The sequence below is a fragment of the Salmo salar genome, chromosome ssa24 (genome assembly GCF_905237065.1).
Source record: "Salmo salar chromosome ssa24, Ssal_v3.1, whole genome shotgun sequence".
Lineage (NCBI taxonomy): Eukaryota > Metazoa > Chordata > Actinopteri > Salmoniformes > Salmonidae > Salmo > Salmo salar.
The window spans coordinates 21,350,096-21,621,371 of record NC_059465.1 but is presented as its reverse complement, the minus strand read 5'-3'; the positions used below and the strand labels follow the sequence as shown (position 1 = coordinate 21,621,371).

The 271,276-nt window shown below is 43.1% G+C and overlaps 10 protein-coding genes and 1 pseudogene across 16 annotated transcripts; 6 read left to right on the top strand and 5 right to left on the bottom strand.

Moving 5' to 3' along the window:
• Positions 1–14,761: 14,761 nt before the first annotated feature.
• LOC106585545 (apical junction component 1 homolog) lies at positions 14,762–26,184 on the bottom strand. The gene is made up of 2 exons (XM_014171887.2): positions 25,861–26,184; positions 14,762–19,929 (listed from the first exon to the last, which is right to left on the bottom strand). The coding sequence occupies exon 2, from the start codon at positions 19,873–19,875 to the stop codon at positions 16,603–16,605; it is 3,273 nt and encodes a 1,090-aa protein (XP_014027362.1). The 5' UTR covers positions 19,876–19,929; positions 25,861–26,184; the 3' UTR covers positions 14,762–16,602.
• Positions 26,185–43,766: 17,582 nt separating this feature from the next.
• On the bottom strand, positions 43,767–68,867 carry LOC106585546 (synapsin-1). Of its 2 annotated transcripts, none has more exons than XM_014171888.2 (13): positions 67,741–68,867; positions 64,861–64,918; positions 63,628–63,719; positions 62,837–62,993; positions 62,592–62,681; positions 60,458–60,520; positions 60,194–60,336; positions 59,946–60,020; positions 59,756–59,858; positions 53,548–53,697; positions 53,309–53,378; positions 52,549–53,158; positions 43,767–47,176 (listed from the first exon to the last, which is right to left on the bottom strand). In XM_014171888.2, the coding sequence occupies exons 1-13, from the start codon at positions 68,064–68,066 to the stop codon at positions 47,041–47,043; spliced, it is 2,073 nt and encodes a 690-aa protein (XP_014027363.1). In that variant the 5' UTR covers positions 68,067–68,867; the 3' UTR covers positions 43,767–47,040. The 2 variants fall into 2 exon arrangements, with proteins under 2 accessions (XP_014027363.1, XP_014027364.1); XM_014171889.2 differs by having other exon boundaries at positions 43,767–47,138; positions 67,741–68,866.
• A 26,190-nt stretch (positions 68,868–95,057) lies between these two features.
• LOC106585547 (transcription cofactor vestigial-like protein 4) lies at positions 95,058–101,868 on the top strand. The gene is made up of 5 exons (XM_014171890.2): positions 95,058–95,309; positions 97,315–97,438; positions 97,560–97,830; positions 99,565–99,652; positions 99,770–101,868. The coding sequence occupies exons 1-5, from the start codon at positions 95,243–95,245 to the stop codon at positions 100,078–100,080; spliced, it is 861 nt and encodes a 286-aa protein (XP_014027365.1). The 5' UTR covers positions 95,058–95,242; the 3' UTR covers positions 100,081–101,868.
• Positions 101,869–102,275: 407 nt separating this feature from the next.
• LOC106585316 (sodium-dependent phosphate transporter 1-A-like) lies at positions 102,276–126,402 on the top strand (annotated as a pseudogene).
• Positions 126,403–129,823: 3,421 nt separating this feature from the next.
• LOC106585548 (U5 small nuclear ribonucleoprotein 200 kDa helicase) lies at positions 129,824–145,947 on the top strand. Its single transcript, XM_014171891.2, has 44 exons — positions 129,824–130,217; positions 130,588–130,751; positions 130,861–131,032; positions 131,206–131,398; positions 131,515–131,669; positions 131,764–131,916; positions 132,012–132,111; positions 132,233–132,369; positions 132,541–132,621; positions 132,800–132,973; positions 133,101–133,238; positions 133,397–133,552; positions 133,696–133,866; positions 134,049–134,242; positions 134,376–134,499; positions 134,666–134,815; positions 135,306–135,416; positions 135,512–135,643; positions 135,791–135,979; positions 136,157–136,354; positions 136,505–136,657; positions 137,739–137,819; positions 137,946–138,029; positions 138,117–138,223; positions 139,167–139,285; positions 139,407–139,561; positions 139,689–139,878; positions 140,011–140,184; positions 140,364–140,524; positions 140,651–140,878; positions 141,014–141,205; positions 141,372–141,550; positions 141,686–141,837; positions 141,942–142,050; positions 142,178–142,286; positions 142,393–142,582; positions 142,719–142,883; positions 143,046–143,167; positions 143,344–143,487; positions 143,653–143,829; positions 143,943–144,103; positions 144,302–144,383; positions 144,490–144,582; positions 144,770–145,947. The coding sequence occupies exons 1-44, from the start codon at positions 130,173–130,175 to the stop codon at positions 144,917–144,919; spliced, it is 6,414 nt and encodes a 2,137-aa protein (XP_014027366.1). The 5' UTR covers positions 129,824–130,172; the 3' UTR covers positions 144,920–145,947.
• A 4-nt stretch (positions 145,948–145,951) lies between these two features.
• Positions 145,952–152,196, bottom strand: LOC106585549 (probable cytosolic iron-sulfur protein assembly protein ciao1-B). 2 transcript variants are annotated; one of them, XM_014171892.2, is made up of 7 exons: positions 151,799–152,196; positions 149,233–149,381; positions 149,012–149,123; positions 148,797–148,885; positions 148,426–148,627; positions 148,246–148,321; positions 145,952–146,611 (listed from the first exon to the last, which is right to left on the bottom strand). In XM_014171892.2, exons 1-7 carry the CDS (start codon positions 151,935–151,937, stop codon positions 146,317–146,319), a joined length of 1,062 nt encoding a protein of 353 aa, XP_014027367.2. In that variant the 5' UTR covers positions 151,938–152,196; the 3' UTR covers positions 145,952–146,316. The 2 variants fall into 2 exon arrangements, with proteins under 2 accessions (XP_014027367.2, XP_014027368.2); XM_014171893.2 differs by having other exon boundaries at positions 148,435–148,627.
• A 137-nt stretch (positions 152,197–152,333) lies between these two features.
• On the top strand, positions 152,334–155,568 carry LOC106585551 (transmembrane protein 127). The gene is made up of 3 exons (XM_014171894.2): positions 152,334–153,129; positions 153,211–153,375; positions 153,794–155,568. The coding sequence occupies exons 1-3, from the start codon at positions 152,886–152,888 to the stop codon at positions 154,102–154,104; spliced, it is 720 nt and encodes a 239-aa protein (XP_014027369.1). The 5' UTR covers positions 152,334–152,885; the 3' UTR covers positions 154,105–155,568.
• A 2,728-nt stretch (positions 155,569–158,296) lies between these two features.
• On the top strand, positions 158,297–160,659 carry LOC106585553 (coiled-coil domain-containing protein 74A). Of its 2 annotated transcripts, XM_014171904.2 has the most exons (8): positions 158,297–158,335; positions 158,851–159,090; positions 159,186–159,227; positions 159,370–159,466; positions 159,718–159,774; positions 159,898–160,001; positions 160,084–160,140; positions 160,226–160,659. In XM_014171904.2, exons 4-8 carry the CDS (start codon positions 159,380–159,382, stop codon positions 160,359–160,361), a joined length of 441 nt encoding a protein of 146 aa, XP_014027379.1. In that variant the 5' UTR covers positions 158,297–158,335; positions 158,851–159,090; positions 159,186–159,227; positions 159,370–159,379; the 3' UTR covers positions 160,362–160,659. The 2 variants fall into 2 exon arrangements, with proteins under 2 accessions (XP_014027379.1, XP_014027375.1); XM_014171900.2 differs by lacking the exon at positions 158,297–158,335 and having other exon boundaries at positions 158,344–159,090; positions 159,582–159,774.
• Positions 160,571–229,404, bottom strand: LOC106585552 (protein turtle homolog A). 4 transcript variants are annotated; one of them, XM_014171895.2, is made up of 22 exons: positions 228,454–229,401; positions 213,590–213,685; positions 211,957–212,163; positions 189,585–189,731; positions 188,744–188,895; positions 188,528–188,645; positions 181,930–182,071; positions 175,970–176,115; positions 175,709–175,851; positions 175,463–175,603; positions 175,253–175,369; positions 174,999–175,149; positions 174,772–174,883; positions 174,500–174,675; positions 174,152–174,390; positions 171,741–171,825; positions 170,926–171,096; positions 166,734–166,770; positions 162,910–166,455; positions 162,586–162,755; positions 162,235–162,438; positions 160,571–161,931 (listed from the first exon to the last, which is right to left on the bottom strand). In XM_014171895.2, exons 2-21 carry the CDS (start codon positions 213,648–213,650, stop codon positions 162,251–162,253), a joined length of 6,249 nt encoding a protein of 2,082 aa, XP_014027370.2. In that variant the 5' UTR covers positions 213,651–213,685; positions 228,454–229,401; the 3' UTR covers positions 160,571–161,931; positions 162,235–162,250. The 4 variants fall into 4 exon arrangements, 3 of the variants coding, with proteins under 3 accessions (XP_014027370.2, XP_014027371.2, XP_014027373.2); XM_014171896.2 differs by having other exon boundaries at positions 228,786–229,401; XM_014171898.2 differs by lacking the exon at positions 162,235–162,438 and having other exon boundaries at positions 228,454–229,403.
• A 370-nt stretch (positions 229,405–229,774) lies between these two features.
• LOC106585554 (transmembrane protein 230) lies at positions 229,775–231,910 on the bottom strand. The gene is made up of 3 exons (XM_014171905.2): positions 231,486–231,910; positions 231,081–231,203; positions 229,775–230,945 (listed from the first exon to the last, which is right to left on the bottom strand). The coding sequence occupies exons 1-3, from the start codon at positions 231,579–231,581 to the stop codon at positions 230,805–230,807; spliced, it is 360 nt and encodes a 119-aa protein (XP_014027380.1). The 5' UTR covers positions 231,582–231,910; the 3' UTR covers positions 229,775–230,804.
• Positions 231,911–246,696: 14,786 nt separating this feature from the next.
• On the top strand, positions 246,697–265,438 carry LOC106585343 (alpha-1A adrenergic receptor). Its single transcript, XM_014171433.2, has 3 exons — positions 246,697–246,939; positions 257,053–258,781; positions 264,097–265,438. The coding sequence occupies exons 2-3, from the start codon at positions 257,878–257,880 to the stop codon at positions 264,645–264,647; spliced, it is 1,455 nt and encodes a 484-aa protein (XP_014026908.2). The 5' UTR covers positions 246,697–246,939; positions 257,053–257,877; the 3' UTR covers positions 264,648–265,438.
• The last annotated feature ends 5,838 nt before the right edge of the window (positions 265,439–271,276 follow it).

Below are 271,276 nucleotides of genomic sequence, written 5' to 3'. Positions count from 1 at the left end.
CAGGTGTGTCAATTTACTATCACAGATTTTCTCTACACTCACATTGCAATAATAGCCTGAAATACTTAATTCTGGTGGATGGAGTCCAGGCACTGCTGCTCTGTTTGCTCTGAGTGTTTGTAATGCTAGTGTTTTTAGTTCATCTGTGTATCTCACATGATGTGCCCAGTATGATAGCGCAAGAACATTTCTTAGCAGATAATGACAACATGACAATAACAGTAACTGTATATGATGTAATGAAAAGTTGGAGGGTGGTTGGTAATGGATGACATCAGGTGGATCCATTTCTGGGTGTTAGGCAGAACCCTTAGGTCCTGGAGAACAAGAGCAAAGTAAAGGGAACAGGGCAAGAGACAGAGAAGTAAACAAGCAAACACCCAGGTTACAGGTTACAGGTTGAGCAGGTTGATGTGTAAAAATATAGTTACTGAATGATTTAATTGAAATGTTTGACTAGACAGGCAATATTGTTAATGTCAGACAGAAAAGAAAGGATACCCATCTGTAATTTTTTATGTCAGTGGGGTGGATGAGGGAGGTAAGGGATGGTCCCTGGAAAAGATGAGAGAGGTGAGTTGTGAGAGAAACTCTGGGGTGGTGTCATAAGCACTTGAGTCATACACCTTAACAGTACCTACCTGGCAGCATAGGTTAATCATTGTGACTGTCGTGTCTTTGGCATCATTAAAACTGAAGACCTATTTATCAAATAACTCTCTGGAATTATTATTACGCGATTAAACTCATTAATCATGTAACTGTAATTAACTAGGAAGTCGGGGCACCAAGGAAAATATTCCGATTACAAAGTTATAATTTTCCTAATATACCTTTCAGATATTTTAATATCTGATCAATTAGTCTTCGAATTAATTAATTATTATTTACCTCACGTTAGTCTCATTCCAAACGTCGTAAATTGTTGGTTATCTGCATGAACCCAGTCTTCACTATGAGTCATCCATACATCAATTGTCTTAAAATCATTTATTTACTAACTAAGTAATTCACAGAAATGCATAACAAACAGTAGATATGTTTACAAGGAAATGATAGGAGAATGTGCCCTAGTGGGCTAAACCGGCATGGTGGCTTGTTAGACAAAAGGGGAGTGGGGGGGGGTCAACTGAGGAGACACTACAGAGTTGAATATTATAACAATTGAAATGCTAAACCTTTGCACATGAATGCTCACTCATTCGGGAACAATTGCAATCAATTGCACTGCTCAAAAAAATAAAGGGAACACTAAAATAACACATCCTAGATCTGAATGAATGAAATAATCTTATTAAATACTTTTTTCTTTACATAGTTGAATGTGCTGACAACAAAATAACACAAAAATAATCAATGGAAATCCAATTTATCAACCCATGGAGGTCTGGATTTGGAGTCACACTCAAAATTAAAGTGGAAAACCACACTACAGGCTGATCCAACTTTGATGTAATGTCCTTAAAACAAGTCAAAATGAGGCTCAGTAGTGTGTGCGGCCTCCACGTGCCTGTATGACCTCCCTACAACGCCTGGGCATGCTCCTGATGAGGTGGCGGATGGTCTCCTGAGGGATCACCTCCCAGACCTGGACTAAAGCATCCGACAACTCCTGGACAGTCTGTGGTGCAACGTGGCGTTGGTGGATGGAGCGAGACATGATGTCCCAGATGTGCTCAATTGGATTCAGGTCTGGGGAACGGGCAGGCCAGTCCATAGCATCAATGCCTTCCTCTTGCAGGAACTGCTGACACACTCCAGCCACATGAGGTCTAGCATTGTCTTGCATTAGGAGGAACCCAGGGCAAACTGCACCAGCATATGGTCTCACAAGGGGTCTGAGGATCTCATCTCGGTACCTAATGGCAGTCAGGCTACCTCTGGCGAGCACATGGAGGGCTGTGCGGCCCCCCAAAGAAATGCCACCCCACAACATGACTGATCCACCGCCAAACCGGTTATGCTGGAGGATGTTGCAGGCAGCAGAACGTTCTCCACGGTGTCTCCAGACTGTCACGTCTGTCACACGTGCTCAGTGTGAACCTGCTTTCATCTGTGAAGAGCACAGGGCGCCAGTGGCGAATTTGGTGTTCTCTGGCAAATGCCAAACATCCTGCACAGTGTTGGGCTGTAAGCACAACCCCCACCTGTGGACGTCGGGCCCTCATACCACTCTCATGGAGTCTGTGAACCTGCTTTCATCTGTGAAGAGCACAGGGCGCCAGTGGCGAATTTGGTGTTCTCTGGCAAATGCCAAACATCCTGCACAGTGTTGGGCTGTAAGCACAACCCCCACCTGTGGACATCGGGCCCTCATACCACCCTCATGGAGTCTGTTTCTGACCGTTTGAGCAGACACATGCACATTTGTGGCCTGCTGGAGGTCATTTTGCAGGGCTCTGGCAGTGCTCCTCCTGCTCCTCCTTGCACAAAGGCGGAGGTAGCGGTCCTGCTGCTGGGTTGTTGCCCTCCTACGGCCTCCTCCACATCTCCTGATGTACTGGCCTGTCTCCTGGTAGCGCCTCCATGCTCTGGACACTACGCTGACAGACACAGCAAACCTTCTTGCCACAGCTCGCATTGATGTGCCATCCTGGATGAGCTGCACTACCTGAGCCACTTGTGTGGGTTGTAGACTCTGTCTCATGCTACCACTAGAGTGAAAGCACCACCAGCATTCAAAAGTGACCAAAACATCAGCCAGGAAGCATAGGAACTGAGAAGTGGTCTGTGGTTACCACCTGCAGAACCACTCCTTTATTGGGGGTGTCTTGCTAATTGCCTATAATTTCCACCTGTTATCTATTCCATTTGCACAACAGCATGTGAAATTTATTGTCAATCAGTGTTGCTTCCTAAGTGGACAGTTTGATTTCACAGAAGTGTGATTGACTTGGAGTTACATTGTGTTGTTTAAGTGTTCCCTTTATTTTTTGGAGCAGTATATTTATGCTTATTGTGTCATCGGGATCTCTGTTGAAAAGTTTGTTTCTGTTGGAGAGTCTGTCCGCCCTCTCTCTCTCTCTCTCTCTCTGTCGTGGTTAGAATGGATAGTACAGAGTAACATTCATTCATGTCATTATAGAATAGCTGTTTCGGCAGTTGTCGGACTTTGTGTTCAATGATACCGAATTCCTAGCTGCACACTAGTAATTAATATCAAAGACTTGTTCTTATTCTGTCGGTATCGATAGTCTAAGAGTTGAACCTCTTACATCTAGACGTTCCGCTAGCGGAACACCTGCTCCAATATCCAATGATAGGCGTGGCGCGAATTACAAATTCCTCAAAAATACAAAAACTTCAATTTTTCAAACATATCACTATTTCACAGCATTTTAAAGATAAGACTCTCCTTTATCTAACCACACTGTCCGATTTCAAAAAGGCTTTACAACGAAAGCAAAACATTAGATTATGTCAGCAGAGTACCAAGCCAGAAATAATCAGACACCCATTTTTCAAGCTAGCATATAATGTCACAAAAACCCAGAAGACAGCTAAATGCAGCACTAACCTTTGATGATCATCATCAGATGACAACCCTAGGACATTATGTTATACAATACATGCATGTTTTGTTCAATCAAGTTCATATTTATATCAAAAACCAGCTTTTTACATTAGCATGTGACGTTCAGAACTAGCATACCCCCCGCAAACTTCCGGCGAATTCACTAAGAATTTACTAAATTACTCACGATAAACGTTCACAAAAAGAATAACAATTATTTTAAGAATTATACATACAGAACTCCTCTATGCACTCGATATGTCCGATTTTAAAATAGCTTTTTGGTGAAAGCACATTTTGCAATATTCTAAGTACATAGCCCAGGCATCACGGGCTAGCTATTTAGACACCCGGCAAGTTTAGCACTCAACAATATCAGGTTTACTATTATAAAAGTTTGATTACCTTTTGTTGTCTTCGTCAGAATGCACTCCCAGGACTGCTACTTCAATAACAAATGTTGGTTTGGTCCAAAATAATCCATCGTTATATCCGAATAGCGGCGTTTTGTTCGTGCGTCCCAGACACTATCTGAAATGGTAAATCAGGGTCGCGCGCATGGCGCAATTCGTGACAAAAAAAAATCTAAATATTCCATTACCGTACTTCGAAGCATGTCAACCGCTGTTTAAAATCCATTTTTATGCCATTTTTCTCGTAAAAAAGCGATAATATTCCGACCGGGAATCTCCTTTTAGCTAAACAGAGGAAAGTAAACAAAGCTTTTGGTCGACGCGGGCACGAGCCTGAGTCTCACAGTACTGTAACCAGCCACTACCCAAACGCGCTACTTTTTTTCAGCCAGAGCCTGCAAAGCCACGATTCAGCTTTTTACCGCCTTCTGAGACCCTATGGCAGCCGTAGGAAGTGTCACGGGACAGCTAAGATCCTCACTCTTCAATAAACAGGGACAAGAAGAACGACACCTTGTCAGACAGGCCACTTCCTGCCTGAAACCTTGTCAGGTTTTTTGCCTGCCAAATGAGTTCTGTTATACTCACAGACACCATTCAAACAGTTTTAGAAACTTTAGGGTATTTTCTATCCATATGTAATAAGTATATGCATATTCTAGTTACTGGGTAGGAGTGGTAACCAGATTAAATCGGGTACGTTTTTTATCCAGCCGTGAAAATACTGCCCCCTAGCCATAACAGGTTAACCACGTGGTATGGTTAAAGTTCAGCAAGAGAAATGCATGGTCAAACCTTGGCCCTCTCGTTATCGAGGTAAGCTGGCCTCCTCTCAAACCTTGGCCCTCTCGTTATCGAGGTAAGCTGGTCTGGTGATAGAAAACCTAGGTGGGGGTTTTATTCAGAACATCAAAAAGGCTGTCTCATGACGCCAGGTCCTGTCTGTGCCCCTGGGGGCGTGCCAAGGACTTAGTGAAACTTTAAACAGAAGTACAATTCTCTCACATTAACATCATTAAATAGCATCCCATCATCTCACAAATAGCTTCATCCTTATTCATTCGGTTTATACAACAATTAGATGTAAGCCTCATAACTGAGGCTATTATATAAACATGGTTATGGTAATGTGGCGGTATTGTCTCTCATGAGTTTCACAAAATTGTACCAAACGGACCAGTTCGTAGCTGGATTCTTCACCGATCTTTTATACCTTCTCCAGAACATAAATGTCGTTCGGTTCTCCAGTTCTGTGAGGTGGAAGAAATTCCTTTGTCCTCTCTATGGAAACTCACTCTCTCTCTATACTGTGGCCATGAGGAGATAGTCTCCTCCAGGAATTTACGACCTCTCTGACCACAGCAGCCTGGGTGTAGGAGACAGAGGGAGATGGTGCAGAGGTAGGGGGATGGTGCTCGCTGAATCCAAAGAGGGCAACGTCATGACAGTGACCCAGTAGTTAGCCTTGAGATTGACTATTTGGAGAAACCCCCGGGCAAATGTTTGTACTGTTGACAGCATGACGATGCCGCCCAACGAGAGGAGGCAAATGCAAATAGTTATCTGAGATTTTAATATTCACCTTAACCTCTCTAGGGTAGGTGGCACCAAATCGTCCCACCTACGTAACAGCCAGTGTAATTCCGTGGCGCGTTATTCAAAAACCTAAAAAATGCAAAAACTTCAATTTTTCAAACATATGACTATTTTACACCATTTTAAAGACAAGACTCTCGTTAATCTAACCACACTGTCCGATTTCAAAAAGGCTTTACAACGTAAGCAAAACATTAGATTATGTCAGCAGAGTACCCAGCCAGAAATAATCAGACACCCATTTTTCAAGCTAGCATATAATGTCACATAAACCCAAACCACAGCTAAATGCAGCACTAACCTTTGATGATCTTCATCAGATGACAACCCTAGGACATTATGTTATACAATACATGCATGTTTTGTTCAATCAAGTTCATATTTATATCAAAAACCAGCTTTTTACATTAGCATGTGACTAGCATGTGACTAGCATTCCCAACGAACACTGCCGGTGAATTTACTAAATTACTCACGATAAACGTTCACAAAAAACATAACAATTATTTTAAGAATTATAGATACAGAACTCCTCTATGCACTCGATATGTCCGATTTTAAAATAGCTTTTCGGTGAAAGCACATTTTGCAATATTCTCAGTAGATAGCCCGGCATCACAGGGCTAGCTATTTAGACACCCAGCAAGTTTAGCACTCACCAAAGTCAGATTTACTATAAGAAAAATGTTATTACCTTTGCTGTCTTCGTCAGAATGCACTCCCAGGACTTCTACTTCAATAACAAATGTTGGTTTGGTTCAAAATAATCCATAGTTATATCCAAACAGCAGCGTTTTGTTCGTGCGTTCAAGACACTATCCGAAAGGGTAAATAAGGGTGACTAGCATGACGCAATTCGTGACAAAACATTTCTAAATATTCCATTACCGTACTTCGAAGCATGTCAACCGCTGTTTAAAATCAATTTTTATGCCATTTTTCTCATAAAAAAGCGATAATATTCCGACCGGGAATCTGCGTTTAGGTAAACAGACGAAAGAAAATAAAGCATGGGGTCGACTCGGGCACGCGCCTAAGCCCACAGTACTCTGATCGGCCACTTGCCAAAAGCGATAATGTGTTTCAGCCAGAGGCTGCCTCGATATCGTTCAGCTTTTTCCCGGGCTCTGAGAGCCTATGGGAGCCGTAGGAAGTGTCACGTTAGAGCAAAGATCCTCAGTCTTCAATAAAAAGAGCCAAGATGAAACACAACTTGTCAGACAGGCCACTTCCTGCATGGAATCTTCTCAGGTTTTGGCCTGCCATTTTGAGTTCTGTTATACTCACAGACACCATTCAAACAGTTTTAGAAACTTTAGGGTGTTTTCTATCCAAAGCCAATAATTTTATGCATATTCTAGTTACTGGGCAGGAGTAGTAACCAGATTAAATCGGGTACGTTTTTTATCCGGCCGTGTCAATACTGCCCCCTAGCCCTAACAGGTTAACGGATGGTGGCCCCAGCTAGGAGCAAAGAGCAACACGGTTTCCCAGGTTTCGCCTTCCTTTCATCCTTCTTCCAAACCAAATAATTTGCCTGCATGTCAAAGCTCTTGGTTCTCTTACATATTACTTGGAGGGCCAGAAAATAAATGAACAGTGGACAATAGTTTTTACCTGGTCAAAAACCTCCACATCCTTCTCAGTCTGTGCCTGAAGGTGATCCTTGAAGGGGTTCTGATCTGGTTCGACAACTTCCACCGCATCAGGTGGAGTTTCAGTGATCTGAAAGTATGTTATACAAAAATAGCATAATTCAAGCCCCAACATTTGGCTTTGCTTAGGTCGTTAGGTGTCATGCTTTAAAATGGATAACATACATTCTAAAGTGTATTTACCAAATAGACAATTTTATCTCTTTGAGATCATGTCCACATTTGGTGCAGAATATTTTAATTAAAACAAATTCAAGATGTTAGGTTGATGGATTCAATTTAGCTGTTATGATGTGTGTTCAGTTGAAATGTTTGTATGAAATGCATGTGCTTTTTTTAACTTCTCTAGGGCCAGTGGGACAATTTCGTCCCACCTACGTAACAGCCAGTGGAATCCCGTGGTGCGTTATTCAAATACCTTAGAAATGCTATTACTTCAATTTCTCAAACATATGACTATTTTACACCATTTTAAAGACAAGACTCTCGTTAATCTAACCACACTGTCCGATTTCAAAAAGGCTTTACAACGAAAGCAAAACATTAGATTATGTCAGCAGAGTACCCAGCCAGAAATAATCAGACACCCATTTTTCAAGCTAGCATATAATGTCACATAAACCCAAACCACAGCTAAATGCAGCACTGACCTTTGATGATCTTCATCAGATGACAATCTTAGGACATTATGTTATACAATACATGCATGTTTTGTTCAATAAAGTTCATTTTTATCTCAAAAACCAGCTTTTTACATTAGCATGTGACGTTCAGAACTAGCATACCCCCCGCAAACTTCCGGTGAATTTACTAAATTACTCACGATAAACGTTCACAAAAAACATAACAATTATTTTAAGAATTATAGATACAGAACTCCTCTATGCACTCGCTATGTCCGATTTTAAAATAGCTTTTCGGTGAAAGCACATTTTGCAATATTCTAAGTAGATAGCCCGGCATCACAGGGCTAGCTATTTAGACACCCACCAAGTTTAGCCCTCACCAAAGTCAGATTTACTATAAGAAAAATGTTATTACCTTTGCTGTTCTTCGTCAGAATGCACTCTCAGGACTTCTACTTCAATAACAAATGTTGGTTTGGTTCAAAATAATCCATAGTTATGTTCAAATATCCTCTGTTTTGTTCGTGCGTTCAAGACACTATCCAAAGTGTAAAGAAGGGTGACGCGCCCGACGCGTTTCGTGACAAAAAAATTCCAAATATTCCATTACCGTACTTCGAAGCATGTCAACCGCTGTTTAAAATCAATTTTTATGCAATTTTTCTCGTAAAAAAGCGATAATATTCCGACCGGGAATCTGTGTTTTAGTACAAAGAGAGAGAAAATAAAAACATGGTGTCGCCCAGTGCACGCGCCTCAGCTCATTGTCCTCTGATAGACCACTTAACCAAAGGCGCTAAAGTTTTTCAGCCTGCGGCTGGAATTACATCATTCAGCTTTTTCCCGGGTTCTGAGAGCCTATGAGGAAGTGGAAGTGTCACGTTACAGCAAAGATCCTACATTTTCAATAAACAGAGCCAAGAAGCCCAAGGAATGGTCAGAGAGGGTACTTCCTGTACAGAATCTTCTCAGGTTTTTGCCTGCCATATGAGTTCTGTTATACTCACAGACAACATTCAAACAGTTTTAGAAACTTTAGGGTGTTTTCTATCCAAAGCCAATAATTATATGCATATTCTAGTTTCTGGACAGTAGTAATAACCAGATTAAATCGGGTACGTTTTTTATCCGGCCGTGTAAATACTGCCCCCTAGCCCTAACAGGTTAAAACAGTAAATTGTGGATTAGATGGGCATCCTCTGGCTATTATCTTTCACAATTCAGAGACTTAAGAGTGCTCAAGGTATTTTGGGAAACTGACTTTGCAGTCAATTTGACTTTGTTCAGCACTTTCATTGATGTAAAATGTTCTGTCGGGACTTTCAATTTCATCATCATCTACAAATGTTAGATGTACTATTCTTTAAAGAAAAACGTTGTGGGTTACTTGAATTTGGGAACCCTATGTCTCCTGTCTTTGAAAATTGAGAGACAACTTCACATTAAGGGAGACTGGGAAACTGACTTCGCAGTCAACTTCACATTGTTCAGCACTTTAATTGATGTCAATTGTTCTTTCTGTGTTTTTAATTTAAATTTGATTTGAATCAAATTGAAGCTGAATACATATTACTTTAGATTATAATAATGTGAGATATCATTTTAGAAAAAGTCAACACAAAAAGTACATGTTTGGTGGATTCAATGGTGTTATGATGTTTGTATACTTAATTTCACAATTTGTCAACTGTGTTAACTATACAGCAAATTTGACGTTGTTCAGCACCTTGATTTAAAACAATTTATTTGTCATTTTTTGGCCACAAGTATATGAACCAAACAGATACATATTTGGAATACTAATGCCCACATCCTGTTTTCTACAGTACAAAACAAAATCAACAAAAAATTGCATTTCTTTTTTAGCCACACTCCACTCATCATTGACATCAATTTTCATCAGCAATGACAAAAAAGACACGAGGGCACCCCATACTCATTTTATTTTCATGTGATCTCGCTCATATCACTATCTACTTTGCCGTATTTTAACATTGACACAGAAGGGCACATCACTCTCATGTGTTTTCTTGGAACTACATACACACACACTACTGTAGCATTTTGTTTTCATTTCTCACGTTTTAGGCATCCAGCTGAGGCCTTGGATGGAGCATGTCAAATCAAATCAAATCAAATCACATACACATGGTTAGCAGATGTTATTGCGAGTGTAGCGAAATGCTTCTAGCTCCGACAGTGCAGCAATATCTAACAAGTAATCTAACAATTCCACAATAACTACCTAATACACTCAAATCTAAGTAAAGGAATGGAATAAGAATATATAAATGTAAATATATGGATGAGCAATGACAGAGCGGCATTGGCAAGATTCAATAGACAGTATAAAATACAGTATATACAGTACATATGAGATGAGTAATGCAAGATATGTAAACATTATTAAAGTGTCATTATTAAAGTGACTAGAGATCCATTTATTAAAGTGGCCAATGATTTCAAGTCTGTATGTAGGTAGCAGCCTCTCTGTGTTAGTGATGGCTGTTTAACCTCTTATGGCTAGGGGGCAGTATTTTCACGGCTGGATAAAAAACGTACCCAATTTAATCTGGTTACTAATCCTACCCAGTAACTAGAATATGCATATACTTATTATATATGGATAGAAAACACCCTAAAGTTTCTAAAACTGTTTGAATGGTGTCTGTGAGTATAACAGAACTCAAATGGCAGGTCAAAACCTGAGAGATTCCTTTACAGGAAGTGGCCTGTCTGACCATTTCTGGAACTTCTTTGCCATCTCTATCTTTTACAAAGGATCTCTGCTCTAACGTGACACTTCCTACGTCGTCCATGCTGTGAAATAGTCATATGTTTGAAAAATGGAAGTTTTTGTATTTTTGAGGAATTTGTAATTCGCGCCACGCCTATCATTGGATATTGGAGCAGGTGTTCCGCTAGCAGAACGTCTAGATGTACAGTCTGATGGCCTTGAGATAGAAGCTGTTTTTCAGTCTCTCGGTTCCAGCTTTGATGCATCTGTACTGATCTCGCCTTCTGGATGGTAGCGGGGTGAACAGGCAGTGGCTCGGGTGGTTGTTGTCCTTGATGATCTTTTTGGCCTTCCTGTGACATCGGGTGGTGTAGGTGTCCTGGAGGGCAGGTAGTTTGCCCCCGGTGATGCGTTGTGCAGACCGCACCACAATCTGGAGAGCCCTGCGGTTGTGGATGGTGCAGTTGCCATACCAGGCGGTGATACAGCCCGACAGGATGCTCTCAATTGTGCATCTGCAAAGGTCTGTGAGGGTTTTAGGTGACAAGCCATATTTCTTCAGTCTCCTGAGGTTGAAAACGCGTTGTTGCAACTTCTTCACCACACTATCTGTGTGGGTGGACCATTTCAGGTTGTGTACACTGAGGAACTTAAAACCTTCCACCTTCTCCACTGCTGTCCCATCGATGTGGATAGGGGGGTGCTCCCTCTGCTGTTTCCTGAAGTCCACGATCATCTCCTTTGTTTTGTTGATGTTGAGTGAGAGGTTGTTTTCCTGACACCACACTCCAACTGCCCTCACCTCCTCCCTGTAGGCTGTCTCATCGTTTTTGGTAATCAAGCCTACTACTGTTGTGTCGTCTGCAAATTCTATGATTGAGTTGGAGGCATGCATGGCCACGCAGTCATGGGTGAACAGGGAGTACAGGAGGGGAGTGAGTATGCACCCCTTGTGGGGCCCCGGTGTTGAGGATCAGTGAAGTGGAGATGTTGTTTCCTACCTTCCTACCGTCAGGAAGTCCAGGACCCAATCTCACAGGGCGGGTTGAGACCCAGGGCCTCAAGCTTAATGATGAGCTTGGAGGGTACTATGGTGTTAAATGCTGAGCTATAGTCAATGAACAGCATGCTTACATAGGTATTCCTCTTGTACAGATGGGATAGGGCAGTGTGCAGTGTGATGGCGATTGCATCGTCTGTGGACCATTTAGGGCGGTAAGCAAATTGAAGTGGGTCTAGGGTGACAGGTAAGGTGGAGGTGATAAGATCCTTGACTAGTCTCTTAAAGCACTACATGATGACAGAAGTGTGTGCTACAAGGCGATAGTCATTTTGTTCAAATACCTTTGCATTCTTGGGTATAGGAACAAAATTGAATGGGGGATGCATGTGGGTATAGGAATAATATTGCCTACGTGCTTTCGACAATACGTTATCAACTCATTATCAACAAAAACTAATTATTTTCAAATAAACCAAATTTGCCTTATCAACACAGTAGGCCTAAATATTTCCCAACGATATCACAACTTAAATATAGCCTATTTACTCCTCAATTGGATCAAGGACATCTTGGTAATTACTTTCATAGTCTCTAAGGAAACTATCTGGGGCAGACACTGGAAAATCACTTCTGCTGCTTGTAAAAAAAAAAAAAATGAATATCTGTGTCACCGCCAAGCTCTCAAATACCATGCCCGTCTATCACTATGAATGGTCACTGCTATTCGGATTCCTTAGGACGTCCTTACCATGAACACTAAATTATAACCCTTAACTAACACTAAACTTAACCATTTTACATTTATACTTGATTGAGGTAGGATATCCCAAGGATCCCAAATTTCCATCTGGGAAAGCCTATGAACTCCTCCATTCGACTGAAAGCCACGGACACAACTCTTATTGGTTGTCTGATGTAGGCTACGCACCTTATGACTTTCATTAACACGCAGGAGTCACGCAGATGTTAGTAAGGCGTTGGTATCACGACATGTTAGTTAACGTAACATGCAGGCGACATGCAGATTTTAGTAAGGCAGCCACACAGTGGTATAGTTGCCTGGGCTTAATTATGGCCCTTATCACCCCCCATAGAGACTCCTTCAATGAGTGAATGGGAGTGAATTGGGCGCTAGCTCAAAAATACAACATTAGAATGAATTACGTGAACAACAAGGACAACATTACTTATAATTTCCGAGATCTGAGATATTTTACTTGTTCTTTGTAATATCGTATCGTTTTGAAATCGTGACAATGTGTACTTTTGAGGAAAATAAGCACTTTCTCGACTCATACTGTCACGACTTCCGCCGAGGTCGGTCCCTCTTCTTGTTCGGGCGGCATTCGGCGGTCGACGTCACCGGTCTTCTAGCCATCGCCGATCCACCTTTCATTTTCCATTTGTTTTGTCTTGTTTTCCCGCACACCTGGTTTGCATTCCCTCATTACTCGTCTTGCATATAACCCTCTGTTTCCCCCCATGTCTGTGTGTGGAATTGTTATGTGTAAATGTATGTGTACTCCAGGTTGGTTCGTTCCGGGTTATTGTAACCCGTGTGTGGTTAGTTTTCTGAGTGAGGTGTTTTGTTCACCTCAATAAAGGGCTCCGTTTGCTACGCATTTCTGCTCTCCTGCGCCTAACTTCCCTGCAGCCAGTTATGCACTCCCTTACACATACCCTGTCTTTTTACAAGGGATTTCGTGACGATTAGTTTAGCAACTGCGTGACCCGATTGGTCGACAGTCTGCTGGGTTGGCCGTTATACATTTCTACATTCATTGACTAATGATACCTATCTCCTTATTTCTTAAAGTATTTATGTTGAAGTGAGTCCCTAAAAGGTTCATCTCAAGGCTAAGGCTGGAGAAGCAAAATCTAGAAAATCTTTGTTTATGACAAGCACACCTCATTTATTTATGTTTTTTTACTGTAAATATGTTGGAGGCATCCCTATGGTTCAAATTATGTATACTCCTTGCACAATTAAATAAAGGGGCCAACTGCCTAGTCTAGTCCACCATCTCTCTCTCTCTCTCTCTCTCTCTCTCTCTCTCTCTCTCTCTCTCTCTGTGTTGTGTGTTAATAGACAAAATAGACATATTTACTTTCTTAATTATGATTGAGAGAATAACTATGATCATCATTTCTCCTGATGCGTTCTGCAGGCAATCTTGACTGTGAGTGAAATATGGGTGTGAAAGAAATGTAATATTTCCCCCCCACCTTGTTGAGAACCCCCCTGGGACCCCCTCAAGGACCCATAGGGAACCCTGGACTCCAATTTGGGCCATAGTTGCAGTCTGTGAAGTTCATAAACAATCTGTTTTCAAATGTTAGGATAATAGGCCTACAGTGGCAAAGATACCTCCTGGAGAAAATATAGTGTGTATCTAGTCATAGAATATTTTTCAATATAGAGTGAGTATGAATAAAACAGATTTGTAGGCTATAAGCTACAAACTATTGTTTTCAAATAATATGAAATACAGTTTTTGACTATTCTGATTTGCCACTTTAGCAATGTCTAGATTTCATCAATAGGTGGTGCTCAAGTTCTATGATTTCATATACACTAAAAAATTGCTTTTCTCCAGGTTTTCCCTCCATCCAGCTCCATTTGAATAGAAAAACATAAGAATATTGAGATGTCTATTTTAGGAGCAGAAGTAGTGCTGGTTTCTCACATGTGCCTGCATATTGCACGGTGATGCACTATCGTGTTGGGATAGTGTCTGATGGCAAATTCAGAGTCACTATCAACATTTAAGTAATATTGAGATACCATTTAAATAATTATCTGCATTGTCTTGGTCTGTTTAATGGGCTGTAGGCTTTCTGGAGTTCTAGCTTGCGGTGCAGAGAATGGTCTTTAATGTGGCATGGCTGATTTGATTTACAGCTAGTCAATGCTTCAGTTAGACGAGGATGTTCGATTTATTCAGTCTTCAAGTAATTCCGACTGTCCTTCAGGGCTATCTGATAGAAGTGTGAATAACTACAGACTTCCCATATACATAGTGTTTATTTTGGTCCTAAATTGTAAGACCAACAAAAATAAAGGGGAAAGACTAAATACCAAGTTGTTATTGTGTGTCCTTCAACTTGGTCTATGCATCACATTGTATGATCATTGATTTAGTGATTTGTATGGTTTACTCAAGAGCCTTGATATGTCTGAATATAAGGCTCTGCATGGTTTACTCTAGAAGCGAAATGCAAAGAGAAAGGTCAGCCTTTATTTTCAATTTATTATACATGGGTTATAAACATCACAAAATAGAAAATTGGGTGACATCTTGCAGGAGGAAAAAATAGCAACTTTAGATATATCAGGCTCTATCAATGGAAACATAACATGCTTGTTTCAGTGCTGTGTAGATGCATTAGGAGACATTCTGTATAATTTATGTTCAAGTGCAAAAGAAGCTCATAGCAGCTCAAAGCTCCAACTTAGCATTACCAATATGTCCTGTTTAAATGTTAAGTTGTTATTTTCTTTTTTTCTTTTTATTGCATTTGTGTGTTCATTTACAGGTATGAAATACATTGGGCGGAATAGGATATTAATAGATATTCTTCAACAAATGTGTTAGTTAAAACATTTTATCCTCAACCAAAAATAGTAGTACTAATATTTCATATACCTTCGAAAATAATATTCAATTTACAAGCATTGAATGTCAGTTTATTATAACCATTGTCAGTCTTATGATGAGCATAATCAATATTAAAATACCTGAATATAAATAACGTGCTTTAAGCAAAATAAATGTTCATTTGCAATGTCAAGCAAATGCACCACATTAATTTACAGTCAAGAGTCAAGCCTTACAAAACAAATCCACACATTGCTTTCTGTCAAATGCATTTTCTACTGAAGGCCACTATCAAACAAGTTATCAAGCGTGTTACAATGAATTTAGCAGTGTAGAATTAGTACAAATCTAAACAAAGTGATGAAAGAGGGTGCAATTCAAATGCCTAAAACAAAATCAACAACTGGGAAACTCAAGGGGTGAGGGGATTCAGAGCGTAGATGTAGACACCTGATTTTTTTTATCCATACGTAGGCATAATGAAAGTATTATTATCAGTAGTGATATTAATAGTATTAACTAAGATTTCTACCCAGACCCTGGCACAACACAGCAATTTCAAGAGTTTCTTGATATTCAAATTAGAATAATTTTCTGGATATAATGAAGCATCTGCAGAAATACAACAGTCAGTATTTTTTTATATATTCCAGCTGCTGAGAAAAGCTTCAACAAGTAGAACACTAGTGGAGATTATGCTTTGAAGCTTTAATCTAGTTTACTTTAGAAATGCTCTTAATAGTAGTGTCTCCCTCAGTTATATTCAGTTATATTCAGTTAAATAACGACTTGGAAATACAGCATGACCATTTTACATGCAGATCAAACTATTTCAGTGTAACAGGATCAAAACAACGCTACTTCAACCAAAAACTACAATGATAAAGTGTTACATTATAGTTTGTTTGTGTGTGGCACGTCAGTCAACCTTTCCTGCACATTGTTTGTATGAATCACTTCTAAATAATATCTAATTCTTAGTGATTAATATGCAAACATTACTTCTGGTAGTAGGGATACTTCAGGATTTTGGCAATTAAGCCCTTTATCTACTTCCCCAGAGTCAGATGAACTCATGGATACCGTTTCTATGTCTCTGCATCCAGTTTGAAGGAAGTTAGAGGTAGTTTCGCGAGATAATGCTAACTAGCATTAGCACGATGAGTGGAAGTCTATGGTATCTACTAGCATGCTGGCAGTTACCATAGACATCCAGTCATTGCGCTAACGCTAGTTAGTAATTGTGCTAGTTAGAGACATAAAATAGTATCCACGATTTCATGTGATAATGGGGAAATAGATAAAGAGCTTCACTGCCAAAATCCTGAAGTATCCCTTTAACAATCTTCCTTTCTGATGTAAAATACATGTGTATCTACAAACATCCATCATAAATATCTGTTAAATCACATGTATATACATGTACATATAGGTGACATCAGAGGTGCACAGGTCAGTACTATATAATATCATCCAGGAGATGGGGGGTGCCCACCCAGTCTAGCGTTCTGGGCTCAGAAGCAGCCATGATCATACACATGAACTGCTTCCCTGTTCTCTTATCTATGGGGTAAATTGTAGTGGGCGTGAATCTCTTGTTGCTCTCCACAAATTCACAGAGTTGACGGTATATTTTGGGATACTCATGACGCAGGAAGACTCCCCTGGTCCTGAGCTCACGTTGGATATTGATAAAGCAGATCTCTCTGGCTTTCATACCCTCCTTTCCCTCTTTGTCAATATCAGGTGTGCCTGGTGGCGGGGTGAGAATGAGTGTCTCCATGTCACTTTCCTTCTTGAAGACCTTTTTATCTGGGCTGGAGGAGGCCAACGAAATCTTTGCATATTTTCGGACTGTTGGTGTTTGGACTCTTGGTGAGGGTCTGTTAGGCACTAGTTCACCAACAGCTATGGATACATTCAAGAGAAAACATTCATTGGGGTCATACTCATTGCCAGCCTGCTGCAGGTCCTTACAGTAATCCCCCAGGTTGTCTTTGAAGCTGTCCAGCTCTCTTAGAGACAGATATGTGGGGGACATGACAAGGCTCTCAAGCCCAACCTTCAGGAAGTTGTCAGCAGTCCCTGGGTTAGCAAAGCCCAGGAAAAGAATGCCTCTCCCTCTGGAAAGGTAGCCAGCTTTGGCAATGCGAGAGAAGGCTTTATGGATCTCAGAGTTCTCTCTGCAGTACTTCAGCATGTGCCTGCACACACTACTGATACGCCCATATAGACAGTTCTCTTTATGGCTGTCCCAGTCGTCCCGACGGCAGTTCCGGGAGCAGTAGAAGGTGTAGCAACTATGACAGGATTTGAAGTAAAGACAGGCATTGAACAGGGTCTCTGTCCGCTTGCACTTCTTGTTGGCACACATCATGGTGTCATCGTCGTCTGTGCTGTGGTCTGGGGAGATCTCCTCTGGACTCCTTTGTATGCTCTGTAAGCCATCACACCCACTGTCTGGGTCTTTGATGGTGTCAGGGCTGGTTTTAGTGGAGGCGATTGGTGAGTTCAGAGTTCCTAGACTCTCTAGGCCTCCTAGACTCTCTAGGCCTGAAGATATTAGCTTTCCTTTTTCATCATCCTCACTAATCAACTGTTTTAGTTGGTTCATTAAATCCTGACTAGGCCGCCTGCTGGTCGAGGGTTTGTAATCAGTGACAAGATCAGCTAGCAGCTCGTCCAGTTGCTCTAGGCTCTGCTGCAGGGAATAATCTTTGTGTTGTCTGTCTTTGGTCAGTTCCGCTGACTCAGGTGGCTGCTCTTGATGATGAAGAACATTTAGAGTTGGCAGCTTTTCACAATCCAGTGCATCCCAGGTGGCTGAATGCACATCTTGCTGTTTGTGGTTACGTGTGCGTATGTCATTGTCGGTTATTGTGATCTCAGGAGTTACAAACCATAGCCCAGCCTTAGTGTTCCTTCCAGGATTGTTTGGACCTTTCTCTAAGGAGTTTTCAGAGAGGGACAGGGCAGCATAGCGCCTTGGTGAACTAGATAGATTGAGTATAACTGGCTTTGGTGTATCATTAGGAAACAGAGCATGTCTCCCCTGGTATAACAGATTATCATAGCTGCGTCCACATGGCACTGCTTGCTCCCTGTCATGACGAGGATAAAGAATATTGTCCCAGGACTTTGAGTGTTTTCTGACTTCTGCTCCCAGTCTGGTTGGCTCTACATAACTGTTTTCAAACCAGGGGGACATTACTGGCTCTTGTCTTACTCTCTGTGGTGTCAGCTGAGAGGACTGGTTGGAGTATCCAGACATACTTGAACGATACCAGTCATCTGCATAGGCCTGGGACATTTGTGTACGTCGACGGCCTTCTGTGTGATACGCCCTGTAAGGAATATACTGTTCTGCTGGGGGGTTGTACGGCTTGCTGTATAACATCCCGGAGCCATTAGACTGACAGGGATAGCCCCTGGGTTCTTCCCCATAGTACGCTCTTGCCTGTTGTGTTTGAGCAAAGTATGGCCCTGCCTCGCTTGTGGAGTAAGGTCTGGTATAGACAGCCTGCACAGGGTCTCTGCTGGACAAGTGTTGCTCTGTATAATATGGCCGGACTGGGAGAGTGTGAACCCAGCGAGTCCGTGGATCATGCACATACTGACCATTAAGAGTACTGCCTTGGCTGGTGAGGCTGGAATTATCATCCTGATAGTACGCTCTAGCAGAGGAGTGGACAGGGTATCTGGTCGGATCCTCAGTGTAGAAGAATTTAGTGGGTATACTGGGGTTTGAAAGAGTCCTCTGCTCCCTTGACAAGTATTCCCTTGGCATTATAGTGGAGGGCACCCTTCGCATGTCTACTGGCTGGATGTAGCTGGGGGGCCCGCAGGTAGTGTACTGATATGTTTGTCTATAATCGCCACTGTAACAGTCGTTTGGTGTGGGTGTCCGTACCTGCCGTGGCACAGACAGACCTCTGCTCTGACTGAAGTAGGAGTATCTCTGCCAGGGATGTTCAGTCCTCATGCTCTGAGACCTCCTGGCTGTGTGCTGCAGGACCGCTGCATCTGGCTTGATATCCACACGACACCTGACATGAGGAGTGATGGCTGGCTCATCCTGTTTGCTCTCCTCAGAGAAACAGTCTGAGACGTAGAGGGGAGAGTGTGGTTGCAGTTTTATAGGGTGTACCTCGTTCGAAAAAGCCTGGTTAGAGGAGTAAGAGTCCCGGTGTGGTTCAGATGTCCTAAGAGGGGGGTCTGGTACAGCCTGTGGGACATCTCGTCCTCTCCTGGTTACCGGTGGGGAGACTGACATGGGCACAGGGGTAAGGGTGGTCTTGACTCTGGGAGCACTTTTTGATCTTGTCCTCTTCTTTGAATATGACCTCGTGGCCTGACTGGTTTTGTTTGGGTTGGCATGCTGTGGTGGGGGTAGTCTAGTGTTGAACAGATCAGGGGACGAGAAACGGAGGTGTCCTGGATGATCCAGGCCATTCCAGGTCACCTCTTTATGCACCCCCTGATGCTCAGTCCTCTTGTCAGGATACTCCATTGAGGCAGAAAAGGGCTGTGGGTCGTCCAATGACTCAAGGTAGTCAAAGCTACGGCAGTGTCTTTTGTTAATGGTTTCCGTGTGTCGCTCCAGTTTGTCAATCATTTGCGAGTCACATTGTTGGAAGGGGCTGAGCGAAACGGAGTCCCCAGTGATGGGATTTAGTTTGATGTCCCGATACAGAGTAGATACCAGTATATCAGAGGGATCTGTGCGTGTCATCTTATAGGGACTCCTCCGATCTCCCCATTCAGATTGATTCAAGATCAATAAGACCTGAGAAAAGAAAGATAGAGAAGCATTTTATATCCATAGTAAAACATACACAAATTTTCTTAAAAAATTTAGAAGTGGTTCTACACAGACATTAACATGTTATGATGACAGAGATTACCAACATAAATAATCTAATTATTATTTAATTCAGCACTTTTATCTTCCATACTGTAGGCCTATTTCATTTCAGATCCAATGAAAAGAAGGAAAAGTTCACATCTAGTAAAGCATCTTAAACTTGGAGCCTGTAATCTGTGGATTTTCACATAGCTAGAGAAGAAACAGATGAAGGATTTAATTGTATCATGCTGTGATGTGCTTTTCTGCAGTGTGCCACACAAGGTTGTTCTAATTTTAGGAGAATGGGAAATCTCGATTTTACTGCCCATCATATTGCCAAGATGCTTTACACAGCATCTAAATCTAAGATTAACATCTTGCACAGGATCAACACTTGAGAAACACAACACACTCTTAGAAAAAAGGTGTTATCTAGAACCTAAAAGGGTTCTTCATCTGTCCCCATAGGAGAACCCTTTGAAGAACACTATTTGGATCCAGCTAGAACCCTTCGGTTCCAGGTAGAACACTTTTGGGTTCCAAGTAAAAGCCTTTCCACAGAGGGTTTTACATGGAAACCAAAAGAGTTCTACCTGGAACCAAAAAGGGTTCTATCTGGAACCAAAAAGTGTTCTCTTATGGGAACAACCGAAGAACCCCTTTGTAACCCTGTCTTCTAAAAGTGTACTAATATAGGCAAGGCCCATAAATTAACATTTAAAAATAGAGAAACAATTAAAGTAACAAATACTGAAACTGTGGATGTTCCCCTCCAAAAAAGTACTGCATTTCTAAGAGGTAGTAAATTATCAGTACTGTATTGTAATAACAAATCAGACTTAGTCTTAGTGGGATCTTAAATACAAAGTCTGGTCATGAAAATAGTGCAAAACTGTATTTGTACAGATATCTGTCTCTGTAATCATTCACTCTAGAGAAAAAGAGTCACTAAACCACATTGAATAATTCAATGGTTTGTTTCAAGCACTTTGGGAATGATTCTGTAAGGATCCAAACCTATAGTGGCTTGCGAAAGTATTCATCCCCCTTGGCATTTTTCCTATTTTGTTGCCTTACAACCTGGAATTAAAATTCATTTTTTGGAGGTTTGTATCATTTGATTTACACAACATGCCTACCACTTTGAAGATGCAAAATATTTTTATTGTGAAGCAAACAGGAAATATGACAAAAAAACAGAAAACTTGAGCGTGCATAACTATTCACGCCCCCGAAAGTCAATACTTTGTAGAGCCACATTTTGCAGCAATTACAGCTGCAAGTCTCTTGGGGTATGTCTCTATAAGGTTGGCACATCTAGCCACTGGGATTTTTGCCCATTCTTCAAGGCAAAACTGCTCCAGCTCCTTCAAGTTGGATGGGTTCTGCTGGTGTACAGCAATCTTTAAGTCATACCACAGATTCTCGATTGTACTGAGGTCTGGGCTTTGACTAGGCCATTCCAAGACATTTAAACCACTCAAGTGTTGCTTTAGCAGTATGCTTAGGGTCATTGTCCTGCTGGAAGGTGAACCTCCATCCCAGTCTCAAATCTCTAGAAGACTGAAACAGGTTTCCCTCAAGAATTTCCCTGTATTTAGCGCCATCCATCATTCCTTCAATTCTGACCAGTTTCCCAGTCCCTGCTGATGATAAACATTCCCACAGCATGATGCTGCCACCACCATGCTTCACTGTGGGGATGGTATTCTCTTGGTGATGAGAGGTGTTGGGTTTGCGCCAGACATAGCGCTTTCCTTGATGGCCAAAAAGCAAAACTTTAGTCTTGTTTAACCAGAGTACCTTCTTCCATATGTTTGGGGAGTCTCCCACATGCCTTTTGGCAAACACCAAATGTGTTTGCTTATTTTTTCTTCAAGCAATGTTTTTTTTTCTGGCCACTCTTCCGTAAAACCCAGCTCTGTGGAATGTACAGCTTAAAGTGGTCCTATGGACAGATACTCCAATCTCTGCTGTGGAGCTTTGCAGCTCCTTCAGGGTTATCTTTCGTCTCTTTGTTGCGTCTCTGATTAATGCCCTCCTTGCTTCGTCCATGAGTTTTGATGGGCGGCCCTCTTTATTTAACTAATTATGTGACTTCTGAAGGTAATTGGTTGCACCAGATCTTATTTAGGGGCTTCATAGCAAAGGGGGTGAATACATATGTATGCACCACTTTTCAGTTTTTATTAATTTTTTTATTTTATTTTTTAAACAAGTTATTTTTTTTCATTTCACTTAACCAATTTTGACTATTTTGTGTATGTCCATTACATGAAATCCAAATAAAAATACATTTCAATTACAGGTTGTAATGCAACAAAATAGGAAAAATGCCAAGGGGGATGAATACTTTTGCAAGGCACTGTATATATGTAACAACCCGATGACAAGCAGGTAAGGATAGTCAAAATGTATTCAGGAACAGACAGGTAACAAAACAGGAACAGCGTCAGCACACGGGTAAATAACGACAAATGACAATTAATGCTGAAGCAAAGAACAGAGCGGGGAACCAGACAGATATAGGGGAGGTAATGACAGAGGTGATTGAGTCCAGGTGAGTCCAATAATCGCTGAAGCGCATGACGGGGGGAAGGCAGGTGTGTGTAATGATGGTGGCAGGAGTGCGTAGTGCTGGGGAGCCTGGCGCCTAATCGAGCACCAGGGAGGGGGAGCGGGAGCAGGTGTGACAGTACCCCCCCTCTAGGGGTGCCACCTGGCGTCCCACCTGGGCGAGTCTGACGTGCCGGCTGAGGCACGGGCGCTGGACAAGCCGGCTGGGCGTAAACTCCCGACGAACCGGCAGAGGCATAGGAGCCCGACGATCCGGCTGGGGCGTGAAAGCCTGTCAATCCCGCTGAGGCATGGGAGCCCGATGATCCGGCGGAGGCGTAGCAGCCTGACGAGCTGGCTGGGCGTAAAAACCTGACGATCCGGCTGAGGCCCGATGTGGGATGGGCGGCTTCCGAGCCAACCGGGGCAAGAACCTCTCGCACCAGCTAGGGCGTGACAGCCCGACGAGCTGGCTTAGGCACCCCCTGTTCCATCGGTGGCGCCCCCGGACCCGACATCACCACCAATCGGAACGCCAGCACTCCCCGATGCTTCGTATGAAGGCTTCAGCATTCTGTAACAACCGACGCCGGAGATGAGAAGCAGATATGGAGAGTCAACATTTATTCAGGAACAGACAGGTAACAAAACAGGAACAGCGTCAGCACACAGGTAAACAACAACAAACGACAATTAATGCTGAAGAAGGGAACAGAGCGGGGAACCAGACAGATATAGGGGAGGTAATGACAGAGGTGATTGAGTCCAGGTGAGTCCAATCATCGCTGATGCACGTGACGGGGGAAGGCAGTTGTGCGTAATGATGATGGCAGGAGTGCGTAATGCTGGGGAGCCGAAAGCGTCAGTGAGGGGGAGCGGGAGCAGGCGTGACAATATATACAAAAAGTATAATAGTGACTGGCAACTCCTCAGTAAATAAGTCCCTTTCCATTGATTGTAGACGACAGTCAACCCCCCCCCAAAAAAAAAAAAAATTAAAGGCTATGTAAGATGCCAATGGTTTGTTTCCAAGAGTCAAGATCACTGACTCTTTGTTTCACCCAATAAATAGATTTTCAACAGAATAGATTCAGTGGCATAGTGGCTTTCAGTACACACAGAGTATTTCATTAGTACATAGCTTGCTATTCATATCTTAAACAACAGTACATTGTAATAAACAAAGGGGTATAGTTGACCACTGTTTATATGAAGAAATGGAATATAAATAATGTGTCTCTGTTTAAAACCAAGAATTAGGGAGTGTCCATGTTTCAAATAGTGCAAACATTTCAATATTTTTGCACATAGACCTTGCTTGTAATGCTTTTTCATTTGACTTTTAAAGCATATTTTCATGACAGAGAGACAAACATAGAGGCTCCCTTGTTGGCTCTCGCCCATGAGCTAACCCTGAGATACCATCTGTTCATCCTGAGGAGAGAGGTCTGACCAAACGTCTCCCCCATAATGTGTCCACAACACACCTAAATATCATCTACACACAATAATCATAACCTTACCAGACCTACAGATACTATTAAATCATGTACCATGGTTACAGCCACTGACTCATCTTGTAATTACAATTTTCAAACCAGATTTCAACGTACAGCAAATATGTCCTTTTTAAATATTACACCATTGGGTCGGGTGTAACACAATTGATAACTAACAACCTGGTATGAAAATATTTAGAAATGGTGTGTTTGTTTAAATTAACATCAACAATATAATTATTTGATTATTATTATGTTACTACTATTTTACAATGTTATTTCTAAGGAAATACACAAGAAATATTGTGGCAGACTGTAAGATGAAGCATAACCAAATATTTTTTGACAAGATAAATGTTTTTAATTATGGCTATTTATTTTTCATTACATTGGTCGCTGTCTAATTGATGGCCACCACTGAAATGCCACTGAAGCATGAATATTCTCTAATCAATCTGACATCTGTGTCAGCCATGCTACCCAAAATAGCAAAGAGGATGGAATTAATTAATAATATACAGTATTACTCAGAAAGTAGGAAAATTGACAACACTGACATTGAAGTGCAGACGTGTGTGTTTGTGTGTGTATGTGTGTAGAATCATACCCTCTTTCCACCATTATGCAATCCATTATGCTATCGCCCAACATAACAAAGTCACCTGATTTGATCTCATGCTGATAAAGGCATTGAATGTCCTTTTTAGAGGGTAAGTCATCAGTGACAGCATTTTTTATAAAAGGTCACAAAGGATGCAGATTTATGGCCTTGGTACTGTATGTCCTTTGGTTAAAGAAGGCTATTTATCCAGAGGCTAATAAAATAAGAAAACACACCTTTGAGCTGAACTATGGTGAATCTCTGGAATGTGTAACTTTTTGTCTCTTTTGATGTTGCTGAAATCCAAATATCAGAATTGACATTATATGGCTGAATCATGATAGCCCTACTCTGTTTGCGTTGTCTCATTTGAAAATTAGGAAATCATTGCAATCTGGAGAAAATAGCCATTTACCTGACAGTAATGTCTTCAGTATACAGAGTAGGCAACAGATATCGTTTATTTGGCTTATGCATAGGCCTATACACAATATTAATGCTTGTCCATGATTATGTAGGCCTATATCATCGATGGAAGAGAGACTTGAGTTAAAATAAAATATTTTGCCATAGGCTACAGAAGTGCATCAAGGGGCAAGCGGGACCACTTTCACTTTAACACTGTAAACTAGTACAAATAACATTGGCTACACTCACATACCACATGCCATGTCGCCTGGATACACTCAGCACACACTGAAACATTCAAATAGGCTCGTTTTCAATAGATGCTCGATGGGCCACAGTTATGCACTCTCTCTACGTGAAACGAATCCAACTTAACCTACATAGGCAACCTGTCCATGTCGCAAATTGTCAAATTCCCTCTAAACAATTGATAAGAAAGTAAACAGTTTATCCACAGAGACAACTGTTGGGAAAATGCATTGATGCAATAGGTCTAATATGCGCTATTGTAACAGTGTCATGATTTGATCCGATGGCTGCATTTGAAAGGACAGTTATCATTGAGCTTTTCTATTTTCAAAGGTGTGATTTTGGCACACCAAGATCTGAAGCACACTTTGTCCTCGTTTATTGATGCGGCACGGCATTGCTGACCCAATGTATTTGAACATCGAAGACATCATCCGAGGAGAGGTAATCACACGCTCAAATAGACCAACATGTTGTGGCCGTACTCAGAGGAAAAACGGAGAATTTTGAAACACGTCCTTTCATTCCATCATCAAATAGGAGTGGATATCATCTTACCCTTCACGCCAATGATCCGCTTCCATCATATGTGGGCTACATGATCAATCCTTGGCTCCTGTTAGGTGCAGCTTTACTACATCTCTTATACAGTCTTTATAATAATCATGCCATCTTCGCATTTAGTGCTACATGTTGTCCACAACACAGTCAACAGTGATTTAGTGCGCCCTCATGGTTTATGTGAAGCACTCGTAGCAATAAGGGGGTGTGTCTGAGTCTGCGCTTATGGGCGGTAAATGACGCGCTCGCGTGCATTAGCATGTGAGTTCGTATGCTTGCGTGCTGATGAGCGTTTATAAGGGACTGTGTCATGCTTATTAAATACATGTCTGTGAGGAGAATTGCATACTATCTGTGTTCATGAAAGTAGCTGCAGACACGAAAATTAATGCTCATTTTTCATCACTGTTCATATGGGAAAATAATTCACCAATCATTTTCGCTGAGCTCTCACAGGTATCCTGTCAATAAAAATTAACTCTTCATTATTTGCTTATTAATGGCATGTTATTTATTAAACTGACATTATTTCCTCACCAAAATGTACTATGTGAGATGAGGCATGGCAGCATGTTCAAATGTACACCTAAAAAGCTCCCTGCTGTGTTCACACAAGTTCTTCACTCATTGTGTTACATACGATTAACTCACAATAGTCTCTTGCACAACAGTAGAAAGACTACTGATGATAAAATGGTGGATACATGTCAAAATTATTTGGGGCTCTTCAGTGAAGAAAAAAACAAGATAGCAAAGCAAAACCTCTGAAACAGTGACCTCTCATCAGCACAGGGTAATGACTCCAGCTCCCCGCACCTGCTCCTCAATCTCACCTAGACACAGTTTCTGCATTAGTTGAATTGATGATGGTGACAGCACAATGTGGGCCCCAAAGCAGTAGTCACCAGCTGCTGCAGTAAAACTGCTTACTAAAGCAGTCTCACACAGAGAGAGGAGAGAAACACCGTACAGATAGTTCTCATGAAGATTGAAATGATGCCCTCCACATCTCTGTGGACATATAACATACAGTACAGCACCAGACCAGTTTCCCATAGCAATAGAATAGGGAGCATTAACACTGTACTTGCATTTCTTCTCATGCCTGGGCTTACAGTTCTATTGGCAGAGCAAAAACAACTCCTATTGGTGAGCCAGACTCCTCCATCTGTCTCATCCCACATGTACCAGTCAAAAGTTTGGAAACCTACTCATTCAAGGACTTTTCTTTAATTTGACTATTTTCTACATTGTATAATAATAGTTAAGACATCTACACTACTAAATAACACATATGGAATCATGTAGTAACCAAAAAAGTTTGAAACAAATCAAAATATATTTTATATTTGAGATTCTTCAAAGTAGCCACCCTTTTCCTTGATGACAGCTCTGTACATTCTTGGCATTCTCTCAACCAGCTTCACCTGGGATGCTTTTCCAACCGTCTTGAAGGAGTTCCCACATATGCTGAGCACTTGTTGGCTGCTTTTCCTTCACTCTGCAGTCCAACTCATCCCAAACCATCTCAACTGGGTTAAGGTTGAGTGAATGTGGAGGCCAGGTCATCTGATGCAACAATCCATCACTGTCCTTCTTGGTCAAATAGCCCTTACACAGCCTGGAGGTGTGTTGGGTTATTGTCCTGTTGAAAAACAAATTATAGTCCCACTAAGTGCAAACCAGATGGGATGACGTATCACTGCAGAATGCTGTGGTAGCTATGCTGGTTAAGTGTGCCTTGAATTCTAAATAAATCACTGACAGTGTCAACAGAAAAGCATCGCCACAACATCCCACCTCCTCCTCCATGCTTCACGGTGGGAACTACACATGCAGAGATCATCTGTTCACCTACACTGCGTCTCACAAAGACATGGCGGTTGGAACCAAAAATCGCAAATTTAGACACATTAGACCAAAGGACAGATTTCCACCGGTTTAATGTCCATTGCTCGTGTTTCTTGGCCCAAGCAAGTCTCTTCTTATTATTGGTGTCCTTTGCAGAAATGTAACCATAAAGGCCTGATTCACGTAGTCTCCTCTGAACAGTTGATGCTGAGATGTGTCTGTTACTTGAACTCTGTGAAGCTTTTATTTGGGCTGCAATTTCTGAGGTTGGTAACTCTAATGAACTTATCCTCTGCAGCAGAGATAACTCTGGGTCTTCCTTTGCTGTGGCGGTCCTCAGGAGAGCCAGTTTCATCATAGCGCTTGATGGTTTTTGCAACTGCACTTGAAGAAACTTTCAAAGTTATTGACATTTTCCAGATTGACTGACCATGTCTTAAAGTAATGACGGACTGTCGTTTCTCTTTGCTTATTTGAGCTGTTCTTGCCATGATATGAACTTGGTCTTTTACCAAATAGGGCTATCTTCTGTATACCACCCCTACCTTGCCACAACACAACTGATTGGCTCAAATGCATTAAGAAGGAAAGAAATTCCACAAATGAACTTTAAATAAGGCACACCTGTTAATTGAAATACATTCCAGGTGACTTCATGATGAAGCTGGTTGAGAGAATGCCAAGAGTGTACAAAGCTGTAATCAAGGCTAAGGGTGGGTACTTTGAATAATCTCCAATATAACATATATTTTGATTGGTTTAAAACCTCTTACATCTAGACGTTCCGCTAGCGGAACACCGCTCCAATATCCAATGATAGGGCGTGGCGCGAAATACAAACTCCTCGAAAATCCGAAAACTTCAATTTTTCAAACATATGACTATTTTACACCATTTTAAAGACAAGACTCTCCTTTATCTAACCACACTGTCCGATTTCAAAAAGGCTTTACAATGAAAACAAAACATTAGATTATGTCAGGAGAGTACCCAGCCAGAAATAATCAGACACCCATTTTTCAAGCTAGCATATAATGTCACAAAAACCAAAACCACAGCTAAATGCAGCACTAACCTTTGATGATCTTCATCAGATGACACTGCTAGGACATTATGTTATAAAATACATGCATGTTTTGTTCAATCAAGTTCATATTTATATAAAAAAACCAGCTTTTTACATTAGCATGTGACGTTCAGAACTAGCATTCCCACCGAACACTTCCGGTGAATTTACTAAATTACTCACAATAAACGTTCACAAAAAACATAACAATTATTTTAAGAATTATAGATACAGAACTCCTTTATGCAATCGCGGTGTCCGATTTTAAAATAGATTTTCGGTGAAAGCACATTTTGCAATATTCAGAGTAGATAGCCCGGCCATCACAGGCTAGCTATTTTGACACCCACCAAGTTTGGTACTCACCAAACTCAGATTTACTACAAGAAAAATTGGATTACCTTTGCTGTTCTTCGTCAGAATGCACTCCCAGGACTTCTACTTCAACAACAAATGTTGGTTTGGTTCCAAATAATCCATAGTTATATCCAAATAGCGGCGTTTTGTTCGTGCGTTCAAGACACTATCCGAAGGGTAACGAAGGGTGACGCGCCGGCGCGTTTCGTGACAAAAAAATTCAAAATATTCCATTACCGTACTTCAAAGCATGTCAAACGCTGTTTAAAAAAAAAAATTATGCGATTTTTCTCGTAAAATAGCGATAATATTCCGACCGGGAGTCGTTGTTTTCGTTCAAAGACTGAAAATGTAAAATCAAATCAGATTTATTTATATAGCCCTTCGTACATCAGCTGATATCTCAAAGTGCTGTACAGAAACCCAGCCTAAAACCCCAAACAGCAAGCAATGCATGTGAAAGTAGCAGAGTGGCTAGGAAAAACTCCCTAGGAAAAACTCCCTAGAAAGGCCAAAAACCTAGGAAGAAACCTAGAGAGGAACCAGGCTATGAGGGGTGGCCAGTCCTCTTCTGGCTGTGCAGGGTGGATATTATAACAGAACATGGTCAAGATGTTAAAATGTTCATAAATGACCAGCATGGTCAAATAATAATAATCATAGTAGTTGTCGAGGGTGCAACAAGCACGTCCGGTGAACAGGTCAGGGTTCCATAGCCGCAGGCAGAACAGTTGAAACTGGAGCAGCAGCACGGCCAGGTGGACTGGGGACAGCAAGGAGTCATCATACCAGGTAGTCCTGAGGCATGGTCCTAGGGCTCAGGTCCTCCGAGAGAAAGACAGAACGAGAGAAAGAGAGAATTAGAGAGAGCATATTTAAATTCACACAGGACACCGGATAAGACAAGAGAAATACTCCAGATGTAACAGACTGACCCTAGCCCCCCGACACATAAACTACTGCAGCATAAATACTGGAGGCTGAGACAGGAGGGATCAGAAGACACTGTGGCACCATCCGATGATACCCCCGGACAGGGCCAAACAGGCAGGATATAACCCCACCCACTTTGCCAAAGCACAGCCCCCACACCACTAGAGGGATGTCTCCAACCACCAACTTACCGTCCTAAGACAAGGCCGAGTATAGCCCACAACGATCTCCGCCATGGCACAACCCAAGGGGGGGCGCCAACCCAGACAGGAAGACCACGTCAGTGACTCAACCCACTCAAGTGACGCACCCCTCCCATGGACGGCATGGAAGAACACCAGTAAGCCAGTGACTCAGCCCCTGTAAAATGGCCTCTTCACGTGCATGCGCACGCCCGTCTCATTGTTCTCAGATCGACCACTATCCAAATGCGCTACTGTTTTTCAGCCAGAGACTGCAGAGTCATCATTCAACGTTCTGGCGCCTTCTCAGAGCCTATGGGAGCCTTAGAAAGTGTCACGTTACAGCAGAGATCCTCTGTTTTGGATAGAGATGACAAAGAAGGCCAAGAAATGGTCAGACAGGGTACTTCCTGTACAGAATCTTCTCAGGTTTTGGCCTGCCATTTGAGTTCTGTTATACTCACAAACACCATTCAAACAGTTTTAGAAACTTTGGAGTGTTTTCTATCCAAAGCTACTAATTATATGCATATTCTAGTTTCTGGGCAGGAGTAATAACCAGATTAAATCGGGTACGTCTTTTATCCGGCCGTGAAAATACTGCCCCCTATCCATAACAAGTTAACACTTTTTTGGTTACTACATGATTCCATATGTGTTATTTCATCGGTTTGATGTTTTCACTATTATTCTACAATGTAGTAAAAAAAAATTGTACAGCTAAAGAAAAACCTTGGAATGAGTAGGTGTGTCCAAACGTTTTACTGGTACTGTATAATATATGATTTAGAATGATAGCACTGAGAATCTCACTCTGTGATGTGTTTTAGCATCCAATATCCCTGAGAGTGGGATCTAACTGCGCATGGTTGACTCACCTTCTCCTGCCCCACATTCTGGCATTAGATACTGTTAGCTGTTTGTTAGTAGGCATTAATATCTGTCAGCTGTGATAGCAGGTGTCTCTGCCTCTTCAGAGCCCCTTGGGGGAGGAAATCAATGTCCTTGTGTTGATTAGAGCCCCCTGCCAAAGGGATCAATGGAACTGCAAACAGAGCTTGACTCCTGTCCTCTGTCTGAAAAATGGGTCTTGACTTGACTACTTTCAACATATGCTCTCCAAAGAGCCATATTGCCAAAGTCATCGAGGAAACAAACCTTTGTAAAAGTCTCTGAGTTGATTATGTGCTGCTGGTGGATGAGTGGCCCCCAACATGAACATGTTGATAAGTCTCTGTGTTTCTTATGTAAGAGGGTTAGTTATGTCTCCACTTGCCTCTGCAGAAATGTGTATTTGATGTTTAGGTATTCCTATTGGTTGGATGAATTTACATATCAATAAGGTGTTAGGCCATTGGTTACATTTGCAGATAGGGGAGATGGTGATCATCAAATCTTCCCAGTGTGACATTGATATTCAAGTGTTATGTCACGTTCTGAAATACTTTATTCTATTTTGATATTTACAATGTGTACGAGTTCACTATGCACATGTCCTTATATGTATACAGTATATGTGTATAGTACCTGTTAGATATTGAGGGCATCCTGGAATGTGGAATTGTATGTTATTGCTGTAAGAGTGAGTTAGCTATCATGCTCGAGATGTAATGGTCACATTAGCCCCTGCTAATTCACAGTTATTTCTATGCTAACAGACTAATCGTGAATCTACAGCCATGAACATACTGTTGTCTTGCACATCTAATGTGCTTCCTTGTGTCTATCTTCAGATACTTACATTTATTGTATTTTGTACTATCTCTGTCAGTGTTATGATATTGTCTGATATTGATATGTAAGCGACAAATTATGTATCTACAGCCATCAACATACAGTTGTCCTGCACATCTAATGTGCTCCCTTGTGTCTATAGGCAGAAAATAAACTAACGATCAACTAGGACCGCCACATCTGTTACACTGGTGTCGAGACCAGTCTTCTAGTCTTCATGGGACATCTGTTACACTGGTGTCGAGACCAGTCTTGTCTTGTGGGACATCTGTTACACTGGTGTCGAGACCAGTCTTCTTGTCTTCATGGGACATCTGTTACACTGGTGTCGAGACCAGTCTTCTTGTCTTCGTGGGACATCTGTTACACTGGTGTTGAGACCAGTCTTCTTGTCTTTGTGGGACATCTGTTACACTTACATGGATATTTCTATATCCACCATAGATTGCTATACAATTACATAAGAGACAACAGGTCTCAAAGGCATTCAGACCTATTCTTTACAACATTGCCAGGCAATAATAGCAGATTCAGCAGCCCATCAAAAGCAGTCTTTCACCTTGGAGTAAAAATAAAGGAAAAAGGAAAATACGTTAGAGGGGGTTGTTGGGGGTAAATGTAAGCCTATGTGCTTGCAAAAAAAATGTATGCAGTTTGAATGTTTCAAGGGAAATTCTCCAGGGAATCTCAAGATGTTGCCTGTGCTCCCTTGGTGGTTAATATTTTACATACAGATCACAGTCTTGGGTCTTGAATTATGTGTGGATTTTTTTTTTATTACTGTATGTGTGCTATTGTCACGTTGGTGCCTCTCCTTGTTCGGGCAGCGTTCGGTGGTCGTCGTTGCCGGCTTTCTAGCTGCCACCGATCCACATTTCTTTTTCCATTTGTTATGTCTTGATTGTTCACACCTGGTTCCCATTACGTTATTATAATTTCCCTATTTAACCCTCTGGTTCTCATTATGTTTTGTGCATGATTGTTTCCTGCTTTTTGTGTTAGTCTTTTGTGTTAGGGTTTGTTATCCCTGCGTGGATTTATTGGCTGATTATTTTTCTGAGTAATGTACGTTATTTTACTCAGTTCTGTGTCCTGCGCCTGACTCTGTCCTCACCTCTGCACAACTGACACTTGACAGAATCATGCACCTCTTTTATGGAGTCAGCAGGTGCACCCAGTCCTCCGGTACAAGTGGAGGAACGCGTCCAGCAGCACGCAACGATGCTCCAACATCTTGGCACAGCCATGGATCGCAAGCTGCTCACCATGGAGAGATGGGGAAAAAAAGAGGTTTTCTCACAACCCCATCAACTTCACTCCAACCAACACCACAACCCACATCGCTGTCCACCCCTCCGTCACCTGGACCCAGTGGGATTTGCCTCTCGCTCCCGAGCGCTTATGATGGGATGGCTGCCGGGTGCCAGGGGTTCGTGCTCCAGTTGGAGCTCTACCTGGCGACCGTCCACCCGGCTCCCTCGGGATACGAGAGCGTGTCCGCCCTCATCTGTCTGTCGGAAGGCGCTTGAGTGGGCCAACGCGGAATGGGGAAGTATAGACGCAACGTTGGTCCGCTATGAGGATTTCACCTGCCGCTTCCGGGCGGTCTTCGATCATCCACCTGAGGGGAGAGCAGCGGGGGAACGTTTGTTCCATCTCAGACAGGAGATGAGGAGCGCACAGGAATTCGCACTGGACTTCAGGACCCTGGCTGCCAGCGCGGGATGGAATGAGAGGGCCCTGATCGACCATTACCGATGTAGTCTACGTGAGGACGTTCGTTGGGAGCTGGCCTGCAGGGACACCACCCTTACCCTTGACCAGCTGGTGGATTTATCCATCCGGCTGGATAACCTGTTGGCCACCCGTGGACGTTCGGATCAGGGTCCGTCCATTCCATCCCCCAGCACCTCCAATCCTACACCTATGGAGCTCGGAGGTGCTGCTCTAAGGGTAACCGGAGGGGGGTCTGTTTCCTGCACTACCTGTGGCCGCAGAGGACACACTGCTGGTCGGTGCTGGAGAGGTTCCCCAGGAAGTCGAGGCAGCAGGCAGGGCACTGGTGGATCATCCCAGGTGAGTATGCACCCAACTCACCCAGAGCTTCCTGTTGTGCACATGTATATATCTATAGAATTTCCTGAGTTTTCCCAGCATACGGTGCTAGTAGATTCAGGCGCAGCTGGGAACTTTATTGACCGTTCGTTTGCTCGTAGATTAGGGATCCCTATTGTTCCTGTTGATGTGCCCTTCCCTGTACATTCCTTAGATCGTTGTCCTTTAGGGTCGGGTCTGATTAGGGAGGTCACAGCTCCACTATGTATGATAACACAGGAGGGTCATGCAGAGAGAATTACTCTTCCTGATAGATTCTCCTGCATTTCCTGTGGTGTTGGTTGGCCCATCATGACCCCACTATTTCGTGGCAACAGAGGGCTCTCAAGGGATGGTCAGGTCAGTGTTCAGGGAGGTGTATAGGTGTTTCCATAGGTGCAACTACGGTGGAGAGTCCAAACCAGGTCTCCACCATGCACATCCCCCCTGAATATGCCGATCTGTAAAAAGAAGGCGACTCAACTACCACCCCATCGACGGGGGGATTGTGCGATAAATCTCCTGGTAGACTCAGCATTTCCCAGGAGTCACGTGTATCCTCTGTCACAGGAGGAGACGGTGGCTATAGAAACATATGTCACCAACTCTCTGGGACAGGTATACATTCGGCCTTCCACTTCACCTGCCTCCTTGAGTTTCTTTTTTGACTATAGAGGTTTAAATCAGATCACTGTGAAGTATAGTTACCCTCTGCCTCTCATAGCCAGTGTGACCGAGTCATTGCATGGGGCTTGCTTCTTCACCAAATTGGATCTCAGGAGTGCCTACAACCTGGTGCGTATCCAGGAGGGGGATGAGTGGAAGACGGCATTTAGTACCACCTCTGGGCACTATGAGTACCTCGTCATGCCATACGGGTTGATGAATGCTCCATCCGTCTTCCAATCCTTTGTAGATGAGATTTTCAGGGACCTGCACGGGCAGGGTGTAGTGGTGTATATAGATGACATTCTAACATACTCCGCTACACGCGCCAAGCATGTGTCTCTGGTGCGCAAGGTGCTTGGTCGACTGTTGAAGCATGACCTGTACGTTAAGGCTGAGAAATGTCTGTTCTTCCAACAGTCCGTCTCCTTCCTAGGATATCGCCTGTCCAAGTCAGGGGTGGAGATGGAGAATGACCGCATTTCAGCCGTGCGTAATTGGCCGACTCCAACCACGGTAAAGGAGGTGTAGCGGTTCTTAGGGTTTGCCAACTACAACCGGAGGTTTATCCGGAGCTTTGGTCAGGTAGCGGCTCCCATTACCTCACTGCTGAAGGGGGGACCGTGCAACTGCAGAGGTCAGCTGGGGCGGACAGGGCTTTTGGTCACCTGAAGGCTCTGTTTACCTCGGCTCCTGTGTTGGCTCATCCTGATCCCTCCTTAGCGTTCATAGTAGAGGTGGACGCGTCCGAGGACGCCCCTGTGCGTTCTTTTCGAAGAAGCTCAGCCCGGCGGAGCGAAACTATGATGTGGGGGACCAGGCGCTGTTGGCTGTTGTCGGGACTCTGAAAGCGTGGAGGCATTGGCTTGAGGGGGCTAAACACCCTTTTCTCATTTGGACTGACCACCGCAATCTGGAGTACATCTGGGCGGCGAGGAGAATGAATCCTCGTCAGGCAAGGTGGGCCATGTTTTTCACCAATTTTGTGTTCACTCTATCCTACAGACCAGGTTCCCAGAACGCCAAGGCAGACTCACTGTCTCGGATGTATGACACAGAGGAGTGGTCCACGGATCCCACTCCCATAATTCCGGCATCTTGCCTGGTGGCACCGACGGTATGGGAGGTTGACGCAGACATTGAGCGGGCGTTGCGTGCGGAGCCCACTCCCACCCAGTGTCCAGTTGGACGTAAGTACGTTCCGTCTGATGTTCGTGATCTGTTGGGCTCATACGTCACCTTCCTCTGGTCATCCTGGCATTGGTCGGACAGTGCTCTGTCTTAGTGGGAAGTACTGGTGGCCCACTTTAGCTAAGGACGTGAGGGTGTATGTTTCCTCCTGCTCGGTGTGCGCCCAGTGCAAGGCACCTAGACACCTGCCCAAAGGGAAATTACAACCCCTACACATTCCACAACGGCTGTGGTCACACCTATCGGTGGATTTCGTAACGGATCTCCCTCCATCACAAGGAAACACCACGATTCTGGTTGTTGTGGATCGGTTTTCTAAGTCCTGCCGTCTCATTCCTTTGCCCGGTCTCCCTACGGCCCTACAGACTGCGGAGGCCCTGTTTACACATGTCTTCCGGCACTACGGGGTGCCTGAGAATATAGTATCTGATCGGGGTCCCCAGTTCACATCAAGGATCTGGAGGGTGTTCATGGAACGTCTGGGGGTCTCGGTCAGCCTGACCTCAGGGTTTCACCCCGACAGTAATTAACCAGGATGTGGGTAGGTTTCTGCGGTCTTATTGCCAGGACCGGCCGGGGGAGTGGTCGGCTTTCATCCCCTGGGCAGAGATGGCCCAAAACTCCCTCCACCACTCCTCCACTAACCTGTCCCCGTTTCAGTGTGTACTAGGTTATCAGCCAGTTCTGGCACCGTGGTATCAGAACCAGATCGGTGGATGAATGGTTTCGGCACTCGGAGGAAACCTGGGACGCTGCCCATGTACGCCTGCAACGGGCCATCAGGCGACAGAAGGCAAGCACCGATTGCCACCGTAGTGAGGCCCGGTATATGCACCGGGAGACCGGGTCTGGCTCTTAACCCGAAACCTGCCCCTTCGCCTGCCCTGCCGGAAGCTGGGTCCGTGGTTTGTGGGCCCATTTAAAGTCCTGAGGAGACTTAACGAGGTATGTTATAGGTTTCAACTGTGCCGGTGGAGGACATACTGGACCCTTCCTTAATGCAGGAATTTCACCGTCTCCACCCAGATCGCCCTGCGCTTCGTCCTCCGGGTCGTCGCCGGCGCGCTGCTGGAGCCGCGCGTCGGGGGGGTACTGTCACGACTTCCGCCGAAGTTGGTGCCTTTCCTTGTTCGGTGGTCGGCTTTCTAGCTGCCACCGATCCACATTTCTTTTTCCATTTGTTATGTCTTGATTGTTCGCACCTGGTTCCCATTACGTTATTATTTCCCTATTTAACCCTCTGGTTCTCATTATGTTTTGTGTGTGATTGTTTCCTGGTTTTCGTGTTAGTCTTTTGTGTTAGGGTTTGTTATCCCTGCGTGGATTTATTGGCTGATTATTTTTCCGAGTAAAGTACGTTATTTTACTCAGTTCTTTGTCCTGCACCTGACTCCATCCTCTGCACAACTGACACTTGACAGCTATCTAAGAGTTCTTACAGTCCATGAAAGTTCATTTATAACATATGTAGATGTGTTAAATCAGGCCAGGCTTTACCCAAAGCTGAGACTCTAGGGATTGAGTGAAGAACAGTGTTGTGAATCTGAGGAATCCTTTGGAGAGTCTTTCTCTAAATCCATTGGTCAAGACTGAGAGGATTAAAAAGTCAACAAATTAAACTAAACTACTAAGGCACATATATCCATCAGCTTTGCCCAAACAGACCTGAGCAACCACGTTGCAATGGGTCAACAGCCTCTGGGCTCAAATGGTCCATGAGTATGGGATGAGGATTTAGACAAGAGTGCAGTAGTGTTAAGTCTTCTGACTAATAGGGAGCTGAAGCCCCCACCCTGACACAGAATGTGGGCAGGCCTGGAGGGGAGTGAGTCAGGCTGGCTCATATGCAAACAGGATGATTGGGCTTTTTCATGAGTGACAAACTATTAAATCCCCTGAGCTTCTGACCCTTTGGCATCTTTGTCTCTTTTATCCTCATCATCCTGAATTTTCTTAGGCATTTTGTATGGTGATGAAATATAAAGGGATTTAGTGTAGCAGAGATGTTCTCACGTATCCCTAATTGAAGCAGTTTGAAGTGCTATTGAGTATCACAGTATCACACATGCATTCACAACATAGGCTACATGTTAACATCAAAGACAGTCGATTTATTGCATTTATGTTTTGTAGTTTTGAGAGATATACCACACCAAGAAACTGTACAGTCATAAACAAATGCATGAAGCTAGCTAACAGTTGGGAGCAGTATCCATGGTAACCCATATTGAGTAGGAGCAAAATAAAAGGCTGAATTGATTTCAAAGGGAATGAAGTAAAGTGCTGATGGGAGCTGCCCATAGAGACCATCAAAATCTACTTCAGAATCCAGAGATGAATGAAGGCGAAAATTGGCTGTAAATATGTAACAGTCCGTGAGTGGATCCAGGGGGTAAAGCGTTCTACCAAATTTTTGAATGCACTGAGGTAAACGAAATCCAATCACTTCCCCATCCATTCCATATTATCAAGAGTGATCAACGAGAGGTTTATATTATGCCGGATGCTGTGCAATAAGGGGAATATTATGGAACCATACGGTATACTTCCATACTGGATGAAGACTACCAACCAGACCCTTACAGAAGATCCTCAAAGCAGTCTTTAGGGCATACTGTACACTGCTCGTATTGTCAGTTCTTATATAATGTAAGAATAGACAATACTATTTGCTACTGTGTTCGGCAAACAGAAACTCTTCTCTGCTAGTCTCCTGAGCGGCAGAGAGACATCCTGGGGAGCGGTTTAATTAAATCTGTGCCACACACTTCAGTCTCTCATTCTTCATCATCTGTCATGTTGGCCAGGGAGACTTAGTGGGCTTAGACCATGTGTGCAAACATGACCCAGACCATCATTTGAAGAATACCCATGAAAACTTCTGACTTCCCACTTCTAGAAAATTATGTATGTTGGCCAAATTTCTGAGCCTAATGGATTCAAAGACACAGAGAAATGCATTGTCATGTGAAGTTTAACTTAAATGTAATTAGAGCTTTTAGATGACACGTAGTCATTTGTTAATTTATTGATTGATTTTTGAAGAGTAAGGATTTCAATGGGAGGTCATTCATGCCGTGCTATTAAAAAGGCCTAACATGACTTGACAGACAACAAATCTTCAGTGCTTCAGTTAATAGAATCATTGAGCTCTTTCTAATTATGCTTTGGCTCTGCCGTCCACAATAGGACAGCTCCCATCAGTGCTAAAACCACCTAAACAAAGCGATTGTACAAGCCTAAGATAGGCCTACATGGTTGAAGAAAGTAAAAAGCAATCACAACTTACGAGATCAACATTTTTTTTTCTTTTCACAGCTGACAAAATATGCAATCACTCTACTTGTAAAATACTATCAAATCTCCAGATTTACTTTCAGAGTGTTTTTATTTCAACAAGAACTGAGTTATACCATGACAGCTAATCTCCCTAAATACAACCGTGAACACTTCGTAGCTTTGACTGAATTTCACATTTCATTACTGTAAAGTCTTGTAAATATCTATGAAGGGCTCAAAACATGCCCAGCCGTCAGTCATTCCCTAATGTGATATGTCAGCTGATGAGCTGTGCTGTTTGAGGTTGTCATTTTCCATTCTTATCATGTGAATCCTGCTAATTATTTTGTCTGTCTGGGTTTCAGAGACAGTCAGAACCAGATGCACCTGTGCTCACAGCATCTCAGGGCTGTTTAAGTAGGTCAGCTCTACAAATATCTCTGTTCAGTGAGAGAAAGAGACATCACGGACCCCATCTCTGCCATCTCCCTCCCTCCCAGTCGGTGACAATGCAAGGCTAATGTTATCACAAAGATGCCTCAATCCTTTATTCATCTCCAGTAAGATAATGAGAGCTGAACTCATTAAGGACATTTCCCTCGATACTACATGGCAGACTAACAGTACCAGTCAGGGCTTGTGTGGAGCTGTAGACCTAAACTACTTCCGAAAAGCTTTTAAATATGTTTTCTGTATTTGCTCCTTGAACTAATACACAAAGTTGCACTGGAATGTATGTTATTTTGTCATATTAAAACACTTTTCTTCCTTCTGACAGATTGACAACATCTCATATGTCACTGTCATCATTGGGTTGTCAGTGGCTGTCAGTGCAATTCTCATGTCATATCATATCAACTTGTGGCGTGGCTGGGTAGCAGTAAATGACACTAAGCCATTTGAATGCCAGGAGATCAGAAAGTGATTCCGTGAAAGTACATCACTGTCTAGAAGGTCTTTATTGGTCATCAGATATTTATGAAGATTTATGGTCAGGTTGGAAACAGTTGCACTCTTAGTATCTAGATAAGAAATGCAGGCAGACATAGCTTTAAAATCAAGTGTGACCTTTCAGAACATTTAGCAGCTTTGAAACCATATAACATCCTGTGCAAATTGGATTGTGCACTCCAGACACAGTAGAGTATAACGAAAACTTTCTGGGGAAACTGATCGACTGCAAATAAAATATTGAACTCTTCTCCCTCCCTCATCCTTCGCTAAGTATGTCACATCAGGCCCACTATGTACTATTTACTGAAGGCAAAAAACAACAGATCCTTTTATGAGTTTTGACAGAGCTCAGGGACTTTTCTTTGACAAGACCTTTAAGATCAAGTCACGGCTCAGTGCAGTCAAATACGTGATTTTTCTGTGTTTTATATACACTGAGTGTACAAAACATTATGAACACCTGCTCTTTCCATGACAGACTGACCAGGTGAATCCAGTTTCCCCCTCCCCACTCAGACCACTCCCAGACAGTTCATGCAACATTCTTGCTTGAGAAATGGCTCTTTGCTAAGAAACTCTTTTTTTTTCACCATTTTAATTGAAAACAATCACAGTAAGGTACTTAATTGTTAGCCATAAATAATTTGATATTGAGATGAAAACAGCTGCATTGGACCTTTAACAACCTTTTCTCCAGGCAGTACAATAGTTCCAACAGTGCCAAGTAGTTTCTATTGACGTTACAGGGCTTGTGTGGCTGTTGTACTGTATATAAACCTTGAATGAACACATTTGTTGCACAAAAAATAAGATTAATAAAAGGCTTGATCATCTTTGGATATTTTCTATGCATGCTCTGTTTAAATTAATGGGATCACTTCAACATTGGCATTTGTGTGTAGTATTTTGTAGTAAGGCTCAGGGGCAAAAATCTGATATCAACTTTGGAGGGGACAATTACATTAAATTTTCTCAAGAGCAATTCCTGAGGAGGACACCAAAAGTAGTGCTGTAACACATAGCCTACATTGTAATATGGTAAATGTATATTGAGGAACCAAAGAAATAAGGTGTTTGCCGTACTCCTAACTACCGGTACCCAAAACTACACAACTAATCACAACAGCAATACCATTGCCTTTAACAAATCTTAGTTCAGTCACCAGTTTAAGTTGAGAGTGGGGGTATCCATGGCATTTTCCAATTATGTTCCTATTTTACAAGTCAAAAAAATTGAGAACCTTTCATAATGTTGCCAAACAAAGACTGAACAAACTTACCTGAGACTCCCTGTCTCTGCCAGTCTGTCCCTGCATATCTGTCCCCAACTCTGCTGTCTGTGTGCCATCTGTTGCCTGCTCTGCCTAATGACATCATTGTGAAACATTTCCATTAGAATTTCATTTCTTTCTTATGAACATTTTATCAACTAGTCTTTGAGATATTAGGCTACTAGGGTTCTTACTATGCGTTTTGGTGTATTGAAAAATACTCTGATGTCCGTCTTTTATTTTTCTGCCATTTTTCTACCTGGCTGGCTGGCTGGCTACACACACACACAGTGTGTAGGTTATTTACAGTAGGAGATGGGCTTCTATCATCTTCAATCATTCTATTTGGGCTTTGATCTAAAAGGTAGCTAGCAAATGTGAAACGGATTAAATGACAAGAGTTGACAGCTGTATGAGTTCACCATTTACACATCATATGCTGCAACCTTTTGTAATTTTAATAGTTTGTTTCATATTGGCTGGCTTCCAACAATAGCTGAATTTGCAAAGCTAGCGAGCACCAATTCAGTTTCAGTGGTGTTTGCTATAATCTTTGCTACCCGGGTTAAATAAAGGTGAAATAAAATAAATAAATAAAAGTTCACTTGCGACAATTTAGCTTTTGCAACGAGACCATTAAATATATTTAAGACAATGGTAGAAGAGAGTGTAGTTCTGTTCAGTTTGGATTTCAGTTTATCGCTAACCTTATCACAGGGACTTTGAAGCACTAACTTACATCATCTGCATGCTGATTCCATCTTTGACGACGCCACATAAATGGAATAGGTACTAGCTAGCTTAATAGTTAATATTTGCGCGCTAGCTCTGCATATTCAGCTAGTGTGTGTGCGCGATTGACTGGATTAACCTCACGTCAGTTACGTGCATTGAGTGCCTTTCAGACAGTAGATACGACCTCTCTGTTACCTAGTAAGCTAAGGAACTGGCAGTGGATCAAACCATTGTGAGGCAAAGGGTGGGGGGGTTGCAAGCTTTTGAAACTTAAAAACGTGCTGTTAAGTATCTATAATCAGCACAATTGCTTTCATTGCATATTATTAATATTATTTAAATTACATAGTTATGTTTCAGCGATATATTGGGGGGGACAAATCATATTTTTCCCAGGATGGGGGGGTCGTGTGTCCCCCGGGATTTCCGCCCCTGGTAAGGCTGGCAGTAAATCTTATTCACCAGATTTTTCCACCCCATGCCATGTTCATTATCCCTTTTGCATAGCTGGCATATTATGCATGAAAGTAGGGTACAATCTTAAAAGATTACCAGACATTTATAATCTACTCTGTAGCTCTTTTGTTACTGCCAGGGCTCACTTGAAAAATTATGTAAATCTCAATGTGACTAGTCTGACTTCTCATTCCCTTTAAGGTTGCTCACACCTGTTGTATAATTAGGGCCCTGTGTTCTGTAGAATCATGTGACTTAACAATTTTATCCTGTTTAAGCCTTACACAGAAACAAGAATTATACAAAATAAGTTAAACAATTGTCTGAGGATGGTGCTGGACCATCTGACATAAAATGAAAAGGGAACAGTTTGATGAATAACTTTAAATTAAAAGGTTAAAATCCAGTCATGTCACATGATCACCGGGCCCTAGGTATAATATGCTGCATCTCTGTAGCTCTTATTACATGTTCTCCAAGCATTAAAACATTATATCTGTCCTTACAACAATATGATAAGAAAGACATCAGAAAATACACCCCTCTACAGTATCCCAAGTTAGGATCCCATGTTGGTGCATTGGTTGCTAGATCGAATCCCGAGCTGACAAGGTAAAAATCTGTTGTTCTGCCACTGTTCCTAGGCCGACATTGAAAATAAGAATTTGTTCTTAACTGACTTGCCTAGTTAAATAAAGGTTTAAAAAAAAATGCTAAAAAAATTGGTGGTTGTGATGTGATAAAGTTCACAGTAAAGTATACTGTAGAGGCCTTTGAGTCTCCAACTAGTTGGTCAGTCAGACTGCAACCCTGCACCACCTTGTGGTCACATTGGTAGAGCTAAACCTTATTACACCCATAAAGCATAATATGACAGTTGTTCGACTGAATAGCTCCACAATGGCTCATTCTCCAACTCCACAGAGGAAATGAGCCATTGGCCATTCACAGTTTTCCACTGGGCTTGCTGTCATCATATCTACTCAGAATGTTATTTCTGATCATCATTTGAACATTATGAAGAAAATGGTTCCTCATTGTTACTAATGGTCTTGAACTTTATTGAATATGTGCACAAGTTGATAGCATAATTATTTAGGTACATTGCAAATAACATCAAAATAACATCAAATATATTTTTCTACATTTATTTGAATACTCCACAATGATTTACAATATATGTAATATTTATCATTTTTGTCTATTTTAGATACATATAGATTTCTTGTTTTATACATCTGGCAGGCATCAATATTGACCATCAATTTCACAGAAATTCATAGTGCAGATAACAAAATAAAAAATACTTACATCTGCATTTAGGAAAACTACTTAAGCAAAGAAAAAAGGCATACAAATTGTAAACATACATTCAAATCTATCCATCAAAAAGAATGTAAACGAAATAAACATTTCAACCCATGTCTATGAATATCAACAAACAGGATTCACAAAGATTGGAGTGTCATGATAATTGAAACAATGTATAATCCACCAGAGGATTATAACTCCAAACACAGCTAAGATGTTCTCTGATGGATGTTCTCTGTTACAGGCAGTAGCAGAGAGCTGAGTAAAACAATACAAATGTATACCAATCACGTGTTCATCCAGACAAGTCATTTTTTTGTAGCGGGTATCATTTGAGGCTTCTCTGATCCATTCATTCAACGGTATACCCTGACAATTCTGTTTGCTGAGTTATGATTTCCTTTGAGTCCCATGATAAGATGTGTAATATACATTTTCAAACGTAGACATGTAATCCTGAATACAAGTGAAACTAAGATTTAAAAAAAAGCTTTTTCAAAAAGTTGAAATAATGCATAATTCATGATAGTGAATGCCAGTACTGAAATGGCTTAAAAATTATATAAATGCCCAAAATCCAAAACCCACAAGTATTCATTGCACAAAATATCAACAAGCACAGCCAGCAGCAGGGGGGAAACGTGACACATCTGCATCATTCATAGGTCACTATCTGTACAACACTTCTATTTGGTTTTACAAAACAACATTTACACGCTTATGCACCACTTATCACAAGGGGTCACTGTGGATACACTAAGGGTCGATGCTTAGAGGAAGCAGAGGGGTTCTGCAGGGAGATTGGGACTTTCTGAATTAGCTCCAAAAAACAGATTGCCTGGAACACACTCTTTTTGGAAGACATATTCAGTGCCCTAGAAACAGAAAGTTTCAGCTTTGGGCTCAGGGAATATCTAGGGATTGTTTTCTGACCAATGATCAAAGGGGTCATTCATGTTTTGGGGAGAAAGTATTACGTGTAGAAAATCAAACAGAAGTATACTGCAGTGGTACTGTATATCCCACAGGGGACATACCAGTACATTTATTTTACACTGCCTACATGACCCATGGTACATTCCTTGGCTGAGCATTAATTTGGACTAGGTCCCTTGCTCACAAGCTGTGACCCTGCTGGGAGCCAGGGGACAGACAGGACAGGCACCCAAACTCTCCACTCACAGAAACAGCAGCATCCCAGGCCCTTGTGATGGCTGGTAAAATAGAGCACTGAGCTGGCTGTGTCTCTACAATCTGACATTAAAATCTCAAAAATATCGCTTATGTCTTCAAGTATGATTTTGTTATATTTCATGTGCAAATACATTTGAAAGAACAAATACATTCTACCTCAGTAAATACACATGCTTTCATTTGCAGTAGCTCATCATCCTCATTTCAGTGCAACGTTTGGAAGACCTGACCCCTGACACCAGTGTGTCACTTACCAGGACATCCCTGAGACAATATTATCTGACTGAACTCTGTGTCTGTGTAAGGCATGTTTTCCAAATTGAGAGCTATTGAGATTTTGTCTTAATCTAACAGAAGAAGGGAGAGGGAGGCAGCAATGGCATTCTCACAAAAACAACACATACTTTTGTTATGCTAATTACGCTAGCTAATTACGTGACAACACGGTTACAAGCGGCGATGTGAGTGATTGAAATTCCAACCATATCTCCTTTATTGACATGCATCTAAAAAAATCATAACTTAGAATGAATGGGCAACTCAAACAGCTGTAGTGTTGCTTTACTGTAACACTGAACTGCCCTACTGTAGTGTGAACAACACCGTGCCGACAAGTTTAATTTAGCGATGGTTCATTTGAGAGCCAACCAAGACTTGGTCAAATGTGTCACTATGATCTGACAGTAACAGAAAACTGGGAACACTATCATGACGATTACCAGTGTATTGTTTCAGGTATACTAGCATAAAAACAATTCCAAATGATCAAATCGTGACCAAGTAAATATCGCCCAATACATAAAAACTGTAGCAACATAGGCCACCTACTGAAATGTAATATATAACATCATTTAAAAAGGGACTGATGATTGATAGGATAAGAATCTTCACCCTTACTTTTATCTGAAATTTAAACACACGTGCAACAACAAGAGAAGTAGGTGTGTACTGTATGTGTGTGTGTTTGTAGGAATCATTTGGAATGTGAAGGTGATGGGGAATGTTTCAGACTGAGAGCAACAAACCTCCCACTGGGCACAGATGTCAGTTCAACATCTAGTTTTGATTTACATTTGGTCGAGTTTTCAAAAAAGAAAAACGTAATTGGATTTAAGTTAAAAGTTGGGTGAAAAAAGACAAAATGCCCTTACATTGATTACTTTTTTGCAAATCCAATCAGTTTTCTACGTTGATTCAATGTCATCTTGTAGATTTTTCTGGTTGAAATAAAGTGCAAACAACATGATTTGACCAGTTTTTGCCCAGTGGGCTATCTGTATTTTATTCTATGTGTGGTCTTCAAATGTACAGATGTAGGATCTTAATTTGATCACTCTTTTGTTGTGGAGAATTTTCCTGCACCACAGGAAATGCAGATGAGCTTTGTGATTTACATAAATGCACTGAAAACCCACACTAACACATTTAATATTTTTTATTTATTTAACCTTTATTTAACTAGGCATGTCAGTTTAGAACAAATCCTTATTTACAACGACGGCCTACACCGGCCAAACCCGGATGACGCTGGGCCAATCGTGCGCCGCCCTATGGGACTCCCAATCACAGCCGGTTGTGATACAGCCTGGGTTATATTAACAGTATTGCACTTTTCACATAGCCTAATTTTGGCCAGCTTAACCATCGATCAAGCAATATTATGGACTTAATGTTAAAAAACTTTTGCTTCAGGATTATTTTGCTGCGACAATACTGGTCAAATTAAGATCCTATGTCTGTATAGGCAGTGGATGTTTTATATGTGCATTTTCACATCAATGTACATCAATGTCCATGATAGGGAGGTGTTAGTCCTATTGGTCCATTGTGTGTTGGGGAGGGGAAGAGGGAGGGTCTGCCTTTCAGTCTTTCTGTCGGCGTAGGAGGGGGCTGACTCCATCTCTCAGTCTGAGAAGAGACTAGCAAAAGACTTGCGTAGGTTGCGTATGGTCTCAGCCTTCACCTCATCCTGGCTAAGGCTGGCCCGTGGCGTTGGGGTTTCTGGAATGTTGAAGGCATTGGTAAGAGACTGGGATTTGCTATAAAGAGAGGAAATGGCAATAGAGGAGAGGAAGAGGCTATTAAAGTCATGCAGCAAACCCATGTAATGGTAAGAAGTGTAGGGTGTAATGGTAAGAAGTGTAGGGCATGGCTGGAGAAAGAAAGAGAGAGACCATACATAGGGGATAGACAGAGTTCCTTCAGTATGTATGGACATTGAGCTGATCATAGGAACACATGATCAGCTCAACTTTATATGTATACTGAATTATTGATCTGGATGCAAAGGCATGCTTTTTTAATCATCCCCCCTCCCCTTGACCAGTGTTCCTAGTTCCATGTTCTGGACTCAAGGGCACAAAGATAAATACATGTAAGAAATTGCTTGCAGTTGTCTTTCAGTCAGTCAACTTTGGTACAACATACGAGTCGCACTCTCACATCTTCGGTTGAAGGAGCTACAATCACGCCTGACAAGGCCAATGAAATCCACGCCACACTGGAAGCCATGTCTTCCACAGGTGATAAGTGTGAGGTTCGGGTTTCATTCCTTCAATTATTCCACTATTTACCTCGGTGTGAACAGGAACAATTCACGCTACTAAAACAAACAATTGGAACACGAGACTGTCTTCTTAAGTCACGTCAGCTAAACTGTCCGTTAATGGTAGAGCGTGCTCATCCCCTGGACGTTGTGTGCTGAAGTTTGTACTTTGTTCTCATAAGTTTCCTAATCACAAACAATTAATTAATTATTCTTCAAATGGCTTGGCCTGGCTATAGCAATAACTAAGACGAAACTACTAACAAGCCGGGTTCGAGACCATGCCCGAGTATATTAAAAGATACTAGTGTTTGTTGTCTTGTATGTCTCAACTCGGTGCATGCTCAGGATGCTCTCGCTCAAATCAGTTTGTGTGTGAAACTAAGAGACGGCTGGCACTGTTCCCCAACTAGTCCACTGCTCAGGTTCTCTTGACAATCATGTAGCATTCCTTACGGAGCTTGGTGTTTCCAATAGTGACTTCCTCTCCTGGGTGCCCGTACCTTGGCTGAGTCGGAGTTGCGGAACGCAGAGATGGATTGGGTGCTTGGTCGACTAGAATGTCTACCGGCTCCTGTGCGCTCTGTTGACAGTTAAGGGAGCCTACTCAAAGAGAGAGGGCAACCAGGTTCTGTGAATATCCCCCTACCGCCTGTCTGCCTTGGTTAAGCACCGCTTGTCTCTCATCGCAGAAGGGTCTGGGTCCCACCTCTGTGATCCGGGTTGTATGTAGACTTTTAAGACCAGGCCAGCTAACAAGCGCTGCATAGCGTGCTAGCCAGGTTAGCTAAATTGCCGAGGTGAGCTAGCTACTGCTAGCTATTCCGGCTTCCTAACGGTGGAATTGCTTGGGTAACTCTCTTGTTTAGTATACCTATCTACCATTAAGTCACTTGGTTATTCTAAATGGACGGTGCTACCGCAACCATTGCCGGAGCACCCCGTGTCCATAAGGGACTGGGCTTCATCCAAGGCAATACAGACACGGAATCACAACTACGTTTGGAAGCTTGTCAATGTTGAAAGGGACATTTAAAAAATGTTCTACTTCATATTCAGCATCTCCAGCACCACATGTGAAAATGGCACGTTTCTATGTTATGTAGTAAACAAGAAAGAGGAGGATAAGTGTTTCCAATGACATCATCAACCAATTAGTAGACAATTAGTTAGCAAAGCGTACGCATAATTGGTTAAAATCACACAATACACACCAATGATGTCATTGGAAACAAGTGTCTTCCGCTATCTTTTTTTACTACAAAACATACATTACCGGTCTAAAGTTTTAGAACACCTACTTATTCAAGGGTTTTTCTTAATTTTTACTATTTTCTACATTGTAGAATAATAGTAATGACATCAAAACTATGAAATAAGACATATGGAATCATGTAGTAACCAAAAATGTGTTAAACAAATCAAAATACATTTTATATTTGAGATTCTTCAAATAGCCACCCTTTGGCAAACTACCTGCCCTCCAGGACATCAACACCTCCCGATGTCACAGGAAGGCCAAAAAGATCATCAAGGACAACAACCACCCGAGCCACTGTCTGTTCACCCCGCAATCATCCAGAAGGCGAGGTCAGTACAGGTGCATCAAAGCTGGGATCGAGAGACTGAAAAACAGCCATCACTAACATTAAGTGGCTGCTGCCAATATACTGACTTAAATCTCTAGCCACTTTAATAATTAAACACTTTTTATAATGTTTACATACCCTACATTACTCATCTCATATGTATATACCGTACTCTATACCATCTACTGCATCTTTGCCTATGCCGTTCGGCCATCACTCATCCATATATTTATATGTACATATTCTTATTCATTCCTTTACACTTGTGTATAAGGTAGTTGTTGTGAAATTGTTAGATTACTTGTTAGATATTACTGCATGGTCGGAACTAGAAGCACAAGCATTTCGCTACCCTCGCATTAACATTTGCTAACCATGTGTATGTGACCAATAAAATCTGATTTGATATGCCTTGATGACAGCTTTGCACACTCTTGGCATTCTCTCAAACAGCTTCATGAGGTAGTCACCTGGAATGCATTTCAATTAACAGGTGTGCCTTGTTAAAAGTTAATTTTTGGAATTTCTTTCCTTCCTAATGCGTTTGAGCCAATCAGTTGTGTTGTGACAAGGTAGGGGTGGTATACAGAAGATAGCCTTATTTGGTAAAATACCATATTATGGCAAGAATAGCTCAAACAAGCAGAGTGAAACAACAGTCCATCATTACTTTAAGACTTGAATGTCAGTCAATCCGGAAAATTTCAAGAACTTTGAAAGTTTCTTCAAGTGCAGTCGTAAAAACCATCAAGCGCTATGATGAAACTGGATCTCACGAGGACCGCCACAGGAACGGAAGAGCTAGAGTTACCAGCCTCGGAAAAGCACAGTGATTTCTATTTTTCTCGATGAGGGACCCGTGCCCTGTTGGGAATGGACGCTCTGGCACACCAGTGTCTTCGGACCCTCCTTTACGCGTTCCGCCAGTGGTTCTGATTCAGCCCACGCTGGAGAGGGTGTGCCGGGAGGGCTTACAATTGGTTCTTGTGGCTATGCGTATAAGTGGTTAGACTCTGGTGCCAAGATAAAGGGCTGGTTCCTTTTCAGTGCGGGCATTCTCCACTTTAAACGTGTACATGGCCGCTATCCCTGATTGTGTGGTTCCTGAAAAGTGTACTTTTTTGGGGCTTGACGCTGGTTTTGGAGGCAACCCCTTTAAGCCTCTGGAGTCGATGGATCTGAAGATCCTCTCCCACAAAACCTCCCTGCTCATGGCTTTAGCATCAGCTAAACATGTTGGGGACCTCCACGCGTTATCCGTACACCCTTCCTGTACTCTGGCTTTGGCATCAGCTAAACATGTTGGGGACCTCCATGCGTTATCGTACACCCTTCCTGTACTCAACCCTTCCTGTACTCAATTCTCTACGGTGACGTTATGTCCAAATACGGCCTTCGCCCTGAAAGTCATGACTATGTCCTACAGGTCCTTAGCTTTGAGCAATTTCCATTTTCGCCTCCTTCTTTTGCTTCTGAAGAGCAACAGCAGTTACATGCCCTGTGTCCGGTGCAAGCTTTTCGCATGTACATTGAACTGACCTGGTATATCCGGTTATGTGACCAGCTTTTAGTCTGTTTGCTAATCCAGCTCGCAGCAGGACGCTCTCTAAGCAGTGTCTCTTCCACTGGCTTGCGGAGGCTATCACGCTGGCATATAGCAGAAAGTGGCAAGGGTTACCTACCAGGGGTGTGGCTGCGTCTTGGCCGTTGTTTAAAGGGTTGACCGTAGGAGATATTTGTCATGTGGCAAGTTGGGCATCACCACACACTTTTGTGAGGTTTTATCGCTTGGATGTCACTGCTCCCAGTAAAGCCCATAGGGTGCTTACCGCTGGGACAGGGGAAAGTCACTATGCAGCGTGCCGTTTGCACAATACCCAGACTGCCGCATCTGGCGGGGTCAGGTCTGGGTGGTCTGCCATGGACCGTTTCATTTAGTATCCATCAGGATCAATTTGGGGCGTGATTATATTTCCACATAGTATGTTGAACCGAAGTTGACTGATTGAAAGGGAACATAATGTTAGGATTATAACTACTGTTCCCTGAAGGAGGAAAACGAGGTACAACACTTGTTTGGCCCCGCGCCACCCGTTCCTGGGCTCAGTGAAGAGTAGTATTAAATTGAAGGAATTAATCCGAGCCTCACACTTATCACCTGTGGAGGCGGTGCATCCAGCGAGGCGCGAATTTCATTGTCAGGCGTGATTGTAGATCCGCGAAAGTGCAACTCCCCATAGTATGTTGTACGTCATTTCCCTCCTTCAGGGAACAGTAATTAAATTCATAACATTACATTTTGACTGTTAATAGCTTGTTAAAGCCATATTTTCTATGCAATATACACTAGAAGCGTACATAATTTACTACATAATGAAACCTGCATAACACTTTCCGTGACCCTTTCCACATTGCCCTCACATGTTTTAAGGAACACTGTTTAGTTGTAAATGATGTAGTTATTTAAACTTTCCTTTCCATGAGTCACTAGAGAATTACCAGGACATTAAACATGGTCAATGGTACTTAATACAATGTCAACCTGCCTTTTGGTGGCCCTAAACGAAAAGTTGTTGGAAAATTGCACCTTGTGTATTCTACTATTCTAATGCTCATCGGTAAGTTGAGACCCTGATTGAGTTACAAAAATATATATTATAATAATTATTTTCGGGTGGTTGGGACACCCTAGCAGCCGTGGGGCCCTAAGCGGTTGTTTATGTCGCATATGCCTAGGGTCGGCCCTGACCAACCTCTCATCCATAAAATCTAGCATTATCCAAAATAACAGTCCTTGTAATTTCAAGTGCAACATGAAAATTAATAATGAGCAGGACACAAAGTGTGAACATTCCATTGGAATCGTCTTGAAAAGACTTGTTCATGCACACTCAGTCCAAACATTTGGATCAAATAACAAATCGCACTGTAAACATCTGATAACATATCCCATGACAAACTATAGCTACATTGATTTGCAAACTCAATATCTAGCCTACAGTACAGATATAACACCATCATGCACATCAATGCCCTTGACGAGATAAAAATAAATGAAAGCTAAATCTAGAACACAGAATCCTCTCGTCAGTTAATTACTCATCCTTATCGAGAATAAGATAGACAGAGCATCCTGTGTGGCTCACAAAAACTGACAAAAACGATAGGAGGATGTTACATCCAATATTGAGCTATTGAGTAATACAGTTGGGATACACTGAGCAAAAAGTATAATGGCATTGAATGTTTTGGAATACTTTATGAAAGCTTTGCTTACTTCAGTGGAGGGGTGGCTCCCATAGCAGGAGGGTCCTGGTTGGGCTTCTGTGGGGGCTGGGGCTTCTGCTGCAGAGGAGGTTTCCCTCCCGGGCCTCCCTGGCCCTGGGCACTAGGGCGAGGTTGCTGAGTGGTAGGGGCCCCAGGGCGACCTTGCTGGGCTGGAGCCCTCTGCAGCTGGGGGCCCTGGGGGCATCCTCCCTGGGACTGCTGCCTGGCAGGCTGGCCTGGCTTCTGCTGGGGCCTCTGCTGGGGCTGGCCCCCTGTGGACTTCTGGCCCATGCCTCCAGGGGGGGGGCTCTGCTGCAGCTGGGGACCTGACTGATGTGGCCTCTGGTTTTGAGGGGAGCCCCCCTGGCTCATGGATCGCTGGGGGGATCCTTGACCAGAAGGGGGTTTCTGCCCCTGCCCTGGGGGACGCGGCTGTGCCCCAGCTCCTGGGTTGGCCTGTCTATCTTTCTGTGATGTCTGGGCAGGGGGGTTCTGGGTGTTGGGACCTGGGGCAGGGGGTTGGACTTGTGCAGGGGGCTGGCCTTGGGGAGAGGGGCGCTGCTGGGAGGGGGCTCCTTGGCGATGGGTGGCAGTGCCGGTGGGTGCCTGTTGTGGGCCACCTGAAGGAGACAGAGCACTGTTTATCCTGTCCCTATCAAGCAATCATTTCAACAACAAAACAAATGTAGCTATCATATTACCAGCTAATGAACAAAAACAAGTGTCCATTGGGATTTTTGGGCCTTAATATTACAGAGCCATCTTCTTACCTTGTGGAGAAGGGCGTTGCTGAGCCTGTGGCACTTTGGGTTGTGAGACAGGCTGAGAGGATGCAGCTTTCTGCATGGCCAACATGTTACAATGAGACACAAAGCTAATGAGTTATAAATACAAACCAAATATACTGGCCAATTAACAATAAAGACCACTCATCTAAACATACTCCTTTTGACAAATATTGACTCATTTTAAGTCTATTAGACTGAGTGGTGGTTATAAATAGTGACACCTGTGCAGGCTGTGCAGCTGTGGGACGGACAGGAGAGGGACTTGCAGTGCGTGGGACTGTCTGGTTCATTTTGGAGATGACCAGGTCTGCAATTTGAGCACGGTCTTCATCCTGCTGGTCTCCAATCAGGGGCATGGAGCAACCCACCACCTGAGAGAACGAGATGGGGAAACACAAATCAAATTGTATTAGTCACATGCGCCGAATACATCAGGTGTAGACCTTACAGTGAAATGCTTACTTACAAGCTCCTAACCAACAATGCAGTTTAAAAAATACGAATAAGAAATAAAAGTAACAAGTAGTTAAAGAGCAGCAGTAAAATAACAATAGCGAGACTATATACAGGGGGTACCGGTACAGAGTCAATGTGCAGGGGCACTGGTTAGTCGAGGTAACTGAGGTAATATGTACATGTAGGTAGAGTTATTAAAGGGACTATGCATAGATAATAAGAGTGTAGCAGCGGCGTAAAAGAGAGGGGAAGGGGGGGGGGCAATGCAAATAGTCTGGGTAGCCACAAGATATTACAATGTTACCAGTGTAATTACAGTGTTACTACACATTTTAAGAATGCTTAAATTGCGAGCCTTTCCCAGTAATGCAGTATTAAATATCAAAATACTACGGAGTCCATGAAGCCCAAAGCAAAAAACATTTTACTTAGCCTCTTGGAATTCTCATTTGAATGGCTTAGTATCTTGTTTGAACAACTTAGCATCTCGTTTGAATTACTTAATGGTTATTTTGTCAAATTAGACCTCTTTTGTTATGCAGCTTGTCGCACCTGTCACGTCCTGACCAGTAAAAGGGGTTATTTGTTATTGTAGTTTGGTCAGGGCGTGGCAGGGGGTGTTTGTTTTGTGTGTTTCGGGGTTTTTGGTTTATGTTCTAGGTTATCTATTTCTATGTCTTTATCTAGTTTTTCTGTTTCTATGTAAGTTTTGTCAATAACCTCCAATTAGAGGCAGCTGGCTGTTGTCTCTAATTGGAGGCCATATTTAGTTGTGTTTGTTTTTCACTTGTGTTTGTGGGTGGTTGCTCCTAGTATGGTCTGTGCACCTTACTGGACTGTTTTCGTCGTTTGTTTTGTTTTAGTGTCTTCTCGTTAATAAAGTAAAGAAGATTATCAATATACCCGCTGCATTTTGGTCCACTCCTTACGACGCCCGTGACAGCACCGTGTAATGGTTGGTGCAGCCATTCATTCATGATTCTATCCATTGATATGATTATTCATTGACAGTTCTTTGATAGCCTAAAGCAGGGCTGCTTTTGAATGCCAGAGCATGTAAGTGGGCGAGTGTTGAGTGTGGAGCAGTGCGAAAGAAAATGGTGCCTTCTTCTCCCGCTCCAATTTCACTCTGGTACTGCTCAGCCACAAGCTCTGGGCCTGCCCTGCTTAGCATTTTTTATTTCCTTTATCACTAGTCTTTTAATTATGCCTATTCGGTTGTAATTATTTAGCCCCCCCCCTTCCACAGTAGCCTATATCTAGTTTATATTCTACTTTCTAACGTTAGGAAATGTAATTTCTATTTTGAAGGACTTCAAATGTATTCACGCATGTTTTTAGGTAGGCAATACATAGGCTACTGTGAAATCTATTTTAGAGTTTCTTGGAATAGAATCAATTTAATTAAGCTAAAATATCTGTAAAAGCTTAATTACATAAAGCAATATTAGTGGGAATATAGCCATAATATAAACAAGAGAAAGGAGAATGGAATACATTTGAAAAGCCTAAAATGTACAAATACATTGAGACAATGTGCTTTTGTGCTATTTTTATATATTTTTTGATTGGAGAAAGAAAATAAGTAGGCGGCCAGTATGGTGCAATAAACTTTCGTGAACTATTTACAGAAAAGATATACAAAATAATACATAGGGGCAAATCAGCCTGAATACCAGGACGCACAACAGCAATGCGTTTTGACTACTAATTCATATGCACATTGCATCTGAACCTGTTATTTTTAGGGGTCCATCTACGTTCATTCCACCTGGGCCTATTGACCCAGCTGTGGATATGTACTACAGACTGGTGCATAAAGACATATCCAAGCTACAGGTCTTAAATGTCCAGAATGCCCCCTCTAATAGTCATCCGCCTAGCGGACAAGGGGGGCGCTGTTACTATACAAGACTACACTGTATAAAAGACTGAAGTACTCAGGCAACTGAATGATCAGACGTTCTATAAAAGATTCACTACAAAACACCACAAAAAAGCTTCTGTCATTGAGGGCATGCACAATAGTGATATCACCAAAAGAGAACACAGATTGGTGCGTAAAAAACAGCTCCACGCTGGTAATCTGCAGTCCCTAAAATATTCTTTAAATATCTTAATTCCCAAAGGGACAGGAAAAATCTTCTTTGCAATTTCTGACCAGGTTTGGCAGCAGGCATGAAGATCTCTACTCAACGTCAAATTCCCTGAGTGATAAATATGCCCCTGTGTATTGTGACACTTTCGTTTACCAAATACTCCACAATTAGACATTAGTTAAACTAAATCCTGCTAATAAAAACGCCAAATCCATCCATTACGCACAGATCTCCCTCTCAAGCGCTCCTTCTCAGGAGCTTTGCCTTATCACCAAATGAATAGGTTGTTGTCATCGGTGCTATTGAAAATTGGATAGCTTCTTTATGTTTCAGTAAACCATTAGCCAACAATTCAAAGATTAAATTAATTGTCATCATGAAAGTTTATTATCTCTTCATTTTATTTTGGTGATAAAATGTATTGATTTTTTGTTATTGTGAACTGTAGTCTATAACAAGTTACCCCTTTCAATTGAAGCCCTATCAGAGGAGATTCTGATAGGCTAATAAAAGCATGTTTTTCGCAGCATAAACCAGCCTATAATTGCTGAATTTCATTCATTTATTGGTGATGGATACTTTAACTGTAAGTTTAGTAATTCTATTGATGGAAAACTTGTTTACCTCTTGTGTCGCACACGTTTAATTCAACATTTGATTATAGCTCACAATCAAGCATAGCCGCAGGAAGTAGGGGTGCTGAAGGTGCTGCATCACCCCCTGCAAAATCAGAATAAAAAATATTTATTAATAAAAATATACAGTTGAAGTCGGAAGTTTACATACACTTAGGTTGGAGTCATTAAAACTAGTTTTTCAACCACTCCACAAAATTATTGTTAACAAACTATAGTTTTGGCAAGTTGGTTAGGACATCTACTTTGTGCATGACAAGTAATTTTCCAACAATTATTTACAGACAGATTATTTCACTTATAATTCACTGTATCACAATTCCAGTGGGTCAGAAGTTTACATAATGTAACGAATATGTAGGAGAAGTAGCGGAGTCAGGCACAGGACACAGGGATGAGTGCAAACAAAACGTATTTACTCAAAACCACAATAAACTTCTCCCACAGCAAAATAACAGGGTTGGGAGAAACACCTCCAACAACCACAAAACATGAACAATCACGGACAAGACAAACAGGGAAGCCAGTGGGTTAAATAATGAACATAATCAGGGAATCATAAACAGGTGTGTATAATAAAGACAAAACAAAACGAACAGGGAAACATTGATCGGTGATGACTAGTAAGCCGGTGACGTCGACCGCCGAACGCCGCCCGAACAAGGAGAGGGGCCGACTTCGGCGGAAGTCGTGACTCATAAATTCAACTTAGTGTGCCTTTAAACAGCTTGGAAAAGTCCAGAAAATTATGTCATGGCTTTAGAAGCTTCTGATAGGCTAATTGACATCATTTGAGTCAATTGGAGGTGTACCTGTGGATGCATTTCAAGGCCTACCTTCAAACTCAGTGCCTCTTTGCTTGACATCATGGGAAAATCAAAAGATCTCAGCCAAGACCTCAGAAAAAAATATTGTAGACCTCCACAAGTCTGGTTCATCCTTGGGAGCAATTTCCAAACGCCTGACGGTACCACGTTCATCTGTACAAACAATAGTATGCAAGTATAAACACCATGGGACCACGCAGCCTTCATACCATTCAGGAAGGAGACGCGTCCTGTCTCCTAGAGATGAACGTACTTTGGTGCAAAAAGTGCAAATCAATCCCAGAACAACAGCAAAGGACCTTGTGAAGATGCTGGAGGAAACAGGTACAAAAGTAACTATATCCACAGTAAAACGAGTCCTATATCGACATAACCTGAAAGGCCGCTCAGCAAAGAAGAAGCCATTGCTCCAAAACCGCAATAAAAAAGCCAGACTACGGTTTGCAACTGCACATGGGGACAAAGATCGTACTTTTTGGAGAAATGTCCTCTGGTCTGATGAAACAAAAATGCAGGAGGGACTGGTGCACTTCACTGCAAGAGGGACTGGTGCACTTCACAAAATAGATGGCATCATGAGAAGGGAAATTATGTGGCTATATTGAAGCAACATCTCAAGACAACAGTCAGGAAGTTAAAGCTTGGTCGCAAATGGGTCTTCCAAATGGACAATGACCCCAAGCATACTTCCAAAGTTGTGGCAAAATGGCTTAAGGACAACAAAGTCAAGGTATTGGAGTGGACATCACAAAGCCCTGACCTCAATCCTACAGAAAATGTATGGGCAAAACTGAAAAAGCATGTTGGAGCAAGGAGGCCTACATACCTGACTCAGTTACACCAGCTCTGTCAGGAGGAATGGGCCAAAATTCACCCAACTTATTGTGGGAAGCTTGTGGAAGGCTACCTAAAACGTTTGACCCAAGTTAAACAACTTAAAGGCAATGCTACCAAATACAAATTTAGTATATGTAAACTTCTGACCCACTGGGAATGTGATGAAAGAAATCAAAGATGAAAGAAATAATTCTCTCTACTATTATTCTGACATTTCACATTCTTAAAATAAAGTGGTGATCCTAACTGACCTAAGACAGGGAACTTTTACTAGGATTAAATGTCAGGAATTGTGAAAACTGAGTTTAAATGTAATTGGCTAAGGTGTATGTAAACTTCCGACTTCAACTATATATAAATATTTGACTACAAAATAAGTGCACTGGGCCTTTCACTAGTATTAGCGGACTGATATAGATATAGTTGTTGCCTGTCCCTTTCCCTGCGATTGTCATTCTAATGGTATCCAGAAAGAATAAAACCCTTTCCTCAAACATTTACATCAAAAGTTAAAAAGTTATGGGCAAAGCCACAAAACATCCAAATCAAATTAAATATTTTTATTGATCAAATAACAGGGAAAACAACCACTTTTTGTGCAGTATTAATTGTTTTCTTTCTCCAATCAAACCTAATTCTAGGCTTTTCAAATATATTCCATTCTTCTTTCTCTTGTTTATATTGTGGCTTTATTCCCACTAATATTTATTTATGTAATTAAGCTTTTACATGCATATTTTTCTGTCTTTATAATAATAATAATTCATTTGTAGAGCACATTTCCCATGCTCAATGCACATGTCAAGTTTATTGGTGTTTGAGATTATTTATTCCCTTTATTCCCTTTATTTATATTGTGGTGTTTCTATTCCAAGAAAAATGTGAATACATTGTACAGTAGCCTATGTATTGCCCACCTAAAACATCTGTGAATACATTAGAAGTTCTTCAAAATAGAAACTACATATCCTAATGTTAGAAAGTAGAATATAAACTAGATATATGCTACTCTGGGTGGGGTAGGCTAAGTAATTACAACCAAATAGGCCTAATTAAAATAATACTGATAAAGGAAACAAAAAGTGCTAGACAAAGCATGCCCAGAGCTTGTGGCTGAGCAGTACCAGAGTGAAATTGGAGCGGGAGAGAAGCTGCTCAATTACTCTCTGCTCCTTGCTCCACACTCGCCCACTTACATGCTCTGGCCTTCAGCCCTGCTTTAGGCTATCAAAAAACTGTCAATTAATAATCATATCAGTGGATGGAATTAGTGAATGAATGGCTGCAGCAACCATTACACGGTCTGACAAGCTGCATAGCAAATTAAAAATGAAGTTGTTTCGAACGAGATACTAAAATGTTCAAATAAGATTCTCATTTGAATGAGAGAGTTAATTCCAAGAGTCTACGTATTATTATTTTGGGGGGTCTTGGGCTTCAGGGCTTCCGTAAAATAGTATAAATATTTTTTTTAATAAAAAAACATGCGAAATAAGAAAGAAAGAAAACTGGCGAGTGTAAGCTATATAATAAATATAAGAGCAAAATTGTTAACAATGCTTCTAATCATTTTACCTCTATAATGTAATCCTTGCCATCTTTTCCATGCAGAGCCTCCACAGCGCACATATCCAACCCTCCAAACACCTCAGAGCAGGAGTCCACCCACATCCGATACCTATGATGTTGGAGAACACTGCTAGTAACTACTAAACACACTGCTGTCTGTCTGATGCACAAAAGCCCAGTCTGTGTTAACACTCACCTGTCTGACATGGCTATCTGTTCCAGCATAGCTGAACCAGTGTTGGTTTTCCAGTTCCCTGAAATTGATGTCCGCCTGATAAACAGACAAGATCTACCGTTTAGCATGTTCTCTCTTGATCATCTTATTCACATCAATGGCGGGATATGCAGAATAAATTATATGTAGCCTTTGCTGAATAGCTTGGGGATTTGTCGAATGGATTGACCTCAGTCACCACAACAAGGAGCTTATTTTTTTTCACTCACATGTAGGCCTTGTAATTGTCTCCAATCTTCTGGATGCGGACATCATACTTTGCATCGATGAAAGGTTCAGATGTGGCATAGGTCTTGGTCAGGGCAACAACACTGGCAATATCTTGGAAGTCATATTGATTGTCCACTTTCACCTGCAGGGTAAAGTCATGATTGAATAAGATTATGTCAATAGTATTGATTTGTGAAGGATAAACACTAATCCAGGCCTACTTCGTATCATTTAAAACAGTAACAGGAGCAGTCCAGTCCTACCTTCCCTATCCCTGAGTGGGCGTGCCCCATTTTCACCACCACAGGGAAACCAGGAGTGGTAATCTGCAGCAAAAGACAACACAACATCCCCATTGGAAAACGTCATACTGCACAGGCTCCAGACATGCAGGTAGGTTTGTGGCCAGGTAGGTTTGTTTGACTAAAGAGAATGTTTAGCACAGCATTTCTTAGTAAATTGCTAATTGAGTTAACTGTAAACACAAATTGAGCTGCTGTTATTTGCTAAATGTGCCAGGATGCAGTTTAATAACAACGTATCATCACGTTTTAATGTGCATTCGGAAAGTATTAAGACCCCTTCCCTTTTTTCCACATTTTGTTACGTTACACCCTTAATCTAAAAAGGATTAAATTACTTATTTTTCTCAATCTACACACAACACCCAATAATCACAAAGCGAAAGCAGTTTTTCGCAAATTATTACAAATAAAAAAACACAAATACCTTATTTACATAAGTATTCAGACCCTTTGCTATGAGACTCGAAATTGAGCTCAGTTGCATCCTGTTTCCATTGATCATCCTTGAGATGTTTCTACAACTTGATTGGAGTCCACCTGTGGTAAATTCAATTGATTGGGCATGATTTGGAAAGGCACACACCTGTCTATATAAGGTCACACAGTTGACAGTGCATGTCAGAGCAAAAACCAAGCCATGAGGTCGAAGGAAATGTCCGTAGAGCTCTGAGACAGGATTTTGTCGAGACACAGATCTGGGGAAGGGTACCAAAAAATGTTGCAGTTCCCAAGAACACAGTGGCCTCCATCATACTTAAATGGAAGAAGTTAAGAACCACCATGACTCTTCCTAGAGCTGGCCGCCCGGACAAACTGGGCAAACGGCGGAGAAGGGCTTTGGTCAGGGAGGTGACCAAGAACCCAATGGTGACTCTGACAGAGCTCCAGAGTTCCTCTGTGGCGATGGGAGAACCGTCCAGAAGGACAACCATCTCTGCAGCACTCCACCAATCAGGCCTTTATGGTAGAGTGGCCAGACTGGAGCCACTCCTCAGTAAAAGGCACATGACAGTCTGCTTGGAGTATTCTCAGACCATGAGAAACATAAGAAACAAAATTCTCTGGTCTGATGAAACCAAGATTGAACTCTTTGGCCCTGAATGCCAAGTGTCACGTCTGGAGGAAACCTGGCACCATCCCTAGGGTGAAGCATGGTGGTGGCAGCATCATGCTGTGGGGATATTTTTCAGCTACAGGGACTAGGAGACTAGTCAGGATTGAGGGAAAGATGAACGGAGCAAAGTACAGCGAGATCCTTGATGAAAACCTGTACCAGAGTGCTCAGGACCTCAGACTGGGGGCGAACATTCACCTTCCAACAGGAGAACAACCTTAAGCACACAGCCAAGACAACACAGGAGTGGCTTCGGGACTAGTCTCTGAATGTTCTTGAGTGGCCCAGCCAGAGCCCGATGGAACATCTCTGGAGAGACCTGAAAATAGCTGTGCAGCGACGCTCCCCATCCAACCTGACCGTGCTGAAGAAGATCTTTAGAGAATGGGATAAACTCCCCAAATACAGGTGTGCCAAGCTTGTAGCGTCATACCCGAGGCTATAATCTCTGCAAAATGTGCTTCAACAAAGTACTGCGTAAAGGGTATGAATACTTATGTAAATGTGTGAATATGCTGAGGGCATCATGAGCCCAAACAGCAGCAGTTAAACTTTCAGAGTTATCGAGCGATTCATGTTGATCATTGAGGCGAGCTGCGCCGAGAGCAGGCCAGCGACTGCAGGTGTGGAGGGGGGCAGCACTGCGGCAGCACAGACACTGATCTCAGTGCAGCGCTACTGAGGGGATCCATAGGTCGCAGGAATAATCAAATCCACTCTGGCTCTACTGCGACCTGTACACATGAACCCTCGGTCTAATCAGAGACAATATTAAGATTGATTGTTGTGATAGATCTGAGATGGATTATTGATGTGTGCTAGCTACTCCTTTGTCCTTTTCTTACTGGACACAGAAATGTATGTGTTATTCAAACAGAAGGGCCACCTAATAGTCTTTGCTTAGGTCTGTTTAGTGTGAAGACATGGCCATGTCGTGGTGGGGGAGGAGTAGAGGGAAGCAGATGGCAGAACACCCACCATTTCCCTGTGGTTGGGATAGTAAACCTGCTCGATCAGTGGGAATTCCTCTGGTCCCAGTTGCTTGTACAATCTCACCATATTAGCAAACTGAAACGAGACGCGATAATAGACAAAAGAGGTGACTTTTTCAGTTAAATCAAAAGTCATGATCTGTCTAGCAGTCATGGCTGTTTACTTGAATTAGATTAGGCTCAGAAAGCAAACAACAAACAATTGAATCTGCTTTATATTGCCACGCTTACCACCCATGGTTTGTCACAGAAGTTGTAGACAGAGTGTAGAGAGTTTACACCCGTGAGACCAGCATACTGTAACCCAATCACTATGTGTCGGTGGTCTCCATTCTTGGCCATACTGAAGGCATGCTGCCTAATCAGCACAAAGTCTGGACTGAAACACCTTGGAAAATTTAAAAATCACACATTACCAATACATTATATTCAAGCAGACATGTCAGCATTTTATTCTGGCTTTTGCACTTGAAAATTGCAAGAAATCATGCATATCTTGTAACATAAGCAATCAGGACACACTTATGATATTGTCACGCTCTGATCTGTTTCACCTGTTCCTGTGATTGTCTCCACCCCCTCCAGGTGTCGCTTATTTTCCCCAGTGTATTTATCCTTGTGTTTCCTGTCTCTCTGTGCCAGTTTGTCTTGTATGTTAGTCAAGTCAACCAGTGTGTTTTTCCCGTTCTCCTTTTGCTATTCTCTTTTTGATAGTCTTCCCGGTTTTGACCCCTGCCTGACTCTGGACTACTTTCCCGCCTGCCTGATTATCCTACCTTCCCTGACCTTGATTCTGCCTGCCCTCTCGTACCTTTTGGACTCTGAACTGGTTTTGACCCATTTGCCTGTCCACGACCATTCTCTTGCCTTACCCTTTTCGATTAATAAATATTGTAAGACTCCAACCATCTGCCTCCTGTGTCTGCATCTGGGTCTCGCCTTGTGTCATGATAGATATTTGTGTCTGATTATCTTAAACATCACGTAGAACACTGTATTCAAAGGATGTACAGTAGACTTACTTGATGACCTTGGTTCCGTTCCGGATTGCTTCGATATCAACACTATAGCCCCCTGTAGCATGCGCTATTAGGTTGATTTCAGAGAAGTCAGCCTGAGTGGACAATATCTGTGTCAATCCCAGTCAAACCTCAATGGGACATTTTAAGGTTATAGTTCACTGCAAAAATCAGCGTTTTCCAGGCGTGATGAAATTAGATCTTTTCCATTTCTTTGGAGTTGAGACAGGTGGCTCTACAAAATAGATGGTGTGGAACATTGATTCATCTTCACATTAGCCCACTTAAGAGATCAGAATTATCTGGCAGACTTTGATTTTGGAGTGAACTACTGTATTACTTCAATGGCTTTGTCCCCAAAAACTGATGAGACATTCATTGCACAGGGCTCTTCCTGCTGAGACTCATGGGGTGCATAGTGGAAACACTCTAATGCAACATAAAAGGAGAGGACAGAAATAGGAGACATTGAAAATGCCAGTAGAGAAAATAATCCAGAAGCATTTTCAAGTCTTCATTTACAAAGCACAGCAGGTAGCATTAACTTCATTGTTCTATAAAGTCACCACCAGGTATAAATGTTTTGGGGTCCATGAGATCAGTTTATTTTCCATGGATATTGTTAGCAGATTCAGAGTGACCTATTTCCTTAATATATTTGACAAATATGACAACATTATTATCACACTTGATAATTATCCAACTGTCAGTCCGCTTAACATAGTTCAACTATACAGTATGTGCATGTCTTGGGATTTCTTTGATTCATTGTTTATTGCATACAGTAAGTGCAGGTCTGCAGCACCCATGTACACTCCTAGAAAAAAGGGTTTCAAAAGGGTTCTTCAGCTGTTCCCTTTGAAAAAAAACGTTTTGGTTCCGGGTGTAACTATTTTGGGTTCCATGTAGAACCCTCTGTGTAAAGGGTTTTTACATGGAACCCAAACAGGTTCTACCTGGAACCAAAAGGGTTCTACCTGGAACCAAAAATGATTTTTAAAAGGGTTCTCCTATGGCGACAGCTGAAGAAGCATTTTAGGTTCTAGAAAAAAAAGGTGCTATCTAAGAGTGTAGATGCAGGGGTTGTCTATCTGTGTGCTTCAATCCCTGTACTCAATAACACCCATCATGAGGTGACCTGTGAGTTTCATTGGCTGTTCTATAACCTCAAATCTCCATCTCCATCTCTGATATAAAATAGACAATTAAAATAACAAAGGTGAACGAGCAACCCACCTGTTCCACCTTAATGTCGAATTCACCATGAACCTTTTTACCTTTGAAGACCTTTACCCTAGAGAAGAAAGGCAAGAGAAAATATTTGAATTGCATAAAAACTAGGCCTACTTTGGAGAGTAGTTTTGTAATGCTATCTCACAAGCATACTCGATGTACAGTGCCTTTAGAAAGTATTCACACCCCTTGACTTTTTTTTCACATTTTGTTGTGTTACAGCCTGTTTACAAATTAATACAAAAATGACAAGCTGAAATGTCTTGAGTCAATAAGTATTCAACCCATTTTTTTTGGCAAGCCTAAATAAATTCTGGAGTAAAAATGTGCTTAACAAGTCACATAATAAGTTGCATGGACTCACTCTGTATGCAATAATAAAGTTTGATATTTTTTTTAATGACTACCTCTTCTCTGTACCCTACACATACAATTACAGTACGTTCAGAAAGTATTCAGACCCCTTGACTTTTTCCACATTTTGTTACGTTACTGCCTTATTCTAAAATAGATCAAATAAAAGATGTTCCTCATCAATCTACACACATTATCCCATAATGACAAAGCGAAAACAGGTTTTTAGAAAGTTTTGCAAATGTATTTAAAATAAAAAACAGTGGCCTCCATCATTCTTAAATGGAAGAAGTTTCGGAACACCAAGACTTCCTTGGTGTTCCAAACTGAGCAATTGGAGGAGAAGGGCCTTGGTCAGGGTGGTGACCAAGAACCTGATGGTCACTCTGACAGAGCTCTAGAGTTCCTATGTGGAGATGGGAGAAACTTCCAGAAGGACAACAATCTCTGCAGCACTCCACCGATCAGGCCTTTATGGTAGAGTGGTCAGACAGAAGCCACTCCTCAGTAAAAGGCACATGACAGCCCGCTTGGAGTTTGCCAAAAGGCACCCAAAGGACTCTCAGACCATGAGAAACAAAATTCTCTGGTCTGATGAAACCAATATTGAACTCTGGCCTGAAAGCCAAGTGTCACGTCTGAAGGAAATCTGTCACCATCCCTTCGGTGAAGCATGGTGGTGGCAGCATCATGCTGTGGGGATGCTTTTCAGCGGCAGGGACTGGGAGACTGGTCAGGATTGAGGAGTGACCATCGGGTTCTTGGTCACCTCCCTGACCAAGGCCCTTCTCCTCCAATTGCTCAGTTTGGCCGGGCGACCAGCTCTAGGAAGAGTTGGTGGTTTGAAACTTCTTCCATTTAAGAATGATGGCTGTAACACAACAAGATGTAAAATAAGTCAAGGGGTATGAATACTTTCTGAAGTAACTGTAGGTATACATGTATTATCAAATAAAACAGACCCAGTTTAACACTGGAAAGGAACATGAACTATCATGGACCAAGAAATCATCATAGTATCTTATACATTTGGCCTAAGGTAAATACTGAATCATTTGGGGCTCTCATATGGGCTGATAAGTAGACCAAAAAAACATTACATTGTGAATGCGTCCTTATTTGGCCTGACAGAACCATTTGAATATGTAGCCTAGTCTAGTTTACCATGCCTGGCACAAGCGAGGCTACCTGCAATGTGCTGGTGGTGCAAAATTGCAATTGCACCATTTGCATTGCCAAAACATCTTCATTATTTCGGTGGCCTATGTAGGTATGACAATAACTGTGGATAACATATGTCTTTGACATATGCACTGATTGTACAAAACATCAAGATCACCTGCTCTTTCCATGACATAGACTGACCAGGTGAATCAGGGGAATCCTGGTGAAAGCTATGATCCCTTATTGATGTCACTCGTTAAATCCACTTCAATCAGTGTAGATGATGGGGAGGAGACAGGTTGAAGAATGATTTTTAAGCCTTGAGACAGTTGCGACATGAATTGTGTATGTGTGCCATTCAGACAGTGAATGGGCAAGACAAAATATTTAAGTGCCTTTGAACGGGGTATGGTAGTAGGTGCCAGGCTGTAATAAGGGTTGTCTAAAGGAGACCAAAATGCGGCGTGTGAAGTGCTCATATTTACTTTTAATGAAAACACTTTGCAAAATAACAAAACGACCAACAACAGTCCCATCAGGTACAAACAACAAAACAGAAAACAACCACCCACAAAACCCCATGAAAAACAGGCTGCCTAAGTATGGCTTCCAATCAGAGACAACGAAAAACACCTGCCTCTGATTGGAAACCATACCCGGCCACAACATAGAAAATACAACACACAATGACAATCTAGACAACCCACATAGAAAACAAAAAACCCAAAATGCCTGTGTTTTTCGACACCTTGTAGAGACCATTCCCCAACAAATTGAGGCTATTCTGATGGCAAAAGGGGGTGCAACTCAATACTAGGAAGGTGTTCCTAATGTTTATTCACTCAGTGTACACTGTAGTACGCGGCAGTTGGGCGGCAGGTAGCCTGGTGGTTAAGAGCGTTGGGACAGTAACCGAAAGGTCGCTGGTTTGAATCCCTGAGCCGACTAGGTGAAAGGCACTTAACCCTAATTGCTCCTGTAAGTTGCTCTGGATAAGAGCGTCTGCTAAATTAGTAAAATGTAGTCTCGTTGTGTGTGTGTTACTATCCTTGTGGGGACCAAACAATTGATTCACATTCAAAATCCCAACCATAACGCCTAACCCTAACGCTAATTGTAACCCTATCCCTAAACTTAACCCCTAAGCCTAAAATAACCTTTTTCCTTGTGGGGACTGGCGAAATGTCCCCACTTGTCAGAATATTCCTTGTTTTACTATCCTTGTGAGGATATGTGTGTGTGTGTTATGACCATAGTAAAGATTAATTATATCCTAATGAAGTTATGTTTCTTGGTAGCATACTGGCACCCATTTGAGTCTAGACAGGGGCCATAACGTGTAACCATACACAGCACTCTCCTTACCAGTCTGCTTGTTGGTCATCAATTACCAGGAGTATCTTGGCACCAGAGGCAACGCCTGCTTTGTCTGCTACCTCGGTGACTTTCTCAGCAACAGCAGCAGTGGTTTGTTTGACAGCTTTAGTAAAGGAAGATAAAAATCCAGCTCCGGCTCCGCTGCCAGTGCCCTCCGACTGCTGGCTGGTAGACAGACGCCTCTCCGGTGGTCCAGGCGACACTACTGCAGGGTCTTGCTGCGGCGCGTCAGGGCGTTGTAGATCAGTCATGTACCCATTGGGCAAATTGGACATAAAATTGCTGTCCGACAGCCGACGACGCAGGTAATTCATGCTGAACAATTTTGGCTACGAAAAGGTGTATGGTGAATCCTCCTCTCTGATGCAAATCTATGAATTAGCCTACCAATAGCCTATAACACTATTTTGACATTTGAATCGAAGGATCAGTGTGAAATGTATCAACCCTGAGTCGCAGAAGAAAAAAACCAGTTACGTCGTTAAAATAGGTATCTTCGTAAAATTATTTTATTTCCAAATCTATAGATGGATTGGCCTGTATCCCCTTCAAGGTTTAGACCTCTTCAATTGACTCGAAGAAGAAGGATTGTCGGTCACGGTGAGAAAACACAGTCAACACGAATATCTAAGCTTCGCCTACCTCAACCAATTGTCCAAATTCGAGCCGCATCCATCAAAACATTAGTGAGTGGCTGCGTAAAATAGATAACATGTGAGTCTGGCATCCACGTCCACTGACCATAGAGGCCGTGCTTCGGTCTCTTTTCTAGGGAACGGAGGTTCCGTGATTTACACTTGGGTTTCCAGAATTTGTCTTATTGCATCACCCCTATCCAATCTTTCCTTCGAGGTTAAGCGCAGTTTTCCCGTCTATCCTGCGTCACTCCCTTGCATCCCTTTGAGAGGAGAGGGGCAGGTTGGGATGAGGGGTGGTGCTGAGGAGAGACGATTGAGGGGCGTTGCTCTCCTGCGGAGAGAATGACTGCGGGCACCCCCCATACAGGAAATGCGCCATATGTTGCCTATGCTCGTGATGAATTAAAAAAAAGTTAATGAAGAAGTAATAGCCTAATAGCCATAGGTTTAGGCAGCTGTTCAGATTTTGATATCCCAGGATAGTAGTGGATTTTAGAGAATTGTGTGATGCATTATCATAGGCTGCACATTTATAGACAAAGCAAAGAGTGATTGTTGCTGAGAGCTGGACTTTTCTAAGCAGCCTGGTCCCATAGACAAGACGTAACATAGTAACGTAATTCCGGGACTACCAAATTAGTATGTCATGTTACTATTGGTAATGTTAATTAAGCCAGTAGGGTGGTTGGTCTGGGTAAATGGGTAGGCGTATAACGTGAATGTCTAGCAACCCGATTTCGAATTTCATCACAGACAACTTTAGCATTTTAGCTAATTAGCAACTTTTCAACTACTTACTACATTTTAGATACTTTTCAACTACTTAGCATGTTAGCGAACCCTTCCCCTAAACCTAACCTTAACCATTTTAGCTAACCCTTTCCCTAACCCTTTAACCTAACTCCTGAACTTCATCCTAACCCTAACCCCTAGCCTAGCTAATGTTAGCCAGCTAGGTAACATAGCCACCTAGCTAGAATTCGTAACATATCATACATTTAGAAAATGTTTAACATACAGTTGAAGTCAGAAGTTTACATACACCTTAGCCAAATACATTTAAACTCAGTTTTCACAATTCCTGACATTTAATCCTAGTAAAAATTCCCTGTCTTAGGTCAGTTAGGATCACCACTTTATTTTAAGAATGTGAAATGTCAGAATAATAGTAGAGAGGATGATTTATTTCAGCTTTCATTTCTTTCATAACATTACCAGTGGATCAGAAGTTTACATACACTCAATTAGTATTTGTTGCATTATCTTTAAATTGTTTATTAACTTGGGTCAAACGTTTCGGGTAGCCTTCCACAAGCTTCCCACAATAAGTTGGGTGAATTTTGGCCCATTCCTCCTGACAGAGCTGGTGTAACTGAGTCAGGTTTGTAGGCCTCCTTGCTCCCACACGCCTTTTCATTTCTGCCCACAAATCTTCTACAGGATTGAGGTCAGGGCTTTGTGATGGCCACTCCAATACCTTGACTTTTTTGTCATTAAGCCATTTTGCCACAACTTTGGAAGTATGCTTGGGGTCATTGTCCATTTGGAAGACCCATTTGCGACCAAGCTTTAACTTCCTGACTGATGTCTTGAGATGTTGCTTCAATATATCCACATCATTTCCCTCCCTCATGATGCCATCCTTTTTGTGAAGTGCACCAGTCCCTCCTGCAGCTAAGCACCCCCACAACATGATGCTGCCACCCCCGTGCTTCACGGTTGGAATGGTGTTCTTCGGCTTGCAAGCCTCCCCCTTTTTCTTCCAAACATAACAATGGTCATTATCGCCAAACAGTTCTATTTTAGTTTCATCAGATCAGAGGACATTTCTCCAAAAAGTACGATCTTTGTCCTCATGTGCAGTTGCAAAACGTAGTCTGGCTTTTTTATGGCGGTTTTGGAGCAGTGGCTTCTTCCTTACTGAGCGGCCTTTCAGGTTATGTCAATATAGGACTCGTTTTCTGTGGATATACATACTTTTGTACCTGTTTCCTCCAGCATCTTCACAAGGTCCTTTGCTGTTGTTCTGGGATTGATTTGCACTTTTCGCACCAAAGTACGTTCATCTGTAGGAAACAGAATGTCTCTCCTTCCAGAGTGGTATGACGGTTGAGTGGTCCCATGGTGTTTATATTTGCATACTATTGTTTATACAGATGAACGTGGTACCTTCAGGCGTTTGGAAATTGCTCCCAAGGATGAACCAGACTTGTGGAGGTCTACAATTGTTTTTCTGAGGTCTTGGCTGACTTCTTTTGATTTTCCCATGATGTCAAGCAAAGAGGCACTGAGTTTGAAGGTAGGCCTTGAAATGCATCCACAGGTACACCTCCAATTGGTCAAATGATGTCAATTAGCCTATCAAAAGCTTCTAAATCCATGACATAATTTTATGAAATTTTCCAAGCTGTTTAAAGGCACAGTCAACTTAGTGTATGTAAACTTCTAACCCACTGGAATTGTGATACAATGAATTATAGGTGAAATAATCTGTCTGTAAACAATTGTTGGAAAAATTACTTGTGTCATGCACAAAGTAGATGTCCTAACCAACTTGCCAAAACTATAGTTTGTTAATAACAAGAAATGTGTGGATTGGTTGAAAAACTAGTTTTAATGACTCCAACCTAAGTGTATGTAAACTTCCGACTTCAACTGTATTTTACGTTTTGCTAATTTATTACATATAATACGACTTGTCATTTGTTAAATATTGTACAAAATGGGTGATGGATAGTCACAAATTAATACATACCATACAAAACGTAACATATCATACTAAATGGGTTGTCTCAGATTTACATACAGAATAATATGAAATGCGCTGAGACCATGTTGCTCTGAGTTAAATTATTGCCAGCTCAGAACCCTGTACAGCACCCTCACTGCTTCCATTATACTGAGTTCACTGGTTGAACTTCTTAGTGGTGGATTCATGTTATATAAATATTAAATGCGCTGAGACCATGTTGCTCTGAGTTAAATTATTGCCAGCTCAGAACCCTGTACAGCACCCTCACTGCTTCCATTATACTGAGTTCACTGGTTGAACTTCTTAGTGGTGGATTCATGTTATATAAATACAGGTCCAGCAAAGCACTCATTTCCCTGATGTTGTTACTTTCAATTACAGTATTTACTGCGATGCAGCCTCTGCAGATGTCAGGACTTTCATACTTCTTACGCCTAGTGGAGCAGAGCAGAGGTGTTGTGAAGGAAGTTGTCAAGGAAGTGAGTTTGTGTTTATACTGGACCTCCCGCCCCCACCTACTGTCAACCAATCATGTCAATGCAGAGCTATATGGAACCCTCCGCATTGTTTCAAAATTTGGCAGGCGCACGCCATACGGTACATACCTCAATTTGGCCTTTGCATGCCTCTGGAGGCTCCGCTATTGCATCACACCATCCATATGACGATTCCGACCACATTTTCAAATCAAGCATACATTGTCTTTTATCCTACTCACCCAGATCACTCATAGGTCGTGTCTTAACTTGACACTTACATGCAGACTTCTGCTATCGAAAGCGCATACAGTGGGCAACTTCATCAGCTGTCCTCCCACAAGTCTACAGAAAATGTGTGTTTTGGGACCGAGAGGCACCTTTTCATTATAATGTTGGTGGAAATACGTTTCTAGCGTCCCTTACAAAAATGTACCATGGTACTACTATGGTACTTTCACTTATACCATGGTATAGTCTGAATCAGGGAAATGTACCATGGTTTTAGTCTTGAAGTACGATGGTACTGTCATTTACCTCAATTATACCATGGTATTGCCTCATTTTTACCATGGTATAGGTGTGGATCACAAAAATACAATGGCTTTGACCTGTATTATACATTCTACCATGGAAACGCACAATTATCTACATTAATTGTGTGTTACCAAAGTACAATGGCAGTATAATGTATTTCGTAAATAAACCCCCGTAAGGTAAAAATAGGTTGGTTGGTATTATATTGATTAATTCATTTATAGTTTCTGATAAAGTCAGAGGCAGGCTACAATTGTTGGTCCTAGTTTGTCCGTAACATCTAAGTTAAAGTTGCTGTGAAAAAGGGATAATACTTTCTGTATTAATAGTACTGTTTTTCGTTCATGTTTAGGTTCCTAGTGTTGCCAACCTGAATTGTGGGGTAATGTGAGATATATGGTAGCCTAATCTTTGGCATTTTGTAATCATTTATAGTATTTTTAAAAGTGGTGTTGTGCTTGTTTCGGCCCGCAGAGGGAGTCGCTTGCTCTAGTGGTTGCTTCACACTCTATCACTCTACAGTGGCTCTCACACTAGCCTGCCTAGTCAGTGAGACAGTTGAATGAGAGAGCCAAGCCAACTCAAACTGAATAGAGAAGCGCCAGATGAACAAAACATTTTAAACGTTATCATCACGGTGAGCGAGTTATAAAGCATAGGATATGAAACACCAAGTTAAACGGAGTGTAATTATATCATTGTTGTTATGTATTGATGACGTTTCGATAGTTTAATTAATTTATAAATGTCTGTTAGCATAGAAGCTAACATTGGCTAAAGTTAGCTCCAGTCAAGCTAGCTTGACCTCATGGCACCATGACCAACGAACATTTACATGGTGTATACAAAGGGAAACATTGTAACTTGCTGTTTTGAGGGATATGTTGATAATTATATGATGAAAATGTATCTATGCGATATTCATACTTTTTAAAAAAAGTAGTATGTTGGCTATTTAGAATAGTATAAGAGTGGCCAAGTCAGTTTAATGAGTGAGAGCCAGCTAAAAACTGCACTGAAGAGAAAAGCGCCACATAACTAACTATTTGAAATCTTCAAGGTTTCAGACTCCCTTTATTCTTCTCGCCATACCCTATCCAGGTCCCAAGGTTTAAGAGGGTACACTACACTACTAGACCATGGACTTGGGGCTCCCGAGTGGCACAGTGGTCTAAAGCACTGCATCTCAGTGCTAGGGGGCTCACTACAGACCCTGGCTGTATCACAGCTGGCTGTGATTGGGAGTCCCATAGGGTGGCACACAATTGGCCCAGCATCGTCCGGGTTAGGGTTTGGTCAGTGTAGGCTGTCATTGTAAAGAAGAATTTGTTCTTTAACTGACTTGCCTAGATAAATAAAGGTTCATTATGTGTATTGTGGTTTTTCACTATGAGCTAAAGCGGTTTAAGAGGATACTAGGCCTACGCTTTGCCATTGCAGAGCGAGTAGTCAATGTTGCATTATGCGAGTACCATAAATTACTATGTTTTTGGTCACTTACCCGAAAAACGGTGGGACACAGACCATCATAATACATTGGAAACAACTACCATGCTTTCCTGTTTAACTACATGCTGCTAGTACAAAACCAAGGTATTTCTTTCATTGTACTACCATGGTTCATTTTTGTACCATGGTAGTCTTCCCTGTGGCTCAGTTGGTAGAGCATGGTGTTTGCAACGCCAGCATGGTGTTTGGAATGCCAGGGTTGTGGGTTCGATTCCCACGGGGGGCCAGTATGAAAAAATAAATAAATAAATATGCATGAAATACCACACAACATAAGAGCCAGCTTCATGAGATATGTGACACCCATTCCAACTCTCCTTCACCTGGCAGAGTGGCTTGAGTGAGAGTGCAAGTCGATGGCATGCAGTTCAGTAGCGACCAAAGCAGGGACCACCCTAGCTCACACCGAGATCAGCATAAAGACAATTAATTCCCCAAGACCTCCTCCATGGAGGTGAGCAGAGAAAGGACAAAGCAAAAGTCTCTGCACACAACCAGTCTCCAGAGGAAAGGTCACAGAAGAAGCCAAAGAAATAGTGTTACATGAACCAAAGAACAGAAAGAATCCTGGATCAAGACAAATGAAAGATGTTGGAAGTGTGGATGTGAACACTGAGCAGCTCAGTGTACTCACAAGCCTAAGTGTGTGAAGAAGCATTGTGAGATTCTCCATGAGGTCAACACTAGCCTGACTGCTATGAAGAACGCTAGCATAAACACTATGGAGACCTCCATCACAAAGGTGCCAGTAGAGAGCATTTGCCTGGTGAGCTCTACTGCAGTGACCTTCTTTGTTGCTCAACCTTCCGGCAGCAGCAAGGTGTTGCTGAAGATGAGTTAAGTCATCCTGCAGAGTGACAACAAGTCACTTTACATGTACGCCCTGTTGGAAGATGGGTCTGAGCACACTATACTTCTACACAGAGCAGCGAGTCCTCCTTGGCAATCCTGAGGACTTGACACTTTGTACGGTGTGTCAAGATATCAGATTCATCCATGGAGCTTCTGTGTCATTCTCTGTTACCCCTGTTACTCCACAGGTCCTTTGACATCCACAGAGCCTTAACAGCTAATGAGTTGGGCCTTGCACCGCATAGCTACCCTGTTGAATCCCTTCAGAAAAAGTATCAGCACATCAAAGGCCTTCCCCTTCAACTGCTGGATCAGACGCAGCCGCTACTGCGCATCAGGTCAGACTATCCCCATCTGATCACCCCGACAGAGCCAGTGCATTTGGGTCCCCCTGGCGGACCTGCCGCCATCAAGTCTCAGCTCGGATGGACCCTTCAAGACCGTTCCTGCAGCAAAGTCTTGCTCCACAACAGTGCCTTCAAGCATTTCGCTACACCCGCAATAACATCTGCTAACTATGTGTGACCAACTAAATTTGATTTGATTTTGATTTGATTTGATTCATACATCCCTTGTCTCTCCATCTGCAGAGCTCTTCAGCCATGTAGAGAAGCTCTGGCGGTTGGATACGCTACCATACAGGATTGAGTAGCTCATCACACAGTCCAGACAAGATGTAGAAGCCAATGATATACTGGAGGAGAAGACAGCTAGGGTTGAAGTGGGCAGGATTCAAAGGTACGTCACTCCCCTCTTGTGGAAGAAGAACCTTCCTCCCTTGGAAGCTCCAAAGGAGGTAGTACTGGCTCATCTGTGAGAGATAGATAAGCGTCTGTCCAAGGATCCAGAGAAAGCAGCAGTGTACAACGCAGAGGTTAACAAGGTTGCGGAGTCTGGCCACATCAGGAAATTACCCCTAGTAGCAGCCTGAAGATTACCAAGGCTGGTACATTCTCCATTCTATGGTCCATCACAATGGGAATAACAGTCGTCTTCAACTGTTTTTAGTAGAAATTCTAATCAATAATGAGGAGAGACAAGGTCAATCACCAATCAGGATATTACTTTATTCAAACCTTATTAATAAGGGAGCATGGAGTAATTGCTTCTACAGTAATGAGGCTGGTCGACTCAACAATCCCAAGGAAGTGCAACTGCCAACACCAGAGTCTGAAGGGATACATTCTAATAACAGGAGTTCAACAGTTGAATCATATAAGCATGTTATGCAGATAAGACATCTTTATTATCTATGTTACCGAGCTAATTCTGATTCTTCCTCCACATTCCCCTCTCAAGGGACTCTGTCCCTTACAGAGACATCAGAACAGTTACATTGTATCTTACTAACATTTGTTGCAGAATATATGAATAGAAAAATAAAATAGAGAATCAAATCCCTTCGATGTTGTGTACCTTATTTCCATGTAAGCTTTCTCCGTTGGGAAACTGAGTTTACAACCTTTATTCCTCAAGACATACTTGCACATGTTTAATCATTCAGAATAATACATTGTTGAGGAAAATACAGAAATTAGAAATGCTTCCTGTTACAGGAGAACCAGTGTCTAAACACAGGCCTCATCGCAACAGATAGGACAGTCATCCCTCTGACAGCGGGCACAGTGATATGGATCAACATGGTGGAAATGCCCATCAGTTCCCCTGGCCCACCCCTTCCCACACCAATGACAGAGACCCCCCCTGGGCACTTTGTACACACAGTGTGGAATATGAGCTACACATCTGGGTTCCCATGGTCAGGATTGGGGTCCCCACCGTCAGAGATGTAGTCAGGAATAGAGAATAGGTCAGGGAAATCATTCATATACCGTGAACCCTCTCTATCTGCACTGGCCAATGAGGATACTTCACTAGGTTCACCTGATTGTTGTCCATCAATCTCAGATTCTTCATTTACACCTTCTTCATTTGCAAGCAAGGGCATAGTAAGAACAACATCAACCACTTTACTACACAATTTCTTCACACAAGTGATAATCAGCAATCGAGCAATCAGCAAATTAAACCATAGATGAGCCAGTGGAAGATGGTCGCTCCCCAAGCACCAAACAATGACTGAACCCACCCAAATGGATTCGTCGTTGTCAGGCTGGTGTTCCCTTTTGAGAACACCACTAAGCTCCTTCAAATGTTCCACTACAATAGTCAAATTTTCATCTCCCTGGGTTTAAATGAACAGCAGTGATCTTCTATAATTTGACACCCCCTTCACGTGCTAGCAACATGTCAAGTGCCACCCTATTTTGTGTGGCCATGAGTAGAGTGCCTTGCAACTCTGGTCTTATAATTGAAAGCCCTGAAGTGGTTAAATTACCAGGGATTCCAAATGATATCCTCGCTGATCCAACTCATGGGCATTCTCCAATGCCCCATACCAGGGGATTAACCCGCGCCATTAACTTTTCCAATTTCGAGGATTGTCGCGAGTCACTGGGACATCATTTGATTGCAAGATACCCCTCTTAACTCATCTTAACCTGCTTGGAATGGAGGAGTTGGTTTTATGCATTACCACAAGGGAGATGTTTAGTTTACCAAAAATACAGCACCCTGTCCAATTTGTTGGTAGATAGAAATAGGCTTTATCACCACAAATCCAATAATGATCAGTAAACATTGCCGAACCAAATTGATGAGGAAAGCAATTGTCAGTTTTCCCGTCAACAATGGTGTGCCCCACCTTCAGTCTAACGGGTCTCCAGCTGCGTGTTCCATTCTTCCAGCTACATCCTATTGGGAAGTAACAATAATTGACACATGTTGACATTCCCAGATATGATTCATTAAGTTGTGGTATGGAATTATTGCTTGGGTTGTAAAAATGACAGGTTCGGAATGGGGTTCACCGGGGTTGGATTAGAATAGGTTCTAGTACACGGGATCTAGGTTCTAAGATGATTCTGCCGCACCAATGTGAACAATCAAATCTGTCATGCCCTGATCTGTTTCACCTGTCTTTGTGATTGTCTCCACCCACCTTCAGGTGTCTCCTGTTTTCCCCATTAGTCCCCGGTGTATTTATCCCTGTGTTTCCTGTCTCTCTGTGCCAGTTTGTCTTGTTTTGCCAAGTCAACCAGCGTTTCTCCTAGCTCTTATTTTTCCCCAGTCTCTGTTTTTTCCTAGCCCTCCTGGTTTTGACCTTTGCCTGCCCTGACGCCTGCCTGACCTCGAGCCTGCCTATCCCCTGGTACTGTTTGGACTCTGACCTGGTTTATGAACTCTCTCTCGCCTGTCCCCGACTTGCCTTTTGCCTACCCCTTGTGGTACAATAAATATCTGAACTCAACCATCTGCCTCCTGTGTCTGCATTTGGGTCTCACCCTTATAAAATCCCCCTCGTAAATTCTTTGTTAATGACAAAGTACCATTAATGCATTTATCCCTCCGTGTTTTATCTAGTCAGGGTTGACCCCATGTGATCTCATTTGACAAGAGCACTTCACATAGAGTGTCATTAATGCTGACCTCTACTGAATTCTGTAAGAATGGAGAGATCGCTGAGTGTGGAAACAAACTACATACATAACAGGAAGTATTTTTCTACCATCAGTTCAGTCTTTACTGTATAGATAAGCAGTGACCACCAAGTGTTTCCCTCGTGATTCCTACTGTGATGCTCATCCAGTGGATGCATGGACCTTGTGCTTCTTCCAGTACTGGAGCGGCCATTGTTTGCTGGACTCCTGTCCTGAGCCTGCCGTTGGCTCGAGCTGGAGTGGCTGTTATTTAAGTCCCACCTTTGGACTGAGTGGTCATCAGTCAAGTCCGTACCATTTTGTACTTCTTCCAGGACCGGTTGTCCTTGAGTCACTGTTCATATGGCAACTGTAAGGCACCTTCTTGATTTGGCTGGCGTGGATCCAAGTAGACCTCTCAGCTACACAGCTGTGCGGCTCTCCATCGTCCTCGGTAGGCAACAAAGTAGCAGGATTTAACACTGCACCTCTTCAGGGTCACATGAGACATTGTCAGAAGAACATTCTGATAATGGAGCAGTTGAGCTGGTGTTAGATGGGCCGTCTTTGCCTGTGAAATAAGAGCATGTACAGCATGAGGCACGTGTACAGTGAGTTCACACATGGCAACAATGTCTGCACAAGCCAGCACAGCTTCAGTAGCAGTAGCCACAGCTCTCAAACAAAAAAACAGGCCTCTTGACACACTGTCCAGCTGTTTGGAAAAATACCCAACAGGGCGCTGCTTTACTCCATGATCTGCTTTACGCCATTTTTCTCACAAACAAAGAGGTTGAAAGGTTTAGAATGGTCAAGGAGCCCCAAACAGGGAGAGGTAGTCATGAGTTGTTTTAGTCTGGTCAGAGCAGTCAGTCCCTCTGGTGTCCACTTAATTGTGTCATTCACAGCCATTTTGTGGCCATAAATAAGGTCAGAAAGCGGCTGAGGTGAGGTGCAGCATAGTTAGGTAACCACGTCCTACAATATCCTATCATATCAGTTAATGACATCATGTGTTGTTTAGTAACCAGCTGTGCGACAGAGAGAATAACCTGTATCCTCTCTGTACCCAGCTGCCTGCCATTGGGAGTGATGTCATGACCTAGATACTTGACTGTCTGTGAAACCAACTGTAACTTCTTCTTTGAAACTTTGTGGCCATTCTCAGCGAGAAATATCAACAGAGCACGAGTATCAGTTTCACAAGCTTCCATTGAGCTGGAGCACAACAACAAATCATCCACATACTGAATCAGAGTGCTGCCCTCAGGGGCTATAAAACCCTCCAGATTTTGCACTAAAACCGATGAAAAAATTGGGGGGGATAGCACATAGGTGCCACCGTCCACGTAAATCTCTTACTAAGAAACGTGAAGGCGAACCAGAACTGAGATTCTGGTGCCACAGGAATACTGAAAAAACACATTAGCCAAATCAATCACAGAGAACCCCTCTGCTGTGGGTGGTACCGCCCCCAACAGAGTAGTAACATTGGGAACCACAGGGGCACGGGCAAAAACTGCATCATTCACAAGCCTTAAATCCTGGACAAATCTCCAATCACCTGAAGGCTTTTTAACAGGAAAGATAGGGGTGTTACAGGATGATTCTGGACAGGGAATTAAAGTGCCATTAGCTAACAGGGATGCATGAACAGGAGTAATACCTACTGTTGCCTCCCTACTGAGTGGATACTGTGCTCTAGATGGGCGCCTGGTATCTTTAGGAATGACTACCATTGGCCCTGCTCCCTTCATTCTCCCAAAATCATACTTGTCCCTTGCCCATAGGCATTCAGGGACCCCTCTCAGGAGGGGTGAGTCTTCACTCAACAACATATTGGTAGAAAAATAAACCTGATCAACACCATGCACACCCCTCTCATTTGGCGTTTCCCAACTGAATGGGTAACAACTTGTCAGTGTACTGTGTGAATAAGTTGACCCAACAGGGCGCATCTCCCAGTCAATAGCATCAATATCCGCCCATTCTACTCTATCTGATTTTGCCAGGGACACATGGTGCGCTATCCTCAAACAGGTAGAGCTCTTTCTGTGCAGGGGTTAGATTAACTCCTAAAGCACAGAAATCACTGCTACAGTATAAACCCTCACACTGCACTGACTCATCCTGTAATGTAGCACACAGCTATTGCTTCTCATAATGGAGATCTCTTGTCAATGGTGAAAAATGGGAGATGCAATGTAAGCCTGCTTCAGACATGAAACGGCCCTCGTGGCCCCAATGGGTTTTAGTCATTGAGAAAACACGAACAATATTGGGCAACTCATTATCAACATCCCATGCGTAATATCTGTCACAAGACTCAGACATTAACATCAATTGCTCCCCCTCTTCCTCCTCCTCATGAATAACGGTTAAACCGGTTTGGCCACATGTTATGTTGATGCCCAGTTTACACAGGATGTCCCTGCCCATCAGTTTGACAGGACAGTGACCAGAGTAGAGAAATTGATGTTGACACTTCTCCTCACAAAAGGAGACAGGCAGAGGCATAGTTACATGCTCTCTGAATGGGAGGCCTGAAGCCCCTACAGTTTTGACTGTTTCACTAGACATGGGAGGTTTTGTCATAGCCTTGCAGTTAATGACAGACATGGCAGCCCCAGTATCAACAATAAATATTATTGACTCACCATTGATGCAAGCCTCCACGGTTGGCTCTACTCTGGTAAGGGTGTGACTCTTTAAACAAATGCTCGGGTTGCTCTGACGATTCTACGTCATCTGTCCCTGTCTCTTCATCATGGCAATATTCTTCCTCCTGTTCTTGTCCTGGATTGTACAGGCCCTCCTTGGGGCTCCTCTGCCTCTTGGTCCGCCCCTGCCTCTTCCCCTCGGCTGCTGGGATTGATTTCATTGTGCAGCGAAATGGCCTGCCTTGCCACAGGGGAAGCAACTTCCAAGTTTGGGTTTTCCTCCACTTCCTCCAACTCCAGCAGGCACCTGCCACTGGTAGAATGTTAACTGGGCAGCTTGCAATTTCTGAGGCTTCACTTTTTTTTATTTTTCTTCCTTCTGAGCACGTTGCTGTCGCTCAGCATGTTTGAAAAGTTGTACCACAGTGGCCAGGAGTTCAGTTTCCCAACTGATACATGTGGTTCTCACCGCTTTCTCCAGGTCTGGTGTCAGGCCCCTTACCAGGGCGTCCTTCAACAGATCGCCATATGTCAGTTCATTAGGTCTGATGCCGCTGTGCAGCCTGAAACAGGTTTCCAGTCTCCTTCGATACGCTTCCAAGCTCTCATCCTTCACCATGGTGCATTCGCTGATGGTCATCCAGTCAGTCTTGGCGGGATATAGTGCTCCTATTCTTCCCAACACGACCACCGCAGCCACAGGCACCGGCAGCACTGGATAGACATTGTGAGGAGAAGAATAGGGAGGGGGAAATCTCTCTCATCGTCTTTCCTATTCTTCCTTACTGTCTCATCTTTGTCTGTTTTCCCTTCTTCCTCAGTCTGTACTACCATGTTCTGACGGGGCTTTCCCCTAAATGGGTCCTGCCTTTGTGTGGGCCTGTCTGCCTCTCTTTCCCATTTCTGAAATTTAACCCAGTCTACCTTATCTTTCTTACTTTTCTCAGTTCTGTTAATCTGTTAACCTCTCCCTAACCTCATCCAACAGTGTCACACTCAGTGTCCCTGTCAAAGGAAACCTCCTTCGATATGCCACAATTTCACCTGGTCCGAAATGTCCCCTCCCCACTTATCAGCCATAACCTTCAGGGCCCGTGTTGGGGGATCTGGAATGCCGTGTCCTTTGCTCCCGTGTGGTCCCATGTTTCCTGATCCTTCACTCATACACACTCACAGAAAACACAAACACGGACAAACGGGATGAGACAGACAAGAGGAAAAACCGGTTGGCTCTGTTTTTAGATTTCAAACCCTGTCTATATGAACAGGGTAAACCATACCATTATCAAAATTATTGCCTAATTAGTGGTCTCAAAACGGGGTGTTGTCTCCACACTGGGATATTGCCTACTGCGATTACTGTGATATAGATTCTCTTATGTCTATCCAAATGTTCAAAACTACCTACAGAGTACCTGCTTCTTCTATTTAATTGTGTAACACTATCCTCAAAAATCCAATCTTACCTCGTATATTCTAACCTCCCCCTCCGGTGAAGTGCCGGGAATAACAAACACTCACAATAATATCTAACAATAGTAACCCAGGGCATACCTGTTTACTTTGTTTATCAAAACATTTCATAAAAACATTACGCGTTATTATTTGAACTTCACCAAGCCAGATGCCCGCAAAAGGCGTCACCTGCACTCTAGTTCCTCTTTCAGTTCATTAACCTCACCAGTCCTACTGTGATCAACCCAGTACCACGGATCTGGACTTTTAGTAGCCCGCAACTGGCTAATTAACAATCATGTCGAAGGATACCTCACTTAAAAACACTCTTATCAACTCAACTCAGTCCTGCTAGTTACCTCAGCTGTGGCCCTCTTTAGGAAGACTTCGCTCTGAGCGTATCCTCAACAGGGGATTTCGTAATTTTATATCTATATATTTAAAAAATATATTTTTCTTATCTTTTCATCACTTATTTATAGATTGTCCAAGCTCACCTCTCTCATTACTAAGTTCGGGATCTGGTATCCAACCGTGCACGCTTCCTCTCAGATCTTAAGAGGGTCCAGCTGCTCCTTCGGAGTGTGGTTTCCCTGAGATCCCAATTTCAGATCCCCTGTGCACAGTTTACCCAGGTCTTCAGGAGCGGTCAACAGGTGAAGTTGCAGATCACCTCCTTGTCGCCAAAATTGTTGTGGAAATTCTAATGAACAATGAGGAGAGACCAGGTCAATCACCAATCAGGATATTACTTTATTCAAACCTTATTAATAAGGGAGCATAGAGTAATTGCTTCTACAATAATGAGGCTGGTTGACTCAACACTCCCAAGTGTTGTGGCGAGCAGCTCTGACATACAAAGTATACAAAATATATTTTATAGCAAAGATACACCCTCTTAGTCTACATGACAAACAACAGATGTATGGAATGGGTCACAAGGTGACACTTGGTATATGAGAAAGGAGTATCTCCCAGCCAGATAGCATTTGTTATGAAGACTGTTCTTGTACAGAGTTTGGCCCCTAAGAAGAGGCTCTGATCTCATCCCTAGTACTTCACAGTACAGAAACACCAACTCATTCTATGGCATAAATCAATTGTAAAGTCCTGAGGGGAATGAGCCTCTGGGTCATACACCATCCCAGGATTGGTGCAACATCAGTACAATGGTTTGAGACACTACCCCACACATCTTGTCTCAGACCGTATCTCCCCCAAGGCCAAAGGAGGGAGTGACTGGCGCACAGACATTGTGGAGACAAACAATTGGTTCCCCGTTAATCACGCCATCCCTTCACATGGTTTAAAATGGGTAAAGACACATATTCACACATGAAGACAATGTTCCCTGATGTCCTCTTCTCTTTCTGATATTCTGCATAGCACCAGGGACATGTAATAGACAAGCCTGACTTCTCCCCTCTCTGGGCCCCAGGTGACTGAAGCCAATATGAGGGAGGAATTGCATCTGCCAACACCAGAGTCCGAAGGGATACATTCTAATAACAGGAGTTCAACAGTCAAATCATCTAAGCATATTATGCAGATAAGACATCTTAATTATCTATGTTACTGAGCTAATTCTGATTCTTCCGCCATGCTGTTCCTTCAACTACAGGGGCATGAGCTTGAACGAACAAGGGTGGCATGGAACCCCAAGAGTACACACTTGGATTATGATAGCAATGTATGTCTGACACTCTCGGCTACAAGCACGGTCAAATTAAGAAAGTTTATCCCACCATGCGCAACATATATTGGATTCTTGCCAGCCAGTACGATCCACTCGGCTTCACCATCTCATACCAGCTGAATATCTTCTCCAAGCATGGCTTACTTGGGAGAAAGTACTTCTACAGCTATCTCAGGTCACACTGCCAAGGTGTTACGTCAGCACCGACATGGATCTCCCAACCAGCACAAGAAGTGTTCACATCTTCAGTGATGCCTCAGAACAGGCGTACGGTGCCGTTGTGTACCTCCATACTGAAGACACCAATGGACGGATCCAAGTAGCATTCCTTGCAGCTAGATCAAGAGTGGCAAACAACAACAATTGATGCCAAGACTCGAGCTCTGCGCTACACTCACCAGTGCCCAGCTGGCTGTGGTCATCAGAAGAGAACTCACCCTGGAAATCCATGAGGTCACATACTGGTCGGATTCTACAACATTCTTAACCTGGCTCCAGTCAGACTCCTGCAGGCACAAAGTATTTGTAGGCACAAGAGTCACAGAAATACAGGAGCTCATGCACCCCCAGGCCTGACGTTACATGGACACAGAGAGAAATCCAGTTGACGATATCACACACGGCAAGACACTGTCTCAGCTTTCAGAACACAACCGTTGGAGTCAAGGTCCTCCATTCCTGTGGAAGGCCTAGTCATCCTGGTCGAGAAGACCAGACGATGTACTTCCTGATGAAGCAGAGGAGCTGCGGAAGCCTACCTTCTGTGGACTCCTGTCAGTGGACACCAAGTCGTCTCACCCTGATGTTACCCAGTTCAACACTTTCCAGGAGCTGGTGGAAGCTACAGTGCAGTTGTTACAAGGGGCTGCCAGTAGTGCCGAAAGGTTCTGGATTCTGAGAGAGAGGGCAGCTATTTGTCATCTTCAGCTTGGTTGCGCCGAATGCAGGAAGTGGTGAGGCCAGCCAGATGTGCCTAGGATGGCTGACCAACCTCCAGCCCGAATGCGACTCCACAAGCCCACATTCTATTCTACATGCATGGACTGCTTTGGACCATATTTCATCAAGATTGGCCAAAGAAATGAAAAGAGATGGGGCATCATCTTTATGTGCATGATCACCCGGTCTGTACACGTGGATCTACTGACGAACATGGATTCTGATTCGTTCCTAATGGCATTGAGACACTTCATCTCCTGAAGATGAAATCCCTTTGAGATCCTGTCCGATCAAGGAACAAATTTCAAGGGAGGGGAGCGAGAGCTACAGGAGGCCTTCATGGCTCTCCACCCACAGCTCCAGGAACAGTTAGCCAGTCAGAAGATTTGCTTCATCTTCAACCCACCAAGTCCGCCACACTTTGGAGGATGCTGGTAGAGCGAGATCAGATCCATCGAGACTGCCCTGCAAACCATCCTTGGCACGCAGACCATTTCCGAAGAGGTGCTGAGGACTGTCCTAATCGAAATAGAAGGGATCTTGAACTACAAACCCTTGGGATATGTGTCGTCGGACATGATGGATCCGAATCAAATCCCTCCTAACTCTCTTCTCATGGGGTGGCCAGACTCGTTACTACCACAGGTGGTCTAGCCAGAGTCTGAACTGTTCAGTCGCAAAATATGGAGACACAGCCAGGTTCTAGCCGACCATTTCTGGCACTGCTTCACTCTGAACTACTTACCTGCACTTCAAGGCTGCCAGAAGTGACACAAGGATAAGCAAGACCTTGTAGTTGGGACCGTTGTGATGATCGTGGACGATCAGGCTCCTACGGCACTCTGGCAAGTTGGAACTGTCAAGTCAGTTATCCCTGGAGCAGACAGGAAAGTGAGGACAGCAGAGATGCAAGTCAAGGACAGAACCTATGTCAGGTCTGTTGCTCGACTCATACAGCTGCCAGACCTTCCTCAAGAAGCTACTGACCCTTAGCTGGCTTGTCAGTTGGAACAAATATGTACAACACATTTGGGGGCGGCTGTAAAAACGGCCAGCTCAACTCCTTTCCAAGACCCCAGCTTTCTTTTGGTTTTCTTATTGAAATAAGGTCATGCCAATCATCATTATTTTATCAGCAGCCTTTTTTCCCGGGACAGTGTAGGAACCGACCAGGCAGGTCCTCAGTCAGTCTGTAGGTTCCATTCTCAAATAAATTGGTCACATACACATATTTAGCAGATGTTATTGCGGGTGTAGCGAAATGCTTGCGGTGAAGCGAAATGCTTGTAATGAAGACCAACCGTTTTTTTCCCCTCCTGCTTATTCTATCTCAGAAGAATTTGCTTTTCTTTCTGATGTTTATTGTGCATGCAGCTAAATGAAAGTGCCAAAATCCTGATGTCTTGTTGTTTGGAGGTAAATAGTGTCTGTTGTAAATATGTACCATTGTGTTAAACTTGTGACCTAGCTAGCTTGCGTACTCCCACTAGCATTAGCATAGTCATCTGGAATGTATAACTACAGAGCATTCGGAAAGTATTCAGACCCCTTCCCTTTTTCTACGTTTTGTTACGTTACAGCCTTATTCTAAAATTGATTAAATTAATTGCTTTCCTCATCAATACCCCATATTGACAAAGCAAAACAGGTTTTTAGTATTTTTTTGCAGATGTATTAAAAATAAAACAAAAATACCTTATTTACATAAGTATTCAGACCCTTCGCTATGAGAGACTAAATTGAGCTCAGGTGCATCCTGTTTCCATTGATCATCCTTGAGAGGTTTCTACACCTTGATTGGAGTCCACCTATGGCAAATTCAATTGATTGGACATGATTTGGAAAGGCGCACACCTGTCTACATAAGGTCTCACAGTTGACAGTGCATGTCAGAGCAAAACCCAGGCCATGAGGTCGTAGGAATTGTCCGTAGAGCTCTGAGATAGGATTGTGTCGAGGCACAGATCTGGGGAAGGGTATGAAAACATTTCTGTAGCATTGAATGTCCCCAAGAACACAGTGGCCTCCATCATTCTTAAATGGAAGAAGTTTGGAACCACCAAGACTCTTTCTAGAGCTGGCCGCCCGGCCAAATTGAGTAATCGGGGGGGGGAGAAGGGCCTTGGTCAGGGAGGTGACCAAGAGCCTGATGGTCACTTTGACAGAGCTCCAGAGTTCCTCTGTGGGGATGGGAGCACCTTCCAGAAGTACAACCATCTCTGCAGCACTCCACCAATCAGGCCTTCATGGTAGAGTTTCTAGACCCTCCTCAGTAAAAGGCCTTCATGGTAGAGTTTCTAGCCCCTCCTCAGTAAAAGGCACATGATAGCCCGCTTGGAGTTTGCCAAAAGGCACCTAAAGGACTCTCAGACCATGAGAAACAAGATTCTCTGGTCTGATGAAACCAAGATTGAACTCTTTGGCCGAAATGCCAAGCATCATGTCTCGAGGAAACCTGGCACCATCCCTATGGTAAACATGGTGGTGGCAGCATCATGCTGTGGGGATGTTTTCAGCGGCAGGGACTGGATTGATGGAAAGATTAACGGAGCAAAGTACAAAGAGATCCTTGATGAAAACCTGCTCCACAGCGCTCAGGACCTCAGACTGGGGCAACAGTTCACCTTCCAACAGGATAATGACCCTAAGCACACAGCCAAGACAATGCAGGAGTGGCTTCGGGACAAGTTTCTGAGTGTCCTTGAGTGGCCCAGCCAGAGCCCGGACTTGAACCTGATCGAACATCTCTGGAGAGACCTGGAAATAGCGGTGTAGCGACGCTCCCCATCCAACCTGACAGAGCTTGAGAGGATCTGCAGAGAAGAATGGGAGACACTCCCCAAATACAGGTGTGCCAAGCTTGTAGCATCATACCCAAGAAGAGTTGAGGCTGTAATCACTGCCAAAGGTGCTTCAACAAAGTACTGAGTAAAGGCTCTGAATACTTACACTACCGTTCAAAAGTTTGTGGTCACTTAGAAATGTCCTTGTTTTTTAAAGAAAAGCTATTTTTCCCCCCATTAACATAACATCAAATAGATTTTTATGGAATATCTACATAGGTGTACAGAGGCCTATTATCAGCAACCATCACTCCTGTGTTCCAATGGCATGTTGTGTTAGCTATTCCAAGTTTATCATTTTAAAAGGCTAACTGATCATTAGAAAACCCTTTTGCAATTATGTTAACACAGCTGAAAACTGTTATTCTGATTAAAGAAGCAATAAAACTGGCCTTCTTTAGACTAGTGGAGTATCTGGAGCATCAGCATTTGTGGGTTCCATTACAGACTCAAAATGACCAGAAACAAAACATTTTCTTCTGAAACTCGTCAGTCTATTCTTGTTCTGAGAAATTAAGGCTATTCAGTGCAAGAAATTTCCAAGAAACTGAAGATCTCACACAACGCTGTGTCCTACTCCCTTCACAGAACAGCACAAACTGGCTCTAACCAGAATAGAAAGAGGAGTGTGAGGCCCCGGTGCACAATTGAACAAGAGGACAAGTACATTAGAGTGTCTAGTTTTAGAAACAGACGCCTCACAAGTCCTCAACTGGCAGCTTCATTAAATAGTACCCGCAAAACACCAGTCTCAACATCAACAGTGAAGAGGTGACTCCGGGATGCTGGCCTTCTAGGCAGAGTTCCTCTGTCTAGTGTCTGTGTTCTTTTGCCCATCTTAATCTTTTCTTTTTATTGGCCAGTCTGAGATATGGCTTTTTCTTTGCAACTCTGCCTAGAAGGCCAACATCCCGGAGTCGCCTCTTCACTCTTGACATTGAGACTGGTGTTTTGCAGGTACCATTAAATGTTTTTGTTACATGTAATCTTTTGCTTCAACCACAATGCATAATCAGCATCATCAACAGGGGAACACTATTGGGATTGGGGCTACGCCGATAAGCTGTAGAAAGAATATATTAATTTACAAGACCTGTTCACAGAAAATATAATAGGTAATTTAGGGCCTGAGATCAAAGTCAATATTCAGACCACTAGGGGTCAATGTTTTTAAGTAGAATATTGTAGCAGGTTCAGGGGTGTGGGGTTTCCACGTCACCAAGTGCAATAACCAAACACGCACAAGGAGCACAGCTAGAATGCAAATGGGAAGTTTATTAGGGAGTTTTGCACACTGGGGAAAAGGGGGGAATTCACCAAACATTTCACAGTCCACAATCCATTCTTGTTGTCCGTTCCGTTCTCCCGGGGTAATTCTAAAACTCGGGTCCTCAGCCAAACCGGTTCGGTACAAAGTGCGAGTAATCAGACAGTCCAGATCACAACGGGTAATCACACAGATATTTCTCTCTCTTCTCACACTCTTCATAACACACTCTTCATAACACACTCTTCATAACACACTCTTCCCTCTCCATTCTCTGCCCCTTTGTGCAGGCCGCTTCCTCTTTTATCCCAGAGTACTCCCTGGCTTAATGATCCACAGGCTCACCTTGTTGTGGCAGGAAGTCCATATAAGGCTCGGGGGTGGAGCCAGCAAGATATCTCACTTTAATAACCACTCCCCTCACCTCTCCCTGCCGTCTGCCACAATATCCAGTAGGCCTCCCTATATAGTAGTAGGATCTTGATGTTACCTCCTCTCCTTGGTCGAGCAACATGCTCAATGCCTGTGTATTTGAGGGAGGAGATGGTATGGTTAGCTTCAACAATGTGAGCTGCTACTGGATAGTCAGTGTTCTTGCACCTGATTGATCTGCGGTGTTCAGCTATGTGTTGTTTTAATTGTCTCTTCGTTTGTACTACGTAGGTTTTCCCACATGTACAGGTGATTAGATAGATTACTCCCTTTCTTGCGTGAGATGAAACCCCTAAACAGGGATTTTTCGACCTGTATGTGGGTGACTTGCCTAGTTAAATAAAGGTTAAATTAAAATTTTAAGAATACAGTCTGAAGAAGGATGTTTTAGTAGTGCTATCGCACTGTGCGCATGAGCCACATTTGTAGTTCCCATTTGGAGTGTCTGAGTGGGCTCGTGGCAGGTCAGATCTTACTAAGCTATTTTTTGTCTGATTGCAGAATATGCCAGTGCTTTCTCAGGATTTCTTTCATTTTCTCCGAACACTTGGTGTACTTAGTGCGAAACACTTTTGCATTGTTTTTCTTCTTTGGTTTAGTTTTTAGCAATTCCTCTCTTGGTTTTTCAGATATTTTCATCATTGCAGCATTATGAGTTTTGTCCTTGTAGCCTCTCATTTTGAATGTATCTATCATTTTCTTAGCATTGCTGTCAAAATCTGACTGGTGGCCACAGATTCGTTTAACTCTTCAAATTCATAAACACCACATATTTTTCAGTAGTGACCAAAAAAACATTATAACATTACCATCGTTTTTTTTTCATTGTACTACCATGATACGTTTTTTTGTAAGGGATGTGAGGAACGTGTTTGCTGGCCTCATAAATGCTAACCTGCTAGCTAATATTTAGAAAAATGATTTAGCCAGCAAGCGAAGCTAGCTACAGATGTTAGCTGGCTAGTTCGCTACAGTAGTTAGCTACTGCCATCAGTTGTTCTTGTGATATCATATTTTGCCTATTCCACCATTTATAGAATGCATACTGTCATTTGAATATAGCGCGGGAAAAGGGAATCCGTACACACTGTGGACACGGTAGACACATTTAAATGTAGGTGTAGATGCATGATGCGTTCGGAATTCCATGATCAGAACCTCATGATTAGAATACTAAAGCTGCATGAACTGTCAAGTCTAGACACGGCCATTGAGAACCGTTGGTCTGCTAAGTACTAGCCCATAGAATCCAATAAATGTTTCCTGAGTGTGAACTACACACAATGTTGTTTCTATTATCCACACTAAATGATAAGACCTTGTGCATGTTGATTGGTTAACATTATGGCAGGAAATAGTCATAAGAAAAAAACCATCACTCTGAATACTCTTAACAAATTAATCCTATCATATCATCCTATCCTATCAAATGTTGATAAACCCATGAATTTCTGATCATGAAGGAATGTCAGTTTTACTCTGCACCATCGGTAGGGGACATTCAGCATCAATCTGTCAAGGAAAATATAGTATTCTTTCTAAGAAAGATATCTACATATGTTTCAGGATGTTATGTATCCCTGGAAATAATTAGGATTCATGTTAACATTACAGTTTTGAAAACATAGCTTGTTAAAAAAAAAAGTGCTGTCTTGCCACAACTTGGGTTAAGTTGAGCTGATGGACAGGGTAAGTTAACCCACCTACAAATATAAGGGCACAAGGTTGAGACCCAGATTCAGACACGGGAGGCAGATGGTTTGAGTCTTTGATATTTATTATAATCCAAAAGGGTAGGCAAGAGAATGCTCGTGGACAGGCAAAAGGTCAAAACCAGTTCAGAGTCCAGGAGGTCAAGGCAGGCAGAATGGTCAGGCAGGCAGGTACAGAGTCCAGAAACAGGCAAGGATCAAAACCGGGAGGACTAGCAAAAAGAAAATAGAAAAAGCAGGCGCACGGGAAAAACACGCTGGTTGACTTGAACATACAAGATGAACTGGCACAGAGAGGCAGGAAACACAGGGATAAATACACAGGGGAAAATAAGCGACACTTTGAGGGGGTAGAGACAATCACAAGGACAGGTGAAACAGATCAGGGCGTGACAACAAATGTATGTGCTGAATTAAATATTACCACTACCTTTTTTAAACCATGTCTATCAAACACAATTCAATACAATCACAATCACTTTTTTGTTTTTTATAATTTTAAGCATATTTTAACACAGGCTCAACACCTAACAAACACTGTACCTTTTAAACACTTAACAGGCCAGGCCCTGTTGCTACCTCATACCCCAGCAATAATTCCTTGCATATACACCTGTGAAGAAAACACTTACATTTGCTAAACTTTCCATTTTCTCAACTTACCCCAAGGCAAAGATTTTGACTATGTTGGCCCACACAGCTATAAGGATGCTCTTTCAGGCTAGGTTTAGGACCTCATATTGAAGCTTATAAAGACCCCAACTGATGTATAGAACAATCTTAAAATTATCGACTTTGGTTTAGATACAAGCATCATGAAACTTGTAACACAATAAATGAATTAGACTTTGTGAAAATAATTCTTTTTTTCTTCCTTCACAGACTCCATGAAATTATAACCTCTTCCTAAATATTTTGTCAAATTATTAATTGTGTGTATGGTTTCCCAGAAACGACGGTGGCTCAACTTACTCTTTTGGCTCCAATTACCCCACTCTCCCCTATTCATGAAGTTTAGATTCATCATAATCAACTAAATCCAAGGAATAAAATGTTAGAAATGCCAGTGTGTGCCCCAAGGGGTCACTGTTGAGCTTGACTCGCTTCAAAGCACCACCTGTCCTATTTTGACAGGAGTAGTCTCCATATTTTTTGAGCGCTTTCACAGAGCTGGGTCACACACAAATATGTATATATATATATATATATATATATATATATATACACACACAACAGAATATAGGCCTATCAATAACTCCAGAGAGCATTCTTAAAACAGAAACCAGATAAGATATTTAAATCATTTATTTTACCCTTTAATCATGTTACAAAAGGAACATAAAAAAGTAGGCTATAACCAAATTTGAAGAATAGTCAGCAACTATAAATAAGTCCCTCTAGTCCTTCAAAAGCATATCGGTCACCACACATTCTAAATGTTGTAATTTTTTTATGTATTTTATAAGTGCCTGTAACGATCGTCTGGAAGAGGGGACCAAGATGCAGCGTGGTAAATGGTCATAATGATTTTTAATGATACACTTAAAAAAAACAAACAGGGAAAACGAAAGCCAACAGTTCTGTCGGTGCAAACCACACCACAGAAACAACTACCCACAAAACCCCAAAGGAAAACAGGCTGCCTAAGTATGATTCCTAATCAGAGACAACGATAGACAGCTGCCTCTGATTAGGAACCCTACTCGGCCCAAAACAAAGAAATACAAAAATATAGAAAAAGGAACATAGAACGCCCACCCAATGTAACACCCTGGCCTAACCAAAATAAAGAACAAAAAACCCCTCTCTATGGCCAGGGCGTTACAGTACCCCCCCCCCAAAGGTGCGGACTCCGGCTGCAAAACCTGACTCTGAAGGGGAGGGTCCGGGTGGGCCTTCCTACGGCGGCGGCTCGGGTGCGGGACGTGGACCCCGCTCCACCCTTGGCTTCGGCCACTTAGGTGGCGCCCCTAGCTGTGCCGGAGGACTGGTGGGCGACCCTGGCTGCGCCCGGCTGGCGGGCGACTCTGGCTGCGCCCGGCTGGCGGGCGACCCTGGCTGCGCCCGGCTGGCGGGCGACCCTGGCTCCGGCGGCTCCGGGCTGGCGGGCGACTCCGGCGGCTCCGGGCTGGCGGGCATCCCTGGCGGCTCCGGGCTGGCGGGCGGCCCCTGGCGGCTCCGGGCTGGCGGGCGGCCCTGGCGGCTCCGGGCTGGCGGGCGGCTCTGGCGGCTCCGGGCTGGCGGGCGGCTCTGGCGGCTCCGAGCTGGCGGGCGGCTCTGGCGGCTCTGGCCCAGGATTCACCAGGCTGGGGAGATATGAAGGCCTGGCCCTGGGCGCAGGCACAGGACTCACCAGGCTGGGGAGACATGAAGGAGGCCTGGCCCTGGGCGCAGACACAGGACTCACCAGGCTGGCGGGCGGCTCTGGCGGCTCCGGGCTGGCGGGCGGCTCTGGTGGCTCTGGCCCATGATTCACCAGGCTGGGGAGACATGAAGTAGGCCCTGGGCGCAGGCATAGGACTCACCAGGCTGGTGGGCGGCTCTGGTGGCTCCGGACAGGCGGGCGGCTCTGGCGGCTCCGGACAGGCGGGCGGCTCTGGCGGCTCCGGCCTGGTGGGCGGCTCTGGCGGCTCAAGACTGGCGGGCGGCTCTGGCCCAGGATTCACCAGGCTGGGGAGACATGAAGGAGGCCTGGCTCTGGACGCAGGCACAGGACTCACCAGGCTGGGGAGACCCACTGGAGGCCTGGTCCTGGGAGGAGGCACTACAAGGCTAGTGCGAGGAGCAGGAACAGGACGTACTGGAGAGAGAGTGTGAGAGGCAGGCCCCTGAAAAGCATGGGTAGTTGACTCAGGCCTCATCCCTGGTCCAGCCGAACTACCCGTGTGCCCCCCCCCAAAAAAGAATTGGGGGCTGCCTCTCATTCTTCCCGGGTAGGCTCCGATATCTGTCGATCACCTGGCCCCAAGTCCAGTCTCTCCTCCCAATCCACTCCTGATGAGACCAGGTGTCCATCTCCTCCCAAGCACGCTGCTTGATCCAGTTGTGGTGAGTAGTTCTGTAACGATCGTCTGGAAGAGGGGACCAAGATGCAGCGTGGTAAGTGGTCATAATGATTTTTAGTGATACACTTCAAAAAAACAAACAGGGAAAACGAAAGCCAACAGTTCTGTCGGTGCAAACCACACAACAGAAACAATTACCCACAAAACCCCAAAGGAAAACAGGCTGCCTAAGTATGATTCCTAATCAGAGACAACGATAGACAGCTGCCTCTGATTAGGAACCCTACTCGGCCCAAAACAAAGAAATACAAAAACATAGAAAAAGGAACATAGAACGCCCACCCAATGTAACACCCTAGCCTAACCAAAATAAAGAACAAAAAACCCCTCTCTATGGCCAGGGCGTTACAGTGCCTGTAAATGTGTCAGGTCCTGAGTGTTGTTGTGGTCACATGTGTGCTGAGAGTATGCTCATGTGTGTCCAGACTCTTCAGCATTCTCAGACAAGATTGTTTCTCAGTGCAGAAGTTTTTCCAGGATTTAGGGGCCTTTGTCTGGCCATCAACAATAGCCTTTTTCATTAATGGTTAGGCTGGCTCACAGTACAGCTGTGTGCATGTATGGGCAGGCCAGTGGAATGACTGGAGCTCTGGTGGGCTAAGCGCTCGAAGAAATGCAGTTTGGTGAGATTGTAGATTAGGAGCAAGGGAAGGGCAGAGGACAGGTGCTGACTTCCAGAGTGGAGACAAAAGATACACCTGAAGTTCCCAGTGGATTCTGGGAGAAGTACAAAACATGGGAAAAAGTGCTTTGTGACATTATCAGTGTTTTCTTGTTTTGAGTCTCCGTTGAATTGAATGTAAAGTAATCCATGTTACATTCCTGTTTATGCCTGAAAGTGAGGTAAACGTATGGTTGGGTGGTGCAGGGACAGTCAGGGAACAGTTTAATATAATTTTTCCGATTTGAGGTATCTACCTGTGAACCCACTCCTCCTGCAACAATAACATAAACACCTAAAAGGGAGGAGGTTGTAATTGGCTTGAGAGCGACCAATGACATTGCAGCAATAGGGTTTCCTGGAAGACACAGCAGCTCTGCGCAGCCTCCTGATACGTTACCTGGCCAAGATCAAGCCCAGCATCTCATTAACTTTCCATTTCCAACCAGAATTTAGGCTCGAACAGTCAAGGTGGTCCTCTGCAGTTTGCTTTATTCACAGACAAAGACAAGGAAACATGGCTGTTGCAAACTTGCAATACATAACTCGGATGAGCAGTGGCTTCAAAGTCTACATCTTGGAAGGTAATATATCTTATTTATTTTCTTAGAGGCCTACTATTGTTTCACAAAATAGAATTGTGCTACTGTGATCCGTGCTACTTTAAATAGTAGTATTTAATGCTGCAACATGCATTGTTATCATGTATGATGACACAGTTGTTATTAGATCATTATTACTTCGTAATTAGCTTAGCTAGTTCAACTAAAGTCATTAGAAATGCAAATGTTTAGGGTCAGTATAAAATAACTTTTACTAAGTCCGAGTAAATGTCGAGTACATTTTAGCTAACTGTTTGAATTGTATAAAAACAATATGTAATCCACTCTAAAGCAACTTTAACAATATAATTTAAGAAACCAATACATATTTTTACTTTTAAATGTTTTTTTTTTAAGGTTTTGAGTTTAAGATAACGTTGACGAATGTGATAATAATGCCTCACTATATCCACTTAAGGCTATAACAACATTTAAGAATAGTCAGCAACTATAAATGAGTCCCTCCATTGGTAAAATGTCAACTTGCTTCTAAATGTCTTGCTCTCAAGCATTACTTCAGATAGGTTTATGTCAGATGATGGGAATAACTGTGGCAGATGGAGAGGATCTGAAGATACTGCCCTCTTGTTTCCTCTACTGATAGGAACAAATAACCATGCCTCAGGCATCATAACGTCAGTCAGGCAAGGTGTGGTTTTCTCTCAGTCGCCCTCCACGGGCATCCACTGTGACACTATGCTGTCTGAGGGACAGAATGGGAGGTCATAGGTGAGATGTTGAGGTTGAGGGACATGACTGTTTGAGATGTGGATTGGATTGACGGTTGTGGATAGGGGGAGTATTTGAGATTAAGGGGACCATTCATGCACAGTACTAACATGACCTAACCATTCAGCATTGTATCTCAATATGGTAGTGGAGCATTGCATGCTAATGTGGTGAATTTCTTTTGGTATATTGACAATGCCAATTTGAATATAGTTCAAGGAATTTAGCTTTAAAGAAACAACATAATGTGAGGTGTGAAGAGGACTGGTGTCAGCTTTATAAAAAACAAATGCCAGTGTACTTGACGTTGGTAAACGTCACATTCTGCCACCTCTGGTCTCTTGGCCCTCCAACCTCTACGAGAGGGCAGCTCCTGCTCAGCCCAGTCCAAGCTCTTCTCTCTCCTGGCAACCCAATGGTGGAACCAGCTTCCATCTGAACCTACTAAGGCCAGCCCATCTTCCGAAAACATCTTGACCCTTCCTCTTCAAATAGTATCTTAAATAATCCCACAGCACCCCCCCCCCTTGCTCCTCCTCCTCACCTCCTCCCCATTCCCCCCCCTTACTAGCTCTGATAGCTACTTTATTGAGGAAAATTGTACTTACTATGAGTGTGATATGTGGTTGTCCCACCTAGCTATCTTAAGATGAATGCACTAACTGTAAGTCGATCTGGATAAGAGAGTCTGCTAAATGACTCAAATGTAATGTAAATAACACAAAGGATGTTAGCACCTGTTGATGTTTCTCTTAGTTTCTCACAATGAAGAGAATGCTTCTGTGTGATGTGTGTATTGTAATGATGGTTGTGAGACATTAGTTATCTTAAGTTTGTCCAGCTCAATCCACATTTTGAATATAAACTAATCTTCCTCTCTTAGATATGTAAATAAGATAGGTGCCATCATCACTGTATGTTGAAATACAACATTTACAGGTAACATTGAATCAAGAAGTTTTGTAACAGTCACCAATCTGGTATGTCTAGTTCCACAGCTTGACAGAGTTTACAATTAACGGTGGCATGAAAGCTTTCCCACGAACCACTCATACAGGTGATGAACCGTATGTCACAGTTCCATGGATCAAAACAACCCGTCACCTATTTACTCATTGCCACACCTAATGTCTGTTCAGTAGATTAGTTAGGTGTAAGCCATCCTTATCTGTGCCAATATCTTTGCCAATAAGTATAGTGTGTATTATTTCGAATAGTAACCATTAGCTTTATGTGTGCCTGATCTTTCCTCTTGTAGGTCAGCCCAACCTAAGAAGTGAAGATAGATACAGGCATATGACAAATGAGAGAGTTCGAGTACCACCAGTGCATCCAGTCAAGCGCAAACACAGCTCTGAGCGTGGCCTAACATTGGAAGAAAGGTTTGTGAAACCTGCACATGCCTTAATCCCCCTCTATAACTTCATAATTGACAACCATTGGTTTCATAATGCCATGTCCAGTGTGTGATTCCATGTTTCAGCATGTGATTTTGTGTTTCAGGCGAGAGAGGGCACAGAGCAAAAGCAACATGAGAAGTGCTCAGAGGCCAGCTGTGTTTAATGTTCACCAGAGCCCCACATCCTCCTGGAGCCCAACCCCAAGCCCCACATCCTCCTGGAGCCCAACCCCCAGCCCCACAGGTCATCTTCCCCATCATGTGTATCCCACACCACCTATGGATGAACCACTGGACCTAATTAAGAAACCAAGGAAAGAGCCTGAGAGGACAGAGAAGAAAACCAAAAGCACTACATCCACCAATCAGATACAGGTAATTTCAAGAGGAACAATTATAATAGTGGGTCCAGGTGCTAACAACATGAAGGATGGGTTTTCTGGTTTGTCTCAGTCATGAGTGCCTCAGTAATCTCCCAGTGAAGCCCTAGGCAGTCAGAGCCTACGTACACTACATGACCAAAAGTAAGTGGATACCTGTCGAACATCTCATTCCAAAATCATGGGCATTAATATGGAGTTGGCCCACCCTTTGCTTCTATAACAGCCTCCACTCTTCTGGGAAGGTGTTCCACTAGATGTTGGAACATTGCTGCGGGGACTTGCTTCTATTCAGCCACAAGATCATTAGTGAGGTCGGGCATTAAGTTTGGGCGATTAGGCCTGGCTTGCAGTTGGCATTTCAATTCATCCCAAAGGTGTTTGATGGTGTTGAAGTCAGGACTCTGTGCAGGCCTGTCAAGTTCTTCCACACCGATCTCAACAAACAATTTCTGTATGGACCTCGATTTGTGCAAGGGGGCCTTGTCATGCTGAAACAGGAAAGGGCCTCCCCAAACTGTTGTCACAAAGTTGGAAGGACAGAATCGTCTAGAATGTAATTGTATGCTTCACTGCAATTAAGTGGCCTAGCCCAAACCATGAAATAGAGGAGGACCATCCTCCTCCACCAAACTTTACCGTTGGCAGGTAGTGTTCTCTTGGCATCCGCCAAACCCAGATTTGTCCATCAGACTGCCAGATGGTGAAGCATGATTCATCACTCTAGAGAACATGTTTCCACTGCTCCAGAGTCCAATGGCAGCAAGCTTTTCACTACTCCAGCCGACGCTTGGAATTGCGCATAGCATGGTGATCTTAGGCTTGCTCGGCCATGGAAACCCATTTCATTAAGCTCCCGATGAACAGTTATTGTGCTGACGTTGCTTCCAGAGGCAGTTTGGAATTCGGTAGTGAGTGTTGCAACCGAGGACAGATTATTTTTACATGGTATGCACTTCAGCACTTGGCGGTCCCATTCTGTGAGCTTGTGTGACCTACCACTTCGCGGCTGAGCCATTGTTGCTCCTAGACATTCCCACTTCACAATAACAGCACTTACAGTGGACCAGGGCAGCTCTAGCAGGGCAGACATTAGACTAACTGACTTGATGAAAAGGTGGCATCCTATGAAGGTGCCACGTTGAAAGTCACTGAGCTCATTAGTAAGGCCATTCTACTGCCAATGTATGTCTATGGAAATTGCATGGCTATGTGTTCGATTTTATACACCTGTCAGCAACGTGTGTGGCTGAAATAGCCGAATCCACTCATTTGAAGGGGTGTCCACATACTTTTGTATATAAAGTGTATCTCTGTGATCTCTGTAGTGATTATAAACGCTCAGGCACATTCTATTCCCAAGAGCCTTTACAGGTTTCTGCTTGTCCAAGATATGCAATCCAGCTGGATTCGGGAGAAAATGTGAGCAATGGTGGGAGGAATGTCCTCAACATGACTAAACAGACATCTCTTTCTTTGACCTGTTTGTGCCAACCTGATGAGGGTGAACAGCTTTCAGGCCCCATCCTATAACCAAATAAATGTTCTATCCTAAAGTCAAACTGAGCCTTCAACAAAAAGTTAGTGATGGCTTAATGTGCTATGTTTACATTGACATGTTAATCCTATTGTTCTGGGGGGAATTAGGTTTTCGATAACATTGTTCTGTACGGAATCTTATAATGTTTAAACACTTTTTAAAATGTAACAATTGTTTTGCCTCTTTCAGATGCGTCCTTCTGTGATCACCTGTGTCTCCTCCACAAGAAAGCCCACCTGCAAATCTGAGTTCCGCAGCAGCAGCCACTCCTCCACAGGTCAGTATCATTCTCCTTTATCTCAATAAAAACTGTAGTGCTACAATGCTGTTGTTGTATTGCAGGATTGTTAAGAATTATGCCTCTGACCTTTGTTTGGTATTCTCTCCATTGCAGCGCTATATAAGCACAGCTATGACCATGTGGTGGAGGAGCATTTCAAGAGAAGCCTGGGGATGGACTACCAAAGGGCCAGCTCCCGCCAGTTCTCCATCAGCGTCTCTGTGGATGACCACTTTGCCAAAGCCTTGGGAGGGAAGTGGCTTGAGATCAAATCTAAATCCTCCTCGTGCTCCTCGTCTACATCCTCACCACCCAGCAGCCCAAGTGTCACTCACTCCCGCAGCTACAGACACAGCCCAAGCCAAGCTCCCAAAGAATCTCCAAGTACCACTACTCCCACCTCTAGCTTCTGGTCAGTCAAATAAAAATACAGAGACCTTTCCTGGAGAAAGAATTAACTTTGAGTAGCTTTTTATGCAATGCAACATCAGGTCAATGCTTTTCAACGAATGAAAGCACCAAGGAAACAGTTATTGAGCAAGGGTAGACTAGAGAACAGGAATGCAGGAATACTTACCTACTCTATGGTTGAACCATTGAGAGCATCTCTATGAGTCTATGCCCTGTTTATGGAAAGGGGGTTTATTGGTCTAATTTCAAGGGACAAGCAAATGTTACAGGGATGTGATGTCTTTATTTCTCTTAATTTCTGTCCCAGACTATTTAATAGCATATCTATCTCTGAAATAGATGGCCATTATATTTCAGTAAATGTGTCATATTTCCTGCGGTGAAGATGCCACAACTTTCATGATTGTGTATTTATACTGTATGTTTTTAACGAACCTGGATCCTATTTTCAGTCTACTAAATTATCTACTGTACAAAAACATTCACCAAACCTGTTCAATACAGAAACTTCGTGTTTTTGTATAAAATCAACTTAAAAAGGGCAACTCAAAAAGAAAAACCTATTTGTGACTGGATATTACAAGTTGAGGCTTTATTAAGTAAAACATACAACTTAAATTAACAATATTCTTCTATGAAAAGCAACCTGGTGATTTACGAAAACATTTTGAGTGTGCAATTTTTATATGATGTACTTTGAAAAATATGGAGTGCTTTGAACACTGATAAAATGCATTATATTAATTCAATACAATTTTATTACCTCCCTTGAGCCTATGACTGCGATTGTTGTACATACTTAAAAAAAATGCAATTACCACTGACTTACAATTACAGGTATGCTTTATGACCTTACATTAAAGAAGACAAGGTCAGAAAGGTTGGTTATGTGTCACTTCCACGTCTCAGTAAAGAAGTCAGATTCTCATGTGAATACTACTCCTGTAGACATTCAAGGTAGCGATCCAGACAGCTTAATTTCAGTGGTGAGTCACTGTGTCTGGGGTACATCCTTTATAGTGTGCACGTACACCACGTCACAAGATGGAAGCATTATGGCATTCGGCACTTGATTCTTTGCGGAAAGGGGGATGTTAATATACCTTTTGATGATTGAGTCATGGCAGCATTTAGGGGGGTTTGAATCCCTATTCCTCCTGGGTGTAAAACTAAAGAAAGGTAAATACTTCGTCCTCAATAGGGGCTTTTTTCTGGGAGATTTTGGGAATGTCAGGAGCATGTCCCAGCAGGCTTGTGTTCAAGCATTCCTGTCTCCTGAGAAAATTATTCACAAAGATCCTACAGATCCTGTTTGGCAAGGGAATGGAGAAAGGGAGGGAGGGAGAGGAGGGAGGGAAATGGGGTAGGAAGGGCAGGGCTAATATAGGCCCCTGGTTTCCTTTTTTTTCTTCAGTTGCTTATTTGCATGTTCTATCTTGTCTAACAAGTGAAATTATATGATGCTCTGAATCATTTTCCAAAATGAAGCCTTTGAATTGTATAGCTACGTGTCTTGCAGTGTTTTATTGTAAAATAATTTGTCAGATTAATGTAAAAAGAGAATCACTCTAAAATGACCATATTAACTGCATTTCAGAATGGATTGCAATGTGGGGTCATCTATAAAAACGTTGTTTGTGGCAATACGATATAATAGCAATCCAATGCAAAAGTACTCATGAATCATCTGACTAGAATCAGTTGTTCTCATCTGCTTTTATTCTGCACCAAAGTTTTTATATCAATATAAAATCATGCAATTACAATAAAATTGGCAAAAATTGATTTTTTGCTAAAAACTATTTCTCAAGCAAGATTTTTGCTAGGACTGTTTGAGTGGTCTGAGTGTGGAGGGTACAACTGAAAACTAGCTGTTATTTGCATAAAGGTTTGGAATTCTCTATCTTATTGGTCTATTTGCAAATTTACCGCATGGTGATGTCACCACGTGAAGCCGAAACTCTGGCCCATGCATAGTGGGCAAGTTCAGCTCTTTTTACTGATTTAGATATTTTCGAGTCATTCAGTTAAATGAATGAATTGTTCGAATAGCTTCGTTAATTTGAGTCAGTAATACCCAGAGCACGCATAACATTCAATATTTCAATTAATTGCATTCATTTTTGCACCATGTGATCAATTATCAGTTATAAACATGTATTTTTCTTCTCTATACTGACTGCAGCGTGATCTATTTTCCCTCGCGCACATGATAGACAGTTGCTGGTCGGAGCACATCCCCGCTGAGCTGGAGGAGCGGGTTTTAAAAGCCAATTTATGTGGTCGGAGGCCCGTATGGATGTTGTGACGCAATTGCAGGGCTTCTAGAGGCACCCAGAGGCTAAATTGAACTCTGTACCACATCGTCACGCGCCTCTAAAATGTTGTAACAAGGTGGAGGGCTCCGTATAGCTCCGCATTGACATGATTGGTTGACGGTAGGTGAGGGCGGGAGGTCCTGTATAAGCACAAACTCACTTCCTCGAAAACTTACTTCACAACAGCTCTGCGCTGCTCGGCGAAGCGCAACCGGAATGATGGCCCTGACTTCTGCAGAGGCCGTATCACCATAAATGCTGCACGGCCAAAACAGACGTCAAATGACCATGTCGCTCCTTTAATCTTTCTGTAGAATTCATTGTGGCCAACAGGTCAAACGAACTACTAAAATGAATGAGTTACTCTGAAAAAAGATATAACTCTTGAGTCAGTAAAAAGAGTCGTTCAAAAAGAACGAATCGTTCGCAAACTGCACATCACTAATTAGGTCATGTGTAGTGTTAGTTTCATCCGCTGTTGTACAATATATACGCTGAACAAAAATATAAACGCCACATGCAACAATTTCAAAGATTTTACTGAGTTACAGTTCATATAAGGAAATCAGTCAATTGAAGTAAAGCCATTAGTCCCTATTCTATGGATTTCACATGACTGGGAATACAGATATGCATCTGTTGGTCACAGATACCTTAAAAAAAAGGTAAGGGCGTGGATCAGAAAACCAGTCAGTATCTGGTGTGACCCGTGGCGACCCGTCATTTTGAGGCCCACAAAGCAGGTCGGCTCTGCAAAGCTCAGTGCTTTCTGTGGTGGTGAGGCAGGCCAGCAGAAAATAGGAGCATTGCTCCGTGATTTAGCTCAGTGTTCTGTCACTCATGGGGACACTACGTCACCCGCCTTTAGGAAGAGTAGACATCAAGAATGTGAGCCCTTTGGGTGCTGCCATGGAGTTACATTAGAACTACCCTTCCAAGAAGGGTCAAGGTCATTAGCCACAAATAAAATGAAGTCAAACACGTTATATCTACAGTAGTCTTGATTGGACTGATCATGTCAACATCTTACTTTCAACATCTTAGCAAGCAGTCGTCATCATAAATCAAGTAGACAATCTACTGGCAAATCCTTTTTAATCCTTGTCATATGAAAATGAAGATAAATTATGGATAAAACGTATCGGTGCTCATCGGCCATTGGACATAAACATTACACAACAAGATGGAGATGGCAAATTCAAAAATGAGTTGTTTGGAAGGAATCAGTGACAGCGGCTAACCGCAAACATTGCAACTGGGAAGTCAGACTGGGAAAATACGTTTTCAACGGTCATCCAACTCGGAATTGTAAATCTTTTTCTTTGATGACAAAATTTGCCAACGAAGGGCTGCCACGCACAAGGTGAGTCCAAAAATGTCTTATATGCTGCTGCATAAATTATGTAATATGCCAGAGAGCCATATCAGCCCTTTCAGCTATGTTTTTTAAAAAGGTAGTAAACGAGGCTGAATGAATTGTTTCGCTGCCAGGTATCCTGGAAGGATATTTACCTCATCCCGTCAGTCGAGGATGCCTGGTCGTTCTTTAAAATGAATTTCCTCACCATCTTAAATAAGCATGCCCCTTTCAAAAAATGTAGAACTAAGAACAGATATAGCCCTTGGTTCACTCCAGACCTGACTGCCCTTGACCAGCACAAAAACATCCCGTGGCGGACTGCAATAGCATCGAATAATCCCCGCGATATGCAACTGTTCAGGGAAGTTAGGAACCAATACACACAGTCAGTCAGGAAAGCAAAGGCTAGCTTTTTCAAACAGAAATTTGCATCCTGTTGCTCTAACTCCAAAAAGTTTTGGGACACTGTAAAGTCCATGGAGAACAAGAGCACCTCCTCCCAGCTGCCCACTGCACTGAGGCTAGGTGACACGGTCACCACCGATAAATCCATGATAATCGAAAATTTCAATAAGCGTTTCTCTACGGCTGGCCATGCTTTCATCCTGACTACCCCAACTCCGGCCAACAGCTCCGCACCCCTCGAAGGTACTTGCCCGAGCCTCCCCAGCTTCTCCTTCACCCAAATCCAGATCGCAGATGTTTTGAAAGAGCTGCAAAACCTGGACCCGTACAAATCAGCTGGGCTAGACAATCTGGATCCTCTCTTTCTAAAATTATCTGCCGCCATTGTTGCAACCCCTATTACCAGTCTGTTCAACCTCTCATTTTGTCCGAGATCCCTAAAGATTGGAAAGCTGCCGCAGTCATCCCCCTCTTCAAAGGGGGTGACACTCTAGACCCAAACTGTTACAGACCTATATCCATCCTGCCCTGCCTTTCTAAAGTCTTTGAAAGCCAAGTTAATAAACAGATCACTGACCATTTCGAATCCCACTGTACCTTCTCTGCTGTGCAATCCGGTTTCCGAGCTGGTCACAGGTGCACCTCAGCCACGCTCAAGGTATTAAATGATATCATAACCGCCATCGATAAGAGACAGTACTGTGCAGCCGTCTTCATCGACCTGGCCAAGGCTTTCGACCCTGTCAATCACCGTATTCTTATTGGCAGACTCAATAGCCTTGGTTTCTCAAATGACTGCCTCACCTGGTTCACCAAGTACTTCGCAGATAGAGTTCAGTGTGTAAAATCGGAGGGCCTGTTGTCCGGACCTCTGGCAGTCTCTATGGGGGTACCACAGGGTTCAATTCTCGGGCAGACTCTTTTCTCTGTATATATCAACGATGTCGCTCTTGCTGCGGGTGATTCCCTGATCCACTTCTACGCCAACGACACCATTCTGTATACATCTGGCCCTTCTTTGGACACTGTGTTAACTAACCTCCAAACGAGCTTCAATGCCATACAACACTCCTTCCGTGGCCTCCAACTGCTCTTAAACGCTAGCAAAACCAAATGCATGCTTTTCAACCGTTCGCTGCCCGCCTGCCCGACTAGCATCACTACTCTGGACGGTTCTGACCTAGAATACGTGGACAACTACAAATACCTAGGTGTCTGGCTAGACTGTAAACTCTCCTTCCAGACTCATATCAAACATTTCCAATCCAAAATCAAATCTTTCTATTTCGCAACAAAGCCTCCTTCACTCACGCCGCCAAACTTACACTAGTAAAACTGACTGTCCTACCTATCCTCGACTTCGGCGATGTCATCTACAAAATAGCTTCCAATACTCTACTCAGCAAATTGGATGCAGTCTATCACAGTGCCATCCGTTTTACATTTACATTTAACATTTAAGACATTTAGCAGACGCTCTTATCCAGAGCGACTTACAAATTGGTGCATTCACCTTATAATATCCAGTGGAACAACCACTTTACAATAGTGCATCTAAATCTTTTAAGGGGGGGTTAGAAGGATTACTTTATCCTATCCCAGGTATTCCTTAAAGAGGTGGGGTTTCAGGTGTCTCCGGAAGGTGGTGATTGACTCCGCTGTCCTGGCGTCGTGAGGGAGCTTGTTCCACCATTGGGGTGCCAGAGCAGCGAACAGTTTTGACTGGGCTGAGCGGGAACTGTGCTTCCTCAGAGGTAGGGAGGCGAGCAGGCCAGAGGTGGATGAACGCAGTGCCCTTGTTTGGGTGTAGGGCCTGATCAGAGCCTGAAGGTACGGAGGTGCCGTTCCCCTCACAGCTCCGTAGGCAAGCACCATGGTCTTGTAGCGGATGCGAGCTTCGACTGGAAGCCAGTGGAGAGAGCGGAGGAGCGGGGTGCCGTGAGAGAACTTGGGAAGGTTGAACACCAGACGGGCTGCGGCGTTCTGGATGAGTTGTAGGGGTTTAATGGCACAGGCAGGGAGCCCAGCCAACAATGAGTTGCAGTAATCCAGACGGGAGATGACAAGTGCCTGGATTAGGACCTGCGCCGCTTCCTGTGTGAGGCAGGGTCGTACTCTGCGAATGTTGTAGAGCATGAACCTACAGGATCGGGTCACCGCCTTGATGTTAGTGGAGAACGACAGGGTGTTGTCCAGGGTCACGCCGAGGCTCTTAGCACTCTGGGAGGAGGACACAAGGGAGTTGTCAACCGTGATGGCGAGATCATGGAACGGGCAGTCCTTCCCCGGGAGGAAGAGCAGCTCCGTCTTGCCGAGGTTCAGCTTGAGGTGGTGATCCGTCATCCACACTGATATGTCTGCCAGACATGCAGAGATGCGATTCGCCACCTGGTTGTCAGAAGGGGGAAAGGAGAAGATTAATTGTGTGTCATCTGCATAGCAATGATATGAGAGACCATGTGAGGGTATGACAGAGCCAAGTGACTTGGTGTATAGCGACAATAGGAGTGGGCCTAGAACAGAGCCCTGGGGGACACCAGTGGTGAGAGCACGTGGTGCGGAGACAGATTCTCGCCACGCCACCTGGTAGGAGCGACCTGTCAGGTAGGACGCAATCCAAGCGTGGGCCGCGCCGGAGATGCCCAGCTCGGAGAGGGTGGAGAGGAGGATCTGATGGTTCACGGTATCAAAGGCAGCAGATAGGTCTAGAAGGATGAGAGCAGAGGAGAGAGAGTTAGCTTTAGCAGTGCGGAGAGCCTCCGTGACACAGAGAAGAGCAGTCTCAGTTGAATGCCCAGTCTTGAAACCTGACTGATTAGGATCAAGAAGGTCATTCTGAGAGAGATAGCAAGAGAGCTGGCCAAGGACGGCACGTTCAAGAGTTTTGGAGAGAAAGGAGAGAAGGGATACTGGTCTGTAGTTGTTGACATCGGAGGGATCAAGTGTAGGTTTTTTCAGAAGGGGTGCAACTCTCGCTCTCTTGAAGACGGAAGGGACGTAGCCAGCGGTCAAGGATGAGTTGATGAGCGAGGTGAGGTAGGGGAGAAGGTCTCCGGAAATGGTCTGGAGAAGAGAGGAGGGGATAGGGTCAAGTGGGCAGGTTGTTGGGCGTCACAAGACGCGAGATTTCATCTGGAGAGAGAGGGGAGAAAGAGGTCAAAGCACAGGGTAGGGCAGTGTGAGCAGGACCAGCGGTGTCGTTTGACTTAGCAAACGAGGATCGGATGTCGTCAACCTTCTTTTCAAAATGGTTGACGAAGTCATCCGCAGATAGGGAGGAGGGGGGAGGGGGAGGAGGATTCAGGAGGGAGGAGAAGGTAGCAAAGAGCTTCCTAGGGTTAGAGGCAGATGCTTGGAGTTTAGAGTGGTAGAAAGTGGATTTAGCAGCAGAGACAGAAGAGGAGAATGTAGAGAGGAGGGAGTGAAAGGATGCCAGGTCCGCAGGGAGGCGAGTTTTCCTCCATTTCCGCTCGGCTGCCCGGAGCCCTGTTCTGTGAGCTCGCAGTGAGTCGTCGAGCCACGGAGCAGGAGGGGAGGACCGAGCCGGCCTGGAGGATAGGGGACAAAGGAAATCAAAGGATGCAGAGAGGGAGGAGAGGAGGGTTGAGGAGGCAGAATCAGGAGATAGGTTGGAGAAGGTTTGAGCAGAGGGAAGAGATGATAGGATGGAAGAGGAGAGAGTAGCGAGAGAGAGAGAGCGAAGGTTGGGACGGCGCAATACCATCCGAGTAGGGGCAGAGTGAGAAGTGTTGGATGAGAGCGAGAGGGAAAAGGATACAAGGTAGTGGTCAGAGACTTGGAGGGGAGTTGCAATGAGATTAGTGGAAGAACAGTATCTAGTAAAGATGAGGTCAAGCGTATTGCCTGCCTTGTGAGTAGGGAGGGAAGGTGAGAGGGTGAGGTCGAAAGAGGAGAGGAGTGGAAAGAAGGAGGCAGAGAGGAATGAGTCAAAGGTAGACGTGGTCACCCAGAACTGTGAGAGGTGAGCCATCCTCATGAAAGGAACTTATCAAGGCGTCAAGCTCATTGATGAACTCTCCAAGGGAACCTGGAGGGCGATAAATGATAAGGATGTTAAGCTTGAAAGGGCTGGTAACTGTGACAGCATGGAATTCAAATGAGGAGATAGACAGATGGGTCAGGGGAGAAAGAGAGAATGTCCACTTGGGAGAGATGAGGATTCCAGTGCCACCACCCCGCTGGCTCGATGCTCTAGGGGTATGCGAGAACACGTAGTCAGACGAGGAGAGAGCAGTAGGAGTAGCAGTGTTATCTGTGGTAATCCATGTTTCCGTCAGCGCCAGGAAGTCTAGGGACTGGAGGGTAGCATAGGCTGAGATGAACTCAGCCTTGTTGGCCGCAGACCGGCAGTTCCAGAGGCTGCCGGAGACCTGGAACTCCACGTGGGTCGTGCGAGCTGGGACCACCAGGTTAGAGTGGCAGCGGCCACGCGGTGTGGAGCGTTTGTATGGCCTGTGCAGAGGGGAGAGAACAGGGATAGACAGACACATAGTAGACAAGCTACAGAAGAGGCTACGCTAATGCAAAGGAGATTGGAATGACAAGTGGACTACACGTCTCGAATGTTCAGAAAGTTAAGCTTACGTTGCAAAAATCTTATTGACTAAAATGATACAGTACTGCTGGCTGGTGGAGTAGGCTAGCTAGCAGTGGCTGCGTTGTTGACTTTGAACGTGTAGCTGGCTAGGTAACCTCGATAGTTTCAGTACTACACCTTGTCATGATACAAAGCAACTTTGTAGCTAGCTAGCTAACATAACACTAATCAAGACGTTCCTTGTAATGTATTTAGTTTCTACAATGCTGCTCGTCGGTAATAGTTGGCTGGGTTAGGAAAAATGGCGTCGCAGGGGACGGAAATAGCTGGCTAACTAACCTCGATGGCTGGCTAGCTAACCTCGGTAATTACTAGACTACACAATTATCAAGCTATGACAAAGACAACTAAGTAGCTAGCTAGCTAACACTGCACTAGTCAAATCGTTCCGTTGTAAAGTATTAGTATCTACAGCGCTGCTAGTCGGTAACGGTTGGCTAGCTAGCAGTGGGTTAATGATGACTAGGTGTGTTGACTAAGTCTGGCGCCGCCTCGCGGCTGGCTAGCTCACCTCGATAATTACTCAAACTACTTACCAAAGCACCTTATAGCACATACCACCCACCACTGCAACCTGTATGCTCTAGTCAGCTGGCCCTCGCTACATATTCGTCGCCAGACCCACTGGCTCCAGGTCATCTACAAGTCTATGCTAGGTAAAGCTCCGCCTTATCTCAGCTCACTGATCACGATAACAACACCCACCCGTAGCACGTGCTCCAGGTATATCTCACTGGTCATCCCCAAAGCCAACACCTCCTTTGGCCGCCTTTCCTTCCAGTTCTCTGCTGCCAGTGACTGGAACGAATTGCAAAAATCGCTGAAGCTGGAGACTTACATTTCCCTCACTAACTTTAAACATCACCTATCTGGCAGCTAACAGACCGCTGCAGCTGTACATAGTCCATCTGTAAATAGCCCACCCAATCTACCTACCTCATCCCCATATTGTTTTTATTTACTTTGCTGCTCTTTTGCACACCAGTACTTACACACCATCATCTGCTCATCATCATCTGCTCATCTATCACTCCAGTGTTAATCTGCTAAATTGTAATTCCTTTGCTACTATGGCCTATGTATTGCCATACCTCCTCATGCCATTTGCACACACTGTATATAGACTTTCTATTTTTTCTATTGTGTTGACTGTAAGCTTGTTTTTTCCATGTAACTCTGTGTTGTTGTTTCTGTTGCACTGCTTTGCTTTATCTTGGCCAGGTCGCAGTTGTAAGTGAGAACTTGTTCTCAACTAGCATACCTGGTTAAATAAAGGTGAAATAAAAAAAACAATTTTTTTTTTTTTTAAAGGCTCCGCTGATAGCCAGGTGTAGCGGTGGTAAGGATTCACTACATTTTGCTTGATAGAAAGCTCTGCTGTTGGGACAGGTTTATGTAGGCCTAACAGTTTGTGGGCACCGCTTTTCGCCGTTTAGTGCAATTAATGTATTGTTTAGTGTTGTGTTGTGTAGTGTAGTGGCTTTGCTGGCATGCATCTAAGAAAAATTTGAGGGGAGTTTGCCCCACCAAGATTTACATGCTAAAATCGCCACTGGGTGTGACCACCGTTTTCCTCATGCAGCGCAACACATCTCCTTCGCATAGAGTTGATCAGGCTGTTGATTGTGGTCTGTGGAATGTTGTCCCACTGATCTTCAATGGCTGTGCGAAAGTTGCTGGATATTGGCGGGAACGGGAACTCTGTCATACACGTCGATCCAGAACATCACAAACATGCTCAGTGTGTAACATGTATGGTGAGTATGCAGGCCATGGAAGAACTGGGACAATTTCAGCTTTCAGGAATTGTGTACAGATCCTTGCGACATGGGACCGTGCATTATCATGCTGCACCATGAGGTGACGGCGGCGGATGAATAGCAAGACAATGAGCCTCAGGATCTCGTCACGGTATCTCTGTGCATTCAAATGCCATCGATAAAATGCAATTGTGTTTGTTGTCTGTAGCTTACGCCTGCCCTTATGCCTGAGCTCCCAAGTGGTGCAGCGGTCTAAGGCACTGCATCTCAGTGCAAGAGGCGTCACCTCAGTCCCTGGTTTGAATCCAGGCTGTATCACATCTAGCTGTGATTGGGAGACCCATAGGACAGAGCACAATTGGCCCAGTGTCGTCCAGGTTTGGCCGGATTAAGCCGTCATTGTAAATAAGAATTTGTTCTTAACTGACTTGCCTAGTTAAATAAAGGTTAAATACTCAAAAATAAAAAATACCGTCACCATACGGCACTCTGTTCACAATGTAAAACAGATGAGCTTCCCTGAGATGGTTTCAGACAGGGCTGGCCTGGGCTGGCGTGGTTACACATGGTCTGCGGTTGTGAGGCCAGTTGGATGTACTGCCAAATTCTCTAAAATGACCTTGGAGGTGGCTTATGGTTGAGAAATGAACATTCAATTCTCTGGCTACAGCTCATGTGGACATCCCTACAGTCAGCATGCCAATTGCACGCTCCCTTAAAACTTGAGAACATCTGTGGCATTATGTTGTGTGACAAAACTGCACATTTTAGAGTGGTCATGTATTGTCCCCAGCACAAGGTGCACCTGTGTAGTGATCATGCTGTTTAATCAGCTTCTTGATATGCCACACCTGTCAGGTGGACGGATTATCTTGGTAAAGGAGAAATTCTCACTAATAGGGATGCAAACATTTCTGGGATCTTTTATTTCAGCTCATGAAACATGGGACCAAGACTTTACATGTTACGTTTGTATTTTTTTTCAGTATAGAAAACAGAATTTTGACTGCACTAGGCCTTTATGGTACTCTGTAAAGAGGTAGGGTTTCTGAAGTTTTTCAGGAAGAGGGCCAGGAACTCTCCTTCCACCATTTGGGTGCCAGGACAGAGAAGAGCTTTGTTTGGGCTTAGTGGGAGCTGACCCCCGTAGGGAGACATGAATGCCATCTAGAGGACTTGAAGGGAATTTGTGTAGCAATATCTGAAACAAGTGCTTTCCATACAGTCTTAGCATGCTCTCATAACAACTAAATGCAAACCATTAAAGCTAATCAAACTAGCTGTTAACCTCTTGCAGTATATCTCCTAACATCCCCTATCCAGACTTCTCACTATCTTTATTATTTGAACTTACGCAGCACTATTAAGCATCAACAAATACTTGACACATGACCTTGCTACTGAAGAGAATGTTTAGTAACAGTATTAAGCATCAAGGAATACTTGACACATGACCTTGCTACTGAAGAGAATGTTTAGTAACAGTATTAAGCATCAAGGAATACTTGACACATGACCTTGCTACTTCAGGAAATGTTTAGTAAACCATTTGGCGTCTAATCCCTTGTAATTGAAAACATGAAAGGCCAATTCCTTTGTTTCTAAAGCAAGCACTATCCCATTTGCAAGAAGATAGACAATAAGAATCAATTAGTGTAAAATGTAAAGTTTATAAGGCATTATTCAACATCAAATGCACAATACAACTATGGAAGGAATTAGGAAAGCATAATGACAATACAAATATTTGACATTTTCTTTTGAAATGTACTTTTTTCTGTTTATACAATCGTTATATCGAGACCTTTCTTGTAACAACATCTGCATTATGTAGGCTTCTCTGAATTAAAAAATAAATACATTATTTCACCTCTATTTAACCAGGTAGGCCAGTTGAGAACAACTGCGACCTGGCCAAGATAAAGCATAGCAGTGCGACACAAACAACAACATACATGGAATAAACAAATGTACAGTCAATAACACAATATAAAAAATCTATATGCAGTGTGTGCAAATGATGAATGAATTCTCAAATGCAATGTTTCCATCACAATCTCTCCCACAAGTATTTCTTAGTTATGAAGAACAAGATCTAACGGTGTTTTAGAGGAGGTAGTTTGTATAGTATTTCAACATCAGCTTGTCCAGTTCATTGTGAAAGATCCATTCTATTCAACCAATAATGGTTGGCAGTACTGTACATACTTCAAATTGTGTGTATGTATGATCATACAAAACAGAAATGAGAAAGCACGCTATGAGAAACCACGCACAACTAATTATTACTGTGGGAAAATGCTCTGCTGTACATCCTGTATAGTCGGTGTAAAGCCCCAGCCTGGGAAAAGAAAGGCTTAATATGTTGGGGGTTTGGTTCTCTCACACAAAGTTACCCTTATCACAAAGTTATTTCTCACACCTCAATGGAAAACAACAATGTCACTAACTTGACTAAAGCCATACAAATGTACATTCATCTAATTATTCATTTGGAAGTACTAATTAAAGATGCATTACTGTAATTATTTGATTATACAGTAAGTTGTCTGAAAAATGTAGGACATTCTCAACCGTTATAGTACTTGTTCTGAATGAAGAACTAATGTGCTAATTCAATAAAACATTAAAACATTGGTTTCGAAATGATTTACAAAAGTGTTTTGTTTTGTTGATTTTTTACATCTGGAGGATGCCGTGCCAGCTAGTGTAATGAGGCAGTTGTACAGCCAGATAAATAACTGCGGATATGTGTGGGTGAGACGCTTCAAATGACACACTTCCTGTTTTACCCCACATTTTCCCATATGAAGAATTTTGTGTTGTAACGAATAACAGAGACAACATTATGTGATGCTGAAGTTTCTCAAATTACAAAAAGAAAACAGACTGAAACAAGTCTTACACATGCGGAAAGCCTACCTGTCACGTCCTGACCATAGAGAGCTCTTATTTTCTATGGTAGAGTAGGTCAGGGCGTGACTGGGGTGTTTATCTAGTTTATTTATTTCTATGTTGTGTTCTAGTTTCTTTTTTCTATGCTGGGGTTTTTGTATGATTCCCAATTAGAGGCAGCTGGTCATCGTTGTCTCTAATTGGGGATCATATTTAAGTTGTTGTTTTTCCCACCTGTGTTTGTGGGAGATTATTTTGAGTTAGTGCATGTTGCACCGCTGTCGTCACGGTTTGTTATTAGTTTATTCTTTGTCTCGCTAAGTTTCACATTCAAATAAAAGATGTGGAACGATACTCCCGCTGTGCCTTGGTCTCCTTCTTCAGACGAATGTGACACTACAAGCAGAGAGACTGGACAAAATGTATAATATCATTCAGATCTTTTCACTGACTCTAAATCGCACATCTTTCTTTTAGGTACTTTTAGTGTACTATTTTAGCATATGTTTAGAGGATGTTGCTAAGCCAGCACAACATATACAGTATACACAACAAAATAGTTGTGGTTGAGGAGAAACATGCATCACACAACATAGCAGAAATAAACATGCTGAAAGTTAGAGCTTTGTCTTCAGCCAAAGAGTAATATAAAAAAACATGAGGGTCGTATTAAAGGCTCAAATTAAATCTTGACTAAAGCCATACAAATGTACATTCATCTAATTATTCATTGGGAAGTACTAATTAAAGATGCATTACTGTATTTGATTATACAGTAAGTTGGCTGAAAAATGTAGGACATTCTCAAATTTGATTTGAGCCTTAAGCCAGCACAACGTATACACAACAAAATAGTTGTGGTTATGGTTGAGGAGAAACATGCATCACACAACATAGCAGAAACAAACATGCTGAAAGTTAGAGCTTTGTCTTCTGCCAAAGAGTAATATAAAAAACACATGATATATATATTGCCATCCGTTTTGTCACTAAAGCCCCATATACTACCCACCACTGTGACCTGTTTGCTCTCGTTGGCTGGCCCTCGCTTCATACTCGTCGCCAAACCCACTGGCTCCAGGTCATCTACAAGACCCTGCTAAGTCCCCCCTTATCTCAGCTCACTGGTCACCATAGCAGCACCCACCTGTAGCACGCGCTCCAGCAGGTATGTCTCTCGTCACCCCCAAAGCCAATTCCTCCTTTGGCCGTCTCTCCTTCCAGTTCTCTGCTGCCAATGACTACAACGAACTACAAAAATCTCTGAAACTGGAAACACTTATCTCCCTCACTAGCTTTAAGCACCAACTGTCAGAGCAGCTCACAGATCACTGCACCTGTACATAGCCCATCTATAATTTAGCCCAAACTACCACCTCTTCCCCTACTGTATTTATTTTGCTCCTTTGCACCCCATTTTCTATTTCTACTTTGCACTTTCTTCCACTACAAATCTACCATTCCAGTGTTTTACTTGCTATATTGTATTTACTTTGCCACCATGGCCTTTTTTGCCTTTACCTCCCTTGTCTCACCTCATTTGCTCACATTGTATATAGATTTATTTTTCTACTGTATTATTGACTGTATGTTTGTTTTACTCCATGTGTAACTCTGTGTTGTTATATGTGTCGAACTGCTTTGCTTTATCTTGGCCAGATCGCAGTTGTAAATGAGAACTTGTTCTCAACTTGCCTACCTGGTTAAATAAAGGTGAAATAAAAATAAATACAAAAATATTGGATCACAGATGAAATGGAATGCTACATAGACCTTTACAGAGTCCCAGGAGTCATTGCTGGATCGAGTGTCCACTTATTTGAAAAGTGCAGTGACATGAATCCTTTAACTAGCCACAAGGTCATACATACCGTAAATTCCTAACTATAAGCCGGAACTTTTTTCCCAGCTTTGAACCTCGCGGCTTAAACAATGACGCGGCTAATATATGGATTTTTCCCGCTTTCAATTATTTATTTTTTTTTAAAACACATTCTGTGACGTGCTCAGTTTTTTGGCGGCATGAAGCTTTCATTAGACCAATGAAATTGCCGAACGGGTTAAGGTCAAACAACTTTTTTGTTTACTGTTTAGATTAAATCGAGCGCTCTCAAACTTCCCATCATTCTGATTATGGTAGTCATTTTGTCACCCTCATCATGGCAAAGACACAGAGAAATGCATATGATGCAGCTTTCAAGTTGAAGGCGATTGATCTGGCTGTTGGAAAAGGAAATAGAGCTGCTGCACGGGAGCTTGGTCTTAATGAGTCGATGATAAGACGTTGGAAACAGCAGCGTGAGGAATTGACTCAGTGCAAAAAGACAACTAAAGCTTACTGCTAATTTTTTATTTTTTGTTACAAGCCGTGTTTCGTTAAAGCCTATTTATTTTTGTTACAAGCCGTGTTTCGTTAAAGCCTATTTATTTTTGTTACAAGCCGTGTTTCGTTAAAGCCTGTGTAAAGTTCATTTGTTTCAATGTACCGGTAGGCACCTGCGGCTTATAGACATGTGCGGCTTATTTATGTTCAAAATATATTTATTTTTTTAATTCAGTGGGTGCGGCTTATATTCAGGTGCGCTTAATGGTCCGGAAATTACGGTAGTATGTTTAACAGTTCGCCATTACTGCATTAACTCACACAAATTCCATTGATAATATTATTAGCCTCAGCAATTAAATGTATGACTTAGAAAACCTGTACAAATGTAATCTCTTGTAATCTTCCCACTATAATCTCCTGTGTTTGATGGTGTATTGTGTAAATGGGGCTAAATACATCCCTACATGTTTTTCACACAAAAGATGACCAAGCTTCCCAAAACTGTCACACACTTGTTCACATTCTTGTGTCTTCAGTGTATTCGCAATGTGTTTATCACTTTAATTGAAAATTGACAAGCAGTATAAATAGAAAAATGACAAGGTTATTGGAAATTCAGTTAGAGAATCATCAGCTGTCTTCCTGGCCCACCTCCAAATGCTTTTCAGGGGTCAAAAAGTTCCATCCAATGGGCAAGTGGATCACATAAATGCCGACTAAAAGGTTTAGATTACGTGCATTTCAACTACCACAACTTACAACACCACAGAGTACCAAATAATAACTGATGTTTAAAGGAAAGTCATCAGCAGTTTTTAAGGGCAATGTTGCATTTCAAACCTGGGCAAATTCTGCTGACTTCCTTGTGCCTGCAAACTTCCTATGTGAATTTCACAGAAAAGAAGATTAATAATAAATTGGAGGTTGATCACTAACATAGACACTGAAAAGTTTGACCGTGTAATGTTGAAGTGCAGGAATACTATATTATCGGCTACCTACATTATAACAATTAGGGGTTCAACAAGGGTTCTTCTAAGAGCGTCAAAGTTCTCAGAAGAACCTTAGGGTTCTTGGCACTGAAAATTGCCCCTAAAAGGCTCTTCCAAGAATCCCATAGGAGGTGGGGTTTATCGAGGAACCTCCTTAGCTGGTGGAGGTTCTCAATTTAAGGTAAGGCTTGTCCCTTGTATGATCTAAATTTATATTGGCTTATCTATTTCTTCATATTTGTGCAAATCTTTCTAAAACAATAAATGGACACAATTCAATGGATATCAATCAACAAAGACATAAGAATATTTAGGCTATAAGAATATGTTGAAGGCTAGCTGTATTGGGTGCAGATGACTGAACTTTTTTGTGTCTGTGTCTGCAGGTATACAGAGGAGGAGGCATACAAAGGTATGCCAATTGGTATTGGTTTGTTATGCAGATCACTTGGACCATCCTCCTCCCTTGCCTCTTCAAATGATTCCAACCTCCTAGTGTGGAAATATATACTGCTCAAAAAAATAAAGGGAACACTAAAACAACACATCCTAGATCTTAATGAAATAAATAATCTTATTAAATACTTTTTTCTTTACATAGTTAAATGTGCTGACAACAAAATCACACAAAAATAATCAATGGAAATCCAATTTATCAACCCATGGAGGTCTGGATTTGGAGTCACACTCAAAATTAAAGTGGAAAACCACACTACAGGCTGATCCAACTTTGATGTAATGTCCTTAAAACAAGTCAAAATGAGGCTCAGTAGTGTGTGTGGCCTCCACGTGCCTGTATGACCTCCCTACAACGCCTGGGCATGCTCCTGATGAGGTGGCGGATGGTCTCCTGAGGGTTCTCCTCCCAGACCTGGACTAAAGCATCCGCCAATTCTTGGACAGTCTGTCATGCAACGTGGCGTTGGTGGATGGAGCGAGACATGATATCCCAGATGTGCTCAATTGGATTCAGGTCTGGGGAACGGGCGGGCCAGTCCATAGCATCAATGCCTTCCTCTTGCAGGAACTGCTGACACACTCCAGCCACATGAGGTCTAGCATTGTCTTGCTTTAGGAGGAACCCAGGGCCAACCGCACCAGCATATGGTCTCACAAGGGGTCTGAGGATCTCATCTCGGTACCTAATGGCAGTCAGGCTACCTCTGGCGAGCACATGGAGGGCTGTGCGGCCCCCCAAAGAAATGCCACCCCACACCATGACTGACCCACCGCCAAACCGGTCATGCTGGAGGATGTTACAGGCAGCAGAACGTTCTCCACAGCATCTCCAGACTCTGTCACGTCTGTCACGTGCTCAGTGTGAACCTGATTTCAGCTGTGAAGGGCACAGGGCGCCAGTGGCAAATTTGCCAATCCTGGTGTTCTCTGGCAAATGCCAAACGTCCTGCACGGTGTTGGGCTGTAAGCACAACCCCCACCTGTGGACGTCGGGCCCTCATACCACCCTCATGGAGTCTGTTTCTGACTGTTTGAGCAGACACATGCACATTTGTGGCCTGCTTGAGGTCATTTGCAGGGCTCTGGCATTGCTTCTCCTGCTCCTCCTTGCACAAAGGTGGAGGTAGCGGTCCTGCTGCTGGGTTGTTGCCCTCCTACGGCCTCCTCCACGTCTCCTGATGTACTGGCCTGTCTCCTGGTAGCGCCTCCATGCTCTGGACACCACTGACAGACACAGCAAACCTTCTTGCCACAGCTCGCATTGATGTGCCATCCTTGATGAGCTGCACTACCTGAGCCACTTGTGTGGGTTGTAGACTCCGCCTCATGCTACCACTAGAGTGAAAGCACCGCCAGCATTCAAAAGTGACCAAAACATCAGCCAGGAAGCATAGGAACTGAGAAGTGGTCTGTGGTCCCCACCTGCAGAACCACTCCTTTATTGGGGGTGTCTTGCTAATTGCCTATAATTTCCACCTGTTGTCTATTCCATTTGCACAACAGCATGTGAAATGTATTGTCAATCAGTGTTGCTTCCTAAGTGGACAGTTTGATTTCACAGAAGTGTGATTGACTTGGAGTTACATTGTGTTGTTTAAGTGTTCCCTTTATTTTTTGAGCAGTGTATATAAAACAGGTTTTTGACTGCACTTGGCCTTTAAGGTTTTCTGTAAACAGGCTAAATATTAAGCCTTGTCTCTGGCAGCTGCAGTTTTATGATTAGAACTGAGAGTGCGTGCGCATGAGCCGTTATACTCCCCACCCATTGCCGAACAAGTATGTAAGCCCACAAGCAATTTAACCAAACAACTCTGGCCGCACCGCTTGATATAGAACTCTCCTCCAATGACTGTAGATTAAGTGGACAAGTTATACCGTGGATGCTTGCTTAGGCACACAGGCTACGCACAGTCTTCAATTTCAGGGCTACTTATTGCAACGGGAGCAGAGGTCCTTTATTGGTGAGTAGGCTTATAAAATACTTAGTGCTCTCCACTCACCATTGCCCTCGTTCGTTAATCCCTTTCAGACTGTTTCCTCACTGTCGTACACGAACCTGAGTTGCGCGTGACGCCTTCCACTTTTTTATTGTTGGCCCATTATTATAAACATCTGAATAAGTCTATGTCATCTAGATCAGTGGTTCCGACGAGGACCTCTGGGGGTACTTGGCCCATCCACAGAGGGTACTTGACTAATGAGACCATAGGCTTACTGGTAAAATCACACGAGGTACTCCGGGCAGAGCAAAATTCAGTTGGTGGTACAGTAATCGAAAAGGGTTGAGAACCACTGATCTAGATAATTTAGTGTCAAACTGCTGTAACTATCACATGTAGGCAATGTAACCACTTGATTTTCCTTATCCTGCTCTGATATTTTGTAGCAACTCTTATTTACATTTTCAGAAATTGTTTGCAATCTTTTTTCTTCTAAGGATAAACTATTTTGTTGAGTCCTTGTGGTTTTCAGAATTGGAAAAATGAAAGGCATACTCTACTATGATTTTATGGTCCACTTATGTTTTAATTAAATAACTGGTTTTAGTATAAAGCACATATGAAGTAACCTAACCAGTCAGATATTCATTGCTAGTTATGCAAGACACAGAACTGCTGTATTGTCTAGTTGCCTAGTATTTCATAAGACCACGGCCCAGAACCGGACTACTGCCCCAGACCCCCACCCCCAATTCTGTTTTTATGACAGAAACATGTCCAGTTTTATAATTCTATTTCTACACATTTTGTCACAAGGCTAAGAGAGTACTTTGCTGTTTTAAGGCTAATTCCTTGCAATTCTACACATTTTGCAATTTAAAAAAACAAAGGTTGGGGACACAACTGTAATCCGGCACTGAGAAGGCATCAGTAACACTACTCTTGAAGTGCTTGAAATCTACATTTGTGATAATTGTCCCCCACAATGAAATCGGGGAAGGGACTGAGACTTTCTCTGTCCATCAGTACATTACACTCTTAGCAAAAAAGGTTCTGCATTGAACCAAAAAGGCTGTTATTGCTTGCTTCATATATGGGACCCCTTAAGGTTCTATATAGAACCCTTTTGTAGGGTTCTTTGATCAGAAACCCGGGGGTTCGTCATCACTGAACCAAAATTGCTTCCATGTAGAACCACTGAGTTCCATACAGGGTTCTATTTTGAACCAATTTCGGGTTCTTTACAGAACCTTAAAGCTGCAATATGTAACTTTTTGGGCGACACGACTAAATTCACATAGAAATGTGAGTTATAGAGCTGTCATTCTCATTGAAAGCAAGTCTAAGAAGCAGTAGATCTGTTCTATATGCGCTATTTCTATGCTTCCCGTGCTAAAGTTTAGTTTTAATATTATACATAATTTAGCACAGAAAGCGTGGTCATTAACTACAATGACCATAATCCATTGCGCACCTACTTTTCCGGCCTGTAAGATTATTTTATGCCTGCTACATTAGGTTAGTGTGGAACAGAAAGACAGAGAGAGAAAAGAGACAATCGAGAGGAATAGATAGCAGTTGCTTTGCGAGGTATCTCTACCTGAAAATACATGATCTAAGTGATTGATCATTGGTATTCAGCAGTCATAAATGTATGACTTATTTTCTTTGAAGAACGACTAATATAGTGATTTTGTCAGAGAGCATAGGCAGCAGCTTTATAGAGATGAGATGACTTGGGATTAAATAATAAAGTAATCAAATAAAACAAATGTAATATACACAACAACTGAAATAAGTTCTGCAATTCTCTTCTATTTTGTTCGCAGGTTCATCCTGAATAAGGTTAGAGGGGTAAACCTGTAACATTGTTTTTAGTGTTTCAACTTTCTCCTGACGAGAGAATGTAGAAGGATGAAATGACTGTTTCAGCACACAATGGGGAATATCTGAGGAATCTATGAAATAGTGACATTTAATAAGTGATCCTTAGCCATGTGCTCCGAGCCAGATCTCACCCCACCTATCTTCCTCAGGAGGATCCTGTTCCCAACGGCCTGAGAGCTCTCCCTGTCTTCTATGCTATCACCATGGCCATCAACCTCTTCTCGATCATGTTCACTGGAGCCCCCCGTGAGTACACACTCTCAGTCACTATGCACACATACACCCCAATCACTTCATCCTCCCAAAACACTCTCTCACAGCACTAATGCAGGGACCATTGAAACCCTCTGGAGCACCCTTGATGCCTTATTAAAAAGTGTCACTGGAGGCATAAAGGAGTCTGCTATGATGAAATGTGTTAATATTTCAGTCCAATGTTTTGTCATTCAGCGTATTTAACTACCTGCCTTTTTTTTAAGAAAACATTCTGCTGTCAGAACCTCTGAAATTACATGTCTTATACTATGCTGTGGGATACAATTTTATTTTATTGCACACAGGCACATCCAACAATATAGGCTACTGTGTATGATATTGCTCACATATTTACCACACTCGTTTTCATGCTTGCCAACATAATTATACACTTACCCTTACTCACGTGTTCAGTTTCTCAGACATTCAAAGTAACACAACTGATGCTGATAATATCACTCATGCCAACAGACACACATAATCAAAACCACACAATCTTGTAAGGCTTCATTTAGAAGATATGAAATGTTCTCTTGGGAGCCCCTCATTGTATCTATGGCAGTAGGAGAGTTATTGTCACTGCATTACAGTATTTGCTATCCTGTATATTTGTATTATTGCTGTAAATTGTGTTTTGCTCCCTGTCTCTCACATCTGTCAAATTTGATTGACTCGTTTTGATCTGTAACATTTTATTGGCTACTGGATTAAATAGGTAAGTATTGAGAAAATGTGCATTAGTAACCGCTATAGTATAAAAACATGTTAATAAGTTGAAACAATAGGTTGGTACTTAAACTTAGCAAAAAAAGAAACATCCCTTTTTCAGGACCTTGTCTTTCAAAGAGACTCATATCTCTCTCACTAGCTTTAAGCACCAGCTGTCAGAGCAGCTCACAGATCACTGCACCTGTACATAGCCAATTTGTAAATAGCCCATCCAACTAGCTCATCACCATATTGTTATTTATTTTATTTATTTTGCTCCTTTGCACCCCAGTACCGCTACTTGCACACTCATCTTCTGCACATCTATCACCCCAGTGTTTAATTTGCCATACTGTAATAATTTTGCCACTATGGCCTATTTGCCTCACCCCCTTATCCTACCTCATTTGCACACACTATATATAGACTTTCTCTATTGTATTATTGACTGTATGTTTGTTTATTCCATGTGTAACTCTGTGTTGTTGTTTGTGTCGCACTGCTTTCCTTTATCTTGGCCAGGTCGCAGTTGTAAATGAGAACCTGCACAGGATCGGTACATCCGAACATCACACCTGTGGGACAGGTACAGGATGGCAACAACAACTGCCCGAGTTACACCAGGAACGCACAATCCCTCCATCAGTGCTCAGACTGTCCGCAATAGGCTGAGAGAGGCTGGACTGAGGGCTTGTAGGCCTGTTGTAAAGCAGGTCCTCACCAGACATCACCGGCAACAACGTCGCCTATGGACACAAACCCACCGTCACAGGACCAGACAGGACTGGCAAAAAGTGCTCTTCACTGACGAGTCGCGGTTTTGTCTCACCAGGGGTGATGTTCAATTTTGCGATTATCGTCGAAGGAATGAGCATTACAGAGGCCTGTACCATGGAGCAGGATCGATTTGGAGGTGGAGGGTCCGTCATAGTCTGGGGTGGTGTGTCACAGCATCATCGGACTGAGCTTGTTGTCATTGCAGCCAATCTCAACGCTGTGCGTTACAGGGAAGACATCCTCCTTCCTCATGTGGTACCCTTCCTGCAGGCTAATCCTGACATGAACCTCCAGCATGACAATGCCACTAGCCATACTGCCGTTCTGTGTGTGATTTCCTGGAAGACAGGAATGTCAGTGTTCTGCCATGGCCAGCGAAGAACCCGGATCTCAATCCCATTGAGCACTTCTGGGACCTGTTGGATCAGAGGGTGAGGGCCATTCCCCCCAGAAATGTCCGGGAACTTGCAGGTGCCTTGGTGGAAGAGTGGGGTAACATCTCACAGCAAGAACTGGAAAATCTGGTGCAGTCCATGAGGAGGAGATGCACTGCAGTACTTAATGCAGCTGGTGGCCACTAGATACTAACTGTTACTTTTGATTTTGACCCCCCCCCCTTTGTTCAGGGACACATTATTCCATTTCTGTTAGTCACATGTCTGTGGAACTTGTTCAGTTTATGTCTCAGTTGTTGAATCTTGTTATGTTCATACAAATATATACACATGTTAAGTTTGCTGAAAATAAACGCAGTTGACGTTTCTTTATTTGCTGAGTTTAGTAATGCACCATCCTAGTTGAAAGTGACCCTGATAAGTTCCTCTTCAGCACCTGTCTGACTCACATTATTTGTTGCTGCATATCCTCTTTCTGATACTGCTCATATCTGAGTATGTACACAAATAGCTTAGTTGGAAGTGAAAAAGTTCTCAAGAAATTCTACCACATGTCTCCTATCTCATGTGGTCATGAAGTAGGAAGGGACCGAGAAACAACGAATTAGAGACAGCAAGAGGGGTCATTTAGTTTGTACCATCCTAGTGATTATCTAAAAGGACTTTGAAGGCACAAGCAATAGTACACTCACTAGTGTACTTGACATTTGTGTATGGTAAATGAAACGGACAGTTTCTACTAAATTACTGAATTGTATGCATTTCTAGTTTTAGGAAAGGCATATAACCCAACTACACATTTTAACTGAAACATTTGAACAGAATGTGTTTGATGTGGTTGCTTTGACTGTAATATTGTACAGTGGCAAATGTTGCAATTCCCATACCAGGTGCTGTGTCAAAGGATGACCTTGAATTATGTGAAGGGTACATGCTTTAGTGAGAGCGCCTTCTACGCCTCACCCTTCTGTCCCCTGTGCCCTTGTCCTGTACACAGTGCTGGGGTTCGACCAAATGCCATGATGGGTAACACTGCTCATCTCACTGGGCTGCGCCCTCATCACAGCCTTGGTTGTGTGGTTCATCGTCTGTCCACGGCTCAAGAAGAAGATGAAGCGTAAATCTCATTGCTGTTATACAACTTCCAACTTTGAAAGGGAATCGATTGATGTAGAAATAATGCTGATTGCTGCCTTGCTGCTGTTTGTCCATCAGGTGAAGTGGCCTCCAGTCGCTGTGAAACTCCACTGATGGAGAAGACCCCCTCCAATCTTGCCCCACAGGAGCATCCCTCCACAATAAAACCTTGTGACTCCATTCCCCAGACACCACCAGCCGATAAGCAAAGGGTGGCCTTTAACATTGGAGGCTCAGAGGAGGCTGATCTGGACAGCAACATGGACACCAAAGACTTGGACATCAGCAATAGTGAGATCCCCTAGTGACAAAATGATTAAGCTTAATACTATTTTACCACTCATCTTTATTGTTTGAACTGAATGTATTGTTGCTGGTTATCCCTGTTAGGTATTAATGACAGAATGGGCCCCATGACTATCACAGACCCACATAGTGGCCAAGCCCACACTGTACAAAAGGACTCAGGGCTCTACAAAGACCTGCTACACAAGCTTCACCTGGCCAAGGTGGGAGACTGCATTGATGACGACGATGGACGACCCATACGGCGAAACAACAGCTACACCTCCTACACCCTGACCATCTATGGCATCCATGGGGACCGCAGATACAAGGGGGGGAGCTAGCAGATCAGCTCAGGAGATCACAGCTGGACAGCTACAACAGCTACCGCTTGGCAGAGGCAGATGGTGGTACAGTGGTTAAGGAGGAGGCAGAGGCTGTGGGGCTGACAATGGAGGCAGGCAAGGACATACTTCTAGAGGAGGATGAGCTGGAGGTGGACCGGCCAGAGGTCACACATCTCTTCCGGTTCATACAGATCCTCACTGCTTGTTTCAGCTCCTTCGCCCATGGAGGCAACGATGTCAGGTATGCTAGGACAGGGAATATTTAAGCAATAATTCTCGAGGGGGTGTGGTATATGGCCAATATACCATGGCTAAGGGCTGTACATAAGCACAACGAAACACAGAGTGCCTGTATACAGCCCTTAGCCGTGGTACTGTATATTGGCCATATACCACAAACCACTGAGGTGCCTTATTGCTATTACAAACTGGTAACCAACATAATTGGTAAAAATAAATGTTTTGTCATAACCATGGTATACGGTCTGATATACCACGACTGTCAGCCAATCAGTATTCAGGGCTCGAACTACCTAGTTTATAAAGATAAATAATTACTGTCTGCTTATTATTATAGGCTGATTAAGTGAAGTAAGTATGCTCTCCTTTTTTATTCTCTCTCAGTAATGCAATTGGTGGCCCTGTGGCTGGTGTATGAGAGTGGCTCTGTGGTGTCCAATGCCCCCACACCCATCTGGCTGCTTTTGTATAGAGGAGTGGGCATCACTGCTGGGCTCTGGGTGTGGGGACACAAAGTGATCCAGACCATTGGCAAGGACCTCACCCCAATCACCCCCTCCAGGTATACCATGCACTGAAACGATCTGTGTTTTACATACGTAAGTCTGTGGGCCAATACAACAAAATATCACATTGTTCAAACTCGCAAAGTCTATTCAGTATGAATATCATTCAATGTTCTCTTGTATCTTATTATACAGTATATAATTCTTGCGAATCTTATTTGCTCCTTCCAGTGGATTCAGCATTGAACTGTCCTCAGCGCTCACAGTGGTAGTAGCCTCTAATATTGGTCTCCCTGTCAGCACAACTCACTGCAAGGTAATTCAAGTTTAACTGTATAGATGAGTCGGGTCAATTTTGAGCCTAACAACAAAAAACTGTCTAGAGCGCTATACCACTGTTATTGAATAATTTGGAAAATTTGACTTATAATACCATAACGGAGGAATCGCATGACACTTAAATACGTAACAATTCATTCATTAATTGACCAGTGTGAGCTAGTAGAAACCAGTGTGAACCTGTGGATAGTGTTGAGTAAACTTGTTTTTGTTGTGTGCACTCAGGTGGGCTCTGTGGTTGCTGTTGGATGGCTGCGCTCAAGGAAGGCTGTTGACTGGCATCTGTTCAGGAATATCTTCATCGCCTGGTTTGTAACCGTCCCCATCTCGCCAACAGCGAGTTGCAGTAATCCAGATGGGAGATGACAAGTGCCTGGATTAGGACCTGCGCCGCTTCCTGTGTGAGGCAGGGTCATACTCTGCGAATGTTGTAGAGCATGAACCTACAGGATCGGGTCACCGCCTTGATGTTAGTAGAGAACGACAGGGTGTTGTCCAGGGTCACGCCAAGGTTCTTAGCACTCTGGGAGTAGGACACAATGGAGTTGTCAACCGTGATGGCGAGATCATGGAACGGGCAGTCCTTCCCCGGGAGGAAGAGCAGCTCCGTCTTGCCAAGGTTCAGCTTGAGGTGGTGATCCGTCATCCACACTGATATGTCTGCCAGACATGCAGAGATGCGATTCGCCACCTGGTTATCAGAAGGGGGAAAGGAGAAGATTAATTGTGTGTCGTCTGCATAGCAATGATAGGAGAGACCATGTGAGGATATGACAGAGCCAAGTGACTTGGTGTATAGCGAGAATAGGAGAGGGCCTAGAACAGAGCCCTGGGGGACACCAGTGGTGAGAGCACGTGGTGCGGAGACAGATTCTCGCCACGCCACCTGGTAGGAGCGACCTGTCAGGTAGGACGCAATCCAAGCGTGGGACGCGCCGGAGATGCCCAACTCGGAGTGGGTGGAGAGGAGGATCTGATGGTTCACCGTATCAAAGGCAGCAGATAGGTCTAGGAGGATGAGAGCAGAGGAGAGAGAGTTAGCTTTAGCAGTGCGGAGAGCCTCCGTGACACAGAGAAGAGCAGTCTCAGTTGAATGACCAGTCTTGAAACCTGACTGATTTGGATCAAAATTCTTATTTACAATGACGGCCTACCAAAAGGCAAAAGGCCTCCTGCGGTGACGGGGTCTGGGATTAAAAAATAATCAAATATAAACATAGGACAAAACACACATCACGACAAGAGACAACACAACACTACATAAAGATAGACCTAAGACAACAACATAGCAAGGCAGCAACACATGACAACACAGCATGGTAGCAACACAACATAACAACATGGTAGCAACACAACATGGTACAAACATTAATGGGAACAGACAACAGCACAGGGCAAGAAGGTAGAGACAATAATACATCACACAAAGCAGCCACAACTGTCAGTAAGAGTGTCCATGATTGAGTCTTTGAATGAAGAGATTGAGAAAAACTGTCCAGTTTGAGTGTTTGTTGCAACTCGTTCCAGTCGCTAGCTGCAGCGAACTGAAAAGAGGAGTGACCTAGGGATGTGTGTGCTTATGGAACCTTTAACAGAATGTGATTGGCAGAACAAGTGTTGTATGTGGAGGATGAGGGCTGCAGTAGATATCTCAGATAGGGGGAAGTGAGGCCTAAGAGGGTTTTATAAATAAGCATCAACCAGTGTGTCTTGCGAGGGGTATACAGAGATGACCAGTTTACAGAGGAGTATAGAGTGCTGTGACGCGTCATATAAGGAGCCTTGGTGGCAAATCTGATGGCCGAATGGTAAAGAACATCTAGCCGCTCGAGAGCACCCTTGCCTGCCGATCTATAAATTATGTCTCCGTAATCTTACATGGGAAGGATGGTCATCTGAATCAGGGTTAGTTTGGCAGCTGGGGTGAAAGAGGAGCGATTACGATAGAGGAAACCAAGTCTTAATTTAACTTTAGCCTGCAGCTTTGATATGTGCTGAGAGAAGGACAGTGTACTGTCTAGCCATACTCTCAAGTACTTGTATGAGGTGACTACCTCAAGCTCTAAACCCTCAGAGGTAGTAATCACACCTGTGGGGAGAGGGGCATTCTCCTTACCAAACCACATTACCTTTGTTTTGGAGGTGTTCAGAACAAGGTTAAGGGCAGAGAAAGCTTGTTGGACACTAAGAAAGCTTTGTTGTAGAGCATTTAACACAAAATCCAGGGAGGGGTCAGCTGAGTATAAGACTGTATAATCTGCATATAAATGGATGAGAGAGCTTCCTACTGCCTGAGCTATGCTGTTGATGTAAATTGAGAAGAGCGTGGGGCCTAGGATCGAGCCTTGGGGGACTCCTTTGGCAACAGGCAGTGGCTGAGACAGTACATTTTCTGGCTTTATACGCTGCACTCTTTGGGAGAGGTAGTTAGCAAACTAGGCCCGCAAGAATGGAATGGTCTACCGTATCAAAAGATTTGGCCAAGTCAATAAAAACAGCAGCACAACATTGCTTAGAATCAAGGGCAATGGTGACATCATTGAGGACCTTCAAGGTTGCAGTGACACATCCATAACCTGAGCGGAAACCAGATTGCATACATGAGAGAATACTATAGACATCAAGAAAGCCAGTCAGTTGAATATTGACAGGTTTTTCCAACACTTTTGATAAACAGGGCAAAATAGAAATATGCCTATAACAGTTACAGTAGGATCAGCTTGATCTCCACCTTTAAATACAGGATGAACCGTGGCTGCCTTCCAAGCAATGGGAGCCTCCCCAGAAAGGACCTCGGACTCAGTGACTGCCTGCAGGGAGAAACTTTGTACCGGGGCAGGGGAAAAAGAGGGAGAAGCATCGGGATAGTCACATTAGAAGGGGTGGGAGATGAGGAAATGTTGCTGGGCAAGGACTTGATATGTAACTTGTAACTTGATATGTAGTTTGAAGAAATAATAGATGAATACCCTCCATCATGGTTTACATAGGCACATATAATACAGAGACATTGTAATCCTCATAAAATCTTGATTATTCTAGTCTTTCATTAACATAATCAATCATAGAAACATAATGTGTTTATGTGTGGCACCTGGGTGATAACAAATGATAGGATAATAATGAAATGGTGGATACCAGTGGATAGTACAGTATTTTACATCTACTGTATACGTAGCCTAGTGTGTGTGTCCAGATAATTTGACACTGGGTGGGCCTGAGGTGATCGCAGTACAGGAGGTATTTAGGAAGGGAAAAGATCCAGGAGATGATACACACTAACATACATATTAAAATACTATCCACCATTTTAATTGTAGTTTTTTTTATCACCAAAGTGCCACACAGATTACTAGGCTATGCAATAGAGATTAGCGATCAGGCTATACACTACAGTTACAGTATATTGCAGTATGTACAAACACAAAGGGAATGGAGCAACAGCAGGCAATTTCCTAACTATTTTTTTTTTTAAAGAATGGCACAGCAGCCCAATTATTAGCTATGCCTTTGTTGGGCAGTATTCACAAACCTATATGACCTCTTGTCATTATATAATTGTCACCAAAGCCCAGCTGGGCTAACAATAGTCAGTGGTGGTTAATGAGGAACAGTCTGAGCGGGGGTTTTGAACCAGGGACACCTGACCCAGCACTAACATATGGATGGGGATGCTATACTCTCACTATTAGTTTAGATTCTAGAAAACCCCATATTTAATTAAATTGGCCAGAGCGGTACTGCTTCATCGAGTTGATAGAGGTAACTGTACAAAAAATATAATCTCGAATTTGACCTACGACACGGACGGAAGCGGAAGTAGTAACTGAAGCGCCGCTTGTTATTGGAGCGAGCGTGTTCGCAGAAACGTATGGCTAACGCTTTTACTAACAACAAGTACATCACATATCGCTAAGTGTATATATTGATACAAAGGATTTTCGCTTACCTCAATTTCTTGATCCAAACACACCAACATTGGCTGTGGAGCTAACGGTAGCCAACCTTAGTATAGCATCCCCATCTTAGCTGGCTGCTCTAGAAACTCGCTAGCTAACGTTCAGCTAGCTAACATTAGCTATTCATCGTTCATCCAGTGACACTGTAAATTGTAACTTTTGAACCACAAAAGTGCTTAAACTTTCATTCAAGCAATCATGGCGGATGTTACTGCACGTAGCTTGCAGTATGAGTACAAAGCGGTAAGTATGACATTGAACTAAGCTGACGTTAGCTAACTAACGTTACTTCGAGATGATTTCACTCATGCTGTATTGTTTTCTTGTGTCTAAGTAGTTTGCAGTAGTTCGGTAGTTATCTAACGTGTTACCGGTATGCTAATGTGGCTGGACACAGTATTGTACTTTCTATTGGTTACTAACTAGGTAGTTAGCGAGAAGTTAGCCAGCTAACGTTAGTCTGTTAGCTAGCCAGTTTGTCCTAATGTTGACACACGAATTTCTCAAGTTTTTAATTTTTGTGCTTCAGTAAGTGTGTAACTAGCCAGCATGGTGAAGGCAAGTTGACATTGCTTTACCCTTCCTCTTAACTTTGTCTATTGTCCAATACTAGAACTCCAACTTGGTCTTGCAAGCGGACCGTTCGCTCATTGACCGCACAAGGCGTGATGAGCCCACAGGAGAGGTGCTGTCCCTGGTGGGGAAGTTGGTGGGAACCAAGATGGGTGACAAGTCCCAGAGGACCAAACCTTCAATGCTGGAGGAGAGACGGGCAAAGTAAGTACAACTGCCTCTTAAAGTCTTTTTTTCTGGTGCATGTCTGAAACACTTCTTGACTGACCCATGTATGACTATTCCCTCCACCTTTGTCTTTTGAACTGTGCAGGAGGAGGAAGAGAGATGAGGACAGGCATGACATGAACAAGATGAAGGGCTTCACCCTCCTGTCAGAGGGCATTGATGAGATGGTGGGCATCGTGTACAAGCCTAAGACCAAGGAGACCAGGGAGACCTATGAGGTCCTTCTCAGCTTCATCCAGGCTGCGCTTGGAGATCAGGTCAGAGAAACAACTGTTAAGACACTTGTGCAATTATGCGTCTGTCTCAAGGGGTCATTGCTTTGAAAAGAATGAAGAACACTATGCAGACCATATATAATGGTGGAATGAACAATGTTCTATTCAAATCAATGACTTGATTATGCCTGTGCTGTATTTCTGTATCTCTGCAGCCGAGAGATATCCTGTGTGGAGCGGCTGACGAGGTGCTGGCTGTGCTGAAGAATGACAAGATGAGGGACAAGGAGAGACGGCGGGAAGTGGAGCAGTTACTAGGGCCTGCAGATGACACACGCTACCACGTGTTGGTCAACCTGGGCAAGAAGATCAGTGACTACGGGGGTGACAAAGAGCTCCAGAACATGGGTAAGGAAATGAACACAATGATGAAGGAATGTTTACATTATATTCACTCAACTGGATCATGCATTCATTTCTGGCTACTATTATGCATTAAAGTGAACCAATGTTTCAACACACAGATGACAACATTGACGAAACATACGGAGTGAATGTCCAGTTTGAATCTGATGAGGAGGAGGGTGATGAGGACCAGTTTGGGGAGGTGCGAGATGACGGCTCAGACGAAGAGAGTGAAGGAGAGGAAGCAGACTTGGGCTGCACTCTGACAGCCAATGTAAGACCCCTCATTCACATAACACACGTCTGTGTTTATACTAAACTACAATGTTTCTTTTAACCTTTGCACTAATTAAACATGTATCCTGTAGCTTGGTGTGACAGGTGATGTGATGACAGCCAAGAAGAAGGAGCTGCACCCTCGTGACATCGATGCCTTCTGGCTCCAACGTCAGCTCAGCCGTTTCTATGACGATGCCATAATCTCTCAGAAGAAAGCAGATGAGGTTCTGGAGATCCTCAAGGTATGTGTTTGTGTGTGTATTTGTTTCAGTATCTCTGCCTTTGTCTATGTGGTTGCCTTGGTCTCTGACTGACTCCCTGTCTCTGTATTCCACAGACGGCCAGTGATGACCGAGAATGTGAGAACCAGCTGGTCTTACTGTTGGGATTCAACACCTTTGACTTCATCAAAATCCTTCGTCAGCATCGTCGCATGAGTGAGTACCTATCATTTCCACAACTAATGTACATTAAGTTAACATTTAGAGGGGGACTATAACAGCATGCATTGCCAAAATTGAGAGGTCACTCATAATAAATTTCTCTGCTCCCTCACAGTCCAGTACTGTACCATGTTGGCAAGTGCTCAGAGCGAAGCAGAGAAGGAGAAGATCATAGGAAAGATGGAGACCGATCCAGACTTGTCCAAAGTTCTTTATCAGCTGCAGGAGACTGAGAAGGAGGATATTATTAGGGTAAGAAACCATCTTAATTGTTGTATTAATCACTGGATAAATCATTGTTTCTACACTGTGTACTGTAGACGTATTGGAACAGACTGAAATACATAGAAGGATAAATGATCACCTAAGCATTTAATGTTGGTTCCTTTGGTCTCAAACAATGGCTGGTGTTCATGTCTTCAGGAAGAGCGATCTCGCAGGGAGAGAGTAAGGAAGTCTCGCGTGGACAATGACTTGGAGTCTATGGACATTGACCATGGAGAGGTGAGGAGGACCATGAATAATGCACGCATGACTATAGCCTGTCTATAGCCACTGTAATCCACAGACGATTTTCACATAAACTATAAACATTACACACATGTAGCAATGACATACATTCAATATGAATACATTGATGCTAAATAAATCCTAACTTCAACCATTTACCCCCCCCTCTCAGTCCATGACCCCTAAACAGTTGCTGGACCTGGAGGACCTGGCCTTCACCCAGGGAAGCCACTTCATGGCCAACAAGAGGTGCCAGCTGCCCGATGGCTCCTTTCGCAAGCAGCGCAAAGGCTACGAGGAGGTGCACGTTCCTGCACTCAAACCCAAGCCTTTCGCTGATGATGAGGTGTGTGTGCGCCTATGTATTCATATTTTTTGTTGTTGATGTAGTCAGTACTGTCGCTTCTAGCAAGTGAATGGTCTTATTTTCAAGAACTGTCACCCAAGCCTCAATTGATCATCTGTATTATTAGGTGCTGGTGACCATTGAGAAGCTGCCCAAGTATGCCCAGGCAGGTTTCGAAGGGTTCAAAACCCTGAACCGCATTCAGAGCAAGCTGTTCAAGACTGCTATGGAGTCCGATGAGAACCTGCTGGTGTGTGCTCCTACGGTTAGTAAATAAACCACGGTCAACTATAATACACTGCTCTCTGCTCAGCACTCTGTCATGTTGCATATGTTCAAAAGTGCCATTGTTGAACTCTGTTTTGTTTTATAACTTATCCCAATGTATTTTCTTCCTCTGTTTATTCCCCTGGGTGCCTCCAGGGAGCAGGTAAGACCAACGTGGCCCTCATGGCTATGCTAAGAGAGATCGGCAAGCACATCAACCTGGACGGAACCATCAACTTGGACGACTTCAAGATCATCTATGTGGCTCCTATGCGCTCGCTGGTACAGGAGATGGTGGGAAGCTTTAGTAAGGTGAGACTTGTTATTTTTATGGGGTCCCAACTCAGTGTTATATGCTGTCATGCACTTGAATTGCCAGGAGAGCTATGTTTGTATAATAAGGAATTCTGTGATTGTGTTTTGCATGTCTCCCTCCCTCCCTCCCTCCCTCCCAGCGTCTGGCCAGTTATGGCATCACAGTGTCTGAGCTGACAGGAGACCACCAGCTGTGTAAAGAGGAGATCAATGCCACCCAGGTCATCGTCTGCACCCCAGAGAAATGGGACATCATCACACGCAAAGGAGGCGAGCGCACCTACACCCAGCTAGTGCGCCTCATCATCATTGTAAGTACAGACACTCTCTCAAACTTAAATGGTCCTCTTATGGACTTTATGCAAGGCCCTTTAGTCAAACATCCCATTACTATTTCCCAAGCATTTACGTTATTTGACATGATTTTTAAAACTGTAGTTATAAACTCATTGGGTGTAAGAGCTGTATGTAACTGAGTGTGTCTGGTGGCCAGGATGAGATCCATCTGCTGCATGACGACCGTGGGCCAGTCCTGGAGTCTCTGGTGGCCAGGACCATCCGCAACGTGGAGCTGACCCAGGAGGACGTGCGTCTGCTGGGTCTCAGTGCCACCCTGCCCAACTACGAGGACGTGGCCACCTGCCTGCGAGTAGACCCCGCCAAGGGACTCTTCTACTTCGACAACAGGTCATCCAGGGCTCAGGAAGGAGGGTCAATCTCTCCACACACTCTCACTTATCATCCTACTATAGATGAACAGGTTTTGTGAGAGGTTGGATTGGAAGCACAAATCTGACTGATAGTCTTTTCTGTCTTCCAGTTTCCGTCCAGTGCCCCTGGAACAGACGTATGTGGGCATCACTGAGAAGAAGGCTATCAAGCGCTTCCAGATCATGAATGAAATTGTCTATGAGAAGATCATGGAGCATGCTGGGAAGAACCAGGTGAGGCCTGCTCAGCCTAGTGTTCTTCAGCCATCATCTGACTCTGCATTGCCGCCAACACAAAACATGAGATCCTGGAAAATCCTAATGTCTATCAGATGACAAATATCAACAGACAGAAAGTTCCACACAATCTAGTATTTGTGTGCCATCTTGTGTTTGTCAGGTGCTGGTGTTTGTCCACTCCAGGAAGGAGACGGGGAAGACGGCCCGGGCTATCAGGGACATGTGTCTGGAGAAAGACACCCTGGGGCTGTTCCTGAGGGAGGGGTCAGCCTCAACTGAGGTCCTCAGGACTGAGGCAGAACAGTGTAAGGTGAGTTCATCTGACCTGGGGACTAATTTTAGCTAACAAAGCCTGTAGAATCTCTCCATGTCCAGAATTCTACACACATCTGTCCCAAATCTGTGAGTAAAAAAACAAATCGTACAATAATCTGATTATTAAAGCTGCAATATCTAACTTTTTGGGCGACAAAAACTAATTCACATAGAATTGTGAGTTATAGATCTGTCATTCTCATTGGAAGCAAGTCTAAGCGGCGGTAGATCTGTTTTATGTGCGCTATTTCTATGCTTCCCGTTAAGTTTCGTTTTTACATCTTTTACTTTTGGTTTTGAACACCAGCTGAACATACAATATTTTTGATTATTGAAAATATATTTCACAGCGGTTTAGATTTGTCACAAACTGAAATTAATTTAACTATTATCATTTTAGCAACCAGGAAATGGCGAAGCGATTTCTGCATATTGCACCTTTAAAAAAAAAAGGAACATTACATACATTTTTTTTCATCCCCCAGAACCTTGAGCTGAAGGACTTGCTGCCCTACGGCTTTGCCATCCATCATGCTGGTATGACCAGAGTGGACCGTACCTTGGTGGAAGATCTCTTTGCTGATCGCCACATCCAGGTTAGTCTCTACTAACCTCTTTCCTTTAATACAGTCAGAGCTATTGTTACAATGTCACCGGACCTGTCTCACTGAAAGGGCTCTGTCTGTTTCAGGTGCTGGTGTCCACAGCCACATTGGCCTGGGGTGTGAATCTGCCTGCACATACTGTCATCATCAAAGGCACCCAGGTGTATAGCCCAGAAAAAGGCAGATGGACAGAGCTGGGAGCCCTAGACATTCTACAGGTTAGTCTGCATTGGCTGGATTAGACTAGTGAGGTACATACACAGGGCTAGACTTCACTGTAGCAGAGTATTTTATGAGCTAGATAATGCTCAAACTCTGTTAGCTTTGTGAGTTTGAATGACACCTATGTTCTGTGCTGTGTTCAGATGCTTGGTCGAGCTGGGCGTCCTCAGTACGACACCAAGGGAGAGGGCATTCTGATCACATCCCATGGGGAGCTGCAGTACTACCTATCTCTGCTCAACCAGCAGCTGCCCATCGAGAGCCAGATGGTTTCCAAGTTGCCAGACATGCTCAACGCTGAGATAGTGCTGGGCAACGTGCAGAATGCTAAGGTGAGCGTAAACTGGATTTACAACACCGCACACAACTCACCACTAATAACAATACAGACATGCTGTGGTTTGCTACTGAAACTACCTGTGGAGAGACTGATCAACTAGAACCATTAGTGCTAACATTCAAACCCTTGCTGCTGTAGAGGTCTTACTCCTCCCTTGTCTCCTCATCAGGACGCAGTGAACTGGCTGGGCTACACCTACCTGTACGTGCGCATGCTCCGTAACCCCACCCTGTACGGAGTCTCCCATGACGACCGCAGCTCTGACCCCCTGCTGGAGCGCCGCAGGATGGACCTGATCCACACTGCAGCCAATGTGCTGGACAAGAACAGCCTGGTCAAGTACGACAAGCGGACCGGTGCTTTCCAGGTACACACTGCTCTACATATGCACTCTGTCCAGTGGGATCAATGCAGTGACACTGACCTATTGAGGCCTCTTCAAGATTCTAAGATGGTGAAAACAAAGATTATGCTATTGATATTCATAATAGATGACTTTTCTCATCCTTCCCTGAAGGTGACGGATCTGGGTCGCATCGCCAGCCACTTCTACATCACCCATGACTCCATCCAGACGTACAACCAGCTGCTGAAGCCCACCCTCAGTGAGATCGAGCTTTTCCGTGTCTTCTCCCTCTCCTCTGAGTTCAGGAACATCACTGTCAGAGAGGTATGCAGCACTCTAGAATAGGGATGGGCACGGTTATTCAAATATCCAAATGGGCGTTACTATTCGCTTACTTGGGAGAGTATTAACTTTTGAGAGAATAAATATCGGCCTACTTTAACAATGAAGGCTTTGACTAAAATGAAATACGATTATCTATGTGACGTTGTTACATAGCCTACAAGGATAAACCATTACATATTTATTTTATTTTTAATGACAGTTTGTATGAGTGCGCCCCATATAAAAAGATTCACCGGCAGCCTACACTCATTTCACACGAGTAGCTTGTTGTTATTGTCAGTCAATCAAAGCGCTGCTGCAGTCAGAGGCTCCATGTGTAGCAAGTGAAGTGGGAGATTTCTAATCAATACAAAAGGGAATTAAAATAACAGAATTCAGTTGGCTAAATGAGAAGGAGTAGGCTAAAATAATCAACCAAGAGGTAGGCTGTTGTTTCATATGAATGGAGTTGTTGTAGACAAGGACAGGAAGCGCATGCAAGAAATACTCAATAAGTTATCCGTGCTACGTTAGCTAGCTAGATAACGGCAGCAACACGTTTTTCTATCATACCATCTGATAGTGCCTGTCTTGCCTGCATCAAATCGTTGTAAAGAAGCTAGCTAGCTACAGTAGCCAGTTAAGTTAGCCAGGTAGCTAGCTAGAGTCTTTAACTGGCCTGTAGCCAGCTAGCTTCTTTACAATGATTTGATGCAGCCAAGACAGGCACTATCAGATGGTAAGATGGATAACCTATGGCAGCAACAAGTTTGGCTACTTTCTCTCTCACTCCTACACACACCCTTCTGCTGAAACAAGCAGAGGGCAGCACACCGGCTGTCTCCATTGAAGTTTGAAAACGTAATTTTTTTTTTTTTATTGTATTTCGACTATCTGAATAGCCAGGGGGGAAAAAATGAAATCATTTAAAATGCCCATCCCTACTCTGGAATACTATATTTAATTACAAAAGGCCACACATGTTACTGAATGCTTTTGGGCCAGGTCTATACCAAACCAGCAACTGATGTACAGTAAAATGCTACAGATCCATGAATGCTCACGTGGGGTCTTATTTCAGGAAGAGAAGCTGGAACTGCAAAAGCTGCTGGAGAGAGTTCCCATTCCAGTGAAGGAGAGCATTGAGGAGCCCAGCGCCAAGGTTTACTACTACTACATGTGTCAATGTTGACACTACACTGATCAATGATATGGAACACCACTGCAGTATGTATTGCTAGAGCCCTGTTGCTATGAGCCAGTTCTGAGGTGTGTGTTCTTATTACAGATCAACGTGCTGCTCCAGGCTTACATCTCTCAGCTCAAACTGGAGGGCTTTGCTCTGATGGCTGACATGGTCTACGTGACGCAGGTAAGGTTATGTCCATTTGTTTGTTTGATTTGAGAGATGTTTTAAGTATTTTACCAGCATCTGACTGTTCACTATATCCTTCCTCAGAGTGCTGGAAGACTGATGCGAGCCATCTTTGAGATCGTCCTGAGCAGGGGATGGGCCCAGCTCACAGACAAAACCATGAACCTCTGCAAGATGATTGACAAGAGGATGTAAGTTAACCATTGCTGTTTATTCCTAGTTTTCACTGATGAACACCTTAGTCACCAGTCCTAGTGAATTATAGTTAACAAAAATATAAATGCAACAATTTCAACGATTTAACTGAGTTACAGTACATATAAGGAAATCAGTCAATTGAAATTAATTAGTTAGGCCCTAATCTATGGATTTCTTATGACTGGGCAGGGGCGCAGCCATGGGTGGGCCTGGGAGGGCATAGGCCCATCCACTTGGAAGCCAGGGCACAACCACTGGGGAACCAGGCCTTGCCAATCAGAATTACTTTTTCCCCACAGAAGGGCTTTATTACAGACAGAAATACTCCTCAGTTTCATCAGCTGTCTAGGTAGCTGGTCTCAGACAATCCCGCAGGTGAAGAAGCTGAATGTGGAGGTCCTGGGCTGGTGTGGTTACACGTGGTGTGCGGTTGTGAGGCCGTTTAGACATACTGCCAAATTCTCTAAAACAACATTGGAGGCGGCTTATGGTAGAGAAATTAACATACAATGATCTGGCAACAGCTCTGGTGGACATTCCTGCAGTCAGCATGCCAATTGCACTTCCCCTCAAAACTTGAGACATCTACGGCATTGTGCTGTGTGACATAACTGCACGTTTTAGTGGCCTTTTATTGTCCCCAGCACAATGTGCCTCTGTGTACTGATCTAGCTGTTTAATTAGCTTTTTGATATGCCACACCTGTCAGGTAGATTGATTATCTTGGCAAAGGAGAAATGCTCACTAAAAGAGATTTAAAAAAATTGTGCACAAAATTTTGTGCGTATGGATCATTTTGGGGATATTTTATTTTAACATGGGACCAACACTTTACATGTTGTGTTTATATTTTTGTTCAGTGTACATGACGAGGCTAGAATGAAATGTGATGTTCCTCTGGTCTTCTCTGTCTGAATGTGTCCCTCTCCTACACAGGTGGCAGTCCATGTCTCCTCTGCGTCAGTTCAGGAAGCTCCCAGAGGAAGTCATCAAGAAGATTGAGAAGAAGAACTTCCCCTTCGAGCGCCTCTATGACCTCAACCACAATGAGATTGGTGAGTTTGCTCTGCATTGCACCCCAAATGCCCCACCTCGATCTGGACCCACTAATACTACATGCTCATTGATTCATCCCCGGTTGTTGAAGTTGTCATTGAAAGTGTTTCTGTCCCTCAGGTGAGTTGATCCGCATGCCCAAGATGGGGAAGACCATCCATAAGTACGTGCACCAGTTCCCCAAACTGGACCTGGCCGTTCACCTGCAGCCCATCACCCGTTCCACACTGAAGGTGGAGCTCACCATCACACCGGACTTCCAGTGGGATGACAAGGTCAGTAGATCTGTACACTACCCTCAGGCTGTTAGTTTATAGCTGTTATATGGCTCAGATTAAATTGGGTTTTTCTTACTGTAACACACCGACACATTCATACACACCTTCTCGGTGGCCCATACAGGTGCATGGCTCGTCAGAGGCCTTCTGGATCCTGGTGGAGGATGTAGACAGTGAGGTCATCCTACACCACGAGTACTTCCTGCTCAAGGCCAAGTATGCCCAGGACGAGCACCTGGTCACCTTCTTTGTGCCCGTGTTCGAGCCCCTGCCCCCACAGTACTTCATCCGCGTGGCCTCGGACCGCTGGCTGTGTGAGTGCGACACTCCTCTGGCTAGCTCTTATTAGTAACTTAGTCGATTCAAACTGTATAAGCAAATCTAAAGTTTTGGAGGATGTCCATTGAAAATGTTTCTCTCTCTCTCTGCACATCTCTCCCTCTCAGCCTGTGAGACCCAGCTGCCAGTGTCTTTCCGCCACCTGATCCTGCCAGAGAAGTACCCCCCTCCTACTGAGCTGCTGGACTTGCAGCCCCTGCCTGTGACCGCCCTGCGTAATGCCGCCTTCGAGACCCTCTATCAGAACAAGTTTCCCTTCTTCAACCCCATCCAGACACAGGGTAAGACACACTCTGAGACTCTGAAGTGTCACCATTTGGGCTAACAGTTTCTCACTGCACCCATCTGACCTCTCAGACCAATGTGGCCCATTCAATGACTTCGATCAGGCACATGCCTCTATACCTTTGGTGCTTACATTGTGAGTAAAATAACGTGTGGTATTCTCTGTTTTGTCCAGTGTTCAACGCTGTGTACAACAGTGATGACAACGTGTTTGTGGGAGCCCCCACCGGCAGTGGGAAGACCATCTGTGCTGAGTTTGCCATCCTGAGGATGCTGCTGCACAACGCAGAGGGACGTTGTGTCTACATCACACCCATGGAGGCCCTGGCTGAACAGGTACAGGGTTATCAAGATGGGGTGTTTTCAACTTTAACATAATGTTGTTTTCGTCTGACTTCTGATTATTCGCACTTATATTACCCATTCCTTCCACCCCGTTTAACATCACTCGTGTGTGTCCAGGTGTTTGTTGACTGGCACCAGAAGTTCCAGGATGCTCTGAATAAGAAGGTGGTGTTGCTGACAGGAGAGACTAGCACTGACCTGAAGCTGCTGGGGAAGGGTGACATCATTGTCAGCACCCCGGACAAATGGGACATCCTGTCGCGCCGCTGGAAGCAGAGGAAGAACGTCCAGAACGTCAGCCTCTTCATCGTGGACGAGACTCACCTCATTGGAGGAGAGAACGGGGTAAGGCCATGATCCAAACTGATAAAACCTATATATCCACATGCCTAGTGCTTTGATTAGATAGCAACTATACAATGCTTTTTTGACATGTGAAGTAAAATATATTGATATTCATACTCACCGTCTTGCTTGAAGCCTGTGTTGGAGGTGATCTGCTCCAGGATGAGGTACATCTCGTCTCAGATTGAGCGTCCCATCCGCATCGTGGCCCTCAGCTCCTCCCTGTCCAACGCCAAAGACGTGGCCCACTGGCTGGGATGCAGCACCACCGCAACCTTTAACTTCCACCCCAACGTCAGGCCTGTCCCTCTGGAGCTGCACATCCAGGTCTGTACCATGACTGTAATGTCCTCTCAACCTGTTACATCATCAACCTGCCCTTATCCAAATAAAACACCAATAAGGTTTTGTATATAAAATATATTATTATCTGTCTGGATAATATCATATCTGCTCAATTTAACTTAATTGTAATGCCTCTCTCCTCTCTCAGGGCTTCAATGTGAGTCACACCCAGACTCGCTTGCTGTCCATGGCCAAGCCAGTATACCACGCCATCATGAAGCACTCCCCCTCTAAACCGGCTGTGGTGTTCGTCCCGTCCCGCCGACAGACCCGCCTCACCGCCATCGACATCCTCACCTTCTGTGCTGCTGATGTGGTCCCTCAGAGGTCAGACCCATAACCTTTACACACTTTAATCTTTCTGAGTGGTGCAAGGAGTTAAAACTCTTTATGTATACAGTGTTGGTAGATGTTATAACATGAGGTATCAGAGCAGTAACAGATGTCCCTGTCTCCCTGTAGGTTCCTGCACTGCACTGAGAAGGACCTGGCTCCCTTCCTGGAGAAGGTGACAGACGGCACCCTGAAGGAGACGCTGGCCAATGGGGTGGGCTACCTGCACGAGGGCCTGTCCACTACAGAACGCAGGATCGTGGAGCAGCTCTTCAACTCGGGTACGACTGGCCACTCCCTTAGACCTGCTGATATAGTACATAGTTAGAGAAAGTATAGCGGGTGATTGTTAAATGACACACTGTGTCTGGTCCTCTGTCTGCAGGTGCAGTCCAGGTTGTAGTGGCCTCACGCTCCCTCTGCTGGGGCACAAACATATCTGCTCACCTGGTTGTTATCATGGACACCCAGTACTACAATGGCAAAATACATGCGTAAGTAACTTATTTATTATATATATTTTTGGTTGTTGTAATGACTACATTTCCTAGTCTATATCACTCAGACCCCCCTCCTGCCTCAGTTTAAGTGTGTTAGTGACCATGTCCTCTGTGTCCCCAGCTATGTGGACTACCCTATCTACGATGTGCTCCAGATGGTGGGCAAGGCCAACCGGCCCCTGCAGGACGATGAGGGACGCTGTGTCATCATGTGTCAGGGTTCCAAAAAGGTACGTCAGCAATATCCTCTTTTTCTCTCCATTTTCACTCAGTCACTTTTTCTGTCACTCCATCATTCTGTAATTTTAGCACCTAATCTATTTTTCTCAAATGTAGGATTTCTTCAAGAAGTTCCTGTATGAGCCCCTGCCGGTGGAATCTCACCTGGACCACTGCATGCACGACCACTTCAATGCTGAGATCGTCACCAAGACAGTGGAGAACAAACAGGACGCAGTGGACTACCTGACCTGGACCTTCCTGTACCGCCGCATGACCCAGAACCCCAACTACTACAACCTGCAAGGTGAGACAGGCACACCTACAGCACTGGCACTGCTCTCCACTGTTGAAATTCTAGACATGTAGTATTTTTCCATACCTGTAGTGTTTTTGTCTAGGAGTCTTATGTTAATGTGCTGCTCTCCATCTCTCCCTTCCAGGCATGTCTCACCGTCATCTGTCCGACCACCTGTCAGAGCTGGTGGAGAACACCCTGCATGACCTGGAGCAGTCCAAGTGCATCAGCATCGAGGATGAGATGGACGTGGCACCTCTTAACTTGGGCATGATCGCTGCCTACTACTATATCAACTACACCACTATCGGTGAGAACTACCACAACCAACATCCCATTGTCACTAAATATGGCTTTATCAGTCACATCACCTATGCTGTGAACCACTCCACAGACTAAGCAAATGTTAAAATAGAATACATACATTATACAGTATATAACTTCAGTTACTGATATTTTGTGTTTTTATCAGAGTTGTTCAGTATGTCCCTGAACGCCAAGACCAAGATCCGTGGATTGATTGAGATCATTTCCAATGCTGCTGAGTACAAGAACATCCCCATCAGACACCATGAGGACAACCTGCTCAGACAGGTAAACACACTAATGCACGTCAATAATCATAATATGCACTTTTGCAGACTTACCCCACCCAAATAGCCATGTAGAACTGGAAGTAATGGAAAGTGTGAATTCATTGCTCACAAATACTAATCTGGAAGCATTCTATGAAATGATCTTTAATTAAGTTGTGTATGTTGTGTTTTCAGCTGGCCCAGAAGGTGCCCCACAAACTGAACAACCCCAAGTTCAACGACCCCCATGTGAAGACCAACCTGCTGCTGCAGGCTCACTTATCCAGGATGCAGTTGAGCGCTGAGCTCCAGTCAGACACAGAGGAGATCCTCAGCAAGGTGAATGAGAAATGAATAGATGCTTTGGTGCAGTCTAAGGTGTGGTAAATGGACTCTGTAGAGCAGAAAGACTCTAGTATGACCTAGTGTTCGGAAAGTAGAGGGTCAGATTTGAAGTGTGCTAGTGCTTTAAAATCTATGTGTACGGTTGTGTGTCCTGTCCAGGCTGTGCGTCTGATCCAGGCCTGTGTAGATGTGCTGTCCAGTAATGGCTGGCTGAGCCCTGCGCTGGCTGCTATGGAGCTGGCTCAGATGGTCACCCAGGCCATGTGGTCCAAGGACTCCTACCTCAAACAGCTGCCCTACTTCACCTCTGAGCACATCAAACGCTGCATGGACAAGGTAACACATCCACTACTGCCTGTTACTCTATTCATTTGTAACACTTCCATCCAAGGGATCATGGCCATCTTGCTTTGGTGTGGATCTTGAAGCTGATCCCTCGTATTTCTCAGGGTGTGGAGAGTATCTTTGACATCATGGAGATGGAGGATGAGGATCGTAGTGGGCTGCTGCAGCTCTCAGACACCCAGATAGCTGACGTGGCTCGCTTCTGTAACCGCTACCCTAACATTGAACTGTCCTACGAGGTGGCAGAGAAGGAGAACATCAAGAGGTGATTTAAATGGGGGTGTTAGAGATTGTGGGGAAATAGGTTGACTGAATATAGAGAGATCAGTACCACAGGAAAATGTTTGTTTGCTTCGGAGGTTGTTAATTATAAGGTCTTTGCTACTACTACTGCCCAGTACATCTATTGACCATTGAGAAGCAGAGTAAGTGAAGGTGTCTGATCATAGCTTTGTGTTTACAGTGGAGGTCCAGTGCTGGTTCTGGTCCAGTTGGAGCGAGAAGAAGAGGTGACTGGGCCTGTTATTGCCCCACTCTTCCCCCAGGTATGGATCATCATCACCACCAGTTTGTCAGAACTCCTCTAGTGATTCATTCAAAAAGCACAAACTCAACAATGACCATGTTTAACCTTTGACTGTGTTGTTTCAGAAACGTGAGGAGGGCTGGTGGGTGGTGATCGGAGACCCCAAGTCCAACAGCCTGATCTCCATTAAGAGGCTGACCCTGCAGCAGAAGGCTAAGGTCTGTTTATAACCCTAACTGGACCATAAAGAGCCAATACATGCAAGCATCTGCATATTTTGACAGTCAGACATGTAGGCTAGCATGTAATTGATCTAGCGTCTGAATGCCCAAAAGTAATCTTAAAGGTGAATACCCTGTGTCAGCATTGCTTGGCCTCACTCTGTGCCCTTTTCTCCCATTGCAGGTGAAGCTGGACTTTGTTGCACCAGTGCTGGGCGTTCACAACTACACACTGTACTTCATGAGTGATGCCTACATGGGCTGTGATCAGGAGTATAAGTTCAGCGTGGATGTGAAGGAGGCAGACAGCGATGGAGACAGTGATTCAGACTGATCAGGCATCAACAGATGACAAGTCATTTCTCAATTCAAGCTGGGATCAGTAGAGGTTGTTTGTTTTGTTTTATACTGAACAAAAATATAAACGCAACAATTTTACAGTTCATATGAAGAAATCAGTCAATTGAAATAAATTAATTAGGCCCTAATCTATGGATTTCACATGACTGGCAATACAGATACCATCCAAAAAATGGGCCTCAGGATCTCGTTGCAGTATTATTGTGCATTCAAATTGCCAATGTTCATTGTCCGTAGCTTATGCCTGCTCATACCATAACCCCACCGCCACCATGGGGTACTTTACATCACAAAACCGCTCACCCACACAATGTATTATGATCATGCTCTTTAATATGCCACGCAGATGGATTATCTTGGCAAAAGATAAACACTCACTAAAAGGGATGTAAACAAAGGACAAAATGTGTGAGAAGCTTTTTGTGCATATGGGACATTACTGTGATCTTTTATTTCAGCACATGGGACCTACATGTTGCGTTTATTTTTGTTCAGTGTAGAGGCATTGAGTCAATCTCTCTTTGGACTGTTTTATTCTATTGTGCTTGAGGTAATTGTCAGACCTTTTTGTACAATTGTTTAAATGTGCTCCAGTCGAGGATAGTAATGTGTGTATATAGTACCTAATTAGAAGTCAACAAGTCATAGTATATCAAAGATTGACTCAATTTAACTGTTTCACAACTCTGCAATCATGGTTGGGTACTTTGTAAATAATCTACCTGTCAATTGTCAAACTCAGTAAGGCAATCTGATTACTTTCCCTTTGTCAGAAGACAAAGGATCCGTCAGACGCATTTGGTGTGTAATCATAGTGGCCTCTGACTTGCGCCTTTCAAGACTAATTTGAATGTCAATGTATTTTTTTCCCTGGAAACAACTGATTAGTAAAAAAATTAAGTTACTCCCAACCTTGTCTGCTATTAAGAGTGATCAGCCTGTTTTGTTTGTGAAATACCTTTGTGCTGTCATGGCTTTTCCAATAAAAAATTATCCAGACTATGACTGTAAATTAATATAATCTGAAGACCATCTTTATGAATAATTAAAGGTGAAAGTGAAGACATTTTCCATCAAAAGCTTACTAGAAGAGTGGTTTCTGGAAACATTTAACATCTAGACATAAGTGTGCTGAATCCCTTGGTTAAATAGCTATGACAATTGTATTTTCTTGATATTACAAAACACCATTGGAATGTGTAAATTGTATTGTTAATCAAATACATAATTATGACATTTAGGGCCCACATTCATTTTTGAACCACAAAACAAGTGCACAGGCAGGAATCTTATCAGTATCATGACCACTCTAACCTCATTAAAACAGGTTATTGCAAGAGGGATTAATAATAGACATCATACATGACAATTTCAGTGCTGTTGGCACCCTCGACAGTACAAGGTAAATTCAGCACTGGATCTGGTAGTCCTAACTGGCCATGTTCTCAGACCCCAGACTGCTATCTCCCCATTGTCACTGCAGGAGACAAGGAGCCCAGCCTCCTTCGGGTGCCAGGCGATACAGTTGACATCCTGGGTGTGGGCCTTGGGTACATGGGCAGACAGGGAGAAAGCAGGCTGGTCTGGGTCAGCCGTCTCATCCTCCTTAAACACACGTACTCCGTCATCCCCACATGCAGTCGCCAGGGCACCCGTCAGTGGACACCTGAAAACAACCAAAGAGTACTGACTTGGTGAATCTGGCTGCATTTTTAAATATGTAAAGTGGTTAAAATATAACCTACCTTCCAAAAGTTTGGGGCCACTTAGAAATGTCCTTGTTTTCCATGAAAACATGAGTTGCAAATTGAGTAGGAAATATAGTCAAGACGTTGACAAGGTTATAAATAATGATTTTTAATTGAAATATTAATTGTGTCGTTCAAAGAATCCTCCATTTGCATCAATTACAGCCTTGCAGACCTTTGGCAATCTAGTTGTCAATTTGTTGAGGTAATCTGAAGAGATTTCACCCTATGCTTCCTGAAGCACCTCCCACAAGTTGAACTGGCTTGATGGGCACTTCTTACGTACCATACGGTCAAGCTGCTCCCACAACAGCTCAATAGGGTTGAGATCCGGTGACTGTGCTGGCCAATCCATTATAGACAAAATACCAGCTGACTGCTTCTTCCCTAAATAGTTCTTGCATAGTTTGGAGCTGTGCTTTGGGTCATTGTCCTGTTGTAGGAGGAAATTGGCTCCAATTAAGCACCGTCCACAGGGTATGGCATGGCGTTGCAAAATGGAGTGATAGCCTTCCTTCTTCAAGATCCATTTTACCCTGTACAAATCTCCCACTTTACCACCACCAAAGCACTCCCAGACCATCACATTGCCTCCACCATGCTTGACAGATGGCGTCAAGTTCTGCGTCTCATTAATGTTCTTTGTGATCCGAACACCTCAAACTTAGATTCGTCTGTCCATAACACTTTTTTCCAATCTTCCTCTGTCCAGTGTCTGTTCTTTTGCCCATCTTAATTTTGTATTTTTATTGGCCAGTCTGAAATATGGCTTTTTCTTTGCAACTGCCTAGAAGGCCAGCATCCCGGAGTCGCATCTTCACTGTTTACATTGAGACTGGTGTTTTGCAGGTACTATTTAATGAAGCTGCCAGTTGAGGACTTGTGAGGCGTCTGTTTCTCAAACTAGACACTAATGTACTGGTCCTCTTTCTCAGTTGTGCACCGGGGCCTCCCACTCTTTCTATTCTTGTTTGGGCCAGTTTGCTCTGTTCTGTGAAGGGAGTAGTACACAACGTTGTACAAGATCTTCAGTTTCTTTGCAGTTTCTCACATAGAATAGCCTTCATTTCTCAGAACAAGAATAGACTGAAGAGTTTCAGAAGAAAGTTATTTGTTTCTGGCCATTTTGAGCCTGTAATCGAACCCACAAATGCTGATGGTCCAGATACTCAACTAGTCTAAAGAAGGCCAGTTTTATTTCTTCTTTAAATCAGGACAACAGCTTTCAGCTGTGCTAACATATTTGAAATAGGGTTTTCTAATGATCAATTAGCTATTTAAAACAAACTTGGATTAGCTATCAAAATGTGCCATTGGAACACAGGAGTGATGGTTGCTGATAACGGGCCTCTGTACGCCTATGTAGATAAATCTGCCATTTCCAGCTACAATAGTCATTTACAACATTAACAATGTCTACACTGTATTTCTGATCAATTTGATGTTATTTTAATGGCCATAAAATTAGCTTTTCTTTCAAAAACAAACATTTCTAAGTGACCCCAAACTTTTGAACGTTAGTGTATATTTCTATAAAGAGGAGGCCTCTCACCATGCAATATCATACACTGTCCGTCCATGAAACCCTGAAAGGGTACAAACACATTTCCAAGCCGCGTCGGTGCCTTCTGTAAAAAAAACAAATGTAAAAAAAAAATCTGTTGTTTTTCCTTACCTTCCTTTTCCCCACAACATCTATACATCTATGGAGCATTGTGTGTATCTTTCTCACCCTGCCCACCTTCAGGCTGACATTCTTTCCAGATCTTCACAGTACAGTCATCACTGCAGGAGGCCAGTCTCTGGCCACTTGGGTCAAAGGTCAAACCCCAGACAGTGGAGGTGTGTCCTTCCAGGGTCGCCCTGCACTCCCAGTCATCATCCTCTTCTTTATAGACACACACATTGTTGTCGTAGCTACATGAAGCGAGGAGCTGCGTAGAGAACATCACTTAGCTTTAGTGGGGGGAGACAGTGAATGCAGAGTACAGAATACTGAAACGATTAGTCCAGAGAAGCCTTGCAATAACAATGGGGTGTCATGAGATTATATAACATTGCTATTAGTACAAGGAGTGAAACAGCATATGAAATAGGCAGTACCTCCTGTGTTGGGTGCCAGACAACATGCTTGACATCCTGTGTATGAGAGTTTACCACACTCACACACTCATACTCATTCTCCTCATCCACTGAGAAGGAAAGAGATGGTGAGAGACTATTCAAAACTACATACAGAGAAACAGTTGAATGTTAATACTTGTTTCTCGTGATAGGAATAAAATTTGTTTGTATTTCTATATTGATGCAGCACTAACCTTCCCAGATCCAGACGCTCTTGTCTCTACTACATGTAGCCAGCAAGTTACCGGATGGGGCCCAGGCCACACATTTGACCTCATTCTCATGTCCTTCCAACACAGTCAAGCACTGAAAGAAACAGAGACAGTGTGATGCTCTCAACTAGGGCCATATCTTACCATCATCACCATAAATGTATATACAGTAGTAAGCTGTTCACAGTGACCAGTCCCCTCACCTCAAAATCATCATTCTTCTTTTTCCAGATGCAGGTTGTGGCATCAAAGCTGGCTGAGGCCAGGTAGTTCCCACATGGGGACCATGCCACCTTTCTGACAGTTCTCTGGTGTCCATCCTGGAGCACGGTCTTGCATTCCCAAGAGTCACCTACACAGATAATCAAATAGGGGTCATTTTTCCCAGTAGTGTGCTACTGCAACCTGCAATTTGGGGCGGTCCGGCATGTGGGCATTCCTGCATCCCCCCGAGCATCCCATTGGTTCCTGCATGAAACACCGGTGACATCGTGTGCTAACTACACTGAACAATATAAACGCAACGTAAAAAAAAGTGTTGGTCCCATGTTTCATGAGCTGAAATAAAAGATCCCAGAAATGTTCCATAAGCACAAAAAGTGTATTTCTCTCATATTTTGTGCACAAATGTTTACATCCCTGTTACTGATTATTTCTCCTCTGCCAAGATAATCCATCCACCTGACAGGTGTGGCATATCAAGAAGCTGTATAAACATCATGATCATTACACAGGTGCATCTTGTGCTGGGCACAAAAACAGGTCACTCTAAAATGTGCCGTTTTGTCACACAACACCACAAATGTCTCAAGTTTTGAGAGAGCATGCAATTGGCATGCTGACTGCAGGAATGTCCACCAGAACGATTTCCAGAGAATGTAATGTTCATGTATCTACCATAAGCCGCCTCCAACGTCATTTTAGAGAATTTGGCAGTACGACCAACACTTGCAAACCAAGTGTAACCACGCAGGCCCAGGACCTCCACATACAGCTTCTTCACCCAGCTTCCCTGAGAAACTGTGTCAGTGAAGCTCATCTGCACGCTTGTCGTCCTCACCATGGTCTTGACCTGACTGCAGTTCGGCATCATAAGCGACTTCAGTGGGCAAATGCTCATTTTTGATGGCCACTGGCACGCTGGAGAAGTGTGCTCTTCACAGATAAATCCTGGTTTCAACTGTACCGGGCAGATGGCAGATATATAGCATCGTGTGGGCGAACGGTTTGCTGATGTCAACGTTGTTAACAGAGTGCCCCTTGGTGGCAGTGGGGTTATGGTATAGGAAGGTATAAGGTACGTACAACAAACACAATTGCATTTTATCAATGGAAATTTGAATGCACAAAGATACCGTGATGAAATTGTGAGGTCCATTGTCGTGCCATTCATCCGCCGCCATCACCTCATGTTTTAACATAATAATGCACGGCTCCATGTCGCAAGGATCTGTACACAATTCCTGGAAGCTGAAAATGTCCCAGTTCTTCCATGGCCTGCATACTCACCAGACATGTCATCCATTGAGCATGTTTGGGATGCTCTGGTTCGACATCATGTTCCAGTTCCCACCAATATCCAGAAACTCCGCGACGCCATTGAAGAGGAGTGGGACAACATTCCACAGGCCACTAAAAGCCTGATCAACTCTATGTGAAGGTGATGTGTAGCGCTACATGAGACAAATGGTGCTCACACAAGATACTGACTGGTTTTCTGATCCATGCCCTTGCCTTTTTTTTAGGGTATCTGTATTCCCAGTCATGTGAAATCCATAGATTAGGGCCTAGTGAAGCTATTTCAATTGACTAATTTCTTTATATGAACTGTAACTCTGTAAAATATTTGAAATTGTTACATTTATATTTTTGTTCAGTGTAGTTTGCTAGTTAGCGACACAGTGTGCACAGCAAGCTACGCCTAACAAAATTATAAACGCAACATGCAACAATGTCAAAGACTTTACCCAGTTACAGTTCATATAAGGAAATCACTCAATTGAAATAAATGAATAGGGCAGACTGGAGGTTAGTGTACTAGCTAGCTTGATACCTAACTAGCACACGGTGACACTCCCGTCTGCTGTGTACCGGAGTCTTCCTAAGGACTAGATGGCTAAACTAGCAGACTATCCACTGGCGTACGGCTAGCTAGATAACGTTGTCGCCAACGATCCTACTTATGATGGTTTAGCAGTGGTTGGCATCCAACATTATTGTGCATTAATGCCACCTACTGTACTGGAGGGCATTGACTTCCCGCCTGTCCCTAACTTAAAACTAGAATATGTAACTTTTTGAGCGACCAGACCAAATTCACATAGAAATATAGATCTTTCATTCTCATTGAAATCAAGTCTAAGAAGCGGTAGATCTGTTACATGTGCTTGAGTTTCCCGTGCTTAAGTTTCACTTTAGCATCTTTTACTTTTGGTTTTGTAGACCAGCTTCAAACAGTTGAAAATACAATATATGTGGCTATGTAAAACATTTCAAAGGTTTAGATGGTACAATGACTCTACACAATGACTGCTTGTTTTGTCACAAACTTAAATTAGGCTAACAATCAGAATTGTAGCAACCAGGAAATGGCGGAGCGATTTCTGCAATGTGGATCTTTAAAAACCAATATAAATATAAAGAGGTGCCTGCAAATGCAGAAATGCCCACATGCAGGAACGCCCCCTTCTAATCTTTTGTTTGTTTGTTTGTTTCCGCGGGCACATGCTGCTGATAAGGTTCATTTCACAGCGGATTTGTCATATTTACCTTCCCTTCCCCATATCCGAATGGTTCGGTCACCACCGCATGATGCCAGCAATGTGCCTTTGGGGTTCCATGCAACATACCAACAGCGGGAATCTGGATGCGCATTGAATTTCTGTAGAAGGGCCAAAGTGTCGTTCATTGCTAGCACGCTGCTATCTAGCTAATGACTTGTTATTGGCAACTGATAATGCTGCTACCAAAACAGCAAGCTAGTCGTAGCTATGCAAACGTCATACACACATAAACAAGGAAGACAACTAATATCCACTTCAAATACGAGGTTTTTTATATGGTATTTGTAAATAAATTTCGCAACTAAAGTTTTACCGAAAATACTCCAACCTAACGTCTTACTTTCTCTTCCTCTCCGTAGATAAATGCTGCCAATCGAATGTCCATTCGGCTCATTACCGCCGCCATCAGTACATGACGATCATTGCATGTTTTTGGACACGTTGTACCAAATGGCTAAAGTGTAGCTGCATAATATCTCAGTAGGTGGTGGTAATAGCAACAAATGTACTTGGTGTAACGTTAAATCTAAAAAGAAGAAGTGATTATGAACAAGGAAACAATTTTACAGGAAGATAGCTAGCTACTTGGCTGCCTTTTGTTTTTTGCGTAATATCGTTAGTATAAGTCCTCCTTTGGGCGTTTTAGATTGCTTGAACAGATTGTGAGTATCATGTCTTCAGATTTGATATATTATGGGTGTCAGTTCACGTTACTATTTTTTTGAAGTAAATCAACTAGGATTTTAGACTGCTAGCTAGCTTCTGCTGCTAACAGGCCTACGTCGAGGTCTGCGCTTTGTAGCTAGCTAGACTGAAAATTATTGGTCAATTTGTTTTGTTGTTGAGTAATTTAGCTAAGAGATTACGCATTGTGAAAATACTTTAACCTATTTATTTGACACATTGTTACCAGTTGACCTACACTAACGTTATCGGTTTTAGTTAAGTTGGCTGATCATTTCACAGACAGAAGGGCGCTTTGTCAAAACAAAAGCTGTCTGTCATTTGAAGACTGACTTAGCATAGCTATAAATCAGGCACTGACTCCTGGTTGACGACCAAGTGGGAATTGGATGACAATGTATGCACCGCCGGGTACCACTGTCCCCGGAAGCCGGCGAAGGAGAGGGGGTACCGCATTGCCCAAGCAGCCAGAGCGAAGCTTGGCATCTGCCCTCCCCGGAGCACTGTCCATCACGGCTCTATGTACGGCCTTGGCCGAACCAGCTTGGGTCCGAGTTCATGGAGGGACGTGTCCCAAGCAGGAGCTTGGAGTGGCTGATGTCCTGGGATACATTGACCCAAAACTCCTGGAGGGTAAGTAATGATTTTGCCAACAGTGGCTCAAAGCACATACTACCTGTGGTTTGTGTTAACTATCACCAACTTCTTCTTCAGATTATTGTGTGAACTCCCAGACCATCTTGCTGCTAAGGGTCATTGCTGCCTTCTGCTTCCTGGGCATCCTATGCAGCCTGATAGCTTTCCTTTTGGATGTCTTTGGGCCCAAGCACCCTGCCCTCAAGATCACCCGCAGATATGCATTTGCCCACATTCTCACAGGTATGAATGGGTTTGGGCCCTGGACAAGAGAGAAAATGAGCTATTCAGCTAAAGTGTGACAACGATTTCAAGGCAAAGTATAAACTAGGGCTGGTACGATACCAGTATGGCAATATTTTTCTCATGGAAAAAAATGAAAACACAAAGCAGACCAAACTCTTTGGTCCTTTAAAAACCTGCTGTATGTAAATATTGTGTGCTATAGCTTGGAAAATAAATATGTGTGACTCTGGATGACATATTGATGTTTGTTTCCAACATTTGGGCTGTTTTGCTAAATAAGTTAAAAAATAAATTGTTTTGTTTCCTTGCCACAATACTAATGAGTATCACAATACTGGCCCTAGTAGAAACAATGGAAATCAAATAATCCCTTTCCTTTTTTCCCCCTGCCTGCTCTTTCTTTTTATGGTTTTAGTGCTGCAGTGTGCCACAGTAATCGGGTTCTGCTACTGGGCCTCAGAGCTCATCTTGTCGCTACAGCAGCAGCACAAGAAGTACCACGGATCACTCATCTACGTCACGTTTGCCATTAGCTTCTACCTGGTGGCGGGGGCTGGCGGAGCCTCCATTCTGGCCACAGCTGCCAACCTGCTGCGCCACTACCCCACAGAGGAGGAGGAGCAGGCTCTAGAGCTTCTCTCAGAGATGGAGGAGAGCAGTGAAACATATCCTGCCGATTATGACATTGCCAACCAGTTCCAGCCGCCTCCTGCATACACGCCTTAATGTAGCCAGCCCGGCCACTTCTTTCTCTTACATCCTTGCTTCTCTATGAGCATGTCTATTGGCCTTGTCTCAAACACCTACAGATATGTGATCCAAAAACTGTACCTAATGGATATTCTCTGCAAATACTCTGCTTTCTATAATCAACATCAACATAAATGGACACACTTATTTCTTGATTGTGGGTGCTTGAGTGCATGAAAGCTTCCTTTTACGGTGGCAGAGATTCAATACTTGATTCGTATTTTCACCACTGAAGCTACGCTTTTAGGAATTTGCATGTATATGGCATTAAGGACTTGACCCTTACATGTAAAGCAAGAGAAACTGGTAATATATGGGTCGTTATTTTAAGAACTGTTGTACGGTTTGGGTCTACAACTGGTTTATTGAATGATCAGATATGGCGTGAGACTCAACTTAGTGTATGACAGTGTTTTAAGTCATGGCTCGACAAAGGTCAAGTTCGGAAGTTTGGGCTTTCCACAGTGTGGCAGTAGTATTGGGCATTGGTTTGAAGTGTTAAATGATCGCTGAACATCGATCATTTGAGTGAACTTGGTGACTTGCCTGCCATGTGATTACAATTGGACATTTTATCAGTTAAACCTGAAAGGCACCAAGGTTAAACATACACTGAATTATAGACATTTATTTCTCAATTGAAATGGACCATTATTTATTAACTGTCTGTCCCTGGTGTGGTAACTTTTTTTATGTGAATGCAAGGCACTGTTTTGCATTTTATTTAGTCTTAACAGTTGTGCAGTTCTGAACTTGGAAGTCAATAGGTTTTCCATATTAAGTAAGATTGGTTCGTCACAGTAGTAGTAAAAAAAAAAGTTATTTTACATAAACATGGCCAGTGATTGAGGCCCAAATTGTTATGAAAGTAATTCATGGAAAGCCATGAGAAATGTGAAGTTTCTCATGGTTTTGCAATGTACGTTATTCACATTTTTCTTATGTTGGACAAATAGAGGAACATTATTTTCTCTTTTTAACAATTGGCAAAAAGGGTAGCATGCCATTGTAGATGTAGACTCATCCTCTGTCCACAATGCATTGGTCATTTCATAAATTAAATCATTTCACTCAAATGTATCCAACTGAATGACAACTTTTATTTGTACTTTGTGATTACTTAACTTGAGTTATGTGTGTTGTCTGTGCATGAGTTCTTCCCCCTGATCCTCAGGATTGTGAGAATCTTATTGAAATCTTTTGGGATGGAATACTTCACACAAGTAATCTCAACTTGTGTTAGGATTCAGCCTTTTTTTTTCATGTGATTAATAATCTAGTTGTACAAGTGATTTGTTGCTCTTTTGTTTATTTTGATATTGTTTCTTTTATTTTAGCCTTTCTGCTTTACTTTCATAAGTGTGTAGAAATGTTAAGTAAAATATTGTGGACAGTTTATACATAAAGCTGGTCGTATTCTAAATAAAATTAAATGTCAAATTTTGTTTTAACTAATTGCATTCAATCTTAGAACTAGAAATGAAGAGATTCATTCCTAAACGCTATATATGCAGTTTCAGAAATGTTGGCAAATTAGCATTTTTTTGGTTTAAAGAACTTATGAAAGAGAGTGGTGTATATTTTCCCCCATATAATCATGGCATGGAATTGTTAAATGACAGTTTTCAAACAAATACATATCAGTAAATGGTTTCATTTCAGAGAGACAATCATATTTTTTGGCAAAATGATATATGTCCGCCTCACTCTCAGAGAAGGAAAGAAGCGCTGCAAGGTTTTACAGTCAAATGTTTTAATAAAGAACTATGCAATTGAATAATACAGTAATATGAGATCTGTATGTAAAATATACAAGATAAGAACATTCCATTCCAGCTAAACAATGGATCTAAGCTATAGTGTTTTGTGACAAAACCAATTTTTAATACACATCTAAAATCAGTGTTGGGGAAACTACTTCATACAGGAAGAAGTTAAGCTACACTAAAGCTACTCTTAAGCAATAGTTATTTGGTAAAAAATGTATCTATATCTGAAATGTCATAGAGTACAAATTGCAAGAACTGATCACTCTGTAGTCCGATGTTAACAAAATGTGATTTTGCCTGTTAAAGATGCAATATGCAGAAATTGCTATGCCATTTCCTGGTTGCTAAAATTCAAATAGTTTGCCTAATTTCAGTTTTTGTTACAAAACAAGCATAGTGTAGTGTTGAAATAGCGCACATAGAACAGATCTAACGCTTCTTAGACTTGCTTTCAATGAGAGTGATATCTACAACTCACATTTCAAAGTGAATTTGCTCGGGTCGCAAAAAAAGTTACATATTGCAGCTTTAAACACAAAGTGAGAATTAAGCTCACAAAAAGTGTTTCACGTGAGAATTAGGCAGGTCTGAAGAAAGGAAATTCTTACCTACAGTGCACCTATATTTTGGGAGGGCAAAAAAGGGTAGTGTGTAGTTCCAATAGTTGGCTATACCTCTACATGGCAAAAAAAAGTAGCCTAATTAACTACTGAAAACACTACCAAAATTTGAATCTAGTTCCAACTACCACCAAGCTACTGCAAAATGTAATTAAATTACTAGTTGAACTACATGTAGTTTACCACTGCCCAATAATGTCTAAAATCTATGAATTTAAAATCTGAGAAGAGTAATATTTTACAGACACATAAAGGTAGCTAGCTACCCATAAGCATTTATTTCTGATGAAAAAAACAAGTGAAAAATTGGTCTATATCGTGTTTTGGAAATAAACTAGTACAGTGGAGGCTGCTGAGGGGAGAATGGCTCATAATAATAGCTGGGATGGAGTAGAATGTATGGAATGGAGTGAATGGAATGGTATGAAAACCGTGTTTTTGATACCATTCCATTTACTCCATTCCAGCCATTATTATGAGCCATTCTCCCCTTAGCAGCCTCCACTGCTATTGAAATGTAGGCTGCACACAATATTTATGCAATCATGTGTGGATGTCTTGAGCCATGTGTGGTCTACAATATAATTAGGAATTAGAATACTAGAATGGACATGAACCTTATGATGGGATAAAGGTCAGGGAGTTGATCAACCATGGTTTGTCTGTGCTGTGATAAGATATTGTGTAAAATAATGAATTTGAAGAATGTATCTGCACTGTATGTTTGTTAGCTAGCTATCCAGACAGTTTTAGACGAATGATTCGATACATTTTTTCACATTAACTGCCAATATGCCAGCATTCCATTCAAACAATGAGGTCACAGCAATAGACTGGCTGAAATCAGTTGATAGGACTTGGACAAGTTGTAGATGCAACAAGTACTGATATTTGGTGCGTTCGTAAATTTACTCTGGAGCACTCAGAGTGCGCTCTGGGCGTTCGTAAATTGAGAGCGTTGTCAGATTGTCCGTTTGTAAATTCAGAGTATTTCACTCTCGGAGCGTTTTGCTCTCGGAGTGTTTAGAGCGCAACCTGGAAGCTCTGGCCGAGGAGTAGGGTTGATCCGAGCGTTCTGACCTCACAACTGCAGTCAAGCACCCAAGCTAACTGGCTAAAGCTAGCTAGCTTGTTAGCTACTTCTAGACATAAATGAGAGAACACCTCACTCTAACCATTTTACTTGCCCTAGCAGAGCTGGTTAGGCTGTTTTCATGGTATCCAGAGCGTTGGTGACTGTTACTGTGCTGCTGGCAACAATTTAATGAAGCTTTTTTTGCCGATGTTTACTGACACTGGCCAAATTCAACGGGTGTTAAGCGTTCGTAAATGAATCGTTATTCTGCGCTCTGGAACACTCAGAAGAGAGTCAGAGCGAATTTACGAACGCACCCATTGTATCATATAATAGCGTACACAGTTTTCCAAGAAAACAAAAATGCAGACATTTATGGTCTGTTTACAAATATTTTATAGGAGATTTATACAGAAAATGTGTATAAACCCATTTAAACTGTATTTATAATTAAATGACAATATTTTGGGTTGACAATAATTATATTACACCATTTCTGATATCATGACTTACTTTTATGTTCGTGCATAAATAAAATCAAGGTTATGCCTCTACTGCCATTTATTCCAATTAGACTGGTTTGGAGTTCTCATTAACAATATGACTGTCATTTTAACTCCATTCTAGAACTTTGAGGGATTATGACATAACCACTCTAGTAATTTAACAGGATCTATGCTGACTGTCGGTTGCTATGGTAACAACTGTTTTGTTGAAGGGAGGCAAAATTGAGACGTCAGGAAGTAAGTCGAGCAGTGCAGAGTCCAGTCTTTTGAAGCTGAAATGTTAATGATAAGAGAAATGTCAGCATGAACAGCCTAATCAGGACCTATTGGCCTATCTAAAAAGTAACGTATTTTTTCATGATCGTGGTCCTCTGCCATGTGTGGCTCTTGGTGCTATAAACCTAGGCTACCATGCTGCTAAGAGATATGCAGCCTAATTTTACCCAGTGGTGGGCTTGGACCGAAATAGGTGCTTGTACTTGTTTAATTTGGGCGGGTACTTTTATATTTAGGTGAACGAACTCTGCAATACTTTTAAGCTAATATTCTATAAGAAGTGCACTAACTCATGCAGTAGACCAGTTTAGGTACCGGTAGTTCACTACATTCCGGTGAGCTCCTGCCCAAGTCAAGCACTGATTTTACCATTTTAAAATGGCAAGCATTGATAGCCAGATTCATATGTAGTGTCAAGTGGTACGTTAGCTAATAGTCAGGCGTGTTGTATTTTCTACTATCGTGTCAAAAAATAGCAGTCCGGAACCTGCCCCACTGGTCCCATGTCGGATGTCCCCGAAAATTACCCCGTGACTGGCCACCCAATCCTCCACAAATGATGGACTCAGAAAGTTTAACTTTTCGATGCGCCATGGATTTTGACATTAGACGAGTTGCATCATTGAAGAAGGATGTTTTATTCCTACAAAAACAGCACAGAGAAACACTGAGGAAACTGCATGAGGAAATCGAAGAATTAAAACGTGAAAATAAAGGTATAAAGTTAAATGCATCATGAGTATCCTAGTATGCTACTGTATTATTAAATAGTGTTGTAACACCCCTAATAATTGATTTATTCAATTTGCAGAACTGCACTATCAGTTGATAATGGAGCCACAACAATCTGAAGGTATGAGTAGGCCTATGCCTGATATTTTCTTCTGTAGTTCTTTTCCTCCCACACCATCATGCTATTAGGGAACAAATTGTAAGTGTCCCTCCCTATTGAAATGTATTATTATACACCCCACCCTTTTCCCCTTGTGGTTTAGTATCTCCAAGATGCAGATCTCAAACACAACAGCCCAGCTACATAGAGCAGACCAGCCATCCTCTGCATGGTCTGCCATCTCCATCAGCAAATCTAAGGTAATCATCACACTTAACACCTATAATATCTTTCTTACATATCATTAATAATAAAACACTTTGGTGGAAGTGTTGATTGAACATTTTCTTTATTTTCCTGCACACTCGCATGCAGAGTGGATACAGCAAGCACATCTAATCTTTTAAGATCAGATTTAAATGCAAAATCAAAAAAGGGGTTGATCACATCCTTGCTTCCCCTGCGGATTGATGGTGGTCCATCTCACTCCCCCTGTGCCCCCACCCTACAGGAGTGTGAGGTCATCATCAGACAGCTCTGTAAAAACAACAACTTGCAGTCCCAGGAGGTAGGCTACAGAGAGGACCCTACTGTATCATGTTCTGCTCTCATTCCATGTCAGAATGTAAGAACACCATGTCACGTTTAATCTTAGAATGTTAAAACTCTCTTCTCTCAACTTGTGTTTCAGCTGCTACGTGTGAAGGCCATCCTCAAAGACATAATAGTCAACAACAAGAAAATGTCCCAGGAGGCTTACACACTGACCAAGGCCTACCTCTCTGATGCAGACAGGTGAAATAGCCTACACAATTTATCAAAATGTTTTGAAAAACTCATCCCTAAAATAGTTTTCATATTGAATTATTTATTTCAGAGACAAAGACATTGGAATGTTTCCAAAACTACCTCTCAAGTCGCTGCCAAAAAAACTGTAAGTCAGTCATGCTATTTATAGTGTTATTGAATGTGCTCCATGCTATTACTTAAAATAAGCATATTATTTTTGCCTTCTGAAGGCCCCCAGCCCCGATTGGCATGAGAGAAAGAGTAATCTTGCCAGCCATCAAACAGAGCCTAAACTCCAGAATAGCAGAGAGGCAGAAGAAGGCACAAGCTGTGCTGAGATCCCGTCTGAGAAGAGTGGTGCAGTAGGACACAGCATTATCATCACAAATTATGCATCCCTCAGTTTTGAACCGAGTGTGTTGTCTGTGAATAAAGTAAAGGTGTAAAGTCTGAGAATGATACACTCTTGAGTTCCATCTCACTAACTGTGACCAATAAAATGAACATGAGTGTAAACTGGATAGTTCAGGACCCTGTTCAATACTTCAATGTGAAATAATAATGTTACATTCTGGTGCATTCAGAATAAAACCATTTATTCAATACAAACATATAAAAATGACAATAAGAACAACCAAATGTGCAGATATTTAAACCCAGTTGGGAAAAAAACAAAAAAATGTTTTTCAAAAATGCAGATGTGCTCCAAATGTACAGATTTACAGCCGCTCCTTAAGTATAGTACAGGCTTCGATTCCTTTTTTATTTTCCTTTTTTGGTTACTGTAAAACAGTTCCAGTATAAAGTACAGTTTTGTCATTACATAACAGAAGTCAGGACACAATTTTGTGCATAAAATGTACAACAATAAATGGAGACTTCTTATTCCAACATATAATTAATCTTAATTGAGTATATTCACAGTGTGGTTTTCACATCAATGATGTGAATTTGCATGTAAACATTGTTGCATATCAAAACCCATGTTAATAAATATACAATAATGCTAATTATGCTTGTAGTACAAAAGATAAAAAATAAAAGTGTAGATGATTAAAATATATACAGTACTTAATCTCAAACCATATTGTTATACTTGATCTCCAATAATTTAATATATGCTTAATTTGGGAATATGTTTAACCATATTTGTGAACGGTGAACTACCTTATTTTTGACAAAGGTAAAGCAAAGATGATACACAACCTTTCCCTGTCATGAACAACATAAGATATTTTTAAATTTATGTCAAGAAATGTCAGCATGAATTCTTTTTCATATGATAGAGGATTAGGATGTTGAGTTTTTAATGGTACCAAATATATAAGGTTTAATTGTCTAGGGCTACAGTACATGAACACATTTACACTGTTAACTCTTACACGCAATCACTCAACACTTTCCTGTTAGTCTGAAATACTCTGCCGAGAAAACTGAGGATGATTACAAACACATAAATGAGGGAGATTCACCTGTGACAAGATTGTAATTAATAAAAAAAAAAAGGTTTTCTACCCAGGTAATGATGAGCTACCCACTGTAACAATGCAATACAAAGATGAAGGCTCGCTCACTCAAAGCACAATCCATTTTCCTTGGGGAAAATGCAAAATAGTGTTTGTGTTGATTACACAAAACACAAGAAATATAAATATCCAGCATCTCAGATATTGATACACAAGTATCAATATCTGTGGCAATTGGTGTGTACGATGTGCGCCATATGATCAAGCAGCATATCCGGTCTGTCAGTTGGTTATACTTTTGACATTGTTCTGTCCACAGAAGATCCAGTTGAACTGTTGAGGATATGGATTTTGTACATATAAAAATTAGGTATCATGAAGCTTCAATAAAGATATCCAGCATTTATCGAGGACCACAGTGCTGTATTCTGCGCATCTGAGAAACTATTTGCTTGCTTTCTTTGAAATATCTGAAACACAAAATGATAGAATACAGCACACTGTTAAATACATTCCCAGGACAAACAATGCATCAAAATACTGCAAGATTATCATTCCATTAGCTAGTACTGCCTGTCTTTGTACCTGACAATTTTCATCCATCTGTTGTGAAATTGTGCATTGCTTAAAAAGACAGCGTTTTAAAATTAAAGGAAAAAGTGAATGTACAATTTCACAACAGAGAGGGATGAAAACTGTCAGGGACAAAGGTAGGCAGTGAGAGGTCAAAGAGAAGGTGAGAGGGTAGCAGTAGCAGGCAGAGAGGAACGGACCAAGGTGGGCAGGTGGTTAGAGGAGCGCTGAGTTGGAGTCTGTGTCAGGGGGGAGGCAGGGATCACTGGTGCAGGAGGTTTCCTGAGCGCGCCTGTACTCCTGGTACTCCAGGCGGAGTGCGTTGAAGCGCGCCTCACTTAGGGAGCGACTGTATTGGCAGCGAGGTGGGTTGGAAACTGGTGAACTGACTGAGGGAGGCGGGCCTGAGGGCCGGGAGGGAGAGGAACAGCATGGAATGGGAGAGTCATGGGTACAACTCACATTACCACAACCACAACAAAAGGCACAAATGAATTCACACATGATATGATACATTCAGTGTGGTGAATAATAACATACTATTCTCTTACCATTCCTGTGGTGGTCCTGGAGGCCAGCCGCAGAACGTGGTCGATCATGCCTGCCCTCCCCCCTGCCCTGTCCTACCCCTGCCTGTGGCTTCATGGCCTCCAGGACTTCCGAGTCCACACAGACATCAGTGGAATCCCACTCATAACTCTCATCAACTGATGTGTTCCTTCTATTGACAGACACACAAAACAAGTGGTCAGTCAGACATACACAGGACAATAACAATAGTTTAACAGTATATCAATGACATATTTGCAACATCCTACATTTTTTGGGCTGTGAAGAAATCTCTGTGTGATGTTGGACTGGTGCGGTAGTTTCACCTTTTCTTTCTCCGCTCAAGTAGATCCATCTCGGCTCTATGTCTCTGTGTCTCACTTTCCTCGGTTGTCTCTGGGGAGCTGAGAAGGGTGGGAGTGATAGAGAGGGACTGGCGGAGGAGGCCAACGCTACCTCTCCCACTGCTCTGGCTGGCATAACTGGCCCTCCCTCCTTCCCTGTTATCTCTCATCTCCACCTCAGCCCCCGCTCCCTTACCCATCCCTCTCTCTGCTTGTCTATGACTGTCTACATCTCTGGGTGGGAAAGGGCCACCATGGTAGGGTGAGGGCCAGCTATACATCCGGGGCAGGTTGGGCCTCGGTGGGCCCCTCTTGGACTCTATCGGTCTGGGGTAGTCCCCCCCCATGCCTGGTCTGGGTGGGTACTTGTCTGGTCTGGGTGGGTACTGGGGTATTGAGAAATCCATAGGGACATATATGTGCTGTACAGACCTCAGGGCATCCTGATATGTGATAGGCAACCTGGATGCATCAGGATAAGCACTGGCCTGTCTACGCGGATCAGATAGGTCTCGTCTAGCAGAGCCAGGGGGTTGACTTGGTGGGTACATGGAGGAGCTGAGGTAGGTATAGGAAGAACTGGCTTGGGATCTGTAATACCGAGGCCTCTCCAAGGATCTTTCAGCATACCTAGCCCTTTCCAAGCTGCTTACACTCGGCCGTCTAAAAGGGACACCTTCTTGCCACAAGGGGCCTGGCCTGGAGAAGGAGGATGCAGGGGTGCGTCCTAAACTATAGGACTTGACCTGGACGTCTGGGTTTGGGAACTTATCCCAGTAACATTTCTCTGAGACATAAGTCCTTGGGCTTTCAAAATGCTCCCATTTCTGTGACCCTAAGCTGATGGACTTCTTCAGAAATGGACGAGGCTGTCCCATGCCTGAGAGTGTTCTGCAGGGGCCGATGCTCAGAGATTTCTTCATGAATGGTGCATGGGGTTGATGGATCTTAGAGGCTATTTTATTAGTCCTGTTGCCCTGAGAATGAAGTCTTTGGGCTTGTTCTGAAGCTGACTCTGGTTTAACGGCAAAAGTGTCAGGGTGTTTTGACACAACGTCTGCCATGCTTTTATCTGCACTAACCAACGTCTGGACTGGACTTAAACCCATTCTCGATAGTTGTCTCTCTGAGGCTGTGGTCTTTTGACTAATCAGTGGTTGTGACTGCTCATGGTTGTGATGATAACTCCCTGTGAGTTCTGAACCAGGTGATTGTTTTTTTGACCAGTCTGGAATCTCAGCTTTGTGGCTTAAATCTCTTGCTTCCACTTGCAGAGAGTATCTATAGGCTGGCTTCTCAACTGCTTCTGAAGTTCCTGCTGGACCAACAGAGTGTCTGTTTTCTAAAAAAGAAACTTTTTTTGGGCATGAACTTGTCTCAAGGTTCTTCTGCACATGAACTGCCCAGTTTTTTGGAACCACGTCTGGCTTACCTTCCAGAGAAGTCTCTGTTTGTGGCTCTACGCTTTGGCAAGTAGTGACTGTGAGTTCAGATTCATCCCCAGAGTCATCCACACTCATCTCAATGAAACCTGGGAGGCTCAAATACTCCAGAATTGCACTTGTCTGCAGTGGGGACATTTTGGGAGCCTGGTTTGTCTGCTTGTTCTTGAAAGACTCTGAGACTCTGGCAACAGAGAACTGGGACTGGTCACTATCACACTCTTCCAGAAGAGTTAAGCGGGAAATGCGACTGGGGCTGTCACTAAAAAGCGCCCTATCACTCCTTCTGGAGCGTGTCCTGACACACTCTCTCTCCTGCTCAGGGTATAACAGTGAACTCCGAGGGTCATCTCCAATCTTATCATCTCTCACTTTGCCTTTGGCCCCTGCTTTGTGGAGCTCATAGGGCAAAGTAGAATAACTAGACGGACTCTGATTTACTCTCTCCCTAAGGTCATCTATTGTCTCTGTTTTCTCAGACAGACTATATGATGCAGTTCCTGGGTAAGGCTGAACAGGACTTGTGGCCCTTACTCGATCTGCTGAAACAGATCTGACACTTTCAGCTGCTGGCTCCAGATGCTGTGTACCATAAGCAAAGGACGATCTTGGTTTTAAGGCACCTCCCCCCGGTTGCCCATTTTCCCTCAAGCCTTCCTCAACCATAGAGCTTCTACGATACGTGTCCTGCTCTCTTTCTACAGTTCTGTCAGGATTCCTCGACCTGGCTCTGCTTCTGGCTGTTCCTCGACCAATAGGTGGGCTTTCTGATGTAGGGGAGAGCAGAGATAGAGTGGTGCATTGAGTGGCTGGGGAGCATGAGCAGTCTTCAGGTAGTGAGTCCTTCATGGCCGACCCAATGTGACATTGGTGAGGATGTTGGAACCTTGGTGTGGTGCTCTCTAAGGGGCTCTGCACTGGGATAAGGCTGTTGATAGAGGTGACTGGGCTGATGTCCCATTGGATGTAGGAGGAAGGGAGTCGGTCCATTGGGCTGCTCGTGTTCCCAAAGTAGCAGGCCCTCCTATAGTCCGACAGCTGATGGGTCTCCCCGGAAGCCCGGTGGGCTTTGGGACGTAAGGTTATGTCTTGTGGCTTCCATATAGGATCCTCAGCCCCTGAACTATCCAGTTCCCTGTTAGGGCTTTCTGCCTTTTCAGGCTGCCTTTCCTCTTTCTCCCGCTCCCTTACCCTCTGGCTGGCGGTATAGTTCTCCAGCTCCCTCTCCATCTCCTCCCTCTCTTTGGCCAACTGCAGACACTTACTGAGGTTATCCCGCTCTTGTTCACTTGTATCAATCTGTGAGACCAGTGTGCTGGCATTGGTCAGCTGGCTCTCTCCCCCCATGGGATGGTAGCCTGCTTGGTGATGCCTGTCCCTCTCCAGCTGTCTGGCTCTCCTGCCCAGGCTGGGGAAGATGTCCTCTGGGTGCCCAGCACGGTATTTTTTCAGGGAGTCACAGGCTCTCTTCTCACTGCTGTCGGAGTAGAAGCTGTCTCTCTCCAGCAGAGCCTCTGAGATGCCCTGCTCATCATCAGAGTAGAAGCAGCCGTGACGGGAGAAGTTCCTGGCCATGGTCCTCACTCTACCCGGGGAAGCAGGGGGCTTGCTGAGGTCTATAACCTCCACTGTAAGGGAGGAGTCCTTTCTCTCTCCCCTCGCAGAGCTCAAACTGCTGGACTTTGGAGAGTCTTTGAAAGATGTCTGGTTGCTCCCTGTGCCACTATCTCCCCCATTGGTTTGGGTTTGTAGGAAGACTGTTTTCACGTTTTTCTTCATGTTGGAAAGAGTAGATCCCTCTAGCAAGGGCTGGACAATGAATCGTCCATCTGGGCCTCTTGAGATGGACTCCAGAGCAGAGGGGGAGGGGGCATTACCCCCCAGGTGGCTCTCAAAGATGGTGTAGTGGGGTGGGGGAGAGGAGCTGGACAGGAGCTGACTACGCTGGTCCTGGTACTCTCCACGGCTGCCTTTATCAAAGGAGGAACGGTCAGACTGGGAAGATGAGGAGTTGGGGAAGAAAGACAGAGGAGGACACAGCTTTATCTTCAGAACGCTGTCAGGGCTGTCAGAAGGCGAGCGAGCTCTGAGGAAGAGAGAAGAGTCATATGAGAAGTGATGAGTTCAGTTGAACAGATTAAGATAGGTTATTGCATTATTACATTAATGACTCAAGCTTAAAAGAACAATATGTAAGGATGCATTCAGTGGCTACAAATTGCTATGCTTATTGTCATGAGTAGCAGATAAATACACATTAATATGCAATGATTCTCAAAAAAGGGCACATAAGAATGGAAAATGGGTTGGTTAAAAAACAGCCAATGCAATGAGGGAAATATGCTGGTATGGATGGGTACTTACTCTGGAGAAGGGCTCTTCTGGAAGGCAGAGGGGAGATCTGGAGGAGGGAGAAAAGGCCAAACAATGGCACATATAAAATAAACAAAAATGCTGTCAACTGAAATAGATTAACATGCATAACATGAAAAGGAACCTAATGAAAGTTACTGAGAGCTGGTCCAGTTATCAAGGCTTTGGAAATCCAGCTTAATAGGCTTTGAAAATACTTTAGTTGCCAAATCTGTTTTTGGACATAAATTAATTATATATACACTCATTGATTCTTGAAGAATATAACTTATACACAGTACCAGTCAAAAGTTTGGACACACCTACTCATAAAAAGGGTTATTTTTATTATTTTCCACATTGAAGAATAATAGTGAAGACATCAAAACTATGAAATAACACATATGGAATCATGTAGTAATCAAAAGAGTGTTACAAAAATCTAAATATATGTTATATTTGAGATTCTTCAAAGTAGCCACCCTTTGCCTTGATGAGAGCTTTGCACACCCTTTGCATTCTTTCAACCAGCTTCATGAGGTAGTCAACTGGAATACATTTCAATTAACAGGTGTGCCTTATTTAAAGTTAATTTGTGGAATTTCTTTCCTTAATGCGTTTTGAGCCAATCAGTTGTGTTGTGACAAGGTATACAGACGACAGCCCTATTTGATAAAAGGCCAAGTCCATATTATGGCAAGAACAGCTAAAATAAGTAAAGAGAAACGACACTCCATCATTACTTTAACCTGTTGGGGCTAGGGGGCAGTATTTTCACGGCTGGATAAAAAAACATACCCGATTTAATCTGGTTACTAATCCTACCCAGTAACTAGAATATGCATATACTTATTATATATGGATAGAAAACACCCTAAAGTTTCTAAAACTGTTTGAATGGTGTCTGTGAGTATAACAGAACTCATTTGGCAGGCAAAACCCTGAGACATTTTCTGACAGGAAGTGGATACCTGATGTGTTGAATTACCTTTAAGCCTATGCCATTGAAACACACAGGGGTTGATTAATGTTTTGGCACTTCCTATTGCTTCCACTAGATGTCACCAGCCTTTACAAAGTGTTTTGAGTCTTTTACTGTGAGATCTGACCGAACAAGAGCCATGAAACGGTGATGGCCGATTAGACTCTGGCGCGCGAGTTCATGTTGGGTACCCTCGTTCCAATACGTTATAAAAGAGAATGCATTCGTCCACCTTGAATATTATTCATGTTCTGGTTAAAAAAGGCCCTAATGATTTATGCTATACAACGTTTGACATGTTTGAACGAACGTAAATATATTTTTTTCCCCTCGTTCATGAAGTGAAGTCCGGCGGGCTTAGATCATGTGCTAACAAGACGGAGATTTTTGGACATAAATGATGAGCTTTTTTGAACAAAACTACATTCGTTATGGACCTGTGATACCTGGAAGTGACATCTGATGAAGAGAATCAAAGGTAATGGATTATTTACATAGTATTTTCGATTTTAGATCTCCCCAACATGGCGGCTAGTCTGTATCGCAACGCGTATTTTTCTGGGCGCAGTGCTCAGATTATTGCAAAGTGTGATTTCCCAGTAAGGTTATTTTTAAATCTGGCAAGTTGATTGCGTTCAAGAGATGTAAATCTATAATTCTTTAAATGACAATATAATATTTTACCAATGTTTTCTAATTTTAATTATTTAATTTGTGGTGCTGACTTGACTGCCGGTTATTGGAGGGAAACGATTTCCTCAACATCAATGCCATAGTAAAACGCTGTTTTTGGATATAAATATGAACTTGATAGAACTAAAAATGCATGCATTGTCTAACATAATGTCCTAGGAGTGTCATCTGATGGAGATTGTCAAAGGTTAGTGCATCATTTTAGCTGGTTTTCTGCTTCTGGTGACGCCTGTCTTTGAATTGACAAAACATTACACACAGCTATTGTCAATGTACTCTCCTAACATAATCTAACTTTATGCTTTTGCCGTAAAGCCTTTTTGAAATCGGACAACGTGGTTAGATTAAGGAGATGTTTATCTTTCAAAGGGTGTAAGATAGTTGTATGTTTGAGAAATTTGAATTATGACATTTAATTGTTTTCAAATTTGGCGGTCTTGATATTTCACCTGTTGTTGATTGGGTGTACCAGGGGTGGGACGCTTGCGTCCCACATAGCCCATAGAGGTTAATGTGAGAGAAATGTATTTTCTGTTTAAAGTTTTACCAAGTCATCGACACGCCCCCATGAACAGACGGGACCTGGCATCATGAGACAGCCTTTTTCTGTCCTTCCGAATATAAACCCCACCCAGGGTTTCTATCCGCAGACAAGCTTACCTCGAGAAGAGAGGGCCAAGGTTTGACCATGCATTCCTCGTTCTGAACTTTAACCATACCACGTGGTTAAACGCTTAGACTATTGATACCGACAGAATAATAACAAGTCTTTGATATTAATTACTAATCTGCAGCTAGGAATTCGGTATCATTGAACGCGAAGACCGACGAAACATCCGTCCTATAACGACATTAATGAATGTCACTTTGAAATATCCATTCTAACCGAGAGGGAGAGAGAGAGGGAGAGAGAGAGGGAGAGAGAGAGAGAGAGGGAGAGAGAGAGAGAGAGGAAAACTCCAACAGAACCCAACTCTCCAACAAAGATCCCGACGACACACTGAGCGTAAATATATATATTGATTGCAATTGTTCCCGAATGAGTGAGCGTTCATGTGCAAAGGGTTAGCATTTCAATTGTTAATATTTATCAACTCTGTAGTGCTTTCTCAGCTGACCCACACTCCCCTTTTGTCTAACAAGCCGCCATGCCGGTTTAGCCCTCTAGGGCACATTCCTCTATCATTTCTTGTAACGATACCTACTGTTTGTTATGCATTTCTGTGAATTACTTAGATTAGTAAATAAATGATTTTAAGACAATTGATGTATGGATGACTCATAGTGAAGACTGGGTTCGTGCACATAACCAACAATTTAGGACGTTTGGAATGAGACTGACCAAGGTAAATAACACATCATTAATCAGAAGACTCAGAGATCAGATATTATGATATCTGAAAGTTATATTAGGAAAATTATAACTTTGTAATCTGAATATTTTCCTTGGTGCCCTGACCTCCTAGTTAATTACAGTTACACGATTAATCAGTTCAATCGCGTAATAATAATTACAGAGAGGTATTTCATAAACGTCTTCAGTTTAATGATGCCAAAGACACGACACCACCGTGAAGCATGGAGGATGTGTGATGGTGTGGGGGTGCTTTGCTGGTGACACTGTCTGTGATTTATTTAGAATTCAAGGCACACTTAACCAGCATGGCTACCACTGCATTCTGCAGCAATACGCCATCCTTTCTGGTTTGCGCTTAGTGGGACTATCATTTGTAGTTCAACAGGACAATGACCCAACACACCTCCAGGCTGTATAAGGGCTATTTGACCAAGAAGGAGAGTGATGAAATGCCTCATCAGATCACCTGGCCTCCACAATCACCCGACCTCAACCCAATTGAGATGGTTTTGGATGAGTTGGACCGCAGAGTGAAGGAAAAGCAGGCAACAAGTGCTCAGCATATGTGGGAACTCAATCAAGACTGTTGGAAAAGCATTCCAGGTGAAGCTGGTTGAGAGAATGCCAAGTGTGTGTAAAGCTGCCATCAAGACAAAGGGTGGCTACTTTGAAGAATCTAAATTTAAAATATATTTTGATTTGTTTAACATTTTTTGGGTTTCTACATGATTCCATGTGTTATTTCATACGTTTGATGTCTTCACTATTATTCTATAATGTAGAAAATTTTAAAAATAAAGAAAAACCTTGAATGAGTAGGTGTGTCCAAACTTTTGACTGGTACTGTACATGTATGTACTCAATCAGAATCCAAAATAAATGCTTGTTTTACTACAATGTTTGTTAATGTTGGAAATGTAAACAAACCCTGACAATATGCTTAAAACTATAATTTTGATATCTTGGATGGTCAGTACATTGCATCAATAGCTATTTCTATGAGTGGTAACATTTCTCCAGGCCCATCTTTCAGCTTTCCATTCCTTTGTTATTGTTTCAACTGCAGATTGCCCATTTAAAGATAACCTCTAATAAAACACTTCAATGGATAGAAAGCTTGAAATTCTTTCTCTTTTAGTATCAGGGAAATGTTAGGATAAAGCCGTCTTTACCATCTCTCCTCTTCCTGCGCCGATGGGCTCTTCTGTGACTCATAACACAGGCTGTCACCAAGGAGAGGATGATTGCCAGGAACAGGAAGCACACTCCACCCAACAACCCAGCCAATAACGGCTCAGGGACAAACTCCAGGAAGCCTGGCCAGACAGGGTACATCTCCATGCCTGCAACCACACCAGGCACAGTGTGTTAGTAATGCACTAACAACACCATAGAGACAGCCATGCTTTTGGCTAACAATCAACATGTATCAACATAATGACAACTGTCAAGAGTCATGACTACCACCAAGCACAGTTGATATAACTGTTACATAATGTTTAGGGCTGTTTAGTCTTTGCCACGCCGTGATCTGTTTCACCTGTTCCTGTGATTGTCTCCACCCCCTCCAGGTGTCGCTTATTTTCCCCAGTGTATTTATCCCTGTGTTTCCTGTCTCTCTGTGCCAGTTCGTCTTGTATGTTAGTCAAGTCAACCAGTTCGTTTTTCCCGTTCTCCTTGTGCTATTCTCTTTTTGATCGTCCACCCGATTTTGACCCCTGCCTGATCATCCTGCCTGTCCTGACCTTGATTCTGCCTGCCTTTTGGTACCTTTTGGACTCTGAACTGGTTTTGACCCTTTTGCCTGTCCATGACCATTCTCTTGCCTTACCCTATTGGATTAATAAATATTGTAAGACTCCAACCATCTGCCTCCTGTGTCTGCATCTGGGTCTCGCCTTGTGTCATGATAGTCTTAGCTTTATAACATAACCAATGTTTCTATCATACAGTTGATCAGAGCTGGCTGTACAGTAATGATACTAACCTGTGGTGTTCACATTGACAGACTCACTGGGCTCACTCAGTAGCTTGTTACTGCGAGACACCAATCTCAGATCATAAATGCAGTCCTGAGAGGGGACAGGGGAGAGGGGAGAAGGACATGTGTTCAATAAACACAATTCTGGGCAACATACAGGGGCTTCGAAAGTATTCACTTCCTTGGTATTTTTCCTATTTTGTTACATTACAACCTGGAATTAAAATGGATCTTTGGGGGGTTTGTATCATTTGATTTACAAAACTTGGGCATGCATACCTATTAACCCCCCCCAAGTCAATACTTTGTAGAGCCACCTTTTGTAGCAATTACAGCTGAAAGTCTCCTCCTGGCACATCTAGCCACTGGGATTTTTGCCCATTCTTCAAGGCAAAACTGCTCTAGCTCCTTCAAGTTGGATGGGTTCCGCTGGTGTACAGCAATCTTTAAGTCATACCACAGATTCTCAATTGGATTGAGACCTGGGCTTTGACTAGGCAATTCCAAGACATTTAAACATTTCCCCTTAAACCATTAGAGTGTTGCTTTAGCAGTATGCCTAGGGTCATTGTCCTGCAGGAAGGTGAACCTCCGCCCCAGTCTCAAATCTCTGGAAGACTGAAACAGGTTTCCCTCAAGAAATTCCCTGTATTTAGCACCATCCATCATTCCTTCAATTCTGACCAGTTTCCCAGTCCCTGCCGACGAAAAACATCACCCTGATATTCTCAGGGTGATGAGAGGTGTTGGGTTTGCGCCAGACAGAGCATTTTCCTTGATGGCCAAAAAGCTCAATTTTAGTCTCATCTGACCAGAGTACCTTCTTCCATATGTTTGGGGAGTCTCCCACACCAAATGTGTTTGCTTATTTTTTTCTTTAAGCAATAGTTTTTTTCCGGCCACTCTTCCGTAAAGCCCAGCTCTGTGGTGTGTACAGCTTAAAGTGGTCCTATGGACAGATACTCCAATCTCCGCTGTGGAGCTTTGCAGCACCTTCAGGGTTATCTTTGATCTCTTTGTTGCATCTCTGATTAATGCCCTCCTTGCCTGGTCCGTGAGTTTTGCTGGACGGCCCTCTCTTGGCAGGTTTATTGTGGTGCCATATTCTTTCAATTTTTTAATAATGGATTTAATGGTGCTCCGTGGGATGTTCAAAGTTTCGGATATTTTTTATTACCTAACCCTGATCTGTACTTCTCCACAACTTTGTCCCCGACCTGTTTGGAGAGCTCCTTGGTCTTCATAGTGCCGCTTGCTTGGTGGTGCCCCATGCTTAGTGGTGTTGTAGACTCTGGGGCCTTTCAGAACAAGTGTATATATACTGAGATCATGTGACAGATCACGCAACACTTAGATTGCTAACTAATTACCGTAAATTCCGGACTATAAGCCGCAACTTTTTCCCACGCTTTGAACTTCGCGGCTTAAACAATGACGCGGCTAATATATGGAGCATTGTCAAAAAATCCACTATCATCAACGGGTTTCGAAAGGCTGGACTGCTGCGTGTTGAAGAGGGCTCAGCGGGGGATTTGCCTCCGGATGAAAGTGACGAGAGCGACAATTCTGATGCTATTCAACTCCGACACCGAAGGAGATGGTTTCAGTGCACAGGAGGAGGAAGATAGTGACCAATGACTTTCTTGGTAGGCTACTGTTTACTGCTAATTTTGTATTTTTTCTTACAAGCCGTGTTTCGTTAAAGCCTATTTATTTTTGTTACAAGACGTGTTTCGTTAAAGCCTATTTATTTTTGTTACAAGCCGTGCTTCGTTAAAGCCTATTTATTTTTGTTACAAGCCGTGTTTCGTTAAAGCCTATTTATTTTTGTTACAAGCCGTGTTTCGTTAAAGCCTGTGTAAAGTTCATTTGTTTCAATGTACCGGTAGGCACCTGCTGCTTATAGACATGTGCGGCTTATTTATGTTCAAAATAATAATTGTTTAAAAATTCAGTGGGTGCGGCTTATATTCAGGTGCGCTTAATAGTCCGGAAATTACGGTATGTGACTTCTGAAGGTAATTGGTTGCACCAGATCATATTTATGGGCTTCATAGTAAAGGGGGTGAATACATATGCACAAAGCACTTTTCTGTTTTTGATTTTTTTTTTTTTTTTAACAAGTTATTTTTTTCATTTCACTTGACCAATTTGGACTATTTTGTGTATGTCCATTACATGAAATCCAAATAAAAATCTATTTACATTACAAGTTGTAATGAAACAAAATAGGAAAAACGCCAAGGGGGTGAATACTGTTGCAAGGCACTGTATCTGAAAACACATTAAAGCTTGGAAGTCATCGTCTTCAGATTACAGTTAATGTACTTTAAAGTACTTTTTATTACACCTCATTTATCTAATAGTTAGTGTCTTCATTCATTCTGCCAAGGTCCAAAATTATAATTGCCTCTCACCCTCAGTAATCCTTGTACCAGTAGTTCACTCTGGTTGGCCTTCACAGCGCTGTTGAGAATGACCCATTGGCCTTTGTTTCTCCGAGCCTGGAGGACATACCCAGTGAGGGGTGTGGCCTGAGACTCAGGAGCATACCACTGTAGAACAATCCCAAGCACCGTCTGATTAGCTGACAGGAACGAGGGAGGGTCGATAGTTGGTAGAGTGGTGATCACTGTCGGTGGATCTGTTGGTAGGGCTGTGGAGGAGAGACAGGATAAGATCAGACTTGTACATACAAAAAAAATTGATCAGTGTCCAATACAGACAAATGAAAGAGTGCTTTGTCAGTTAAAACTTGTACTGACCCTGCGTTCTGACAGAGGTGATTTCACTGAAGGGTCCAGAGCCCAGTTTGTTCTGAGGCAGGACACTGAACTGGTAGCTGGTGCCAGCCAGCAGCCCTGTCACCAACAGGTGGGACTTGGACGTGGGCACTGGGAGAGATGCCCACTCATGTTTCCCTCTGGAAGCCTGCTTAACCCTGGGGCCAAGAGGGAGGGACTCAGAGATTTAAGAACCATGACAAAGAAGAGAATGGCCTGTGTCATTCTGATAAACATTGAGATTAGTTACTAACCAGATAGTAAACTTCTGAGTGTATCCTCCATCAAATCCAGGTTCCCAGGACACATTGGCCAGGTTCATCCCAGTGCTTACTGACACGAATGAGGCAGCATGAGGGCTGGTGCCTGGGGGGAAGATGAGGGAAATTTGGCATACCCCAGTGGAACGGTATACCCTGTTTACCAATGTACTACAGAATGGCATGTCTTGCCATGTTACTCCATGCAGAGGTCAACTCACCCAGAACCAAGACCACAGTGCCAGTGTTGACAGTGGCCACACGGTTGGTGGCAAGGCACTCCCAACCCCCCTGGTGGTCTTTCCTGAGAGGCTTCAGGAGGAGGGAGCCGTTGGACAGCACAGTGTATGTGGAGCGAGGAGTAGGACCAACCTATGAGTTGAGAGAGCAACAACAGAGATGCGCGTAAACAGACAGAGAGAGAGGGCTATGCTCTCTGGGGTTCCATCAGCTGTGTCTATTAGGGACACCTCACCTTGCTCCAGGTGATATTGGGAGAGGGGTCTCCATCTGCCTCACAGGGGATGACTAGCTCCCGGCCCACCTCCTGCAGGTACTCAGCACGAGGGGACACAGAAAATGAGGGCGGATCCTGCAGAGGGAAAGACAGTTTTAAGTCCATCCAGACCCACAGGCAGCAGGGTTTTCTATGACCAGGGAACAGAGGCCTGGAGACCAGCCTTACCTGCAGGATAACCTTAGTGGGTTCAGACTGACCCATGGTTCCATAGCTGTTATAGGCAGTACAGGTGTACATGCCCACTGCATCGTCATTGGCTGTGGCTATAAACACTGAGCCCTCAGAGTTCACCTTCCAGCCAGGGACCTGAGCAGACATAGACAGAAGGAGAAAACAAACATGAAATACAACAGAGATCAATGACATATATTCTATGTATTAGGATTCATGTTTCCCAGTGTGAATACCTACATTGTCAAGGTTTAAATTGTTCCCATCTTTGGTCCAGTTGACAAAGAGCATGGGGGGCTCCGCCTGGACTGGGCAGAAGATGACTCCCCTCATGCCCGTAGGTAGATACGTTTCCCTGGGCATCCGGCCCACCCGGGCAGGGTCTAAGAGAGACAAAGGAAATATATATACAGTAAGTCACTCTCCCAGAGATGGACTATAACACACAGGCCAGGAAATCAAGACATGCATAAAGTAGCCATAGTGAACCACAATTCTTACATTTGACTTTGAGGTGTGCTGAGGCAGAGGGTGGGGTCATCAGCCCATTGGTTGGTATACAGGTGTAAATCCCAGTGTCCTCTGGGACAAGACTAGGGATGAGGAGTGTGCCGTCCACTAAGATCTTCACACGGGTCTTGAGATAGCTGAGAACAAAACACACACATCACAACCTGGCCTTTAGTGTTATATATATATATATATATATATATATATATATATATATATATATAGATATATAGATATATAGATATATATATATAGATAGATATATATATCTATATTTTTTACCCCTTTTTTCTCCCCAATTTCGTGGTATCCAATTGGTAGTAGTTATAGTCTTGTCTCATCACTGCAACTCCCGTACGAACTCGGGAGAGGCGAAGGTCGAGAGCCATCCTTTATAGACAACCCAACCTAGCCGCACTGCTTCTTGACACAATGCACATCCAACCCAGAAGCCCGCCGCACCAATGTGTCGGAGGAAACGACCTGGTCAGCGTGCACTGCGCCCGGCCCGCCACAGGAGTCGCTAGTGCGCAATGAGACAAGGATATCCCTGCCGGCCAAACCCTCCCTAGCCCGGACTACGCTGGGGCAATTGTGCGTCGCCCCATTGACCTCCCGGTCGCGGCCGGCTGCGACAGAGCCTGGGCTCGAACCCAGAATCTCTGGGTTCGAGCCCACCCGGGAGGCTGGGCCACCCGGGAGGCTGGGCCACCCGGGAGGCGCCACCCGGGAGGCTTGAGTGTCTTCTTAGTTGCAATATGCTCCATTGTCTAAGAATTACCTGTGGTCAAAATGCTACTACTGGTATATAATTGTCTCACTAACAATCGAATGAACTTGTATTGTAGAGGAAAACGATGGGCTTGGAAATGGGCTTGGAAACATAGATACACATCATAAGACAGTATGCTTCTCACATATCCCAGTCAATGGAGGCTCCTCAGAGAAGGAAGGGGAGGACCATCCTTTTCAGATAAAACTATACTAAATATATTCAAATGTCATTAAATACTTTATTAAAATACACTGTTTTGCAATGAAAGTCTACAGTAGCCTCAACAGCACTCTGTAGGGTAGCTGTAATGACGAGGCGGTGAGTCGGAAGGAAGTGCAGGTGAAACGTTTTAATAAAACAACAAAACCAAGAACACGACACGAACACAATACAGAATGACACCTCACCAAAGGGAAGCATCAGGGAGTTTTTTTGTTTTTGAGGTGATGTCGGGTCCGGGTGTCAGGACCGAGGAATCAGGCTCTCACTCCTCAGCCAGTTCGTCAGATTTCTGCGCCTCAGCGGAGACGACCGGTTCACAACCTGATCCCCGGGATCGTCCCTGTGGTTGGCGTCCTGAGGCTGGAGCCGAATGCGCCGGGGAGGGAGTACTGTCACGTATGCTCTCTCTCCGACGCTCTAGGTCGCCATGCTCCTGCACCTCAGCTGGATCGACAGGTTCCCGCGCCTTAGCAGAGGTGACTGGTCCGCTCCTGATCCCGGGATCGTCAGCTTGGTCGGCGTCCTGCGGCTGGAGCCACTTGTCAGGGAGGGGGTACTGTCACGTGCGCTCCCTCTCTGGCCTCTAGGTCACCAGGCTGCTCGATAAGGCGCACACCTGTCACCATCGCTAAGCGCATTAGCGCAATATGACACTCACCTGGACTCCATCACCTCCTTGATTACCTGCCCTATATATGTCACTCTCCTTGGTTCCTTCCCCAGGCATCATTGTTTCTGTTTCAGTTTCATGGCTGTGCATTGTTCGTGTTTTGTATTATGTTGTGTTTATTTATTACAACACTCACTCCCTGAACTTGCTTCCCGACTCTCAGCGCACATCGTTACAGTAGCGACCACCATGGTGTAGTCGGAGGACAGCTAGCTTCTGTCCTCCTCTGGGTACATTGACTTCAATACAAAACCTACGAGGCTCATGGTTCTCACCCCATTCCATAGACTTACACAGTAATTATATATTGCGGAGGACGTCCTCCAACCTATCAGAGTTCTTGCAGCATGAACTGACATATTGTGCACCCAATCAAAGGATCAGAGAATTAATCTAGTACAGAAAACATTAGCTACAGCTAGCTAGCACTGCAGTGCATAAAATGTGGTGATTAGTTGACTCAAAGAGAGAGAAAGACAATAGTTGAACAGTTTTGAACAAATTAATTTATTCGAAATTGAAGAAGCAAGAAAGAGATAGAGAGACAGATTTCTTTTTTTTAACTTTCAGTTTCACTTACTTAGCTAGCAAATGCAGCTACAGTTGAAGTCGGAAGTTTACATACACTTAGGTCATTAAAACTTGTCTTTCAACCACTCCACAAATTTATTGATAACAAACTATAGTTTTGGCAAGTCGGTAAGGACATCTACTTTGTGCATGACACAAGTAATTTTTCCAACAATTGTTTACAGACAGATTATTTCACTTATAATTCACAATTCCAGCGGGTCAGAAGTTTACATACACTAAGTTGACTTGTTGAGGTCTACAAAAAATTGTAGACCTCAACAAGTCTGGTTCATCCTTGGGAGCAATTTCCAAACGCCTGAAGGTACCACGTTCATCTGTACAAACAATAGTACGCAAGTATAAACACCATGGGACCACGCAGCCGTCATACCGCTCAGGAAGGAGACGTGTTCTGTCTCCTAGAGATGAACGTACTTTGGTGCGAAAAGTGCAAATCAATCCCAGAACAACAGCAAAGGACCGTGTGAAGATGCTGGAGGAACCAGGTACAAAAGTATCTATATCCACAGTAAAACGAGTCCTATATTGACATAACCTGAAAGGCCGCTCAGTAAGGAAGAAGCCACTGCTCCAAAACCGCCGTAAAAAAAACAGACTACGGTTTGCAACTGCACATGGGGACAAAGATCGTACTTTTTGTAGAAATGTCCTCTGGTCTGATGAAACAAAAATAGAACTGCTTGGCCATAATGACCATCGTTATGTTTGGAGGAAAAAGGGGGAGGCTTGCAAGCCAAAGAACACCATCCCAACCATGAAGCATGGGGGTGGCAGCATCATGTTGTGGGGGTGCTTTGCTGCAGGAGGGACTGGTGCACTTCACAAAATAGATGGCATCATGAGGTAGGAAAATTATGTGGATATATTGAAGCAACATCTCAAGACATCAGTCAGGAAGTTAAAGCTTGGTCGCCAATAGGTCTTCCAAATGGACAATGACCCCAAGCATACTTCCAAAGTTGTGGCAAAATGGCTTAACCTGTTGGGGCTAGGGGGCAGTATTTTCACGGCTGGATAAAAAAACGTACCCGATTTAATCTGGTTACTAATCCTACCCAGTAACTAGAATATGCATATACTTATTATATATGGATAGAAAACACCCTAAAGTTTCTAAAACTGTTTGAATGGTGTCTGTGAGTATAACAGAACTCATTTGGCAGGCAAAACCCTGAGACATTTTCTGACAGGAAGTGGATACCTGATGTGTTGAATTACCTTTAAGCCTATGCCATTGAAACACACAGGGGTTGATTAATGTTTTGGCACTTCCTATTGCTTCCACTAGATGTCACCAGCCTTTACAAAGTGTTTTGAGTCTTTTACTGTGAGATCTGACCGAACAAGAGCCATGGAACGGTGATGGCCGATTAGACTCTGGCGCACGAGTTCATGTTGGGTACCCTCGTTCCAATACGTTATAAAAGAGAATGCATTCGTCCACCTTGAATATTATTCATGTTCTGGTTAAAAAAGGCACTAATGATTTATGCTATACAACGTTTGACATGTTTGAACGAACGTAAATATATTTTTTCCCCTCGTTCATGACGAGAAGTCCGGCTGGCTTAGATCATGTGCTAACAACACGGATCTTTTTGGATATAAATGATGAGCTTTTTTGAACAAAACTACATTCATTATGGACCTGGGATTCCGGGAAGTGACATCTGATGAAGAGAATCAAAGGTAATGGATTATTTACATAGTATTTTCGATTTTAGATCTCTCCAACATGGCCGTTTGTCTGTATAGCAAAGCATATTTTTCTGGGCGCAGTGCTCAGATTATTGCAAAGTGTGATTTCCCAGTAAGGTTATTTTTAAATCTGGCAAGTTGATTGCGTTCAAGAGATGTAAATCTATAATTCTTTAAATGACAATATAATATTTTACCAATGTTTTCTAATTTTAATTATTTAATTTGTGGTGCTGACTTGACTGCCGGTTATTGGAGGGAAATGATTTCCTCAACATCAATGCCATAGTAAAATGCTGTTTTTGTATATAAATATGAACTTGATAGAACTAAAAATGCATGCATTGTCTAACATAATGTCCTAGGAGTGTCATCTGATGGAGATTGTAAAAGGTTAGTGCATCATTTTAGCTGGTTTTATGGTTTTGGTGACCCTGTCTTTGAATTGACAAAACATTACACACAGCTATTGTCAATGTACTCTTCTAACATAATCTAACTTTATGCTTTCGCCGTAAAACCTTTTTGAAATCGGACAATGTGGTTAGATTAAGGAGATGTTTATCTTTCAAAGGGTGTAAGATAGTTGTATGTTTGAAAAATTTGAATTTTGACATTTATTTGGTTTCAAATTTGCCGCTCTTGAAATGCACCTGCTGTTGATAGGGTGCACCACGGGTGGCACGCTAGCGTCCCACATAGCCCCAAGAAGTTAAGGACAACAAAGTCAAGGTATTGGAGTGGCCATCACAAAGCCCTGACCTCAATCCTATATAAAATGTGTGCGCAGAACTGAAAAAGTGTGTGCGAGCAAGGAGGCCTACAAACCTGACTCAGTTACACTCATTTAAATCATTCTCTTTACTATTATTCTGACATTTCACATTCTTAAAATAAAGTGGTGATCCTAACTGACCTAAGACAGGGAATTTTTACTAGGATCAAATGTCAGGAATTGTGAAAAACTGAGTTGTAAGTGCTAAATTGCTTACTGACTATACACTGTAACATTACTGCATGACTGTAAAGGGTTTACTAACGCATTAGTTCTATTAGCTATGTTGATGATGATGTTGCTTTAGCTTATATGGTAACAACAATGTAGGCTGTGTGTAGCGGTTATGATATGGTTTGGCTTGGAAAGTTTTTTTTTGCCTGGTCACATACAGCTGATGTGTTGTGCATTGAAGTCCACAAGCGAATGGAAAAGGTGAGAGGAGGAGAGCGCATAGATGCGAGAAGGAATACAACATGGCTGCTGTGAAAGTGAACTGTGTTTACACGTGATCAGGTGTGTATTCATTCCGCCGATTCTCTTGAATAACGTTTCTTAAACGGAAGCAAACGGAATGAAACGGGGATAAGCATACCTGAATTTGTCCAATAGAAACTCTTGTTTGCAACTGTTGGACTAATGATTACACCCTAGATCAGCAAGATGCAGGCAAGAGTGTGCAATGCATTATTGAATGTGTCACTGTCCATGTGTCTGTCACCTAAAAAAAATGTCTTAACCTGTGTGCACCTACATTGTAAACTTTCATTTATAGGCGAGGTTGAAGCAACCTCATGATGGATATAGGGAAAATTTGAGTATAATGTATTGTAGTAGCCTAAACCTATCGCTGTCACATTGAACTGTGTGAATGGAATATGAATGACAGTTATCCAATATGCTGTAATAGAAATAAGGCCATGCTTTTGAAAATAAAAAAGATTGTCCTTCGTCATCTTAAACTGCACTGACCGCCACTGATCCCAGTAGCTTCTGTAGTTTGTGTTTCTACTGTACTTTGTGTTTCTGTGCGTTTGTGTTGTAGTTTGTGTTTCTACTGTAGTTTGTGTTTCTGTGTGTGTTTGTGTTTCTACTGTAGTTTGTGTTTCTGTGTGTGTTTGTGTTTCTACTGTAGTTTGTGTTTCTGTGTGTGTTTGTGTTGAAGTTTGTGTTTGTACTGTAGTTTGTGTGTTTACAATGTGTCAAAGTCAACTCACTCTATATGGTAGACATTCTGTCCCTGTTTCCACCACTCATAGGTGAGGTTGGAGGGATAGGCCTCAGCTTGGCACTGCAGAACTGCATCCTGGGATATGTTGAGGGTGGTGTCCTCTGGGGCGATGATGATGAGTGGAGGACCTATTTTGAAGTTGGGAGAATTTAAGTTACTGCATACATGTGCTTTTTCTCTGGTTGTAAAACAAGTGAGTCATACTGATAAACCTTAATGATACAGGTATGCGGACACAAATAACAGCTGAGGATTTGATGTGACAAGAACAGTGCATTTATAGACCATACACCACTAGATGGAAGTGTCACAGTAGCTCTGGGCCTGTATCCACAAAGCATCTCAGAGTAAAATTGCTGATCTAGGATCAGTTTAGCCTTTTAGATTATAATGAATAAGATTATATTGACAGATCCTAGATCAGCACTCCTACTCTGAGATGCTTTTGGGGATACAGGCCCTGATAGTAAAATGGTGACGGGGGGGGGGGGGGAAGGCTGTCGTCTTATCGGCTCTTAACCAACCATGCTATTTTGTTTGTTTATTCGCGTTGTTCGTAACTTCTTTTGTACATAATGTTGCTGCTACCGTCTCTTATGACCGAAAAGAGCTTCTGGACATCAGAACTGCGATTGCTCAACTCAAACTGGACGAAGAGTTCTTCTTCAATGAGTCGGACGGGGGGATTAAATACAGACACCCGACCAGGCCCAGATCCCCGTTATTTGCTGGAGAAGAAAACGCAGATTTCGCGGAAAGAGATCAGGGTGCCTTGTGAGGATCAGGCAACGAGTGGCTAATCTTCCCATGCCTTCCGTCCTGCTAGTTAACGTTCAATCGCTGGAAAATAAAGGGGACGAACTGAAAGCACGTTTATTCTGCCAACGGGACATTAAAACTGTAATATCTTATGTTTCACCGAGTCGTGGCTGAACGACGACATTAAGAACATACAGCTGGCGGGTTATACACTCTATCGGCAGGACAGAAAAGCAGCCTCTGGTAAGACATGGGGCGGGGACCTGTGCATTTATGTAAACAACAGCTGGTGCACGATATCTAAGGAAGTCTCGAGGTTTTGCTCGCCTGAGGTAGAGTATCTCATGATAAGCTTTAGACCATACTATCTACCAAGAGAGTTTTCATCTGTATTTTTCATAGCTGTCTACATACCTACACCTCAATGAGCTGTATACCGCCATAAGCAAACAGGAAAACGCTCATCCAGAGGCTGCACTCCTAGTGGCCGGGGACTTTAATACAGGGAAACTTAAATCAGTTTTAACTAATTTCTATCAGCATGTTAATTGAGCAACCAGAGGGGAAAATATTAGACCACCTTCACTCCACGCACAGTGTAACGAGGGTCGTCTAAAGGAGACCAAGGCACAGCGTGTATAGTGCTCATATTTACTTTTTTAATGAATACACTTTAACAAAACAACAAAACGACCGACAACAGTTCCGTCAGGTGACATACACTAAACAGAAAACAACTACCCACAAAAACCCAGGAAGAAAAACCCCTACTTAAATATGATCTCCAATCAGAGGCAACGAGGACCAGCTGCCTCCAATTGGAGATCAACCCCAAAAAACAACAACATAGAAATAGAAAACCTAGAACACAAACATAGAAATAGAAAACATAGAAAAACACAAAACACCCCCTGTCACGCCCTGACCTACTCTACTATAGAAAATTACATCTTACTAGGGTCAGGACGTGACAGTACCCCCCCCCCCCCCCCAAAAGGTGCAGACTCCGAATGCAACAAACCAACAACAAAAAACCACAAAACAAAAGTGAGGGTAGGGAGGGTGATAATTGCGGACTGTCGCTGGAGGCTCCGGACTGGGGTGCGTCGCTGGAGGCTCCGGACTGGGGAGCGTCGCTGGAGGCTCCGGACTGGGGAGCGGAGCCTCCTGGGGAGCGTCGCTGGAGGCTCCGGACTGAGGAGCGTCGCTGGAGGCTCCGGACTGAGGAGCGTCGCTGGAGGCTCCGGACTGAGGAGCGTCGCTGGAGGCTCCAGACGGAGAAACGTCGCCGGAGGTTCCGGACTGGGAGGCGTCATACTAGGTTCCGGACTAGTGACCGTTGCTGCTGGCTCCATGCCATGGATCATCTCTACAGGTTCCGCACCAAGGATCATCACTGGAGGCTTCTTACCATGGATTATCTCTACAGGTGTCGGGCCATGGATTATTCCTACAGGCTTCGTGCCATGGTTTATCCCTACAGGCTCCGGACCATTTATAATCCCTCCAGGCATTATGCCAAGGATTATTTCTTCAGGTTCCGGGGAATGGATTACCTCTTCAGGCTTCGTGCCATGGAATATCCCTACAGGCTCCGGGCCATGGATCATCACTAGAGGCTTAGTGCCATGGATCATCTCTACAGGTGTCGGACTATCGATTATCACTGGAGGCTTTGTACGTGGAGCAGGAACCGGTCTCACCGGACTGGGGAGACTCACTGAGGATCGAGTGCTCAAAGCAGGCACCGGCCGTACTGGGTTATGGATGCCCACTGGAGGGAGAGTGCGAAGAACAGGCACAGGACGTACTGGAATCTGGAGGCGCACTGGAGGGAGAGCACGAGGAGCAGGCACAGGACGTACTGTGCTATGGAGGCGCACTGGAGAGAGAGTGCGAGAGGCAGGCACATGCTCACCACAAAAAGCACAGGGAGTTGACTCAGGCCTCACCCCTGGCCCAGCCAAACTACCCGTGTGCCCCCCCCAAAACATTTTTTTGGGGGGGCTGCCTCTCGTTCTTCCCAGGTAGGCTCCGGTATCTCTCGATTACCTGGCCCCAGGTCCAATTTCTCCTCTCCGTCCACTCACTATGTGACCAGGTGTCCATTTCAGCCCGGGCACGCCGCTTGATCCAATCATGGTGGGTAGTTCTGTAACGAGGGTAGTCTAAAGGAGCCCAAGGCGCAGCGTGTATAGTGCTCATATTAACTTTTTTAATGAATACACTTTAACAAAACAACAAAACGACCGACAACAGTTCCGTCAGGTGACATACACTAAACAGAAAACAACTACCCACAAAAACCCAGGAAGAAAAACCCCTACTTAAATATGATCTCCAATCAGAGGCAACGAGGACCAGCTGCCTCCAATTGGAGATCAACCCCAAAAAACAACAACATAGAAATAGAAAACCTAGAACACAAACATAGAAATAGAAAACATAGAAAAACACAAAACACCCCCTGTCACGCCCTGACCTACTCTACTATAGAAAATGACATCTTACTAGGGTCAGGACGTGACACACAGAGACACATACAAAGCTCTCCCTCGCCCTCCATTTGGCAAATCTGACCACAATTCTATCCTCCTGATTCCTGCTTACAAGCAAAAATTTAAGCAGGAAGTACCAGTGACTTGGTCTATAAAAAAAGTGGTCAGATGAAGCAGATACTAAACTACAGGACTGTAGTTCCGATGGCATTGAGGAGTAAACCACATCAGTCACTGGCTTTATCAATAAGTGAATCGAGGACGTCGTCCCCACAGTAGTGACTGTGTGTACATACCCCAACCAGAAGCCATGGATTACAGGCAACATTCACAATGAGCTAAAAGGTAGAGCTGCCGCTTTCAAGGAGTAGGACTCTAACCAGGAAGCTTATAAGAAATCTCCCTATGCCCTCCGATGAACCATCAAAAAGGCAAAGTGTCAATACAGAACTAAGATCGAATCGTACTACACCGGCTCCGACACTCGTCGGATGTGGCAGGGCCTGCAAACTATTACAGACTACAAAGGCAAGCACGGCCGAGAGCTGCCCGGTAATACGAGCCTACCAGACGAGCTAAATAACTTCTATGCTCGCTTCCAGGCAAGTAACACTGAAACATGCATGAGAGCATCAGCTGTTCCGGACGACTGTGTGATCACACTCTCCGCAGCCGATGTGAGTAAGACCTTTAAACAGGTGAACATTCACAAGGCAACAGGACCAGACGGATTACCAACTGGAGAGTGTTTTCATTGACATTTTCAACCTCTCCCTCTCTGAGTCTGTAATACCAACATGTTTCAATCAGACCACCATAGTCCCTGTGCCCAAGAGCACTAAGGTAACCTGCCTAAATGACTACTGACCCGTAGCACTCACGTCTGTAGCCATGAAATGCTTTGAAAGGCTGGTCATGGCTCACATCAACACCATTATCCCAGAAACCCTGGACCCACTCCAATTTGCATACCGCACCAACAGATCCACAGATGATGCAATCTCTATTGCACTCCACACTTCCCTTTCACACCTGGACAAAAGGAACACCTATGTGAGAATGCTATTCATTGACTACAGCTCAGTGTTCAACACCATAATGCCCTCAAAGCTCATCACTAAGCTAAGGACCCTGGGACTAAACACCTCCCTCTGCATCTGGATCCTGGACTTCCTGACGGGCCGCCCCCCAGGTGGTAAGGGTAGGTAACAACACATCCGCCACGCTGATTCTCAACACGGGAGCCCCTCAGTGGTGCGTGCTCAGTCCCCTCCTGTTCTCCCTGTTCACTCATGACTGCACGGCTAGGCACGACTCCAACACCATCATTAAGTTTGCTGATGACACAACAGTGGTAGACCTGAAGTCAGAGACCTGACCATGTGGTGCAAGGACAACAACCTCTCCATCAAAGTGATCAAGACAAAGGAGATGATTGTGGACTACAGGAAAAGGAGGACCGAGCACGCCCCCATTCTCATCGATGGAGCTATAGTGGAGCAGGTTGAGAGCTTCAACTTCCTTGGTGTCCACATCACCAACAAACTAATATGGTCCAAGCACACCAAGATAGTCGAGAAGAAGACACAACAAAACCTATTCCCCCTCAGGAGACTGAAAAGATTTGGCATGGGTCCTCAGATCCTCAAAAGGTTTTACAGCTGCACCATCGAGAGCATCACTGCCTGGTATGGCAACTGCTCCGCCTCCGACCGCAAGGCACTACAGAGGGTAGTGCGTACGGCCCAGTACATCACCGGGGCCAAGCTTCCTGCCATCCAGAACCTCCAGACCTGGCGGTGTCAGAGGAAGACCCTAAAAATTGTCAAAGACTCCAGCCACTGTTCTTTCTGCTACCGCACGGCAAGCGGTATCGAAGAGCCATGTCTAGGTCCAAGAGGCTCATAAATAGCTTCTACCCTCATGCCATTAGACTCCTCAACAGCTAATCAAATGGCTACACAGACTATTTTCCCAGAAAACATATGTGCTTTAAGTTGGCTTTCTGTTAAACTAAAGGCAGAGGCTGCGGATCCATAGGTAACCGCCCTATCCCAGCCCCCTGGAACCCTTTTCCCCAGGGACGCATTCAGCAGGACGCAACGTTTTGGAACGTTCAGAGAGAAATATGTGTTGTAGAACAAACATGCCTCTCTGACATGTTGAACAAGGAATCACATAGGCTCTATTCATGGCATTCCTATCTGCAATGTTCAACAACATTTGGCTACTGAACGTGGCCAAGAGCTGAAGTTTTCCAAATCACGTTCTGTGCACGTGTTTCTTTACCTCTAATTTACGCACACATTTTTGTGGTCAAGTTTTACAGGTGAAAAATTGTAAGCTGACATATGGAATTTTTTAAGAAGGTCCTACCATGGATAATTTAGCTATGTGATTTTGAATTTTAGGACACCTTTAGGTATCAAACTAAATATGTATAAATTATTTGTTAAAATATTGAATTTGGCCTTAACCACTATAGCCCATAGAAACACATTGAATAACACATTCCTAAATGGCCAAATATATATATCTAAATCATAATGAATATATATATTCGTATAATTATTATATATGTATATATATATATATATGAATTGAGGATGTTCTTTTATTTATTTATCCGTTATTTTACCAGGTAAGTTGACTGAGAACACATTCTCATTTACAGTTCTGAGGGCAAAAGGGGGTGCAACTCAATGTTAGGAAGGTATTCCTAATGTTTTGTACACTCAGTGTATGTATTTGCTAATACCCTGAGATCTTGGTTACAGAAATTATGTAGCAAAAATATGTGTAGGCAGAAGACAAGCACACTAGGTGGAGACAGAAATCTTTGTGTGGTCAGTGTAGGCTCTTTCTCCCTTTCTCCAGGCTCCTCTCCAATGAGAGACATACAGTGGTGAGAAAGACAGGGGTACTGAATCCTGGTGTTCCTAATGTTAGGAACATTGATTCAGCTTTGATCTAACTTTATTAAACGACCACCATTCGTCAGAGTAGCCTGTTCTCTATGAGTAGAGCAGAGACTATGAGTAAAGTAGGGAATCCCATACATGCGCAGAAGCTTCAGGACCTTTAGCTGACGGGAAGAGGGGGTCCAGAAAATATGTATCCGCAGCCACTCCGTAAACTAAATGGTTAGTAAACTAAATGGTTTGTCTTCTTGACCAGACCTAAGGTTTTAAGGACTAATGTATGAACCTTTAGGGGTTAATACATTGGAGACCCTTAAAGTGAGCGAACTGAGCTGATTGGGCTTATGAGAAGTCCGCAGAGGACCTGCCTGCCTCTCCCAGATGGTTAGAAGATAGTCAGACTGACCTTTGACCTGCAGCTGGGTAGTATGGGTCAGATTCCCCTCCGAGTTGGACACATGACATTTATACATTCCTGATGTCTCTCTGGTGATGGGAGCCAAATATAAGGTGCCATTGAGCACCTGTGAGAGAGGGAGGGAGAGAGAAAGAGATTGCAGATGCTTTGAATCATGACCAACATCTTCATCCAACAACAGCAAACAGAAGCTTTTCTACATACCACCATCTTTTCACCATTCTCAATTGGGGCCTCATCTTTATGCCAGATAACAGTTGGTCGAGGGTTACCATGGGCACCACAGCTGAGGGTCAGGGAGTCCCCTAGCAGGACTTCCACAAAGGTAGGCGGAGTCTTGATAAATACAGGTGGGGCTGCAGGGTGAAAATTAGATGATCTTTAAACAAATGTAACACAATTCTCTAGTTAGTTAATTAACTACTAATGGGAAACTATGAATTATGTTACTGCTATATCTGTAAGCTAGTCGTGGCCACTGATCACCCAAACATGTTGAGTAACCAGGTACGTTACATGGATGTAACACAATACTTGCCCTGATGATATCCTATTTGATGCATAAGGGAGGAAGAAAATAAGACAAGATGGACAAATGGAAAGAAAGAGAGGATGAGAGGTAGATAGTAAATTGGAGTGGCATGTGTTTTGATATGTGTGTGAATGGGAAAACAGAATAGGAAAAGGAGAGGAGGAGAGAGTGACAGTAGGAGGAGAGAAGGATGCAGGACAAGAGAAACACTTGAACACAAAACATTGTTTTCCCTTTAGCCTCCACTATCCTGGTGAGGTCACGTGCACTGTGTCTACGTCCCCTGTGGCGAGACGAGACGTGTCGTGAGCACTGTGTAAAACACTGAGCATTATGCAACAACAACTCATACACTGAAAAAAAGACTCCATATGAAGATAAACAGGAGAGGGACATGCTGAGGATGTTGAGGATATTCTAAAGGGAAAACACTGATGGTTGTGGGCAGTTAGAGGATGACATGTCCTGTAGGTCCAGTTCCTCTGACTGCCACAGAGATCCACTGAGCTGCACCTGTGATGGAGAGGAAGGTCCAGGTGCCGTTGCGGAACTCGTCTGTGGTGCAGTCTAGGAGCAGGATGCGACACTCGAACCAGCCCTCGTCCTCCAGGCTCAGCCCCTCCACCAGCAGCGAGGCCCCCCGGGTCAGAGACACACGGCCTGGGCACAGAGAGAGACAGAGAGCCCCCAGGGTCAGAACATACAACCAGACTAGCAGAGTCAGCACATGCAGGCAGTGGGCTTACCAAGCAGTGGACACAGGCATCCAGTGTCACAAAAGGCCACAGGCAAAGTCAAACCTCATGGGTTTTCAGGACATCAACTATACTGTCCCATAAAGTTTGCTGTGAGTTAGTATCAAATAATCAATTATACATTACTTAAATTCCCCAAAGGGTTTAGGACTCAGGGCTTTTCGGTCTGCTTAATGGAATATATGGAATGACATAAATGGCAAACAGAGAATGTAATTTAAAGAGAAGCCAGAGACCTTGGGTTAGGGAAGTACAAACACATGATTCAATTGTGACAAGCAGAGCAAGATTCTAGTTGAGAAAGATTTACTATATTTAGACTTCTCGTTGTGTACAATATGGAGAGTGATGAAGAGAATAGATAAAAAAGGGTAAAGGCAGTTTGGTACCAATACCAACACATCCAATACCAACAAATTCCGGAACTCCAATTTGAGCAGCAGCAGCTGAAAAATGAGCTCCTACAAATATTGACATTTACATGGTTTTTAGAGTGAAGTACATCGGAAAAAAGCAAAAGAAAACTGCAAGACTGAATAGGAGAAAAAACAAGCAACAAACAAAGAAGATAGGCTTTTGAAAAATAACTATTTTTCATAAAATTGTAGTTATCTTAGCTAGCTGAATTGTTTACCAGTTGCTAAGCAGTTGCTAGGGACTCTTTTGGAAGAAGCTAGCTAGCTAATGAAGAACAACAAAGAATATCTAGTTAACAGAAGAAAAGAAAGAGAAAATCAGGACAGAAGAAAAAGGATATCAAAGTGAAACAGTTCTCTAAAGACACAAGAGACAATAATACAAGAAACAACACTTCTGTAGCTTGTCAACTATGTGTCTGTTTATCCCTGTTCTTTCCCCTCTGCACAGGCCATACAAACGCTTCACACCGCGTGGCCGCTGCCACTCTAACCTGGTGGTCCCAGCGCGCACGACCCACGTGGAGTTCCAGGTCTCCGGCAGCCTCTGGAACTGCCGGTCTGCGGCCAACAAGGCTGAGTTCATCTCAGCCTATGCTACCCTCCAGTCCCTAGACTTCCTGGCGCTGACGGAAACATGGATTACCACAGATAACACTGCTACTCCTACTGCTCTCTCCTCGTCTGCCCACGTGTTCTCGCATACCCCTAGAGCATCGAGCCAGCGGGGTGGTGGCACTGGAATCCTCATCTCTCCCAAGTGGACATTCTCTCTTTCTCCCCTGACCCATCTGTCTATCTCCTCATTTGAATTCCATGCTGTCACAGTTACCAGCCCTTTCAAGCTTAACATCCTTATCATTTATCGGCTTCCAGGTTGCCTTGGAGAGTTCATCAATGAGCTTGACGCCTTGATAAGTTCCTTTCCTGATGATAGCTCACCTCTCACAGTTCTGGGTGACTTTAACCTCCCCACGTCTACCTTTGACTCATTCCTCTCTGCCTCCTTCTTTCCACTCCTCTCCTCTTTTGACCTCACCCTCTCACCTTCCCCCCCTACTCACAAGGCAGGCAATACGCTTGACCTCATCTTTACTAGATGCTGTTCTTCCACTAATCTCATTGCAACTCCCCTCCAAATCTCCGACCACTACCTTGTATCCTTTTCCCTCTCGCTCTCATCCAACACTTCTCACTCTGCCCCTACTCGGATGGTATTGCGCCGTCCCAACCTTCGCTCTCTCTCTCCCGCTACTCTCTCCTCTTCCATCCTATCATCTCTTCCCTCTGCTCAAACCTTCTCCAACCTATCTCCTGATTCTGCCTCCTCAACCCTCCTCTCCTCCCTTTCTGCATCCTTTGATTTTCTCTGTCCCCTATCCTCCAGGCCGGCTCGGTCCTCCCCTCCTGCTCCGTGGCTCGACGACTCACTACGAGCTCACAGAACAGTGCTCCGGGCAGCCGAGCGGAAATGGAGGAAAACTCGCCTCCCTGCGGACCTGGCATCCTTTCACTCCCTCCTCTCTACATTCTCGTCTTCTGTCTCTGCTGCTAAAGCCACTTTCTACCACTCTAAATTCCAAGCATCTGCCTCTAACCCTAGGAAGCTCTTTGCTACCTTCTCCTCCCTCCTGAATCCTCCTCCCCTTCCCCCCCCCTCCTCCCTCTCTGAGGATGACTTCGTCAACCATTTTGAAAAGAAGGTTGACGATATCCGATCCTCGTTTGCTAAGTCAAACGACACCGCTGGTCCTGCTCACACTGCCCTACCCTGTGCTTTGACCTCTTTCTCCCCTATCTCTCCAGATGAAATCTCGCGTCTTGTGACGGCCGGCCGCCCAACAACCTGCCCACTCCATTTCCGGAGACCTTCTCCCCTACCTCACCTCGCTCATCAACTCATCCTTGACCGCTGGCTACGTCCCTTCCGTCTTCAAGAGAGCGAGAGTTGCACCCCTTCTGAAAAAACCTACACTCGATCCCTCCGATGTCAACAACTACAGACCAGTATCCCTTCTTTCTTTTCTCTCCAAAACTCTTGAATGTGCCGTCCTTGGCCAGCTCTCCTGCTATCTCTCTCAGAATGACCTTCTTGATCCTAATCAGTCAGGTTTCAAGACTGGGCATTCAACTGAGACTGCTCTTCTCTGTGTCACGGAGGCTCTCCGCACTGCTAAAGCTAACTCTCTCTCCTCTGCTCTCATCCTTCTAGACCTATCTGCTGCCTTTGATACTGTGAACCATCAGATCCTCCTCTCCACCCTCTCCGAGTTGGGCATCTCCGGCGCGGCCCACGCTTGGATTGCGTCCTACCTGACAGGTCGCTCCTACCAGGTGGCGTGGCGAGAATCTGTCTCCGCACCACGCGCTCTCACCACTGGTGTCCCCCAGGGCTCTGTTCTAGGCCCTCTCCTATTCTCGCTATACACCAAGTCACTTGGCTCTGTCATATCCTCACATGGTCTCTCCTATCATTGCTATGCAGACGACACACAATTAATCTTCTCCTTTCCCCCTTCTGATAACCAGGCGGCGAATCGCATCTCTGCATGTCTGTCAGACATATCAGTGTGGATGACGGATCACCACCTCAAGCTGAACCTCGGCAAGACGGAGCTGCTCTTCCTCCCGGGGAAGGACTGCCCGTTCCATGATCTCGCCATCACGGTTGACAACTCCCTTGTGTCCTCCTCCCAGAGTGCTAAGAACCTTGGCGTGATCCTGGACAACACCCTGTCGTTCTCCACTAACATCAAGGCGGTGACCCGATCCTGTAGGTTCATGCTCTACAACATTCGCAGAGTACGACCCTGCCTCACACAGGAAGCGGCGCAGGTCCTAATCCAGGCACTTGTCATCTCCCGTCTGGATTACTGCAACTCGCTGTTGGCTGGGTTCCCTGCCTGTGCCATTAAACCCCTACAACTCATCCAGAACGCTGCAGCCCGTCTGGTGTTCAACCTTCCCAAGTTCTCTCACGTCACCCCGCTCCTCCGCTCTCTCCACTGGCTTCCAGTTGAAGCTCGCATCCGCTACAAGACCATGGTGCTTGCCTATGGAGCTGTGAAGGGAACGGCACCTCCATACCTTCAGGCTCTGATCAGGCCCTACACCCAAACAAGGGCACTGCGTTCATCCACCTCTGGCCTGCTGGCCCCCCTACCTCTGAGGAAGCACAGTTCCCGCTCAGCCCAGTCAAAACTGTTCGCTGCTCTGGCACCCCAATGGTGGAACAAGCTCCCTCACAACGCCAGGACAGCGGAGTCAATCACCACCTTCCGGAGACACCTGAAACCCCACCTCTTTAAGGAATACCTGGGATAGGATAAAGTAATCCTTCTAACCCCCCCCCCCCTAAAAGATTTAGATGCACTATTGTAAAGTGGTTGTTCCACTGGATATCATAAGGTGAATGCACCAATTTGTAAGTCGCTCTGGATAAGAGCGTCTGCTAAATGACTTAAATGTAAATGTAAATGTACATCAACAAAAGAGAGAAGCTCTTATCAATGTCAAAATGTCACCAGATTCCACCGGAATCTGAAGATTTGTTTTGAAATGTACCACCTGTTTTTGTTTATCATGGAGGAACATATGGCAGAGAGGGAAACTGTGGAAAGCGGAAGACACTTTATGAAGTCCTCTCTCCCCCCCACCTCCTTCCAAACACACGTCTCTCTATCTCACACCCCGCCCCTCTCTTTTTCTTTCTACTTCTTACAACTCCTTGTCGGGCTTTGAAACGTGATCTTTTGGTTGCCTGGTGACTGAAGCCTGGTTTTCAGGGTACTAAGTTACCCGTCTTTCCCCACCCCCTCCTTTTATTCAGTCTCTCAATGAACTCCTTTTTCCCCAAATGCAGGGTTTTAAATGATAGGAGAATGTTTATAGTAAATCAGTAGAAAACTCATGCTTTTAGCAGGCAACAGCCAAGCAGTTTTAAAATAAACAGAGCAGTCACAGAGAAACCTCATGCATCCCCTCAGAACAAAACAAACGTACCCAATGAGTTACTCATAAATGTAAGTTAATAATGTTTGGAGCTATAAATGAGCAGAGGAGGAAGCCCTTGGCTTTTAAACACAAGAAATATACATATTTTTCAAGGTGGAACAAGTTAAACCAGTTAACCCTCTGACAAGGAATAGGGAAAGGGAAAGGGGGATACCTAGCCAGTTGTACAACTGAATGCCTTCATATGATGAGGTCTGATAAATGCTTAGGCTTTATAAACCTCTGTAGTAAGCAATTGTAGTAGATAACCAATGCAATTCTACAGCCTGCAGAATCGAGAATAAAGACTGACACTTTGTACACTAAATCCTATGATTGACAACACAATGTGTAAAAAGCCCCTATTTGAAGAAAAAAAAGCCCCTAGTCTGTTCATTGAATAAGCATGAGAATAGAGACGGAGTAGCATCCTCATCATTGAATCTTTTCACGACAGAATCTTGTACTTCAGCTCCTGAGGTCATTTCACCAGGGTGTTGAATGATAGAAAAGATTTATTGAATTTACTTCAACTTTGAAATTATGCCAAAAAACATCAGAGGAAAACAGCGACTATTCAGCTGTCCAGGATGTTTTCCTTTCAGACAGCAGTGGCCGGAGGTAGCCTTGTGATTAATTAAGCAAAATGCACCCACAGCCTTGAGGCTTCAGTGTGAAACACCACACTGTGTTTAAAAAGGGATTACAATGAGTAACAATTAACCCCACATTCCTGAGAGGGGCTGTTGTTTTGGTTAATAGTAAGGTATGCTTGCAGAGGTAATGATTGTCTGACCTGCTTCAACACAGACCCAATCATTACTGGGTGGCTCTCAGTTTGTGCTTACATAAAAAGGTACCTCTGATCCCAGGTCAGTGTTATTAGGAGAGCTGATAGGACACTCAGAGAAAGGAAATGTGTGCAGGTGTATCAAAGACTTCAGGCATTGGCTGTTATCTCAAAGTGAGGGATCCTCCCTGAGCTGCCTATTTCCTATACAGACTTTTTCCCAAACAGCAATGGAATTAACTCCACACCCAGTGCACTGGAGAAAAAGTATTTCATGTGTAACACTTCACACACACTCTCACACCTAATCCCTTTGTGGCTAAAAATGCTGAGGGACATTTTAAATTCATTAAGATTACCAGCACCTCTAAGAATGATTAAGAATCAAACACAAACCAAGGAATTCCCAATGGCCAAATAAATCTAAATACTGACATGCAAGCATGAGCGTGCACAGCATATGAGTTGATTTTCAAAACCTTGAGTGTGCAGTTCCAACTGGCTCACCACTGGGGAATTTTTTGTTGGACTATCAAACACTTAACTTTCTTGCTCCCCTCCTGCCTGTCCATCACTACAAAGGGAAGGCAACTCCCCCACACCACCCCTCGTAATTCTCTCAGATTACCATAGTGATGAAACCAAGAATACCCAGGGCTGGGAGTTTGGATTTGAATTCAGTTGCTGTGGAAACGGGGAGCGACGGGGGTAAAACACTGGGAAGGGAGGGCCAATCACAGGGGGTGGGTTTGTGCCTGTGATTCAAAAAAGTACACATGGAAGAAAACATGTTTGGATTGAAATAATGAGTAAATGGCTTGTGACCGATCCAGCAGTAGGAAATGCATTCGTAAATTCACTCTGGCTACCTACTCCGATTTCAGAGCACTCTCGTCTGAGTGTGCCAGAGCGCAGAATAACTGACAAATTTACGAACGCTCAACACCCATTGAATATGGCTGGTGTCAGTAAACGTTGGCAAAAAAAGCGTAATTCAATTGTTGTCAGCAGCAGTTCTTGATAATGCTCTGGATAACATAAAAACAGCCTAACCAGCACTGCTAGGGCAAGTAAAATGGTCAGAGTGAGGTGTTCTCTCATTTGTGTCTGGAAGTAGCTAGCAAGCTAGCCAACATTAGCCAGTTAGCTTCGGTACTTGACTGCAGTTGTGAGGCCAGAATGCTCGGATCAACCCTACTCCTCGGCCAGAGCGTCCAGTGTGCGCTCTGAACGCTCCGAGAGTGAAACGCTCTGAATTTACGAACAGACAATCCTACAATGCTCTGAATTTACGAACGCCCAGGGGGCACTCTGAGCACACTCTGGCACTCCAGATTGAATTTACGAACGCACCCAGTGTGAGAGATAAAAGAGAGCCAGAGAGAGAAAAGCATGTTTTCATTCGAATCTGAGGTCAGACAATAGTGACAAATGCAGTTTTATTTTAATTATTTGTCTAGCCATGGATGGTCCCAAAAGGCAAAATTGCTTCCATTCATAAAAACCAAATCAGAATAAGATTAAAAAAATAAATATGTGCCCTGTAAATGATTGCTTTTGTTAAGATGGACAGATGGGTCACTACCACATTATTTAAAATAATGTTCCAAATTAAAGGTGTGGACAATTTCCAAACCATCCCAACTCGAAAGAAAAAAATGGGGATCTGAATACTCATCAAAGATGACCAAGTATTGATGAAAATTGTTAAACGGCTCATCGCTGCATTCCACAAGGAATACAATGACAGATTATGGTGAGGTTATAGAAGGTATTTGGATCAATAATCCACCTACTACTACCAATGAGTGAGACCTCACTGACCTCAGTGAGCCTGTAACACTCCAGCAGACACATTCATTACTCCCACTTGGCCTGCATTAACACAATATCCTGAGGTCCTCCTATACACTAGTCTCTATGGAGCACAGAGACAGAGAAACACTAGCTGCTCTTTTTTCCTGTCTATTCTCCTCACTGTTTTTCCACCCCCAGATATCACATGACGACTTCAGTCTGCCTTACAACGAGCTGCTATTCTGACAGGTCTGGCTGGTGTGCAGTGAAGGGTGCATAATGGAAACTCTAATGCACCCGTTCAGTTCAGCGTTCCCCTCTAAGACGCACCACCCTCTTCACATTAGCCAGAGTCAGGTTCTCCCCCAGTGGGTGGCAGGTTAAAAATCACTCAGCTCTTTCTGAGCTGCACCGCTCACTGCACTGCCAGAGAACTGGCTTGCCTGTACTCTGACAACAGTTTTTATGTAACCATGGCCTGGGGTTTTAATATAAAAGGAGGCTCTCTGTAATGTACTGCATTGTGTTTAAAATCACTGTGTGCTCCCATGCTTACTTTAGTGAAACTGGTGTTAAATCGTATTCATTTTACCCACATAATTCCATTCAAGCTGGGTGTCACACATATGGAAGTCAACACTTCCGATGCAGTGATTGTGTGGCAAATGCTGTTCATTGTGGTCCATGCAGCCTCTCAGCGTTAAATCTCTGGGATAATGTTCTATTGTTCGGAGGAAATGGAATGGACATGTGATTGTTGCAGTGGTGGTTCCCACTGCTGCGTAATTACATGTTGTAATGCACAGGGATATACAGAATTTCATATGCTACAATTAATAGCGGCACCTATGGAGGAAGACAGATCATTCTGTTTAAAGAGGCCTCCGTTTTGTTTTTCTTTGTCCGTTCCGTATGTGTTTAAGGGAGACGGGCAGAGGTGCATTGTGGGATGTGTTTTGATTTGAATACAATCATAAGTCTGGGGCCAGCCCCCAGCCCCTGACAGCCCACCCCTCCCTTCCCCCCCAAATGTCCCTCTTCAATCCTCCTCTCCCCTAATCAGTTTAACCCTCTTATGAATAGCTCTTTGTCAAGCAATAGATTACAGTTAACTCAGTCCCTCTCTCTCTGTCCGGCTGTTTTAACCCTTGCACCAGCAAGCACGTTCCGCTCACATGGTCAAGCCACTGCAGCAGTGAGTGACACATCCAAACCTCAGCCCCAGCCAACTTGGCCAACTACAGAATGGCCCTCCATGCCGGAATCAGAAAACAAGCAATTTAGAAGCAACAAGTCAACCATGGTCTACTGCATTCAAATCTGTGACAAAGCATGGAAGTGTCAATGTACCAATACCTGTTTTTAATGACACTGTATTTGAAATATACTAACATAATGTATGACTTAGAAATTACCATGTGCAGGTGTTCATGCATGTGTGAGTTTATGAGCCCTTTTGTATTCCATACATGATGTACAGTACTGGTAAATAATTGACAGATGCTGCATTTGTTCTGCTCATTCGTTCAAATGAAATCAAGCTTTATTTATACAGCACATTTCAGACATGGAATTTGTATTAAGGCAATTGTAACATTTTTAAAAAACATTACAATACATTCATTACAGAATTCACAAGATACTAAGTGTGTGCCCTCAGGCCCATACTCCACTACCACATATCTAAAACACAAAATCAAGGTATATGTGTGTGTATTGTGCGTATGTTATCATGTGTGTGTATGCATGTCTCTGTGCCTATGTTTGTGTTGCGTCATAGTCACGGCTGTTCCGTAAGGTGCATTTTTATCTGTTTTTAAAATCTGATTCTACTGCTTGCATCAGTTACCTGATGTGGAATAGAGTTCCATGTAGTCATGGCTCTATGTAGTACTGTGCGCCTCCCATAGTCTGTTTTGAACTTGGGGACTGTGAACAGACTTCTGGTGGTATATCTTGTGGGGTATGCATGGGTGTCTGAGCTGTATGCTAGTCGTTTAAACAGACAACTTGGTGCTTTCAACATGTCAATACCTCTCACAAATACAAGTTGTGATGAAGTCAATCTCTCCTCTAGAGATTGACATGCATATTATTAATGTTTGCTCTCTGTGTACATCCAAGGGCCAGCTGTGCTGCCCTGTTCTGAGCCAATTGCAATTTTCGTAAGTCCCTCTTTGTGGCACCTGACCACACGTCTGAACAGTAGTCCAGGTGCGACAAAACTAGAGCCTGTAAGACTTGCCTTGTTGATAGTGCTATTAAGAAGGTAGAGTAACGCTTTAATATGGACAGATTTCTCCCTATCTTAGCTACTGTTGTATCAATATGTTTTGACCATGACAGTTTACAATCCAGGGTTACTCCAAGCAGTTTAGTCACCTCAACCTGTTCAATTTCCACATTATTTATTATAATATTTAGTTGAGGTTTAGGGTTTACTGAATGATCTGTCCCAAATACAATGCTTTTAGTTTTGGAAATATTTAGGACTAACTTATTGAAACCAACTGCAGCTCTTTGTTAAGTGTTTCAGTCATTTCAGTTGCTGTAGTAGCTGGTGTTGAGTCATCCGCATACAAAGACGCACTGGCTTTACTCAGTCAGTGGCATGTCATTAGTAAATATTGAAAAAAGTAAGGGGCCTAGACAGCTGCCCTGAGGAATTCCTGGTTCTACCTGGATTATGTTGGCTTCCATTAAAGAGAGGCTTCCATTAAAGAACACCCTCTGTGTTCTGTTAGACAGGTAACTCTTTATCCACAATATAGCAGGGGGTGTAAAGCCATAACACATATGTTTTTCCAGCTGCAGACTATGATCGATAATGTCAAAAGCCGCACTGAAGTCTAACAAAACAGCCCCCACAATCTTTTATCATCAATTTCTCTCGGCCAATCATCAGTAATTTGTGTAAGTGCTGTGCTTGTTGAATATCCTTCCCTATAAGCATGCTGAAAGTCTGTTGTCAATTTGTTTACTGTAAAATAGCATTGTACCTGGTCAAAACCATTTTTTCCAAAACTTTACTAAGGGTTGGTAACAGGCTGATTGGTCGGCTATTTGAGCCAGTAAAGGGGGCTTTACTATTCTTAGGTAGCGGAATGACTTTTGCTTCCCTCCAGGCCTGAGGGAACACACTTTCTAGTAGGCTTAAATTGAAGATATGGCAAAGAGAGGGGCAATATCATCTGCTATTATCATCAGTAATTTTCCATCCAAGTTGTCAGACCCCGGTGGCTTGTCATTGTTGATTGACAACAATAATTTTTCCCCCTCTTTTTCACACACTCACTTTACGGAATTCAAAATGACAATTCTTGTCTTTCATAATTTGGTCTGATATACTTGGAAGTGTAGTGTCAGCGTTTGTTGCTGAAATGTCATGCCTAAATTTGCTAATCTTGCCAATGAAAAAAATCATTAAAGTAGATGGAAATATCAGTCGGTTTTGTTATGAATGAGCCATCTGATTCAATGAATGATGGAGCTGAGTTTGCCTTTTTCCCAAAATGTATTTGAAGGTGGTCCAAAGCTTTTTACTATCATTCTTTATGTAATTTATCTTTGTTTCATAGTGTAGTTTCTTCTTCTTTTATTCAGTTTAGTCACATGATTTCTCAATTTGCAGTACATTTTCAATCGGTTGAGTAGCCTGACATAATTATTTGTCATACCTTTTGCCTCATCCCTCTTAACCATACAATTTTCCAATTCCTCATCAATCCACGGGGATTTAACAGTTTTTACAGTAATTTTCTTAATTGTGCATGCTTATTAGTAACTGGGAAAAACAATTTCATAAATGTGTCAATTGCAACGTCTGTTTGCTCCTCATTAAACACCACAGACCAACAAATATTCTTTACATCAACAGCATAGGCATCACTACAAAACGTATTGTATGACCTCTTATACACTGTATTAGGCCCAGCCTTTGGATACTATATTGTGATCACTACATCCAATGGATCTGGATACTGCTTTCTAGCACATTTCTGCAGCATTAGTAAAGATGTGATCAATACATGTTGATTATTTCATTCCTGTGCTGTTTGTAACTACCCTGGTAGGTTGACTGATAACCTGAACCAGGTTGCAGGCACTGGTTACAGTTTGAAGCTTTTTGAAGCTTTTTCTTGAGTGGGCAGCTTGATGAAAGCCAGTCAATATTTAACCTGTCTGGGCTAGGGGGCAGTATTTTCACGGCCGGGAAAAAAAACATTCCTCTTTGAATGAATACAGTATTGTCCGGATGGAATATTATCGCTATTTTACGAGAAAAATACCATAAAAATTGATTTTAAACAGCGTTTGACATGCTTCTAAGTACGATAATGGAACATTTTGAAATTCTTTGTCTCGAAATGCGCTCGCGCATTACACTTTGGATAGTGACCTGAACGCAGGAACAAAACGGGGGTATTTGCACATAACTATGGATTATTTGGAACAAAAACAACATTTGTTGTGGAAGTAGCAGTCCTGGGAGTGCATTCTGACGAAGAACAGCAAAGGTAATCCAATTTTTCTAATAGTAATTCTGAGTTTAGGTTGCCCCGAACTTGGCGGGTGACAAATTAGCTAGCCGTGATGGCTGAGCTATGTACTCAGAATATTGCAAAATGTGCTTTCGCCGAAAAGCTATTTTAAAATCTGACACAGCGAACGCATAAAGGAGTTCTGTATCTATAATTCTTAAAATAATTGTTATGTATTTTGTCAACGTTTATCATGAGTAATTTACTAAATTCACCGGAAGTTTTTGGTGGGAATGCTAGTTCTGAACATCACATGCTAATGTAAAAAGCTGTTTTTTTATATAAATATGAACTTGATTGAACAAAACATGCATGTATTGTATAACATAATGTCCTAGGAGTGTCATCTGATGAAGATCATCAAAGGTTAGTGCTGCATTTAGCTGTGTTTTGGGTTTTTGTGACATATATGCTTGCTTGAAAAATGGCTGTGTGGTTATTTGTGTCTATATACTCTCCTAACATAATCTAATGTTTTGCTTTCGCTGTAAAGCCTTTTTGAAATCGGACAATGTGGTTAGATTAACGAGAGTCTTATCTTTCAAATGGTGTAAATAGTCGTATGTTTGAAATATTGAAATTATTGCATTTTGAGGTATTTGTATTTCGCGCCACGCGATTCCACTGGCTGTTGAATAGAGTGGGACGCTAACGTCCCACCTAGCCCATAGAAGTTAAATCACCCAGAAAATATACCTCTCTGTCGATATCAATACATTATCAAGCATTTGACACATGTTATCCAGATACTGACTGTTAGCACTTGGTGGTCTATAGCAGCTTCCCACAAGAATGGGCTTTAGGTGAGGCAGGTGAACCTGTAGCCATATTACTTCAACAGTATTTAACATGAGATCTTCTCTAATCTTTACAGGAATGTGGTTCTGAATATAAACAGCAACACCTCCACCACTGGCATTTCTGTCTTTTCTGTAGATGTTCTAAACTTGTATTGCTACCACTGTATCATCAAAGGTATTGTCTAAGTGAGTTTCAGAGATAGAATATGAATGTCATCTGTTACTAGCAAGTAATTAATTTCATGAACCTTGTTTCTTAAGCGACATATGTTAATGTTGGCTATTTTGAGCACTTCTCTGTGATGCGGACATAAATTATGTTACTTACATTGTGTTTACCAATGCCCCTGGTACAATGTACATTTGCTAAAGAATTATGATGACTCAGCAATACAATGATAGGGATTAACTGAGCTGGGCTTGGGTCATTGATAAGTAATTGTCTCAACGCAGCCTTATAATGCTGTGAAAGGATCCAGGAACCCAAATGATTTGGGTGGATCCCATCCTCCTTATAAAATGTGTTTTGTTTCCAAAAAGTTGGGAAATTGTCAACAAAAGTTACACCCATTGAGCTACAATAATCACGTAGCCAGTTGTGAAGAGACAGAATCCTGCTAAAGCGTTCAATGCCATGATTCAGAGATGGCACAGGGCCAGATATGATGTCTTTTATTAGTGTCTAGTAGAGAGTCAATCAGCTCTTTGAAATCCAGTTTCAACTTTTCAGAGCTACCCTTCATAATGTCATTAAAACCCATATGGACTATGATAGAATTGATGTCCATGCCCTGGCGTAGTACATTCAGGAGCAGTTTAATAATGTAATTTACTGGAGCTCCTGGATAGGACATTGTTTTTGCACCAGAAACAGTTACATTTCTTACCATGGAGCTGACAAAAATCACAGGTGGGAAAAAGGACAAGAAAATCCGCACACTCCCACGCTTCACAGGATGGTTTAGGCCTCTGACAGATGGAGAAGTCCTGCTTGATCCAGAGTAGGGACGGAAGGTTGCCGACGTCGACTTCGAAATCGTATGGGAAGGAGTAGGAGTAGGCACAACGGCCGCAGACACAGGTACCCCCAGCAACGAAGGTGCAGGAAGATCAGGATCCAGGCCGACGAAACTTTTCGTTGTTTGTATCTGCTCCTGGCCTCTCGTTGGGAGTGTAGGCTGCCTTGCAGCAGGCCACTGTCTTCGGCTTCCACGGTTCGTGACATGCGACCATCTTTGATTGCCATGCTTGACATGCTCCTCTTGCTGTGCTGCTTCGACTCCACTATCATATGAGGGATGAGAGGCAGGAGATGGCTCCCCTGGCGAACGAACTCCGGGCAACACCTGCCAGTCGGATAACAACAAACAACAAGACGGAGATGCATCCAACATGCACGAATGCTGTCCAGCCACTGGCGTAGAAAAGGTAAACATTCAACTCTGCATTTTCCCCAGTTTCTTACGTAGGCTAGCTACCTGCATGATCAAGGAAGCCACCTCAAGCCTATAATCCTCGACAAGCAAACAATTGCCGCATTGGAACTCTGAGTGATCCAGTTTGTCCCAAAACAAAACATAGTAGATAGAGCTCCTACAGCGCTGGAACCGTTCATTTACCTCTCCAGACAAAGATGGGCTCCATTGGAAAACTCATCTGGAACTAACTTCGTTAGCTTGATGGCTAATGTTAGCAGCTTAGCTAGGTTAGCAGCTCTTTCAATCAGACTTTAACCTGTTAGTTAAGCAGGATTGTGGGACAAGAAATAACGGTCCTAGTTGTTAAAAGCTACCCGCTTAGCGGAATCCATGCAAAAACAAGCTTGGCATTGATGTTTAACAAAGATTGGTTATGTTTTAGTTAAAATAACAAACCAAATGTTTCCAGTATACAGTGTTCTGCTGCACACTCTGATGATGTGAGATGGTTTACGAGTGTGAGGATGAATGGTGAGGATGAATGGCAGCACATGATGCTTCTACAGCCAGGAATGCAACGCAATATGCTTCACAGAAGAAAAAAAAAACAATGAAAAAACAATGAAAATAAAAGCTGAAATATTTACTACACAACAAACATACGATAAAAAACAAAAGAATGCCAAAAACTGAACAACTAAAAAGCACGCTAAGGAAAAGCAAAGCTAAATATATGCATTTTAATTGTACAGAAATTAATATAACTACTGTTCCCTGACGGAAAACAACCTCTCACTCAATGTCAACAAAACAAAGGAGATGATCGTGGACTTCAGGAAACAGGAGGGAGCACCCCCCCTATCCACATCGATGGGACAGCAGTGGAGAGGGTGGAAAGTTTTAAGTTCCTCGGCGTACACATCAAGGACAAACTGAAATGGTCCACCCACACAGACAGTGTTGTGAAGAAGGCGCAACAGCGCCTCTTCAACCTCAGGGTGCTGAAGAAATTTGGCTTGTCATCTAAAACCTTCACAAACTTTACCAGATACACAATTGAGAGCATCCTGTCAGGCTGTATCACCGCCTGGTACGGCAACTGCACTGCCCACAACCGCAAGGCTCTCCAGAGGGTGGTGCAGTCTGCACATCACTGGGGGCAAACTACATGCCCTCCAGGACACATACAGCACCCGATGTCACAGGAAGGCCAAAAAGATCATCAAGGACAACAACCACTCGAGCCACTGCCTGTTCACCCCGCTACCATCCAGAACGCGAGGTCAGTACAGGTCAAAGCTGGGACCGAGAGACTGAAAAACAGCTTCTATCTCAAGGAAATCAGACTGTTAACAGCCATCACTGACACAGAGTGGCTGCTGCCTATATACAGACTCAAAATCATTGGCCACTTTAATAAATGGATCACTAGTCACTTTAATAATGCCACTTTAATAATGTTTACATATCTTGCATTACTCATCTCATATGTATATACTGTATTCTATACCATCCGCTCGGTCATTGCTCATCCATATATTTATATGTAAATATTCCTATTCCATCCCTTTACATAGATTTGTGTGTGTTAGGTAGTTGTTGTGGAATTGTTAGATTACTTGTTAGATATTATTGCACTACAAGCACAAGCATTTCGCAACACTCGCATTAACATCTGCGAACCATGTGTATGTGACCAATAAAATGTGATTTGATTTGATTTGAGGTATAACATATTATGGGGAGTTAACAACCAATTCTATTTACCTGAAGCAAACTGAAATCACGACCAACGGGTCAACGGATGCAGATCCTGACCTCGGAAGCCCCGCCTTCCTGGCTATAATACCGGGGCTCGCATTCATTTACTCAATTTAATACCGCTCCTCAAGGTGCCCGAAGCCCCTGACGGCGCGGCACCAAAATATGTTATACCTCGCCCCCTCCTTCAGGGACGAGTAGTTATATTCATAACTGTACATTCCCTTTCAGTCGGTCACTCTGTATAAAATACTATAGGTACATACAATCACACCCCAAGCCGGCTCAGAGGGTACCAATCTAGGAGGCCCACGGCAGCCCAAGCACAAGCAGGTTCCACCGGCTCCAAAAAGAGGTTTGGCTGGCCTATTTCAACCACTCCCTGTTCCTCACCGCCCCTGATCCCATATATCGGTTTTCCCCCATCAGACGGCAACACTACTATCATGACGGTGGTGGATAGGTTTTCTAAAGCCGTCCATATTATTCCCCTTCCCAAGTTATCCTGAGCCAAGGAGACGGCTCGGTTCCTTGGCTCTGGATCCATGGACTTCCGGGCGACATGGTCTCCGATCAGGGTCCCCAGTTCTCGTCCCGGTTCTGGAAGGCGTTCTGCACCCTCATTGGGTCGTCGGCCAGCCTGTCCTCTGGTTTCAACCCTCAATCTAACAAGCCAATCAGGACCTGGAGACGGCCCTTCGTTGCCTCGTCTCCACCAACCCCACCATCTGGAGCCAGCAACTCGTGTGGGTGGAATAGGCCCGCAACATCCTTCCCTGCTTGGCCACTGGTCTCTCGCCCTTTGAGTGTTCCTTGGGATATCAGCCCCCGCTCTTCCCCGAGCAAGAGGAATTCAGCATACCCTCTGCCCAGATGTTCATCCGCCGCTGTCACCGTACCTAGAAGAGAGCCCGGGCCGCTCTTTTGAAGACCACATCCAGGTATCGGCAACAAGCGGATCGCCACCGGACCCTTGCTCCCTGCTAGTGCCTCGGGCAGAGAGTATGGCTCTCCATTCGGGACCTGGCCCTCCGGGTGGAGTCCCGTAAACTTTCCCCCCGTTTTATCGGCCCATTCCCCATCTCTAAAATCCTTAGCCCCTCTGCTGTTCGCCTTCTGTTGCCCCACACTCTCCGTATCCATCCTACGTTTCGTGTGTCCAAAATAAAACCTGTCTCACTGTCCTTTATCTTGTTTTTCCAGGTCTACCCCTCTCCCCCATCTCATCGACGGCCATCCAGCTTACACGGTGAGGCGCCTCTTGAGTGTTCGACCTCGCGGCAGGGGATACCCGTACCTGGTTGACTGGGAGGGTTATGGCCCATAGGAAAGGTGCTAAGTCCCTGCTAAGAACATCCTGGACCCAGCCCTCATTGCTGAGTTCCACCGCCGGCACCCTGGTCAACCAGGTATGTGCCCGGGCAGGGCGCCAGGTGGCGCTCCTAGAGGAGGGGGAGTCCTGTCACACACTGATGGGTTTCACCTGTCTCCACCCCCTTCCAGGTGTTGCCCATCTTCCCCATTATCCCCTGTGCATTTATACCTGTGTTCTCTGTTTGTCTGTTGCCAGTTTGTCTTGTCTTGTCAGGTTTTACCAGCATGCTTTCCCGTCTTCCTGTTTTCTCATGTTTCTGTTTCCTAATATCCCCAGTTCTGACATTCTGCCTGCCCTGACCCCGAGCCTGCCTGCCGTTCTGTACCTGCCTGACTCTGACCCGATTGCGAACCTCTGCCTGCCCTGATCCCGTTCTGTACCTTACTGACTCTGCCCTGGATTACGGACCTCTGCCTTCCCTTGACCTGTCTTTTGCCTGCCCCCTGTTTGGTCAGTAAACATCTGTGATTCTAGCTGTTTGCATCTGGGTCTTATCCTGAGTTCTGATACTTTCAGTGGTTAAACCTAACTTATAACCCTCTTCTTGCTGTAACTACTCTTCCAACAGTACAGGTGTTGTATCTTAATTTGATCATCCTATTGTTGCAGGAAATGCAAATTTGTAGTGTATTCAAGGTTTAAACTTTCCACTTTAACATTTCAGACTTGATTTTCCCTATCCAAAACTGCATCAACCCCTAATTTTTTTTAATTATAATCCAAACAAAAATGCACATTTCCTGTTGCTGCATGATTATTTTCCTGCTGTGAGAAACTTAGATTAACACAGATTAAGATCCTATATCTGTAGGTAACAGAGGCCTGGCTCAACCAAAGCTCCTCTCTTCTCCTGTGTGAAACTCAAGCCAAGTCTGGGACAGGTCTGGGATAAAGTAGAACCTCCTAGGCAGTGCTTGGGCCTTAAAACCTGTTGGGGCTAGGGGGCAGTATTTTCACGGCCGGATGAAAAACGTACCCAATTTAAACAGGTTAGTACTCTGGCCCAGAAAATAGAATATGCATATTATTAGTAGATTTGGATAAAAAACACTCTGAAGTTTCTAAAACTGTTTGAATGGTGTCTGTGAGTATAACAGAACTCATATGGCAGGCAAAAAACCTGAGAAAAATTGAATCAGGAAGTGGGAGAAATTAGAAATGTAGTTTTTCTTTTGAATCCCTTGAAAAACTACAGTGACATAGGATTTACGTTGCACCTCCTAAGTCTTCCATTGGCTGTCAACAATCTTTAGGAACTGGTTTTATCCGTCACCTGTTACCGGGCAGAAAATTGTGGCTCAGTCAATCACTGGCCAGTCTGAGGACAGGTGTCTTATGACGCGCGTGCACATGACTTCGTTGTTTTTTATTTTTCTTCTGGGATGAATACCTATTGCCCGGTTGTAAAATTATTGCAATTTTATGTTAAAAAATACCCTAAAGGATTGATTGTAAACATCGTTTGACGTGTTTCTACAAACGGTAATGGAACTTTGAACATTTCGTCTATGGATTTGCATCCACGCCACATGGCATTGTAAAGTGTTCTGGATGGGTCAACAAAACGGACGGACTTGGACATAAATGATGGACTTTGCAGAACAAATGAACATTTCTTGTGGAAGTGGGTGCCCATCCGAGTGCATTCCGCCAAAGATCAGCAAAGGTAAGTAAATATTTCAAACATATTTTTTGAGATTTGTCGACGTCGTGGTTGTAGGCTAACTGTATAGCTTAGAATTGAAGTTCTGTACTCAGAATATTGAACAATGTGCTTTTTCCGTAAAGTTATTTTGAAATCTGACAAAGTGGTTGCATAAAGGAGTAGATTATCTCTAATTCTTAAAATAATTGTTATACATTTTGTCAACGTTTATGAGTTCTTCTGTAAATTAAATGTGCCTATTCACCGGAAGTTATGGGGAGAAAACATTTTCTGAACGTCACGCGCCAATGTAAAAATTGGGTTTTTGGATATAAATATAAACTTGATCGAACAAAAAATGCATGTGTTGTCTAACATGATGTCCTAGGAGTGTCATCTGATGAAGATTGTCAAAGGTTAGTGCTTCATTTTAGCTGTATATCTGGTTTTGTGATGGCTATCCGTGCTTGGAAAATTGCTTTTTTTTTTGCTAAGGTGCTATGCTAAAATAATCTAATGTTTTGCTTTCACCGTAAAGCCTTTTTGAAATCGGACAATGTGATTGGATTAACGAGTAGAGTATCTTTAAAACGCCGTATAATACTTGAATTTTAATTTTGAGATTATTTTGTTTTGAATTTCGCGCCGTGCTCTCTCACTGGTTGTTGTCCAACCAATCCCTTTAGCGGGATTGTATCCTCTAGAGGTTAAAGAAGGACTTCACACAAAAGCTCCCAGGCAGCACAATACTGGGCCTGATCTCATTCCCCCTGCTCTGATTCCAGGCCCATGGGACACACCTACAGCGCTGTGAGATGAAGTAACAGAACCTTTGTCCTGACGGAGTAACTTAGAGCTGGAGAACATGAAATCCACGGGTCTAGCCTGCATTCTTCTCATATTGTGTCACTGTTTGGCAAACGTCTCCCTGGTCCAGTTTTAGTAGAAATACAGATTGCTGCTGGATCATGTGGGTCAGCCTCAGCTGCCACCTCTCTGTTTGGCTCTCTCCTGGCTGAGTTGGTCGAATAGGGTCATGTTTAGTAAGGCGTTGTTGACCAACGTAAAATGTCAATTCCAATTAAAAGATGGTGGAGGAACAAGGCTCATTAATTGAGGTTCTTTAATGTGTGTATTTGTATGAGGGCGAAACAAGGCCATGACTCCCCCAGTGTTCACGGCTCACACTGAGACAGAATGATGGGGGCCTGCTGGGCTGAGTCTGGGGTTTTGCCTCTGTCGTTCTACCCCCAGGAGGGTGTGCCCTCCACACCGTCTCCACTCATTTACTTCAGCGGAGAGGACACATTTGATCTGCCCTTTTTAGAGTAAGTGCCCCTGACAGCGCGGCCAGTGAATGGAGACTCACAGGCCAGCCTGGACTAACACATTTCCTCAAAAAGCACAACTCCAACAGACTTCACTAGCCGAGTTGACTCGACTTCAGTATTTCAGTAACTATTTATTTGTCTCTTCCTCTTTGTTCTCAGGTGATTGATGTTCAGCCCTCCAGGGCATGTTTAGAAAAGAGACATGGAGGAAGAAGGATGTGGCACTGGGCATCCTCCTTCAAAATGGTTTCTCTCCAGAAATAAAAGATTTGCAGAGCAGCCTGCACAAGTAATCTGTCTGTTTCAGAACGAATGGCTTCTAATGGGGTCAACAGAAGGACATTACTCTGTGGCACAGACACAGACACAGCAAGCACTCCTCAAGCACTCACTGTAATCTGAAATACACTTGATATCCTATCTGAACAATTAGAGATTAAACGTATTACTTTATTATACCCCCATCCAAGATAACGCTTCCTCTCATTCTTTCATGAGACACTATTAGACTGGCGGATGGCGTCAGTGCAAGATTGTACATGAGAGATAGAGCAGTCTTATAAGCTCTTAATAAGGATGAAAAAAAGTTAGGCATTTCTTCCTATTACTAAAAAGTTGTGTTGCGCTTGTTTGTCCCTGAGTATAGACAGCTTGAGACAAAGATCAGGAAGTGGTTGTGTTTCATACTGTCTAGTGAGGTGGGGCTGTGGTTCAATCTGAAATCCCCCATACATTTTAATTTGATGGTAGAATACATTAGATCTGCAGTGCTGATACGCTTCACATGTTGCCATCTGCCTCAAGAAGGAGAGCTGAGAGGATATGAGGCAGACAGGGGTTAAGCACACCCCAGACACACAGAGAGGGAGAATATCCCTCATCAAAACCAAGTCCTTTTTGATTTCTAACAAACCGTTAGATTGTTGTTGTTACTTTTCTGTTGTTTTTACCCCCATAGCCTCAGTGATGAATTATGGGTTATGCTGCATCACATGATTGCCTTAAAACAATAACACTGGGGTTTATGGGTGGGTCAGAAAGACGGCCAGACATCTGTTGGTTAGTGCTCTTCCGGCCATTCCTGAATTGTCAGAGCCTGGTCGGTGTCCAGTGCATGCCAGGGTCCATTTGATCTTTAGTGTGATAGCTGAAATCATCTACTGATTGTTTTAAAGTGAAAACCAACTGTAGGTGGACTTGAAAGGCTTCCTGCCAGGTTCAGTGACCTAGATGAGAGAATATGGGATTTTGGAGGCACAAGTACTGGCGTGGGCTCCGTCAGAGGAAGGGGTGGATGTGATATAGACCTTTGTCTTTTGTTCTCTGAGAGACAATGACTGGATTATGGTACTCTAGGCAAGAAAACTCTATTATTCCATATACTTCCTTCATTCTCCTTACAGCAAAGCAACCTCTTCACTGGGTCACCCCTCTGAATACCAATAAAAAACTGTCATCAGACCACCAGCCCCCACCCCACCCAAGCCTGCCTCAATTCAACAATACTTTTTTTTTACCCCCCCCCCCTTGCACTCACACACATACGCATGCACACATAAAAACACACAAACATACACACATACATATGCACACACCCACACACAGCCCTGTCTGTCATCCCACCCCCCTGACTGATCCATTAACATATTTCCGTCCTCACCCAGGCCCTGCCCCAGTCCCCTGCCCCGGTACTATGGAGGCCCTACCACACACCCAGACACACAGTGTAATTACAGGGCTCTTGTTTGGGTGGATTACCTATTTGGGGTATTCTCACCACTGAAACCCCCCAGCATTCATAAATACCATTGTAGCCCCTTCCCCACCCCCACTCAAAACAAAACAGCTGTACTTAAAGCACATTCCCAGCCAGCTACTAGTGAGAGGAAAGAAAGGCTCAAAGGAAGGTAATTGAAAGTTGTTTTAAGACAATGTGACCTTATTGCACAGAATCTCTTCAGATATAATCAGAGAAATGCATCTTTTTCAGGTCCTTGTCTTGAGGTTAAACTCTCCTTTGTCCTTCTCCCATACGATACACTGAGGAATGTAGAGACTGCACTGGGGTGTTGAATGCAGGCAAATGGCTCCCAATAAACCAACAGGACAAAAGATTAAATTGCACCAGGACTCAAAGTGAGACCCAAAAGGTTCAAATGTTCAGCCATGTTGTGTAACTGCAATTGCCACAGGGTATTTGCTATGCATTGTGTAATTTGAAAGAAGCAGTGATAAGACATAGATCTGGGACAAGAGGACTCACCCTTGTAGTTGGGATGCACACGTGGTGCGTACACTCCGAATTTGATGAGGATGGGAACATTGTAACCCAGACGAACCCACTCCACCACGTGCAGTGGGAACAAGTTTGGGGTGGTTACTCCTGTAGAAAGGGGGGTAAGACTGCAACCTAGCTCTGCAGTCCCCCCAACCCTGGCTCGGACCACCGCCTCCACACCCTGGGATGTACCTGAGGAGAAAGCACACAGGTTGCAATAATACCATGGTGGTAGGCTGAGCATGACTGGTGAATCGGCAGTAAAACATGTTGATGCTTGAATAGTCAACATTCAACATCCACATGTGGATCTGTTCCACATAAGTTTGAGTCTCATGCAGAGCCAGATACATGCTGAGTTTTCTCCAAAATGCATTCTGTGGAATTTCTGGTTACACATTCCAGGAAGATATTGAGTAAATATTCACTTTATTTTTTGCAGGGCCGAGAACCGATGATAAAATTGTTTAGCAACCAGCATCAGCTTGGCTCCTTTATGAGAGGGAAGGGGAGGACAAAGACAGGAGAAACAAGGCTAAACCCAAAAGGCAAGGATGGAAAAAACTGGAAGGACATTGAGAAACTAACAAGCAGTAAAGGATAAGAGATTAGAGTAGATAGCATAAACACATTTAAATGTCAATAAATATTGGATGTCAGCCTGCATATTTCCAATGACTGTGTTAATCTCCAGAGTATGCTTAGTTTAAAACAGACATACAGAGGCCATGTAAAACAATGACACTCCATTTGGTGACAAGACCGCTGGACTGCAACTCTTTAAACATGTTTCAATTCCATTAACGACACCTGGGCCAGAGCCTGAGAGCCTGTGCCTGCAGCTGGGTGCCTGGCAGTGTTGTGTTGTCTCTGTACCTCGTCTGGCCTAGTGATTAAGCACTAATCTCAAAGGGGGACACTCCCTGATAGAGGGCAGGGCAGCAGGCCCCTCACTGCTCCCTCCCACTCCGCCACCCCCTGGGGTCCACACATGGCCTGCACTCCACAAAACTCCCCTCCCCCGAGAAGCGTGCCTTTGGGATGGGGCCAGTATAAATCCCAGATTGATCTAAATCCGCATCCGTAGATATATTTTAGTAGGATTTCACCCCATTCCCTTGTACACACTTGTGTCTAGACCCCCAGACCCCCTCCTCATCACTTTCCCCAATCCAGGCCATGTGTATATAGTGGCAGATGTCAGTCATTTATCAGTATGATGCTGTGAATCATATGTTCTAGGGAATACATTCAGAAAATTCCACTGGCCAGTACATGAAAGTCAAGGGCTATGTGAACAATATGAACAATGAATCTAAAGAGAGTGGTATAAACTACAGAGGAAAATACATTGGTAGTTAAGGGTAGAAAAGGATGCAGAGAGACAGAAACGGTGAGAGGAAGATAGTGAATTGGATGAGAGGTTTTCTCTAGAGGTACATTTTACATGATACGTTTTTACGGTGTATAACTTAACTACAGTGTTGCACCATTGTAATACAAATGTATGAAGTGAATTACTTGGGTAGCTAGGAGAGCAAGGCAGGTGTAAGGAGAGAAACCAAGAAAAATGTGATGAGCATAGCAAATCTTCCCAGATGTACAGTATGATACTTACGCAGCAGACAGAGGGCAACAACAGTGGTGACACCCAGAAGCCACAGTCTCTCCAATCCCATGGCCGTCCCTCACACACCTTCACACATCTCCCAACCTGAAAACACAGAAACACACACATTCAAACAAGGACCTTCCCACTGCATCTGGCATCAGACAAGACCAAGGTAATAGTCCAAGTTAACATCAACCCTAAAGTATTTCATAATCCCTACTTTAAACTGCATTCCAGTCTGTTGATCTCTTGATAACTGACTGTATTCCGTAAATAATCTTTGCACACTGCAAAATGTGATGTCTGATCTGTGGTTGGGATTTGGCAAACATGCTTATTCAAACTAGCATTGGGAGGGGAAATATTTCCTCTGAGTGGACATCATGCCCTGTTTGTGTGTGTGTGTGTGTGTGTGTGTGTGTGTGTGTGTGTGTGTGTGTGTGTGTGTGTGTGTGTGTGTGTGTGTGTGTGTGTGTGTGTGTGTGTGTGTGTGTGTGTGTGTGTCTGTCACTGATACGGTCAAAGAGATTTATCTTCTGCCTCTGATTAGTTCAGCTCATACCGTAGGTCTCGTATCATGCTAACTGGGCTTAAAGCTATAGACACGTGACACGTGCAAGAGGAAAACACCAGCGACATCTCTGTTTACTGGCTATCTCATCCTGGAATATACAAGGTCTGATGTCATCTGCCTTTGGCCTAAAGAAAAGGAACCCAGACTTCATCAAAGAAATTGGAAATAAAGACATTGTCATCCTACAAGAAACATGGTATAGAAGAGATCTCATCATCCCAAACCCAGTCTAGTCATCATCCCAACCCCAGTCTAGTCTTCTTATCAAACCCCGGGCTAGTCATCATCCCAACCCCAGTCTAGTCTTCATCCCAACCCCAGTCTTCAATGCACTTTCAATTAATCTCTCCTCTTGAGTTTCAACGTAAAAAATGGTATCATCCAGAGTTTTTGAGAAGAGAACCCTGTTTTATTTATTTATTTCACCTTTATTTAACCAGGTAGGCTAGTTGAGAACATGTTCTCATTTGCAACTGTGACCTGGCCAAGATAAAGCAAAGCAGTTCGACACATACAACAACACAGAGTTACACATGGAATAAACAAACATACAATCAATAATACAGTAGAAAAATCTATATACAGCATGTGCAAATGAGGTAGGATAAGAGAGGTAAGGCTAAAAATAGGCCATGGTGGAAAAGTAATTACAATATAGCAATTAAACACTGGAATGGTAGGATGTGCAGAAGATGAATGTGCAAGTTGAGATACTGGGGTGCAAAAGAGCAAGATAAATAAAAAAATAAAAAAATACAGTATGGGGATGAGGTAGATTGGATGGGCTATTTACAGATGAGCTATGTACAGGTGCAGTGATCTGTGAGCTGCTCTGACAGCTGGTGCTTAAAGCTAGTGAGGGAGGAAAGAGTCTCCAGCTTCAGAGATTTTTGCAGTTCATTCCAGTCATTGGCAGCAGAGAACTGGAAGGAGAGGCGGCCAAAGGAAGAATTGGCTTTAGGGGTGACCAGTGAGATATACCTGCTAGAGCGCGTGCTACGGGTGGGTGCTGCTATGGTGACCAGTGAGCTGAGATAAGGTGGGGCTTTACCTAGCAGAGACTTGTAGATGACCTGGAGCCTGTGGGTTTGGTGGCGATTATGAAGCGAGGGCCAGCCAACGAGATCATACAGGTTGCAGTTGTGGGTAGTATATGGGGCTTTGGAGACAAAACAGATGGCACTGTGATAGACTGCATCCAATTTGTTGAGTAGAATGTTGGAGGCTATTTTGTAAATGACATCGCCGAAGTCGAGGATCGGTAGGATGGTCAGTTTTACGAGGGTATGTTTGGCAGCATGAGTGAAGGAGGCTTCGTTGCGAAATAGGAAGCCGATTCTAGATTTAATTTTGGATTGGAGATGCTTAATGTGAGTCTGGAAGGAGAGTTTACAGTCTAACCAGACACCTAGGTATTTGTAGTTGTCCACATATTCTAAGTCAGAACCGTCCAGAGTAGTGATGCTGGACGGGCGGGCATGTGCGGGCAGCGATCGGTTGAAGAGCATGCATTTAGTTTTACTTGCATTTAAGAGCAGTTGTAGGCCACGGAAGGAGTGTTGTATGGCATTGAAGCTCATCTGGAGGTTAGTTAACACAGTGTCCAACGAAGGGCCAGGGGTATACAGAATGGTGTCGTCTGCGTAGAGTTGGATCAAAGAATCACCAGCAGCGAGAGCGACATCACTGATGTATACAGAGAAGAGAGTCGGCCTGAGAATTGAACCCTGTGGCACCCCCATAGAGACTGCCAGAGGTCCGGACAACAGGCCCTCTGATTTGACATACTGAACTCTATCGGAGAAGTAGTTGGTGAACCAAGCGAGGCAATCATTTGAGAAACCAAGGCTGTTGAGTCTGCCAATAAGAATGTTGTGATTGACAGAGTCGAAAGCCTTAGCCAGGTCGATGAATACGGCTGCACAGTAATGTCTCTTATCGATGGCGGTTACGGAATCGTTTAGGACCTTGAGCGTGGCTGAGGTGCACCCATGACCAGCCCGGAAACCAGATTGCATAGTGGAGGAGGTACGGTGAGATTCGAAATGGTCGGTAATCTGTTTGTTAACTTGGCTTTCAAACACCTTAGAAAGGCCGGGTAGAATAGATATAGGTCTGTAGCAGTTTGGGTCATGAGTGTCTCCCCCTTTGAAGAGGGGATGACCGTGGCAGCTTTCCAATCTATGGGAATCTCAGACGATACAAAAGAGAGGTTGAACAGGTTAGTAATAGGGGTTGCAATAATTCCGGCAGATAATTTTAGAAAGAGAGGGTCCAGATTGTCTAGCCCGGCTGATTTGTAGGGGTCCAGATTTTGCATCTCTTTCAGAACATCAGCTATCTGGATTTTGATGAAGGAGAAGTGGGGGAGGTTTGGGCGAGTTGCTGTGGGGAGCGCAGAGCTGTTGACCGGGGTAGGGGTAGCCAGGCGGGAAGCATGGCCAGCCGTAGAAAAATGCTTATTGAAATTCTCAATTATCGTGGATTTATCGGTAGTGACAGTGTTTTCTAGCCTCAGTGCAGTGGGCAGCTGGGAGGAGGTGCTCTTATTCTCCATGGACTTTACAGTGTCCCAGAACTTTTTTGAGTTTGTACTACAGGATGCAAATTTCTGTTTGAAAAAGCTAGCCTTAGCTTTCCTAACTGCCTGTGTATATTGGTTCCTAACTTCCCTAAAAAGTTGCATATCACGGGGGCTATTCGATGCTAATGCAGAACGCCACAGGATGTTTTTGTGCTGGTCAAGGGCAGACAGGTCTGGGGTGAACCAAGGGCTATATCTATTCCTAGTTGTAAATATTTTGAATGGAGCACACTTATTTAAGATGGTCAGGAAGGCACTTTTAAAGAATAACCAGGCATCCTCTACTGACGGGATGAGGTCAATGTCATTCCAGGATACCCCGGCCAAGTCAATTAGAAAGGCCTGTTTGCAGAAGTGTTTTAGGGAGCGTTTGACAGTGATGAGGGGTGGTCGTTTGACCGCAGACCCATTACGGATGCAGGCAATGAGGCAGTGATCGCTGAGATCTTGGTTGAAAACAGCAGAGGTGTATTTGGAGGGCGAGTTAGTTAGGATGATATCTATGAGGGTGCCCGTGTTTACGGATTTGTACCTGGTAGGTTCTTTGATCATTTGTGTGAGATTGAGGGCATCAAGCTTAGATTCAAATCAAATCAAAGTTTATTTGTCACGTGCGCCGAATACAACAGGTGTAGACCTTACAGTGAAATGCTTACTTACAGGCTGTAACCAATAGTGCGAAAAAAAGGCATGTGTGTGTGTGTGTGTGTGTGTGTGTGTGTGTGTGTGTGTGTGTGTGTGTGTGTGTAGGTAAGTAAAGAAATAAAACAACAGTTAAAAGACATTTGAAAATAAGAGTCGCAAGGCTATATACATACACCGGTTAGTCAGGCTTATTGAGGTAGTATGTACATGTGGGTATGGTTAAAGTGACTATGCATATATGATGAACAGAGAGTTGCAGTAGCGTAAAAAGACGTGTTGGCGGGTGGTGGGACACAATGCAGACTGCCCGGCTAGCCAATGTGCGGGAGCACTGGTTGGTCAGGCCAATTGAGGTACATGAATGTATAGTTAAAGTGACTATGCATATAAGATAAACAGAGAGTAGTGTGGGAGGGGGGGGGGGGGCAGAGGGAGGGCACACAATGCAAATAGTCCGGGTAACCATTTGGTTACCTGTTCAGGAGTCTTATGGCTTGGGGGTAAAAACTGTTGAGAAGCCTAAACTTGGCACTCCGGTACCACTTGCCATGCAGTAGTAGAGAAAACAGTATATGACTGGGGTGGCTGGGGTCTTTGACAATTTTCAGGGCCTTCCTCTGACACCGCCTGGTGTAGAGGTCCTGGATGGCAGGCAGCTTTGCCCCAGTGATGTACTGGGCCGTACGCATTACCCTCTGAAGTGCCTTGCGGTCGGAGGCCAAGCAATTGCCGTACCAGGCAGTGATGCAACCGGTCAGAATGCTCTCGATGTTGCAGCTGTAGAACCTTTTGAGGATCTCAGAACCCATGCCAAATCTTTTTAGTTTCCTGAGGAGGAATATGCTTTCTCGTGCCCTCTTCACGACTGTCTTGGTGTGTTTGGACCATTCTAATTTGTTGTTGATGTCGACACCAAGGAATTTGAAGCTCTCAACCTGCTCCACTACAGCCCCGTCGATGAGAATGGGGCGTGCTCGGTGCTCCTTTTCCTGTAGTCCACAATCATCTCCTTAGTCTTGGTTACGTTGAGGGATAGGTTGTTATTCTGGCACCACCTGGCCAGGTCTCTGACCTCCTCCCTATAGGCTGTCTCGTCGTTGTCGGTGATCAGGCCTATCCAGTGTCATCCTGGAAAAACCTGAACAATGTGTCGCCCTTTCATTTTGCTTCAATGATCCGAGGTACTATACAGGGAGCATCCAGTACCAACACTTCTGTTATTACATAATGAAATGGCCTTTTCTCTCATTCAGCCTCCAAACTTCATAAAGATACAAAACACAGTGAAAAATACTTTACAAGTTGTATGTGATTTGTAGAGCACGCGTTTGTGTCGTCAGATTGTAGGATGGCCGGGGTGTTAAGCATGTCCCAGTTTAGGTCACCTAGCAGCACGAGCTCTGAAGATAGATGGGGAGCAATCAATTCACATATGGTGTCCAGGGCACAGCTGGGGGCAGAGGGTGGTCTATAGCAAGCGGCAACGGTGAGACTTGTTTCTGGAAAGGTGAATTTTTAGAAGTAGAAGCTCGAATTGTTTTGGTACAGACCTGGATAGTAAGATAGAACTCTGCAGGCTATCTCTGCAGTAGATTGCAACACCGCCCCCTTTGGCAGTTCTATCTTGGCGGAAAATGTTATAGTTAGGGATGGAAGTTTCAGGGTTTTAGGTGGTTTTCCTAAGCCAGGATTCAGACACGGCTAAGACATCCTGGTTGGCAGAATGTGCTAAAGCAGTGAATAAAACAAATTTAGGGAGTAGGCTTCTAATGTTAACATGCATGAAACCAAGGCTTTTACGGTTACAGAAGTCAACAAATGAGAGCACCTGGGGAGTAGGAGTGGAGCTAGGCACTGCAGGTCCTGGATTAACCTCTACATCACCAAAGGAACAGAGGAGAAGTAGGGTAAGGGTATGGCTAAAGGCTATAAGAACTGGCCGTCTAGCACGTTCGGGAACAGAGAGTAAAGGGAGCAGGTTTCTGGGCACGATAGCATAGATTCAAGGCATAATGTACAGACAAAGGTATGGTAGGAAGAGAGTACATTGAAGGTAAACCTAGGCATTGAGTAATGAAGAGAGAGATATAGTCTCTAGAGACGTTTAAACCAGGAGATGTCATCGCATATGTGGGAGGTGGAACAACTAGGTTGGTTAGGGCATATTGAGCAGGGCTATAGGCACTACCGTGAAATAAGACAGTAATCACTAACCAGGACAGTAATGGACAAGGCATATTGATATTAGGGAGAAGCATGCGTAGCCAAGTGATCGTATGGGTCCAGTGAGTGGTTGGGCTGGCTTGGGACACGGCGAATCAGACAGTTAGCAGGCCGGTGCTAGCAAGCTAGCATAAGGGCCTTAGAGGGACGTCGTGATGGGGGAAAAGTCTCTTCTTTTTTTTTTGCCTCCTCGTGCAGTGACATCGATAGACCAGTCGTGGAATTAGTAGGGTTCCAAGTAGCAGAGGTGTCCAAGTCCAATTGGCAAAATGGGTATAGTGGTCCAAGAAACTGGCCGGTGGATCAGCTAACAGTCCAATATGCTATAGATAGCTAGCAGGCCGCAGTTAGCAGAATGGGCCTTCAGGGGACGTCGTGCCTGAGGGGCCTGTTGGGATCCTCGGGCAGATTATGCCGGTATTCCAGTCGTGAAGGATCGGCGGGGTTCCATGCCCCGTAAAGTCAGTAGAAGGGGTCTGGATATTGTAGCCGAGGAGTGGGCTTCAGGAGTAGCCCAGGAGCCCTAGCTGGGAGATGGGTCTAGCATGGGCTAGCCCCAGGCTAGTTGGTGCTTGCTCCGGGATGGGAACGTTAGTCAGGAGTAGTCAACCCGGGTTGTGGTTAGCTAGCTGCCATGATCCAGATGAAAGGGTTCAGAGTTTGCAGTAGGAATCTGGGGATATGGAGAGAAAAATAGGTCCGGTATGCTCTGGTTTGAAACGCGTTGTATGAACTGGCGAGAGCTTTCCGAGCTAAAGGTTAGCCGACTGATAGCTGATAGCTGGTAGCTAGTTAGCTTCAGTTGAGGTAATCCAGTTCGGAGGTAAATAGAAATACTTTAGAAAAAAAACAGATCCACACCACATTGGGTGAGGCGAGTTGCAGGAGAGTATTTTGAAGTTGAGGTTTAGGAAAAATATTAAAAAGAATGCGAAGAAAAAGATATAAAAAGATATATACATGCGACGAGACAAGACAAAGACGTCTGACTGCTACGCCATCTTGGATATGTGTGTGCCATGAATTTAATTTATATCTCTGACATTGTGCAGTATTGCTCCGACCCACTGAATAAGAACCAGATATTACTGTAACCAGACTGCTCAATAATCAATTTCCTAGAAAGAAAAATGTTTAGAGCCTGACAATAAAATGGGTCAATAAAGCTGGGAAAACTGAATCTGTGCTGCACTGTCTGGCCAGTGATGTGTTAAGGTTGCAACCTACATCTTAAAATCATCTACAATTTAAGTTATCCCCTTCCCTTTCTTAGAAAATAATGGAATGACCACCCCATCCCCACATACACACTGTATTCTCCCACACACTTTATTCAGAGCCACTAATACCAGCTTATCACTAGTGTAAGTTAATTACACTAATATAAGGAGGCTATTTTTGGAAAGCTAACAACAGCATACTATGCCAACTCAACTCACGTGACACATTTGGTGTTCTAGTGTCGCACGTTAGTTTGCCATTTCATCACGTAAAAACTGCCGCACTAGTATTCTCCAGCCCTAACTCCAGGTTCGGCAATTTACCTGTGCTGAGATGGGAGGAGTGGCAATATTTGAGGTGTGTCCTTGACCTATCTAGCCATGGCCCACAGTTTCCATGGAAAGAGAGATGTGCCTTTTGTGCCGGTGAATCTTGTTTTTAGAAACATAAACAATATATAGGTTTCCCCCCATTTTGTTTAATTTGATTAAAAACTAAGCATAGCCTACCCTCCCCTTAATCAAGGCTGGTTTAGCAGCATCGCATAGGTGTGTCTTTTTATCCTGACCATTAGCCAAAAGTACCCTATGAATAAAGGGGTTTTAAATGGTCTACTGAGACTGCTTTGAGGTTTTTTCCCTCACAATTCACATATCTGAATTTCGCTTGTTCAAGTCGGCAAGGGGTTGGCAAAAGGTGGCCCGCGGGCCAAAACTGTCCCTAAAGTGATTTTTTTGGGCCGAGTAAAGTCTTTAGGATTTTCGTTTTTTGGTCAAAACATACTGTAAAATCACCAGGAATTCAGCTAAAAGGTATTCTCACAAATAAAAAAAGAGACATAGGTGATTGTGTCTCAATGTAATCAACTTATGAAATGATTGTAATTTTCAAATATAATCTCTTTTTGGGATTAGTTGTGGTCAATTGGCAGTGTACAAATCATTTAAATCATGTTTCGCCCCCCCCGTCCATCCACTTGGACAAAAATTGGCCTGCGGCTGAATCTAGCTGCCTAACCTTGAAGTAGGCTATCCATCCTCATTTTCAAAGAGCGCCCCTCGTCCGATTACCAAAGACACACTACAAACTATTCAGTCTTCCTATTATGCCGTATCAATGTCTGATGTTTTTGAGAATCTTCCTCGCACATAGGAATAGATACAATTGACTAGGGCCAGGATGATACCAGTATCACGATAGTCGTTAGTATCGTGGCAAGGAAACAAAAATACAACGTGGATTTAACTTATTTTGTAATTTTTTTTCTGTTCACATTATTATATATATATTTTTTAAATTTCGTGTTATCCAATTGGTAGTTACAGTCTTGTGTCATCGCTGTAACTCCCGTACGGACTCGGGAGAGGTGAAGGTCGAGAACCATGTGTCTTCCAAAACACGACCCTGCCAAGCCGCACTGCTGTGTTGGAGTAAACACTGTCCAACTGGCAACCGTGTCAGTGTGCATGCACCCGGCCTGCCCCAGGAGTCGCTAGAGCGCAATGGAACAAGGACATCCCAGCCGGCCAAACCCTCCCCTAACCCAGACGATGCTCGGCCAATTGTGCGCCGCTTCATGGGTCTATCGGTCGCGGCCGGCTGCAACACAGGCCGGGATCGAACCCGAGAACCCCACTGCGATGCAGTGCCTTAGACCGGTGCGCCACTTGGGGGGCAGATTTAACTTCTTTAGAAAAACAGCCTGTCTTGTTGGAAACAAACATCATTATGTTGTCATCCAGAGTCACATTTATTTATTTTCCATGCTATAGACGGGTTGGTTGATTAGCAACAAAACTGACGTGTGTACAACAATGGTGCAAAACAGACAGGCTCGGCTTAGATTGTTGACAACATGTAAACTATATTTAGTCTACGATGTTTATTGATAACATAAATAAATTTGCACAATGAGCACTTGTTGTCTCTAAAATACATTGTTACACCGTTACAGTGAATTTGAGCCATATTAGCAAAGACATGACGTTAGTCAAAACACCTCAACTCAAGACATGGTATCAAGAACAAGATCAAACTTGCTGAAATGAGCCACTTACGATTTCCCACATGGTAGTCATCATTGCTAGCTATCTGACCGTCCAGAATCACAACACACGGCCTTCTGCCTCTTGAAGCACGCGCATCGTTTTTGTGACATTGTCAGCGAACCCATCTATATATAGCAGGTTTTTAAAGGACCAAAGAGTGTGGGTCTACTTCATGTTTACATTTTTGCCATGGAAAGAATATTACGATATTGATATCGTCACAGCACTACAATTGACAGGAGCCTAGTGTTTTGTATAGATGTGCACATGTTATGCAAAAAGACATTTAGGCCTACAGTACGTGTGCAGTCTGCACACAGTGCCATAGAATGAGAGAAGCAATTCATGATATCATGTTTCTGACCCGATCATATTTAGCAATATTGTTTGATTGATTATTTTTCGTTTAACTTGATAAAAAAATATATATATATTATAAAAATGTACTGTCCATGGGTTTATGGTGAGAATGTACAGTACATGGCTCAAATGCAATGCAATTTAGTCTGCTATTTCCGGAAAAGTGCAAATATGATCTGTGAGACAGTCCCATGATGTTTATAAAACATTACATTTGAGAGCAGTATAACTGTGAGTGGACATATATTGGAGCTTTATCCAGCTCCTGTGAAAAGTTTGGATGTGTGTAAAACCCTCCATAGTCTAAGATGCCTTGTCTGTATTATACACCCACAGGGAGCAATTATTGTGCCTGTAACTGTATTTAGACATAGCCTATTTAAAACAAGTTGTTGTTTCATAATACCGACTTTTTAGGCCTACTGAATTTAATGTTGCTTATTGACAACATTTGACATGTCTTGTGAGAGAGCCGTTGACAGGGGAGTGTCCAGACTACAGACCCTGCAGAGAGAGCTTGTAGGGGTCAAAGTCTACAAGTGTAGACAGGAGAGACATAGGACAGCCCCCACCACTATTCTGTGGCTTCAGGTACAACCTGTTTCCCATGGCAACAGAACAAGGCACAAAGTCCTTTAAATGCAAACAAATGAGGCATACAAGTTTAGCTCAAGACGCTGCCTACATTGTATGTAGTAATGAGGGGTTACATACTGTAGGTCACTGATAGTATGTATGTAAAATGACAGTGCTAGTCATCTGCTGATGCACAGTACACCATCTTCCATACTGTCAAAGTGCCTTTCCTCTCACAATGGAAAATAAAATTGGGTGCATTTACAATGATTATCTCTCTATTTGTAACTAACAGAGGATTCAGTGTTCTTTCTGAAAGCATATATTCAGACATCATTGCAATTATGGGACCTGCTCAACAAGAGTTTTTCTTTTAGTTTTTTGAGTAGCTGGTTTCATACAAATACACCTAGTAAATGATTATGAATTATCAGATTAGATGTCTACTTTTGAATTATGTCCATATTGCCCAACAGTAACTTAAGGTCCTATCACTAAAAACTGGCTTTAGTTTAGAGGGTTGGGAATGAGTGGAAGCTAAGCCCATTTTACACAGTCCTGAACAGCAGACAATTGCAGCTCTGCCAATACAGGGAGCAGATGAACCAGGGATCTGGGGAACTGAGGAGAGGGGAACCTGGGGGTATCTGAGGGGAACACAGAAATGACATAACAATGTGTAAGAAGCCATTGAGGGTGATCTGGGCCTTTCTGCCAAACTGAGTAAGCTGATACACAATTGATACACAACCATAGACACTAATATAGTCTGGGCTTTTGCTCCCATAAGTCTGGCAATCAATGCAGTAGACTAATACACACTTACATTTTACTTTGTAATGACAGTGTAAGGATTTGTAACCTTGTTAAGACTATTTGCATCTCTTACTGGTCTTCAATGAGACAAATTACCTAAGACTGCACCCTTGTGAACACCTAGTCTAATCCAGTACTGCTGCTCCCAACCTTAATAGTGTAATCAAATTAGAATTCAAAGTTAAAGGGCATCTGTCAGCAGCACACTGTCCTGGATATGCTTGCACAAACACTTGGTGCATTTCTTATTTGGCCCTGCTAGCCTGTTCTTTAGTGTTATTTTAGCTTTCTTTGGCTCAACCAAGACATTGGGGTAGAACCTTGATTTTGTCTCTCACCTTCTAACAAAGCCGACGTGGTCATTTGTGTGAAGTATTCTAGCTCAGGTGCAGCAGTCAGCTATCTATGCCTTGAGACACTTTCTGTTCACCTCAGTTCAGTGTCTGTAAGCAGCTTTATGTCCCCATGGTTTGGCCTGAATTAGGCTTTGCCTGGCCACCAGAGGTCATAGGGTGGGATAAACCACTCTAAAGGGCTGGTCAAATTAAAGGAGGATGTCGGTACACAACATATAGACCTAATGGGTCTCAACTGATGCCAGGCTGATCCACTTCTCCACTGAGGGTTTTATAGACTTGATAAGAAACACACTTCTGGAGAGGCAAAATAGCACATTCTAAATTAAGCATTTCACTGTACTTGTGCATGTGACAATAAAACTTCAACTTGAACAGCGGACGTGTTCTGTTGCACAACATTTGTCTTTTGTCAGGGACCCCGACACGTCCTCTATAAGTTGGACTTTCCCACGAAAAGGCACTTTTGTCTGGAGCGCTCAAACTGAGTGCATGTGGTAGGGAGGAGAAAGATACGACAAAAGGACGAAACCGCGAGGAACGTAGTAGATGAATAGATGACTATACTCTGTCTACACACTCCATCATTGCAGTGGGGAACTGAGGGGTACACATCATTTTGGGGTATTTTGAGCAATGTATAACTTAAATGCGCTTTATGGATTTGGAGAGTATTTTTCTACTGTTCCTTTTTACAGCACTTTGGGTAACTTTGGACACAGCAACACGAAGAAGCGCAAAATAAAAGTCTACACACTCCACACAATGCGTTAGTACTACAGCTAAATCTACTAGGAGCTTTTCCTACAACTTCCCTGGTTGTGTTTAATAACTTCAACTCGAACTTGATATCAGAGTGGAAATGGTGGAACCTTCAGACCTTTTAAGAAGTAGGAAATGCTTCCTCCAATGTCTCTTTTTCCGTTACATCTTGAAATAAGAGTTTGGTCTCAGTACTCCCTCATTGGGTCAGTAAAGTTTAGATTGTTGGCCTAAACCTTTTGCTTTTAAGAATTAGTCTCGTGGGATGTGGAGTGGATGAATTGTTTCCTTTGTTTATGATTTACTAGTAGGTGTGTTCTTTCTTTGCACCTGAGATATGGTCCTCAGTTTGTCAAGTTACCCCCTCAAACCCAGCTGGCCTGTTCTGAGGCCATGGCCCAAGCAGGATTACCCAGGATTACTAAGAAAGTAATATAGCTGCTTATCAGTTCCATCTCTGTCACCACCATCACTGATGGGCCTTGGCTGCTATGCCGATAGGATTTCCTTAGGGTTAGGGTTATGTATTGCCAGATGAGTGGAAGTAGAGAGTAAAACAGATGCATAGTGTCAGGTAGATTTTTCATGAGTATGAGGTACAAATGCACAATATTGTCTGGGTGTGATTCTAGCTGCAAAGCTGTGATCTCAATGGAAATCCTTTTGATCTGAACTTCACCTTATTTTTTCAGGTCTGCTTTCAGTGGGCTTACTACTGGCCTGGCCTGGGGGGGATTATTTCCCTATACATTTCCACCTTTTCACCTCTTAATGTAGGGCTCTTCAAACTGTGCTGCAGCCTACCTGCTGGTATGTCATCCGGCTTGGCCCTGTTCGTTGTCTGCTCCCTTAGCTCTACTGCAAGTGCGTGACACATTTGAATGGGATAAACCGTCCATGTTATTTATAATGCGATCAAAATGGCAAGCATTCCTGTAAACAGAATGTTCTAGAGGGTTAGGGTACAGTATTTGCTGACATGGTTACAACACTTTACTGAGGAGTAGACACAACAGTATTGATAGATTATGGATTTTATGTATGATGGCTCTCTCACAGGTGATGGATGGAAGGGGAGCGGTTTGGTATAGTGCATCTGTCAGCTGGATCAAAGACTGTCAGTCTGCTAGGGCTAAAGAACCCATTTGATTCTGGAGGTTCATTTGTACCTAACCAGGTCAACTCTTACCGTCTAAGACTGAGGAACATATTCAGAGTTGCCAACAACACTGCAGATTGAAATAGATATGTCTATACTATGGTGCTATTGATGCCATATTCAGCAGAAAATGTCTTTCTTTGCTCCCTCTCTTTAATCTCCTTTAGGTTTTCCCAATAAAACTATAAGCGGTTTTGTATCAAATCCATGCAAGAAACAAAAACGTCAATTATATATACTTTAGTACACCTCAATGCTAAATAAGTCATTACCCAACATTTTTAAAACAGTGTAGAAAGTTAGACCTTCTCTAAACAAGTATGCAGAACATTGAACCACACAGTCTGGTAAATCACTAAGGCCCATGGATGAACTGAGCGTTACAGTTGTACTTCAGTCACAAAGGTCAAATCCCTGAATATTTAAATCTACAAAATTAGCAATAACAATCCCTCATCACTCTGTTATAATGGAAACTTTTACTAAATCATAAGTGCCATGTTAGAGAACTAAACTTTTTAGCATCAATGATGCCCTTGTGTCATGATGAAGCACCACTGTGCCAACAGTGCTCCAAGTGAGGATCTCCAGTATCAAACTCATACCCATGTCAAGCAGAAGAAATGAAAGACACAATGCATGGTCTTTCAGAATGAAACCAGTCTCAATAACCATGTGTGGACTGAACTGGTGACTCATTCAGAGTATGAAGTAAGAAATTATACATCATATTTTGTTGTTTTTTTGCCTTCATCCACGTTGGGGGATGGGACCCCCAGTTGCAATAGTAGCAGATGCTGTTCTGATTTATCAGTTTTCAAACATAAAGAAAAAGATCATGTGTAGCAGTCAGGCTTATATTTGCATCCAATACATAAGTAAAGAATAAGAATGAAATCAAATATCAAAAAAACATTTCTGAAATGGTTACTTTAGAGCTCAATTAAGTAACTAGATGGTTTGTTTACATGGGTGTCTATGTCATAGTCTCCATATCAGGCAAAAACAGGTGCCTCTATTGTCTGATGTGCAGTCACGTGGACTGATAGGACCCAACCTCTATAAGAAATTACCATTCTGCTGTGATTGATTGACCATTGTTCTCTGTATGCATTAACGTAATGCATTAATTAATCTTAATTTGTTGAAGGCTATGAATAATCTGCCTGGTTCTAAACGTTCACTTACAGTAAATGCTAACGCACGCTTAAGAAATCATCCATCTGTAATTTCCAGTGGATAAAGAAACATGTCACGAGCTAAATAATCAATAAGAACAGACGTCAACACAATGCACTACAGGAGATATTCTGCTTGTCAGACTGTTTCCATGGTCGGTTGAATATTCGAGACAAAAGTATAGCCTACAACGGCATAATTTTTGTCTAGACTAAAACTAGAATGAGGAATTGTGTGTTTTTGAAATAATAACATTTAATATAATAGTATATTGTAAGTTACATTTGCATTAAAAGTGGACCCCGTGTGAAACTCACAGAGGCTGTTATTCACATGTAGGTTGCGCCCGATTTAAAAGTACCTTTACCTTGCTTGAGGCACTTCTCTGACTTGACCAGAATCAAATCAGTCCATCAGGTCCTTTGCTTTTTTCAGCATGCAGGTTGACGTATTTGGGCTTTCATTAGTTACTCTAAAGTTTTAAAAGGATGCCTTAAAAATGCAGGTGTTCGAAAAAGGCAGGTGGTCGCATAGTTTATAAAAGCGTGGCAGACTGTGTCACGCGCGCCACATGATCGTTGTTAAACACAACCAGGGAACTTGTAGGAAAAGCTCCTAGTAGATTTAGCTGTAGCACTATCTCATTCAATTCTCAGCTTTTAAATCCCATATAAAGATAGAGAAAAACCTAAGAAGTACCTAGATTGGTTTAGAATCCTTCAAAAGTTTCCGAGCATTATTTTATATTGCTCTTCTTCGTGTTGCTTTGTCCAAAGTTACCCAAAGTGTTGTAAAAAGGAGCAGTAGAAAAATACTATCCGAATCCATAAAGCGCATTTAAATTATACGTTGCTCAAAAATTCCCCACTGCAATGACGGAGTGTGTAGACAGAATACAGTCGTCTATTCATCTACTACGTTTCTCGCGGTTTCGTCCCTTCGTCGTATCTTTCTTCTCCTCCCTACCACATGCACTCAGTTTGAGCGCTTCAGACAAAAGCGCCTTTTCGTGGGAAAGTCCAACTCATAGAGGACGTGTCGGGGTCCCTTACAAAAGACAAATGTTATGCAACGGAACACGTCCGTAGACAAAGGCAATGTAATGTTGCATATCCACCAGTTATACATTTTTTTAAATGATCAAAATGTTATCCAAAAGTCCTTGCATTAAGCTTTTGTTCTCCTCCATGTGTCTTTCCATGTATATTAAATTATTAATAAAGCCGTTATTACTGGGAGAAAATAGGCTACTTTGTCACAAAAGTTACAATAAATTTCCTTCACCATACATTTGCCAATCAATATGGGAGTGGGATAGTTTTCCTTTGAACAAATGCAACAGTGTTGTCCCTCAAAGAACTACATGTAATGTCTGTGAGCTTTGCTTTGTTTGGGGTCTGCAGTGGTTGTGGTAAACTGATCCTAGACCTGCCCAAGTAGCAACCCCCTACTCAGTTGATTTAGGAAAAACTTCTGAAGACTTGCTACACTACCAGTAGCACCATTGACCCAGAAAATATCCAATAATAACAGCTCTCACACTCACAGATATTACACTTTTTGTTCAGACAACATCAATGGTTGTCTGTAGAATATATATATATATATATATAATTATTTTTTTTACCCACAAAGTAAACTTTGGCACACCACAGAGGGGTGTGAGTTGACACAAAAGTGGAGAGTAGTTCATGATACAGTCTTTATTGGAGCTGGTGCTCAACCATAAATGCCTTTACATTCAATATATGGATACACTACGGACTTCATTGCAAGTGACAATGCCTTTCAAACTCAGCCAGTGGAAAACTGCACCAAACACTATATTGTTGCGCGACTATTTTTCCTTCTTGACTCTCACAGGCCTAGCAGCACACCATATGGAGATCAAAGGATTGGCATTAATCACATAAAATACTCCTACCAGGAACTCTCCAGCAAAGCATAAGTGAAATTTCAACAGAAAAACAAAGAGTCAACTTTCAAGTTCAGCCATAATATCTCAAACTCATGGTTCTGTTGGGGTACCAACCAGAGTGAGAGTAAATGTATTTATGGTTACACTGATCAGGTCTTTCAGTTGGACAATACCATTAAACTCATGCCTCCCTTACAGCACAGCTATGTATTTTATCAGAAATGATGTCCTTCCCTTTTATAGATATGTGTGGGTATACCTACACGAGGCCAAAACTATGGGAATAAATAAACCAAATTTGCTCTATACCTCAAACTGCAAATCATGTGGGTAAAAAAATGCCTCCTACAATCACATTTCCAATTGATCAGTCAACTAAAAATCAAGGGTGGTCTACAGTGATAGCTGGGATGAGAGTGGCTGAGAGGTGGGATTAAATAGCTCATGTTCGGTTATGTATTATTGTTATGTGATTGCTGTATATAAAAGTGCCATGTATGTAAAATGTATATGTAAAATGTATGCATATGTAGCAAAAAAGCAAAAAATGTCATGAAATAAATACAAATGTGCATGTTTTTTGTTAGAAACAATAACACAAACCAATCTAAATATAGTAGTCATTCATAATGAAGTATGGTGGTAATCCAGTCCAAAAACTAAAAGTGAACGGACATTACATGATGAACATAAACATCAAAAGGACATCTGCTTTAGGACTACCCTTGATCCTAGTCTGTTTACTGTATTCAACAGTGTTATATGAAAATAACAAAGGAGTTGCCTCAGTTAGGAGTGGCTCAGTCATCAAAGTCTGGGATATCATCGTAGGAGTAACCACGGTAGCCCTTCGATGCATAGTAAGCTATCCGCAGGTGATAGAATCCAGGAAGGAAAACCAGGATTCCAATGATGAGAACAGGCACAGTCCGGTCAGCATGCTGAAATAAATGAACAAAAAAAATATACCTAAGGAACACATTGGAATGTGTCAAAGCTAATTATGTGAAATCTATTTGTTGTGCTGTTGTAAAACATGACAAGAATGTACAGCTGGACTCAAAGTTCATACTCACTGTGACTTCAAAGTATCCTGCCAATAGGAGGGCTCCAATGGTGATCAAAAGAGAGCCAATCAAGAAGAGGACAGTGGCCAGTGCAATGGCTTTGTATGGGACCTTTGGTGGGCTCTTTTGGAACTGGGGGGGTCAAACATGACTTCATAACAACATACCACAGAAGCTCAATAAATGTAATGGTACATTTTTGTATCACCAAACCATCCCAAAAGCTTTTTTTCAATACTGATATGAAAACATGATTCTATATACAGGGTTGTTTGGTGCAATAACAACATTGGACTATGTCTATAGGCTACATAATCCCATAATTACCTTGGCAGTTCATTTCAAATAAAACTAAGCCTATATAGATTCTATTCCAACCCTACCAGGCCCATTCTAGCACACTAAAGCCCTTACCTGCAGGTCAATGTAGCCGTCATCATCATTGGCTAATTTGGAGTACCTGGCCTTTGTGTTAAGTATTCCTTGTCTTAAACTGCTGCGAGCGTTCATCTTTACTTTAAATTACTTGCTAAAACTGTTGCATTGTTCTGTTACATTGGCAGCCGGTACATTGTATCATTTCATATTGAGAAATGCTACAATGATGACACTTGCCTATTCAGATACACTGTTGTCAACTTGTAACGAACGTGTTAATCAGTATGTCAGCTCCTCTCGACTCCCTATAATTAGCCTATGTTGCAACCAAATGAAAATAGAAAGAGGGATACCGCCTTTTCAGATCAGGAGTTAGAACATAAACATAACATTTTGTTGCAATAAAAACGTCCGCACTCATGCCCTCTTCCTTGTTTAGTCTGTACAGCGCCTGCGCAATGCTCTGAACGTCCCTTAACTGGAATGGAAGTGGGCTAGTCTACCACTAAGGGGCGATGCCGTATCACATCTGAAAAACAAGTTGGTACAGCTCAAGTGGACCACAAAACATGTAGGCTAGGAGACGGTCATGAAAGTATCTGTCTTTTCATAAAATCAATAGATCTATCACGTGTAAGTCCACATATTGTAATAGTGACACTGATGTTAGATAGTTAGCGCTCTTATATTCTGTATTTTGTGATTTTGTAGTGATTTAGTGTAGCTTTTTCTGCATCCTCTTCCCATGCATTGTTTACTTTAGCCCATTCATAGAAGCTACCTTCAGCGCCTATTGATGAAGGTATCTTCTTCCCGGGGACTTTTGCTAAGAGCCCCGACACCTGCTCAAAACAATCATCGCTTGCAGAATGCTTTTTGAAACATAAGGAACGTACACTGAGTGTACAAAACATAAGGAACACCTTATGACAGACTGAACAGGTGAATCCAGGTGAAAGCTATGATCTGGTATTAATGTCACTTGTTAAAGCCACTTCAATCAGTGTAGAATAGGAAGGGGAGGAGATAGGTTAAATAAGGAATTTTAAGCCTTGAGACAATGGATTGTGTATGTGTGCCATTCAGAGGGTAAGACAAAAGATTTAAGTGTCTTTGAAGAAAGTATGGTAGTAAGTGTCAGGTGGCCTGGTTTGTGTCAAGAACTGCAACACTGCTTGGTTTTTCCGTTCAATCAATCAATGATGTATTTATTGAGCCCTTTTTACAACTGCAGTTGTCAAACTGACAACTGAGGCTAAAACCCCAGAGAGCAAGCAATGCAGATGTGATCAACAGTTTCCTGTGTATCAAGAATGGTCCACCACAGCAAAAGGGGGTGCAACTCAATGCTAGGAAGGTGTTCCTAATTCTTGGTACACTCAGTGTATTTTTCATATCAGCGAGAAATAATAATAAAAAGAAAAGGTTAAATTACTACACACACCTTTTATAGGGTTAGGGTTAGTGTTCCCACATGGCCATATCTCCATGTTACAGTGCTTGTTTACGGAAAACTGACAGAAGACAGAAGTGTGCTCCGAACACCTGTGTGTAAGCGTAACTGGGGAGTAAGTGTAGTTCGTCAACTGGAGGCACACACCGTGTATGGTTCTGTGAAAATCTGCTACAGTAAGTGTATCTTGTTTATTTGAAAATGTATTTCTCTCTGATATGAAAGATAAAGGCCATATGTTTCAAAAAACATTTTGCAAGTGATGATTATTGACATTTCTAAATGTTAAAACACAGTGTCTGAATTGTAGTTCACACAGAGCCAGCCATGGGCGAAGCTAACTTCTGAAAACCATACAGAGAGAAGGGTTTTCTAGAGCTATGCTACTTATACCCTGGCTACACCTTGAGGTAGTTGTCAGATTGTACATGATTATACTGTGCATGTTCACAGCATAGTGCGTAGTCTTGACTCGTGTCTTTTGTGAGCATATGAAAAGAAACCAAACCAACAGATGGTAACTGGGAGGGCTTTTGCAACAGTTCACCTAACATGACTCTTGATATGCTTCCAGACCTCCAGCTACTGCATCTGTCACTTCCTGTTGTTTGTGCGAATACGATTAAGAAGGTCTGTTGAAATAACAATCAAAACTATCCAGGGATCACCTCCCACCCCTACACAGTTGCACAGAAGTCTTTGTAACTAAACACGAAATGGTATAAAATCCATGTTAGACATAAATTTTCATTTTAGTCATTTAGCAGACGCTCTTATCCAGAGCGACTTACAGTAGTGAATGCATACATTTCAATTCATATTTTATTTTTTTCCCCCCATACTGCCCCCCCATGGGAATCGAACCCACAACCCTGGCGTTGCAAACACCATTGCAAACACCATGCTCTACCAACTGAGCCACAGGGATGACAGCACATCACATTGAATTGGCAATCATTGTTATCTGAAATTATTATCTAATATGGTTATCTCATATATCATCCTTTGCCTTGAGGCTTGTACTCAAATATAGATTTCTGTGCATAAATATAGCCTTCAGGACCATCCCATCAGGACTACCTAGTCTAACGACTCCTGGCTGTCTCCGTCCCAAGTCCACTTGGTCCTGATCCAGTTTCTGCTGTTCTGCCTGCGGCTATGGAACCCTGACCTGTTCACCAGACCTGCTACCTTATCCCGGACCTGCTGTTTAGACTCTCTCTCTCTCTCTCTCTCTCTCTCTCTCTCTCTCTCTCTCTCTCTCTCTCTCTCTCTCTCTCTCTCTCTCTCTCTCTCTCTCTCTCTCACCTCTGAATTCTCGGCTATGGAGGGCAAACTGACATTTACTCCTGAGGTGCTGACCTGTTGCACCCTCTATAACCACTGTGATTATTATTTGTCCCTGTTGGTCATCTATGAACATTTGAACATCTTCAAGAACAATCTAGCCTTGATTGCCATGTATTCTTATCTCCACCGGCACAGCCAGAAGAGGACTGGTCACCCCTCAGAGCCTGGTTCCTCTCTAGGTTTCTTCTTAGGTTCCTGCCTTTCTAGGGAGTTTGTCCTAGCCGCCGTGCTTCTACATCTACATTGCTTGCTGTTTGGGGTTTTAGGCTGGGTTTCTGTATAAGCACTTTGTGACATCTGCTGATGTAAAAAGGTCTTTATTGTTTTATATACTTCACAGTGTTTCACTGCTTTGTTTCCATCTCTGTGTCCTAATAGACATACATTGAGTGTACCAAACATTAGGAATACCTTCCTAATATTGAGTTGCAACCTCTTTTGCCTTCAGAACAGCCTCAATTCGCCGGGGCATGGACTCTACAATGTGTGGTAAACGTTCCACAGGGATGCTGGTCCATGTTGACTCCAATTCTTTTCACAGTTGTGTCAAGTTGGATGGATGTCCTTTGGGTGGTGGACCATTCTTGATACACACAGGAAACTGTTGAGCCTGAATAACCCAGCAGCATTGCAGTTCTTGACACACTCAAACCATTGCGCCTGGAAACCTACTACTATACCCCGTTCACCCTCTGAATGGCACACACACAATTCATGTCTCAAGGCTTAAAAATCCTTTAACCTGTCTCTTCCCCTTCACCTACACTGATTGAAGTGGTTTTAACAGGTGACATCAATAAGGGATCATAGCTTTCACCTGGTCAGTCTATGTCATGGAAAGAGCCGGTGTTCCTAATGTTTTGTCCACTCAGTGTACGTACTTACTGAGGTGCATTACATTTGCACCATCCACTCCCATGCTGTATGTCTGTTTTCATCAAATTGCCTCAGAATAAACAAAACTCTGCAGGGTCAATCTTGTCCAGAACACTGTGGTCTATAAAATGACATATCGCCCTAGATCAATAGCCCTTTAGAACATTCATGAATTGTGATACAAGAAGTTGACTTTTTCAATTAATGGTGATATTGGGTCAAAAAAACAATTAAAGGCCATCCACTTCTTAGAAGATGTTGCTCGTGTTTACCATGGCTCTGTCTCAGAGAGTGTTTAACAGACTACAAACCATTTGATTATCCATCCAGTGTCCGTGCAATAAGAGCTGTGCCTGATGACTCTGCACAGGTCAATAAAGTGGATACGCGGTCTGAGAAGAGAAAGCAGAGAAGGTCAGAGGCAGACAGTCTATTCAGGTTATCTGATGATTCTTATCAGGTAGCAGAATGACATCAATGTTATTTTTACCCTCTACAGTGTGGTGTGTTCAGGGAGATTAGAAACAGAAGCACACCAGGTAACTTGTACAAAAGCTGTGATGACATTGTGTATGAAGGTTCATCTGGTTGTGACTATGGTTGTCTGACTGATTCTCCCTGCAATGGATTGTCATCTCTCTGGTCACGCACAGCAATGACCTGGATGGCACATAAAGCAGTACTGCACACCTTTTACCCTCTGATTAATAATTAATGTAGTTGCAGTTGATCGAGGGTAATTGTCTTCCTTCCCTGAAAATTGCTTTATTCCCAGCTAGTAAATACTGTTCTGAGAATCATATGTTTTTTAATGCTTGGTGAGAGCGTGGTTGTCCTATGGTTATTTTGCACACAACCTTCCCACAACGTTCTGGGAATGGTGCAGGATACCCAGCTAGCACATAACATTGTGAGGTGGGAATTTCAGTATTTCAGCATAACGTTTCCTATGGGTTTCCTCATAGTTCTATTTTAAAAAATGTTCTCAAATTGTTCTCAGAACGTTAAGAAACAATGTTCTTCTGTGGGAATTTCAGTATTTCAGCATAACATTTTCTGAAGGTTTCCTCATGTTCTTAGAACATTAAGAAAACCTTCCATAAAAACCACAATAAATCATTAGTAGTGTTTAAATAATGTTGTACGAATTTTAATTAAAAACATATACATTCTGTTCTGTGTCACCAAAACTCTGTCTATCCTCTATCTTGTTAAGTGTGTTCAGGTGTGTTGGCTGCACCCACTAATTGGCCACACCTGATCTTAATGAGTGCTTGTTTCCTTTGAAATGGGGTCTGTTTGAATAGACTAAAATGAACAGCTTTGTATGAGTAAAAAAAATATCATGCTAGCTCCATCCTGGTGGCGCAGTGGACTAATTCCATGGATAGACAACAGAAGATCATGGTTTAAATCTCACTGATGACGTACCAAAATAAAAAATAAATGTTTGCATAATTAAAGCCTACCATGTGTCCTCTCTGTGCTTGGAGTTTTAAACAGTTAACCTAAGCTAGCAGTGTTATTAAGTCTTATTGAAATATGTTCTCAGAACATTATTTAATTACCTTAAAATAACCTGTAATTTCCCATCTCAGAATGTTAATAAAACCTCACAGGACAACTTTCAGGAAATCGTAGTAAAATGTTCTCAGAACCTCCCTGCAACCTAAAAATATACGTTCCCAGAACAGGCAAAATGTTCACTTCCGTTCTCAGAACGTTTAAAAAACTTCACATTTTACTGCTCAGGACACTTATAGCTTCATTCCCCGAACCAATGGGAAAGCAAAAACAGACATTCCCACAACTTCCAAGGAACCAAATGTGCTAGCTGGGTTATTCACATTTCCCCTCTGGTCCTGGGAAAATTGGACCATCGCATAGACAAAATAGAGAGCCCCCTGTAGGCAGGAGTGTCTGATAGCAACCTCACCATACAGCCCTCCAGCAAGGTAGCTGGGAAACAGTGATATGAGCACTTTGTCAGGGTCACGCACAGCATTCATGGAGTAAATGCTCAGTAGATTATGAATAATCTTACGGATAAATGTGCTTTAGCAAAACAGGGGAGATATTATTTCAATATCTGAGGAAACCTGTTCCAGCTCTGCTGTTATACTCATCAGTGTTGCTTTATATGAAATACATTAATATCTTGTCTGAAAAGGTATTTGAATCTTGAAGATGCTTAGCTAATTACTCTGTGATAACACAACATATGGCTAGAGTTCAGCGTAACCTTGGGAATACTTCATTGATAAGGATGTGATGAAAATGTTACTTTGAACATTTGAACAAGGGAATTTCAATTGGAAAAATATTGCTCCTGGTGTTTAGTGAGACACTAAAGACACTGAAACACATCAATATGGTTACATGATAAAACTTGATAAAGATGTGTGAAACCAAGCTCTAAATTGCTCAAGAGTTAGTTTGTCAACATCTAAAATAGTTTGTCCGAAGGAGACATGGAGTGTTGTCATTTTAGATGATAACCACTAGAGCATAATTCCCCAACTGTCAGTTATAGCATAATACCAGATGAACATAGCCCTGGGGATGTGTGTGTGTGTGTGTGTGTGTGTGTGTGTGTGTGTGTGTGTGTGTGTGTGTGTGTGTGTGTGTGTGTGTGTGTGTGTGTGTGTGTGTGTGTGTGTGTGTGTGTGTGTGTGTGTGTGTGTGTGTGTGTGTGGTATCATCCCTCCGTATCCCAGGGCGTGACATAGCACAGCAGTCAGGGAGCTGCAGCAGGGCCATCATTAGAGTCCTGTTTGGGGGCAGAGTTCCATCAGCTAAAAAAATTAAAGCCGACTTCATTACAGCAATTCCGAGAGAGGCTTGACCGCTGGCTTGACCATTAGACCACTTCAGCGTCATACTATTGCCCTGTGCCGGTCTGCTGTCACTTTACATTCACTGCTGGGCCCCAGACAACAATCGATGTGGCATTCTGTGTGTCTGACACGTATGCTAAGTTTAGGTGGGTATAGAACAGTATGACAACAATAATGACCCTTTCCTTCCCCATAGATGTCATTACATAGGCTACATGGAACATGATGATTTTTAAATTCCTCTTAAAGGGATAGAAAAGGTGATCTTACCGAAAGTGATTGGTTCACAGAGAGTGAGATACTGAGACACTGTTTTGCCATCTGTATATCTTTTGGTACTTTTTAGTGATAGCCAATTGGTAGTTACAGTCTTGTCCCATCACTGCAACTCCCTTACAGACTCAGGAGAGGAGAAGGTCGAGAACCATGCGTCCTCTGAAACACGACCCCGCCAAGCCGCACTGCTTCTTGACACACTGCCGTACGGCTGGCGACCAAAGTCAGCTGTGCACGCGCCCGGCTGCCACAAGGAGTCGCTGGAGCACGATGGGACAAGGACATCCAAGCCAGTCAAACCCTCCCCTAACCCGGATGACACTGGGCCAATTGTGCACCGCCTCATGGGTCTCTCGGTCATGGCAAGCTGCGACACAGCCTGGGATCAAACACGGATCTGTAGTGACGCTTCAAGCACTGCAATGCAGTGCCTTAGACCGTTGTGCCACTTGGGAGGCGGATTTAACTTCTTTAGGAAAACAGCCTGTTTTGTTAGAAACAAACATCATTGTATTTCATGTATTTCTAACCTGTTGAATATTATCTGACATGAAAATGTTGGTTCTCAAAATCAACATGCAAGAATTTCCTCCTCATCTTCCATCTGTCTGCCCATGTCAGCCTTGAATTCACTTGAACCACTGATGCATCAAAGCCTGTCTTTTTTTTCTACCTGAAATGTTTTTGTGTGTGGGTGGATGATTGGCTGGTGTGGTAACAAACTTCATCAGTTTCAATAAGGCTTCTTCCTCGGTTCAAAGGGATGACTAGACTGTCACCTTCCTGTATACATGTGAAGACCCAGGTATCTATAAGAGGCTGCAGGACAGATGTACATGATCATACAATGTCTCTGTTTGGTTTTATATGAATCTGTCATCTCCTCATACTGTAAAAGGCTCTTGCTATTGGAACTGGATGGCATAATTTTTTGTCAGTAAATCCATAGATGGTTGTGTGCTCCAACCCATTAATAATTGTGTTTGAAATACGTACAGTTAAAGTCGGAAGTTTACATACACTTAGGTTGGAGTCATTAAAACTCGTTTTTCAACCACTCCACAAATTTCTTGTTAACAAACTATAGTTTTGGCACATCAGTTAGGACATCTACTTTGTGCATGACACAAGTAATTTTTCCAACAATTGTTTACAGACAGATTATTTCACTTTCACCCTGTATCACATTTCCAGTGGGTCAGAAGTTAACATACACTAAGTTGACTGTGCCTTTAAACAGCTTGGAAAATTCCAGAAAATGATGTCATGGCTTTAGAAGCTTCTGTTAGGCTAATTGACATAATTTGAGTCAATTGGAGGTGTACCTGTGGATATATTTCAAGGCCTACCTTCAAACTCAGTGCCTCTTTGCTTAACATCATGGGAAAATCAAAAGAAATCAGCCAAGACCTCAGAAAAAAAATTGTAGACCTCCACAAGTCTGGTTCATCCTTGGGAGCAATTTCCAAAATGCCTGAAGGTACCATGTTCATCTGTAAAAACAATAGTACGCAAGTATAAACACCATGCGACCACGCAGCCGTCATACCGCTCAGGGAGGAGTCACGTTCTGTCTCCTAGAGATGAACGTACTTTGGTGAGAAAAGTGCAAATCAATCCCAGAACAGCAGCAAAGGACCTTGAGAAGATGCTGGAGGAAACAGGTACAAAAGTATGTATATCCACAGTAAAACGAGTCCTATATTGGCATAACCTGAAAGGCCGCTCAGCAAGGAAGAAGCCACTGCTCCAAAACCGCCATAAAAAAGCCAGACTATGGTTTGCAACTGCACATGGTGACGAAGATCGTACTTTTTGGAGAAATGTCCTCTGGTCTGATGAAACAAAAATAGAACTGTTTGGCCATAATGACCATCGTTATGTTTGGAGGAGAAAGGGGGAGGCTTGCAAGCCGAAGAACACCATCCCAACCGTGAAGCACGGGGGTGGCAGCATCATGTTGTGGGGGTGCTGTGCTGCAGGAGTGCGGGTGCACTTCACAAAATAGATGGCATCATGAGGTAGGAAAATGATGTGGATATATTGAAGCAACATCTCAAGACATCAGTCAGGAAGTTAAAGGTTGGTCACAAATGGGTCTTCCAAATGAACAATGACCCCAAGCATACTTCCAAAGTTGTGGCAAAATGGCTTAAGGACAACAAAGTCAAGGTGTTGGAGTGGCCATCACAAAGCCTTGATATCAATCCTATAGAAAAGTTGTGGGCAGAACTGAAAAAACATGTCAGGAGGCTCTGTCAGGAGGAATGGGCCAAAATGTACCCAACTTATTGTGGGAAGCTTGTGGAAGAACGTTTGACCCAAGTTAAACAATTTAAAGGCAATGCTACCAAATACTAATTGAGTGTATGTAAACTTTTGACCCACTGGGAATGTGATGAAAGAAATAAAAGCTGAAATAAATCATTCTCTCTACTATTATTCTGACATTTCACATTCTTAAAATAAAGTGGTGATCCTAACTGACCTAAAACAGGGAATTTTTACTAGGATCAAATGTCAGGAATTGTGAAAAACTGAGTTTAAATGTGTTTGGCTAAGGTGTATGTAAACTTCCGACTTCAACTCTATGTGAAATTTGAGTAGTTGTCATCAAGGAACTTGCAATATATTTCATCTAAAATAACAACATCCCCAGCTAACACATAATGTTCTAACAGCCATATGTTTTTTAGAGCTTGGTGAGAGCGTAGTTGTCATATGTTTATTTTGCACACAAACTTCCCACAACTTTATGTGAATGGTGCAGGATAGTAGCTTGGCTTTGGAACATTCTCAGCACATTTAAGGAACTTGACAAAACAAAAATTGTTGGTATTTCATTACTTAAACAGAACGTTTCCGCAGAACGTTTCCGTTTTGGCAATGTTCAAGGAATGTTCTCCAACTGGTTTGACATTGGGAATGTTTTCAAAAAGTTGAGAGAATGTTAATAAATAATGTTATTCTGTGGGAATTTCAGTACATCAGCATAACGTTTCCTCATGGTTCTAAGTCATGTTCTTAAATTGTTCCGAGAACGTTAATAAAACTTTCCATAAAAACCAAAAGAAAACTTTAGTAATGTTCACAGAACATTCTGAGAAAGCTATTTAAAAACATATACATGCCGTTCACAGCATTAACAAAACACTATCTTCTATCCTTTTGTATATATTTTTGTATATAATAACCCCTTGTAATAAAGCATTTATAATAGAATAGTAAATCATTTATTCATAATCTAGTTATTCACACATAAACAACTTTTGAAGTACAAAATAATGATTCATAAGATCATTTATAAGATGTTTAAAATAGGTCCTCATAAACCATTTACTAATCATTAGTTAAGTATTTTTATGTGGTCTCATCTGAAGTTAGGGATATTTTATAAACTGTCATCATGGCAAAGGGTGGCTACTTTGAAGAATCTTAAATATAACATATATTTTGATTTGTTTAACACTTTTTTGGTTACTACATATGTGTTATTTCATAGTTTTGATGTCTTCACTATCATTCTACAATGTAGAAAATAGTAAAAATAAAGGAAAATTCATGAGTAGGTGTGTCAAAACTTTTGACTGTTACTGTATATAAAAAATGTTATTGGCCAATCCACCACCCCCATCTTTGGAAGACACAAAGAACTTTGCTTTTAGAACTTTGTTGTTGTTGTTACATGCACATTCTACACACATTTGACATACATGGTACTTATTTACACAATAGTTACATAGCAAAAATCTACTTATTTGATTTACATTACATCTGGATGGATAGTACTTAAATATATTCGGTATACATTATATATAGTGTTTTCAGTCATAACTTTAGATCACGAGCTTTTAATCCCACCCTTCTCTATGTTCTATCTTGTTAAGTGTGTTCAGGTGTGTTGCCCATGCCCACTAATCAGCCACACCTGATCTTAATGAGTTCTTGTCTCCTTTGAAATGAGTCTGTTTGAATAGGCTAAAATGAACAGCTTTGTATGCTTTAAAAAAATATGGCATGCTAGCTCCATCCTGGTGGCACAGTGGACTAATTCCATTGATAGAAAACATATAGGTTGTAGGTTTGAATCATACTGAGGCTGTTACAATTAAAATAAATGTGTTTAATGCCTAGGAAATTAATTTCCAGGTGTCCTATCTGTGCTTGGAGTTCAAAAAGTTAACCCAAAATAAGCTAGCAGTGTTATTAAAAATCTTATTGAAACAGTCAGGGAAAGATTTAAGGAAGTTATTCAAAAACCTCCAAATAACCTATAATTTCCATTCTCAGAGAATTAATAAAGGCTGTCATTGTAAATAAGAATTTGTTCTTAACTGACTTGCCTAGTTAAATAAAGGTTAAATAAAACAAGTAGAAAATACAGGAAAACGTTCAAGGAACCAGAGTAAAACATTCTCAGAACCTCCCTGCAACCTAAAAATAAACATTCCCAGAAGAGGCAAAATTTCAGTTTTACTGGTCAGGAAATGTATGACTTCATTCCCACAACCGTTGTGAAACCAAAAACATCTGTACCCACAACTTCCAATGAACCAAATGTTCTAGCTGGGTCTCTAAGGGAAGTCATTAAGGTGAGTGTCAGCGTAAATGGCAATATTTGTAGGAATGTTTAGACAAGATATGTCCCTAAATTTTAAGTGTAACGTGCTCTACCTGTCTAATTTAATTGATTTTAGAATTGTCAAAACTCAGCAGTCTGCCCTGGTGTCTGAAAGGCTCAGACTGATAATTGCCATTCTGACAGGTCTTTTACAGATGGATCTTGACAAGATGCACACACAGACAGACAGAGAGAGGTGGTGGAAAGGGAGGGAAAGAGATACAATCTGTATTAGTAATAGTCCGCTATTGTTCTAACATTTAGAGAAATCTCTCATCTCTAACCAAATAAATCTCTCTTTTTTTGACATGTGTTCGTATTCCATCATTCAATAATATCACATGATAATATCACATCAGTGAAATTAAATGGCAGATGTGCAGGAAGGAAGGGTCAGACCAGATTTACTCTGGATGATCCCAAATGTGCAACCCAAATGTTGTCATTGTGAAATATGTTTACTGTAGATAACTACCATTGCTAGTAATTTTGAGTGGTGATTAACAACTAGGAGTTGTCATGGTTATGTAAGTGTTAGGAGGGGAAAGTGAATCTTCCCAAAGCAGTAGCAGCAGGTACTGAGAGGCGGTTCATTGCTCATCTGCCAGGAGAAAGAGGATTCCCAAAGCTTTGCTATGATAGCGTCCTAAAGGCTTGGGTTGGTGTTGAATCTTTATGAGTTTGAAAACAAACAAGCTATGAACAGTTTACAATGGATGAGAATGAGAGAGAGTGTTGATGGTATCCTCTATTAAATTATTAAATATACAGACTACAAATTCTGATTGGCTATACTTAAACTCTTTAACATCATCCTTGGCTCTAGCCTCTTCCCCAATATTTGGAGCAAAGGACTGATCACCTCAATCCACAAAAATGGAGACAGATTTGACCCCAATAACTACCGTGGGATATGCGTCAACAGCAACCTTGGGAAAATCCTCTGCATTATCATAAGCAGCAGACTCGTACAGTTCCTCAGTAAAAACAATGTAATGAGCAAATGTCAAATTGGCTTTTTACCAAATTACCGTACGACAGACCACGTATTCACCCTGCACACCACAATTGACAAACAAACAAACCAAACCAAAGGGAAAGTCTTCTCATGCTTTGTTGATTTAAAAAAAGTTTTCAACTCAATTTGGCATGAGAGTCTGCTATAGAAATTGATGGAAAGTGGTGTTGGGGGGAAAACATACAACATTATAAAATCCATGAACACAAAGTGTGCGGTTAAAATTGGCAAAAAAACACAAATGTCTTGCCACAGGGCTGTGGGGTGAGACAGGGATGCAGCTTAAGCCCCACCCTCTTCAACATATATATCAACGAATTGGCGAGGGCACTCAAACAGTATGCAGCACCCGGCCTCATCCTACTAGAATCTGAAGTCAAATGTCTACTGTTTGCTGATGATCTGGTGCTTCTGTCCCTAACCAAGGAGGGCCTACAGCGGAACCTAGATCTTCTGCACAGATTCTGTCAGCCCTGGGCCCTGACAGTAAATCTCAGTAAGACAAAAATAATGGTGTTCCAAAAAAGGTCCAGTTGGCAGGACCACAAATACTAATTCCATCTAGACACCATTGTCCTAGAGCACACAAACAACTATACATACCTCGGCCTAAACATCAGCGCCACAGGTAACTTCCAGAAAGCTATGAAAGAGCTGAGAGACAGGGCAAGAAGGGACTTCTATGCCATCAAAAGGACTATAAAATTTGACATACCAATTAGGATCTGGCAAAAATACTTGAATCAGATATAGAACACATTGCCCTTTATGGTTGTGAGGTCTGGGATCCACTCACCAACCAATAATTCACAAAATGTGACAAACACCAAATTGAGACTCTGCATGCAGAATTCTGCAAAAATATCCTCAGTGTACAACGTAAAACACCAAATAATGCATGCAGAGCAGAATTAGGACGATATCTGCTAATTATCAAAATCCAGTAAAGAGCTGTTCAATTCTAAAGCCACCTAAAAGGAAGCGATTCCCAAACCTTCCATAACAAAGCCATCACCTACAGAGAGGTGAACCTGGAGAAAAGTCCCGTAAGAAAACTGGTCCTGGGGCTGTGTTCACAAACACAAACAGACCCCACAGAGCCCCAGGACAGCAACACAATTAGACCCAACCAAATCATGAAGGAAAAAAAAGATTATTACCTGACACATTGGAAAGAATTAACCAAAAAAACTGAGCAAACTAGGATGCTATTTGGCCCTAAACAGAGAGTACACAGTGGCAGAATACCTGACCACTGTGACTGACCCAAACTTGACTATGTACCTACTCAGTGAGCATAGCCTTGCTATTGAGAAAGGCCGCCGTAGGCTCTCAAGAGAAGACAGGCTATGTGCCCACTGCCCACAAAATGAGGTGGAAACTGACAAATGTATGACCATATTAAAGACACATATTTCCCTCAGATTACACAGATACACAAAGAATTCGAAAACAAACCAAATTTTGATAAACTCCCATATCTATTGGGTGAAATACGACAGTGTGCCATCACAGCAGCAAGATTTGTGATCTGTTGCCACAAGAAAAGGGCAACCATTGAAGAACAAACACTATTGTAAATACAACCCATATTTATGTTTATTTATTTTCCCTTTTGTACTTTAACTATTGCACATAATATGACATTTGTAATGTCTTTATTATTTTGGAACTTTTGTGAGTGTAATGTTTACTGTACATTTGTGTTGTTTATTTCACTTTTGTTTATTATCTAGTTAACTTGCTTTGGCAATGTTAACATTTGTTTCCCATGACAATAAAGCCCTTATATTGAATTGAATTGAATTGAGAGAGAGAGAGAGAGCGAGAGAGACAGAGAGACAGAGAGATAGAGGATAGGACAAGCCAGAGATGGTCAGATGGTCTTTTCAGGGACAGTGACATCTATCCCTGATAAAGTAATTTAGGGTCCTACTACAGTCATCTCTCACTGTAAAACTTAGATATCATACATTTCCCAGCGCCCATTAACCCCTTATATCTGGAGCCATCTGGGAAACAGATAAGATTTGAATCACATGGCATTTTATACTATTTGTGTGTGTGTGTGTGTGTGTGTGTGTGTGTGTGTGTGTGTGTGTGTGTGTGTGTGTGTGTGTGTGTGTGTGTGTGTGTGTGTGTGTGTGTGTGTGTGTGTGTGTGTGTGTGTGTGTGTGTGTGTGTGTGTGTGTGTGTGTGTGTGTGTGTGTTTGAGGCCCATAAGAGATATGAGACCAATATTTTTTATTCACAACACATAGTCATCTGCTTTGTTCTGCAGCTCTTCTAAAGAGTAAGCAAATGTACAAGTCAAGGGAGATTCCATGCGTTGCCTTTTGCCATTAAGTTAATTGTGCAGCGAGTGAAATTACATTTACAAACTTAAAGACCTGCAGGCATATTTATTTTAGCATTAAAAACAGGGTGTGAGGAGCTTTAGGCATTTTGTATAACTTTATTTCTTCTTTATGGACCTTCCACCTCAATAGTTTTGAGCTTAAAGAAACATAACTGTACATAAATTAATTAAGGAATAAACGACTAAACAGGCTCTCCAAATCTGTTTTATTATATTCCTTAGTTTGATCGCGTTATAATGAACCATACTTTTCTGGAAACCATGGAACATTGCTGTGCCACCCTGTTTATATTGCTGGGGAAATCAAAAGTTCTGTATAAATAGTGATGACGCAAAGGGATGCTAATCTGATGAAGGAAAGAGCGGTATAGGCTGAAATGAAGCCTATGCGGAGGCAGGGGAGTGAAGAGTGATGGTAGCAATGACTAATTCCGTAGTCATCGTTTCAAGGAGTTAATGCTCTTGAAGAGCAGCACTTATAATGCGGGATCCCAGTGCTTTCCATTAGGAGCGCACTTGGCTATCTGCGTTAATATCAGATATCTCACCTCGGTCAAGATAGCGGAGCACATCACATAAGCCCGCAGTCATTACACCATGATTACACCTATCAATACCTCTTTTTCATATTCATTTTTGCTTTACCGTATACTTGACATTTGTTGATGTTCAAACCATCCGTACAAGGATAAAGAGTTAGGTGAGTAGCCTGCCGGTCCGGTAAAAATGTTTTATTGATTGCCTTTGTCAATGGGATCGAGTTTAAGTTTTTTTTGAAGTAGTTTAACTCATTTATTGCAATATATTTTGGTTGATTGTCAACAGATATGTTATTAACGTTTGCATGCATTGCATAGGCTACTTTTACGCGGGGCTGCATTGGAATAATAGGCTAAGGAGATTAAATGTAGGATAGTCTAATTTTGAGGTAAAATTACACCCAGTTATATTGAACACGGTTCCATTTATGAGAATCACAGTCACGGACAAAAGACCGAATATCTACTCGACTTTTTCATTCTCTAATTCTTCTTATTTTGTACAGAATGAAAACGGTTCATTCTAGTGTCTACAGTTAATCATAAATATCTGCATTTTCATAAACTTTGTGGTTTTCAATACTGGTCTAATAGCATAATCATCGTTAGATATCCGCTGCTTTTGCAGAGCCTGGCTTGTGTAGTTAAAATGTGTACAATGACAGTATACTGCAGTAAACTAGTAACGATACCTGAAATAATATGTTTAATTGTTTATTGCATTACACTTTACATTAGCCTTGAAGAGCAGTAAGGAGAAACAGTTATTTGTTAGGCTATGGCTTCTATGTCTTCCTTTCTTTCTTTCTTACTGTCTTTCTTTCTTTGCAGAGGAAATGGTATGTTCTTACAAATTGTGTATTTATATTTCTTTGATGCATTTTTTCACACATACTGTATTAACTTGCTTCCTTCCGTGTTTTATTTCATAGAATTGAGCTGAAATAGGTCTAGTCCAATAATGTACGTGAAAAACAAACAGTGTGACTATTGAGCATTAGAGCTGTTGGTAATAATTTGGTGGGTGCTTATATTTGTCCTATTTCACACAGGTACAAGTGTGTATTCAACACATGCAAATTGGAAATGTGTTTTATTGCATATCCCAACTCCCCGTAGTACACTTTCGGAGAGAGTGGGGTCACAATTCTGGGTCTGCTATGATCAACTGTTAAGTGCCTTGCTCAAGGACATATGGACAGATTTTTCACCTTATCAGCTTTGTTATTCAAACTAGTGACCTTTCAGTTACTGGCCCAACGCTCTAACCGTTAGGCTACCTGCCACCCCATGCCATGTGATAGCTGAGCAGCCCCATACTATGTGATAGCTGTTCATTAAAGCGTACCAGTATTTGTAATGTAATCTTGGACAGATTGGATGATGCTGTAGGGGCGGTCACGACTGCAGTTATGCGGACACAATGTTTCAGGCTTAATGTAATGCTTGCCTTTAACCATCCATGACTTATCTTGACTGTTTGTGCAGCTTGCTAGACTCAAACGATCCCTGTTTTCTTGATTTTAGTACAATGTGTTTGCAGTTTGGGTTTGTGGTAGTTTATTGAGACATTTCAGCAGACCTGTGCACCTGAGTCTGGTATGTACCTAATATCTAACATCCAGATGTTGCCTACAAGGCACTAGGCTGAGGACAACTGAGCTTTCATGGGTGACGATGATGCAACTGTCATTGTTGATTATTCTGGAGAAATGAATGAACAAATGTCATAACTTTGTCATGGGCTGTTTTTAATTTGTTCCACACACTTCAGTGGCTGAGAATCAGATACAGTCTTAGCACCCTATACTGCCCTCAAAGCAAATGAGCACTCTCATCCTGCTACAGATGTAGCATTTTAATTTCAGCCAGTTTCCTACAGCAGGAAAATAATCCTGCATCAACAGGAAATGTGAATTATTATGTGGATTATAATTAATGGACATGTCTGTAGGGGTTGACACATTTTTCGTAAATGCAAATCAAGTCTGAAATTTCAAAGTGGAAATTGCAAACTTTAGAAGCTTTTTTAAACCTCAAATACACTACATGTTTTACATTTCCTGAGTTGCTGGACAATTCTCCTGCGACAGGGTGATCAAATTAATATTCTACATCTGTAGGACACAAGCCAAGTGCTGTTGTGTGTTATAACCACACTGTGAGTAATATGGCTGCACCATCCCAGTGTTAGCTCCAGCAGCACAGCACAGGCAGGAGCTGGTTGGAGGTGTGAATGTGGATGGCAGCTGACTGCACACAGGAGTCCACCAGGCTGCTTCAGCAGCTGCTCAGCCAGTGTGGAGCAGGACTCAGTGGGGCACAGAGGAAAGGTCACACTGTGGTTAATAATGTGACAGAGGAGATATCGAGGGAGGACAGTAGCGGACTAAGTAATACTTTAGAGCCATCACTACACATCTGCGTTTTTTCCACCCATTGTATCAGCTCTGGGACCAGAAATTGGCCCTGGCATTTCTAACACATCGGCCCATTTTTTCCTTGAGGTACCCATTATTAGCCAAATAACGATCACATTGCGCAAAAAAGAGACAAGTTAGACATGACCACTGACCTAAAAATGGACCAGCCCATCTGGCACTTGCCTGAAATGCCACATGGCTTGTCCGCCCCTGCTCACCTATTCTGCATGGCAGGTCTAATGGATAGGGTGCGTGCAAAGTGCAAGAGAGGGGGTTTGGTTAGAATACATAAACCTTGACACTGATGGACATATAGTCTAAGAGCTGCAATCAGATTAACTTCTAATGTCATCTTCTCAGTCAAAGCTGCTTATCATAACCCAATATAAATCCACTAGGGCTGTTTCCCTCCACTTTTAGTATTCTACTCTGTTGTCAACGTCAGGCATTTTATCAAAACCATATTCCATAGATGACGTCCATGTACCAATTGCCATTGAGCAGCGAGACAGTGGGCATTTTATGTGAGACATTGTGAAAGTTTGTTTTGCAACAGAAGGAGAGACAGCCAGAAAGATTGTTGCATTTCCTCCATACATCAAAGTCAAGATGAATTATATAAAAGGATCTAGCACGGCATGTCTTAAGATTTTTGACGTCATTAAAGTCAACGATCAAATCCAATTTTCTCTTCTATTCCTAGTCTACACAGATACATTGAGATAAAGGGACATATTTGCTAAGCGTTTGCAGCAGGTGCAAATTCTGCATCTGTTTTTCTTTCAAAAGATAATTAAATTCAGGACGAGAGAATATAAATGTAAAAGCAAGGTTAGAAGAAAGAGTAAGGCTGTTATTGTGATGGAACAGTTTTATGTTTTAGCTTTGTTTTTGGTCTTTTATCCCTTCCCACTGGGCACACACGGATTGAATCAACAAGGTTTCCACATCATTTCAATGAAATTACGTTGAACCAACGTGGAATAGACGTTGAATTGGCATCCGTGACCAGTGGGTAACTGAAAAAAAGCGTGATGAAAGCTTAGTAAATCTAGATAATAAACCAAAAAATCCTAAATGCTAAATATTTCGCATAGACTGCCATTATTTAACAGTGCATTCTGGTAATTATAAAAGACAAGAGCGAGTAAAACCAAAAGCAAGTAAATTGATGCCATACAATATGGTGCAGTGTGAGGAGTTGAACATGAACAGTACACCATTAGAATCCAGATTGTAATCAACATGGTTTACAGTTGACACAATGTGATGTATTGATTATCCCACATTGATTTACACAGACATGGGATAGAGATTGATGAAGTCAAGGATAAAAGCATTTCAAAGAAAATGTGTTTATTAAAGGTTGTCACTGATATTGAAATACACTATATATGCGCATGTACAGTACCAGTCAAAAGTTTGGACACACCTACTCACTCAAGGGTTTTTCTTTATTTTTACTATTTTCTTCATTGCAGAATAATAGTGAAGACATCGAAACTATGAAATAACATATATGGAATCATGTATTAACCAAAAAAAGTGTTAAACAAATCAAAATATATTTCAGATTTTATATTCTTCAAAGTAGCCACCCTTTGCCTTGATGACAGCTTGGCACACTCTTGGCATTCTCTCAACCAGCTTTATGAGGAATGCTTTTCCAACAGTCTTGAAGGAGTTCCCACATATGCTGAGCACTTTTTGGCTGCTTTTCCTTCACTCTGCGGTCCAACCAGGGGCGGAAATCCCTGAAACATAACTATGTAATTTAAATAATATTAATAATAGGCAATGAAAGTAATTGTGCTGATTATAGACACTTAATAGCGCGTTTTTAAGTTTCAAAAGATTGCGACCCCCCCGCCCTTTGCCTCACAAAGGTTTGATCCACTGCCAGTTCCTTAGCTTGCTACGTAACTGCCGTGAGGTTCATCCAGTCAATCGCACACACAGTAGCTGAATATGCAGAGCTAGTGCGCAAATATTAACTATTAAGCTAGCTAGTACCTATTCCATTTATGTGGCGTCGTCAAAGATGGAATCATCATGCAGATGATGTAAGTTAGTGCTTCAAAGTCCCTGTGATAAGGTTAGCGATAAACTGAAGTCCAAACTGAACAGAACTACACTCTCTTCTACCATTGTCTTAAATATATTTAATGGTCTCGTTGCAAAAGCTAAATTGTCGCAAGGGAACTTTTATTTCTTTATTTTATTTCACCTTTATTTAACCCAGGTAGCAAAGATTATAGCAAACACCACTGAAACTGAATTGGTGCTCGCTGGCTTTGCAAATTCAGCTATTGTTGGAAGCCAGCCAATATGAAACAAACTATTAAAATTACAAAAAGTTGCAGCATATGTTGTGTAAATGGTGAACTCATACAGCTGTCAACTCTTGTCATTTTAATCCGTTTTACAGTTTAGAACTACCTTTTAGATCGAAGCCCATATAGAATGATTGAAGATGATAGAAGCCCATCTCCTACTGTAAATAACCTACACACTGTGTGTGTAGCCAGCCAGCCAGCCAGGTAGAAAAATGGCAGAAAAATAGAAGACGGACATCAGAGTATTTTTCAATACACCAAAACGCATAGTAAGAACCCTAGTAGCCTAATATCTCAAAGACTAGTTGATAAAATGTTCATAAGAAAGAAATGAAATTCTAATGGAAATGTTTCACAATGATGTCATTAGGCAGAGCAGGCAACAGATGGCACACAGACAGCAGAGTTGGGGACAGATATGCAGGGACAGACTGGCAGAGACAGGGAGTCTCAGGTAAGTTTGTTGAGTCTTTGTTTGGCAACATTATGAAAGGTTGTCAATTTTTTTGACTTGTAAAATAGGAACATAATTGGAAAATGCCATGGATACCCCCACTCTCAACTTAAACTGGTGACTGAACTAAGATTTGTTAAAGGCAATGGCATTGCTGTTGTGATTAGTTGTGTAGTTTTGGGTACCGGTAGTTAGGAGTACGGCAAACACCTTATTTCTTTGGTTCCTCAATATACATTTACCATATTACAATGTAGGCTATGTGTTACAGCACTACTTTTGGTGTCCCCCTCAGGAATTGCTCTTGAGAAAATTTCATGTAATTGTCCCCTCCAAAGTGGATATCAGATTTTCGCCCCTGGGTCCAACTCATCCCAATCCATCTCAATTGGGTTGATGTCGGGTGATTGTGGTGGCCAGGTCATCTGATGCAGCACTCCATCACTCTCCTTCTTGGTCAAATAGCCCTTGCATAGCCTGGAGGTGTGTTGGGTCATTGTCCTGTTGAAACCAAATTATAGTCCCACTAAGCGCAAACCAGTTGTGAAGGCATGTCGCTGCAGAATGCTGTGGTAGCCATGCTGGTTAAGTGTGCTTTGAATTCTAAATAAATCACAGACAGTGTAACCAGCAAAGCACCCCCACACCATCACACCCCCTCCTCCATGCTTCATCATGGGAACCACACATTTGGAGATAATCCGTTTACCTACTCTGTGTCTCACAAAGACACGGCGGTTGGAACCAAAAATCTCAAGTTTGCAAACAAAGGACAGACCAAAGGACAGATTTCAAATGGTCTAATTGTCCATTGCCCGTGTTTCTTGGCCCACGCAATTATCTTCTTCTTATGGATTTGGTATTTTACCAAATAGGGCTATCTTCTGTATACCAGCCCTACCTTGTCACAACACAGCTGATTGGCTCAAATGCATTAAGAAGGAAAGAAATTCCACAAATTACCTTTTAACAGGGCACACCTCTTAATTGAAATGCATTCCAGGTGACTACCTCATGAAGCTGGTTGAGAGAATGCCAAGAGTATGCCAAGGTGTCATCAAGGTAAAGGGTGGCTACTTTGAAGAATGTCAAATATAAAATATATTTTGATTTGTTTAACACTTTTTAACCCTGGATCATTGTTATTCTAACTTCCGTGACGCATATAAGGCCCTCCCCCGCCCTCCCTTCAGAAAAGCTGACCACGACTCCATTTTGTTGCGCCCAGTCTATAGACAGAAACTAAAACAGGAAGCTCCCGCCCTCAGGTCTGTTCAACGCTGGTCCGACCAATCGGATTCCACGCTGCAAGATTGCTTCGATCACGTGGACTGGGATGTGTTCCGCATTGCGCCGAACAACAACATTGACAAATACGCTGATTCGGTGTGCGAGTTCATTAACAAGTGCATCGGTGATGTTGTACCCACAGCGTCTATTAGCCTCTCTGGGCTAGGTGGGACGAAATCGTCCCACCTACTCAACAGCCAGTGGAATCCCGTGGCACGTTATTCAAATACCTTAGAAATGCTATTACTTCAATTTCTCAAACATATGACTATTTTACACCATTTTAAAGGCAAGACTCTCGTTAATCTAACCACACTGTCCGATTTCAAAAAGGCTTTACAACGAAAGCAAAACATTAGATTATGTCAGCAGAGTACCCAGCCAGAAATAATCAGACACCCATTTTTCAAGCTAGCATATAATGTCACATAAACCCAAACCACAGCTAAATGCAGCACTAACCTTTGATGATCTTCATCAGATGACAATCCTAGGACATTATGTTATACAATACATGCATGTTTTGTTCAATCAAGTTCATATTTATATCAAAAACCAGCTTTTTACATTAGCATGTGACGTTCAGAACTAGCATACCCACCGCAAACTTCCGGTGAATTTACTAAATTACTCACGATAAACGTTCACAAAAAACATAACAATTATTTTAAGAATTATAGATACAGAACTCCTTTATGCAATCGCTATGTCCGATTTTAAAATAGCTTTTCGGTGAAAGCACATTTTGCAATATTCTGAGTAGATAGCCCAGCCATCACGGGCTAGCTATTTAGACACCCACCAAGTTTAGCCCTCACCAAAGTCAGATTTACTATTAGAAAAGTTTGATTACCTTTGCTGTTCTTCGTCAGAATGCACTCCCAGGACTTCTACTTCAATAACAAATGTTGGTTTGGTTCAAAATAATCCATAGTTATGTTCAAATATCCTCTGTTTTGTTTGTGCGTTCAAGACACTATCCGAAGGGTAAAGAAGGGTGACGCGCCCGACGCGTTTCGTAACAAAACATTTCTAAATATTCCATTACCGTACTTCGAAGCATGTCAACCGCTGTTTAAAATCAATTTTCATGCCATTTTTCTCGTAAAAAAGCGATAATATTCCGACCGGGAAACCGTGTTTACATTCAAAGAGAAAGAAAATAAAAACATGGGGTCGCCTCGTGCACGCGCCTCAGTCTCATTGTCCTCTGATAGACCACTTACCAAAGGCACTAATGTTTTTCAGCCAGGGGCTGCAAAGACATCATTCAGCTTTTTCCCGGGTTCTGAGAGCCTATGGGAGCCGTAGGAAGTGTCACGTTACAGCAGAGATCCTAAGTTTTCAATAAAGAGAGTCAAGAAGCCCAAGAAGTTGTCAGACAGGTCACTTCATGTAAGGAGTCTTCTCAGTTGTTTGCCTGCCATATGAGTTCTGTTATACTCACAGACACCATTCAAACAGTTTTAGAAACTTTGGAGTGTTTTCTATCCAAAGCTACTAATTATATGCATATTCTAGTTTCTGGGCAGTAGTAATAACCAGATTAAATCGGGTACGTTTTTTATCCGGCCGTGCAAATACTGCCCCCTACCCCCAACAGGTTAAAACATTCCCCAACCAGAAACCGTGGATTGATGGCAGCATTCGCGCAAAACTGAACTTGCGAACCACTGCTTTTAATCAGGGCAAGGTGACCGGAAACATGACCGAATACAAACAGTGTAGCTATTCCCTCCGCAAGGCAATTAACTTGTTATGGATAGGGGGCAGTATTTTCACGGCCGGATAAAAAACGTACCCGATTTAATCTGGTTATTACTCCTGCCCAGAAACTAGAATATGCATATAATTAGTAGCTTTGGATAGAAAACACTCCAAAGTTTCTAAAACTGTTTGAATGGTGTCTGTGAGTATAACAGAACTCAAATGGCAGGCCAAAACCTGAGAAGATTCTGTACAGGAAGTACCCTGTCTGACCATTTCTTGGCCTTCTTTGTCATCTCTATCCAAAACAGAGGATCTCTGCTGTAACGTGACACTTTCTAAGGCTCCCATAGGCTCTCAGAAGGCGCCAGAATGTTGAATGATGACTCTGCAGTCTCTGGCTGAAAAACAGTAGCGCATTTGGTAAGTGGTCGATCTGAGAACAATGAGACGCACGTGCACGTGAAGAGTCCATTTTCTTCTTTGAGTCTTTGAACGAAAACAACGACTCCCGGTCGTAATATTATCGCTATTTTACGAGAAAAATCACATAAAAATAGATTTTAAACAGCGTTTGATATGCTTCGAAGTACGGTAATGGAATATTTTGAATTTTTTTGTCACGATACGCGTCCGCGCGTCACCCTTCGTTACCCTTTGGATAGTGTCTTGAACGCACGAACAAAACGCCGCTATTTGGATATAACTATGGATTATTTGGAACCAAACCAACATTTGTTGTTGAAGTAGAAGTCCTGGGAGTGCATTCTGACGAAGAACAGCAAAGGTAATCCAATTTTTGTGATAGTAAATCTGAGTTTGGTGAGTACCAAACTTGGTGGGTGTCAAAATAGCTAGCCTGTGATGGCCGGGCTATCTACTCAGAATATTGCAAAATGTGCTTTCACCAAAAAGCTATTTTAAAATCAGACACCGCGATTGCATAAAGGAGTTCTGTATCTATAATTCTTAAAATAATTGTTATGTTTTTTGTGAACGTTTATCGTGAGAAATTTAGTAAATTCACCGGAAGTGTTCGGTGGGAATGCTAGTTCTGAACGTCACATGGTAATGTAAAAAGCTGTTTTTTTATATAAATATGTACTTAATAGAACAAAACATGCATGTATTGTATAACATAATGTCCTAGGAGTGTCATCTGATGAAGATCATCAAAGGTTAATGCTGCATTTAGCTGTGCTTTTTGGTTTTTGTGACATTATATACTAGCTTGAAAAATTTGTGTCTGATTACTTCTGGCTGGGTACTCTCCTGACATAATCTAATGTTTTGCTTTCGTTGTAAAGCCTTTTTGAAATCGGACAGTGTGGTTAGATAAAGGAGAGTCTTGTCTTTAAAATGGTGTAAAATAGTCAAGAAACAAAATGTACTCTGCATTGCTGCTAAAATCTGGGTAAAAGATTGAAAGGAATGTGAGTCTTATTCAGTACATTTAGTTATTACTTGCTTTTCTACCAACTTTGCCAGCAGGCATGCCAGCTAAGATAGACAAGCTAGCTACTCTAACTTGATTGATAGCCTGTAATGTCTTCTTGGTAGCTAATTGAGGTTGGGAGATAGGTTCTCAATCTGGGCTAGATAAAGCCAACTTCATACAATTGCTGGGTGGCTAGTAGTATTACAAAGAAACAAAAACAAAACATTTAACAAAACAATAATTTTCAAACAGGACGAATCTGAGGGGGCATGTGTCACTCGTGTCCATGGCTGGATCTGCCTCTGTATTCTTCAACCAACATGTCCAATCAATAACAACAAAATAAGGCCACAGCTCCATTGATCAGCCAGAGAAGAGGGCGTTCCTGAGACATGCTCTCGCTCCCATACAATGGTGATGGATAGGAGCCAGTTTTTTGAACAGCTAATGATATTGAAACATGCTGCAGAATGCAAAATGTGGCTGTCTGAACATTTTTATAAGATGCACTTGTCTGATGAGAGTTGATTTTGCATGAGATCTTTTGTGGATATTGGATGTCAAACCAGCTTATACTTTTCCTTACTCGAGCAAAGCATCATTGTGGCTGTATCTCTTTGTTACAGGGGGAGTCACGCCACAGACACACAGTGACTACTGAACTCATCCACATCCAGACTGAGGCCGTCCCAACATTCAGAAGACTTGGACAGACTTGCCCTGGGACTAGCCTGTTTTTTTCACCTGTAATAACCCTCCTACCTCCTACCCTGGCAAGGGGTCTGGTCTGGAGCTCAAGCTTTAACGGAGAGGACATCGTTGAATATTCACTTCCAGTTGGACTGGACCAAACTAAAACCAAACTCCTCGCATTGACACTTTTACAGATTGCATATGCGTCACTTCCTCTTCCCACTATTCAATTTTTTTTAATATGATACAGACTTGCACTTGTTCACTTTGATCTAGCTATTGGGAAAATCAGAGCGAGGGACCCCAGAACCTATGCCTATGATAATGATCCTCAGTAACCAAATACTACTCTGATAGGTCAGACTGTCAGAGTCAACTCCACACTCCATCAAATATATTTTAGGTCTCCAGCTGTATTATAACTTGTGGTTTAACATCAAGGATAATCTCAAGGTGGATTAGCTTTTGTTTGTTAAATAGCATTCCTCTGCATACACAATGTTTGTCTCTATCAGTGTTTTAAACAAGCCCATAGCTTTCTATTTTTGATTAATTGTAATTGCCGATTAGATTAAGACAACATGAGTCAAATGATGCTTTGACATGACAGACTTAATGTGATCATTATTTGAATGGCTCTCAGGAAAGTGCTCTGATGTCTTTGTCTTCTCTCAGCGAACTTAACTGTCTGCAGTTTGTCTGTCAGTCTACTGTTCAGAACAGGGCAGGACAGTGTATCAATACTGTTTAGAGAACAGATGGTTCCTATAGCAGACAACATGAACATGACCCCAGAGCATCCAACACAGAACTGCTCCAACTGCAGCCAGGCGTTTGTCCCAGAGCTCAATGTGGTCAAGGCTGTCGTGCTGGGACTGATACTTGGGACAATTATTGTATGTGGGGTTTTTGGGAACATCCTGGTTATCTTGTCGGTGGTCTGTCATCGACACCTACGAACAGTCACACACTACTTCATCGTCAACCTAGCGGTGGCAGACCTCCTGCTGAGCTCCATCGTTCTGCCCTTCTCTGCCACCTTTGAGATCCTAGGGTACTGGGTGTTCGGAAGGCCCTTCTGCAATGTGTGGGCAGCGGTGGACGTGCTGTGCTGCACAGCCTCCATCATGAGCCTGTGTGTGATCTCAGTAGACCGCTACATCGGGGTCAGCTACCCGCTACGCTACCCAGCCATCGTGACAGAGCGCAGGGCACTGCTCGCCCTGGTTGGCCTGTGGGCTCTGTCCGTCACCATCTCCATTGGCCCTCTGTTTGGCTGGAAAGAGCCGGCGCCAGAAGACGAGTCTATCTGTAAGATCACAGAGGAGCCTGCCTACGCCATCTTCTCTGCTGTGGGATCCTTTTACCTCCCGCTGGCCATCATACTGTCTATGTACTGTAGGGTGTATGTGGTGGCCCGCCAGGAGAGCCGGGGCCTAAGAGAGGGGCACAAAACAGACAAGTCAGATTCAGAGAGCGTCACGCTGAGGATCCACCGCGGCAACATGGCCGTGTCTGAGGACGAGGCCCTGCACAGCCGCACACACTTCGCCCTGCGTCTCCTGAAGTTCTCCCGAGAAAAGAAGGCCGCCAAGACCCTGGGCATTGTGGTTGGCTGCTTTGTGCTCTGCTGGCTCCCTTTCTTCCTGGTTCTGCCCATAGGTGAGTGTTACCCATTGTACCCAGGCTCCTTACCTTGTAGACTGTGCTCCACAGCTACCATGTCATGCTGTTAATGCCACCCCCTCTTGTATCTATACTTGGCAAAATAATTTATGAGGTTTTGTAATTAAATTGTATTGCAGAGATGGCTGTTGGCGGGAGAGAGGGTGAGGGGGGGAGTGTTGGATGACTCCCAAAATAGATTTTCACAACAGTCTCTGGTGCCATATCATGCATACCTTTCTCATGTCATACGGTATCAACCATAGAAGTAGAACAACTTTATTTACATGTGTAATAAATAAGTTATTTTATGTTATGTGAGGTTTTTGGTTTTGGATGATGTAAAACATTATATTGAGCTATGTGCTATTCTTCCATTAATCAGTAATGGGCTGCATCTGCAAAGATTTCTTTTTATTGATGCCTAATTAAAACGATCTGAAATAAGTCAAATGTAGCATCAGAATGTGTACACATGCAAAACTTCAATCTCCTCCTCATCCCGTTGTTATTTTACCTTTCGTACACGACTGCTTTGAAATATCATTTAACTACCATACTATTATTTTATGAGTATATGAATACACGTACTAATAATGTGGTATTTCATGTGTAACTAATAAAATAAAGTAATTTCAGGAGCTTTTATTTCAGACCACACAAAATGTTGAAAGACAAGTATAATTGCCGTAAGCGTTTTCTGATGTTAACACAAGCTTTGAATAGAGTCAGTATTATTTAAAAAATAAAACTGATTGATGAAAGTTTCAGAATATGCAATATTATCATCCTCACTATTTCATATTATGAAAGAATCGTGTTTACGTAACACTTTTGTGTAGAAATTATTGAGAGGATTTTCAGGCAAGCCAAAATACCAGTCTCAAGATATGATCCTACATTAGAGAGTTGAACTACACACACACACACACACACACACACACACACACACACACACACACACACACACACACACACACACACACACACACACACACACACACACGTGCACCACAGGAGGCTGCTGTGGGAAGAACAGCTCATAATAATGTCTGGAACAGAGTAAATGGAAGGGCATCAGTCACCTGGAAACCATGTGTTTGATGTGTTTGATACCATTCCACTGATTCCACTCCAATCATTACCACGAGCCTGTTCTCCCCTATTAAGGTACCACCAACCTCCTGTGGTGTGCACACACACGCACGCTCACACATTAAAGAGTGAGAGTGATAGAGAGCTACTGAGAGACCTAGAGTACGTTTGGAACACCCATTTAAACTGAACAAAAAGTGTAAAGTGTTGGTTTTATGAGCTGAAATAAAAGATTCCAGAAATTGTCCATAAGCACAAAAAGTGTATTTCTCTCAAATGTTGTGCACACATTTGTTTATATCCCGGTTAGTGAACATTTCTCCTTCACCAACATAATCCTTCCACCTGACAGGTGTGGCATATCAAGAAGCTGATTTAACAGCATGATCATTACACAGGTGCACCTTGTGCTGGGGACAATAAAAGGCCACTCTAAAATGTGCAGTTTTTTCACATAACACAATGCCACAGATTTCTCAAGTTTTGAGGGAGCATGCAATTGGAATGCTGACTGCAGGAAAGGCCCACCAAAACTGTTGCCATAAAATTGAATGTTCATTTCTCTACCATAAGCCACCTCCAACGTCATTTTAGAGAATTTGGCAGTACCTCTAACCAGCCTCACAACCGCAGACCACGTGTATGGCGTTGTGTGGGTGAACAGTTTGCTGATGTGAACAGAGTGCCCCATGGTAGTGGTGGGATTATGACATGGGCAGGCATAAGCTACGGACAATGAACACAATTGCATTTTATCAATGGCAATTTGAATGCACAGAAATACCGTGACGAGACCCTGAGGCCCAATGTGAGGCCCATTTTTTTTAGGTATCTGTGACCAACAGATGCATATCTCTATTCCCAGTCGTGTGAAATCCATAGATCATGGCCTAATGAGTTAATTTCAATTGACTGATTTCCTCATATGAACTGTAACTAAGTAAAATCTTTGAAATTGTTGCATGTGCGTTTATATTTTTCTTCAGTATACATTGACATTATTAATTCATTTCCAGTTCATTTTTCATTTTCAGACACTCTTATTGATTTGTTATCCAGCCACAGCCTTAAGCGCTTTTCAAATTAATAGTTTGGATGTTATTTGAATTGGTTTTTCAGAAGGCCACTGAGGGGTTACTGTAATTTGGGTGTCAGGTGTCTCAGTGATGCAGTGCAGCCATCTCAGGTAAAAGATGTGGTCTGGTCTAGCATTAGGCTAGCCAGGCACTGAGCCATCATAGGGTTCCACAGATAACAGAAATACTCCCAGCATGTGTGGGTAGTCCCTTTTCAATGTTTTTATAGTCCCTTTCAGTCAGCCTCTGTCCCAGTCATCTTCTCAGTGTGATCAAAGAGCTGCTGTGGTAATGCTGCTGCTGAGAGCTGAGCACACGCTGCCGGACCTGTTAGCTGCTCATATTTCAATAACACACTTGAGCCCCCACTGAGCCAATATGTCTTCCTGGCATTTGACAAGATAACTGTTTTTTTTTCTCGCTCTCTCTTTCTCTGCCTCTCTCCACCTCTCTCTCTCTCTCTCTCTCTCACCTCTCTCTCTCTCTCTCTCTCTCTCTCTCTCTCTCGCTCTCTCTCTCTCTCTCTCTCTCTCTCTCTCTCTCTCTCTCCCCAGGCTTGTCATCTATTGCTCTTGCTTGCAACTCACTTATCACATAGAGGCATTCTCAACAATGTGATCATAGCAGGAAGGACAGATAGTCATCACATCATTGCTTTTATTGAAGGACAACCTCGGGTCCCCTTCATGGTTGTTTAAAGAACAATATGGAGTTCAGCAAAAGCACAATGTGTACTACACTCACTGCTAGTTAGTTTCATCATTTTAGTATAGGATGAATGTGGGAATGAAATACAAATCAAGTGTTTAAAAAAAATGTATCTGTCCAACTCCGGACTTCCTAACCCCTCAGGGTTCAGATTTATTATACGCTCTCATGCTCATAAATATAGCAAGCGCAACAGAGGGCTGGGTCTTCTTGGTGGTTATTCTACTCCCTAACCATGGCTGGCTGCCCTTTCTAACAAAACCATGAAGGCATCAAGGACAACATGTCACAATGTTATCTATTATTATCCTGTTAAATACAACGATTTTCCATTTAAGATTGATTGTGTTAGGCTGGGGATGGTTATTTTTGTTTGCTTGTTTTATTGGGACAGGCTTTATAAACTAACCCTTGTGGGGATTTGAGTGGGTCAAAAGGTTAAGGAGGGATATCACTGTCTTGGCAGTGTGTTTATTTTGAGACTGGTTTGTTCTTGTTTCTTCTTGACATTCCAGGAGCCGTTTCTGAAGGCATGACCAAGAGCATAGCAACGGTTTACTCACATGTTCACAAGGGTACTGGTATTTTGCACCCTTCCTGCTGGTGCTGTGGTTGTTAGTCAGTAGTTGCTATGGTGCCAGCCATGTATCTTTGGTATTGTTATCTTAAATCATTATCAACAATATGAATCATATTTGGTGGTGGTGGTGGTGGTACTGGTACTGGATGTACTGGATGTACAGTATGGCAATGTCTCTCTTGGGAAGTAAGCACATATCTATTGGTCATCCATTATTTATTGCTCAATCTATCTTGTTTTCCTTTGATATACATCACTATATACTCTCTGTTTTCTTTAAAAAGCATGTTTTGCGTCACTGTCTTTTTATGGATTCAACATTTTATAGACAAATGACGCTACTTGAGTAACGGCAATCTTAAATGTATGTAGTTCTGTCCTCGAGCTGTTCTTTCCATTAATATTCTGTATTATTTCATATTTTATGTTTTGTGTGGACCCCAGGAAGAATAGCTGTTCTATTGCAACAGCTAATGGGGATCCTAATAAAATACCAAATACCAATCAAGTCCCCCCTTAGGAGGTTTTAGGCTCCAAAATGTATGAATTCAGTCACAAGCAGAGTAATATAATTATTGTTGCTCGTTGCACAGTAGGAGTCATCTGAGATGTACTTAGGACGGAATCATATCGCTCAAAGTACCTCCTCTCTCTCTCCTCTCTTTCTCTCTCCCTCTCTATCCATCTCCACATCACGCTGTCATTTTTCATTTTTGTCTCCGACAGCCTCTCCAATAAAGAATTTCACAAGACAGCTCATCCCATCCTGCCTTTGAAGATAGATGCTCAATTTCAAGGCTATCCAAGACCTCAGCCATTTAATTATTTTAATGTGTCAAGCATTTGGTGTGAAAAGTCCAGTGGTGTAAAAAGTACCCAATTGTCATACTTGAGTAAAAGTAAAGATACCTTAATAGAAAATGACTCAAATAAAAGTGAAACTCACCCAGTAAAATACTACTTGAGTATCAAAAGTAGATGTTATTGCTCAAATATAGTTAATTATTAAAAGTAAAATTATAAATCATTTCACATTCCTTATATTAAGAAAACCAGATGGCACAATGGTTCATTAAAAACATTACGGATAGCCAAAGGCACACTCCAACACTCAGACATAATTTACAAACTAAGCATTTATGTAGGGCTGACCAGGGATGTTCTCTTGATAAGTGCGTGAATTGGACCATTTTCCTGTCCTGCTAAGCATTCTAAATGTAACAAGTACTTTTGGATGTCAGGGAAAATGTACAGAGTAAAACTACATTATTTTCTTTAGGAATGTAGTGAAGTAAAAGTTGTAAAAAATATAAATAGTCAAGTACAGATACATCCAAAAACTACTTAAGTACTAGTAGTACTTTAAAGAACTGGACAAGTCTGCATGTAATGTGTATCTTAAACCATTTCCTCTACTGCACTATTAAGTGTGCAGCTCACACACTCTCACACTTTCTCACATTAGTCCCTCTAATCAGAAGCAGCAGGATTTATGAAGGCAATTTTAATACAACAAATACCTTGATGTCAATACCTTGACATTGGTAGCTCTAGAAATATGATAAAACTATAAATTGAACCCAAGTGGAAATAAATGTGTTTTTCTCAACACAGTCTTTGGCTTTTCTGTTGAGTGTGTACAAAGTATCTGCTTCTTTCACACGTGATCAACATTAACCCTGATTGGATTTAGATGTATTAGGAATGTTATAAAGTATGGCACAAAATCTTCATGGAAATATGTTCCTCTATTTGTTTCTTCTTATCTCATGTTGATATCCTGATTTACGTAGTCAAGTATGTTAATCAGTTTTCTTCCCTTTGTGTGTGTGTGTGTGTGTGGCCTATTATAGGTTCCATATTCCCAGCATACAGACCTTCGGACACAGTTTTCAAGATCACCTTCTGGCTAGGCTACTTCAACAGTTGCATCAACCCTATCATCTACCCCTGTTCCAACCAGGAGTTTAAGAAGGCCTTCCAGAGTATTCTGGGAGTGCGCTGTCTGAGAGCCCAGTCCAGAGCCACTCATCACCCGGGTCCAGCCCAGGTTCAGGGTAATTCTCTCACTCTGAGACTAGATGGCCGAGGGGACCCCTCCTGCTTCAGCCCCTCCTCCTCCGTAGCCCTGTCCCGCACACCCTCCTCTAGGGATGGCAGGGAGTGGAGGGTATTCTCAGGAAGCTCCGTGGCAGGGTCTGGGACAGCGGTAGAGACAGGAAGGGCTAAGGTGGCCCAACTGTGCGGTAAGAATCTGCTGAAGACCTGCTGCTGCATCAGAGACAGGAGCTTCAGCCAGGGGCCCAGCCAGGGACCCAGCCATCCTCAGCCCCCTCCACACGGAACCCTGCCCATCATTAAGATCCACCAGCTGTCTTTGTGTGAAAATGGAGAGGCTGTATAACCAGAGATAATAAGTGATTTGGATCGTCTCTGGTATGAATGTACTGTAGCTCCTCACTCTTAACCCTAACAATGATCCACCCTCAAGGTCCAGCACTATTAAAGGAAACTGAAGTGAATAGTGAATAAATGTCTATGCCCAGTGGAGTTTACAAGGATGGAATAATAATAATAGCTGGAGGAGATGGTGGAAATATTTTAATACTTCTAATATTCTGACTGCAGTTACACAATGCCAGTGGATTTGAATTAATGACTGAGAAAAGTTTGTTTTTGTACACCAAACCAAGGTTTTACCTTGAGATGGTTCTACTTTTTAAGACTTGAACATGAATTCCCCCCGTGCACATTCTCTCGGGCAGTCTTTGCCACTCTTCACACTTTACTATTCAGTTGATTTAAATAGTAAAGAAAAACAGTCCAAATGACTATGCTAAGAGCAAACTATTTCCCCCTCCCGGTTTTTCGCAGGGAGATCCGTCATTTTACTGGGATCTACACTTTAGTTATATCAATATATGTATTATTTATACCAGATATTCCTGAGAAGATATTGGGGTTTGTGAAGGTATTTCATAAAAGAGCCAAATTGTTTCTTCCTTGGGTAATGTTTACAAGTTTTAACAGGTCAAGTCTGTACATAGGTTATTGATGGTAACCTCATATATTGATCAAAATGATTACCTTTCTCCCAGTGTCTTACCATTTACCAAGCTCTTTTCCTGTTGTGAGAATAGTGTATATGACTGTGTCTAAAGCAGTCAGGAACCCAGGAGGATACTGTCCTTCCATGTCACGTATTCCAATAAAAAGAAAATGAAATATTCACAGTTTTTCTTTCATTCTCAGTAATTTCATGAACACACGTTTCATAAACACGCATGGACAATAATACTTTGTACTCCAACATTCCCATGATACCCCTTTCCTCTGCCAGATAGAAGATTAACTTCTTCCTGTGGATTTCTGAGGGATCGTTTCATGGGTTTTGACCTCATAACTGCTCCCTAAACCTCTAAATCCACCATGAACAAGTAAGAAATGAGCTATTTGCAGATTGCATCCATATGCACTTACACGCACAAGCACACAAATATAAGTGATTGCATGGATATGTACTGGCCACAGTGCGGGCATAATAATCTTTGCATCGGCTTATCTGTGACTTACGTCAAGGAAAAAAAACGAGTAGTGAACAGGATATGGTGAGCAGATAGTATTGATTGACTTTCCTGAGGTTATTTTCTCTGGGGTGTTACAATGTTATGAAAGTTAGGAAAGCAAAGGCTAGCTTTTTCAAACAGAAATATGCATCCTGTAGCACAAACTCCAAAAAGTTCTGGGACACTGTAAAGTCCATGGAGAATAAGAGCACCTCCTCACAGCTGCCCACTGCACTGAGGCTAGGAAACACCATCACCACCGATAAATCCACGATAATTGATAATTTCAATAAGCATTTTTCTACGGCTGGCCATGCTTTCCACCTGACTACCGCTACCCCGGTCAACAGCCCTGCACCCCCCACAGCAACTTGCTCAAGCCTCCACCATTTCTCCTTCACCCAAATCCAGATAGCTGATGTTCTGAAAGAGTTGCAAAATCTGGACCCCTACAAATCAGCTAGGGTAGATAATCTGGACCCTCTCGTTCTAAAATTATCCGCCAAAATTGTTGCAACCCCTATTACGAGCCTGTTTAACCTCTCTTTCATATTGTCTGAGATCCCCAAAGATTGGAAAGCTGCAGTGGTCATCCCCCTCTTCAAAGGGGGAGACACTCTAGAACAAAACTGTTACAGACCTATATCTATCCTACCTTGCCTTTCTAAGGTCTTTGAAAGCCATGTTAACAAACAGATCACCAACTGTTCTGAATCCCACCGTACCTTCTCCGCTTTGCAATCTGGTTTCCAAGCTGGTCATGGGTGCACCTCAGCCATGCTGAAAGTCCTAAACGATATCATAACCGCCATCGATAAAAGACAATACTGTGCAGCCGTATTCATGGACCTGGCCAAGGCTTTCGACTCTGTCAATCACCACATTCTTATCGGCAGACTCAACAGCCTTGGTTTCTCAAATGACTGCCTCGCCTGGTTCACCAACTACTTCTCAGACAGAGGTCAGTGTGTCAAATCGGAGGGCCTGTTGTCCGTACCTCTGGCAGTCTCTATGGGGGTGCCACAGGGTTCAATTCTCGGGCTGACTCTTTTCTCTGTATACATCAATGATGTCGCTCTTGCTGCTGGTGATTCTCTGATCCACATCTACGCAGACGACACCATTCTGTATACTTCTGGCCCTTCTTTGGACACTGTGTTAACTAACCTCCAAACAAGCTTCAATGCCATACAACACTCCTTCCGTGGCCTCCAACTGCTCTTAAATGCAAGAAAACTAAATGCATGCTCTTCAACCGATCGCTGCCCGCACCTGCTCGCCCGTCCAGCATCACTACTCTGGACAGTTCTGACGTAGAATATGTGGACAATTCCAAATACCTAGGTGTCTGGTTAGACTGTAAACTCTACTCCAGAATCATATTAAGCATCTCCAATCCAAAATCTAGAATCAATTTCCTATTTCGCAACAAAGCATCCTTCACTCATGCTGCCAAACATACCCTCGAAAAAATGATCATCCTACCGATCCTTGACTTCGGCGAAGTCATTTACAAAATAGCCTCCAACACTTTACTCAGCAAATTGGATGCAGTCTATCACAGTGCCATCCGTTTTGTCACCAAAGCCCTATATACTACCCACCACTGCGACCTGTGTGCTCTCGTTGGCTGGCCCTCGTTTCATAATCGCAAAACCCACTGGCTCCAGGTCATCTATAAGTCTTTGCTAAGTAAAGCCCCGCCTTATCTCAGCTCACTGGTCACCATAGCAGCACCCACCCATAGCACGCGCTCCAGCAGGTATATTTCACTGGTCACCCCCAAAGCCTATTCCTCCTTTGGCTGCCTTTCCTTCCAGTTCTCTGCTGCCAATGACTGGAACGAATTGCAAAAATCACTGAAGCTGGAGACTCATATCTCCCTCACTAACTTCAATTATCAGCTGACAGAGCAGCTCACAGATCATTGTACCTGTACATAGCCCATCTGTAAATAGCCCATCCAACTACCTCATCCCAATATTGTTATTTTTTTTGTTATTATTTTTTTGCTCCTTTGCACCACAGTATCTCTACTTGCACATTCATCTTCTGCACATCTATCACTCCAGTGTTTAATTGCTAAATTGTAATTATTTCGCCACTACGGCCTATTTATTGCCTTACCTCCCTAATCTTACCTCATTTGCACACACTGTATATAGATTTTTTTATATTGTGTTATTGACTGTACGTTTGTTTATTCCATGTGTAACTCTGTGTTGTTGTTTGTGTCGCACTGTAAATGGGAACTTGTTCTCAACTGGGCAACCTGGTTAAATAAAGATGAAATATAAAATGTAATCCCTCTGATACAAAGTATCTCCTGAGGGGAGTGGCCAGAAATACTTGACATTGGCTGACATGACTGTGCCCCTTTGTGAGTCATACTGTCTCAGTACTGTGTAAGGGGTGCATACTGGAGGCAGAGAAGTCAGACGCAGGAGAGCAAAAACTGTGGTTCCAACGGCTCAGTTTAATAATAAAAACCCACCGGATTACAGAACAATAATAAATAGGTAAATAACCCGACGCACACCACAACATAACGTGCACAAGCACTTACAATAAACAATACCAGACAAGGACATGTGGGGAACAGAGGGTTAAATACACAACATGTAATTGATGGGATTGAAACCAGGTGTGTGTGAAGACAAGACAAAACAAATGGAAAATGAAAAGTGGATCGGCGATGGCTAGAAGACCGGTGACGTCGACTGCCGAACATCGCCGAACAAGGAGAGGGACCGACTTCGTGACAGTACCCCCCCCTCCCTTGACGCGCAGCTCCAGCACCGGACGAAGACCGTGGAACACCTGCAGCATTGAAGGGTCCAACACGTCATCGACCGGAACCCAACACCTCTCCTCCAGACCGTACCCCTCCCACTCCACAAGATACTGAAGGCCCCTCGCCCGGCGCCTCGAATCCAGTATGGAGCGAACGGAGTACGCCGGGGCGCCCCTGATGTCCAGAGGGGGTGGAGGAACCTCCCGCACCTCAGACTCCTGGAGCGGACCAGCCACCACCGGCCTGAGGAGAGACACATGGAATGAGGGGTTAATACGGTAATCGGGTGGAAGTTGTAACCTATAACAAACCTCGTTCACTCTCCTCAGGACTTTAAATGGCCCCACAAACCGCGGACTCAGCTTCCGGCAGGGCAGGCTGAGGGGCAGGTTTTGGGTCGAGAGCCAGACCCGGTCCCCCAGTGCAAACACCGGGGCCTCACTGCGGTGGCGATCTGCATTCTCCTTTTGGCGCGTCACAGCCTGCTGAAGGTGAACACGGACAGCCTCCCATGTCTCCTCTGCGCGCCTGAACCAGTCGTCCACCGCAGGAACCTCGGTCTGACTCTGATGCCAAGGCGCCAGAACCGGCTGGAACCCCAGTACGCACTGGAAGGGAGAGAGGTTAGTGGAGGAGTGGCGTAGCGATTTCGGTGCCATCTCAGCCCAGGGCATGAACGCTGCCCACTCCCCCGGCCGGTCCTGGCAATAGGACCGCAGAAACCTGCCCAAATTGTGGTTTACTCTCTCCACCTGCCGATTACTCTGGGGGTGAAACGAGACCCCCAGACGTTCCATGAATGCCTTCCAGACCCTAGACATGAACTGGGGACCTCGATCAGACATGATATCCTCAGGCGCTCCGTAGTGCCAGAAGACGTGCGTAAACAAGGCCTCCACAGTCTGTAGGGCCATAGGGAGACAGGGCAGAGGGAGGAGACAACAGGACTTAGAGAAACTATTCACAACGACCAGGATCGCGGTGTTACCCTGTGAGAGTGGAAGATCGGTCAGAAAATCCACCGACAGGTGTGACCAAGGCCTTTGTGGAACGGGTAAGGGGCGTAGCTTACCTCTGGGCAGGTGCCTAGGAGCCTTACACTGGGCGCACACCGAGCAGGAGGAAACATAAACCCTCACGTCCTTAGCCAAGGTAGGCCACCAGTACCTCCCGCTCAAACAGCGCACTGTCCGACCGATCCCAGGATGACCAGAGGAGGGTGACGTGTGGGCCCAATAGATCAACCGGTCACGAATAGCAGATGGGACGTACAGACGCCCAGCGGGACACTGGACAGGAGCGGGCTCTGCACGTAATGCCTGCTCAATGTCCGTGTCCAGCTCCCACACTACTGGTGCCACCAGGCAGGAGGCGGGGAGTATGGGAGTGGGATCCATGGGCCGCTCCTCTGTGTCATACAGCCAAGACAATGCTTCTGCCTTCATGTTCTGGGAGCCTGATCTGTAGGCAAAATGGTGAAAAACATGGCCCACCTTGCCTGGCGAGGGTTCAGTCTTCTTGCCGCCCGGATGTACTCCAGATTATGGTGGTCAGTCCAGATGAGAAAAGGGTGTCTAGCCCCCTCAAGCCAATGTCTCCACGCCTTCAAGGCCTTGACGACAGCCAACAGCTCCCGGTCCCCCATGTCATAGTTTCGCTCCGCGCTCCGCAGCTTCTTCGAGAAGAAGGCACAGGGGCGGAACATCGGTGGCGTACCCGAGCGCTGAGAGAGCAGAGCTCCTATCCCAGCTTTGGACGCCTCCACCTCCACTATGAACGTCAAAGAGGGATCCGGATGGGCCAGCACGGGAGCCGAGGTAAACAGAGCTCTCAGGTGACTAAAAGCCCTGTCCGCCAAAGCTGGCCACTGCAAGCGTACCGGGCCCCCCTTCAGCAGTGAGGTAATGGGAGCCGCTACCTGACCAAAACCCCGGATAAACCTCCGGTAGTAATTGGCAAACCCTAAGAACCGCTGCACCTCCTTTACCGTGGTGGGAGTCGGCCAATTACGCATGGCTGAAATGCGGTCACTCTCCATCTCCACCCCTGAGGTGGAAATGTGATACCCTAGGAAGGAGACAGACTGCTGGAAGAACAGGCATTTCTCAGCCTTGACGTACAGGTCATGCTCCAACAGGCGACCAAGCACCCTGCACACCAGGGACACATGCTCAGCGCGTGTAGCGGAGTATATCAAAATGTCGTCAATATACACCACTACATCCTGCCCGTGAAGGTCCCTGAAAATCTTGTCTACAAAGGCTTGGAAGACTGATGGCGCATTCATCAACCTGTACGGCATGATGAGGTACTCATAGTGCCCTGAGGTGGTACTGAAAGCCGTCTTCCACTAGTCTCCCTCCCGGATACGCATCAGGTTGTAAGCGCTCCTAAGATCTAGTGTGGTGAAGAATCGCTGTGGCTATGAGCGGTAGCGGCTAACTATACCTCACAGTGAGCTGGTTCAGACCCCGATAGTCAATACACGGGCGCAGACCTCCCTCCTTCTTCTTCACAAAAAAGAAACTCGAGGAGGTGGGTGAAGTGGAGGACCAAATGTACCCTTGACTCAGGGATTCGGAGACATATGTTTCCATATCCTCCGTCTCCACCTGTGAGAGGGGATACACTTGACTCCTGGGAAGTGCAGCATCTACCAGGAGATTTATCGCA

What these genes read in the sequence shown, in the direction of transcription:
- LOC106585545 (XM_014171887.2), bottom strand. Translation starts at nt 19,875, where the DNA reads ATGACACGCACAGATCCCTCTGATATACTGGTATCTACTCTGTATCGG.
- LOC106585546 (XM_014171888.2), bottom strand. Translation starts at nt 68,066, where the DNA reads ATGAATTACCTGCGTCGTCGGCTGTCGGACAGCAATTTTATGTCCAAT. An exon ending in TCTGTGACAAACCATGGGTG is followed by an intron (nt 62,682 to 62,836) that starts GTAAGCGTGGCA and finishes GTCTCGTTTCAG; the next exon opens with TTTGCTAATATGGTGAGATT. An exon ending in ATCCCAACCACAGGGAAATG is followed by an intron (nt 60,521 to 62,591) that starts GTGGGTGTTCTG and finishes CTTTTGCTGCAG; the next exon opens with ATTACCACTCCTGGTTTCCC.
- LOC106585547 (XM_014171890.2), top strand. Translation starts at nt 95,243, where the DNA reads ATGGCTGTTGCAAACTTGCAATACATAACTCGGATGAGCAGTGGCTTC. An exon ending in CAAAGTCTACATCTTGGAAG is followed by an intron (nt 95,310 to 97,314) that starts GTAATATATCTT and finishes TTCCTCTTGTAG; the next exon opens with GTCAGCCCAACCTAAGAAGT. An exon ending in GGCCTAACATTGGAAGAAAG is followed by an intron (nt 97,439 to 97,559) that starts GTTTGTGAAACC and finishes TTTGTGTTTCAG; the next exon opens with GCGAGAGAGGGCACAGAGCA.
- LOC106585548 (XM_014171891.2), top strand. Translation starts at nt 130,173, where the DNA reads ATGGCGGATGTTACTGCACGTAGCTTGCAGTATGAGTACAAAGCG. An exon ending in GAGCCCTAGACATTCTACAG is followed by an intron (nt 135,644 to 135,790) that starts GTTAGTCTGCAT and finishes TGCTGTGTTCAG; the next exon opens with ATGCTTGGTCGAGCTGGGCG. An exon ending in TTGAGGAGCCCAGCGCCAAG is followed by an intron (nt 137,820 to 137,945) that starts GTTTACTACTAC and finishes TTCTTATTACAG; the next exon opens with ATCAACGTGCTGCTCCAGGC.
- LOC106585549 (XM_014171892.2), bottom strand. Translation starts at nt 151,937, where the DNA reads ATGAACGACACTTTGGCCCTTCTACAGAAATTCAATGCGCATCCAGAT. An exon ending in TCGGATATGGGGAAGGGAAG is followed by an intron (nt 149,382 to 151,798) that starts GTAAATATGACA and finishes TTATCTGTGTAG; the next exon opens with GTGACTCTTGGGAATGCAAG. An exon ending in TCTGGCACCCAACACAGGAG is followed by an intron (nt 148,628 to 148,796) that starts GTACTGCCTATT and finishes TTCTCTACGCAG; the next exon opens with CTCCTCGCTTCATGTAGCTA.
- LOC106585551 (XM_014171894.2), top strand. Translation starts at nt 152,886, where the DNA reads ATGACAATGTATGCACCGCCGGGTACCACTGTCCCCGGAAGCCGGCGA. An exon ending in TGACCCAAAACTCCTGGAGG is followed by an intron (nt 153,130 to 153,210) that starts GTAAGTAATGAT and finishes CTTCTTCTTCAG; the next exon opens with ATTATTGTGTGAACTCCCAG. An exon ending in ATTTGCCCACATTCTCACAG is followed by an intron (nt 153,376 to 153,793) that starts GTATGAATGGGT and finishes TTATGGTTTTAG; the next exon opens with TGCTGCAGTGTGCCACAGTA.
- LOC106585553 (XM_014171900.2), top strand. Translation starts at nt 158,931, where the DNA reads ATGATGGACTCAGAAAGTTTAACTTTTCGATGCGCCATGGATTTTGAC. An exon ending in ATTAAAACGTGAAAATAAAG is followed by an intron (nt 159,091 to 159,185) that starts GTATAAAGTTAA and finishes TTCAATTTGCAG; the next exon opens with AACTGCACTATCAGTTGATA. An exon ending in AAGTCGCTGCCAAAAAAACT is followed by an intron (nt 160,141 to 160,225) that starts GTAAGTCAGTCA and finishes TGCCTTCTGAAG; the next exon opens with GCCCCCAGCCCCGATTGGCA.
- LOC106585552 (XM_014171895.2), bottom strand. Translation starts at nt 213,650, where the DNA reads ATGGGATTGGAGAGACTGTGGCTTCTGGGTGTCACCACTGTTGTTGCC. An exon ending in TGTGCATCCCAACTACAAGG is followed by an intron (nt 189,732 to 211,956) that starts GTGAGTCCTCTT and finishes CTCTGTGCCCAG; the next exon opens with GCCGTGTGTCTCTGACCCGG. An exon ending in CCACTAAGGTTATCCTGCAG is followed by an intron (nt 175,370 to 175,462) that starts GTAAGGCTGGTC and finishes TTCCCTCTGCAG; the next exon opens with GATCCGCCCTCATTTTCTGT.
- LOC106585554 (XM_014171905.2), bottom strand. Translation starts at nt 231,581, where the DNA reads ATGAACGCTCGCAGCAGTTTAAGACAAGGAATACTTAACACAAAGGCC. An exon ending in ACGGCTACATTGACCTGCAG is followed by an intron (nt 231,204 to 231,485) that starts GTAAGGGCTTTA and finishes TGACCCCCCCAG; the next exon opens with TTCCAAAAGAGCCCACCAAA. An exon ending in CAGGATACTTTGAAGTCACA is followed by an intron (nt 230,946 to 231,080) that starts GTGAGTATGAAC and finishes CATTTATTTCAG; the next exon opens with CATGCTGACCGGACTGTGCC.
- LOC106585343 (XM_014171433.2), top strand. Translation starts at nt 257,878, where the DNA reads ATGGTTCCTATAGCAGACAACATGAACATGACCCCAGAGCATCCAACA. An exon ending in CTTCCTGGTTCTGCCCATAG is followed by an intron (nt 258,782 to 264,096) that starts GTGAGTGTTACC and finishes GGCCTATTATAG; the next exon opens with GTTCCATATTCCCAGCATAC.